Here is a 258,962-nt window from a genome sequence, read left to right as displayed (position 1 = left end):
GAGGGAAATTTTAGAAACATACCTCAGTGGGAAAGAGCCTAGTTAGAAAGCAAGATGAATAAACTTGCTCAGCTAGCAAATTCCTCGCATTCTCTAAACCAGATATGTACAAGATGAGGAAGCCAAGGCGGCCAGCATAAATTAATCCTGAAAGATGGCCGGGACTTGCCCATCAGCTGTGCACATAGTCATCAACCACCGCAGATGCTGTTGCTAATGAGCTTCTCTGCTTTGTTTACTATGCTACAGAGACAAACTATTTAGTTCAAACTCAGAGAGGGAGGGTGGTCTTTTCAGCTCCAGAGTTCTGGTTGTAAAAGCGCAAGTTTTGTTTTTCTATAGCGTGGCCTGCAGCAGCCATGGGGACACACGTGCCCCTGCACTCAGGGTCTTCTATCAGGACTGAACTTCAGACACCAAATGGTGCATGCCTGTAATCCCAGCACTTTGGGAGGCCGAGGCAGGCGGATCACTTGAGGTCAGGAGGTCGAGATCAGCCTGGCCAACATGGTGAGACACCCTCTCTATTAAAAATACAAAAAAATTAGCCGGGCATGTTGGCGGGCACCTGTAATCCCAGCTACTTGGGAGGCTGAGGAAGGAGAATCGCTTGAACCCGGGAGGTGGAGGTTGCAGTGAGCCGATATGGTACCACTGCACTCCAGCCTGGGTGACAGAGTGAGACTCTGTTGCCAAAAAAGAAAAAAAAAAAAAAAGAAGACCAAACGGATTTTCATAAAACTACACTTGGCTTGCTTTTTGTGGGAATTGGTGTTGGTGGGTGACTCCAAAATGTGTTAAAAGAAGATGCTTGTGTTATCTTTGATGTGGAAAATAGGAGAAGGTACAGAGATGAGTGGGAGATGTAGGGTTGAGGAAACTACAATTTTGGGAGACTCGTGACTTTTTTTTTCTTTAAGTTCTGGGATATATGTGCAGAACGTGCATGTTTGTTACATAGGTATACGTGTGCCATGGTGGTTTGCTTTGCTGCACCTATTGATTCATCCTCTAGATTCCCTTCCCTTGCCCCCCACCCACCAGCAGGCCCTGGTGTGTGTCGTTCCCCTCCCTGTGTCCATGTGTTCTCATTATTCAACTCCCACTTATGAGTGAGAACATGTGGTGTTTGGGTTTCTGTTCCTGTGTGAGTTTGCTGAGAATGATGGCTTCCAGCTTCATCATGTCCCTGCAAAGGACATGATCTCATTCCTTTTTATGGCTGCATCGTATTCCATGGTGTACATGTACCACATTTTCTTTATCCAGTCTATCATTGATGGGCATTTGGGTTGGTTCCATGTCTTTGCTATGGTAAATAGTGCTGCAGTAAACATATGTGCATGTGTCTTTATAGCAGAATGATTTATATTTCTTTGGATATATACCCAGTAAGGGGATTGCTGGGTCAAATGGTATTTCTGGTTGTAGATCCTTGAGGAATCACCACACTGTCTTCCACAATGGTGGAACTAATTTACATTCCCATCAATAGCGTAAAAGCATTCCTATTTCTTGAGACTCGTGACTTTTGAAAGCCCTGTGCGTGTTACCTGAGGGCGGATGATATGAGACCTGGGTCTTCTCCCAGGTTCTGACACTTTGTGCCCATAAGACCTCATATTAGACTTAATCTCTCTGTGCCAATTTCCTCTTCAGTAAACCTGAAAACACATCAACTCTTTTTGCTTTCTCACAAGTGGAAGTTGAAACCTTTAACAGGACAGCATCGGTATTAGGCCCGTTATTCTCAGACTTTCCTAGGCCAGGACCAGTTTGGCTCCAAGCGTTTGACACTTAACATGTCCATGTAGTTCTGAGCCTTAGTCTATGTCCAGATTTATTTGAAACTTGTTTAACTTGGAGGATTTTTTGCAAGGTGAACGAGAAGGGATGAAAATTTCAAATCTAAACTCTAACTTCTGTTTTTTTTCCCTTTTTTGCAATTCAACAAGGCAGAGGTATTATTCCAATTTTGCTGATCCAGAAACTGAGTCATACAGGTTACATGTCTTGGCCAACATCATACACAAACATATGTGTTCATAGATGCACATGCAAGAATATATACACACACAGTGTCTTGATCTAAATTCAGCTTTTCATATAACTTCTGGCTTTTTTTTTTTTTTAGACAGAGTTTCACTCTTGTTACCCAGGCTGGAGTGCAATGGCACGATCTTGGTTCACTGCAACCTCTGCCTCCCAGATTCAAGTGATTCTCCTGCCTCAGCCTCCCAAGTAGCTGGGATTACAGGTGCCCACCACCACGCCTGGCCAATTTTTGTGTTTTTAGTAGAGATGGGGTTTCACCATGTTGGCCAGGCTGGTCTCAAACTCCTGACCTCAGGTGATCCACCTGTCTCGGCCTCCCAAAGTGCTGGGATTACAGGCATGGGCCATTGTGCCTGGCCTGTTTTTCATTTTTTACAAGTGCCTAGAGGATATATGTAAAGCCTATATTACTGATAGGGTCATCATTGTAATAATGTTGGAATTCAACTTTTACTCTCAAACCATTTTCACATCTATAATGTCATTTTGTCCTCATAATCTGTTCTTATTTGAGGGAAAGGTAAAATGCTTTTAATAAATGAAGAAAGCCATTTACTTGGTTAAACAAAGGTCTCTTATGAGACCTGGACAGCTGTTTGAACAGATGTGCATGTTAAGAGCAGAATGGAGGTGGCCATAGCAGCCTAATTGCCTGGACTCCGGTAATCCCTAGAGGCCCAAAGGGATCCCCTTGGATACTACTGGTGGCTTCCTGGGTAACCCATGACTACCTCATTTTCCTGCCACAATGCTTTGGCTTATGACTTTTAAGAGGCAGGACGTACAAAGTCCCAAATGTTCACATGAGATCTTATTGAGGGGTTAAGTCCCATTTTCTTCTATCAGGACTATCTCATGAGGGAGCTCTCCAGTCATAAGAGTTACACGCCCAGGTCAATCGAATGCTGATAGAATAAAACTGCCACAATGCTTCATGAAGACTTTTCAACTTTTAGTTTAACTAAGCAGACTATTTCTGTCACAAATAAAGCAGTATTCTTCTCAGACTCTTGTTTCACCTTAACTAGTTCAATGCACACCACCAATTATCTGGACAGGAAAAGTTGCCAAATCAAAGCAAAATATGAAGGCCCGCTGGACATTTTGAGTCCAAAAAGGATGAAAGAAAACAGTACTTTTGAGATTATTGATACGGGAAGCCGTGTTTTTCGAGACCCCTGTAGACTGGAGTCTGAAGTGTATCAGGAGCAGTTTTGTTGGTCATGATGGGAAAAATGAACAGTGTGCTGATTAACCTCAGAATCAGGATTAGGTCAAAACATCCCCACTCATGACATCAGGAATCTGTTTGTGTGATGTTAGAGACTGTATTGAGGAAACTATTTAAAAAGCTTGAACCGAAATGTAGATTAAAATCGTGTCCATAAATAAAGACCAGCTCAACATTACGTTACCTACACAATGGAAGAGACAAGAGGTAGAGATAAATTGGCAAATATCCCCAAAATGATTTTTGTTTGATGTTGAAACTTGTATCACTTTACAAGCGTCACTTTCTATTTTAAAGCATTTCTATCTGAAATGTATGCAACTTTGTCTTTACCATCTCTGGAAGGGGGGAAGAGGTGGTCAAGTGTCAAAGGATTTCTTCACATGTGGTGTAGGTGGAGAATTAAGACAGGAATAATGTAGATAATGTGTGTGTGTGTGTTTCTTTAAAGAACTGTCCCAAAAGTTAACAAAATAAGCCCTTGAAATAGGTTCTGTCATGAAAGCAGGGCTTTTTCATAAGAGAAAATGAGGACGATCAGGCCGAAAATAGCTAAGAATTGGTTTATTCTTACATATCCATTCAGCATTTTTAATTCTGGAAAGTATCAGACATCAACTTGAGAAATGCCTCAAATCATTTGGTAGGATTCCAGTTTTATGATGCACATCTCAAAGAATCCTATGCTTATCTTGGCTGTTACTAATCCAGTCTGGTATTCGTAACAGCTTTTGTTAAAAACTATCAAAAATTCTAGCTTTTAATACAGTAATAAATTTGGTAAAATAAAGCCTGATCTCTCTCTCTCCTCTCTCTCAAATTTTCCAATCTTCCCCCTTTGTTAGCCACAATGACAAATGGGTCAGACTAAACGTAAATAGCATTTATTAAGTGTGTTCTAAAGCAGCGGTCCCCAACGTTTTTGGCAGGAGGAACTGGTTTTGTGGAAGACAATTTTTCCACAGACAGAGTGGGGTGTGGTTTCAAGATGAAACTCTTCCATCTCAGATCATCAGGCATTAGATTCTTACAAGGAGCACACAACCTAGATCCCTCGCATCCGCAGTTCATAACAGGGCTTGCGCTCCTATGAGACTCTAATGCCGCCAGTGATCTGACATGAAGTGGAGCTCAGGGGGTAATGCTCGCTGGCCCACCGCTCACCTCCTGCTGTGCGGCCTGGTTCTTTTTTTTTTTTAAGATGGAGTCTTGCTCTGTCTCCCAGGCTGGTGTGAGGTGGCGTGATCTTGGCTCACTGCAAGCTCCACCTCCCGGGTTCACGCCATTCTCCTGCCTCAGCCTCCCGAGTAACTGGGACTACAGGCACTCGCCACCATGCCCGGCTAATTTTTTCTATTTTTAGTAGTGATGGGGTTTCACCGTGTTAGCCAGGATGGTCTCGATCTCCTGACCTCGTGATCTGCCCACCTCAGCCTCCCAAAGTGCTGGGATTACAGGCGTGAGCCACCGTGCCAGGCCTGTGCAGCCTGGTTCTTAACAAGCAACAGACTGGTACCTATCTGCAGCCTGGGGGTTGAGGACCCCTGTTCTAAAGAACACTAACTGGGAGAGGCTTTTTGTTTGTTTGTTTGTTTGTTTTGAGACGGAGTCTCGCTCTGTCGCCCAGGCTGGAGTGCAGTGGCGCCATCTCCGCTCACTGTAAGCTCTGCCTCCTGGGTTCACGCCATTCTCCTGCTTCAGCCTCCCACGTAGCTGGGACTACAGGTGCCCGCCACCATGCCCGGCTAATTTTTTTTGTATTTTTAATAGAGACGGGGTTTCACTGTGTTAGCCAGGATGGTCTCAATCTCCTGACCTCGTGATCTGCCCACCTTGGCCTCCTAAAGTGCTGGGATTACATGTGTGAGCCACCACACCTGGCCCCCGGGAGAGGCTCTTAAGAGAAAGAATTCCTTGGCCAAGGAATTGAAATAAGTTCGATAAAACTTGCCTTCTATATTCCTGTCTTAGAGATTCACAATTGCCAGGTGTATATTGAAGACCGTGGAAAGCTCTGAGTTCTAATCCTATTTGGCTGTGTTTAAATTCCATAAATACTTTTTTAACAAATCAACATCAATAGGAGGAATGTCCCTAGTTGATGCTGTGGTCTTCCAGGAAGCGCGTGCAAGCATATTTTTTAAGGTTCATTCTGGTCCCCATCCCAAAGGTCTCTGGCCCATCACACTACACCTGAGCTGGGTTTTGACATCTAATTTTTTTATTTTTGTTTTAAGCCCAGGCTGGAGTGCAGTGGCACGATCTCAACACACTGCAACCTCTGCCTCCTGGGTTCAAGCGATTTTCCTGCCTCAGCCTCCCGAGTAGCTGGGACTACAGGCGCCCACCATCACACCCAGCACATTTTTATGTTTTTAGTAGAGACAGGGTTTTACCATGTTGACCAGGCCGGTCTTGAACTCCTGACCTCAGGTGATCCACCCACCTTGGCTTCCCAAAGTGCTGGGATTGCAGGCATGAGCCACTGCACCTGGCTGACATCTAAGTTTTTATCTAAGTTTGTAATCCCACTGCTCGGTGTTGTTTCTCTTTAGCCTGCCAATATTTACTGACCTGATTTCTCATCCTCTGCCTGGCCCCTGGGTTCCAAAACCTTCCCGGCCCTATGCTGTCATGTTTGGCAGATTTCTGTCTGGAATTTCCTAACTTGGGTGTCCTTCTGGGGCTTCCCAGACCCAAAACCCAAGGCTGGCACTCGCTACCCATGGCCCAGGTAGTCTATGAATGTGGCACCCTCATATAAAACCCAAGTTTGCAACTGGCAAATGTCAAATGAGAGGTCTGGACCAAATGTCACAGGGTTCCACGGAAGGGAGCAGCTGCAGGGGTCTGGGAAGGTCAGGGACAGCTTCACAGATGACTTGGCAGTGGGGCAGTCTTCATGTGTGAGTTTCTGAAGGCAGAAGCGGTGGCTTATCATGAAGAGAGAACATCCAGATGTGGATACTTAGGTGAAAGAGCACCAGAAACCCACACACTGGGGGTCAGAACAAGTGAGGCCACAGTGGGAAGCTGTGGGAGGCAGGACTGAGAGGTAAGCAGGTGCTAGCCCAGAGCCCTGAACTCCAGGAGAAAGGGCTGGAATTGTATCTCACAGGCAGTTGAAACTTTTTGAAAAAGTGTACCTCCATCTGAAATTGGAGGGCAGGCAAGGGATGGGGTACAGTTGTTGGCTCTAACATCATTTTAGTGTCTGCTTTTTAGACCCAGTGGGAAAGAATGAGGGCTTCCCAGTCGGAATCTTCTATCGAATTCCACCTTTGCCACTTAGGAGCTGAATCATCTTAGGAGCGACTTCATCTCATTGAGTCTCAGTTTCCTCACTGAAGTGATTTCAAAGCTACCTCATCAGGTTGTCGTGAGGCTTAAAGCTTATAAAGTAACTGTGGTGCTGGAACAGAGCCTGTCTATAGACATACTTAAGGAAGTGGTGCGCTAGAAGACCATTCTAATCAAGATCATTCCCCTTGACACTGGCAGGCACGCTGTCTGGTCAAATGCCTGCCTTTTCTGGAATCCCTGAACCTCGCTGCTCTGTTTGCCTGCAATAGAGAGGATGCTGTTGCAAAAGTCTTACTCCTTTTACAATTTTCATTAATGCTTTTTGAGACAGGGTCTCCCTCTTGTCACTAAGCTGGAGTGCAGTGGCACAGTCACAGCTCACAGCCGTGACCTCCAGGGCTCAGGTGATCCTCCTGCCTTAGCCCCCAGAGTAGCTGGGAGGACAGGTGCACACCACCACACCTGGCTAATTTTTAAATGTTTTGTAGAGATGGAGTCTCATTCTGTTGCTCAAGCTGGTCTCAAAACTCCTGTGTTCAAGTGATCCTTCTGCCTTGGCCTCCCAAAGTGCTGGGATTACAGGTGTGAGCCACCAGGCCCGGCCCATTTCTCCTTCTTAATCTGAACTGCTGGTGGCTGTTGATTTGAGACCCTCACCAGCACATTAGTCTTCATTAGCATTAAGGTTAGCTGCCGTCAACAGGCAGAAGCAGACACCTGGGCTGGCTCTTGAGTATGACTTCTTGAAACCCAATCTGCCTAATTACCTCCTGTGCAAAAAGGCGGGTCAGAAGGAGGTGAAACCAATTGACCTCAACATGGCAGGTTTTGCCTAGAGCCTGAAACAAGAATTCCCTTGGCAGCTTCTCTTTTTCTTCTTTTTAAAGTTCATTAACTGTGGGAGAGAATGCCTGATGGGAATTCTCTGTAATGGTTCTTATCTGGGCACAAGTTGAGGCCCAGGGCATTACAGATAAGTAAAAGTAAACTCTTATGTATTGAGAATTTGAAACTACAAGACACTTAGCAAGTAGTTATTACAAGCCAAACATTTATTTATGTCCCTTGGCCTATTAGTTCTATCCTTATCCTATCTCTTGTATAAAGTTAATTTTCACCACCCGGCCCCCTGGCCCCTGCCACGCCCATCCCAGCCCCTCTCTGGACTGAAGGCACTGTTTTGCTTTCTTTTCATTGGTGGCTCCTCCATCACATGTCCATGGGGGTTCTGACCTCTGAACCTGCTCCTGGACCTTTCACCTTCCCCAGGCACCACACCCAGCATGGCGGCTTTCTGCAGGCGAGGCTGCACCTGGACTGGGTTCCTGGGAAAGATTTGAGTAGGTTCGGAGTCACGAGGGAAGAAGCCAATGGAGAAAGAAGGAAGGTGAGAGAGAGAGAAGAGTGGGAGAGATTGATTGTTGGGGTGAAGTCTCAAAGCAGAGACGAGGGGAGGAGATAGGGGAGGAAAGCCTGGCCCTGATGGGACATCTATTCAATGGCGTGTTCCAGTGACGTGAAGCAAAGGGGATGAGATTGAGTGTGGCTGAGGACAGGTAAGTGGTATTGATACAATACCAATGTTCCGTTATTACAAAACGACTACACACACTCACACACACCCCATGTACTCACAGTGGAGAGTGGCCCTGGCCCCTGCCCCTGCCCAAGTGAGAGCGCTGGGGACAAGTCACGATCCTGCTCTTGGTTTACAGACTTGCCGTCAGTTTCCTGGTGTGGCTGTGAGTTATGCTTTTTTTTTTTTTCCTATGAGTACTGGGGTAATTTTCATAAAGAGCATTTCTAGTCCTACATTTTAATTCTCATTTTTCCCAGAAGCCCAAATCTGGCTAAGATATTTAAAGGCTGTATTTTACCCCCTGGAACTTCCTCTGATCACCTGCACTTATAATAAACTCTCAGCTCCTTCACACCAACTTGGTACCTTCAGGACAGGGATTGCCTTCTTGGATTTATAGAGATGTGTCTAGAGCCTTTAGGTCAAGAAGCAAACTAAAAATATCTAGATCAATTAATAATATATGGAGCAAATAATTTGTTCTTATAAATTAGTGGGAAGGTTCTCATGAATGATCTCAGCTGTGAGTAAAACATTTTTCTTTGTTGTATTAAAAACATTAAATAGCTTACCCTGTACCAAGACTTTTGGGGCACACTATAACCATGTTTTATAAACTGTAGATTAGATAACAGTATTGTCTCAATGCTAAATTTCCTGAATTTGATAATTACACTGTGGTTATGTAAGAGGATACCCTTGTTCTCAGGCAAACACTGGTATATTCGGCCGTGAAGAGGAATGATGTATGTAATCTACTCATGAATGCTTTAGGGGAGTAAAAATATCTACCTATCTATCTATCTATAGAAAATAATTAGCCAAATGTAGCCCAATGTTGACACCTGGGTAAAGAGGATATGACAGTTCTTTGTATTATTTCAGCAACTTTTCTGTATCTTTCAAATTATTTCAAATAAAAACTTAAAATATCTAAGTGTATACACACATATATTTATAGCACACTTATATAGAATGGCTTTTAAAGTATATTTATACAAATTATATATATATATTTATAACACAAATTATGTATATATTATATTTATAATATATCCAAAGTTTGAATTTAACCTTAGATTGAGTTAGCTCCAGCTGGTGTTAACAGTAAAAAGTTGAATGAGGCAGGTGATTCTAGTTTGGAGTTTATTTGAAATCTGCAGTATGTATTGGGGTGGCTGCCTCCTCACCAGGCCTGCCTTGTCAGGAAACGCCGGAGCTTTGAGAGAGACCCCCTGGGCTTCCCATGGTGAGCTGAAGTTTGGTTCCTGCCTCTCACCGTGCAAGGGTAAGAATGTCATGCAGTGGGAACAAGTGACAGCCCCTTTCCCTTCCTCTGCAAAATGCAAGCTAAAGCAGCTTATCTGCAATTGCCAGAGACAACCACTAGGTTATTTTTACAGGAAAACTCCTTTGTAAACAAGTTTTCAGAACTTTGGAATTCAAATGAGTGAACTAATAATATAAAAGGCATCTGAAAAGGTATCAGCTTGCGGCTCCTGGTAAGTCAGGGAGTGCTCTGCAGTAGGCCAAGAGTTAAGATGTGGAGATTCTTTTTTTTTTTTTTTTTAAAAAAAAAAAAAGCCTTTTTCAGGCCAGGTACAGTGGCTCACGCCTGTAATCCCAGCACTTTGGGAGGCCTAGGTGGGCGGATCACGAGGTCAGCGATCAGGACCATCCTGCCTAACACGTTGAAACCCCGTCTCTACTAAAAATAGAAACAAATTAGCCAGGCGTGGTGGTGGGCGCCCGTAGTCCCAGCTACTCGGGAGGCTGAGACAGGAAAATGGCGGGAACCCGGGAGGCGGAGCTTGCAGTGAGCAGAGATTGCACCACTGCGCTCCAGCCTGAACGACGGAGCGAGACACTGTTTCAAAAAAAAAAAAAAAAGCCTTTTTCAAATTGACAAATAAGAATAATATATATTTATGGTGTGCAATATGACGGTTTGATAGATGTATACTTTGTGCAATGGCTAAACCAAGCCAATTACCATATGCATTGACTCAACTACAGTCAGGTGTGGCTTAACCACAGATACTTTCTGAGAAACGTGTTGTTAGATTTTGTCCTTGTGCAAATATAGGGTGTACTTTTTTTGATAAGTAGGAGTACACTCTATAATCATAATAAAAAGTACAGCATCATACATAATAAGCCAGTAGCATAGTTGTTTATTTCCACTATCAAGTATTATGTAGCATACATCATTGTATGTGGTAGACTGTTATATGACTGGCAGTGCAGCAGATTTGCTTACATCAGCATCGCCACAAACACAAGTAATGCCTTGCACCATGTCACTAAACCATAGAAAGTTTTCAGCTCTTTGATAATCTTATGGAACCACTGTCATGGGGTGGGGGGTGGGGGGGTCCATCACTGAACAAAACGTTGTTATTTAGCACATAACTGTACTTATTTATTTGTGGTGAGAACACTTACAATCTACTTTCTTAGCAATTTTCAGGTGTATAATGTATTGTTATTAACTATATTCACCATGTTATCAAATAGATCTCTTGAAACTCATTCCTCTAATTGAAGTTTTGTATCCTTTGACCAACATCTCCCTAATCACCTCTCCCCTGCCCCCCAGCCCCTGGTAACCTCCATCACTCTGCTTTTATGAGTTAGACCTTTTTGGATTTCCCATAGAAATGAGATCTTGTGTTTTGTCTTCCTGTGTTTCACTCAGCACAACGTCCTCCAGTCTCATCCATGTTGTCACAAATGATAGGATTTCATTATTTTATATGGCTGAATAGAATTCCACTGTGTGTGAATATACCTCATTTTCTTTATCCATTCATCCATTGATGGACTCTTAAGTTGGTTCCATATCTTGGCCATTGTGAATAGTGCTGCAATAAACAGGGGAGTGCAGATATGCCTTTGACATAGTATTTCATATTCTTTGAATATATATCCAGAAGTAGGAGTACTGGATCATATGGTAGTTCTATTTTTAATTTTTTGAGGAATCTCCGTATTGTTCTCCATAGTGGTTGTAACAGTTTACATGCCCACCAACAGCATGTAAGTTTCCCTCGTGAGACATGGAAATTCTCGTCCTGTCCCTTGAGACAGCTGGGGACTTCAGCAAATGCCTTTACCTCTTTATCTCAGTCTTTCTCTTTTCTTCCCTTCCTTTTTCTTTTTCTTTCCAAGCTTTGACATGTCAGGGACAGATCAGATGATCTCTGCCCGGTTCTATAAACTCTGTGGAGAGTCGTATCATATTGACATAAAGCTCCTTATGGGAGGAGATGATCCTGAGAAAAACAGGTTAAAAATAAGCAGAACTCAGCTTTTACTTTCACCCTTTCCTGGGCACATCTGCTGTCTACCATTCACTCCTGCATTCTCGGGTTTTGTAGTCTTAAAAGAAATTCCCATGGGGACCGCGTTTGGGCTGAAGGATGTTCTCAAAACACAAAAGACCTTGAAACAGAAAAGGTATGCTACTTTTTAATATTTAAATAAAAATATTTTTAATGGCAAAAAGAAAAAAGAAAAATAACTCTCCCTGACTAGGAAATAGAAACAGGTTGAAAGTTTCATTGGATATGAGAAGAATTTGGCATCCTGATGGCAAGGGTTGGCTTCAGGCACAATTGTGATGGGAGTGAGATTGGTCTTCAGCAGCCCTTACCTCCAGCACCCTGGCTTTCAGGGACCCATGGCCCCAGGTTCCCTGTCCAGAGCACAGCCCCCAGGCCCACCCTCCCAGTCCCCTGGCAATGCCCAGGGATGCAGCTTGTTCTCTAGCCAGGGTTGGTGACAAAACATGTCCAAGAAAAAATTATTCCTGACACTTATTAAAGAATGGTAAGGCCGACTTTATTCAGCAGGACTATTGAGGTAGATGTCAAGACTACCACAGGGGGGTTTTGCAGTGGGCATGAGAGATTGGGCTCAGCTCTTAGTACACAAGGTCAGCAGATGAAAAATTCCTAGAGAAAACATCAAAGGTAACAGGAGATTCTGCTAAAGTAACCTAGCAGGATTCTGACTGAAGACAGACCAGTGTGATCACATATCACCTAGGAGACAGTGCAGACGAGGAACCTGGTAAGATACCAAGGATGGGAGATTCTGGCTAAACAGATTTAGCAGGATTCTTGCTAAATTGGGCAATGCAAAGACTAACACGGAAGTCCAAAGGTCGATGCATAGTTGAGAAGAGAGTTCAGAGGATCCTCCTACAGTTGGTCAAAGAGAGAATCTTGGTCACATGGCTAGTAATTGTTTACAGAGAGAAGAATGTGAATAGGGCTAAATGACAAGAATGAGCTACTTCTTAGAGATAGAGCCTTTCATTTTATAAACTCTTTGGTACTGACAAAGAGTTGCTCCATGACCAAAATGTAGTTAGGCTCCTCTAAGCCCTCTTTTTCATTAGGCCTTGACGGTAGCCCCCACCCCATCCTTGGTCTGCCCAAACAACTTTTAGCAAAGAATCCTTCTAAGTCAGTTTAGCCAGAATCTCCCTCCCCTCTGAGGTCTCCTCTTAGTAATTCCTAGTCACTTTCCCCCTCACTCTGTTCTTTGCTGTAAATCCTTGCATATCCTTGCTGCACGTGGGGTTGACCTAAATCTCTCTCTCCTATCGTAATAGTTTTGAATATAGTCTTCCTTGCCATAATGACAGGTGTCCACATAATTTTTTCTTTAACAGTACCCATTAGGTTCCAGGTCTTATTTTTACAGAGATAATCAGACTGAGGCTGACCTGGAAGCATGGAAGGGTCTCACGGGGAGAGGGTATGCTATAGAAAGACAGGCATGCAAGCAGATAAATGACAAGTTGAGTACCACGACAGTGGTTGGAGTCAGCTGCTATGAGAACCTAGAAAACAAAACAACTAATCCCAAGCAGGTACACTTTGAGCTGTGTACTAAAGCATGAGTAGGGCTGGGTATGGTGGCTCATGCATGTAATCCCAGCACTTTGGGAGGCCAAGGCAGGTGGATCACGAGTTCAGGTGTTTGAGACCAGCCTGACCAACATGGTGAAACCCCGTCTCTACTAAAAATACAAAAATTAGTAGGGCGTGGTGGCACGCGCCTATAATCCCAGCTACTCAGGAGGCTGAGGCAGGAGAATCGCTTGAACCCGGGCGGCGGAGGTTGCAGTGAGCCGAGATGGTACCACTGCACTCCAGCCTGGGCAACAGAGTGAGACTCCATCTCAAGAATGGTAGAATTTCACCTGGTAGAGAAATGGAGGAAAGAGCATTCCAGGAAGAGAAGGTTGAGTAGGAATCTTCCAAGTTTTGGCCCAAACAAGTGATTCTGCCAGTAGGAATTCCAGGTACCATTTGGGGCACCCCTCAAATTGCTCTACCAGTGGCACAGCTGCTGGTCCTATCCACGGGCCATCAGGTGCCCCATCACACCTGGGGTCCTGTCCCAAGGAAAACCCCCATTTCCATCCCACATGCCACAGCACCCTGCTTCTGCTCTCGTAAAGGGGTTTACTAAAAAGGAACTCGGGCCCTTTGGCTTAAAATGTCAAAGAGAGGTTGGACTCTTTCCTTAAAAATAAAATATTTCATTTGGTTCTTCCGAAAGTTACTGATAAGACCAAAAAGGGTAAAGCAGGGAAGGAAGAGTGAGAAGACAAACATTGGCACCAATGCCTGGAAAACGATTCCCTGCGGGTGGAAAATGCTTCGGTCATTTCTCCCAGGCAAGGCTAGAAGCAAAGAAATCATGAACAGAAGTGCATGGAAAATCCAAGCAAAATATTTTTAGCTGGTTGACCTTTTAGTAAGAGTAGTATCTCCTTTAAAAGAAAAATTATCGAAAGAATGTTATGTTACTAATACTGAGAAGGGAGGAAGGGAGGGGGCTAAGCCAGAAGTCAGAATATCCAAGCTTGCATGGACTTTTGGGGGGCCTAGGTGCCCAGCAGCTCATCCTTCTGAACTATGCAGTATCCAGTCATTGCTAGCATCTGGCATTCCCATGTTGAAATGTGTCTGTGGAACCAGCTCTGAATTCTCAAAATATTCCCATATGGCTCCCTCCCACCCTTTCCTGCCTCCTTCTTCCCTTCTTCCCTTCTTCCCGTTCTTCTTCCCTCTTTCCTGTCCTCCTTCCAGACCTCCCTAACTTGATTCCGCTGAACCTGGGTGGATTGCTTTGCTGGAATGAACTCTGACCTAATCCCACTCTGGGCTCTGCAAAATTCTCTGCTGACTGGTTCTTTCTCAAAATACTCCACTGTCCCTCAGATAAAGTCACCTCCAAGTAAAATTATGGAGCATACAAGGCTTTGTTTTGTTTTGGTTCCTGTCTACTTCTCCTTTTTATAGGCTTTTCATCTCCATTTCTTTTCCCTCCCATCCTAAAATCTCAAGTACTCAGTGTTCCTGTGGCTGGAAGTCCCTACTGTAGCAGTCTGTCTAGTTCCACTCTGTTTTCCAAAATGGCCTATCCCAGTCACCTTCTACCACTCTCATTCCCTGGGATAGCTGATATTGGCTAATTTTTAGAAAAAGGCAGAGGGTCAAGGCAATCCACAAATGCCCACAACTGACCTCCCTATTTAGGTACTGCTTTTCCCACTTTGATATCTCCCCCCAGCATTATTGAGGTATGATTGACAAATAATTGCATATATTTAAGGTGTATGACATGATGTTTTGATATCTGTACACATGCTGAAATGATTACCGCCATCAAGCTAACCCATCGATCACTCAACCTAGTTACTATTTCTTCCCATTTTGATCTTTCTTTCTTTCTTTCTTTCTTTCTTTCTTTCTTTCTTTCTTTCTCTCTCTCTCTCTCTTTCTTTCTTTCTTTTTTTTTTTTTTTTGAGATGGAGTCTCGCCCTTTCACCCAGGCTGGAGTGCAGTGGCACAATCTCGGCTCACTGCAACCTCCACCTCCCGGTTTCAAGCGATTCTCCTGCTTCAGCTGCCTGAGTAGCTGGGATTACAGGTGCCCGCCACCATGCCTGGCTAAGTTTTTTTATTTTAGTAGAGATGGGGTTCCACCGTGTTGCCCAGGCAGGTTGCAAACTCCTGAGCTCACGCAATCCACCTGCCTCAGCCTCCCAAAATGCTGGGATTACAGGTGTGAGCCACTGTGCCCAGCCTTAAAGGCACATTTCTAATAGTGAAATAAGAAGTTCTAAAGTAGTAACACATTTTCTGCACCCACCTCATTCTATCCATCATATAGGTAATTCCCTGCTGTTCCTTTCTGTTAGGCTGGCTCCAGCCATGCCTGGGGTCATGACTTCCAAGAGACTCACAGCTGGGTTGGGGGCATGGGCTTCAGGGTTGAAAGCTAGATGGGGAAACAGGTTAAAAGGTAAGGTTGGGAGTGGGCAGGCTGTCCCTGCAGGGAGCAACCTGGAGGTCTGACTTTGCTGTTGGACCAACTCTTGGAATGGATACAAGTCTTTTCCTTTTCTCAGAAAGTCTTAGTCTTATTGTGCTCACTCTTCCCTGGACGCTCAAAGTTAAGCTGTTAGAAACTAGTGAGCCTTCGGGGCATGTGTGCTTTTATTTTAAAGGCTCTGTGGGGTCCAGACCTCCCATGTATATTCACATTCTCTCCTGTTTAACCAGAGAGGGACTTCCAAATCTTTTTCACTCTTGCCAGACCCAGCGCCACATCTACTGCTGCCCCTCACCTGACCTACTTACTTGGCAAATGCCTCTGACTCATCCAAGAGGGACTCTGCAACCTCTCTCACCACGTTGAATGTTTGCTATTCTTACCTGTCCCTTTCTCCTTTATCTTTTAAGGAACGATGTCTTCCTCTTCCTCTTACAGGAGAATGTCCCCTTTGTCCCTGAACTTGAGCATTAGTCCTCCTACAATCTCTGCTGATCTTGTCCCATGACCTGTGTCTTCCATTGCACTGTGACTCTCTCACTACAGGTTATGAATAGTCTCACATCTCCCTAGACTCCTACACTGGAAAAAGAAAACCCAAGCCCCCTTCTTCCTTTGAGCTGCCAGCACATCTTCCTCCTCCCTCCCAGGGCCACACTTCTTAGAGGTGGAGTGTCCACTCCCAGCCCACACCTGCAGAAGCCTCACCCTCACTCTGTCTCACCGACTTCTTCCACCTCAGCCTTCCTGGATGCCTGGACAAAAGGGCGTTTCCTCAATCATGATCCTCCCCCTCCCCATGCCATGTTAGCCTCCCCTTTTTCAAACTGTGTTTCCCTGACTGCAGTGGCACTTCTCTGCCTTGATTTTTCTCATACCCTTGAAATCATTCCTGTGTCTTCTTTCCTAATCTTCCTGCTCTTCCCACTCCCGCTTCTTTCCAAATGTATGAGCTTTGTTCATTTTCTCTATATGTACATTATAGCCTTATTTTTCTTTCTTCTTTGGACTTTATCTGTTACCTCTGTGAATGGCCTCTAAATTGGCACTCATAGACCTCACTTCTTTTCCAAACTCCAGGTTTTTCTTCCCTCCTAACCTCCCTCCCTTCTTTTCTCCCGTCTCCTTCCCTCTTTCACCTGCCCTTTCCTTCCTCCCAACTTCTCAATGAGTATTTATGGAGCATCTTCTGTGGGCCAGCCACTGTACCAAAAAATGGAAGGAGCCATTCCATTGTAGCCTGGTAAGTGCTGTGGTGTGGGAGGTACAGGATGTTGTGGGAGCACCTAGCAGGGATGCCTCCATGTGAATGGGGTGGGGAGGTGAGGAAGCCTTTCCCTAAGAAACTGGCATTTAGAAGGAGACAGGAGGAGAACTGAAGGGTCAGGTGAACGCTCGGGACAGAATCTGGAGGAGCTAAGCGAGGGAGCTTGGTGCATTTTGCCATCTCCTGACCTCTCATTCGTTTCGTCAGAGCGCTAACTTACTGGGTGCCCCTAGTGACAGACACTTCAAACTCGAGAGGTTTCAGATTGAACCGATGACCTCTTCCTACCCTTTCCGTGCTGCCCTCTCAGGAAGAACCATCAGAATGTATTCTTTCCCCAAGTCTCTATAATGCCATACCGGACTCACCCCTCACATTTGTTCTATATGAGCAACATCTTTTTTATCCTTCCCCTCCTGCCATTTCCACTAAAAAGCCTCTTGTTCTTCTAATCCTTCACGCTCGGCTGAGACCTCCAGTCTGTTCTTCGCTGGATGAACCCACATGGTTCTGCTTAGTGATGGCTGCCTGAGGTCCATCTTGAATCATATCCCCGCCTTCCTCAAAAACCATCAGCCAACCAGAGAACAATGTGGCCAGCTCCGATGCCCTGCACCCCCACCACCTGACCCAACAAAAATTTCAACTTTTCCCTCTTACAGTCTATTTTTTTGGGGAGGGGCGGGGGATACAGAGTTTCGCTGTGTTGCCTGGGCTGGAGTGCAGTGGCACAGCTCACTGAGGCTTCAGCCTCTCGGGTTCAAGTGATCCATCCTCCTGCCCCAGCCTCCTGAGTAGCTTAGACCGCAGATGCATTCTATCACACCTGGCTTTGTTTTTTAAGTGACAGGGTCTCACTGTGTTGCCCAGGTTGGTGTAGAACTCCTGGGCTCAAGTGGTTCACCCACCTTGGCCTCCCAAAGTGCTGGGATTACAGGCATAAGCTGTGTCTGGCCTCGCAATCTATTTCTAATGTGTAGTCGGAGCAAGGTCCTGCACCTGCCATGACAGGAGCAGGCACATACTTGGTATTTTACCCGCAGGCTCTGCACAAGCCATTCCCTCTCCTGGGACACCCTTCTCTTCCATGGGCTCTCTTTCTCTTAAAGAAATTGTGATAAAATACACATAAAACTGGCCATTGAAACCATTTTGTAGTGTGCAGTCCAGTGGCATTAAGTTTATTCGTATTGCTGTGCCACCATCACCACCATCCATCACCAGAACTTTTCCATCTTCTCAAACCGAGACTCTGTAACCATTAAACACTCCCCCTTCCCCTCTACCCCACCCCCAGGCATCCTCCATTCTACTTTCTGTCTCTCTGAATTTGATTACTTTAGACACCTCGTATATGTGGATTCGAATATTATTTGTTCTTCTATGACTGTTTTATTTTACCTAGCGTGATGTCCCTAAAGTTTATCCATGTTGTCACATGTGTCAGAATTTCCTTCCTTTTAAAGGCTGCATAGTATTCCATCATATGCACATACCATATTTTGTTTATCTAGTCATCGTTGTCAGACACTTGGGTTGTTTCTACCTTGTAGCTATTGTGACTAATGCTGCTATGAACATGGGTGTACAAATATCTCTTCAAGTCTCTGCTGTCAATTCTTTTGGGTATATACCCAGAGGTGGGATTCCTAGATCATGCAGTAATTCTATTTTTAATTTTCTGAGGAGCTGCCATGCTGTTTTCCATGGCAGCGGTATCATTTTACATCTCCACCAACAGTTCATGCAGAGCTTTCAATATCTCCATATCCTTCCCAACTGTTGTTATTTTCTGGATTGTCTTTATTTATTTATTTATTTTTTAGATAGTAGCCACCCACACTTGTGGGTATGGTTCCACAGAATATAAAGAAATGGAAATCTTTATATTCTTTTAAAATCAGTTGATTTTTGTTTCTAATAAAAACAAGACATACTCATTAGAATGAATCCAAAGTTTCCCTTAAAACCAAAAAGTAAAGACCACGGGCACTAGAGTGGTTGTAACGTTGCCATGACCCCTCACCCCTAAACCTCTCTTTACCCCCAAACCTCTTTGACCTCTTGTTCTCTTCTTTCCCACCTGCTGCCCCTGGAAGTGGGGATGATATCAGTGGGTGTGCACCAGCCAGCTGTGCCAGTTGTTCACAGTATGCCCATTTCCATGGCTATCGTCTGTGCCTTACTGGCTATTTGATATTTAGAATATTTGTCCTGCCTAGGAGTCCTTCCTGCAGGATACCTCAAAATCTGTAATTATATAAGACAGGAGAGGTTCTGAAGCAACAGCTATGAGTCAAGAAAAATAGCCACTCAAAAGACTTTTCATTTAGTTCATTTTGTAAGAATTGCTTCTTTGAGATCCTGCTCACGAGGCCTGGGTGATAAAAGCCCACCTCCCCACTCTCTTATACTCCTCTCTGCCAATAGAAGTCACTTCTTCCTTCTTTGTGCTCCTACAGCACTTTATTTGGGTCTGTAATTACACATCATTATTAATAATGTACACTCTGCCCTTTATTATTTGTGTATGTCTGTCTTTATCTCCGCAATGACTATTGGTTTTTCATTTCCTGTAGTGATTCAAAATACGTACCCATCATGGGATACATGTTGAATGAATCCACCTGCATTGGGATGACTGCTGCAGAAGGCATTGACTTTGTTTCATCCCTGCGCTTATTTGGGCTCATGTGCAATGTTGAGCTACCCAGAGGACATCTGTGTGAGTTCCAGCAGCAGCAGCCAATCAGCTAATCATCCTTTTTCCAGTGCCAGGAGAGGTTGACTGGGACCCTGAGTTTGGTTCTACCGTTTGGAAATAACACAGAGGATTACTTCTTGGGGTCTCTCAGCCAACCAAAGTCACTTCTTAAGACTAGGCCTTTCTACAGAGGAATCTTAGGAGCAGAGGCTCTTAGATCAGATGAGAAAAGGGTGATGGAGAATCCGGTTTTCCTTCTGAGATCATTCCTTTCAAGTCCCATCCTGAAGGCTTCACCGACGCTGAGGTCCAAGTATCCTTATCAGAATTCAAACCAGGTTCCCATGAGCACTGGCTCATCCAAAAAGTTAGTAGGCTTGGTAATGGCCAGGTCTTGAATTCCCAAAGTCTTGGATTGACCCAACCAGGGAGTAGTTGGAGAGACACATGACAAGGGCCATGCCCTAGAAAGCTGGACCAGAACACCTGTCAGTTGATCAAGATTGCAGGGCATAGGGTGAGAGAGAAAAGTAACAGAGTAACCAAGAAGTCGCCCTCCTAAATTGGAGCAAGGTACCAAATGACCTAAAGTATTGTGGTGGCAGGACTGACTGTGCAGGGCACCCTGTCTGGGGCTGATGGACTGGATACAGAAGGATGGGGAAGTTGTCAGCACCAGAGAGTTGATGCTTATCTCCAGGAGATCAGCTGGGTGGTACGGGGCTGACCATACAGTTAGGATGGGTGCTTCCTCACAGGGTAGCATGGAAGAAAAGGTTTTATTCCAGTAAGAAATTTAATCCCCTGGCAAAAGCAGTAATACCAGGATGACTTAAACTAGCTGGTAAAATGGGAAGGAGGGAAGGGAGATGGAAAGGGTGAGGACAGACGGATCAGAATTTGCGCTTTGGGCAAGTCATACATACATACGATTTTGTGGATTTTGTCATGGTTAGAGGCAGGAGGGCCCTAATCAGCAGGTTTTCACTATTATATGGGTCCCTAGACACATTCTTGACTTTCAAAATTTCATCACAGATATGTGAAAGATTCTGTGGAAGAATATAAGCAAAAAAAAGAAGAAGGGGGGGAGGAGGAGGGGGAAGGAGGAGGGGGGAGGAGAAGGGGAGAGGAGAAGGAAGGAGAGAGGAGAAGGAGGGGGAGGAGGAGGACAGGGAGGATGAAGGTGGGGGGGTAGGGGGAGGAAGGGGAGGGGGACGAGGAGGGGAAGGGGGAGGAAGAGCGGAGGGGGAAGAAGAGGGGAGGGGTGAGGAGGGGGAGGAGGAGGAGGAGGAGGAGAAGAAAGAAGAAGAGGAAGAAGAAACAACAAACTAAGGATTCTGCCTCTAAACTGACAGTAGTCAATTTTTATCAGCTTCCAGAAGCTTCTTTTTTTGAATACTCAGTTAAACATGCATCACCTTCGTTTTAGGAACTTGGAATGGATAACAGAGTACAAAGAACTCATCAGAACACCACAGACAGGACTTCTTGATCACTGGAGAATCTATTCAGGCAGCCACTGTCCTCAGAGAACACCAGGAAAGAAAAAAAACAGGGGTCTCATTTTGGAGCCTTCAGTCAAGAATCATCTCCTGTTCTTGGCTGGGCTGCCATGAGGGTGGGGTGCACACAGAGCCCTGGGAAAGGAAGAAAACACGGTTGCAACACCACTTTGTTTCTTCTAACACCCTCCTTTTTTCCCCACTCACATTTGAGCACTTACGGGCATCATTTGTTCTAAAACAAAGGAAGAAAAATATATCTGTTATGAGTTCCCTCTGTGCTTGACTGAGTTACCTGGCATTGGGATGGCTTGTTTTCTGGGATGCCCAGAGCTGTACACGTTCCTTTCTGGGGTGAATACTTTGTATAGAGAGACATAAACAGCCAATTAGGCTGCAGGGAGTAAACCCTGTTACTAACTTTTCTTTCTTTGGTGCTACATTCCTGTGGAGATAAATATATGGAAAGACAGACAGATTATAAAGGAGGAAGGGCATCGTGTCAGCATGAGGGCTCCAAGAGAACAAAAAGGGTAATCGCGTGCAGAGGCTGAAAATAGAATTTAAAGCTATCAGGACTGGGGAAAGAGTTGAGGCCTCCCAGGAAAAATCTGCAAAGAAAACTTGAACCTTCCAGGAAAACAAGCCCTGGGTAGAGTTGGGTGAAACTGAAACCTGAAAATCCATTTTCCAGAAATGCGATTGGGCAGAGAGCAGGGAAGCCACTACTATCAAGTTTTTGCCCAGAGCAAGCAAGGCACGCTGGCTTTGTACAAAGAGGCTTATTTAGAAGCTGCCCTGAGTTGAATGCGGGGATTTGGGGCAGGGTGGGAGGGTGGGATGGGTCGTTGAAATGAGCCATCCTAACCTTTCAGACAGAAACAGTGCAGCCTAGCTGCTCTGAGGTGCATGTTTCTAAAACAAGACCTGGAACATTAATTTTACATTTCAGTCTCTTTGTAAAAAGCAGATGCTCTTCGCCCACCCCCTTGTTTTTTTTGGCAAGCTTGTGAAAATCCAACGAACCAAGTCAAGGCTGTCCGCTAGCCACGGGTGCCTTTATCTTGTGGAGTATCTGTTCCTTTGTGGATCAAGCATGGAATGAAAACCGTGCTGAAGAAAGGTCACTTCTCATTTTAGACTCCATTTCAATGGGTAGTTAACCTCTGAGTCAACCGACTCTGTACCCATGTTTAATTTCCTCCGCCTGTTGGGCTCTTCCATTTACCCTCTTTTATAATTAGAGTACATCTTGTTTACAGTGCACAAAGCTGGTTTAAGATCCAGTTGGCCATGCGCCCTCTCGTTACAGGACCGTGCTCAGAACAGTCAGCTGTGAGCGCCGCCAGTGGGTTGAAAAAAACTAAGGGAAGGAAGCTGCCCTTTAAGGAACCTCGGCCTTACTGATTAAAGTAATAATTAAGCCATTATATCTGTTGGGGAGCTATTTGGGCTTGCCTGCTACCTTTTCCAACAAAAGCCCTCAGCCAGAGATTCCAGCCGAGCACCTCATTATCATGTGGGTGCCAGGGTGGCATGCCAGGATCAGCACCCACCCCAGGCAACATGGTTTAAGTTTTAAACACCTGTCATCTCCCTGCCTCCATGTATCATTCATTTTCAGAGGGGAAAGTGCCCCTAACAGGAAGCGGGGCTGCCTGCTTCTGGGTTTGCCTTTGAGAGCCAGAAATGACCCTTCTGAAATTTTATTCCAAATTTAATTTCAAGCTATCTCGGTCTAGAAATAGATTTGCATTGGCTTCTCTTGTTGCAGTTGGTAAGGAAAGGAATTTAGGATTCAATTAGAATTGGTCTTCATTCTTAACAAGATTGTTGTCTTAAAGACAAGAAATATATAGCATGTCTCACCGCATCCCTCCACTCCCCACCATGGCACAAAGGGCCCTGGCATGCATATGTGATTTTGTGACATGCAGAGATCCACTTTTACAACTCCATGGAGGCATATCTTATTTAGAGAACACGAAGGTAGTTTAAGGCTCTCACTGGCCACTTGCCTTCTTAAAACAGAGACAACCTATGGATTAGAGAGGAAGCAAGACTGGAGAGGGCAGTTTGCACCTGATTGGGGCAGGGCAGGTAAAGGAATGAGCATGGTTGTAATAAACTGGGTGGAATTTAAGGTCTCAGTCCAAAGGCATTCCATCTTGCCCCTTCTGGACCCTGTCTCAAGCCTGGCTCCAGCTCCTGAGTCCCACGGCTCTCCAAGGCCTCTTTCTGTTCATCACAGCCTATGGAGAGAGATGCAAGGTGATTTGTGTTTATTTTAGAAATAATCTGAACATTGCCAGGAAAGGGCTTGCTGAAAAATGCTGCAGAACTAAAGCTGGTCCAGTAGAAACCGGTATAAGTGCAAAAAGCAGAGCCGGCTCCTCCCCGGCTCTTTCCCCAGGCTGTTCTTCCTGCTTTTTGATCTCAAACTCACTCTACTCCATCCCTTCTTGATCCAAGTCCAGAGTCTCTTTCACACCAGCCATGCTGCCAGCATTGTCGGGAGGTTTGATGTGGTGTTAATTCCTGCCCCTGGGAGATGGACGGAGAAATTCACAGAATCTTGGGAAAAGAGAGCTTGGGAAAATCCTAAAGTCTCTCTTTGCAGCCTGTCTCCTACCAACAGACAAGATGGAAACTGGCCATTTCAGAGCACTGGCTTCAAGGATGTCTAAGGGTAGAGATTCCTTGGGCTTGTGGGCAGGGGCTCATTTCTGTGTGTTGTTCCAGATGGTCCAGGTTCTTCTGTCTGTCCCATTAAAATGTATCCTTCTTGACACCTGTGATGGCCCTTTTGTCAAATCCTAATTATATGTTTGTGGGTTTGAGTTTTCCATTTTCCAGAAAGTACCATCTCAATACCAATCCAGTCTTCCATTTAGGTCCACACTAATCGAAGTATTCATTAGTGTCTGGTAAATATCTGGTGCTTTTGAATTTTGGAAATGAGGCTAGATGCATTTATTCATTCAAAATTAATTTTGAGTGTCTAGTATGTGCCAGTCACTGCTTTGTGTACTTGGGAAACAAGGAAACAACACAAAATTGTTGCCTTCAAAGCTCTCATTATAAGGGAGAGGGGAGTGTGGGAGACAGATTGTCAACAGTAAAGAATAGATAAACTGCATGCATTAGAGTCTTAAGCCCCACAGCAAAGAATAAGAAACTGGGTGTTCTAGCCTGTAGCCGGGACTGTAGAGAGAAGATTGCATTGAAGTTTCCAATTTTACTGAACCAGTGAGAAAAATGACAAGAGTTTCTATTTCTTCCTATGAAGAATGGGTCTTACCTATAAACAAGTGTTAGAAGGTATATGTGCATATATCAACCTGTCATCTCACTTCTTGCAGACTTAGATTCTGTAGATATTTATATCTATAAAATGATACTCAGAATATTATTTCATAATTATATAAAGTATTATGTATACATTATATATGGGTACGGAATATTTCATAATTATGCAAATTATGTATACATTATATATGTGTCCACACATAGTCATACCTATTATACATACACACAGTTATGTGTTGTTTAACAATGAGGATCTCTTCTGAGAAATGCTTCATTAGGTTATTTCATCGTTGTGTGACCATCAGAGTTACTCAAACCGAGGTGGCATAGCCCACTACACACTTAGATATACAGTAGACCCTATCACTCCTAGGCTACAAACCTGGACCCCATGGTACTGTACTGAATACTATAAGCCACTGGGATGCAATGGTAAGTATCTGTGTAGCTAAACATACAAAAGTACAGTAAAAATACTGTCCTATCATCTAACAGGACCACCATTGTATACGCAGTCTGCCTTTGACTGAAATGTCATTGTGTAGCAAGTGAATGTATATTACAATCTAAACAATACATGCCCTCAAGGAATTTTGATATCTCTTTCAAGTCATGTAGATATATAGTACATTTCCAGCTCCCCGAATAGTTTTTTTGCTTATTCAGGAATAATTTTCTAACCTGACCAATTTACATCTTTTGATCCCATAAACCATAGAAGCTTCTCCCTGTTTTCAGCCCCATCCTGCTGACCTGTCTTAAAGCTAGTCCATGCTGGCCTTCAGCCTTCAACTGCCACTGGGAGTGACAAGGGTTCTGGAAGGCCGGGCTGGTGCGGCAAGGGGAGACTCCCCTGAAAGGAAGAATGTCCCCAGGGAGTGCGGCGTGGCCAGCACATCTTCTCGCGCTTTATTCCTGCTCTGAAACCCAAGTTAGAACTTCAGTTTCTGGTTTCTTTGAAAGTACTTGGTGAACAAATAAGCAAATAGAGGATAAGGAATGTCCAGTCATTGTTTGAGGATTTTCTGGAATTTGGAGCATTGTTATTTTAGTTGTTTAGAAAAGGCTTTGGTTGCCTGTTTATCATACAGTGCAGGCTCATGAATAACTTCCTGGGGGACTGGCCCACATTCTTGGTCCGGTTGGCGTCTTTTGCCCAGCAAGGCTCATGCCGGGCGTCTTCCCAACATCCTGTCTGGGAACGACCTTCTTTTCTGCACTTACTAAGCTCCGAGAGTCCTTATTGAAATGACCTCCTGCACAGGAAGGCCTGCTGTGGCGCCTGGCAAGAGAAAACAGCCCTGGTTTCTAGGAAGTCCCACAAATACACGCACACACACACACACTCTGGAAGTCTTGTTAGGAAGAGGTGACATGTTTATGTTCTTCCACGCGTCTGATAAGGAAAACCAGCAGACATTCCAGAATGTACCAAACACGGGGGAGGACAGGTGCAAGGACCACAGCTGGAAGCCAGCGAACACAACAAACCACAGCTGTCCGGGCCATGCCATGCTGGTGTGGGCCAGAGGGGAAACCAAGGGTGTGCATGTGTCTGTGTGTCTGCGGATGCACTCAGGCTTAAAAAGTAGAAGCCTGCAAAGCCCCCTGCATTTAAGAGAAAAAAAAATAATCATGGAATTTTTCTGGCCATCTAGAAAAAATTTTGCTCTTGCCAAAAACATTCAAAAGCTATCAGGATTTTTTTTTTTTTTTTTTTTTTACTTATCTAAGTGATATTAGTGAGAGCAGGGGAATCCCAAAGAAAGAGACAGGTGTGTTCTTTAAATTCACTCTTGGTCTTAAACGAGACCTGCTTGAACATAATAAAGACCTTCAAGAAGCCCTCTCACCTTGGTTGAATGATAAAGTGTTTAGAAATAATACCTTCGTGATTATTGTGTACAAGACATTCATCTTATAAGGACTCTGATGACCAGAGAGTTCAGTGCCTTGCCTCTGGTTGTAATGCAGAAGCGTGATTCCCACTCAGAGGTATTCAACATGCCATGGCCTCCCTTTCTCTGTGATCAAAGTTAGCATCACAGTTGAGTGACCTACCCAGGGCCCTGAACTCACAAGCGTCTCACATCCGGTTTAACATTCTGCTGTTGCCATGGTAAAGTCCTTAATAAGGATTACTAAATTATTAATCCTTAATGAATCCTTAATACCTTTGAACTCGTGTCTTGTAGGTGTACTCCAACATGAAAACAGAGCATGCACGTGAGCTGAGTAGTGACATGCAACATGCATGTCCATTGATCCTTGCTGCTCATTCACATAGAGTGTTTGCAATGCCCCCTGGACACAGAATTCCAGTGGACCCACCATGTGTGGGGATTCAGGGGAGACTCAAAGCAAATACAAGGTAAGTGTGGACAACCAAGGAAGGTGAGGTGAGGAAGGAAGAGGGACACTGACAGCTCCAAGAGGGCACATTTTCCATTTGAAGCAGAACTTGCTTTGACACAAGAAAGAAGTCAATGGCATTCTATTAAGAACAAATACTAACGACCAAGGGACCCGATTCTGTTCTTTCTTACTCACGCACTTCCCTGAATAAACCATATACTTCCTCTGAAAATGAAGACACAGACCAAAAGGAAGACAGGGCAGCTGAGCGTTAAGATTTGATAGAGTATGTGCATATCAAGAACTAAAATAAAAGGCTGGGTGTGGTGGCTCACACCTGTAATCCCAGCACTTTGGGAGGCCAAGGTAGGCAGGTCATCTGAGATCAGGAGTTTGAGACTAGCCTGACCAACATGGTGAAACCCCATCTCTACTAAAAATACAAAAATTAGCCGGGCGTGGTGGTGCACACCTGTAATCCCAGCTACTCAGGAGGCTGAGGCAGGAGAATCACTTGAACCCAGGAGGCGGAGGGTGCAGGGAGCCAAGATTGCGCCACTGCACTCCAGCCTAGGTGACAGACTGAGACTCCATCTCAAAAAAAAAAAAAAAAAAAGGAAAAGAAAAGAAAAAGAGTCGAGTTAGTTTTGTGAAGTATTTCCACTGTTTCGGCAAGAAAAATATATATGTATAAGCTGCAAAATATGAATTACATAATTCCAGTGATTCTGCAGGTGAGTTACTCTCATATTTGCATTTATTCATTAATTTATTTTTAACTTTTTATCATATTTTTGAGATGAAGTCTTGCTCTGTCACCCAGGCTGCAGTGCAGTGGCACGATCTCAGCTCACTGCCACCTCCGCCTCTGGGGTTCCAGTGATTCTTGTGTTTCAGCCTTCAGAGTGAGTAGCTTGGGATTATAGGCACACACAACCATGCCTGGCTAATTTTTGTATTTTTAGGAGAGATGGGGGTTTCACCATGTTGCCCAGGCTGGTCTCGAACTCCTGAACTCAGGTGATCCACATGCCTCGGCCTTCCAAATTGCTGGGATTACAGGTGTTGGCCATCGTGCCTGGCCCATATTTGCATTAAAAACTGACATTGTACAATGTAAAGATGAACTGTAAAATTCATGCTAATAATTTAAAATTTTAATTTTTCTTGACTTAGAATAACACTAAACAGCAGATTTTTTTTTAACGTCTTAAGTTGAGACACTGCAGAAGGAAGGAGAAAAGCTTTATTTTATAGTACCTTTAACAATAATTTCTTCCCCCACTTTTAAACAGTTTCATTTGCACTGGATCTCATGAATACAGAGCTTGCTGTGCTAGTGATAAATAGAAATTTTGGCAGAAACACATCACATGGTCATTAGGCTTAATCTTGGAGATAGATCTGTGTAGCTTATGTCTACTAGTGTTCACATCACCTCTACTTAGGATTTCATTTTAGCAATTGTCTTTATTTGGATTCCCCCAGAAACACACCAAGGTGAGAATTAGAGTGGGGACGTGGTGGCCCTGACAAGAGAAACCAGTGTAAAGGGCTTATTGGAGAATACGGAGGGTGTGGGAATGATGAAGTAGTCGGGTTATTCAAGCGAGCTGAAGGGGCCACCGAAAAATATTTCACGAGAAATGTGTGCACCTTCCTCGGCAGAGGCTATGCCGCCTGCCCTTCCCCTCCCTTTCTCCATCGTTTCTGGACGCTAGGATTTCAGAATTTGTTTAAGAGGAGACACAGATTTGTGATGGAAATCAGAGTGTCATGGCTGAATTATTTCCCTCAAAATTAGTATGTTGAAGTCCAAACCCTCAGGAGTCCAAACTCTAAAGAGTGTGACTGCATTTGGAGATAGGGACTTTACAGAATAATGAAGTTAAAAAGTAAAGTCATGAAGGTGGGCACTAATTCAATATAACTGGTGTCCTATGAAGATGAGATGAGGACATAGACGTGCACAGAGGGAAGATCATAGGAGCGCACAGGGGAAGACGCCATCTGCAAACCAAGGAGAGAGGCCTTAGGAGAAACCAACCTTGCTCACACCTGGATCTCGAACTTCTGGGCTCCAGGGCTGTGAAAGAACACATTTCTATTGTTTAAGCCCTGCAGTCTGTGGTACTTTGTTATGGCAGCCCTAGCAAACGAACACACATGGTTAGAAAAAAAATCCATCAGGAAACGTGAAACAGAGTTCCTTGCTAAAATGCACTTTGGAAGACATGATGAGAGGTCAGAATGCTAGGGCAAGAACAGGAGATGAATCTACAAACCTGGGGCAAAACTGGAAGAGTTCTGAGGGCCAGCTCTGCCACATAGTGGATTTGTGGTCTTGGGTAAGTTACTTAATCTCTTGGTGCCTACATATTGTCGACTGTAAAATGAGCTTCAAATACAGTATATATGATAGAGATGCCATCAGAATTAAATGAGATAATGCTTGCAAAATGCTCAATATGTTAGCTCATCTTGTTTTTTTGCAGGCAGTAATAACTCCTTAAGGGCTAGCGTCATGTTTTCTTCTGCTTTGGAAGTAAACTGGAAGCATGTCTTGAGTGTTAGCCTTTCACTTCAAGGAAACAAATCTGTGTGGAAGTTGAAGTCTAGTTGGGGAAAACCAGATACACAAAGGAAGTGATGAAGCTAGAATGTGCAGTTTATCAGTGGATGCTTACCACTTACCAGAAACTGTGTCATACACCTGATTTCATACCCATCTCATTTGAATCCTCTACAAAGTTATGAGATAGATGTCTTTGCCTCATTTTCAAAGATGTGAAAACTATTGGCTAGAGTGGTTAAAGGATTTTTCCAGAGCCTGCTGCCAGTAATTTACAGAGCAGGAATCAAACCTAGGTGTGTGGGCATCAAATTCATTTATGCCATGACTATTAAAATAAAACTTCCTTTCAAATTATCTTCCTAATTACCCTGCAAGGCAGGTGAGGACCTATTGCTAGCACCATTTTATATATTAGGAAAATATGACCCAGGAAATCCTGAACCATGCAAGTATGTACCCAATGTTAAATGTAAAGCCAACTCAATTCCAGTGAGGTTTTCTGGCTCTTAATCTGGTGATATTTAGCTGCTTAGATACTGTTTAGATATTCAGATTCTCAGCGAGTGACTCACAAGATTATGTCTGCGCCCTGTGGCTAGATTTCATTTTGAAGGAAGTTTTGGAATGCCACTTTTCCTGTATAGGATGGGAAACCCATTGATGTCAGCCATGATCCCAGGGCAGCTGGAGTGCGTGGGCCCAGCATGGGCTTGGGGGTCAGAAGACAGAATTTTGGCTCTGATTCTGCCACCAATTGGCTGAGTGACTTTGAACACTTCATTCTTCTTGGTCATGAGTTTCTCATCTGCAAATTGGAGAGATTGTACCGAATAATTTCCAAAATCTGTTAAAAATCTGATTCTATGAAATGGAATCTCCGGTTGGGCCTAAGAAACTAGTAAGAAGCCCAGAGACAAATGGAGGTAGAGATTGCCCTCCTTTAGTCTCAGCAAGAAGGAAATCACCTTCCCCACAAAAAAAACCATGGACAACACATTTTATAGCTGGAATCGCAGAGAAGCAGTGGCACAGGCAACATTGGTGGGTGGGGGGAAAGTCCTTATTAAAATGTTGGTTACAGGAATAAGTCTACTGGGGACTTAAAGATATACAATTTGCACTCCAAGGATCAGCAAGTACAAATCCTACAAGAACTCTCTGGCCATAGAACAGAGAGTCCTAGAACAAAGCCTGTTTTGATCCTTTGTCTTGGTTAAGGGTAACACCATATCTCCAGCATAAACGACGACGATTGCATTGTTCGCATGCCAGTAATAGAAAAGGAAAACACACCAGGCTGTTGGGTTAGTTTTGGCTTGCACAGGTCAGGGTGGGAAATGCCCTGGGGTTCTGGCTGACCACCTGTTATTTAATTTTTTAATAAGTGTGCCAGTTTCAAAATACCAGAGACTCTCCTTGAAGGGTAATCACAAAGAATTGAATGTCCTGGTATTTGGAACAAGCATTCTAGCTTATTGGCATTTACTGTAATATCAGCGATAACAGCAGTAACCGCAACAAGAGCCAGTGTCAGGTCCCTGGGGATCTCCCAAAGAAAACCTTTCCATTTATAGCAAAAAAACAGTGAAGAAGCAGGGATCTGAGGTGGAAACATAGATAGTTTGTTCCTGTGGTAGCACTTCCCTTGGTATTCTAGTGCGGGATTAGTGGGCTTCAAGGTGGAACTGCCTCCAGCCTCAGTGGGCCAGGGACCATGCCCATCAGTTATCCACTCTGGTTTTGGAGTTCACTGTGTGATCTTGGGCTGACCTTGGAAGCTTCTGACTTACCGGCCTGAGGTTCACATAATTGCAGGGCTTCTATGTTCTGATGGCTAAATTGGAAAGCATGGGATTCATGCTGGATACCTCGTCCAACAGGTGTCACCATGTGGTCCATAGACCGGCAGCATCAGCATCCCTCCGGGGGTTGTTAGAAATGCCCCACCCTAGATACAGGGAATAGGAGCCTGAACAAGATCCTTGTAACAAGATCCTGGGGTGATTCATCTGCACGTTTTACTTGGAGAAGCCCTGAAATGAAGCCATACCACCCCGCACATCTGGGAGGTAGATTAGCCATTCACTGGCCCAGGACAGTTTGGTTGTAAGAAGAAAGAACTTACTTTGGAAATTCAATGGGTACAATCAGAGCTTTACTGTTTTCTGCTCTGTGATATTTCCTCTTTTCAGCCAAAAGGAAAATGTTCTTTTATTTAGAAAAAGAAAGTATTTGGGGAAAAAATAGCTGAACAATTCACATAAAAGAAAAAACATACTTAATATCTCCACTTAAAAACACATGAATACATAAGTTTCGGTTCCCTTGCCAATTTTCTAATCCTACCTTCAAAATTATCCACTGTTAACCAATTTCACAGGTATCCCACCAAAAATACTATGCTTATATTTGCATTTTATATATATATACATATACATATACATACACACACACACAAACACACTAGGGAGATCATCCTTAATGATTGTTTTTCTACATGCTTCCTAAGCTAGGACAATGAAAAAAAATCTTAGAAGGAGCGCTTTGAAAGGCCTTCCATTTTAAGTCTATTGGCAGCTCTGTCTGAGAAGCATTTTTCTTAAAGAGATGGGTGCACGGGGCCTTTTGCAAAGTGAGTCAACATGAGCCCCACGGAGTGCAGGGTGTTGGCCGGATGGCCAGCTCCCCTGGCTCTCATTTCTGCTCTCATCATTTTCTCCATAGCTCAAGCCCCATGAAAGCTGGAGGGTACCCTCAGATGCCCCATGTCCTTCTGGAGTTTACAAATGTGGCTCAAACACGGTGGGTGGGGCCAGTTGGGATCACAGGAACTCACACTACACTCCCAGTGAGGTCATGAAAGAGCTTGAGTCTTGCTGCCAGGAGGGGGTTATGTCTTTGTGTGTGTGTGTGTGTGTGTGTGTGTGTGTGTGTGTGTGTGTAAGCAACATGGCTGTTTATTTCACCTGGGTGCAGGCGGGCTGAGTCCGAAAAGAGTCAGTGAAGGGAGATAGGGGTGGGGTCGTTTTATAGGATTTGGGTAGGTAAAGAAAAATTACAGTCAAAGGGGATTGTTTTCTGGCGGGCAGCAGTTGGGGTCACAAGGTACTCAGTGGGGGAGCTTTTGAGCCAGGATGAGCCAGGAGAAGGAATTTCACAAGACAATGTTATCAGTTAAGACAGGAACAGGCCATTTTCACTTCTTTTGTGGTGGAATGTCATCAGTCAAGGCAGGAACCGGCCATCTGGATGTGTACCTGCAGGTCACAGGAGTATGATGGCTTAGCTTGGGCTCAGAGGCCTGACATTCCCCTCTTCTTATATTAATAAGAAAAATAAAACAAAATAGTGGTAAAGTGTTGGGACGGTGAAAATTTTTGGGGGTGATATGGAGAGATAATGGGCGATGTTTCTCAGGGCTGCTTCGAGTGGGATTGGGGGTGGCGTGGGAACCTAGAGTGGGAGAGATTAAGCTGAAGGAAGATTTTGTGGTAAGGGGTGATATTGTGGGGTTGTTAGAAGAAACATTTGTCATGTAGAATGATCGGTGATGGCCTGGATACGGTTTTATATGAATTGAAAAACTAAACGGAATAAGAGAAGGAGAAAAACAGGTATTAAAGGTCTAAGAATTGGGAGGACCCAGGACATCTGATTAGAGAGTGACTAAGGAGATTCAGCATAGTCCTGCCAGCAAAGATTATTTATTTACTTCAAGAGTTGAGAGTGGCAGTTTGGGGATAGCACCAGGAGATATCAGCTGTGATGGCTTGGAGAAACAGTGTAAACCGGCAGTGTAAACAAAAGTAGGGTATGTATGGGTAGTTGAGAACAGTGAATAGGAGTATGACTAGACAGAAGATAGTAGGGATGACAAGTTTTTTGGGGCACAGTCGAAGTTGGTCTGGTGTCTGGAATGAGACTGGGGCCTAATAAAAAGGAGCGTCTATACAGGAGCTCAAATGGGCTGTAGCCTGTAGTATTCTGAGGACAGGTCTGACTTCTGAGAAGAAAACGTGGTAAAAGTATTGTCCAGTCCTTTTTAAGTTCGTGGCTGAGCTTGGTGAGGTGTGTTTTTAAAAGACCATTTGTCTGTTCTACTTTTCCTGAAGATGGAGGACCGTGAGGGATATAAAGGTTTCACTGAATACTAAGAGCCTGGAAAACTGCTTGGCTGATTTGACTAATAAAGGCTGGTCTGTTATCAGACTGTATAGAGGTGGGAAGGCTAAACTGAGGAATTATGTCTGACAGAAGGGAAGAAATGACTGCGGTGGCCTTCTCAGACCCTGTAGGAGAGGCCTCTACCTATCCAGTGAAAGTGTCTAACTAGACTAAGAGGTATTTTAGTTATCTGACTCGGGGCATGTTGAGTAAAGCTAATTTGCCAGTCCTGGGTGGGGGCAAATCCTCTAGCTTGATGTGTAGGGAAGGGAGGGGGCCTGAATAATCCCTGAGGAGTAGTAGAATAGCAGATGGAACACTGGGAAGTTATTTCTTTGAGGATAGATTTCCACGATGGAAAGGAAATGAGAGGTTCTAAGAGGCGGGCTAGTGGCTTGTACTATAGCATAGCCTGCCTTTGCTGGTGTGTGACGATTAGGCCTGGTGGAACTGCCATCAATAAATCAAGCATGATCAGGGTGAGGAACAGGAAAGAAGGAGATATGGGGAAATGGGGTGAATGTCAGGTGGATCAGAGAAATAACAGTCATGGAAGTCAGGTGTGGTATCAGGAATAATGTGGGAGGCTGGATTTAAGTCCGGGCCAGGAACAATGGTAATTGTGGGACTTAACAAAGAGTGAGTACAGCTGAAGGAGCCGGGGAGCAGAAAGTATATGCATCAGGTATGAGGAAGAAAATAGATTTTGGAAGTTATGAGAAATGTAGAGGTGAGTTGAGCATAGTTTGTGATTTTGAGGGCCTCTAAAAGTATTAGGGCGGCAGCAGCCACTGCACAGAGACATGATGGCTAGGCTAAAACAGTAAGGTCAATCTGTTTGGACAGAAAGGCTACAGGGTGTGGTCCTGGCTCTCATGTAAGAATTTTGACTGCACTAACCATGCCTAGGAAGGAAAGGAGTTGTTGTTTTGTAAGGGATTGAGAGTTGGGAGATTAATCGGACACGATCAGCAGGGAGAGCACGTGTGTTTTTATGAGAATTATGCCGAGATAGGTAACAGATGAGGAGGAAATTTGGGCTTGACTGAAGTAATGGGGGCTGTCTGTGAAGCCTTGCAGCAGTACAGCCCAGGTAATTTGCTGAGCCTAATGGGCGTCAGGGTCAGTCTAAGTGAAAGCAAAGAGAGGCTGGGATGAAGGGTGCAAAGGAATAGTAAAGAAAGCATGTTTGAGATCCAGAACAGAATAATGGGTTGTAGAGGGAGGTATTGAGGATAGGAGAGTATATGGGTTTGGCACCACAGGGTGGATAGAAAAAACAATTGTGTTGATAAGGCACAGATTCTGAACTAACCTGTAAGCCTTGTCTGGTTTTGGGACAGGTAAAATGGGGGAATGGTAAGAAGACTTTATAGGCTTTAAAAGGCCATGCTGTAACAGGCGAGTGATAACAGGCTTTAATCGTTTCAAAGCATGCTGTGGGATGGGATATTGGCATTGAGTGGGGTAAGAGTGATTAGGTTCTAATGGGATGGTAAGGGGTGCATGATTGGTCGCTAAGGAGGGAGTAGAGGTGTCTTATACTTGTGGGTTAAGGTGGGGAGATACAAGGGGAGGATGTGAAGGAGGCTTTGAACTGGGGGAAAAGGCGGCAATGAGGTGTGGCTGTAGCCCAGGAATAGTCAGGGAAGCAGATAATTTAGTTAAAGTGTCTCGGCCTGATAAGGGAACTAGGCAGGTGGGGATAACTAAAAAGGAGTGCTTAAAAGAGTATTGTTTAAGTTGGCAGCAGAGTTGGGGAGTTTTAAGAGGTTTAGAAGCCTGGCTGTCAATACCCACAACAGTTACGGAGGCAAGGGAAACAGGCCCTTGAAAAGAAGGTAATGTGGAGTGGGTAGCCTCCATATTGATTAAGAAGGGGACGAACTTACCCTCCACTGTGAGAGTTACCTAAAGCTCGGTGTCTGTGATGGTCTACAGGGCTTCCGAGGTGATCGGGCAGCATTAGTCTTCAGCCGCTAAGCCAAGAAGATCTGGGAAGGAGTCAGAAAGCCTTGGGCCGGAGTTCCAGGGGCTCTGGGAGTGGCTGCCAGGTGAGTTGAACGTCTGATTTCCATTGGGGTCCCGCACAGATGGGACATGGCTTAGGAGGAATCCTGGGCTGCGGGCATTCCTTGGCCTGGTGGCCAGATTTCTGGCACTTGTAGCAAGCTCCTCGGGGAGGAGGTTGTTGAGGAACGCCTGGCCACTGCGGTTCAGGCATTTGGAAGTTCTTGTGTGCCGGAGATGTGGCTGGGGTTTGTCTCACAGTGGAGGCAAGGAATTGCGACTGTTTTCTATTATTGTACACCTTGAAGGCGAGGTTAATTAAATCCTGTTGTGGGGTTTGAGGGCCGGAATTTAGTTTTTGGAGTTTTATTTAATGTCGGAAGGAGATTGGGTAATAAAATGTATATTGAGAATAAGACGGCCTTTTGACATTTTAGGGTCTAGGGCTGTAAAGCGTCTCAGGGTTGCTGCCGAACGAGCCATGAACTGGGTTGGGTTTTTCATATTTGATGAAAGAGCCTAAATGCTCACTGACTTGGGAGAGGTCTGATAAAGAAAAAGGAGCATTAACCTTGTCTATGCCTTTAGCTTCAGCCACCTTTTTAAGAGGAAATTGCTGGGCAGGTGGGGGAGGGCTAGTCACAGAATGAAACAGTAAACCAGACCAGGTGTGAGGAGGGGAGGTGATAGAAAGATTACAGGGTGGAGGAGCGGAGGCTGAGGAAGAATTGGGACCTAGCTCGGCCTGGCGAGGAGCAGCCTGGGGAGGAGGGGAGAGGTCCGATGGGTCTGTAGAAAAGGAAGTTTAGAAAGACTCAGCGACGCTTGGGGTTGGGACTGAGGGGACAGGTGGGAGGGAAAGAAGGAGGATTTGGGATGAGTTGCATTGGGCACAGAGACTAGAGAGGGACCATTGTGTAAAAGAATGCCTGGACGTCAGGCACCTCAGACCGTTTGCCGATTTTACAACAAGAATTATTTAGATCTTGTAGGATGGAAAAATTGAAAGTGCCATTTTCCAGCTAGTTGGAACGACTGTCGAGTTTGTATTGGGGTCAAGAGGCATTGCAGAAGAAAATAAGATGCTTAGATTTTAGGTCAAGTGAGAGTTGAAGAGGTTTTAAGTTCTTTTATTATTATTATTATTATACTTTAGGTTTTAGGGTACATGTGCACAATGTGCAGGTTTGTTACATATGTATCCATGTGCCATGTTGGTTTGCTGCACCCATTAACTTGTCATTCAGCATTAGGTATATCTCCTAATGCTGTCCCTCCCCCCTCCCCCCACCCCACAACAGTCCCCAGAGTGTGATGTTCCCCTTCCTGTGTCCATGAGTTCTCATTGTTCAATTCCCACCTATGAGTGAAAACATGCGGTGTTTGGTTTTTTGTCCTTGTGATAGTTTACTGAGAATGATGGTTTCCAGTTTCATCCATGTCCCTACAAAGGACATGAACTCATCATTTTTTATGGCTGCATAGTATTCCATGGTGTATATGTGCCACATTTTCTTAATCCAGTCTATCGTTGTTGGACATTTGGGTTGGTTCCAAGTCTTTGCTATTGTGAATAGTGCCGCAATAAACATACATGTGCATGTGTCTTTATAGCAGCATGATTTATAGTCCTTTGGGTATATACCCAGTAATGGGATGGCTGGGTCAAATGGTATTTCTAGTTCTAGATCCCTGAGGAATCACCACACTGACTTCCACAATGGTTGAACTAGTTTACAGTCCCACCAACAGTGTAAAAGTGTTCCTATTTCTCCACATCCTCTCCAGCACCTGTTGTTTCCTGACTTTTTCATGATGGCCATTCTAACTGGTGTGAGATGGTATCTCATTGTGGTTTTGATTTGCATTTCTCTGATGGCCAGTGATGATGAGCATTTCTTCATGTGTTTTCTGGCTGCATAAATGTCTTCTTTTGAGAAGTGTCTGTTTATGTCCTTTGCCCACTTTTTGATGGGGTTGTTTGTTTTTTTCTTGTAAATTTGTTTGAGTTCATTGTAGATTCTGGATATTAGCCCTTTGTGTGAGTAGGTTGCGAAAATTTTCTCCCATTCTATAGGTTGCCTGTTCACTCTGATGGTAGTTTCTTTTGCTGTGCAGAAGCTCTTTAGTTTAATTAGATCCCATTTGTCAATTTTGGCTTTTGTTGCCATTGCTTTTGGTGTTTTAGACATGAAGTCCTTGCCCATGCCTATGTCCTGAACGGTATTGCCTAGGTTTTCTTCTAGGGTTTTTATGGTTTTAGGTCTAACATGTAAGTCTTTAATCCATCTTGAGTTAATTTTTGTATAAGGTGTAAGGAAGGGATCCAGTTTCAGCTTTCTACATATGGCTAGCCAGTTTTCCCAGCACCATTTATTAAATAGGGAATCCTTTCCCCATTTCTTGTTTTTGTCAGGTTTGTCAAAGATCAGATAGTTGTAGATGTGTGGCATTATTTCTGAGGGCTCTGTTCTGTTCCATTGATCTATGTCTCTGTTGTGGTACCAATACCATGCCGTTTTGGTTACTGTAGCCTTGTAGTATAGTTTGAAGTCAGGTAGCGTGGTGCCTCCAGCTTTGTTCTTTTGGCTTAGGATTGACTTGGCAATGTGGGCTCTTTTTTGGTTCCATATGAACTTCGAAGTAGTTTTTTCCAGTTCTTTGAAGAAAGTCATTGGTAGCTTGATGGGGATGGCATTGAATCTATAAATTACCTTGGGCAATATGGCCATTTTCACAATATTGATTCTTCCAACCCATGAGCATGGAATGTTCTTCCATTTGTTTGTATCCTCTTTTATTTCATTGAGCAGTGGTTTGTAGTTCTCCTTGAAGAGGTCCTTTACCTCCCTTGTAAGTTGGATTCCTAGGTATTTTATTCTCTTTGGAGCAATTGTGAATGGGAGTTCACTCATGATTTGGCTCTCTGTTTGTCTGTGATTGGTGTACAAGAATGCTTGCGATTTTTGTACATTGATTTTGTATCCTGAGACTTTGCTGAAGTTGCTTATCAGCTTAAGGAGATTTTGGGCTGAGACAATGGGGTTTTAAGTTCTTAAGAACACAGGCTAAGGGAAAAAAAGGAGGAATGGAAGGTGGAAACTTGCCTATAGTGAAGGTGGCAAGCCCAGAGAAAAGAGTAGAGACACAGAGAAGGGGTAGGGGGTTCTTGCCCTCCAGAAAAGCAGAGAAGGGGTCGGGGCACAGAGATACGAGGTCTGGGCATGGAAATAAGGGATCGGGATGCAGAGATATAAGAGGTTGGGGTGCAGAAATAAGGGATTGGGGCACAGAGATACAAGGTTGGGGTACTTGCCCCTCACCCAGAAAAGCAAGACTTGCCGCTAAGGGTGAAGGACCAAGGCAGGCATCCCTGCGTGGTCTGACACCTCTGAAATCTGGGTGAATAATCAGAGAGGCATCCCTGCAATGATTAAACACCAAGGGAAGCCTGCCTTCCCTAGTCCATGACTGGCTCCAGAGTTTTGGGTCCATGGATAAAACATGTCTCCTTTGTCTCTACCGGAAAATGAGAGGAATTTAAATTAAGAGAAGGGAGAGATTGAAGTGTGGCACCAAGATTGAAAGGAGAAAGAGGTTGAGGGATAGTGAGGGAGGTTGGAGAAAAGAGTAAAAAGAGGCCGCTTAATGGATTTGAAATTGGTGAGATGTTTCTTGGACTGGTCGGTCTGAGGACCTGAGGTCATAGGTGGATCTTTCTCACGGAGCAAAGAACAGGAGGACAGGGGATTGATCTCCCAAGGGAGGTCCCCCGATCCGAGTCATGGCACCAAATTTCATGCGTGTCTGTGTGAAGAGACCACCAAACAGGCTTTGTGTGAGCAATAAAGCTGTTTATTTCACCTCGGTTGCAGGCAGGCTGAGTCCAAAAATAGAGTCAGCCAGGAGGGGGTTATTTCTTACCAAATGGTTTCCAGTGGTTTCCCAGAATTCCTCATGCACTCTAAGCTGGAGCTTTCATTCCTGAACACTAAATTCAGTGCCTACAGTTCATTCCTCAAAAATGAGGCCATAATTCAGTTGAGGTCACTTGTTTTCCAATTCCTCTTCAGCATCTATTTGGAAAATCACTTACTTAGCTTTCTTGGTCCACTCACAGTGTCATTACTCCGAACTTTTAACATAAGTGTGTGTGTGTGTGTGTGTGCGCACATACAGTTTTTATATATATATACTTTATATATATCTATACACACACACACTTTTTATGTAAGGTACATACTTTATATATACATATATGTATGTAAGTATTTATGTATATACAAATATGTATATATAAAGTATATCTGTAAAGTATAATATATATTATAAAGTATATATACACCTAAGTATACATACTTGAAATAGATATACTGTATATACATACATAAAGTGTATGTATATATAAAGTGTATATGTAAAGTATAATGTATATAATTTATATATGATATATATGATAAAGTATATATCAAGTATATATACTTTATATAAAGTATCAAGTATAAATAGTACATATATTATGAAGTATATATACTTCAAAGTATATATAGTATATATTACAAGGTATACATACTATGTTATACTTTATATATTATCAAGTATGTATATATAATATACATCATAATAAATATTATATATTATATACATAATAATAAATATATACATTATAATAATGTATTATATATTATATACATTATAATATATACTATATACATCATAATATTACATACTATATACATTGTGATAATATATATTGTATATATTATAATATATTGTATTATATGCATTATAATATGTATTATATATTATATACATTATAAAAATATCTTATATACATTATAATAGCATATTATTACTTTATTATATATAATTGAATATACATATTATATGTATATGTTATATGATATATACATTATAAAATATATAATATAATACAGTATGTATAATATGCATAATATAAAATACATATTATACATACTTTATATATAGTGTATATATACGTAAAGTATATATATTATAAAGTATATATACAGTATATACTTAAAGTATATATATAAAGTATATATAAGTGTATATAAGCCACATATACACTTATATATATTTATATACTTCTATATAGTGTATATATATACTATGTATACTATGTATATATACAAGTATATATGCCACTCTAAAGTATATGTAAGTATATAACCTTTATATATTTTATGTATATCTAAGTGTATATAATGTATTTATGTATATATACATGTAATCACCTCACTTCCACAATACTGATGGCTTACAGCTTTTTGCACACTAAACCTTCTTCCTTTCCTATCCCTGACTTAAGCTATAATATTGGAAGGTTTGAGGACTGGTTGGTGACCCGTACTTTCCTGCTGTAAAAGTGTCTCACCTGAGGAAGTGACACAGTCATAGACCAAGGAGACTGTGTCCTTTCCTCTCACACATGGGGTTTGGAGAGGAAGGATTGCTCCCCTTCTGGGACTCGTGACCCGTGTTTTAATATTTGCCTTTGTATTAATTTCCTATTCCTTCTATTATAAATTATCACGAACTTAGTGGCTTAAAACAATTTATCTTACAGTTCTGAGGACAGCAGTCAAAAATCTGTCTCACTGGACCAAAGTCAAGGTGTCAGCAAGCCAGTGAGGCTGGATGCTTCTGGAGACTCTAGGGGACAGTCCATTCCTTGCCTCTTTCAGTTTCTAGAGGCTTCCAGCACTCCCTGACTCCTGGCCTCATCACCCCAACGTCTGCTTCCATCATCCAATCTTCTTCTCTGATCCTGACTCTCATGTCCCCTTCTCATAGGACCCTGCAGATTAAACTGGGCTCACCCAGTTAATACAGAATAATTTCCCCATCTAAAATCCTTAATTACATCAATAAAGTCTCTTTTGCCATGTAAGGTAACATAGTCATAGGATGTAGACATCTTTAGGGGGCCATTTTCCTATCTAGCACGGTCCACACGGCAAAATGCTGAAATTGTGACCCTACAGGATGTCCCACCAGCCAAGGAAGATTTTACTTATTGCCTACAGTTTAAGCAGCTTGGAATCATAACACAAAACAATTCCCAGACACCTCAGAGAGGGGGCAGCAGATCAATATTTTTGATAGGGCTTAGAGATGCGTTTTTACCAGCAGGGAGTCAATATGAAGGTATGAGAAGATAGAAAAAAGGGATGTGGAGACTTACATGAATGTAATAGTCATCATAACATCTGGCATTTACTAAACCTTCATGTCCTTGACCTAGGGCTAGGCACGGTATATGCTATTTCACTGAATCTGCACAAATAGGCCAGCAAAATAGGCATTGATGTCCTTGTTTTAATGATGAGGAAACTGGCAAGGTGTGGTGGCTCATGCTGTAATCTCAGCACTTTGGGGGGCTGAGGCTGGTGAATCACCTGAGGTCAAGAGTTTGAGACCAGCCTGGCCAACATGGTGAAACCCCATCTCTATTAAAAATACAAAAACTTGCTGGGCATATTGGCATGCACCTGTAATCCCAGCTACTTAGGAGGCTGAGGCAGGAGAATTGCTTGAACCTGGGAGGTGGAGATTGCAGTGAGCTGAGATTTCACCATTGCACTCCAGCCTGGGCGACAAGAGCGAAACTCTGTCACAAAAAAAAAAAAAAAAAAAAAAAAAAAAAAAAAAAAAGGAAACGAATTTGTACAAGGATAATGGGCTCTACAGCTTCTAGTCTAGGTAGGTGCCCAAGGACCACTGCTTGTCAGTAGAGATAATGATGTTTCTGAATGTGTTTTTAAATCACTAGAGTTACCTTCCCTGAAAAGGGTACCTTTAGCCTTCCCAGAACCTTCTGCTGTGGGTTAATTTCATCTTCCCCTATGTCAGTAGAATGAGTCTGGCCATTGTTATCGAGAGGATGATGTTTATCCTTCTGGACATCGCCCATTACTTTCTTTCTCCACTCAACTGACCGGCAGTCTGTTGGATCTACTTGACTTTCATTAGAACAGAAACCACAGTGTTTTAATGGTTGGCATTCAGGACCTTGTTAGAGAATGAATTTGTATTTGATTAACATTTATTGAATACGTGTCATGGGCTGTGGGTTGAGCTGCATAACTGGCATATAGCTCAGTAAGTGTGTGATGGAAATGGGACTGCTGCCAGCACAGGCCACCGCAGCAGTTAGGTGGTCAAGTGGCTTGTAGGGAGGAGAGCTTAAAGGTCTGCTTACCACCATGATTTTCTGCCCTGCAGTAGAAGGGCCAGATGGCTGGAATCCATTCTGGTTTTCAGTGATTTTACTGCTTACTCTCCACTCATGGGAGTTCAGTTTCAAAATATGTGTCAGACTAGGTCTTCCTGTCACAAATAGTGAAAGGAGAAAATAAAATCATAATATAGGAATTTAAGCTGATTTCAACAAATCTTGATGTTGCTCAGACTGTACCCAACTAGTGGTGTGTTGGATCCTGAGCTGGCCCTCGAGAGCCAATTGTACACATGTTCCCAGTTCCCTGTCAAGGGATCCAGTGACATCAGGTTCATACCTTGAAACTAGCTACAGTAGGACTATTTACACCATGAAAATCTGCAAACACTACAGTTCAGGGCTTTGTTTGTTTCTCTAAGGAGCCAGTTTATCAGCATGCTACTGTCCCCAACACACACATTTTGTATAAGTGATCATCATAATTAAAATAAGTGATTAATTGACTACATAAAGCGATGTTAATATTTGTTAGCATTGGTAGTTTACTATGTTTCTGAATACGGCTTTTTAATAACTAGACCTACCTTCCCTGAAGAGAGTATTGTTAGCCTTCTCATAGCCTTCTGCTGTAGGTTAGTTTCGTCTTACCCTATGCCTAGGCCTGAAAAGAGCAATATTTTAATATCATAGATCTGTATGCTAGAAGGGATGCTAGAGGGTAAACAGAATATTTTTCCATTTGACAGACAAGGAAACAGAATTGACTGAATCAGAAGAGCTCCGTATCCTTCTTCTTGGATGAACTGATCCAGATCCCTTTGGGGATGTCTTTCTGCACTTTTCCCCATAGCGTCAGCTTTTGGAACTCAAAGGTAGTAGACATCCCAGGGACAGAGTATTCAAAGCTTTATTGTGTTAGGGATTGAAGTGAGGGCAGAGTAAGGAAGTAAATCCAGGATGCAGGAGTTTGGGTGGACATGCCCGGGCTGGTTTGTCTCTACCTACACTTGTGACGATTAATAAAGAAAACAATTTCTGTTTTCCGTAAGTCCTTTATTCATTCCAAAACACCTCTGCATGCCAAGCATGGAGATCCTAGGCCCAGAGTTAGGGTCAATCGCTGGCCATTATAGGACTCTCAGCTTCAGAAACTCCCATGGCACACACGTGGCCGTGGTTTCTCATTAAAAACCCAAAGCACAGGAGGATGGTTATATTGTACCAGTGTTGTCCAGGAACTCATCCTCCCATGGCTAACCAAACCAAACAGACTAATTTGTTTTAAACATTAATTTAAACAGGAAATCTACCATAAGACCTCTCACTGGATGGTAGGCTATTTGTAGTTTGCATCCAGAGAAGAACATATGAATATTTCTTCTGTCAACATTTGCCTGCACCGTATGTGCTGCTCTGCTTCTCTGGCCTCAGCCCCACACCGAGCCTGTTGAGGCGTGAAGCTGAGAGGTCAAGTGTCTCATATGGACCCAATCCCAGATGTCGCTTTCCTCTTCTCAGCCTGCAAGCCACTGAACCATGCAGGGTGAAGGTTAGACTTAAAGTTCTTGGCGATGACTCTGTGTTCCTGGGAACAGCCTCCTTCTCTCCCCATGTCCCTCTGGCCTGTACATGCCACCTGTCTCCCCAACCCTGCCCCATCTTATGACAATCCCTGCAAAAATAAATGAGCAGGGAAGATTATTAACTGTTTACCTGTGAACTCTGGCATGTTCTAAAAGCTGAGTTCTTGTGTCCAACAACCGAAGGTGAAGCTGGTTGTGTGTATTTTGTGGAGTAGCAGCTGGAAATGGGCTTTCTGATTCTAGAAGAGCCCCATTGGCTGTAGATGAATGTAGCCAATATTTCTAGCAATTTTTCCTGGCCTCTCATTCTCCCTCCTTCTAAAAACTTCTTAGCCATGGCTTCCAGGTATAAAGTGACTAAGACACACCTTCGTTATTCTTGACCCAGGGCCCCAGGAAAGAGTTTCTGAGGCTTGACACAGGTGGGGTTTACAGCAAAAACATCACACAGTGAAGTGACAAGTTTAGAGGCAGTGGGAATCATTGAGGATTCCCATGTTGTGAGGCATGAGGTGAGTTGTGATGTTGAGGGACCTGAAGAAGAAGTTAGAGGCACGGGGAAGGAAAAAGGGGCAGGATTTTGTTACTGATTGGATTTAGAGATTCAAGAATAAACAAGAAACAAGTACGACTCTGAGGGTTTGAGCCTGAGCCATGGGAGAATGGAGGAACCGTTGACAGAAGTTGGGAGGGATAAAATGGAACCAGTGCTAGAGCGATGAGTACCTGAGAGAAAAATTCTTGAATGTCACTAATATTACTAAACATGGATTTGTTGTACTAGCCATGGTGGAACGATACCACAGTTACCTTCCTAAAAAGAAATCACAAGCCTTGACCTAGCTAAGGCAGTTGCGCTGAGGGCTGAAAGAAAACAAAATAAAAAGTGTTTGTTCCCACCTCCCCTCTTCTCCTGGGCTTATAATCATTGACAGGTTACTACTGCTATGCATTTATAGCTTTCTGGAACAGAGCAAGATTCTTGGCTACCACCCAGGGAAGGCCATCTAGCAGAGTGAGGCCACATGGAAAGTTTCAGTCCCAGGAAGGTTCATCCTGAGTCTTTCACTGATTTCACAAACACAATGAATTGAGTATCCTGTAGGCCAGGCCCCGGGCTAGGCCCTGGGGGGATAAGGTAAACAATACCAACACAGGCCCCCCTAATCCCAAGCACAGTCAGCAGTCTCTTAAGACTTTTGTCTGGAAAAGCTGTTGGTCTGCTCTGGCCACCACGACAAATTACCACGGACTCGAGGCTGGAAATCTAAGATCAAGCTGTGGGCAGAATTGGTTTCTCCCAAGGCCTCTCTCCTTGGCTTGTAGATGGTGTCTCCTCCCAGTGTGTTTGTGTCCTCATCTCCCCTTCTTATAAGGACAGCAGTCATAGTAAATTAGGGCCCACCTGAGTAACCTCATTTTATCTTAATTACCTTCTTAACTGGCCTATCTCCAAATACAGTCACATTTTGAGGTCCTAGGGGGTTAGGACTTCGATATATGATTTTGTGAGAGTGGGACATGATTCAACCCATAGCAGGCTAGTCCTTGGCTGCCCACCTTGCCAGGAACTATTCTATGTAAGCAGCAGCCCTGTCCTGCCTCCCAGTCCTGAGGAAGTCCATTGCGTGGGCATTGGGAAGCCAGTGTGTCTGAGTTCGTATTAAAGATGCTCTGAGCAGGAAGAAAACCCATTCGCGGCATGGATGGGCCTGTCCCTCTATCCATGGATCTGTGCTCTTTGTCTTGTGCAACTTGTGGACAGAATAAACGGTGGTCTGGGCTTTTAACTCACACAAATGAAATGACTGGTGTGGTGTCGGTGTGTGTGAAAGGGAAGAGTCACTGGCTCCAAGTAAGCCAGACTCCTGCCCCTCAGCCCCCTCTCCAGTACACAGGACATGGGGGGCAAGGGCCCTTCCTGCTTCCACTTAGGGCCTGGAGGGTTTCTCTACCTCTGACTGGGTCCCTAGGTCCCATGTTACCCTTCGATGATGTACCCTCTCACTCATTTTGTGCTCTTCCGGCCGAGATTCTCTGTTATTTGATAGAACTGAGAAAAATCTCCATATTGACGGCAAAATCCAACTTTTACAGCTGTTTCCAGTTCTATTTAATGTGACAACAAGATCTTTCCCTGAGATTTCTTCCAGACTCAATTTTGAGATGAAGAACTTTTTTTTGCAACCTATTCTCTGTATTGAAGTTACCGGAACCGAAGCGCAGAGGCGTCTGAGGATTCTGTTCATGGAATTTCCCTGGACCAAACTGCACTCTCCTCTGATGGGATTTCCTGTGCTCAAGTACTTTGCACTAAACTCATGATAGAGTTTTCTCAGAGCTCACAGTTCTTTGTGACATTCTGAAATATCTTTACAACCCTTTCCATACCTACCCAGAGTTTCAGCCTGCCTGGGTGGTATGGAATCCAAATTCATGGCTCCATGACTCGGACACACGTTGGCACTAAGTCATTTTATCTAAGACGCAAATATACATGCTGACCCCAGCCCTGAACAGAACACATCTGGCGTGAACACGCCTCTGGTCATAGAAGGGGGGGCGCATCTGCTGCGGGACAGTGTGTAGACGCGGGGAACATTTTCCTCTGGAAGGATAAGTCCCATGAGCTTACTGGATCATGTTCTTTGCTTTCAAATTCCAATATTCATGCCTGAATAGCTAACACAAACAGATCTTTTCCACGACGGTTGGCAACAGTGCTTAAAAGTCCATAAAAAAAATCAGACAATAGGTTGTTAACATTTAAGCCAAGTAGTAAAACGTTGGAAGAACCCATGGTAAGCAAAGAAGTCTTTCTGGGGCCCCGGTTGTTAAGCCAGTATGGGACACGCATGAGCTGTGGCTTGGTGTTAATGCTATTTTGACAAAGCTATTTTATACTTGATTGTTTAAGAGGGAAAAAAGCTCTGTCCTTGTAAAATTGAGAATGTCTTAACATGAGCACTCTAGACTGCCTGACATGCGGGCCGAGGCTTCTCTTTCTCACATTTTGTTATCAGGGCAGTTCTTTGCAGGTTGGTGTCCCTGAAGAAGATGCTGAGACGGAGATCTGCCTGACTCTGGAATGCTCTCAGGATCAACATCCACGAGGGCAGAGGGAAAAGTTGGTGTGACGCAGTCACCAGAGTTCTCAGCTAATCCAAGGGGCGTGGTCCATCAGAGAGATCTGAGTTGGGGCAAGGGGACCAGGCATAGATATCCTGCATTGGCTGTTGGCAATGTGCTTTCCCAGGAAGGAGGGTGACCTTGAGTGAGCATCTCTCTTGAGCAAAGTTAACTCTCAAAGAGGACTGTATTAATCCATTCTTGCACTGCTATAAAAAAAATACCTGAGACTGGGTAATTTATGAGAAAAGAAGTTTAATTGTCTCACAGTTCTGCAAGCTGTACAGAAAGCATAGAGGCTTCTGCCTCTGGGGAGGCCTCAGGAAGCTTCCAGTCATTATGGAAGGCAAAGCGGAAGCAGGCATCTCATATGGTGGGGGCAGAAGCAAGAGGGAGAGGGGGAAGGTGCCACACTCTTTTAAACAACCAGATCTCATGAGCTCTCACTCCCTTTCACCAGAACAGCACCAAGGGGGAAATCCACCTCCGTGATTTGATCACCTCCCACCAGGCCCCACCTCCAACATTGGGGATTACGAGACGACCCGAGATTTGGGCAAGGACACAGAGCCAAACCATAACAAGGACTGACAGTATTGGGCAGTGAATTCTCCCTTTTTGAAGGGGGAAATTTAGGCAGTAGCACAGTATCCATGACATTCCCTATGTCTTATGAAGAATTATTGAGGAGTTTGTAGGATATACATAGATGTGCATATATATGAATACTAATGATAAAATTATGGCAGAAATCAGGAACACAAATAATGGGAAACCTGACTACAGTGGATTAAACACAGAGTGGCTTATTTTGTATTATACAAAAGGAGGTCTGCAGGTAGGCACGCAGGAATGGGCTATCCAGGCATCTGCAACATCAGGAATGTAGGCTCGGCCCATCTTTCTACACACCATTCTCTTGTCAATCAATTGTCATGCTTATTCCCTTGTGGCTGCAGGATGGCTGCTCCTTCTAAGCAGGAATGACGGCAGGGCAAAGGTGCAAAGGGCAACAAAAGGGCTTTCTTTTAGTGAGGTTTTGCTTTTTTTATTTTGAGAAGGGGACCTCTTTCTTGGGGACTTTTACCTGCAGCTCGCTGGCCAGCATCTTGTCACATGGCTGCTTTTAGTGGTGAAAGAAGCTGAGAAATTTACATAGTAGTTTCAGCTGGGTACTTTGTTCCCCTAGCACAATTATGATTCTGTTATCCAGGAACAAGGGAAGCATATGAGACAGGCGACATCAGTATTGGCTCTCTGTCCCCTAGGGCAGATTGAGCCTCTGAATTAAGAATTTAGTGATTGAGGCTCAACCACATGAACTCCTTTTCCCTCTCTTCCTTCTCTTAAATGTATTTACTCTGCGCCTATGTGATCATATAAGAGGGTAAAGGAAAGGAAGTTGTTGAAGGTGCTTCCCAGACATCTGCTTGGGAAGCCAGCAACGCTGACTAGCCTGGCTAACATGGCAAAACCCCGTTTCTACTAAAAATACAAAAATTAGCTGGGCTTGGTGGCGGACGCCAGCTACTCAGGAGGCTGAGGCAGGAGAATCGCTTGGACCTGGGAGGTGGAGGTTGTAGTGAGCCAAGATCGGGCCACTGCACTGCAGCCTGGGTGACAAGAGTGAAACTCCATCTCAAAAAAAAAAGAAAAAAGAGCGCTTAAGTCTGGCCGTGTTGAGGTTGAGGTCCTGGGAGACATCTGGGTGGAGATGCCCAGTAGGCCTACAGAAAACAATTGTGAGACTGTGGAGAAAGCCCTGGGCTAGAGATACAGACTGAGAATCATCAGCCATATGACATTGTTGGAAGTGTGAGAAGATGGCCAAGAATGGTCTAAGAACATTTTCTTCATTAAATCAAATTCCACCTTTGCCATGCCTGAGGTGGTCATTCCTTTCTCATAACTTTCTCTGGGGCTTTCATGTCTATTCTGTCACTTGATACTTGCCATGGGCTTCCTAGTACAATTATAGATTCCTTTCCTCCCCAAATCATGTGAGCTCTGAGGTTACCTGAGTCCTGTGAGCCTTCTCCTTATGCTTCTGTTTCACTCAGCATTCTCCAAGGTGTGTCTGTGCCTCAATGGCAGAAGATAGTGGGAAGGGGTGAGTTCCAAGAATCCTGGCTAGAGCAAGGTGGGAGTCCTCGCAGAGCATGTTGGGGAGCTCCCTCAGATGACATGCCAAGCTCAGAAATAGAAGCCAGGACAGAAGTTCACTCTCCTGAGGCACTCAGTGGACTCAGGATTAGGGACTTGTGTGAAGAGGCTGTGGAACCTGAACCTCTGTTGTAGGGACAACCCTGGGGAGGGGCTATGACTCAGGTGATTCCTGGGGCTCAGCGGCAGCCCTAGGAACCTGTTGGACCCAGGCTGGGCCAAAAGCAGATGGTGACATGATTTGAAGCCCTGTGAACTGGGCGTTGGGAGGCAGGTAGAGGGGTGTGGGGATGGATGAGGAGGACTGAGTGCACTTGGTATACCCTGTTAAGACTGTTCTGGAACTTGTGGCAAGACAGACAGGTGGCTGGTCATGTGATTGGGGAAAGGGCCATACAGGGGAGGCGGTGCATCCCTTCCCATAGCTGCTGCTGCTGGCTTTGCCTCTCTCCCAGCCTCGTCTGCTGCTACTGCAACCCCCCTCCTGCAGCTCTGCCTTTGGAGGCTGTGAGGACTTCTCAGTGACCATAGATCCTTTGGGCCCCCAAAGGAAAACCCACACTTCCCCTTTTGCAAGGATGTGAGCCTGTTACCCAGGACTTGGACACAAGAACATCTGAAGGATACTCTTGGGATTTGTACTGTGGCTCCCAAAAGATATAGGTCCACCAAGAATCTCAGAATGTGACCTTATTTGGATTAAGCATCTTTGTAGATGTCATTTAAATAAAAATCTCAAATTGAGATCATCCTGATTTAGGGTGGACCCCAAATCCAGTGAGGGGTGTTATTGTAAGACACAAAGAAAAAGGAGCAGACACAGAGACACTGGGAGGAGAAAGCCATGGGAGAATGGAGGCAGAGCTTGGAGTGATGCACCTGCTACTAAGGAATGCCAAAGATGGCGGGAGCCACCAGCAGCTAGGAGAGAGGCGAGGAACAGATTCTCCCTCCGAGCCCCCGGAAGCAATGAACCCTGCTGACACCGTGATTTCAGACGTCTGGCCTCCAGGACTGTGAAAGAAATGAGTTTCTGTTGCTTTGAAGTACCCAATACTGTTACACTGGCCTTTAAGAAAAAAATAAAATAGGTTGGGCACGGTGGCTCACACCTGTAATCTCAGCACTTTGGGAGGCCGAGGCAGGTGGGTCACGAAGTTAAGAGATCAAGATCATCCTGGCCAACATGGTGAAACCCTGTCTCTTCTAAAAATACAAAAATTAGCCAGGTGTGGTGGTGGGCTCCTGTAGTCCCAGCTACTCAGGAGGCTGAGGCAGGAGAATCGCTTGAACCTGGGAGACAGAGGTTGCAGTGAGCCAAGATGGCGCCACTGCACTCCAGCTTGGCGACAGAGCGAGACTCCGTCTCAACAAATAAATAATAAAAATAAAATAAACCACCCAACTTGGGATCAATGAACGCAAGGTTGTACCAGAAAGTTCCTCATCATCTACCACTTCTGTGGTTCCTCTGACATTGTTAATGGGGGGCACTCTAAACCTCACTCTAATATTTGTTGAGTTTCTGTACTTGGTTTCTGTGTTTGCTGGCCCTTTATCTCTGGGGCACCTCTATGCCAGAGAAGCCTTTTGTACGAAGACTTTCGAAACTAGATCTTTTAGTGGCTGATCCTAACACCCAAGCAGAGATGGGCACAAAGACGAGGCTCCTAGCATGGCGCCTGCTACTGATAATCATATACAGTCGACAGTTTTCAGAGTGTCCTCGCATATATCATTTCATCCTCAGAGCAACTCCATAAGGAAGCAGGTCAAGAACAGTTACTTATTTTACCCAGGGGAAAATTGAAGCTTAGAGAACACAGAACGCTTTTGCTCGTCCCATAATTTGCTAATATATTTATGATGGAATTGGAGGGGACCAGGTTGTTTCTCTTGCATTAGTTAGAAATGTATTTGGCAACAAGTATCAGAACTATTGAAATTTCTGATGGTGGCTTAAAGAAATAAAGGTAAGGCCGGGCGCGGTGGCTCACGCTTGTAATCCCAGCACTTTGGGAGGCCGAGGCGGGCAGATCACGAGGTCAGGAGATCGAGACCACGATGAAACCCCGTCTCTACTAAAAATACAAAAAATTAGCCGGGCGTGGTGGCGGGCGCCTGTAGTCCCAGCTACTTGGAGAGGCTGAGGCAGGAGAATGGCGTGAACCCAGGAGGCGGAGCTTGCAGTGAGCCGAGATCGCGCCACTGCACTCCAGCCTGGGTGACAGAGCGAGACTCCGTCTCAAAAAAAAAAAAAAAAAAAAAAAAGAAATAAAGGTATGCTTATCTGAGAAAATAATCATCAGAGGAGGCCAGGGCAGGGCTGGTGTGTGACCCAAACATGGCACCCTCCCATTGCTCAAAGTCATCTTCCCATTGCTCAGCACAGAGAGCTCTCCTTCGTAGTTGCCTATCTGTTTTTTAGTGTGACTGCTACACCCTCAGGCTATCCAGTAGAGAGAATGGGAAGAAGGAAGAGGGCTGTAGAGTGAAGAGCTTTCTCCTAACAAAGCTCTGCCCTTTGGCTTTAGGCCTCTTCCCCAGTGACGTCTGCCTACACGTCACCAGTCAGAATTGTGTCTCGTGGAGGGTTGCTTCCCTAAGGAACACACGTGTGGAGAAAGGGATGAGTATTAGAGGGAAAAACTCTTCAGGGTTACCATTTCAAATATGTTTTGTTTCCTAAACTGCTTAGGTTGATACTTGATGCAATTTTCATTTCACTTGTCAATTCTTACAGAGAACTGGTTACTATTTTTTTATTTTTATTTTTTATTTATTTATTTTTGAGACAGAGTCTCGCTGTCGCCCAGGCTGGAGTGCAGTGGGGTGACCTCGGCTCACTGCAGGCTCCGACCCCCGGGGTTCACGCCATTCTCCTGCCTCAGCCTCCCGAGTAGCTGGGACTACAGGCGCCCGCCACCTTGCCGGAGAACTGGTTACTATTATTGTTAGTACTGTTAGAACAGTCACCGTAGTAACAATGATGATGAAAAATGTGATCAATTTCCACCTGCTCATCAGACTCTTTTTTCCTGATCTTTAGCAACACTGTATGTTAGGTGGGAACAAAAACAATAAATACATTGCTGATTTTAATGTGAAATGTTCAAATCTCTGACATTTTTAACCTCTAAAGAAGGAGAACACAAGCTTTATTAAGGGCAAATATTTTTGTTATGTTGTTTAAAAAGTAGTATCCTGTGCCCTTGGCTCATTAGAACAGCAATAAAAATGTAATAGGAAGGCTATTTTGTTTTCTGCTGGGTGCTGTCATTTGCTTTCCTGTGTGAAAATTTTGGATGCCGAACTGAAATGCTGAAGAAAGTTTGTGCTCTGAAAATAAAATTACATCTTCCTGGAGACCCATGGGAACAAGCAGGGGACGCTCGGCTGGGCCCGTCAGTGACAGCTGCCATTCTGCCGGTGCCGTTCACAGATGATGAAGTTACACAGGGTGGGCTGGCTCCCAATTGTTTCCTCCAGAGAAAGACCATTTCTTGGCCTCTGAGCAGAGGTGGGTTTGCCATGAAGGCCTCATGAAGCTTCAGCCTGGGGGCCCCTCACTTGCAGTGGCCTGCTTTCTGTGCAGAACCCGCCAATGTCTACCTAAGTCCTGTGTTTCTGACAGTTTGTAAGAGGAATCCTTTTTATTTTTCTTAAAGAGGGTCCCCCAGAGTGTCTAAAAGTCCAGGTTCTACCCGGGATGACATTGTCATCTCTGCATCTGGGACAACCTTGTTGGCAAAAATTTCCCAAGATGCAGCAAGCGTTTGCCTTTTCTCCTCCCTGTACCTCTGGTCCCCGACACAGAGCCTTTTTCTCCCCATGGCATCTACACCTGTGGACTAGAAAAGCTCTCTGGGCCAGGCCGGAGAGGCATTCAGCCCTCCATGGCTGATTTTGAGGTGCTTTCATACTACAGAGACATGAACAGACAGCTGCTCTACGGAGTGTTGACAGAAGAAAGCCAGGTCGGGGAAATCTCTGCCACTAAATGATCAGAAAAAAAGGCCAAAAATATATCTTTTAACATGAGTGAAGTCTCTCTGGGAAAACTGCTTTGAAACCTCAAGCTAAGGGTGGATTCTCCTGTCCCTGTGGTCCCAGACATCCTGACCCTACTGGTCTCGTCAGACCTGGCTCATTAGAGTGACAGTCCCTGCTTTGATGTTTCATTCCCTGTGCTGGCCCGTGAGCTCCTCGGAGGTACTTAACCCTGATCCTCTCTGTGCCCAAGACCAGGGCTCCCCAGGGTGGCTGCTGAACAGCAGACCCTAAAACTGTTTGCTTAACCCTCTCCATCTCTCTCTTTCTCTCCTCTCTACTCCTTCCTCTCTCTCTTTCCTTCTCTTCTCTCTCTTCCCACCCCTCCTCCACATACAATTCAAATATGTGCTTATAAACATGGAGGCTGGGAAGAATTTTAATATTTAAGCCTAACTTCTGTGTTCATTAGACAAGAAGATGAAAAGAGAAGAAAGGGGCATTGAGACCCCCTTTTCTTTTTATTTCAGCAGGAGCAGCGTAGCGTGTGCGTGCGCGTGCGTGCACACACACACACACACACACACACACCCTTCTTCTAAAACAGGTGGTTTAGGCAAAAGGCTACTGACAGCCTGGCATCTCTCTGGTGAGGCTGCGGTGATGGGGACCTCCTTGTACACGTTCCTCTGTGGGGTGTGGCACAGCATCAACCTTTGAGTTGCTACTCCTGGGGATTCCTGGCAGTGCGTGACTTTGAGGGAAGTGAGGCGAGGATTCCTGCCCTCTACTAAGCCACCCTCACTGATGTTCTCCCCCAATCAGAGCTGCATTTCTCTGTGTGTGTTTTTCAGATTTGAGTCCTGCTTTCAAGATATAAATATTCTACCTTAGTTACCCATTCATGCCTTAGCAGGATATTTAAAGGGATAAGATCTTGGAGACCCAGAGGACCAGAGACAGAGAAGGAGGGGAGGCAGCAGCCAATATGCCTGCTCCAAGAGTGCCCAGGACAAGTCCTGGGTGGTGCCTCAGTTTTGTGGGGGCCCAGGCTCACACCCCCAAAGCTCCCAGCCCTGGCAGATGCAGCTGTCAGTACAGCCTGGCTGAGAGCAGGCCTGGGCTGGGAGAAGTCACTGGAGGTCAACACATGGCTCCTTGTGCACTTTGTTGGCTTCTCTGCTGGGCTCAGCTGGAGGTGACGCTTGGTGACCAAAGACAGCACCGCGTCTCTGAGTAAGCCCAGCTCAGGAATGCAGGATGAAAGGGGGCTGCTCTCACTTGCCCAGGGAGAGGGCTTGTGGAGGAATCAGTAAGTCAGCAAGTATTTGTTGAGCATCTATTATGTGCCAGGTGTAGGCTAGTCCTTGTGAGTAAGGCCACAAATATCATCACTCTCTGTGGGTCCTAGAAACCTCTTAGCTCACAGGATGCCACACAGTCAGCCCCAGGCAGGCCAGCGTCACAAGGCATCCCTGGGAGGCTGGGCTAGAGCACGAGAAGCTGAGGTCAGAGGGCTGGAGTTTGAGTAGAGGAAGCGGACACCTGGCCTGCGCTCTTCCCAGGCGGCTCAGGCTCAATGACCTTGCAGCCAAGCATCCGCTGTGCCCAGCTTCCGCAGGTGTCAGATTAACCTGGCTTCTGAATTTTTTTGGATCACAACTCTACATGCTGCCTACTCAGATCTTATTTTCTACTCACATAATAATAATGTCTCCCAACAATTAAAAAAAAAGCAAACAGGAAAAAACCCGAGTCCCAGCGAACTCTGAAAAACCACCTGTAACAATACACATTAGTTACACCCGGAACTCCATCAGACCGTGAATTTGTCAGTCTATTTTAGGGGCTGCCTACACACCTTATTTTTATTTCTGCAAAATTGGAATCAACCCTGCTCCATAGGATTTTCATGAGGATTAAATGAGATAATTGACTTTAAGCTCAGGGCTTGGAGTATGATTAGCCCTTGATAGAATGTAGTTAATAAGATAATTAATAATTCTATTTGATACAGTTACTAATAAAAATTGCTATATGCCCAAGGAGGGCAGAACTGAAGGAGAGGTCCACCCAGGGAATTTCTGAATTGATGTAAGATTTTCCTGATAGAGCCAGATATGACCGGCTTGCCCACTTCAGGGATTTCCGGGGGCACAAAACCAGCTGGCTGCCGAAATGACACACTTGCAGGCCATTGTTTTCTTATAAGGTGTGTGCAGTTTGAACTGGGGGAGAAAAAGCATTCCTTGTTCATGTTCCGGGAAAACTGAAATAGAGCAGCAGATCTTGATTGTCTGGACAAAGCTCACTCCCTTATCCATTCCCCAGACTCCTGACCCCACCCCAGGCAGGAGTATCTTCTGAAACCCCTTTTCTTTTAGAAAAAAGGATGGAGGGTTGGAGAGAGTCCTGTTAACCCTGGTTTGGAGAGCAGTGGATTCTAGAGGTCCCTGGGAGGCAGTGGACCAAGCAGGGCTTCCATGGGCCTCAGCTGAATTAAAGGAATGTGGGCCCCGCAACCTCAGGCAGGAGCAAGGCAAGGCCGCTCCACAGACAGGTGTCTGCTTTACCTGGAAGGCAGGGCCAGCGCACAGTGACTTAATCTGTCTCCTGCTGACACTCTCTCAAACCGCTGACCCTGAGCAGCCAGGTGGGTGTGAAAGTCAGGGCCCTGCGAGGTCTCCAGCCACCCCGAGTGGAGTGCCTGGACTTGAAGCCTTTGGCCCAAGCGTTCGATGTTTGGCTTTGAACTTGACTGCCTTTGTCTATGATGATGAGTCTGACATACCTTTGCCTTCATGTCAAATATGTACTTATAAACGTGGATGCTGGGAAGAGTTTTAATAGTTTGAGCCTGACCCTGTATGTTCATTAGAAAAGAAGACGAAAGGAGAAGAAAGGGGCTTTGAGACCCCCTTTTCCTTTCATTTCAGCAGGAGCAGCCCAGCACCTGGCTGGTCTGGACAATTGAGTGTGTCATGTGGGTTATGGATTTGACCATAATGTTGCTGCATTTTTTTCTCAATTTTTTTTCTAGTATTTACTAATGACCACCGGTGTCTCAGGCACTGCTCTGGGCACCAGAGGATGCCTGGCCCTGTGACGGCCCTGAGAGAGCTCACGCTGTCTGGGCCCAGTGGCTTCCTTAGCACTGGGCATCTGTTGCACCCTTACCCCTTGGTGAGACTCCCAACACTTAGCTTCCTGCCTTTCTTTTAAATATTAATTCTGAAGCAGACTATGAAGCCAGTGGCTAATGTTCCCATGTGGCTGATAAACTGGTTATAAGGAAAGTTCCCAAAGAACAGCTCCAAAATAATCCGAGCAGTGATGACCTGGTTTGAATGAGCCTGTAGCCATCTGTGCTGACTCCCAGGAAGGCCTGTTTATTTAGAGGCAGGAGTTCTGGCGTGTTTGTCAATAAGCAGAATGACAGCTGAGCCTCATTGCCTCATTAGGCACGCCTTGTCCAGGTCAAAGCCCCTCGCGCTGTGTGCCCTGAAGGACTCGATGGTGGAGCTGGAGGCTTCTTTCGTAGGATGGTATTTCCCTGTCACATGCTGATCATTAGCTGGCGCTGAGAAATGTTTGTCACATACTCTTAAATTGCAATCATATTTTAATATCAGGATTGGGTCTAGACTTAATTTAAGTGATGTCTTCAATGTATTCTTTCCTTGATAAGTGATAGATTGAGGACACAAATAAGCTACTCGTCTTCTTTTTACCCTGAGCACTACCCTGGCAATGAGGTAAAAACCAAAGCTAATTGAATGAGTGGCTGAATCATATATGAAGGAGAGACAGTGCCCATTAAACTCATTTTGCATAGAAGTTTTAAAAATAACATTTACCGGGCAGGAGAATTGCTTGAGGCCTGGACTTTGAGACCAGCCTGGACTTTGAGACCAGCCTGGGCAACATAGCAAGACCCCATCTCGACAAAAAAATTTAAAAAAATAGCTGGACATGGTGGTGCATACCTGCAGTTCAGCTACTCAGAGGCTGAGGTGGGGGAGGATCACTTGAGCCCAGGAGTTCGAGATTGCAGTGAGCTATAATTGTGCCATTGCACTGCAGCCTGGGCGACATAGCGAGACCCTGTCTCAAAAAGAAAAAAGGCAATTTAGTTGTGTTATTAGGTATTCAAATTGAATTAGTAATTCAAATGAACTCCAGAAATATTTAGGATAAGCAAAAAGAAGAAAATAATTGCCCTTGTAAAGCAATCCTTTCCTACTGTTTTCTAGGTTTCTCTGGGATGTATATGTGCACATGTGACTTTGTGCCTGTGCCTGTGTGTCATGTGAGTGCATATTTCTCTTGCATCCTGTGTTGAGTTTAAGAGGGATCTAGATGTGAGTACCTGAGCCAGGTTGGGGAGGCTTGCCAGACATGTGTTTGCATGAGGAACAAGACAGGCGTGGGCTGGGAACTCACCCTGAACATATGCAGGCCCAGGTGTGTATTTGACCCAGCGAGGGAGTGGCTCTGTGGGTACTGGGGAAGCCCAGTTTTTGTCCTTGTAGCCTGAGTTAATGTCTCCTGGTGATTACTTTCAGAAGGGCTAGGTGGGAGGCACATTCTGGGCTGGGGACGGTGTGAGGAATCAGGGTGCCTGGGAAGTGCACAGGGTGATGTAAGATTCACAAATAAATGAATGAGAGATGGTGCTATGTTCAAAAGCGTGTGCGTGAAACAAGAAGGCTCATGCATGTGGGAGAGAGGAGAGCACGGGAATGTGGAGCTGTCTGCTGGGGTGGTCAAGGCCCTTCCCTCCTGGGTGAGGTTCCCCATCTTCTATTGCCTGTGGGCCCTGGAGATCCCTGAGCACTGTGGCAGAGAGTGCTGAGTGATGGTCCTGCTGGAAGATGTGGCCGGATCTATAAAACAGGCCAGGCTAAGCAAAGGCTTTCAGTGTGAAGACGTGAGCCAGAGCTTCCAGAAAAGTAAGGCTTGGCTGCTGCCACATTTCACTTGAAAAAGACAAGAAGTTCAGGTTGCCACATAAGCCAATGATGGACACTCAGTTTGAACCCTGCTTTGATAGGATCATGTCCCCAAGACCCCCCAATAATGGCAACCTGGGGTGAGTTGCCTCACCTCATTAGGCCTCAGCATTCTCATCTATGAAGTAAAACTTGGAATAAATGTTCTTTGAGTCTTTTTTCCACTGGAAAGTTTGTTCCTCCCCTTCTCCCAACCCCTCCTCATCTCCTAAGCCTCATTTTCCACACAGCTCTCCCAGGCCCCCTCAGCTGACCTTGGAAATTCTTCCTGGGGACCTCGGTCAAAGGGAGAGTTGCCAGAAGCTTGGAGGTCTACCACCCCCACAAAGAATGAAAATAGGGTGTTGTGTGGAAAGAGAGGAGGAAGAGGAAAGTAATTAAAGTTAATTATGGAAATAACAAGTTAGAAAGATACCCTAAGAGGAGAAAAATCCAGCCCCCATTGCTTGGTGGGTGAGGAAGTCATTCTGGTTTGGAAGTCCAAGTCCCCTAGAGAGGTTTGGGGGTGACTAGGGAGGGTCAGAGAGTAGCCTAGAGGTTTTTATTTTAAGCCATAGTGGTATCACCAATTGTTTGAAGGATTGTGGACCAGGGTAGAATAATATTTACAAAGCTAGCTGGGTAAACCCCATGTTGGCAGCCTCATTCCTCTGAAACCGAGGCCACTTCTAGAATTCCCTTTTCTCAAGTATAAGGGAAGAGGAAGGTTTTTATTTCAGTCACAGGTGGATTAAAAATACATTAAACACAAATTGCTACAGCATATTAATCACTGATAATCAGTTCATTGATGTCATATTGCTGCAGAGATATTTTAAGAAAGGGAGGACTTTAGTGATGACCTAGACTTAGTTTCAGAAACTTCTTAAAATGAAATAAGATGCAGTCACAAAAAAGCAGATAGAGCAGCTCTGGTGAGGCCCAGCACAGAAGCCCCCACAGCAGGGCCCAAGGCTTGTCTGGCAAATCTGTAGACCTAGGTTAAGCTCAGTTCCAAACTTAATTGTGTAGCCCACCCCTCTCATTGATTCAAAAGCATTTTTTTTTTTTTGAGACGGAGTCTTCCTCTGTCGCCAGACGGGAGTGCAGTGGCATGATCTCAGCTCACTGCAACCTCCGACTCCCTGGTTCAAGCAATTCTCCTGTCTCAGCCTCCCTAGTAGGTGGGATTGCAGGCATGTGCCACCACGCCCAGCTCAAAAGCATTTGTTGAGCACCAATAGTATGCCATGTCTGTTGGAGCTTAAAAGAAAAAATTAACATGTCAGCCATTCTTACTGATGTCCCCTTTAACCATATTTCCATAAATCTGGCATGAGCTCTGGTGGTTAAATCTGTTCAGACCCTCAGGCAGGAGGCCTCGGTAAAGCGATGAGTTGAGTCTTCTTTGGCCCCCTGCAACAGGGACTTGGCATCTGTTCCCAGAAGAATTCACGGGCATGCCACAGTCCTGGGTGGGGAAGGACACAGGTGAAATAGGAATACTCTAGGAGACCAAGGACATGAGTGTGGTCTGGGTCATCCCTGGCCTGCGTCTGTGAGTCTTCCTTTCTATTTTCACTTCCCAAGCCAGGACTTTCTCCCTCCGCTCTTACGAGGAGCATGGCTACAGCCGCTAACTCACCTCCTTGCCTCACACACCTCCGGTTCCTTCTTCCTCTTGTCACCAAAGGAACTCTGCGGCAACAGAAATCTCAAAACAAATCCATAAGCCAAAAATTAACAGTTATGCTTGTGGGGGGAGAGAGAGGGAGAGTCCTTTGATGCTGCCACATTGCCTATGCCATAAAGCTGAGATTCCTCACCGTGATGGTCAATTGTGTCCTTCAAAACCTGACTCATCTAAACTCCAGCTTTGTGGGATTCCCTCCTGTGTGTGGAACACACCATGCTGTTCCCCATCTCTGTGATGGTGTTCATGCCCTTCCCTCTGCCAATAATGCCCTTCTAGCTTCCTTAGTGAGTCTCTGTCCTGCTTCCAGACTTAGCACAAATGTTTCCTCTGCTATGAGCCCTTCCATGGTTCCTCCAAGCAGAGACGATCGTTCTTTCTTCTGTGTTTCCACTCAGGGTGTGCATAGTCCTCCTCCATACCAACCATTTTTACTCTAATTATCTCTTTCTATGGCCGCCTTACTCCCTGACAGGAGTGCCATCCGTCATGGCCAGTGTTCTACGATCCTGTATCTACAGTGCCTAGAATATGGCGGACGCTTACCAAAAAATACATTTGATTCAATAGTCATCTCTGGTGTAAAGCCAACAGAGATACACTCAGGGATTTCTATTTTTTTTTTTTCAAAAAAAAATGACAGAATCATGTTTTACTTTCCATGTATTTGCTTTTGCAGCAGAATTTAAAGATTACCAGTTTATCAAGGACAAGAACAAAAGGAGCTCATGACACACAACCTCCCAATGGTTGGACCAGGCCATTGGATTCAGATATATGTGTGTACATGTGTCTATGTGTCCTTACATCCATGCATGCTTGTGTGTATATGGGTGGTGTGTGTGTGTGTGTGCATGTTTGTGTGTGCATGCCTTTTGCTGCCTGGGAATGCTTTTCTTTTAAGATATTCTTGGCATTTGGTTTCTTCTAGGGCCCTTTCCCCATTTTTGGTAGAGGAAGTTTCCATTTTCCTTTTTGTTTGGCCTTATTTTTCCCATATGGAATGTTTCTCTAGACCTTCATAAACTGGATTGTTGGCAGTGAACCTCTGCTAACCCTTTCAAACTAATAATTGGGTAGAGAGAACTAAAAATTCCACCAAGTTTAAATATACATATATGAAATCTATAGCCCTTCCAACCCTTCTTAATGGGAATAAATGAAAAGCTCTATTTTTTTCCACAGGAGACAAAAAACAAAATGAAGATACAGTTATTTTTTTCCAGATTGTTTTTCATTAGAAAATGGATATGCGAAGGAGTGGCGGTTAAGAACTGAATTGTGGGCCAAAAAACTTTTTAATATTCCTGTGTGACTGTAACTCTGTAAGAGGACAGAGCTAAAATCGGCAGTTTCTTCTGAGTGCTGCATGAAACTGACATCCTTGGGCTCCATTTAGCGCTGGTTCATAGAAGCACAGCACATGGGTTTGAGAAAGAACTCAAAGGAACAGTAAAGAGACAGAGACTCAGCATCCAGGGAAAAGAGGGAGAGAAGAGGCCAAATAACCTCCAGGCAGCAGGCCAATTTCTGCAGCTAACTACTTTATAGTTCCCCCTTTGGCCTTCGTGTGGCTCATGGTGCAGTTAAAATGATCAGGGACATTTTCATGAAGTAGTCTTTTTCCACGCAGAGACATTCAGAGCTGTGCTGGAAAGTTAGAGGTTGTAGGAGAAAAGTGACAGTCATAGCTTTGTTCACAACTAGCAGCAGTGCATGAGAAATCCTCAGATGAGTGACAACTCTGTCTCCCCGACTCCATGAAATCTGGAACTTAAGGGAGCCCCAAATAACATGGGCAGAAGCATGTCAAGCATAGCTTCAACAGATCATGGATTTTCTTGGTTTCTTTTGATTTCAGAAGGGGGAACCTTAACCTTGCCCTCTTCTTGCATGAGTTCCATCTATGGAAATGTGTTCATATTTATCTCCTTTTACCTCAAAATAGACCCAATTGAAATGGCAACTTCTGGATCTGGCCTGATGAGAAGAATTAGCTTTAATAGTTTTTTTCTTTTTCTTTTTTTTTTTTTTACTTTGGAATCTAAAAACAAGAAAATGAACCCTGCTGTCACCGAGGCCCCTCCAATATTACCCTTCAAGGCTATTTTCCATTACTCAGTGAAAAAGGAATGGAAATGTATTTTGTTAGTAAAGGAAGATTGATGAGATCTTAAACTCTATTTGCAGATTTGTAATAGTCTTCCAAAAATCCCTGTGCTCAAAGTAAAATTATGGTTTTCTTCCCTGTGACCTGTTTTGACAGAATCATAGAAGGTTATGGCTGGATGAAACCTTAGAAATCAAACAAATCCCTCATTTACAAATGAGGAAACTAAGGTCCAGAGAGGTTAAGCCCAAGGACACTGAGCTAATTAGTGGAACTTGAGAGAGAATGAAGAGTTGCATTTTCTTTCCAAGGAGGGCCTGATGGCTTCATTTTGTGGGTGTGCATTGTAAGTGTTTTGTGTGGTGACACCAGAACTTTTTAGCAGAAAAGGAATTCTTTGAAATGTGAAGCCAATTCTCTCCCTGCCAAGATACTTAAAAAGCAACAGCAATGAGCTAGGACATCTGTCTATCATTGGGAATTTGGGAGGCAAATATTTTCACAGAACCTAAGTGTTCAAACAAACATGAGTAGCAAATATCGTCTCAACTCCAGCTGAGCCATTAAAACTTGGACAAGAAAAGCAAGGGGAAATGGAAATAGAGGGTGGATAGGAAATCCAGGGCTCCGGGATTCTTGTATGAATTACATGGAAAATGAAGTTTGAGTCATTCAAAAATACATGAAGTCCTGCACCATGATCCCATAATTGTTGGTTTCAAGGAAAGAATATGAATTCATAAGTCTCTCCTTTGGAACATAGGTTCATGGTGAGGAATTGGCAGAGCTGGCCTATACTTAGAGGATTGGGCAACCTGAGCCAGGAAGAGTGCTGCTTTTCCCCTGAAGGGCAGGGGTGGGCTCAGAATTGTCAGGGGGCATGAGCTGGACCTGCAGGTTCTAAAATAGCTTTTAGCTGGACTTAACTGGGAAGGGGGGACCTCATCAGGGAGAGGTCATTGATGGGAAAAATGCCGGGATGGGAGCAAGAATGGCAAGGCCAAGCCATTAGCCTGAAATAAGACAAGGGTGAAGTGAGGGTGCAACACAGAGCAGGGGCTTAGGTCTGTTCCATTCATGGGGAGTTAGTGGGTGATGTGGTTTGGCTGTGTCCCCACCCAAATCTCATCTTAAATTGTAGCTCCCACAATTCTCATGTGTCATGGAAGGGACCCAGAGGGAGGTAGCTGAATCATGGAGGTGGGTCTTTCCTGTGCCATTCTCATGATAGCGAATACGTCTTACAAGATCTGATGGTTTTTTTTTTTTTTTTTTTTTTTTTTTTGAGTTGGAGTCTCGCTGTGTCCCCCAGGCTGGAGTACAGTGGTGCAATCTTGGCTCACTGCAAGCTCCGCCTCCCGGGTTCACACCATTCTCTTGCCTCAGCCTCCTGAGTAGCTGGGACTACAGGCACCCACCACCATGCCCGGCTAATTTTTTGTATTTTTAGTAGAGACAGGGTTTCACTGTGTTAGCCAGGATGGTCTCGATCTCCTGACCTCATGATCCGCCTGTCTCAGCCTCCCAAAGTGCTGAGATTACAGGCTTGAGCCACTGCGCCCGGCTGAGATCTGATGGTTTTATAAGGGGGAGTTTCCCTGCATAAGTTCTCTCATTTTCTCTTGTCTGCCACCATATAAGATGTGCCTTTCACCATCCGCAGGATTGTGCGGCCTCCCCAGGCACGTGGAACTGTGAGTCCATTAAACCTCTTTTTCTTTATAAATTACTCAGTCTCAGACATGTCTTTATCAGCAGCGTGAAAATGGACTAATGCAGTGGAAAAAGGCGAGGTGGGGACAGGTAAATCAGGCTTTTGACTTTAAGACTTCAAGTGCTTTTCAGATGAGAGATGTGTTAAGGGGAAGGTCTTCCATCCCAGAGCAATCCTTTGATCATCCTCATACACCTTCCCAAAAGGTGTGCCATGACCACAGGGTGGCCGGGAAGACTCCCTCTAGAACTGGTGAAAATGGGAGCCCTTTGGGAGCAATATCCTCTGAACCTGTTATACCCTCTAGGGTGCGAATGGAGTTTTGACACAACAGGCATTGAAATAAACCTGATTCTCCTCTTCTTTGTGTGGAAAAGCTGTGTTCTTTGTAGCTGGAGGAGCAGAATTCTTTACTACCCCTTTCAAAATATTCTTGCCTAGATATGAGAGGATCATCTCCACTAAAAAGTTAAAATGAGTAGCAAACTTATAGTGAGTAGCAAATTCAGGCTTATGTGGGGAGTATAAAATAGCCTACATGGTTGACTTGAATAACTTCCTAAAAAAACAGCTTCCCCTGGTACAACAGTTATTGGAATTCCATCATTAGGGGTACATTCTTTAGTATCCACTGTTGCCCGAACAGTGCAGCTCTCTTTTAAAATGCAAAATACTGCTGGGAATAAACAATACATAAAATCATTATCTTTTCAGTGTAAGTTAATTCACTAGTTCAGGGGCTCAGGGATGAATGACAGCTCTTGGTGAGGACTGGAGAGGAAGGAGAACTGAGAGGTTAAAAGTAAGGGGCAATGTTTGAGAGGGAGAAGACACCACAGGTATATTGATTTTCCCATCACGGTAGAGGACAGTCCTGGGAATCAGTGTCACTTATCTGGTTTTGATAAAACATAGAAGGACATGAGCAGACTCAGATGCCAGGTAACATCTTGTGTGTCCAGGGAAAGGCCCAGAAGACAGAACCTGGTCCTCCCGGTGGGTTGCACTTTCATTAAACAGAGTCACTGTGCATTCACACAGTAATCTACACTTTCCAATGTACTTCCATAATTGATATTTTACTCCCTCCCCAGAGTACTGTGATGGAGTAGAAGGTAGCACTATGAGAGCAGCAAATTTTATGGAAGATGAAACTCAGCAGCTCACGGAGGTTAACTGACTTTCTTGACATCATAATGTCAGAGGTTCCCTGACCATTTGATGGATTCCTAGGAGATTTAAGGATGAAACTGGTGGTGGTGGGGTCCATAACTCACTGAAATGATACTTAAAATTTGCTTTTTGCAGGTGTGTACATGTAATTTTATTGAAGAGATTTTCACTACATTCTCAAAGTAGTCATTGAACATCAACAGCTTAAGACCTCCAGGCTTTTCAGTGTGTAACTGGAGAGATACGGAAAAAACTGGCCAACCACAACCCTTGTGGGAAGAGAGTGGGGCCCACATGTGAAGTGGAGAGTTCAGGATGAGAGTCACAGTCCCTCTCTGCCCAACATAGCTTAAAAGGCCCTTTCACCAGCAGCAGCGATATCACTATGTCACTACACAGCCATCAAACTCCCATCTTCATCACTTGTTCAGAGGACCCTGCGTGGGAACTCTCCGAGTGCTCACACACCTGCCTGGTACAGTGACAGCATTCCATCACATGTAAGCCTAACTTTAAGAAAACCAGATTATAAAAAATCATTTAGCCTCTAGTCCCAGCTACTTGGGAGGCTGAGGCGGGAGGATCACTTGAGCCCAGGAGTTCTGGGCTATAGGACGCTATGCTGGTTAAGCATCTGCACTAAGTTCAACATTACTATGATGACCTCCCAGAAGCAGGGACTACCAGGTTGCCTACAGAGGGGTGAGCCAGCTCAGGTCAGATACAAACAGTTAAACCTACTGTGCTGATGAGTAGTGGGATTGCACCTGTGAATAATCACTGCATTCCAGCCTGGGCAACATAGCAAGACCCCATCTCTAAAATAAAAATGATAAATTTTAAAAATCATGTAAAGGATAAATATGAGAGTTGGATAATTTTCTACTTTACAAAATGATGCAACATATTTTTCTGAAGCAGTTTTAGGTATAAAGTGTTAGTTTATAGGATTGTCATGCCTGTTGCTTACTTAGAAATATTTGACAGTGGCCAGGCACGGTGGATCATGCCTGTAATCCCAGCATTTTGGGAGGCTGAGGTGGGCAGATCACGAAGTCAGGAGATCAAGACCATCCTGGCCAACATGGTGAAACCCCATCTCTACTAAAATACAAAAAATTAGCTGGAGTGGTGGTGTGCGCCTGTAGTCCCAGCTACTCAGGAGGCTGAGGCAGGGGAATTGCTTGAACCCGGGAGGCAGAGATTGCAGTAAATTGAGATTGCACCACTGCACTCTAGCCTAGCAACAGAGTGAGACTCCATCTAGAAAGAAAGAAATACTTGATAGTATCTAGTGTGATACTCTGTGAGTTACTTTAGCTTAGGTGAACTTCATGTGCCAATCAAGAACGCCTCTCACGGGGTGGCCAGGCAGGATTACATCAGAAAGGCCAGACACGTCTTTTACAAGCCCTCGTTGTTCAACTACCATTACTTTGCTTATTCTTACGTAAGATGTAAACAATGGGTTTTTATTGATGAAATTGGTGTCTTGGTAGTTAGTTTTCATTGGCAAAATTAAAGGAATTCAAGATGCATAGATTAGAGCTTAGAGGTCCTCCTTCCTTCTTGAATGAAGAGCACCTCAGAATCCACTCAACTATGGATCTGTTCCCTTTGGGGATATTTTCTTAGTTTGAGCCCCAGTTAGTCTTACAGCCATTGGTTAAGAGATGAGATAATGCAGATGGCAATGTTTTGAATCTTGCCAAGAGTTGTTGCTGTGTCTGTGGTGAGCAGACCTTTTACAGGATATGCTTGGAGCACCTAAACAGAGAGCTGAGAGCTGGCACTCCAAGTTTACACGACTGCTTGATGAACTGTTCTGAGCTTGTTTTGGTCAGGGACTTGCTTTTTTTTATTACCTGCTAACAAGATGGTAGAGGAAAACTAATTATTTGCCCACTCCAATTTTCTTGAAGCCTACTGTGATCTACCAAACCAAAGCAAACCAAACGAAATTCCTAAAGTTGGCCATGACCAAATTAAAATTAAGTAGTTTGCAATAATGTTATTTTTCAGAGGGTCATTAATCATACACATGTAATATAGAATTTGCCTATGTGGATTCTCAACTTTTTTTTGCTCCAGAGATAGTATGAGGGAAAAGGTTACCATGGAAGAGGATTGAGGAAGAGGATTTCTTCCTCCAATGAGGTTTAGGAAGAGGAAACGAAAGGCAAGTACAAGAAGACAGCTCAGGGTGAAGGTCCTGGTGAGGTTTTCAGAGTGTAGATGAAGATCTGACCTAAAGCACTGGTGAGGAGTCCAGAGGGATTGGTTCCTTGTCTCTGGAAGGAAAGAATGAAAACATCGGAAAGACACGCACTCCTCCCCTATAGAAGAGTTTGAGAAAGAAAGTGATAGCTTCAGCCAGGCGTGGTGGCTCGTGCCTGTAATCCCAGCACTTTGGGATGCAGAGATGGGTGGATCACTTGAGGTCAGGAGTTTGAGACCAGCCTGGCCAACATGGTGAAACCCTGTCTCTACTAAAAATACAAAAATTAGCTGGGCATGGTGGCAGGTGCCTATAATCCCAGCTACTTGGGAGGCTGAGGCAGGAGAATCACTGAACCCAGGAGGTGGAGGTTTCAGTGAGGTAAGACTGTGCCATTACATTCCAGCCTGGGCAACAAGAGCAAAATTCCGTGTCAAAAAAATAAAGTCATAGCTTCATTATTTCTTTATTTAAGAAATACTTAAATGTATCCCAAGAAAAGTTCTAGCTGGCTGATTAGCAGGTCATGACCACAATATTTATGAAAGTTTTCTCTTACCAATTTCAGAAATCTGTTTGAGAATTGTCAGCATTTTAGCTTGTCTCAGGATGCCGGCATGAACCACATCTTTGTAGGTGCTCCCCTAGGACCATTTTTTGTAAAGCCAATTAATAGACATTTATTTAATGTCTATCTAACTGTGCTAGTCACTGAGAGGACAGCAGAGAAGCATTTGACTTAGTTCTGACCTCAAGAACTGGTAGAAGATGCTGATTTGAAAGACATTAGACAACTAGCCACCCATTTCCAGCACTTTATGGTTTATAAACATTTTTATGATGGGATTCAGAGGAAGGGGATATTAGTGCAGGCAAATGTGAAGTCTTTGAGCGGAAGACAGGATTTAGGCTGAAGCTGTATTTTCTAAGCTTAGATATTTATTTTGATGGGGAAAAGGAGAATCTTTGAAACAGAGCCAGGAGGCTGGGTGAAAATGGGGAAGAGGGAAAGCAACCTCTACATCAGCGCAGCTATGTCACTGTCAACGTGAGGGCTTAGGAGGCAACCAGCTCTGTTCACTGCTCTCCGAAGCCAGCCTTGGCTGAATTCTAGCCAGTCAAGCAGACGTCTGACCAACACTTTATATGGCAGCCTGGCAGAAAGAGTACCCCTTCCTCCACCACCATCAAGTAAAAAATGGTGAGGGCAACAAAACTCACACCTAAAAAAATGTCAGGTCATGCTATGATTCACTTGCAAACCAGAATTAATCTGCCAGTCTATGAGGGGCTGGCCTGGGGACCTCACGGGCTCATGCTCGCACATGAAGGACACCAGGAAATAAGAATTCTCACGGGAGTTCAGAAGAGGACTCAGAGAAAGTGAATGTACTCAGCTTAGACTGAGTGGGAAGGGGCTTCCCAGGCCCTAGCAGACCCCATCAAGGCTGGCTTCAGGTGGGCAGATTTCATGACTGCTGCCCACCTCAGCATGCAGAAAACATCATTATCATCACATAAACAAAACACACTAATCTAAAACACTTTGCTTTCATTGAAATCAAACACAATTAACTTATTATTTTAACTACCCAGTGGAGTCCATGGTGGAATTTTAAAAACCAAGGAAAAGAATATGATAACTTTCAGAGAGTTCAAAGAACAGTCAGGTCATTTTATCAGTACAATTGTTTTGGAGGTCACTGTTTTTTGAAAGAATTAAAAGTGGAAAGGTCCTCAGGGAGCATCTGTCCACCCTCCTCGTTTTACAGATGAGGGCGCAGAGGCCGGAGACCGAAGGCACTTGCCTCAGTTACTTAGTCATTTCGAGCAGGGTCAAGGTTAGGATGAGATTGCAAAGAGTCTGGGTGAAGTCCCATGCTCTTTCAATTAAATTTGCCAGCTAATTATGAGTATTTAATTAACCTCATAGTTTTTTAAAAGCTTTGATGACATACAATTCATATAACGGATAATTCACCCCTGTGACGCATACAGATCAATGACCTTTACAATATCCACACAGTTATGCACCCATCAGCAGAAGCAATTTTTAGAACATTCTCATTATCCTAAAAAGAAATTTCACACCCGTTAGCTGTCAGCCCCTGATACGCCCATTTGGCTATTTCTGCATCTTCTTGGGAGAAATAGTCATTCAGAATGCCTCCTAAGTCTTAGGCAACCACTAATCTGCTTTCTATCTCCGCAGTTTGCCAGTTCTGGATGTTTCATAATATGAAGTCATATAATATAGGGTCCTTTGTGACTGACTTCCTTCACTTGACATTTTTTTTTTTTTTTTTTTTTTGAAATGGAGTCTCGCTTTGTTGCCCAGGCTGGATGGAGTGTAGTGGTGCAATCTCAGCTCACTGCAACCTCCACCTCCCAGGTTCAAGCAATTCTCCTGTCTCAGCCTCCTGAGTAGCTGGGATTACATCACTTGGCATGTTTTTAAGGTTCATTCATGTCGTAGCATGTATTTGTACTTCATTTCTATTTGTTGCTGAATAATATTCCATTGTATGGACATACCACATTTTATTTATCCTTTCATCAGTTGATGGACATTTGGGTTCTTTGTCCTTTTTTGCTATGATGAATAATGCTGCTATGCACATTTGTGTACAAGTTTTTGTGTAGACATGTGTTGTCATGTCTTTTGGGTATATACCTGGGAGGTGAATCACTGGCATCTATGGTAACTCTGTGTTTAATCATTCAAGGAACTGCCAGACTGGTTGACTGCAGAATGGTTTCCAAAGCAGCTGCAGCAGTCTGCATTCCCATCAGCAGCGTATTAGAGTTCTGATGTCTCCAGATTCTCACCAACACTTGTTATTATCTGTCTTCTCTGTTAGAGTTACTTTAGTGGGTGTGAAGTGGTGAGAGACAGGACTAGCCGGATTTCTTAGGCCGACTAAGAATTCCACAGCCTCGCTGGGAAAGGTGACCACACTTACCTTTGAACATTGGGCTTGTAACTCAACTCACACCCAACCAATCAGGTAGTAAAAAGGGCTCACTAAAATACAAATTAGGCTAAAGCAGGAGGTAAATAAATAGTCAAATCCTATATTGCCTGAGAGCACAGGGGGAGGGACAATGATCGGGATATAAACCCAGGCATTTGAGCAAGGAGCAGCAACCCCCTTTGGGTCCCCTCCCATTCCATGGGAGCTCTGTTTTCACTCTATTAAATCTTGCAACTGCACACTCTTCTGGTCCATGTTTGTTATGGCTCGAGCTGAGCTTTCACTCGCCGTCCACTACTGCTGTTTGCTGCTGTCACAGACCGGTCGCTGACTTCCACCCCTCTGGATCTGTCAGGGTGTCCGCTGTGCTTCTGATCCAGCGAGATGCCCACTGCTGCTCCCAACTGGGCTAGAGGCTTGCTATTGTTCCTGCATGGCTAAGGGCCCAGGGTTCGTCTTAATCAAGCTGAACACTAGTTGCCGCGTTCAACGGTTCTCTTCTGCGACCCACGGCTTCGAATAGAGCTATAACACTCACCACATGGCCCAAGGTTCCATTCCTTGGAATCTGTGAGGCCAACAACCCCTGGTCGGAGAACAAAACGCTTGCCCCGATTTTGAGAGTGGCCCACCACATCTTGGGAGCTCTAAGGACAAAGACCCGCACGTAGCAGTGGTACCCTATTGCGCTTCTGATTTGCACATCCTTGGGGGCTAATGACGCCAAACATCTTTTCAGGTGCCTGCTGGCTACTTGTGTGTCTTCTTTGGTAAAATGTCTGTTCAGCTTCTTGCCTGCTTTCAACTGGGTTGTCTTGAGTTGTCGTAGTTCCCTATACATTCTAGATACAAGTCCCTTATTAAATGTATGATTTGTGAAACTTTTCTCCCACTCTATGGGCTTTTTCACTTTCTTGATGGTGTCTTTAAAGCATGTAAGTTTTTAATTTTGATAACCTTTTAGGACTTTAAATGGTGAATTATTTTTTCTCTGCCTTTGGGTCATTAACAAATAGATATTAATAAACATGTGGTGATAAAAATGTTTGCTAAGGAATATATGGTGAAGTGATCTGTAAGAGGGAATTCCAGATTAATATAAAAGGCAAAATGAATGGATAGAAACTGTAGCATTAGAGGAAACAGCAGGAAGAAGGGTACGGTGGGAGAAGATGTGGTGTGGAGAAGGGCAGTCCTGTATATCCAGGAATCACTCCAGCTGCCGAATACCAAAAGGCCCCTCTTCAATGTCATTGTCAGAAGGAAATATCCTTGAGGAACAGAACTCATGTAATTAAAGACAACCACAGGGAGATTATAGTTTATAATTTTCTGCATATTCTTAGAATACACAGACCCACCATAGCAATAACTGCTTATTAATGAAGTCAGGTGTGCATGCTCATTCCTAGCCTGGTTAGTTGATTGCATGCACATAACACAGAATTTTTGATGGATGAATATTTATTTATGCATGAGTAGCACGTATATTACACTTGCAGATGAAGCCAGAGTTCCAGGTTGCTATCATCATTGTATGAATAGAATGGAGTTGTTTTTCCTTATTATTTTCCTTGTCTTTCTCCCTTCACCTCCCCCAACCTTGCCACTTCCCATCTAAACACAGGAATATACTAATCAGGGAAATATGCACTGCTGTTTAGCAAAGGGGTCAAATCCATTTGGATGGAATTCCAGGCTCAACAGGCTAACAATGGCAGGAAACTGGGCCCTCAAGCCGGCTGCACCGGGAGGCTGTTGAGCGATAGCTTGTTGAAAGAGGCGGCCCTGGGGTATGCTACTTTGGCTTGCTTTATGTTTGGAATGCTGCGATTGTTCCAGACACAATGAGAGATCTGTCTGTCCACACAGGAGCAGTTATAATTACAGGAACAGAAGCTAAATTACTGCGCTTAATTGCAAATGATTCCATTGCAGCCTGTATACAACTCTACTAATTTGTCCTCTGGGCTTTATGGGGGCAGGCAGGATTTTTAATTTAATGTTTTTGGTGATTATGCTTTATGTCCACTTCAAATTGTAATGCCCTGCAGGTGAGGCCAGGGTCCCTTCTGCTTCCAGGTCATACCCTTCTGTACTACCTGTCTTGTTGATTTTGATGATTCAGGCCAGTACATGATGTTGCCTCTGCTGAGAAGACAGGGTGTTCGAAGTGCATCCGACTGTGGTGTCCTAAAACCTTGCTTTGTTGCTGCCTTTAAGGGGCAATCATAACATCCTGTAGAGAGGTCTTCTTGTGTATGTGACTTAGGAAACACTTCCTACTTAGGAAAGAAGGTTGACATCTGGCCTGGCATTGTGTTCTGGAAAAGGCAGCTGCAACAGATGTGAGTTTATAGCAAACATCACCAATAAGTGGATGTTCTTTTATTGTGGAGTAGGATCTCTGTCCCTTTGTCTGTTAGGAAGTGCTTTGGGAAGATTTACCACCCCTGATAACTTAAACATCATTCCTTCATTCATTCATTCAGCAACTGTTATTTGAAGGTCTACTATATGCCAGTATTAGGAGTGGGATGAACAGTAGAGTCAGAGAAGGCCTACGCTATGAGCTTACAGTCTCTGTAGGGATCCAAACACATAAATGAGTAAGGTAGTGTGATAGTGTCATGGCAGAATTTTGCATGTTTCATGGCCTGCAGATAAGGAATGAAGAACATTCCCAGAAGTAGCCACAAACCTTTCCTTCCATAACATTGTCCAGAACTGAAACATGGACCAATATTAAAACAGTCACTGCTAAGTGGATAGGCTAACTCTTTGATCAATCGAGCCTGCCCAAAGAAAAGGGAGAAGAGACAGCTTTCTTAGAAGCATACGGCAAAAGTGGGAGATTTAGGTGTCTGAATGAAATCCAGTCTCTGTTTAAAGGAGAAGACAGAATGACGCTGAGAGACACCCAATAATATCCACCACCTCGGACAGACATGTCAGAGAGCTCACTCTGGCAGCAATGTAGGGATTGGGGATGATGGGGGCAGATTGAAGGCAGTTACAGAGTTGGGAGGTGCTGCAGGATTCAGGGAGGGGGCTGAGAGCTGGAACTGAGGCAGAGATACGTGCCAAAGAGAGGAGGGATCAGTTCTGAGAGCTGCAAGGAAGAAGAATTTATAACAGTGATTCTTAAGCATTGGGGGAATGTTGGCCCCAAGTAATCTGATGCTAGCAGTTTTACATTAAATGTCAAGCTTGCCAACTTGATCCGTTAGCATCAGTGTGACCTCGATGGCCAGGAAGCTGGGCTGGTCAGCCCTGTGTTGGGCCACTCTTGGTTCTGATGGGCACCAGAGGTTTTTCTTTTCTGGGGGGAGTTGGGGACAGAGTCTCGCTGTGTCACTCAAGCTGGAGTGCAGTGGTATGTTTTTGGCTCACTGCAACCTCTGCCTCCCGGGTTCAAGCGATTCTCCTGCCTCAGCCTCCTGAATAGCTGGGATTACAGGTGTGTCCAACCACACCTGGCTAATTTTTGTGTTTTTAGCAGAGATGCGGTTTTGCCATGTTGGCTAGGCTGGTCTCCAACTCCTGACCTCAAGTGAGCCACCCGCCTCGGCCTCCCAAAGTGCTGGGATTACAGGTGTGTGCCACCACAACTGGCTAATTTTTTGTATTTTTAGTAGAGACAAGGTTTTACCACATTGGCCAGGCTGGTCTCAAACTCCTGACCTCAGGTGATCCTCCTGCCTCGGCCTCCCAAAGTGCTGGGATTACAGGCATGAGCCACTGTGCCCGGCCATTGGAGATTTCTAACCACATCATGCAGGAGGAGGATGGATGAGAAGCAGCGTTGATCAGGCACTGGCTACCTATATCACCCACTGCTTTCATAAGTACTTGGCTCAGCCCTCATGGTGATGCTCTGATGCCCACCAAGCAGATGGGGAAACTGAGACATTTATGCAGTTCAATGTCATACCCCTGGAAAACAGCAGCTGTAGGATTCCAGCTTGGGTTTGTGTGAGTCATAACATGACTCTGTCTTCCACCGGTGCTGCCATATTTGGTCCACACGTGAATTGCTGTGATTACCAGCTTTTTTCTTTCCTGGAGACCTTTGGTGGCCTCTGTTTATGCAGCTGAAGGAGACACTTACGACCTCATTCCTGACAGTTTTGGGAGCTGACAGCAGAACATTCAAGGAATGACATCAAGTGGCTTTCCTCAAGGTCATTTCCTGCTGGTGATCTCTGCAAAGATCACATTCTTTAAGGATGTGTGGGGGTCAGAAACAGACCCTATTCTGTCAGGCGAGAGATGCCTGGAGCAGCTGTAATTGGCAGATGTGTGTGTGGTGTGTGTGTGTGGTGTGTGTGTGTGTGTACATCCTCCATGACATGCTTTGCTGGTGAATACAACCCCTCCTCCCCTGGCCACACTTTGCTAAAAACAAACCAGGTCTGCTGGGGTGCATGACTCATGCTTGAACCGGAGTCTTCACCCTGAGACAATAATTCTCATTTTAAAAGCAAATGCTGAACTCAACAGCTACTAGGGTGACTTTGCCTGTCTTAATTTGGCTTGTTAGAGACAGCACCTCCTTAGCTTCTTGAAGCAGAACTTACTTAAGTGGACCTTCCATGACTCTGTTCTTTTTCCTATCCAGGGCTCACATAACAATTGTCTGCAGCTGGAGACAGGAAACCATGATAGGATTTGGAGTCAGGGTGTCCTGATTTCATGTGTGTGTTCTGCCCTTTTATTAGCACACGGTGGTGGGCAATTTACCCACCTGGGCATGAGGTGCCTCACCTGTGGAATGGATAGAAACCTGCTGTATTGGGTGAATGTTCACTCATTCAAGATAGTCCATGTGAAACACCTGCCACATAGTGGATGCTCATCCACGTGTACTTTAGCATTGAATTTGTTGCATGTTCTCTGCTTAGCTATCCTTTCTCCCTTCCTCCTTTATTTTGCATCAATTTATTTCTGTAAAGAAGGAAGCTGCTGGGCACAGTGGCTCACACCTGAAATCATCACTTTGGGACGCCAAGGCGGGAGGATCTCCTGAGGCAAGGGGTTCAAGACCAGCCTGCGGAACATAGCAAGACTACCGTCTCTAAAGAAACATTTTAACAAATTAGCCAGGCATGGAGGTGTCCCCCTTGTAGTCCCAGCTACTCAGGAGGCTGAGGCAAAAGGCTCACCTGAGCCCAGGATTTCAAGTTACGATTGTGTCACTGCACTCCAACCTGGGTAACAGAGCAAGACCCTATCTCAAAAAAATTTTTAAAGGAGGAAGTCATCAGTTATGTATATCACACAGATTCACTGGTGACTTTGCCATCTTTTCCATCCCTTCGAAGTTCTACATCGCTGGTGGGAGGATGTTGGTCAGAGCAAGCACAGTGTGGGAGGCAGAAGCAGAGAGCAGAGGACCTCAACTCTCTCTCTCCCTGGGCTCTGCTCTAACTTGATAAGGGCCCATGGGAACATCGCCGAAACTCTTGGGGGCGTGTGTTCATTTGTCTGTAAGAAGAGGGGCTTCAATTAAATGGTCATTGAACCCAAGCTCCTGCTGGGCTGTTTCTGGGGGCTCTTCTCTCTGGAGTATTGATTTGAATTTTGGTGCTGAGCCAGCCAGTGCATGAAATACTACCACTTTGCTCAGTCTCGTAGATGTTTTTCTGTATTTCCTATGTTCAGCATAAAGGGAACCAGCCCACTACTGCCTTTAATATGAATTGCCCTTTGGAGTATGGAGCGCGAGGGAAGTAGTGCTTGTCTCCGCTAATAGACCCACACATTTCCAGGAGAATTATCTTTTTTTTCTCCCTGCTACCCACAACACATCGCTTGTTTATGTGAAGGTTTTTACACACAGCTGATTTATAAGGGATTAGATTTCTCTAAAACATAATCTGCGTTGGTTCTATTGGCCAGTTAAAATTAGTATCCTAGCACAGCTTGTTAAGACATTACATATCATTCCTCTTGTTTTTCTCACACTCAGGAATGATAGGTTAAGAAATATGATTCTAGTTCATAAAAGCCTGAGAGGGACTAACTGGGCTCTATTTATGTTTTATCCAAGAATGTGGAACTTGAAGCTTGTCTCAAAGTGAAAGTTGACCGACTGGATCCGTGTGCTTGGGCCAAATAGGAGTATGAGAAACATTCTCAAACCTTTTTGGAATCCTAGGCCATTGGACACTGAAGGGGCCTAAAGGATTTCTGGGCAATTCCTTCTCCTTCTTTCATGCCACGATAATTATTTACAGTTCTTGCCCTTCTTTTAGCTCAAAAGTGAACTCTGCATGAAGCATATTACCTTAGAGAAAACGTTCACTTAAAGAAAGCCACCTGTTCAGGAAAACAAATTGTCCCCAAGAGGCGTGGTGTAACGCAGGTGGGGAATTTTGTCTTCAATAGGGAGAAATTTACCAAATTGGTTGCACCAAGGTTTTTTTTTTTGAGACCGAGTCTCACTCTGTCGCCCAGGCTGGAGTGCAGTGGCGCGATCTTGGCTCACTGCAAGCTCTGCCTCCGGGGTTCACTCCATTCTGCCTCTGCCTCAGCCTCCCAAGTAGCACCAGGGTTTTTAATATCCAGTTCAACCGGGAGACATTTATACTCTGTGAAGGCTGAGGCGTCGGTGTCAATTTGGCCACCAGGTGGCACCAAATGTTTTCATTAGAAAAATTGCTGAAGGAAAGCCTGGTCAGCATTCTCCTAGTTAAAAGGAAAAAAAAAAAAAAAAGAAAACCCTTTAAAGTGAGTGTTGTCGGCTCATTCACCCAAATTCAGGAAGCATGTGCCTTTCTTATTTGCTAGCGCTTTGGCAGTACACTGTGGCAGTTCAGGGTGAGTTATTTCCTTGAAGTTTGTTAAAAGGGAAACATGGATGAAATTCAAGACTTGAAACAAGTTTTATTGGAGCTTTGCAGGACAATTAAAACCCAGTCTCTCAGCCGACGAACGGTTCCATCAGCCCCCTTCTAGGCCTTGCAGGACACAGGATGCCCAAACAAAAGGCAGAGCGGGCGGCATGGTTGGGTTTTTCCTTTTTATCATTTGCCGCACAATCTTATTCTTTCAGATCCCAAACCAGCTTTTATGGTCTGGTTAAAATTTTGTTCTGTTTAGAAAAGAGGGTATCCTAAAGCAGCCTAACTGAGCAGGAGTTGTTGCAGAGGGACACCCGCCTGCTTTCAGATGTGAGTGATGCTGGGAACGATGTCTTACTGCCCCTGCTCATGGTCTCCAGAAGAAAGTGCTGGCACGCTAAAGATCGGAAAAACATTGGCCAATTTATTGCTAAATTTCAATTCTGAAGAAGCGTTTTTTTTTTTAAATAAAAGAGGTGTGCATTCATTTATTTATTCACTCATCCATTCATTTGATGAATATTTATTGAGTGTTCACTGTGCCAGGCATCGTATTTAGAAGCCAGGGGAAGAGTGGTAACCAAAACTACGTTCCAGCTTTGGGGTGCTTCTAGCCTAGAGGAAGAAGCAGACACTTGTCAAGCGACTCGCATGAATGTGCATCAACAAGCTGCGGCAGGTGCTTTAAAGGCAAAGATTGCTGTCCCTGGATGTTGTGGAGCTAATGAAGTTGACCTAGATTCGTGGAGTGATGGGAACAGGCAGTGTTCCCTAAGGAGGGACCCTGGAGCTGAGATTTGAAGGATGAGGAGGAAGTAATTAGGCAAAGGGATGGGAAGAGGTGAGAGGAAGATTTAGGCCAGGGAATTGCAAATTCAATGGCCGTGGGAGGAGAGGGAGAATGGCAAGTTTGAGTTGAGAGTTTGAGATGCAAGTGTGGAGGGAACTCAGTAAGGGAAGCGGGAATGGATGCAGTTACAGGAGTAAAAACTCACCATGAGTTCTCCACTTTTCTCTGTGTTTAGTATACTTTTCCTCTGCCAAATGGGAGAAGAAAGGTCAACACACACACACACACACACACACACTCCAAAACTCTATTAATTACCAGATCTCTACTAGTCGCCTGCTTTGATAGGTAGTCTGTGGTATTGTTGGCTTGGAGCCAGTGTCCAAATAATTGAGAAAAGTTTGGGCGTTTTTTTCCCCCAGTACAGTGACCTGTATAAATGGACACAAGTACCACTGGGGAAGGCTAAGAGGAAAAGTCACAGAACATACTTGGCAATTTTAGCAGAAAGTGCTACCTTAAACATCCTTATTTTCCCTTTAGTAAGGGGATATGGGTCAGGGAACTGATTGGGTCTTAGACACGACCCCAAATTTCTGATGTAATAGCAGCCCCCATTCACCAGACCTGGAGTTTTTTCAGTTATACACCAAGTTAGGCCAGAAATCCTGCAATCAACTGGCCACACCCTAAGATCCCTGCAGGTCAGTTCATTCTGGCAAGCCCTAATGTCTCGTAAGATGACTATACCCATTTCTATCCTGCTATTCTAGTGTACCTATTTGTCCTTTTCCACCTGGGCCCTTCCCACATGCTTGGTATCAAGGAGTCCTTTTTGGTGGTAGCATCTTCCACCACTATTCCCAAGACAGAGAAGAGCCTCTACGCTCTTTTCAAAGATGCTGATGTTTCCCTTACCAGTGTCTATCCCAGGCTTTGATGATGGGATTGCCTATAAGGCTACAGCCACATTCCTCTCTTGACACCTATGAGTTCTTTTGTTATATTGAAACTTACAGTTTCTAGCTTCTCAACTTTCCCTAGATTGTACTTCCAATGGAGCACTGGTCTTCTTGGGCCAGCAAGTAAACTGTCAGAACCACTCTCAGCTGCTCCAGCTAACACCACTAGATCCTGAATCGTGGGTGAGTGCACAGTGCACCCACATTTACCCCGATCAAAGTGATGTTCCTTCCTCTTGATCAATAGCCTTCAGGATGCCTTTCCTCACACATTCCCACATCTTTGCCAATAGCCTTAAAGCATACATTCCTAGAATGGAATATACCACTGCCATGAAAATGAGTGACTAATATTTCTCACCAAAATAGTTTTAAGTAAAAGAAGCCACATTATACTTTATGATTTCATTTATATAAAGTTCAAAACACAGGGAAAACTAAGCTATTGTATTTAGGGATATGTAATTAGGTTGTAAAGATTAAAAAGAAAAGTAATTAAGTAATTTCTCTAACAATCAGTGTAGTGATTATTTGTAAGGAAGAGGAGAAGTCAATGGTATTCAGGAGGAAGCCCCAGGGAGGTGTCAGGGGGTGCTGGCCATGTTCCTTACACCTAGATGGTGCTTAGGTGGGTGGTTGCTTTTTAGGGATTATTTACATTGAGCTGCACATTTTTGCATTTTCCTTATGAGTATTATACTTTGTAATTTTTTTAAAAGGCAATTCTGACAACTCCACACCAATATATATTTGACAACTTTAATGAAACAGATCAATTCCTCAAAAAGTACAAAATAGCACAATCCACCCAATATGAAATAAGTAACTTGAAAACCCTGTAACTATTTAAAAATTGAATTTGTAATACGAAAACTTAGAAGAAATCTCTAAATTTTTCACTGAAAAATTAGACCAAACATTTAAGTGAAAATGAATACCAATTGTACACAATATCATTCAAAGAGTGGAGGGAGGGAACACTTTCCCAGCTCATTCTGTGAGGCCAGTATTATCTTGTACCAAAACAAAGACAATACAGTAAACTACAGATTAATATCCTTTATGAATACAGATGCAGAAATTCTTCATCAAATGTTAAGTTGAATTTAGCAACGTATAAAAAGAATTATATCCTATGAGCAACTGAGATTTATTCCAAGGATGCAAGCCTGACTCAATCTTAATTTCTTTTTGTTCTTTTTTTTTTTTTTTTGAGACAGAGTCTTGCTCTCTCACCTAGACTGGAGCCCAGTGGCACAATCTCGGCTCACTGCAACCTCCACCTCCCGGGTTCAAGGGATTCTCTTGCCTCAGCCTCCCAAGTAGCTGGGATTACAAGCACGTGCCACCATGCCCAAGTAATTTTTGTATTTTTAGTGGAGATGGGGTTTCACCATGTTGGCCAGGCCTCCAACTCCTCAAAAGTGCTGGGATTACAGGCGTGAGCCATCACGCCTGGCCTCCATCTTAGTTTTTTTAAAAAAATAATTTCAACTTTTATTTTCGATTCAGGGGTACGTTGAGTGATGCTAAGGTTTAGGGTATGATTGATCCTGTTGCCCAGGTACTGAGCATAGTACCCAATGGTTAGTTTTTCAATCTTTATCCCCCTACTTCCCTCCTCCCCACTAGTAGTGCCCAGTGTCTCTTGTTGCCATCTTTATGTCCATGAGTACCCAAAGTTTAGCTGCCACTTATAAGTGAGAACATGCAGTATTTGGTTTTCTGTACTTGTATTAATTTTCTTAGGATAATGCCCTCCTACTTCAACCATGTTGCGACAAGAACATGATTTTATTCTTTTTTATTTTTATTTTTTTCCAAGATGGAGTTTTGCTCTTGTAGCCCAGGCTGGAGTGCAATGGAACTATCTCAGCTCACTGCAACCTCCACCTCCCAGGTTCAAGTGATTCTCCTGCCTCAGCCTCCCAAGTAGCTGGGATTACAGGCATGTGCCACCACCCCAGCTAATTTTGTATTTTTAGTAGAGATGGGGTTTTGCCATGTTGGTCAGGCTGGTCTCAAACTCCTGATCTTAGATAATCTACCCTTCTCAGCTTCCCAAAGTGCTGGGATTACAGGCATGAGCCACCACGGCTGGCCTGATTTCATTCTTTTTTATGGCTGCTTAGGATTCCAGGTGTATGTGTTCCATATTTCCTTTATCCAATCCATCATTGATAGGCACCTAGTTTGATTCCATGTCTTTGCTATTGTGCATAGTGCTGTGATGAGCACGTGAGTGCATGTGTCTTTTGGTAGAGTGATTTATATTATTCTGGATATATACTCATTAATGGGATTGCTGGATCGAATGGTAGTTCCAAGTTTTTTGAGAAATAGCCTAACTGCTTTCTACAGTGGCTGAACTAATTTACATTCCCACCAACATTGTATAAACATTCTTTCTTCTCTGCAGCCTTGTCAACACCTGTTGCTTTTTGACTTTTTAATAATAGCCTTCCCGACTGGTGTGAGATGTTACCTAATTGTAATTTTATTTGCATTTCCCTGATGATTAGTAATGATGAGCATTTTTTCATATTTGTTGGCTACTTGTATGTCTTCTTTTGAGAAGTGTCTGTACATGTCTTTTGCCCACTTCTTAATGGGGTTATTTTGTTTTTTGCTTGCTGAATTAAGTTCCTTATAGATTCTGGATATTAAACCTTTGTCAGAGGCATTGTTTGTGAATATTTTCTCCCATCCTGTAGGTTGTTTATTTAGTCTATTGATAGTTTCTTTTGCTGTGCAGAAGCTTTTTAGTTTGATTAAGTCCCATTTGTCAATTTTTGTTTTTGTTGCAATTACTTTTGAGAACTTAGTCACAAATTCTTTCTCAAGGCCAATGTCCAGAATGATGTTTCCTAGGTTTTCTTCTAGGATTCTTATAGTTTGAGGTCTTACATTTAAATCGATAATTCATCTTGAGTGAAGTTTTGTATATGGCAAATGGGGTCCAGTTTCATTTTTCCGCATATGGCTAGACAACTATCACAGCACCATTTATTGAATAGGGAGTCCTTTCCCCATTACTTAGTTTTGTTGGCTTTGTTGGAGATCAAATGACTGTAGATGTGCAGCTTTATTTTTGGGTTCTCTATTCTGTTCCACTGGTCTATGTGTCTATTTTCATACCAGTACCATGCTGTTTTAGTTACTGTAGCCTTATAGTATAGTTTGAAGAAAAGAACAAACCCTCTGACTTTGTTCTTTTTGATTAGGAAAGCCTGGGCTATTCAGGCTCGTTTTTTGGTTCCACATGAATTTTAGAATAGTATTTTCTAGTTCTGTGAACAATTACATTGGTAGCTTGATAGGAATAGTATTGAATCTGTAGATTGCTTTGGGCAGTATGGCCATTTTAACACTATTTCTTCTTCCAATCCATGAGCATGCATGGAATTGTTGTGTAGGAAAAATCTTGTCACATGACAAGGAAAGATTAGGCTCACAGACACTTTGAAGTGTGAGATGGGCAGGGTTTATTGGGTGAAAAGGAAAAAAAAAATTGGGAAACAGGGACTCTCCACAAAGCGAGAGTCCTGTTAGCTGGCTTCCTGCCTCACAGATTGAATCCCAGGTTACCATCCCAGAACAGGAGAGGCCAGGCTCCTCCCCACTGCACAGGGTGTGAACTTCCCACAGCTCCATCCCATTCTTCCAGTGCTCAGGCCTGTCAGAGTTTCTCCAGGGACTCCTTTATACTTGCCTGTCTCAGAATGATTTTTATTTGTTTGTGTCATCAGCAGTGTGTTGTAATTCTGCTTGTAAAGATCTTTCAATTTATTAGCCAGATGTATTCCTAGGTATTGTGTGTGTTTGTGTAAGGGGGGCGGGGGGGTCTATTGTAAATGGAATTGCATTCTTGATTTGGCTCTCAGCTTGAATGTTATTGGTGTATAGAAATGCCACTGATTTTCATACATTGATTTTTTATATCCTGAAACTTTACTAGAGTCAGTTATCAGTTTCAGGAACCTTCTGGTGGACTCTAGGGTTTTCTAGGTATAGAATGATACCTTCAGCAAAGAGAGATAGTTTGACTTATTTTCCTATTTGGTTGTCTTCTATTTCTTTCTCTTGCCTAATTCCTCTTACTATGACTTCCTGACTCAATATTTGGAAATCAGTCAATGTAATCTGCCATATTAACAGGTTAAAGAAGAAAATTACATGATCATATCAATCCATGTGGGAAAAGCGTTTGACAATATCTGACACTCATTTATGATAAAAACTACCAGAAAAGTGGAATAGAGGGGAACATCCTCAATTTAGTAAAGAAACTTAACATCAGACTTCATGGTGGAAGGCTGAATGCTTTCTGTATAAGACTGGGAAGAAGGCAAGGATAACCTCTGTCACAACTGCTATTCAACATAGAACTATGGTACATCCATACCATGGGATACTCATCAGTAATAAAAAAGTACAAACCACCAGTATATGTGACAATGTAGATGTATCTCAAAAACATTATATTGAGGGGAAAAGCCAGATGAATCTCAAGGACATTGTTACGTTGAAAAAAAAAAAAAGCCAATCTGAAAAAGTCACGTGGTCTGTGACTTTTTATGTATAGAATGTTCTTGAAAAGTGAAAATTATAGAGGTGGAAAACAGATGAATGGTTGCAGAGGTTAGAGATGGTGGAGGACAGAAGGGAGAGGCAAGTATGACATACAGAGGTAGCATAAGGGAGATCTCTGTGCTGATGGAATAGTTCTGTATAGTAATTGCTATAGTGTTGGTAACATAAATCTACACCTGACAAAATCACGTGGAACTATAAACACACATGGTACCAATGTCAAATACCTGGTTTTCATATTGTATTATAATTACATAAGATGTATCTTATTGTATTGGGAAAACTAGATGCAGAATACGTGAGTCCTCTCTGTACTATCTTTGTAACTTCCTGCAAATTAATGATTATTTCAAAATAACAAGTTTTTATAAAAGGCCATTCTGGATGCGGTACAGAGAAGAGACTGAAAGGATGAAATGGTGGAAAGATGCTGGTGCCAGGGAGGTGACAAGAAACCAATTAGGAGATTTCCTGCAGCCATTCATGGCAGTGCACATTCACTCTGACCAGAGGGGGAGTGGCAGAAATAAAGAAAGTGAGTGGACGTGAGAAATTTTTAGGTAACAAGATGGAAAGTATCTCCTTGGTGATGGTCAAATATGGAAGGAAGGAGAGGAACTTGTCATCAATAATGCCCAGATTTCTGAATGGCAAAGGCAAGTGTGGTGATACCACTATGAGACAGAGTATGGGAAAAAGAACAGGACAGATGTAGGGAGTTGGTGTGAAGGGTGAACTAGTTTTAGACACGTCAAATTTGGGGTGTTTTTGAGATAGCCACATAGATCTGTTGAGTTGACAGTTTGGAACTCAAAGTTAAATAATGGGAAGTCCAGACACAGAAATAATAATAATAAAAAGTCATGAGCAGAAGGATTGAGGATCTACGATCTATTCTTAATAAATTTACAAGATTTCATAGCTAGGCAGAGAAGGGCAATAGACCAAGAATAACGAGGAGGAGGTGTCAGAGAAATATTAGGTTGGTGCAAAAGTTATTGTGGAGCAAAAACCGCAATTACTTTTGCAACAACCAGAAGAAAATCCAGAAGTGGGTAGTATCAGGGAAGCTGAGGAAAGAGAGTATTTCAAGGAGAATGTGACTCACAGTATTCAATGGTCTGAGAATTCCAGTCAGATCAGAACTGAAAAGGACTGCTGTGTTTTATGGCATAGATGTTATTGGTGGCCTCAGTGAATGGTGACGTAGATTAAGGAGCCAGTGGAAAAGGAAAAAATGAATATAGAAAATATATTAAGTTTTTTCCCAAAGTTTGGCTGTGAAGGGATAGAGAGAGCTATAAAGGAAGATTTTCATTTGTGTGTGTTTGTTTGTTTCAAGTTGTTTGTTTCAAGTCAAGGAGTGACTCAAAGATGCATAAATGCCAGTGGAAGAGAATTGAAAATACAGAAGTGAAATGATGTGATCTAGTGCTCAAGAAGCCAAGAGGCCACAGGGTCCAGAGCACAGGGATAGAGACATAGCCGGTTATTTTTCCCAGCTAGAGAGGGAAGTGCCTCTCATTCAGCAGTATCAAGATGTTGGTTGTAATGGTAATTGTGGCAAGCAATTACCTTTAGTCTGTATTCTTCATGTGAATAAATATTCTTTCATTAAATTATAGCTTAGCAAAGTTAGAGGACATGTTAGAAATTACCTAGCTCGACTACTACTTTTATAAGTCGGAAACCTGGGGCCTGGAGAGGATGGAAGGGGTCACTCCTCCCAGTGATACATTGGTCTTGGGCTTAAGTCACTGCAAACCCTTGTATCCACTAGTGTCTTCTGCAGGTCAATAGCTTCTTTGAGCCCAGATTTCTTCATGTGAAGTAATTGGACCATAATTGTTTTGGAAAGGAACAGTCTGCTTTTTTGTTGATACTATTTTGAAACAATATTTTACTTCTCTAGTCACCAGCCTTTCTGTTTGAAGCTTACAGGTCTTAGAGGTAAAACTGGTCAAGCAACATGATTACAGTTCAGCAGATGAGGCACCCATGCTATATTGAACTATAAGCATGTAACTGGGTTTTAGTTGTGTGGTTTTTTTTTGTTTGTTTGTTTTGTTTTTTTTTGAGGCAGAGTTTCTCTCTGTCACCTGGTCTGGAGGGCAGTGGTGCAATCTCGGCTCACTGCAACTCCACCTCCTGGGTTCAAGCGATTCTCCTGCCTCAGCCTCCCAAGTAGTTGGGATTACAGGCACCTGCCACTATGCCCAGCTAATTTTTTTTTGTGGATGTGTATTTGTAGTAGGCAGGGCATGGTGGCTCACGCCTGTAATCCCAGCACTTTGGGATGCCGAGGAGAGTGAATCACTAGGTCAGGAGTTCAAGATCATCCTGACCAACATGATGAAACCCAGTCTCTAATAAAAATAGGTGTGTATTTAAAAAGGATTAATAGCTCATTTTTACCTGGATAGACCAGCCCTGATGTCCAGAATTTTTGCTAAGACTTAGGCCATCACCCAGCTGGCCCCATCAGAATTAGGTTCCTCAGCAAGGCAGCTGCCTGTTCTGTGCTTGATGCTGTTGCATCTGCTGGGACCAGGATGGTGCTTCTATTCTTCTATAAAATAATGAAGAACTCAATTTTTCTGAGGGTCCATAGGCTAACAGATCAATTCTTTCCTCTACTTACCCTCTTCTTCATGCCTTGAAACCTACCTGAAATTTTAAGCCTTTTCTATGCTCTTTGCATAAAAATCGTTAATCTTCTTTTTATTTATTTATTTAGGTTTGTGTTTACTTATTTATTTATTTTAGTGATGTTTTCAATATTTACTATAGACTTACAGCCAAGCTGTAAAACGAGTCCACAGAGCTTTCATATACTCACCTCCCAGCTCTTCCACAACTGTAACTGTAGTACAATTGACAGACCTTATTCAAATCTTGCCAGTTGTCACACTAATGTTTTTCCTGTGATCTAGAATCCAAACCAGCATTCCCAAATTGCATTTAGTTGTCATGACTCCAATCCGGGAGGCACTTTTCTCTTTGATGACCTTGAAACTTTTGAGAACTGCCTCTCAATTCGAGTTTGTCTGGTGTTTCCTTAAGCATACATTCAGGTTATACGTGCTTCTCCCTTGTAAGTACTGCGTCTTTGGAGTCTGGGAGCTGAAGTTGGGCTACTCCCCATTCATCATGAGCCTGTGTTCTTTGTGAAAAGCACATTCATTTAGAAATAAAGAATGGGTTTCTAGCACCACATCTAGAGCTATAACAGAGTACTTACTGCAACTAATACAACACTTACGGTTCACCTCCAGGGTTAAGTATTATATTGTTTAATGTGCTATTTAAAACAACTGAGCACCTGGGGGTGTCTGTTCTAAATCTCTATCATCAGTTATTGTTAATTCACTAGGAACACAGCTAAGTCATCCAAACCTGATGCTTAGACTAATTACTGGATCAACCAGAATTCCTACAGACTAGAGTCACTCATAAATAACTTAATAGTCTAGCAACTCCTTAGGCCAAATGCACCAGTAACCAGTCGTGGGCATCAGAGAGGGGCTGACTTTCCAAGAGATGTGCAGGCTGGGGTACCATCACCAACATCCCCAAAATGGATATGAGAAGAAGTTGACAGCAGTCAAAACTTTCTTTCAAGCTTCTAATTCAAATGCCACATGAAAACTGTAACTGGGCCAAGAATCAGAGCATAATTCTAATGTCCCAAATTATTACTGTGTCACTTTAGTCAAGGAGCTTATCCTCTCATTCATTCATTTATTATAACAAATTACAGAATGTCTTCTATGTGCTACACTCTATGTCAGGTGCTGAACATCTTATGGTGAGTCAAATTAGATAATTTTTTTTTGGCAAAACAGGTAAGGAATAATGTTCTACGTGGGGTGGGGGTGGGGGAGGAATTGTTTGAACAAGAGCCATGTGGTAGAAGGGTGCAAGGGTTCTGAAAAAAGACGATTGTAGCTGGATGGCAAAAAAAAAAAAAAAAAAAAAAAAAGCAAGCAGAGTAGAAACTGAAGCTGTGGGATGTGGAAGGGTGAGATCAGGAAAGCACCGTAGGCATGTTAGGGAGTTTTTGTCTAGTCCTAATAGGATGGGGGAAGCCACCAAGAGGTGTTAAACACTGCAAACATATAATCAGATGCTGGGTCTGTCCTGCAGGCTCTGGCCGACAGATGAAATGAGTACTCAGACACAGGTATGCAGTGTAAGAGCAGCTAGGTCACTGCCTGGCTCTAGAGGCCAGAGAGCAGCCCCGAGAAGCTGGAGCAGCTTGCTTTTATTCAGAAAACCTGGAGCCCACACAACCTGTAGGTAATTAACATTTATTGTTCCCCTTTCAGGGAACGTCATGCACATGGATGATCAAAGGTCAGTTCCTGGTCAATATAAGTAAACAAGTCTGTTGAAGATAAATTCCCCCACATTCTCTTGCACCTACCCCTTGCCCTCTGCCTCAGGGTTATAGAACAGCTGCCTTTGGCTATTCTCCCCCCGGGGCTCTGCAGAACCTTCCGACCTTTCAGAAGGTTTGTGTCCTTTCCCTGTAGTTTTTCCCACCACTCTGATGGATCCCCCACAATCAGATTTGGGTTTTGAAAGATTACTCTAACTGTAATGAATAAAATGGTTTGGAAGTAGCAACACCAATTACATGGTAGCTCAGACAAGAGATGACGTTAGCTTGAACTAGGGTGGCAGTATGGAGACCTAAGTGGAGACGTAAGGGAGTAGAAGTATTTGTAAAAAGGCAGCAACATTTCCAAGGGATCTGGTTCACATTGCTGGTTTTCAATCACTTACCCTATGACCTTGAAAACTTACTTTACTTCTCCATGCCTGTTTCCTCATCTGTACAAATGAGATAAAATAATGATTTCTATATCATAGGGTTATTGAGAGGATTAAATTAATAGAAGTAAAATGCTTAGAAAAGTACCTGGAACACAGTAATCACACATACCACATTCTACGTGTACATACACACATATATAAACTTACAGCAATTAAGAAGCTATTTAAAAACTAAAACTGACAGGACTGGGAGATAAATTGAGTATCTAAAGAAAGGGAGGGGTAGATGTGTATCTGCCAGACCTCTTACTCGGAAACAATAGATATTGACTCTGTTATTTAAGTTGAAAGAAACTGATAAGGGAAGGAATAGGCAGCAAAAAGGTGCACTTCCTACCAAAATGGAGTAATAGGAAACCATATTTCCCCTCCTACTTGGAATGACTAAGAAATTGGACAAAAATATATGAAGAAACAGATTTCAAGATATTGGACATTAGGCAATGAAGGGCAGTTATTTTTAAGAGATGGGGATGGGGAATGATGTGAGCCTTACAAATACCCCAGTTTACCAACTTGAGAGAATTTCTAGGCTGCAGTGCAGCAAGGGTGAACCCAAAAGGAGTCTGCTGCTCACCCTGAGTTGAGGAGGTGGAGCCTCCAGAGAGTTCATAGTAGTTAGAGTTTTCAGGGTACAGCATCAGAGAGGAGAGAGCTGCATGGAGTGATAACTCCGAAGATGTGCATAGGGTCCTTCTTGAGTCCTAAGCACTGAGCCTCAGTACTTCTAGAGAGGTACTCATTCTGAGCAGCACATATGGTAAAGAAAACTACCTGAGACCAGAGAAAAAACACCTGAAAGGAAGAGAGGGTAGTCAGAGTCAGAGCTCACACAAACCTGGGAATAGTGTCTGTGCCTGGCCAGACTGGAAAATGGGTCATGGAATAGAATACATAGAAGGGTCTTAGGCAGGGGAAATTATCCCTAGACTAAATGCCACTCCAGTACTCCCTAACAAATCTGAAAAGCAGGCCCTGAAAGAATGGAACTGTTTCAAAATAATCAAACTATTTATTATTTTGAAATAATTTATCTCCCAGAACAAATCTCAATTTTATATATATATATGAATTTTTAAAAATCCACTACCTAATATGGTAAAATTGACAATATGTGACATCAAATAAGAAATTATCAGGCATATAAAAAGTTGGAAAATATGAACAATATTGAGAAAAATTAATCAAAACTCATAAGCAAATCAGAACTCACAAGATGTCAGAATCAGGGAACGAGGACATTGAAACAGTTACTACAAGTGACTTCTATTTATTAAAAAAAAGCTAGAGTAGAGATTCAACATGTTAAGTTGTACAAAATATTAAAAGTGACTCATATTTAACTTCTAAAAAAGAAAACTAAAATGCCTCAGATGAAGAATACATTGTATGGGATTAATGGCAGATTAGACATTGCAGAAGAAAAGATTAGTGAGTTGAACAGCCTATCAACAGAAAGTACCCAGGTGAAATTCAGAGATAACAAAAGACTAAAAATTCAATAATCAGAACATCACTGATATATTGGATAATTTGAAAGAATGTAATGTAGATATAATTGGAGTCTCTAAAAGAGAAGGGAAAGAAAGGAAAAAGAGAAAACTAAAGAAACAATGGCTTAAGATTTCCCAGATATGATAAAACCATAAACCCAAATATCCAAGAAACTCAGCAAATCCTAAGTACAAGAAACACAAAGGCATATAAGAAATTGCTCAAAATTAGTGAAAAAGAGAAAATCACTTAAAAACAGATTAAAAGGTACTATATATACAAAAGAATAAAGATAATAGTGACAGCAAAATTTCTACTGGAAACAATCTAAGTAAAAGAAGAAAAACATCTTTAAAATTCTAAAATGAAAAAATATCAACTGCCAATCTTTCATTCTATGGTGAAAATATAATTCAAAAACAAAAGTGAAGAAGGACTTTGAAGACATAAAAAAGGTGAAAATCTTCATCACCACTGGATCTATACTACAAAAAAAATACTTAAAGATGTTGAAGTAAAATAGCACAAAGGCTAGGAGAAATAAAATGGACATATAATATCAATATAATAAAATGGACATATAATATATCATACTATATATGAAGTGGTATCAGCATTACTAGAATACAGACTGTGATAAGTTAGAGATGTATACTGTATACTATAAATGCTAGAATAACCACTAAAATAACAAAACAAAGAGATCTAGCTAAGGAGCTAGAAGGAGATGAAGTGGAGTAATAAAAACGTTCAATTAATACGAAAGGCCACAGAAAAAGAAATATGTAACAAAGAACAGATAGAAAACAAATAGCAAAATGGTAGCTTTAAACCTAACCATATCAATTATCAATTATCACATGAAATGTCAAAGTACCTCCATTATAAACCAGAAGTTGTCAAATTATATACTGCCTGCAGAAATCTACATTTAACATAATGATACAAATAGGTTAAAAATAAAAGCATGAGAAAAGATATAATACGCTAACACTAATTAAAAGAAAGCTGGGGCGACAATATTGCTTTCAGATAAAGTATATTTCAAAGCGAAAAACATTACAAGAGATAGAGTCATTTTTAATGAAAAAATGGTCATTTCCTCAAGAGAATATAACAATCTTAAACTTGTATGCACCTAATAACAAAGTTTCAAAGTAAATAAGCAAAGAGAAATAGACAAATCCCCATTTTTAATTGCAGATTTTAATATCTATTTCTCAGTAATTGATGAAACAAGACGGAAAATTGGCAGAGTTATAGAGAGTTAGAAAATCACTATCATTAAAATGCAACAGGATGCAATACAAGAAAAATTTTTAAAAAATCACTATCAATCAACTCAACATAATTAGCATTTATAGAGCATACTACACAACAACAGAAGAATAGACATTCCTTTCAATGCATATGGACTATCTATTATGATAGAACATATTCTGAGCCATAAAACAAGTGCCAATGAATTTAAAAGAATTCAAATCATGGAAACTGTGTGATGTGATCACAATAGAATTAACTTAGAAATCAACAAGAGAAAGATATCTGAAAAGTGCTCAACTATCTGGGGAAAAAAATAATACTTTTAAGCAACTCGTGAGCCAGAAAAAAAAATCAAACAGGAAATTAGAAAGTGTATTGAAATGAATGAAAATGAAAACAACACATCAAAATTTGTATAATACTGGAGTAGTACTTACAAGGAAATTTATATTACTGCATGTCTCTATATGTAAAGATGAAAGGTCTTTACTTACTTTAAAGCTGGTATGATAACAGTTGGCATAAAGATCGACAAATAGATCAATGAAAGAGAATAGAAAAACCAGAAACAGACCCATACATATTTTCAACACAGAGACTAGAATTGTAGTTGCTGCCTCCTGAAACTAGATGCAGCTGCTCTATCTCATCTCCAGGATTCATCTTGCTTTTCTATTCCTCTAACTTCTGATTCTGGGGCTGAGGCAGGGGGTGTTTCATAATGGGGCTATGTGCGTATGTCTTATCTGAATTAGAGTCCGGGAAGGTGCATGCTTGCCGGGTAAGATGGAGGATGCTCCAAATGCTTCAAGACTAAACAGAGGTCAGGTAGCCAAGAAGAATAACCAGCATAAGGAGTCAGTGATGCCCTTAAGCTTACCCTCAATGCCTGTTTCCTTAGCTAAGAAACAAGTATTTCATAAGATTTCCATGAGAATCAAATAAGATCATATATGTAGAAATACTTTGCAATTTAATTATACATGTAAAATGTTATTTTTAAGACCCATAAAACTTTGCAACTGAACTCTTTTGAACTAAAGCCTTAATGGGATAAGCAAGAGTTAAGCATCTGAGAGAGAAGGCCCAGTGAACAAACAGGAGATTCCAGGAGACAGAAAAAGGTCCGGATACCAGGTTGTGGTACAACCAGCTGTAGATCAAAAAGAGGGAAAGAATGGTTAAATAGCTCCCTTAAGGACATTCTTTATATAGCTATTTCCATATCTTTAATATATAATGATTAGTACCTTAGCAAAAGAATTACAGTCAATACATTTATATATCTTGTGCAGGCCTATTACAAATCAGTTAGATAAGAATTCTCTTACAGTTGTCATGAAGTATTTTTTATTAATCTGTTTGCATCTGTATAACATGAATTACCAATTCAAATCTAGGGAAATGCTATTGCTTTCATTCTAATTTAATTGTTTATTCGACTTCATCCTACTGCGTCTTCTCATCCTCAAAAAACAAAAATGAAAACCACAAAGTTTGATTATTCCAATTGAGCTAACTAGATACTTTAAATCCACACATAACTTCTGTCTCTTGGTCTCACCTTTAGTTTGTACTGTAATGACCAACATTGAAAATAAAGGCATTTATTTTATAGAGACACAAATAAAGACCTTACAACTGCATTTAGAGGATTATACAGTCACATGTCACTTAACAAGGGGGATGCATTTTCAGAAATGTGTCACTAGGCAATTTTGTCATTGTGTGAACATCATGCAATGTACTTCCATAAACCTAGATGGTACAGCCTATGACACACCTAGGCTATTTGGTACAGCCTATTGCTCCTAGGCTACAAACCTGTATTGCATGTTGCTGTACTGAATACTGTAGGCAATTGTGACATAAGACTAAGTATTTGTAAATATTTGTGTTTTTAAACATAGAAAAGGTAGAGTAAAAATACGGTATTATAATCTTATGGGGTCCATCATTACTGAAATATTGTTATGTGATACATGAGTATAATCTACCAACACCTGTAATATTACAAAATAACATTACTTTAGGTAATTATTTGCTGTTTTTTAATGTAGACTTTTTATTCTAGAACAGCTTTAGAATTACAGGAAAATTGTGAAGATAGAATAGAGAGCTCCCATTCCCTCCACACCCAGTTTCTCCTGTTGTTAACATTTTACATTAGAATGGTATAACTGGTCCAACTACTACACCAGTTTAGATATATTATTATCAACTAATGTCCATACTTTATTGAAATTCCTTAGTTTTTACATGATTACTCTTTCTTTTCCACAATCCCATATAGGATGCCACAACACATTTAATCGTCACATGTCTGTAGGCTCTTCTTAGCTGTAGTAGTTTCTGATTTTCCTTAATTTCAATGACTTTTGACAGTTTTAAAGTTTCCTGGTCCGGTGTTGTGCAGAGACTGCCTCAGTCGGAATTTGTCTGATGTTTTTCTCATGATTAGACAGGGGTTATGGGTTTTTGAAATGAAAATCACAGAAGGAAACTGCCACTCATCCTGTCATCTCCAGGGTGCACACTATCAAATGAGCTATCAACATGACGTATTACTGTTGACATTGACCTTGGACCCCCGAGTTAGATCTGTTCTGTAACGTGTGTTGTTTGCTCTGCACTGCTGCCATTCTGTATGACATTTATTTTTTTCATTTGTTCCCCAACATTTTGTTGTGAGAATTTTTTAAAATACTGCAAAGTGAACTTTTAGGTTTTTATAATAATGTTTTATACATGCTGCTACTGAGATCCTACCATCCATCTTTTACTACCCTCACTTTGTCACATCCCTGTCCATCTACTCATTCTGCCATCCATCCCACTGATCCATCTTATTGCTTGAATTCTGTCATTTATTTTGGGTTCTATCTATTTTTCTCTGCAACAGAAGAGAAAAATAGAACTGGATTTGCTGCAAAGAAACAAAGAAGGGGAATCATGGTGAATTTTAGAGTTCAAGTTTTATAGATGTGCAGGGAGGGGCACATTTAAGAAAGTAGTGAAGGGAAAAAATTAGTCTGCAATTTAGGAACTGGTAGAAGTTCTTCGATATTATGAAGTATGTCTAAAATATCACTGCCACCCTGAAAATTGCCAAACAATTGTACAAAAGAAAGCTAGAGGGAACTATGGACCAAGCACGCGTGATCTCAGGGGACTGGAACGGAATGGAAGAGCATTTGCAAGTTTGGAACAACAGCAGCGTGTCTCTAAAGGGACTATGTCAGCAAGACCCAGAATTGCATTTCCATTTCCAAGAACCCACCCTCAGCACTAACTAAAGAGGAATTTCTGAGATACACATTTTGTTTATCCATTCCCCTAATGCAAAGAACTCTTCAATGAATGATGTCCTTTACACACTTCTTATGTGTAAGTATGAGAGTTTCTCCAGGAAAATGATCTTTGCATTAGTTTACTAGGGTGCCACAACAAATTATCACAAACTGGGTGGCTTAGAACAACAAAAATTTATTGTTTTACAGTTCTGGAAGCCAGAAGTCCAAGATCAAGGTGTTGGCAGGGTTGGTACCTTCTGAGGATGGTGGGAGTAAGATCTGGCCCAAGCCCCTCTACTTGGCGTGTAGATGGCCATCTTCTCCACGTGTCTCTTCACTTCATTTTCACTTTCTGTGTGTCTCTGTGTCTAAATTCCCCTTTTTAAAAGGACACCAGTCCTATTGGATTAAGGCCCACTCTAGTGACCTTATTTTAACTGGACTGATTAACCTCTGTAAAGACCCTATCTCCAAATAAGGTCACATTCTGAGATGCTGAATGTTAGGTCTTCAACATATGATTTTTGGGAGGACATACTCTAGCCCAGGCTTCAAATTTATTTCTTGTATAACCTTTAAAGGAATTTGGAAAAACTATCTACTCCTTACACATTTTAATATTGACAATTAACAATTTAAATCATAGATTTGAAGAGTTTCAAAGGATAAAACTTCTGACATTTTGTAATTATTAATGCTTTAATATAAAATGGTTGTATCACTTTTTAAAATGTATCCAAAGGAATCTGGATACCATAATAATTTAATTCAATTCTCATAATCCATTATAAACATGTATGCATAATCTCCTGTGGAAATGTTATAACTTTTCTTTTTCTCCTTTTCATTCCAATCGTCCCACAGAATTTTACCTTATTGTAGTATATTTTTGTACCAGAAGGTCTCTTTTTTGACCACGCTGTCATACTTCTCTTTGACAAAATTATGGATAGAGACTGAATTTTTAAAATGTCTTATTTCCTGGAAGGCAGTAAGTGTTAAACACTTTCTACTGGATTGAGTTATTGTAATTGTTACCCAATTGATCAAGACACCAAAACCATAAAACCACAATTAATTTGTAGTTTATTAAACAGAAAAAGTAAAGTTCCATAGAAAATTCTTCTCTTAATTATAGAAATGGTACTTCTGTCCCCAGTTATTTCATGTATCCATTGATGAAATCTGTATTGTTCCAGCATTCATCAATGTTGGAACAATACAGATTTCTGTACTCATTTTTGTCCCTCCCTTACTTTTTAGAAGTAACTGCTGAGAAAATACATTCATGATAATAAATAAATGGGAGCGAATGGCATTCTTTTAGAGCAGTTTCCTCCAATTCTATACATTCCATTCAAGTTAAATACCAAACACTAAGTAGTAATTTACTGACAAAATATTTTAGTGCTATCTGCTAAAAATTCTATTAAGTTATTTAAATTCATGAAAGTGTCAAAAACCACCTAACATGCAGACAATCTATTGCCCAATTATAAGAGTTATTCACATTCTTGAATTCTGAGAGGTACACCAGAAAGACTTTACCAACCCTAATCAAATAACTCTTAAATATACCCGTTGCTCTTTTATTTAAAGGCCCCCTTGTGTAGAATGGATTGGTGTCTTAGGCTCCCACAAAAAAGCAAACCCTAAGATGAAATCTTGAGTTGAAGAAGTTTACCTGACGGGTGATTCCAGAAAGTACAACTGAGTCAGTGAGGAGAGTGAGCCAGAGAGGGAGAAAAACAATATAAAAGTGAGTTAGTGAGTGGGTTACTACTGTAGGCCACAGAGCCCAGTCCCACCTTCTGAGTATCCTGCAGAATGCACCTCAGAACTATCCCAGTAAAGAATAGAGAAGCGAGGAATTCATCCATGGACTCCCATCTTTCATTACTTTCCCTGGCCCTTCCAGTCTCCCTGTACAAGGCTGAAGAGTAGAGAGAGGGCGAGTCCTCCTTACACCAAGAAGCAGAAAGACTTGGGTGTTTAAGACTCTAGAAGCTACAGTGAACTCACAGGTGGCTGCTGGGATAGGCAACAGAACAGCAATAGTGTCTCTAACAGCTGGAAATATAGAAAAATATTAATGTTATTACTGACAAAGATATTTATCTTATCAAATGCTGTAAAATATATTTTCATCTAAACCTTGAAATTGCAGATTTATCTCAATTTATCAAAAATATTCTATGTTGGCAAAGCCTATGCCTTTTGTTAAACCTATCAGCAAAATAAGACTTTTTTTCCTACAGAAATAGTCTAATTTCATTCTGAATTCAAATAAATATGTTAATATAAGATTTAAAAATGCTAACAAGTAATTCTCAAATTTAATTTGCATTTAATATTGAGTAAATGTTAAATATTGCTGGTCGGGCATGGTGGCTTATGCCTGTAATCCCAGAACTTTGGGAAGCCGAGGCGGGAGGATTGCTTGAGCTCAGGAGTTCAAGACCAGCCTGGGCAACGTGGTGAAACCCCGTCTCTACAAAAAATACAAAAATTAGCCCAGCGTAGCCGTATGTACCTGTAGTCCAAGGTACTTGGAGGGCTGAGGTGGGAGGATCACTTGAGCCCAGGAAGTGGAGGCTGCAGTGAGCCGTGTTCCCACCACCATCACACCCCAGCCTAGACAACAGAGAGATTCTGTCTCAAAAAAATAAAATAAAAATAAATTAAACAAATAGTGCTAGAACTACTGATAAATAAATTTTAGAATGCATACTGTAAGGAGATTAAAATAATGTAAATATAATACCATTAATTTATTCACTTTTTAGTAAGTTATAATAATAAGAAAATCATGATGCTGTTTCTGGGTAATTTATAAATACTTTTAAGCTAAAATTGTATGTTATGTTTGAAGTGAGGTATATGTATTGCTTTGGTACGTGTGTGTGTGTGTGTGTATATATACTTATTGTTCGTGTTCTGCTTTGGTGAATAATTAAATTACAATCAAATTTAAATATAATACATAACACCATTCATTTCCAGACCTCAGGATAATGCTTTCCCTAGTATTTAAAAGAGGCAAAAACTACCTAATGCTAAAACTCATCAGTCTGGAAGAAAGCATGTAATTTTATTTATTTTTTTCTTCATAGGAATAGAAAGCATTAAGAATTTTATAAGTAAAATTAGATGAGGATAAACTTCAATTAGAATACATGTTTAAAGATGTGCTTTTATAATGTGGATTTTAACTGCTTTATCAAAGCGCACACACCAAATCTGACAGAAATTATGAAAGTATTTTATTTTTGGATTTTATCTAATTTACTCTGGGAAATTTGATAATTCCAGAAAACATTTTAGATGTGTTTAAAAGAATCAGAGTCATCAACATACTACTCCTTTGGCTAGCCCAAGGTGCTTTTCTTTCCAGCTGACAATACATTTTAGGCATAAATATTGAGAAAGTGAAATAGAATTGCCTACACTTAAACATAGGAAAAACAGCCATAAAGTATTCAAAACATTTTACCCCTGATTTGCTTTCCTAGTCTCTCCTGCCGCCACCGCTAATCGGGTTACGATTTCTGACAGTAGATTGTCATCACCTCCACCACTCTCTACCATGTATCTGAATAGCTCATTTTATCACAAATCTTCATGCTTAACAGAAATGTGTGTGATATAGGAAAGACTAGAAACCCACAGGCTTTATGGGCCCTAAGTAATCATTAAAGGAAGCATCTCCTTTTTCAGTTACCCAAAGGTTTTTGAACTCAGCAACTAATTAAAGCAAAACTAACTAACTCGGAACTAAAGCAAGATATGGCTGGGTGTGGAAAGGGCTTTTCTGAACATAGGCAGGCTCTTAGGCCAGTCCGTGGAATTCTTTATGCTCAGGAACCCCTTGGATAGTGCAGGTGTGAGACTACCAGACTCTTGGATATGCACGTGTTCAGTTTTACCAAATATTAACTATTGCTCTCCAAAGTGGTTGTGCAAATTTACACTTCCACCACCCATGAGGTTTCCCATCATGCCAGATCTTTGCCAACTTTCAATGTCATCAGACTTTGAAATTTCTGTCAGTTTAGTAGGCAAGAAATATTATTTCATAGGTTTTACTTTATATTTTCCAAATTAACAATGAGTTTTTAGCTTTTATGTTTGCTAGCTATTTAAGTTTCTACTGCAGTTAATTACCTCATATCTTTTCCTCATTTTTGGTGTTTTTTAGAAATTAAATTTTGACTTTTTTTATCTATTCTATATGCTAATCCTTTGTTTTATATGTTGTAAAGACTCTCACAATATATTACTGTCATATAACTTCAATCATGGAGTTGTCATCATAATGATTATCATCATTTTAATATTACTAATAATAACAACACTATTAAAATATATTGAATGCCTACAATGTGCCGGGCCTGTTTTAAGTATCTTATATGTGTTGCCTTATTTAATTCTCACAACAGCTCTATGAAGCAAGTACCTATATCCCCATTTTATACTAAGGCATAGAAAGGAAATTGATCAAAACTGTTCACGTGGTAAATGGCAGAGACAAGATTTGAACCTAGAAACTAATTTCAGAGCACTCATCTTTCATCACTATACTATCTCATATAACTTCATCTTAATACAATATAAAGAGTATTATAATTTCAAATAATTTTACCTTGGTTTTGTGTAAATGGTATTGCGTTTTATAGTTAAAAGCTATATTCCACATCACTTTGATAATTGATATTAAGTTCCCGCATGGATCATATATTATGCTATACATGTGGATTAGAAAAAGGACACAGTTTCTGCCTTCAAAAGCTTACAGTGTAGGAGGTAAGAGAAACAATTGCAATACCATGTGATGAACATTTGTAACAGGATTCAGCAAACGATGCTATGAGAACATTTAGAAAGGTTCCCTAACATACAACCGCATGTGATGATATAGATAAAGACATCATGTGAATGACTTAACTGAACCTACATTCAACAAAACTGCCAAATCTTTGTTACATATACCAACCTTCTCTTCTCTTACTCATTCGTGTGGACCTAAGTACCTAATTAATCTTCTAGGTCTGCTTGTTGAGATCTTTATGGATTCCGATTTGCCCATGGAAAGTTTTAGCTAGCCTTTCACCACCATGTCATTTATAACTATAACCTTGCTCAGCACAGTATTGATGGTATCATTCAAGTCACTGGCATCCCCCAGATTGATAAGACTCCTAGGATAGATTTTGCAGACAAGTCCAGGCAACAACCAGGCCACCTATCAGCATTCTCAAGATTGTTCATCCAGCTCTCTATCTGCTTCCAGAACAGAGGAGGGTTGTGGGGATGGGAGAGGGAGTGAGCAGAGGAGGGGGATGGATGGAATAAGGTCATGATAAGCAGCTCAGGCAGCAGAGGTGGGGGTGGAGGGCAGTAGTAGTGGTAGCTGTTGCATCTTTGCCTTTTATTTTCTTTTTCATTATTTTCCCCCCATAAAAGCTGCATAATCTCTTCCAGAGATAAATGACTCTTTAAGTTCAGAGGTGAGCTGAAAATGATGAGATATCACTTAAACTGCCGACACCTCCATTTATTCTTCTTTAAGATGGAAAAAGTAAGGCTGAACACTAAATGAAAAAATTTAATTCCTTGGTATGTTTTGGAGGGAAGAAAGATTAAGAAATGCCAGACATTAGTTTTGCTTTTAAATCTTTGTGGTACAGAAGGGGAAAAGTGCATCCAGCAATAAAGCCACTTGTGACTTCATACCAGGGCAGGTGCAGTGTTATCTGGATTTTTCCTATGTCATTCCAGATTGGTTATTTTTAAGCACATGAGCACAAATAGTTATTTCTTGGCTGCTAGTTTTCTATCTCACCTCATTGCTATTTTAGCAATTGTCCTATAAATGGACAGTGCCGTGATCACACAGATGCTGGGAAAGGGAGAGAAAGAGGGCAGAGACAAGCCTGTGGACGACATGATGGGAAGGCAGGCAGGGAGTCTGCCATGAGCACTGTTAGCAGGCAGAGGGAGCAGGGAAGCAAACTCAATGAAAATGCCAGCCCCCAGGATGGGCTCTTTGCCATTTGTGGAAGAAGAGTGAGGTTCTTTAAAATTATGCAGTATAAAAACACATAAAATCTGCCTAATATTTTCACAAACTGGGGGCTTACTTCTCTGCATGATGCTTTCAGTGAATCCATAAAAGATCTAACTATTATCTGTTCACTCCAATCAATGACTGCAGATCCCTTTAGAAAAGGTTTGCAGGAAGGTGTACAGTATGTACTATGCTGCAGGTTCCTCCTTTAAGGGGACATGGTCCTCCCTTCAGCCAAAGGGATCTGGATTGGTGAACTGGTTTGGATCTAGAAACCAGGTGAGAGGTCATGGTCATCTATTGTACCATGACTGAAGTCAAGTTTTTAGCTCTCAGACCTGGAGTTCCGTTATGTTGTTCAGGGGTTGGACAAAGAAAGGGTAGTCCCTGGCCAGATCTGGCCTGCCTTCTGTGTTATAAAACCCATGACCTAAGAATGGCTTTTACATATTTAAATGGTTGGAAAACATCAAAAGGAAAATAGACTTGGTGACAAATGAAAGTTTTATGAGCAATGTCCATAAATAAAATTTTATTGGAACCCAGCCACCTTCATTTGGTTACTTGTGGTCTATGAATGATTTTACACTACTAGGGCAGGGTTGAGCAGATGCATCAAAGACCAGATACGTCTTCATTGCTTTTAAGGTGACACTCAGCACACTATAAGTTAAGGTGATGCAATTATAATGTGATGGCATTTTGAGTGCCATATGTATCACTCCATTGTGAAATATTTTTTTTATCAGTTCATACAATTATGTCATGACAAAAAATAATAGTGAACTTTGCATGCATGCCTTTAAGGTACAGTGAAGGGCGGATTATTTTGTTATCAAATTAAATGGCAAAGCATTATGTTTATTATGCAGTGACACAATAGTTTCCAAGTGGTTCATTTGTTAGCCAAACAAGCAAGGAACGCCATTTACTAATGGTGGATTCATTAAGTTATGCCTGATCATAGCAGCCAAATAAATGAGTCCAGAGAAAATAAACTTGTTCAAGACTATTAGCATTTCAGCAAGAACAGTTGCTTGAAGAGTTCAGAACATTGAAAGTAACACCAATGGTCAAATAAAGAACAAAGCAGATGATTTCGAGTGGTTTTCTTTGGCTCTTTATGAATTGACAGATGTTTACAATACTGTTCAATTGTTTAATTAAAGGAATCAGTACTAGACTAGTTTGAAGTGACTAAAGAATTAGCCAGTATGAATAGTCTGTGTGGAACAAATGCAGGTAAGCATATGTTCACAGAAGTTAAGAAAATATGAATCTAGTATAACATGAAGTAGAATCTGCTATGATGTGTTACAATTGAGGGTAGTAAAAATATAACTGGAGCAGAAAAAGACTTAGACAAATTTGCAATGCCTGTAAAGGTGTAAAAATTTTTAAGCCTATGTTTATTTGTTGTAGTATCTGTTACAGGTATCTTGTGAAAAATACGTGAATCTGTTATGTATTATTAAACCAGTAGTACCAGTGGTGAACTTCATTTACAATTGCAGATTTTATTGTCTGTTCCATGAATTTTTGTCAGAGATAGAAGCTAAACATTAAACATGGCAGTTTTATGGTTTAACAGTGGTAAAGTTTTATTGCAATAAAAATTTTGAGCTGAGGGATGACACTGAATTTTTTCCGAAAGAGAAGAACTGGTTTAAACCATTATTATCAAACACTGAATAGCTTTGGAAATTAGCCTTTGCTACAGACTAAATAATGTTTATTAATGAATTCAACCTAAAATCATAAGGCAAATGTCACTTATATATGTGAAGCTTAACTACAGTAAAATTACTTTGACAACTAATGTTTGAACTGCAATTAATGTCAAGCTGCTTTATACACTTTCTAATCTGTCAATGGTTAAAACAAGAATGAGGTCTCCATTCCCACATAAATTTGCAGTAGGTACGTTCTCAACTCAGACAACGGTTACGGCAATGTTTTTCAGACCTCAATGGAAGTGCAAAGGAAATTTCAGTATTTCGAAATTGATTTAGTTGTACAATTGAGGAACATCTTGCAATGTAATGACCTGCTAACAGGCAAATATAAGGGAAGAGTCTAATAAAATTCCATAAATACCTTCTAAGCAATGAATATACTCAAATAAAAATCCATGCTCCTGAATTTCATGTTAATATTTGGCGATGCCTATCTGTATAAAAATGTAGTTTCAAGTATTAGATTAAATATATAAAAGTTCATTAAAGATCAACATGACAGATGATATTAGCAAATAACTTTAATGATAGAAAACACTAATTTTGAACCTGAATTAAGTGAAATGTTATCCCCACCCAAAATTCCTTTTCCTCATTAGTAGACCTATATTACAAAAAAAGTACTCAATTAGTAGTATTATATTTTAAGTTTCATCAACAAAAATTTTGTAAAAAATTATGTTATCTTCTGTAATATAAGTACCTATATAACATCATTAATTTTGCCTCTTGAACTGAAAGGTCTAAAATATTTACTATCTGTGCCTTTACAGGGAGAGTTTGGTAAATTCTGACATAGGTTAAGTAACATTTTCGTGGGTAGCCCATCTATTTCATTTCCAAGGACACTGTGGTCAGCAATGATCACTGTAAGTCAAAAACTTTCTAATTATCACTTTGTCTCTGCTGTACTTTTCTGTACATGCATTTCATCTTTCTTTGGTAGTAAAAACTACCAAATGACCTGTGTCACTCTGGGATCTCATATTCCCACCAAAATGTCAATGTGGAATCCTCACCGTCATTTGAGGCCTGCAGATGACAGCCACCATATAGCTAACATTCAAGAATGCTGGTGCTCTCTTCACCAGTGAATTTCTCAGTTGTGAAGGAAGGATCTTTGGGCCACCTTGGGATGTGGATAGTAGAGGCAGGGTGTTCAGGGAACACATTATAAATGTGCTTCAACATTGTTGTATTCCTAAGACTCCAGATTCCTTCACGTTTTGCCAAGGAAGTTCAGGCATGTCAATCTCATTAAACATAAGCCATGGTTGAGTCAATCTATCAATCAGGCAAACTGCTAGAGCCACATCTAGCTTCACGAGATAAAATATTAAATCCAGGGTTTCTGGTAAATGCACTCACATCAATAAGTTCAATAAAATCCAGTCCACTTGTTATATTTCATTCTCCTTGGTCTAATACCCTTGGAATCCACTCCCACACGTATTTTTTTCAGGATTCTGCCATTAAAATTAGCATAATCTTACAACTATTTTAGCATGTAAGTTATTTCCTCCTGGGTCAGACTTTGTACTTGCCCTTAGGGAACATGCTGAGATCGGGTCCTTATTATGGGTATAGTGACAAAAGGAATGGTCAGAATGGGTTTTTATGAGAAGAGGTATTTCATGGCAAGGTAACTGCCCCAGTATTAAAGTTTATTCAAGAAACAGAAGGCTGGTCTCTCCAGATATGTGAGGATAAGCATCTTCCGCTGGCAAAGGAGGTCAGGTGACTCAGGGGTTCAGAATTCTGAGCTTGAATCCATCCTGATGTCCTTCTTTCGAGTCTAAGGGTCATTATCTTTCCTAGTTGACACCCAACCTTCACTTGAGAAACTTAAGAATCTATAAATTCAAATTCAACTTTCAACTCTGAAATCTGTGCAATTAACTTTTGTGTCTTATTTTCAGCAAACAAGAGAAAGAAATGATATTCTTTCAGGACTGGCCTGGAAGCTTCTTAATTATCTAACTATGACTCAAGCTCAGAACTTAAAGAAGCAGGCTTTTTTTCTTTCTTTCTTCTCTTTTTTCCTTATGCAAGTGCTTTAGGGCATTCAGAGGAAGCCATTCCATACTATCGCCTGTGTAGTCATCGTCGCTGCTGCAATAGTCAAATGCAGAGGACATTTGGTTCTTCCAAGTTTCTTGCTTTAGTAAGCACTTGAAAAGCAACCACAGGTAATAGTTTTATTAACTGTGATGTCACTGCGTGCCACTGGTTACTGGAATTCCATTTGCCATTAGCAGGAAGTTCAGCACTGCATTCAAGGTGAGGGACACAGCCAAAGCAAACCCACAATTCCATCATTGATGTTCTGTTTCTTGGGACCATTAGTGGTATAAATTTCTGGTATAAAAAGACATTCTTTTTTAATAGAGATAATCAATATAAATAATTATTGACTGGAGAACACTATGGAATCCCAGAAGTAGCAACTGCAGGAAACGGTTACCTCTTCTAGGGTTGGGGGAACAAAAGTGCGAGGTGGCAATTATTCAAGTATAGAACCTTGGAGTAGGGTCCCCACAGATGTAAAATTCAGACCTCTATGAAGGAGCATTTTCTTTTAGCTAGTGCTGTTGTCTTTGGGCTTGGAGGAACTGTCCTACTGATTTGGGTTCTAGACCCCCAAGGAAAGGATAGCCACCTGCTAGTGTTTCTGAGGGGGCATGAATATTGGAAAACTACAAACTGGAATCTTCTGCTACTTCCCTAACCGTCCCTGCCAAAGTGAAGGAGTGAGACTGGGTGATGATGACAGCAACGGCACGCAAACAAGAAGAGTGAGTGCCTTCCTCTCCAGCCGTCTGGTCTTCCTCCACCCACCACTATTAGACGAGGCACACCTGGGGCCAGGCACAGTGGCTCACGCCTGTAATCCCAGCACTTTGGGAGGCTGAGGTGGGCAGATCACTTGAGGTCAGGAGTTTGAGACCAGCCTGGCCAACATGGTGAAACTCCATCTCTACTAAAAATACAAAAATTAGCCAGGTTTGTTGGTGGGTGCCTGTAATCCCAGCAACTCAGGAGGCTGAGGTGGGAGTACAGGAGAATCGCTTGGACCTGGGAGGCAGAGGTTGCAGTGAGCCAAGATTGCACCACTGCACTCCAGCCTCGGTGCAGTGAGACTCTGTCTCAAAAAAAAAAAAAAAAAGGAAAGGAAAGGCACACTTGGCACACTTGGAGGGAGCTGGTAAAGCAGAAATGGGATTTGCAAAGTCAGCTCCAGAATCGCAAAGCCAAGTATAGAAGCATGAGTTTGAGTTTGAAACAGAGAGAATAGCTTCATAACTGGCTCACTAATAAAGTGCACTAGGATGAAGTTTTAGCCACTTTTTCATTTAGTACACTTTTAAGTCATGGTTAGAGTCTGGGCCATAATTAAGGATATAGGAGAGGACATATATTTTCCCTTGAAAAGAAAATATTATTGGTTTCCCTATGAAAATGTTTCTTTTTAAAGTAGTCTCTGTGGAGTCACTCATTTACACTGTGAGCATTATTTACTAGCTCATGGATTTATAGAATACAAGTCAGGATGCACCTTCTAGGTTTATGGTGTTTGCTGCTGGGGGATTCTGTAGAATGGGAAAGAAACCTCATTTAAGCTAAGTTATGTTTTCAGCTGTGCCAGTAGTCAATTTGTTTGAAGTTGGCTAGAGTCTCAGTCAATTTTCTTTTACCACAGTCCATTATTTATCAACAGAGGTCTGTGTTAAAGAGATGAAAGAAAGAAAAAGAGAGGAACATACATTTAAAAATATAAAAACACCTCATCCTGGCTCCTTAATCCATTTTCACAATCTCCCAGGGATTTGGGGAGAGGGAAGGAAGTTTGAGTCCCCTGCTTTAGGCACTGATTATATAAGGTGAGATTAATTTTCTCACATCGTGTATGGAATCCATCTCCTTGCTTGGCAGTCATAGTTCTGCCTCACTTAAATCTATTTGCATCTAGCTAAGCCCACAGAGGAGGGTGTAGCTTAGAATAGAATTTTGCCTTTCCAGTGCTTCTTTGGGAACTTTTCAGGATGATGATAAAGGAAATAATATGGTTAGCTTCATACGTGCTCATAATTCTTCTGCAACAAAAATTGAAAGCGAGGGGTTGAGAGAAAGGAAGAGACGTGGCTATCTTCTGGGTCACGCTGGAATGTGCTGTTGGTTTTCAAAGTGTGAGCGTGTTTTAAGATAGTAGGGATCAGGGACAGGCCAAATGGACCCCGTGTTGGGGGCCTCTCTTATCCTTCACTGCAGTTAATTAATAGCCTAAGGGAGAAGATAAAGGGGAAGAGAAATGCTTTAGAAAATAAATAAATAAAACGTGGGTACAGGGTCAAGTAGTGCTCTCGCTGTAGAAGGAGATGATTATTGTAATTAGCAGCAATGCATATGGATCGTGCCAATTTGTGAAAGCTGTTAGGGTGTCGTATTTCTTCTATTCTCTCCTCCTACAATCCTCTGCTAACTCGGCTGCTCCTGTTAACCTGGTTACTCTGCTGTCTCTGTGTTTCTTCTCTTTCTCTCTCTCTCTCTGTGTGTGTGTGTGTGTGTGTGTGTGTGTGTGTGTGTGTGTGTCTGTAGGTAGCTAGATATATGGCTGTGATAAGTAGTTCTACAGCACGCAAATCTCCCCAAACAGCCAAAAGGGCCAATGTTCTTAGTTGAATGCGACTCAAAATGCAAACAAGTTCATGGTTGCCTGTGATTAATATGAACTAACCCCCTCCCGCTTGAGGATGAGAGACGAGGATTGTGTTGCCTTAATATTCACAATTGCTCATTATCTCACTTATCAAAGAATGACTGAATTTTAAAGCTGGAAGGGCTTTAGAAATCACATTTTCTAACTTCTTATTTTTAAACATGAGAAAGCTGAGGCACGATAGGCTGAATTATGGCTCTGAGGTAACACAGCTGGAGGAAAGCTGGGCCAGGATGGGAAAACAAAGGTTTGCCAGTAACTTTATTGCTGTTTCTTACATGTGATGTACACATGAATAGAAGAGGGTAAACACAATATGTATGCATAATGTAATATGTAAATACATTCAGCTATATTTGAATATGACATTTTTTTAAAAACTGCTCTTTCTACTTTTTTATGTACAGACATGAGTTCAAAGATCTATTAAGCTTTAACGCATACATTCTTAGATAAAAAATTTGTTATTTGTTGAATATCAAACTATATCCTTGATAACGTCACTCCTTTTATCTTTCTATATTCTGCCTTTCAAAAGCTTCTATGAGAACTTTTCAGGATAATGATAAAGGAAGTAATGAGGTTAGCCTGACATATGCTTAAGTTCTCTTTGATAACCCTGTCTAAGGAAAGGTTCCTCGGGAGACAGAATGGTCTCTGAACTACGAAGAGAAGAACAGGAAGCAAAGATACACAGACAGGGGTAGAGGTAACAAGAGAAAACTGCAGGACCTGGGCACTGATCTCTCAGTTCCTGCTTGGTCTCTTTTGGAGACCTTTGCTACTTTGCATATTCACCTTTGAAACTTTCTCTAGGTTGCTTCTTTTAAACAGAGCAGTCTCTTTTCAAAACAAGACATACAGACAGCCAACAATCATATGAAAAAAAGCTCAACATCACTGATTATTAGACAAATGCAAATCAAAAAGCACAATGAGATACCATCTCACACGAATCAGAATGGTCATTATTAAAAAGTCAAAAAATAATAGATGCTGGTGAGGTTGCGGAGAAAACAGAACGCTTATACACTGCCGGTGAGAGTATAAATTGCTTCAACCATTGTGGAAGACAGTGTGGTGATTCCTCAAAGACCTGAAAAACAGAAATACCATTGCACCCGGCAATCCCATTACTGGGTATATACCCAAAGAAATAGAAATCATTCTATTATAAGGACACATGCACACGTATGTTCACTGCAGCACTATTCACAATAGCAAAGACATGGAATCAGCCTAAATGCTCATCAGTGATAGACTAGAAAGAAAATGAGGTATGTATACACCACGGAATACTATGCAGCCGTAAAAAAGAACAAGATCATGTCCTTTGCAGGGACATGGAAGGAGCTGGAAGCCATTATCCTCAGCAAACTAACTCAGGAACAGAAGATCAAATACCACATGTTTTCGCTTATAAGTGGGAGCTAAATGATAACACATGGACACAAAGAGGTGAACAGCAGACACTGAGGCCTATTGGAGGGTGGAGGGTGAGAGAAGGGAAAAGATCGGGAAAAATAACTAATGGGTACTAGGCTTAATACCTGGGTCATGAAAAAGTGTGTACAACAAACCCCCATAACGCATGTTTACCTACATAACAAACCTCTACATGTACCCCTAAACTTAAAAGTTGAAAAAACAAAATAAATATAAACAGCGATTGTGTTGTAGATTCAGGTAGTTCTCTCTGACCTCACACAGCTCCTGTGCTTTGTTGATATTGATTCCCAGAACTCAAAAACAGCCTTCAGTAGCCAGCATAGGCTCATTAGTCATCATTTCCTATCCTTACTCTTTCTTTCTTGTTTTCCATCAGAACCTACACTATGAATTGTCAAGTCATTTACTTTGACAAATGTCTATATATTTACCTTTGAAAAGAGCACCATCAAACATCTTAATTTCAAGTTCCCACTCAGTTACTTAACTTAGGGCTACAACCAAATCACCCAACTTCTCAGAGCCTTACTTTTTTCCTCTGTAACACTGGAAAATTTATACTGGATCTACTACTCTGATGAGATAAAGTGGGAGGTGCTTGTTATTTTTTGGTAAGTGTGATGGGCAAAATTCAAAGATGGGCCCTGAGATTCCCAACCGCTGGTATATGCCCTGTGTAATCTTTTCCCTTTGAATTTGGGTGAGACCTTAAGTGAATATGATGGAATCTCACTCCTATGACTTAGTGAGTAATCAATCAGCTGACTATGAGTTAAGCAAGAGGGAGAAAATCCCAGGTGGGCCTGACCTAATGAAGGGAACACTTAGAAAGCAACTTGACCTTACTTGACAGAAGACATGAAACCAGGGAGATACTCCTGTATCTCTGAAGAAGGAAACAGCCTTCTTGTGAATTACCTACTGAGGGGTGCACCTGTGAATGAAGGAAGGGTCCGAGTGTGGAGCTGAGAGTAATCTCCAGCTGAGAGCTGGCAAGAAAGTGGGGACCTCAGACATGAAGCTGAGCATGAATAAATTCTACTACCACTTTATAGAGCTTGGAAACAGACTCTTCCCCAGTCAAGCCTCCAGATGAGAATATAGCCCTGCTGAGGCTGTGCTGGAATTCTGACTCACAGGAATTGTGAGATAATAAATTTGTGTTGTCGTAAGCTGCCAAGTTTGTGGTAATTTATTATGCAGCAATATAAAACTAATACACTGGGTGCAGTGTGTGTGCCTCTAGTCTCAGCTACTTAGAAGGCTGAAGCAGGTGGATCAGTTGAGCCCAGGAGTTGGAGGCCAGCCAGGGAGACATAGCAAGACCCCATCTCAGATAAATAAATAAATAAATACAACTTAAAATATGCACAATAGCCTAAAAATAAACAAATAGAAAACTAATATAATTATCCAGTACTGCACGCCAAGAGGTGAGGGGTAAAGAAAGTGTATATTCTTTCTTCTCACCTCCCAGTACCTAGAGGACAGACTTGTCCAATCAGATGTGCCCATCTAGAACTATGAATCTGGAAGGAGGAACATCCAGACCGAGAGACCAGTCGCAGTGGCAGCAGTGGCAGATGCTAGTGGTGCTGGAGGTTGGGATAGCTTTCAGGCCAGATGTGACTATGGCATGACTTTGTGCCACACAGGGCCAGGTTCCGTTAGTTCCTGAGTATTCTCTGTGTTCTAGGGCTCACATAAATTCTGTGAACTTTCATCATTTTCCCAATACATTTATTTCTGCTGCAATTAATCCGACTTGGCTTCTCTTGTTTGACTCCAAGAACTTGGATTATTATGGACCATATATGTAAGAGTGCCTTGTAAACTGTGACAAATACTATGCTATAAATGTAATGCACTATTTTAATTGTTTCTCTGCTCTCGTTTTCCTTTAGGCTCATATGTATGACCTTAGGCCCTCTCTGAGCTGTTATAATTCTTGATGTCATCCTGCATGCTGATAGTCCCATAAATAAGTGTACCTTTATTCCAATAAACACATGAAAATAACTTGAATCTATGTAAAAATGAAAAGCTTATTGACAGATCAGATAAGTGAGAACGTTTAAGGACTCGAAGTAGAGACCATTTCCTGAAGGTCTTGTTTAGGTTTAACGTACTTGCTTTCAGCTGAACTCAAAGGTCAACCAGAGCAACATCTGTTTCTGTCTTAAACCATTCAGAAAACAATTGTCTGCTACTATGAGTGTCTCCAGGGAAGAGGTCTCCTTGACCATTCTTCAGAATGAACTGGAGTCTCAGGAGTATGTATTCTGATGGGTTCAGATTCACATCTTCACTTGCCAGGAACCAGAACAGAGGTCTGTATGTATCCTTCCAGACCTCTTACAAATTCTTGTTATGAAAGGTGCAGAACAGTGAATAAATGCAATGAAAAGTTTCATCTTTGAAACTTAATTGCAAAGCACAGTTAAAAGTAAGACAAAACAAAAACCACTGTGTTCATCGGAGCCATCTCAGGAGCCTTGCAGGTAGGGGGGGAAAGAAGAGGCGAAGCTTTGGCAAGTAACTACACTCAATCCTTGCAGCTATGCTCTGAGATTTGCATGTTGAGGTTTTGAGGCTCTGAAAACTTTGAGAGTGCCTGCTAGCAGATCTATTTGTTTTGATTATCTAAACCCAGAACCATTGGGTAAATTTACATATGGCCACTGTGGCTCTGCAAGGCAGAAGACTATAACGATGACTTTCTCCAGTCACTACATTTGCATCTAGTCTCCAGCAAGGGGAAATAAATTTCTTGCCTCTGATCCCTGGGAGGAGAGCTCCAGTGAAGCAGAAGGCTGAGGTTCAGTCAGAGAACATGTATTTTCTGAAGCACAGGGAAGGAGGTAGGAAAAAGAGGAATTAGAATGGCGTGTGGTGCTTTGCTGAATAGCTTCCCCAGGACAATGATATGAGGACTTCATTTAAGTTCCTAAATACAGAAAAATGCTGTCAACACAACCTCAGTAGAGAAAGCTGCAAAAGCTAATAAATACAGCAACCTCGGCTAGCAGTTTACTTGTAGCACTTGGAACAGAAACGATGAATGCACCAGAAAGTCAGCTGCCGCGTGGCGGTGGGAGGGGCGGGGTGCGTTGGTAGTAAAAGCTGCTGCTGCGAGGAGAGGCAGAGCAAGGCCGACTGACCTCATGGGTATCAGAGCCAAACTGGAGAGGACTCCCCGGAGAGCTGTCCCTCGCCTGTCTATGTCATGGAGGAAACTGTTGCTCTGATGTTCCCTAAGTTGATTTAACTTTAATGGTATATCCTTCAACACAGGGGGCAGAGTGTGGCCAGGGGACTTCGTAGTCTTGGAGTCCTGTGTCATCTATGTGGTCTGATATGGTTTGGCTCTTTGTCCCCACCCAAATCTCATGTCGAATGTAATCCTCATGTGTTGGGGGAGTGGACTCGTGGGAGGTGATTGAGTCATGGGGGCAGACTTCCCTCCTGCTGTTCCCTTGATAGAGGTCTCATGAGATCTAGTTGCTTGGTAAGTGTCTGGCACTTCCCCCTTCTCTCTATGTCTCTCCTGCCGCAGTGTAAGACGTGCTTTCTTCCCCTTTGCCTTCCACCATGATCATACATTTCCTGAAGCCTCCTACCCATGCTTCTTGTTAAGCCTGTGGAACTGTGAGTCAATTAAGCCACTTCACTTTATAAATTACCCAGTCTCAAGTAGTTCTTTATATTAGTGTGAAAAGGCATTTGAGACTTTTATTTCAGAGGCACAGGCTTGGCTGGAAATAAGGATTGTGTACCACTTGATGCAGCAGAATCCACCTGGCAATCAGCTCCTTTTGGCTGATACGAGGCCAGAAAATCTGTGCCTGTGTCCCTTCAGTCTGCATTTATGAACATAGGCTGTGATTTAGTGAGACCTTGTAACTGTTAAATTCCCTGTAGACATAGTGCCTTCAGTGAAGGATAGTATAATTTCAGAATTTCAAGGCTCAAAAGATAATAAAGCAGAGCTAAACAAAGCTTAAATTATATCTCCTGGTTCATATACAAATGAATATGGCTATGAGTGAGTCACTTGATGTTTAGAAAAATTGATCACCGATTTATACACATTGTTCACTTTATTCACATTACTGGAAAATCAGAGCTGCGACTTTTAAACTAAAAGGCTTAAAGTTATATGAGAGAACAAGGGACTCTGATATTTGGAATTTCTTTGACTTACTGCTGGAACCCAATGTGATCAAGACATCTTTAATGGGCATTCTAATTGGGTGCTTTGGCCAAGTTTTGGTGTGACTAAGAGAGGGGGGGATGATGAAGCCTACTTAGGAGCTCTCCTACCTACAAGGGAGTAACAACTTGTCCCGGAGAGAAATATGAACAAGAACCATGTAAAAGATCAAGGTCAATAGCAGTGGCAGCTCTGTATTGAGCATTTATTCAGTGTCAACTACTGTGCTGGGCTTACCTTCACAATGAGACAGTGAGTATTACCATCATCATTTTGCCAGTTAACAGTTACCTACATAAGGCCACACCACTCATAAGTGGTCGAATGATAATGATGATGATATTAACAATCATCATGAGAACTTACCTGGCATCGTGCTTTTCTGTTTACAGAAGGAATTTAAATAAATAATTGCACTTGATCCTTATAGTATGTTGGTGTTGCTATTATTATTTTCATTCTTTGTGTGGAAAAACTTGGACTGAAAATTGCCTTCAAAAATAGCACATATTAAAACAGTAAGTCAAAATTCTTTATATCCGTTGAAAGTATACCAACTTTCAGCTGTGTGACATTAAGCAAGTTATTTAACTTATTTAAGCCTTGTTTTCCTTGTATTGACTACTCAAGAGTACAAAGAATGAATGCAATGATTATCTTAAATTGTTTGGTGTTGTTGGGGTTCAATAAATATTAGCCATTTTAATATTATTATTATGAGAGTTTCAGATTTTCTTGGGAACTTTCCACGGGACTTATTTTACAAAACCATCAAAAGGACTTTTTAATAAGGTGCTCATATCCTTGAAACAGTATCCTAGCGTAACCAAGGACAAACTGGATGGAAGATGTATTGTTTACTTACGTCTTTTTCTTAAAGAATATTTTCTCCTCAATATATTGATTCAAGAAATGCATAGTTAATGCCTCCTCTGTGTCCTTTATTGCGCAAGACATTGAAGATAAGCCAATAAACCAAACCCGGTCCCTGTTTTCAAAGAGCTTTCACTCCAATGGAGCAGCCATTTATATGGATAATACCAACATACTGGTCAGTGCATTTCAGTGCAGGTGCTTCACTTCTAGGTATTTCCTCAAGAGAAGAGATAACATATATCCAGTAAAGGCCTTGTATAGGAATATTCATAAAAGCTTTATTAATAATGAATCAAACTGAAATTGACCCAAATGTCTAAAAAGAAGAAAATGGATTAACAGATTGTGATGTATCCCTACATACTAAAGCAATACAAATGATGAAACATGGATGCAAAGATATGAATGAGTCTTTAAAACATCATGCCTATGCCAACATAAAGAAGCCAGACTATGTTCATCCTATACAACTTACATGAAATTCTATAATGACATTAATCTATGGTGAAAGGAATCAGAACAGAAGTTGCCTGGACTTGGAGGTGAAACAGGGATTTACCAGAAAGTGGCATGATGAAAGCGTTTAATATCTTGACAAGGAGAAATGGCATAGGATACACAGGTGTATGCATTTGTCAAAACTCATCAGACTGAGCACATGAGAACTGTGTACTTCACTGTATGTAAATCCTACCTTAATTTAAAAATTTCTAAGTATTTTTTGTTTTAACACTATTGTAAATTGTATTTTTGGACATTTTATTTTCCAAATCCTTGCTATTAATATGAAGCAATACAATTGATTTTTGTATATGAACCTTGCATCTTCAGATACTGATAAACCCACTATTTCTAGTAATCAGTTTTTAAAAATATAACTTTTTTGGATTCTGCATGGTAGAACTCCTTCAATCTTTCATTTCTCTTAGCTATTCTCTTATGTTTCCCATCTTTTGTCTCTTTGTGCTACATTTAAAATAATTTCTTTTAATATTTTAATTCTGTCTAGTTTTGTCCTTTCTTCTCTCAAACTCATCTATTAGGTTTTTTATTTCTATATTTGTATTTATTTTATTTATTTTCTTTTTTGAGACACAGTTTCACGCTTGTTGCCCAGGCTGGAGTACAATGGCACAATTTCGGCTCATCTCTGCCTCCAGCATTCAAGCAAATCTCCTGCTTTAGCCTCCCAAGTAGCTGGGATTATAAGCATGCACCACCACACTTGCCTAATTTTTGTATTTTTAGTAGAGATGGGCTTTCGCCATGTTGGTCATGCTGGTCTCAAAAGTCCTGACTTCAGGTGATCCACCCACCTTGGCCTCCCGAAGTGTTGGGATTACAGGAGTCAGCCACTGCCCCTGGCCTGTATTTGTATTTGTATTTCTAGAAATTTTACTTGGTTATTTTTCATATATTCTAGGTCACTTTTTTTTTTTACAATTTCCTGTTTGCTGCAAATATTTTTGATCTTCATTTCTTTAAACATAGCTATTCTGTAGCTTGCATCTAATTGTTCCTATACCTGAAGTCTTTCAGGGTCTGTTTATGTAGTCTATTATTGCTGCTGTTTCTTTCTCATCGTAACTTACTTTCTTGTGGCTTGGTTACCATGAACTCTGCACTGCTCATTGTCTAGAAGACATGATTTCTGATAATTCCTGTGACTTGGGTGAAGGTATCCTTCTCCAAATAGTTTTGCCTTTGCTTCTGCGAGACATTTAGGAGCACTACCTCTCTGTAACCAATTTAAATTAAAGTTATGGCTTGAAGTGTTCTGGTCCACCCTTGGGTTTCAAATTTAGGCTAACAATTCTCAGAAGCTAATCTCTAGACAGACTACTCAGGGACAGGTTATGTGTTGTTTTTGTTTTTCTCCTTTATTTAGCACTAAGACACTGCTATCTTAGGACTTTTTTTAAACAAGAGGAATGGGTAATTTTACTTCCTGAAGGTTTTACCTTTGGGATTCTAGGTTAATGTAAGTGGGGGGTCTGATATTAACATTCCAATTTGGGTGGGCTCTAGGCTTTTGACTTCTGTCCCCCTTATTTTGTGAGGTCTTCAAAACTGGAGCACAGTTCTCCATATGTTCTTAGGACAAAAGGCTTTATTTGGCTGTGTCCCCACCGAAATCTCATATGATATGGTTTGGCTGTGTCCCCACTCAAATCTCATCTTGAATTCCCATGTGTTGTGGGAGGTAATTGAATCATGGGGTCAGGTCTTTGCTGTGCTGTTGCGTGATAGTGAATAAGTCTCACGAGATCTGATGATTATATAAGGGGGAGTTTCCCTGCATAAGCGCTCTTCTCTTGTCTGCCGCCATGTGGGACATATCTTTCACCTTACACCGTGATTTTGAGGCATCCCCAGCCACGTGGAACTCTTGAGTCTATTAAACCTTTTTTTCTTCCCAGTCTCGGGTATGTCTTTATCAACCATGTGAAAACGGACTAATACAGTTTCTCTTCTGGGTTCCTGGAATCTCTTAGACCTAGGTCTGGTAATTCGTTATTATCTTGTCAGTTTCTTGATGCTTTAAAGGATACTAGAAAATTATTGTATTCATTATTTTTAGTTGATTTTAGCAGGAGAGTTGACCAAAGCAGAAGGGAACCAGGTGGGTACAGTGTAGGAGTGTGAGGGAGACTTACCTGTTATGCATTTGTTATTGTATATGTTGAATTCAATACTAGCTCTTTATTACTAGAAATGGAAGAAATTCTAAACTAGCTCTTTATTATTCGAAATGGAAGAAAATAAAATTTGGAATTTGTGTGGTCTGTCTTTCATCATTTCTGAGTATAAAAGTAATCCCCCAAGTTGATAAGTTTCACTATGTAAATTTTTTTTAAAAAATCTGCATGGCAAAAAAGAAAATAAAGAAAAAAAGACAGAAAATAAATCACAAAGAGGACTAATAGACATTCAACAAGCAAGAAAAAGCATTTAAAATTCTAATCAAGAAACTCAAGCTCAGGAGAAAGAGACCGATTTTCTTTCTTTTTAAAAAGTTTACCATTTTATTTATTTAATTCATTCATTCTTAGAGATGAAGTCTCACTCTGTTGCCCAGGCTGGGCTCGACCTCCTGGGCTCAAGTGATCCTCCTGCCTCAGCCTCCCAAGTAGATAGGACTACAGGCACTCATCATTGCACTTGACTTAGTTTTCTTAATATATCAATAACTATATTATTATCAAACTATATCATTATTAGCTCTATATTATTATCAATTTACACTATTTTATCACGTGTAAAATATTGCCTCAAAACTTAGCGCCCTAGGGCAATAAACATTTATAATCTCGAAGTTCCTGTCGGTCAGGAATCTGGGAGCATATTAACTGAGTGATTCCAGCTCAGGGTCCCTCAGGATGTTGCAGTGGAGACATAAGTCAGGGCTGGATCCTTCTAAGGCTTGCCCAAGGCTGAAGGACCCCGGCTAAGGTCATTCATGAGACTCTCAAAAGAGCCTCTGCTTCTCACCACGTGGTCTTCTTTATCCAGGGCTGCTCAAGACCTAGCTACTGGTGTCCCCCAGAGCAAGTGAGCTTGAGAGAGCCACCAAGACAGAAACTGATTATCTTTTATGAGCTAATCTTGGGAATGACATACCATCTCTTCTGCCATATTTTATTGGTCACACAGAGCAACTGTGGTACAATGTGGGAGGGGGACTATGTCAGGGTGTGAATATCAGGAGATGGAGTCATCTGGGGCCATCTTGGAAGCTGCCTGCCACAAACTCCTACAGTTCAATAAAACAAGCAAAAAACAAACCCCAAGCAGAAAAATGAACAAGACATATAAGGAGACACATATATACATTTATACATATAAATACATGTATAGTAAAGATAAGGACAAAGGTATATCTTTATGTTAAAATACGTCTTAAACATCAAAAGATGCTTGACCTCACTCAAATTAAGAATAATGTAACTTAAAACTGTATTGGGGCACCATTTCTACCCATAAGATTGGTAAAGATAAAACACAAAGTTCTAACTCACTGTATAGTTGAGAATTTGGGGAAACAGAGCCTCATTTTGTCAGCGAGCATAGACTTTGGTAAAACCTCTATGAAGAATAATTTGGCAATAACTATCAAAAGTAAAAATATACATATCCTTTGATTCAATAATTTCACTTCTAGGAATTTATTCTAAGTATATTCTGGCACACTTGCAAAAATGATGTCTGCGAGAAGATATTTATTGCAGTATTGACTTGTAATAGCAAAAGATTGGAAACCATCTGAATTTCTATCAATGGAGAATTGATTAAATAAATTACGGTAATATACATATAATAGAATTCTATGCATCTCTTGAAAAAGAATGAAGCAGCTCTGTTTACACTGATTTAGAATTTTCTCCAACAGGTACTGAAAGATGTAAAAGCAAGGCACTGAACTGCATGTCATCATTTGTGAGAAAAATACGTACATGCTTGCATGTGAACCGAGTATCTCTACAAGTATATCCAAAGGGTTGAGACTTATAGCTGTTTTGTAGAAGGGAACCAGGTGGGCACGGTATAGAAGTGTGAGGGAGACTTACCTGTTATACATTTATTATTGTATATGTTGAATTCTATACTATGTACATGTATTAACCACTCAAAAATAACTTAAAAATACATTTTTAAAAAGCATACTGTAAGCCTGGGCAACGTAGGGAATACCCTGTCTCTACAAAAAATTTAAAAATTAGCCTCATATGGTAGCACATGCCTGTAGTCCCAGCTACTGAGGAGGCTGAGGCGAGAGGAGTGTTTGAGCCCAGGAGGTCGAGGCTGCAGTGAGCTGTGATTGTGCCACTGCACTCCAGTCTGGGTGACAGAGACCTTGTCTCAATAAAAAATAAAAATAAAAATAAAATAAATAAAAGGATATAGTAATGACCTGAAATTTAGGTGCCGTAATCTAAGTTGGCATCAATAGAAATAAAGAGAAGTAGAGCTGGCAGGACATGGTGAATCACTGGGTTGGAGAGTGGGAGAAGGAAGAGTTCAACTTGATGATCCACTTCCTGCTACAGGCACCCAAGTAGATGGAAGATAGGGAAGCTAGGAGAATACCTCTGATAAGGAAACTTATGTATTTGATAAAATGATTAAAGTTTATAGAAAAAATACATTTTTGAAAAGTCAAGGCTATTCTTTTTTGTATCTACTATAAGCTTCTTGCAAGTAGATGTTATATTATAAATTTTCTTTCTTTTTTTTTTTTTTTTGAGACGGAGTCTCGCTCTGTTGCCCAGGCTGGAGTGCAGTGGCGCAATCTCGGCTCACTGCAAGCTCCGCCTCCCAGGTTCACGCCATTCTCCTGCCTCAACCTCTCCGAGTAGCTGGGACTACAGGCGCCCGCCACCACGCCCGGCTAATTTTTTGTATTTTTAAGTAGAGACGGGGTTTCACCGTGGTCTCGATCTCCTGACCTCGTGATCCACCCGCCTCGGCCTCTCAAAGTGCTAGGATTACAAGCGTGAGCCACCGCGCCTGGCCAAATTTTCTTATAGCTCTTACAGTACTTAGAATGGTGTCTTACTTGTTATAGATGCCCAATAAATATTTGTTAGATGAATGTCTGAAAATCAAATTTCTAAAACACTGTTTTATCTTTTCAGAAGGTGGATTAAATATCTGCCTAAATGCAAAGTGTGAGCACCAAACAGGTTAAAAATGTAACATCTCATTATCTCTTTACTCAAGGGTGAGGGGGCACAAGTGGAGAAAAGATGAAGTTTATGCAGGAAATTGCTAACTGGAACAAGGCACAGAATTTTCAAAACACAAGATAATTAGTTTTACTATTTCTTAAAAAAAGAGAAGAGTCCATTTAGCCACCAGAGGGCTCTCATCTTCCCATTTAATAGCAGGCCTAGACCCAAACATGAGATAATGTAAAAATGCAGTTGAAGACCAGAAGAGAATATATATATATATATATATATATATATATATATGTATGTGTTCAACTGCATTTTTTCATTTTATAGTTTGTATACATAAAATACACACATATATATATAGGTATTTCCTTTCCTCCCCATGAAACGTATACTACAATTGTAAAAACATCCTGCCAAGCCTTCTTATTACAATATAAGAAGACAGAAATTCATCAAATGTGCTTCAAATACTCTATCTCCAAATATCAAGGAGGGCCTCCTTGTCTTTTGTTAATTGCAAAATGAGGCTGGGCACAGTGGCTCACGCCTATAATCCCAACACTTTGGGAGGCCAAGGAGGGTGGATCACCTTAGCTCAGGAGTTTGAAACCAGCCTGGCCAACATGGCAAAATCCCGTTTCTACTAAAAATACAAAAATTAGCCAGGTGTGGTGGCGAGTGCCTTTAACCCCAGCTACTCGGGAGGCTGAGGCATGAGAATTGCTTGAACCCAGGAGGTGGAGGTTGTAGTGAGCTGAGATCGCGCCACTGCACTCCAGCCAGGGTGACAGAGCAATAGTCCATCTCAAATAATAATAATAATAAAACAAAAAAGCAAAATGAATTTGTCTCTAGGGCTCCGTAAGGCCACGACTGCTGGGGAGGCATTCCTATACACTGGTGGGAAGAAGGAGGGCGCTGCAATGGACTGCTTTTCCTTTGCGTAAGCCTCCTGAAATTGGGTTATGTGTTGAAATGTTAATGCTTTGCATAGACTTAGAGGGTTCTAAAATCTAGGATTTCTAGACTCCATGGCATTTACAATATTTCATTGCCTTCCTTTATTTTTATTTGTTTGGACTTCAAGTTGGGGAATGGGTGCTGGAACATGTGATTTGGGACCGTCTTGTTGATGCTGTGAAGCCATGCGGACAGTAAGGGAGCTTCCCTTCCATGAACGCCTTCTGCATCCTAGTCCTGCCATCAGCTCCCCTTCCATGAACGCCGTCTCCATCTTAGTGCTGCCATCAGCTCCCCTTCCATGGATGCCTTCTGCATCCTAGTCCTGCCATCAGCTCCTCTATACTAGGATTTCACACTACCTCTCCCAGGCATTCAAATTATGACCCATAAGTAGCCTCCACTGGATTAGTAGAGCCTTTTCGTTAAGAGAACAGAGAAAGAAATGGGTATTTATTGGATGCTAACACTGGGCTGAATGTCCTCAGCCTATTATTATTATCAACATCATCATCCTTCTCAGTAGCACTAACACAAAGCAGGTATTGCATTCCTCCTCTAAATATGAGGAAACCAAGCTCTGAAAGGTTGAATGAGTCACCCAAGATGGTAAATGCTGTGGAAATGGGACTAACTGAATTTAGAGTATTTGTAAAGCTTGTGTTCTTTCACTCTGACGCTTTAGTACCCCCGCGATGTGAACATATACTTTGGGCTTTCTTTGTCCCTGGGATACCACCAGCTGTCTATGGCATTCAGGGGTCTCTGGGGCCATAGCTTGTAGGTAGAGCTTTGAGGCACCATGTCCCATGGCTCTGCAATGTCCACTGAGAATGTGGCTTAATGGTGGTTGCAGTAACACGACAGGGGCCCCTCTACATGTGTGGTAGGAAGGGAAGGATAGTGCCTCCTCAACCCTTCATCCTTCACAGGAGGAAGACATGGTGGCCCACAGCTGAGACAACGCACGCTCAGGGATTTCCCCTGACTGCTGCTTGCCTTAAGCAGTGTCATATGAACAGGCTGGTGGCATAGGGTTGGTTGTGAAATCTGTAGCCATGCAGGACAGTGGCCTTCAGTAGCTTGTTCAGGAGGCCACGCCCCAGACCACCATCTTGTAGGCATCACTAGCCATATGAGACCATGTGCCAAATGCAGACCTGTGCAGAGCAGAGGGACCCCTGTAGCCTGGCCTCTGAGACGGAGCCTGTGGAACACCAAGTCCCCTCACTGTCATGCGTGGAACAGTCTCCAACATGAATTTTCAAAGAAACACTCACACAGACAGAGTTTTCTTTCTGAAATCTGCTCTATGAATGGCTTCATCCTAGGGAGGAGAGATCGTTGTTTCCTTGATGGGATGATGTGGGATTTGGGGAGACTCTTGAATGAAAAGAGGAGAGTTTGGCAAGCAGAAGCGGAAGGATTATTATAGGCCTATGACTCACAGACACTGCAGGCAAACGACGCGGAGAGCGGAGGGTGGGAGGATCCAGAGAAAGGAGGTGAGGCCAGGGGAGCCAAGGAAGAGGAGTGTAGCAGTCAGGGATCTCCAGAGAAGCTGGATCAATGGGATGTGTGTGTACCTAGAAAGAGATTTATTTTAAGGGCTTGTTCCCCGTGATGATGGAGGCTGGCAAGTCGCAAATGATCAGGGCAGGCCAGCAGGCTGGAGAGCCAGGGGAGAGCCCAGGCCACAGCTCAAGTCCAAATGTCATTTGTTGGCACAATTCCCACAAGGTGCCTCCCTGGCTCCAGTAGTCTGGGCTCTTGCTAAGGAAGTGCGCCGAGGTCCCAGGGAGACAGGAGACAGCTCCACCAGAAAGCTTTGCAGGGGCATCTGAGCTGTTCCCAGAGCCTGGCTCCACACTCCACCCCAAAGTCACCTCTGCTGTTGCACCCAAAGGGACCAGGCAGTTGGTCATGCCATAAAATGTGCTGAGCACTTGCATGGCTGGGCAGTGGCTTTGCAAGGAAGCTTGGAACAAAGGCAGTGGCTCTCTCAGATGTCCAAAACAACCTGAAGGCCTCAGCTGCTGCCATAGGCAAGGAAAATGGACAAGAATTCCCATACGTCAGGAATCCAGGCGGCCTTCAACCTTGGCTGCACATGGGAATGACCTGGAAGTGCTTTTAAGATTCCCAATGCCCAATCTGCAGCCCAGACCAATTCAGAAGCTCTGGAGGAGACATCTGGGCATAAGTACTTTCAGAAGGTCCCCAGGTGACTCCGAATCTGCAGGCGAGGCTGAATGGCTCTGCCATATACTCTTAGCAGCAATTTGTATTTCTCCTTTCCCTTTGAGGTCCCCTTCTATCCATTTACCCACTTGCATGCCTGTTAAGACTCGGGATCAGGAAAGAGGGTGTTTCCACCATAGCACCCATGTCCCTGAGCCTGCACCCTTCCCACAGTGCCTCAGAAGATTTGAAATGAAAATGTCTAATGTTTTGACCTTGAGGAGATAGAAGGAAGGGCTGATGTTCCAGACATCATGAAGGGAACAGAAGCAGGATTTGGTAGAGGTTGTGTGGTTTAATGGAAAGGGGGTAGGTGTCAGAGCCAGCCAGAATGAGCTCTGTACTGTCATTGGGTAATTCTTTTTTGGAAAAATCTGTCAAACTTACTGAGCTTCAGTTTCTTTATCCTTAATATTGAGAGAATGATGCCTGTCTCTCTGAGCATGGTGAGGCCTAGAGATAATGAATTGCAAATGCCTGTCTTGTAGTGGGCACCCAACAGATGGTATAAATTACTGGTGACTCCTTGAACCAGGAAAGACACGTGAGAAGAGTTAAAAGCTGGAATTTAGCATCTCAATCCCCTCATTTGTCAAATAGGGATAATGTATTGGGTTGAATATGGTCTCACTCCTTTCACCCCCAAAACACATGTCCACCTAAAACCTCAGAATGTGACTTTATTTGGAAATAGGGTCTTTACAGATGTGATTAGTTTAGGATCCTGAAATAAATGATCCTAGACTTACAGTAGACTCTAAATCTGTGACTAGCATCCTTACAAGAGAAAGGACAGGGAGATTTGAACACAGAAGCCAGATTCTCTGTACGGTAAGAGGTGCAGAGACACACAGGGAAGAATGCTATGTGGAAACAGGCAGATATTGGAGTGATGTGGCCACAAACCAAGGATTAGTGGGAGCCACCAGGAAGAAAGAGTCTTCCTCAGAGGCTTCAGAGGAAGCATAGTAATACTGACACCTTGATTTCAGATTGCTGGCTAGCAGAACTGTGGGAGGATACATTTCTATTATATTTATTTATTTATTTATTTTTAGACACAGCCTAGTTCTCTCACAGGCTGGAGTCTAGTGGCACGATCTCGGCTCACTGCAATCTCTACCTCCCAGGTTCAAGCGATTCTCCTGCCTCAGCCTCCCACGTAGCTGGGATTACAGGCACCTGCCACCATGCCTAGATAATTTTTGTAGTTTTAGTAGAGACGGTTCAAGGGGTTTCGCTGTGTTTCCAGGCTGGTCTCGAACTCCCGAGCTTGTGATCCACCTACCTTGGCCTCCCAAAGTGCTGGGATTAGAGGCGTGAGCCACCATGCCTGGCCACATTTCTATTATTTTTAAGCCACCTAGTTTGTAATACTTGGCTGTAGTAGCTCCAGGAAACTAAAACAGATAATAATAGTAACTATACTACTTCTAGGTTGTTGTAACTAAAATAAATTTATATTGCAAATGTAACTAAACTTAATAATAGTGAAATTTTAGCTAAATGTGAATTGGGATTATTTAGATGCTAGGTAAGCAGTCTGGGGTGATGATTTCTGTGCTAGGAACAAAGGCCACTGGTGCTTGGAGGGCCTTTCAAGTGTGACCGTGTGAGGGATACAGTGAAATGGCAGGAGTTGAGTTTAGGAAGGGACAAGGTGAGACGCAATAAGTCAACACCAAAGAGTGCCCTCTCGAGCACCTCCACTCACCAACCAGGGAAGAGCAGCTGGTTATCCTTTGATCTCTATCTCACAAGCACCTCATGCACAAATAGCTTAGCATCTTCTTGGCTCTCATCTTGGGGATCCCCCTTAAAGTTATGCTTTCAATCCCATCCCCAATTAAGTGACCACAGAACCATGATTCATGCAGCCGTGGCATTTTCGTTAAGCCCTAGAATGAACGGGTAAGTCTCCCTTTGTCATGGGGTATATAGTCATGCAAATAATCCCTGTCTTCCAGGCTGGGGGTCTAAAATGGTTCCCAAGTGGACTTAGATATGTTCATCTGTGAATTGGAAGGGCATTTTGGAAAGGTTCTTTCCTTCCCCTTGATTTGAGGATTACATGGAAATCCACACTGCTGAGTGGGAAAACTATGAATTGGTGTCCAGCAGTTCTTTTGGCCTCTTCCTCTTAGTTTGGTGATGTGTGAGGGTAATAAAAGGTCGTGATGGCAGGATGAGTCTGGAAAAGGAGAAATACTGGCAGTGATACTGCAATCTGTTTTACAAGAAAGAGAATTTTATTTAACCACATGATTATAAAATTGGCAAAGTTGCTGGATGTGGTGCCTCACGCCTGTAACCCCAGCACTTTGGGAGGCCAGGGTGGGTGGATCTTCTGAGGCCAGGAGTTCGAAACCAGCCTGACCAACATGGTGAAACCCCATCTGTACTAAAAATACAAAATTAGCCGGGAATGGTGGCACACGCCTGTAATCCCAGCTACTCAGGAGGCTGAGGCAGGAGAATCACTTGAACCCAGGAGGCAGAGGTTACAGTAAGCTGAGATCATGCCATTGCACTCCAGCCTGGGCAAGAAGAGCAAAATTCTGTCTCAAAAAAAAAAAAATTGGCAAAGTTGAGTTAATGCATATATATAAAATGACAACATAAGTGCATTTTAGAATATAGTTAGAAAAATTTTCATAAGGAATAAAAATATGTCTAGATTGGGAGTCTTCAAAATCACGTACCAGATTCCTGGCAAGGTATTGTAAAAGTCATACAGTGCATATTTTCCTAACTCTATGTCATCTAACTTCATTATTAGAATCTTAATAAAATTTAGTGTTGAGTGAAAACAAATCCCTAAAGTGTAACCAAATATATTTGCTCAGGCCAGACTTAAGCCTCAGCGGAAGGTTTTGTAAGCTCTTACGGTGGAAGGGATCTTTTTCTTCTTCCTGTTAGCATCTCAGAGGAGCTGAGTCTAGCGGAGCAGCTGCTAACAGAGGAAGCTGGGAAAGCCAGGCTTAGCTTCCCAAAGGAGCGGCAAGATGAAAGCATGCAATCCTCCACACAGGCCTGCAAATGCCAGGTGGATGACCACCATGTCCTTACCCTCAGGCCATGGCATGCATATGGCCAGGGACATACACTTAGTAGGTATTTTATAATGATTTGTATAATGAATGAACGAATCCTTCAGTGTGGTGGAGTATAGTGTTGTCCAACTTACTGAACTAAGTTGAACTCTATCATTAATATTGTTGGATTAAGAAATTCATTATTTTTAATAACACTATTATTGGATTAAGAAATCAATTTCATGGTCACGACATATTTTAATGGAATAGGAAACAATATCATAGAAAATAAAGGGGCATGTCACTCATATTAAAAGCAGGTATCAGTTTATGAAACTTTTCACACAAATGTGTGTGTTTCTACTGGGTTATGATATAAAATGTATTCTGAGGGTATCGCTTAAGAAAGATTGAGCACTGTTGGTAGAGTGGAAACTATTTGAGGCATTTGGGTCAGATAGATCTTGATTTGAGTTCCAATGCCACTGTCAGACACTGAGCATGTTACTTAAATCCATCTGAGCATCACATATGCATTTAAAGTCAACCATATAGTATGCACTGTGCTCGATGAGGGAGATACAGTGGTGAGTAGGACATACTCTTGCCCTCAAAGAAACACAAAATGTGCCCTTCATAAGTGTCCACCTGTGTTCAACACTTCAGGATCTCTGTGACTTGTTGGTAAGACAGATGTCTGGATAAAAAGAGATCTTGGAGAAGCTCAGCACTGCTTGAGGTTCTTCAGGAGCCAAAGGGATCCTAATTTTTTCTTTGCTCTGTCTTCTTTCTTCTTAAGCATGGCAACAACTCATAGGTAGTAAAAGCTGTGGTACTCATGCATTTTGAGGGAAATTTGAGAAATATCAATACCCAAAGCTTCTACCATGATGCCATTCATGTTATCCAGTCTTTGTTTCCAGAATCATCATAGGACCCTGATGATAGTAGCACCAACTCTCAAACATAAATTCAAGAAAATGAAAAAGTGGCATTGGATATCTACACGGAACTTCAGAAATACAACACACACACACACACACACACACACACACTCATACACACAAACTCATGAGCAATCATATTAATTTGAACAACAACAAAAACCATGACGTTGAAATTTGGAAGATGCAGAACCTAAGAGTCCAAGAAAGATTAATTTATGCTACCAACAAACACACATTTAAATTGTGGGCAAAAAGCATGGTGGCAACGCAACACTACTCTCTCAAGACACAAAGCAGGCCAGACGTGGTGGCCCACGCGTGTAATCTCAGCACTTTGGGAGGCTGAGGCAAGCAGATTGCTTGAGGCCAACAGTTCAAGACCAGCCTGGCCAATATGGTGAAAACCTGTCTCTACTAAAAATACAAAAACTATCTGGGCATGATGGCACATGCCTGTAATTCCATCCTCTTGGGAGGCTGAAGCATGAGAATTGCTTGAACTTGGGAGGCAGACGTTGCAGTGAGCCGAGATTGCACCACTGCACTCCAGCTTGGGTGACAGAATGAGACTCTGGCTCAAAAAATAAATAAATAAGTAAGAGACATAAAGCAAGTTTAAATTCCTGTAGTGCCAGCCAGATAATCAAGGCTGGAAATAGGGTGGCACATCACAGCTATGTCCCCTCTGTCCACCCCTCCAAGGGCACGCAGAATTTGGTTGACCTATCAGCTGCCAAAATCATGAACCAGCTTCATTTTGGGGTGCTCTACCCATCAAGTAGCTCTCTCAGGGAGGGGTGCAGAACAATTATAACGTGCATCTCTTGGCAACTCACATGGTGAAAAATTATGAACTACGCAAGTTTTGTCCTTGGAGTCTACAGCTGACCCTTCGCACCTGTTCCTTTACTAACAATATCCTCATTTTCACTCTGCCAAGCGCACCCTCCCCCACATTAAAACTTGCTTTCAAATCATCAAATATCCTTCACTGAGAATTGAATATGCATGAGTTTCATAGGTCACTTCTTTCAGAAGTATTTATATGTTAAATCTGGCTCTCCATATGAAATGGGCGGCTTTATTGGTGAAAGAATTTTTTTGTACATTAGCAAGATATTTAGGGTGGCAGTGAGAACAGAGGCCCTTTTCATGGCCCCGAAATAACTACACCATGCAAGAGGCTGACGACATCATGGTAATGATGATGTGCTAGTCAGACTAGACTGGGCCTTAACGATAAACACTTGCCGTCTGTCAGGAAGGGGTGAGAAGTCACCTAAGGTAAAATGAATGATGATGTAAACAAGGTTTGTCTTCAACATCCCCCCACTTCCTGTTTAAGGATCAGCCTTCCTGACTCGGACCCTAGTAGCCCATAGGCTCTCCTTTGAGTCATCAGGGCCATCTAATCGTCCATTCTAGAGCTTCCCTGCATGCAAGCTGTTTATCCTCCAGGCCATTCCTCCTCTCCTTCTCCTTTTCATCAAAGGTATCTGCTATGCGTCCTATTCTATCAATGTTCATTCACTACCAGTCCACATGAAACTGTAATTTGCTCGTCACTGTAAATAGAACTGTGGTATGTAAGATGGAGAGAATATCTGAAATGAAACAATAACTCTGATGTTCAGACTCTCAGCTTCCAGGGAAGCCTAGGGTGGAAGATAACTGGTGGTGATGCCTGTAAGGTTAAGAAGCTATAAGGAATCCTCAAGTCCGTCTGTATTTTTGAGTACTTTCTAATGGTGCAGAGTTAGGCTTTGTTGGAGATATAAAGAGGTAGACATGGCCCCTCGTCCCAGGAGTTTGCAATCAAGCAGGTGGGATGGTGAATTAGGCCATCTTGCATTGCTATAAAGAAATATCTGAAGCTGGGTAATTTATAAAGAAAAGAGATTTGATTGGCTCACAGTTCTGCAGGCTTTACAGGAAGAATGGTGCTGGCATCTCCTGGGCTTCTGGGGAGGCCTCAGGAAGCTTACAATCACGGCAGAAGGTGAAGTGGGAGCAGGCATGTTATATAGTGAGAACAGGAGCAAGAGACATGGGGGGAGGAGGTGCCACACACTTCTAGACAACCAGATCTCGCCAGAACTCACTATGGTGAGGTCAGCCCCAAGAAGATCGCATTAAATCATTCATGAGAAATCCCCTCCCATGATCCAAACCCCTCCCACCAGGCCCCACCTCCAACACGGGGGATCATGATTCAACATGAGATTTTGAGGAGACAACACCCAAACTGTATCAGACGGAGATCTTGGGAGCCAGGCACTTGCATCCACTGCTTTAAATAATCTATTTAATTGTGGTGGTATCATTATCTAACTTTGCAGACAAGGAACCAAGGCTCAGAGGAGTAAACTATTTTTATCCAAGGTGAGTCTCTCTCCAAGGGGCTGACTAGTGCCCCTCTTAGGACAGAGGCAAGTTGGAATAAAATCTGACATGCCTAAGGTCTTTAAGGAACAGGAGATGCTTACTACTTTTGCGTTCCTTTGCCGGCCTACATAGCATACTTAAGCTCCTTCTGGATAGACTGTGTCCTCTTATTCACATGCTGAAGTTGTTATACACTTTTAAACCAATAATAAGTGAATAATACATTTTTCTAAAAAGTAACTGATTTTCTCTAGGTTCAATATAGATAGCCAGCCATGGGAGTCAGAAGTTGAACTCAGATCTGGTCTGGTTCTGAAGCCTCTCTTCTTTCCAGCTGTGAGACAAAGGAGCAAATATGAGAAGCGCCTTTTGCTCACTTCTGCTTGCCAGCAGAATTTCACAAAAGCCCTGGACTGTGAAGATGTTTGGAGAGATGCTTTGAAGACGAAATCTTTAACAGGGTTAGTGTTTATACCTCTGTAATCTACAAGCAGATGCACTCTTACACCCAAGCCTTGATGGGATTCTGCTGCGATGGAACTTCTGAGCAAATTTGATGTGATTGTGCAGGTACTGAACCTCCACTTCCTGTCTGTAAGCAGTGGGCTGAAATCCTGGGCTGGAGCGGTCTCATAGGATCTCTCTGAAAGGCTGTTCCCAGGCTGTAGGCCTTGGTCTGTAGTCCTCAGTAAGACTTCTGAATACAACTAGCTTTAATTCTTTAAAAGCTTGACTGTTTTCTTTAGTCAGCATGGCATTCCATACCATTGCAGAAACAGAAGCCAGGGGGATACGTGAAGGAGAGAGCAATGGCATAGTGTGTGGAGCTGATTAGCTATTAACTAGCAGAGTTGAGAGAAGGCAGCCGGCCAAATGTCCTGGAGGGGCAAGGAAAAACTTTTTAGAGAGTTGGAAAGTGGCACTCCAGTGAGGTCTGAAGCCATGAAGGTTGACTTATTTATTCCACAGTAGCTAGAAGAAGAGGGGTCTTTCTAGAGAGTGTGACCAGTTTAAGCAAAGGCTTGGGAGGAGGAATAAAAATGTGCTGGAAGTGGGAAAAGGGAGCTGGTTAAGGGGCTGAAAGTTATTCCTTGCGGATCACCTTCTCATCACATGCTCTTTGACCTCACTGTAGTTCAATGAAGGGAAAGAAAGTCAAAAGCAGGAGGGAAGTTTCTCTCTAAACAGACAGGGGCTCAGCAAACCCAGCCTTCCCCGCAGTCTTACCTGGAGCCATTGCCTGTGGAAGAGGGTGTTCAGGCCACAGTATCCCAAGGCTGGGGGCACTTTTGCTCAGAAGCCCCCTGTGGTGCTGCTCCTCAAGAGCCTCCTGGGAGGAAGGGCCAGGGAGCCAGGGAGCCAGGCAGGTCTCCCTTCCCCTTCTGGAATCCTGGCCAGTTTCCATGTACATAACCCAGCTTAATCCATAGAAACGGGCTGCAAGGCATGTTCTTTCTCTTTTTTTCCTCTCCAAGACACGGAAACCTTTATTTTCTCCCTACACCACAAACCGGTACTGTTAAATAATATTGGATAATTGCACCTGTCGTACTCCCCATATTGTGCTGAGGAAAAATAATTGCTGGTTTTCTGCTTTGCCGTTTAGCTGTGACTCCGTCATTTGACTCGGAGCATGTCATTTTCTCCCATTTTAGACTATGTACAGTCAAACCCTGTGAAAGGACTCACAGATAGCGGCCCTGCGTGTGTGAGTGGGCGCGGGCCTCATTCAGCAACGATTTCTAATTTATACAGCATTGAAAATCCACAGCTATAAATAAACAGTTCTGACTGGCTTTGCTGCCTACTCAAATGCTTTATTAAAAAAAAAAAAAAAAAAAAGTCACCAGCAACTGCATAAGAAAGGAAAACAAGAATGTCTGGATGTGGATTCCGGCTTCTGAATCCTGGGCTTGGGAGCGGGGATGCCCCACCTTGGGACCGACTCAGTGCTCAGCCCCTCCAGTTTTTGGAAGGCCTGGCCTCATCACTCCTCGCTCCTCGCTCAGCCCCTCACGCTCCCCACGTGTGGGTGCAATGTGTTTGGGGATTACAGTATATGAAACTGGCTTCCTGTTATGACAAGTATTGCAAGTGAGTAGGTGTGGAGGAGCTGAAAATAGCTTAAGAAATGTAGGACCCTTCTGGGGAGAGAATGGGGTTAAGGCATTGTTTAGGCAACAAGACAAGTCTTCTACCCAAATTCAAAATTGATTTCAAATGTGAGACAGCAACACTGGAACAGAAGCACGAGTATAGGCCAGTCCCTGGGGTAGTGGTGGCGGTGTCCTTCCTGCTCCTGTAATGGGGACAGTTTCTACTAATTTGGGATCTCTTGACCACCTTCTTTCGTCCAGCTCTGCAAGATGTGGACACATTTTTGTTTTGTTTTTTAAATAAAGGTTTTTGGATGACCCGGTAGTGCTTTGCTCTGTAAGAAAGAGGGAGGAAAGTGGGCCCAGGAGTCACTATCTGTGTGACCTTGGACTTGTCATTTCCCTGCTCTGAACGCAGAGATGTGCTGGAGCCAGTTTGCACAGGCTCTTGAGTACTAAGTGGTTGTCCACATCTCTTCCCAACTCTACATTCAGCAACATGCTGCCAGCTTGAAAAAGGCCATGGTGAGAGTGTTTCCACCACGGAAATGAGCACACATTATCAATCAGAGCCTGACATCTTTTCCCCAGAGAGCTGGTTGTTAAACATTTCCCAGCACACCACCGTCAGAAACTCAGTTTGCTCATTTGTAAAATGAGAACGTAACTCATCTCCTACTTACAAAGTTTCCGTGGGCTAAAATAAGTGGGAGTGGTGATAAATTACTTGATACTATACAAATATTGCTGGTATCATCATGTGGTTGCTATAGTTGTCATTTTCTATTAAGGGCCTAACATAGTGCTACACAATCTGCAAACACCATATACCTTTTAGCAAATGTTTAATCAGTGTGTTATTGTTTTGTTGTTTATCTTTTCTTAAGCTACTGCAGCACCGAGCATGCCCTTGTGTGCTTAGGCATGTGCTCAATGGGAAATGGTTCCGAGACATTTCTAGTGTTGGAAGAGATATTGCACAATGGCCAGGCATGCTGCAATCAAGGTTTAATTTGGTCCTAGGGTCAGTAAAGCCACAAATAGAAATTTGCAGGCTCATCCCCACCAAGAACTTACTGTGACCGAGAGTTACACAGCCCGAGTCACCTCTGGGGTGTGGGAAATTTGGGTGATCCCCGAGGGCTTCACGTTTGGGTAATTTCCACTGTGGCAACTGCTTCTGAGCTCCCACTGAGACCAGGTGCTTGGAGCAGTGAAGAGGCAGCAGTAGATGTGGGGAAAGAGGTGGTATTCCCAGCTCCATCTGGAAAAGACTTGAGGCCCATACTGACAGAAAAGTAGAAAAAGAAGTGGGGATTAAGCAGGTTTCTTGGTGCCTGTCCTGGTCTTCCCTTGGGCTGCCTTCCTCCCTGAGATATTCTGTCCTCTTCTGTAACCCTTCAAGACCTCTCTTGCTCATTTTTACCAAATTTATCCTATATAATGTTAGGTTAGGTTGGGAAGTCCAAGTCCAATTTCCTTCAGTGTCCACACCCCAACCCATATGAGCCTAGTGACATACTAGTAGACTCAAATATGTTTACCCACCAATAGCCATTTGCCATTTGTGTTCTTTAAAAAATATGCCCACAAATAAAGGCCAGGAAAATAACACTAGGAAAATCACAGCAGGGATCATGAATCCTTGTTAAGCATCTGGAAATCAGCTTTGTTAAACCACACACTAATTCAGAAAAGTGCTTTGTAGCAAATCAATCTCAACAGCCCTTATAATTCTATCACTTCTCATCCAGATTCTTCTGCAAGTAAAATGTATTAATATACCATTTATTTGATGAATTAATCAATGTTCAAATGGAAGAGGTTTTGACAATGTCACTATGTTTGATGTTTATACCCGCCCTGAATGCTTGCTCAGAAGAGAAACAGATTTCTCGGTATTTTTTATAACTTACTTTCCCATTGTCTTCAATTAATTTGCTATTATCCCAAGTAGACAGACAACTTCAGTAGTAGCCATCTCCCTACATTTTTGGATCACTGAAAAAAATGGATGAGCAATCCATGAAAATAACTAGCTTACCGAAATGCTTGTTTTTTAAAGAAAGTTGGGATTATTAAAAAAGAAAAAAAATGGCCCAGGACTGGTAGCTAGGAGATCTGAGAGAGAGAAGTTATTGCCTTGGTTCTGACACTAAGTAACCCTTTTGCCTTGTGCAGGTTAACTTCTCATCTAGGTCCTCAGCATCCTTCTCTGTAAACTGAAGAGTTTAAATGACTCTAAGTTCCTCTCTCTCTCTAGATGTTCTCTAACACCAAGTTTATATAAGTTTCTTTGGCCAGATTTTAACCAGAGACCATCCTCCATGAAGGTCAAAGGTAATTAATTCTGAGATGGCAGGAGTTGTTTTTGGCATGTGGAGTCAATCTTTCAAAAAACCAAGAGTTCTCAAGTTAAGCTGCCTTCACGAACCTCTTCTTAAATTTAAGTCTCACTCTCTGTCCCTCCTACTTTCCTATGTTGCTCCACCACCTCCCTCCACCAGAAAAAAAAAAAAAAAAAAAAAAAAAAAAAAGAAAAATCTCTTGTGTTTTCTTCCTTCTTAGTTCTTGGAAAATGGTGTGCAATCACTTCCTCTTCTTCCGTGGCTGCCTCATGTCACCTGTACAAACAAGAACAGAGACAGACCTCAGGCTTCAGGCTTTCCCTAATGGGTATTTTTGTTGTGGGCAGAGATTCACTCTGACTTGGGGCAGTGGAAAGTTTAACACACTTTTCCCAAGGTGACAAGATACAGTTTAAGGAGTTATGAAAAGCAGCTGCCACGATGACAGGGGCAGAGAACAACTCTGCTGTCCTCCCTCAGTGCTGGGTTCACAGTTAGCCAGGCACCCACGATGCTATTTGCCTTCAGGTACTCTGCACAGCAAAGAGAAGGCATATTGCTGTGGCTCTGAGTGAGTGTTTGCAGGCTACACACAATCCATCAGCAAACTTTGAGACTTTGCAGATGGAGATGAAGAGACCACATCAAATTAGAGAGGAAATAGAAGGGTGGATGTTCACCTAATTGGGGTCATTCTGTGACCTCTTAGCAAATGAATTCATCAGCCTGGTGGAAAAGTACTGGCATCTGGATTAGGTTTGAGTAAGCTCATTAGAGGGGCATTATTCTACTGAAATTATAGCATTAGATTTGTAGAATGACTTCCATTCAGCCAACAAGTTGGTACTCCATATTTAATGATCATAAATCTTTGTGTAAGCTCTGCAATTTATGAAATTTCATTAGCTCATTATCCTTTGTGCTTGTTGCCAAATACTGTCAATGCTACTTTAAAAACTTCTCCTCCATTCCAGAACTTACAGCCCTGGTAGTTCTGGCTTGATATTCCTGCAGCAAATCCATGCTCCTAATTCCATGGTTCACCCTTCAAACCCTGCCACCTTCATCAATTCTATCCTTAACAGTAAACACTAGATATCTTATACTCATTCCATTCTGCTGGAACTCCACTTCTTAGAGGCTATCATGACTGGTGACTTGAAGTCCTGTTTGTGGCCCCTTAATCACACTGATTTCCTAGGATGGCCACCTCTTGATCATGCAGTCCTCATGGCTATCCTTGCATTCATCTCATGCAAAATTTTCAAGATCAAAACTCTCTCCTCTTCGTCTGCTCCTCATCAATCTAAACTACCCAAGTTACTTCAGCCGAGGCTTATTGTTTATCAAGCTTTATGGGTTTCATGTTGTTTTCATTGGTGTGTCTACTTCTTTCTCTTCTGTTTTTCCTTTTTTTTTTTCTTTTGAGACAAGGTCTTTGCCCAGGCTGGAATACAGTGGCACAATCTCAGCTCACTGCGGCCTTGAACTCCTGGGCTGGAGTCCTCCAACCTCAGTCTCCTGACTAGTTGGCACTAGAGGTGCACACCACCATGCCCAGCTTTTTTTTTCTTTTTGCTTTTTTATTAGATACAGGGTCTCACTATGTTGCTCAGGATGATCTTGAACTCCTGGCCTCACCACAAGAGATCCTCCCATCTCAGCCTCCCACAGTGCTAGGATTACAGGCAAGAGCCACCACCCTTGGCCTTATTTTCCATTTTTGATGTGAGTTCTCTCATCCCTAGTTAGGCCTTCTCTACATTAGGTCTATAAGTACAAGCACAGTACCTCCTTTTTCTGTAGAGTATACTCTGGGCCTTTAACGAATTCTTTTTCAATTAAATAACCAGCTCACATACAAGAGGGACAATATAAACTTGGTCAATATAAACTTCTCAAATTTCTACCCCTGCAGTCACTCTGAGGATTCCTAAAACTTTCTTTTATCCATGTTGTTTACCAATCCCCAGGCCCTCAAGCCTAACTGTAATCATAACCTCAGTCCTTCCACCCCAAGTGTCAAGGACTGAAGACTCCCTTCTCCATTTAAGAAATGCAACAGAACACGAAGGTCTGGAGAAAAGCCTCCCAGGAGCAGACGTGGTGGTGTGAAGCTCTGCTGGGGGAGGAGAGCAGGTGGCTCCTTCCATTGGATTAGAGTCCTCTGTCCAAAACCAAGTAGCTAGGAGGAACACTCAGAAATGCCCACATACCCATCCACATGCTAGAGAAGGCACTGTTCCCAAATAGGTCTCTGTGGTGCTCCCAAAGTCATTTTATTCTGTAGGGACTCACATGGTGTGAACATTGCAAAAATCATGTTTCTTTTTGCTTCTAGCAGCTGGGAATGGCGAGTGGGGTCTTAGTCTTGAATTCTCACAGAGCTAAGCAGTTTCTAGGCTTCTTTAAATCTTCAAAATTTATCTCTGACCATGCTTTTTTTCTTTTTCTTTTCTTTTTTCTTTTTTTTTTTTTTTTTTTGAGACAGGGTCTTCCTCTGTCACCCAGGCTGGACGGCAGTGGTATGATCTTGGCTCACTGCAACCTCTGCCTCCCAGATTCAAGCGTTTCTCCCACCTCTCAGCCTCCTGAGTAGCTGGGACTACAGGTGTGTGCCACCACACCTAGCTATTTTTTTTTTTTTTTTTTTTGTATTTTTAGTAGAGATGGGGTTTCACCATGTAGGCCAGGCTGCTCTTGAACTCCTGAGTTCAAGTGATCCACCCGCCTTGGCCTCCCAAAGTGCTGGGATTACAGGTGTGAGCCACTGCACCCAGCCCTCTGACCATGTTTCTATAATGCATAGCTGGAAATAAGGAAACTGTTGACTTAATAATAGATCATATATCTTACCCAAACCAAATTCACAAAATGGATTTTAAGTTGTAATTGAAAAATTATGTTTATTGTAAATACTTTCTTGATTGAGAAGCATTTTTCCCTGTCAAAAGTATCCTAGTTGGCAGATAGGAAGTTAGATTCACCCCGACTTGTTTTATTCCTTTAACTGCTGTCATATAGTACCAAGGGCTAGAAATATTTTTATAGCCCTGATATTTCGCCTGATATTCTTGACCAGTTGGTGCTTGGCTGGTGACTTCCAATCGGGCCACTGGAAGCACAGATTCCAACTGTGTCTCAGGAATTCAGAAGCAGAGATTCCAACAGATTCTAGCCTCCATCTTTGCAAGATCTGAACAGAAACTGCAGGCATGGCCAAGAAATTATTGTTTCAATCAACATCACCATAAATACCATATATAATTATATGCCTTATTATTCCAATAGTTAGAACTCAGGATAAATTAAAACATAGTATTCTCAAAGATTTACACCTGTGTATCTACAACCACCAAAATGAAGGCCAGGAATTGAAAATTTGAAGAACATTTGCCTCGTTTCAGTGGGCTGACGGAGAAAAGGGCAAGAAGATTGATGGTTGGGGGGATAGCAGGTGTTAGAGAAGTGAGGTCTGAGCACTGATAATCCTATGTTCACACCGCAGAAGTCCAGGGAGGACAGGGAGCTGAGGGCTGGCTGGAGAAACTCCTGTGGGAAAGAGGCTGAGGAAGAGGCAGGGAGGCTAATCCAGAGCGGGCTCTTTTTGAGTTTAGGGAGATGAAGTTAGGACAAGAAAGGCAAAATGGAGATAAATTTTTGTCATTGACTAAATGCTGCCCCAGCGGGACCATGCTTTAGAAGTACCTGTGGAGTCATCACATGATAAAATTCTTTTGTTATGGAATAAGCAGAGTTAAGACAAACCTCATCTAATTCCTTCATGAATAAAACAAGGAGGTGGACTAGATGGCCTCTAGGCAGCTTTCATCAAGAAAATCTGCCTTTTAAAAAACCTGGTTTATGGCAAATAATATTAAAAGAAAGTTTCCATGTCATTCTGTCGAAGACACTCCCAGCGCCACTTGGCCAGGCTGGAATTTTCAGCTTACAGTCTGTCCTTAGGATGAGAAGGACATATGGTCTTAGGGGCCCCGACAAAGGACAGCCTGACTCCTGGCATGTGTCCATCAGAGGCATAGGGAGAGGGGTCGCAGGCCCTGGGTAAGCTGACTGTCTCTCCAACCACCCCCACATAGCAGAGGCCCTGCCATTTGGGCCTGGCGGTGCTTAGCCCCTTTCTGTGCCCCGTATCTCTTGTGGGATGATTTTCTCTTCCTGAGGAGCTTGTGTGCTGGTGTCAGCATCCTTGTGTGCTATTAATCATCAAGGAAAAAAAGAAAATTAAGCACGTAAGGAGCAGAGAAGGGAGCCTTTGATAGGATGTCCTGATTGCCTCTTGCCCCCAGTCAATGTGGAAGAGAGCCTGCCCTGGGCATGCCTGGGTGTTCAGTCATGCTCATGGTGAGCCAAGCTCTCAATGTCTTGCCAGAGACAGCTTCCCCCATCGGCTTCTATCATGGTTTGAAGTTAACGTTCCATCTAACTCCTCCCAAAAAGTAGAAATTGAATCTTTCTGGGGGGATGACTGGTCCCAGTAACTGACTCTGTGCTTGCCCAACCCTTTGCCTCATGACAGAGAAAGGCTAGCCCAGGGCAGGGAGTGAGATGGTGACAGGTCAGGCCAGGTGGCCCTGAGGAACCTCTTGTGAGCTTTTTGAGCCTCAGTGCATTCTTGAAGGACCTTCCTGTGGGCCATGACAACACTTGCCTCCTTGACGCTCAAAGCCAGTTCCCTGCAACTGAGTGCCCTGGGAGGACCTCATCATACACTTTCCAAGTTAACACGGGATTCCCAGTATGGTTTCTGCTTGCTGTCCTTCTTGCTCTCTTGTCCATATTCACCCACTGATGTGGCACAGGAGGAGGGAGAAAGTGAGTAGATGTTCAGCTATTGTGACCATCACCACCAATACCCTTCTTAGTCAAGCAGCCCACTCAGGAGAGCACCACACTGCACAAGGATGCCATAGACAGAATTATCCACACTGGGAGGAGTCCAGGGTCCTGAGATGTAATGGAGCCTTGTCCTCAGAACAGCAGCATCAGTATATCTGGAGTATGCATTAGAAGGGCAGAATCTCAAACTGCATCCCAGATCCACTAAATCAGAATCCACACTTTAACAAGATCTATGGGTTCCCCAAGATCCTCATTTTGATGAGAATCAGAGGCCTATCCAGGTTTGAGAAGGATTGCTCTGTAATGGCGGTCCTGGATCCTGATTGCAAGTTAAAATAACTGAGAAGCTTTAAAAAATACCCATGTCACATCACCATCTCTAGAGATATGGATCTAATTGGTCTATGGCAGACCTGGGAATTATTATTTTTTAAACTTCCCTAGTGTTTCTGTGATGTAAAAAGCCAAGGTGGAGAACTACTGCTAGAGAGATACTGTCATACTGTCATGTTGAATGGGTCTTGACTGATACTTCGCCTGATATTCTTGACCATTTGGTGCTTGGCTGGTGACTTCGAATCAGGCCACTGGAAGCAGAGATTCCAATTGTGTCTCAGGATTTCAGAAGCAGAGATTCCAACAGATTCTAGCCTCCAATAGCTTGACCTCCTATTCGCTGTAAGTACCTGAGGACGTGCGTCATCTCTGTCCATCTGCTGTCAGGTAGCTGTTACCTTTAATCACTTGCAGCTGGGAAACTGGTAATTTATACATCAACTCAAAGGGGAGAATGAGGGAGAATAAGATGACCAGCAGCAGTGACTAACTCTGTATGCCAGGTCCTGCTGTAGGCACTAGATCCTCAGCAAGTCATCTGAGGTTCTCCGTGAGTCCAGGAGGAGGCCACTAGCATTATCTCCACTAGGACAAGAGAAAGCTGGGGCACAGAGACCTTCAGTGTCTTACTCAGTGTCACAGCTACAAGTGGCAGGGCCAAGATAGAAACTGAGGCAGTTTGGCACCAGAACTTTTCTTCTAACGACAGCCCCCGACTTCCTCCCTAAAGCATTCATTTGAATTTCTCCTGTCATCAAAGGGGGCTCAGGCTGTGGAAGGAGGGAAAACATAGGCTTAGCTCTGGCTTTGGACAGAATATGTGGCTATCTATAAGTTTCCAGAACCGAAGATCTGGAGAAAGTCTCACAGGTAGGGGAACCAGACAACCGAGTGCCCAAGCCTAGACGATATTAAACCTTATGAATACTGGCATAGCAGGAATAGACAGGGATCATCTCAGGCCACCTGGGCTTGGTGGTCACTCTACTTAGAGGCTGTCTGATCACTGAGGAATTGAAGTGCATTGCCATAGAATACATGGTCGGTTTGCGGCCAGGTGAGGGACATACCCTTTGTTTCTGTTTTTGAGACAGAGTCTTGCTCTGTCGCCCAGGCTAGAGTGCAGGGGCGTGATCTTGGCTCACTGCAAGCTCCGCCTCCCGGGTTCACGCCATTCTCCTGCCTCAGCCTCCCGAGTAGCTGGGACTACAGGCGCCCGCCACCACGCCCAGCTAATTTTTTGTATTTTTAGTAGAGACAGGGTTTCACCATGTTAGCCAGGATGGTCTTGATCTACCCTGGCTTTCTTGATTCCTATTCCAGCGCTCTTTCCCCTGTTTAATACTTTCTGCTCTAACATGCATGTCTTCAACAACTCTCTAACTGATATGCCTTGTCATCACCCTCCTATACTCCGTCAACACCCTGCCCAATACTCTACAGCCATTAGAGTCACTCCTTATCTGCCGTATCCAGAGCACCTTTGCAAAAAGTTGTACTTTACACCTAGGGAAAAAGGCCCTTGGATATTCTATTGTCTGCACTGATTGAGGCAATGAGAAAGCTAATGGAAATAGGGGATTTTAAGATGAACAAAACATACTCCTAATCCATAAGACACTCGAGGTCTAGTGGGAAAAACTAATCCCTAAAGCAGTAGTGAAACAGCAGTCATGATAAACTGGTAAGTCTGGTGACTGGGAGATAAAGGGGGAAGCACAGGGAAGGACATGAAGTCCAACCTGGGCTGACCAGGGAAGGCTTCCTGGAAGAGGCGAGTGTTGAAATGAATATGAGCCAGGCAAAGACTGGAGGATAGGAGAGACAGAATCCTGTGGACGTAAGAAACAACATCAACATAGAGAGAAAACCAGCAGTTTAGTGCCACTAGGGCACAAATATAGAAGAGCAAAAGCCAAAGCAGGGACTGGGTCACAGGGGCCCTTGTGTGTCATTCCAAGGGTGTGGACTTTCTTCAGTAAATTGGGGGAAGCTTTAAAGTGTTTTCAGTAGAATAGGACTTGGGGAAATGTGTTCACTTAGGTTATTTAGCTTTCAGCAATGTAAAAGTGTTCACTGCATTGCAACTTTAACGAATCTAATTTTTCTTTAATTCTTATTAAATTATTTATCATTAATAAAGATCTGTTCAAGATTTAATACATTTCTGATCTTATTCTGATGTTAAATAGGACCTTTTACCCATTCTCTTCTTTAAAAAGTTAAAAATCTAGAAAGACCTCGAGAGGTAAGTACAGTCATTTACAATCGTCTCTTTCACTTACTTGAAAACTTGCATGTACATGAGGTAATTGAGGGTCCATATGATGCCAGCTTATCTGTTTATTGGGACCTAATTATAGTTAAAAATTGGATGCAGTACTTAAACAATGAGGCTTGTTAAGAACGTTGTGTTGAGAATAGTAATTTCAATAATAATAAATATGATGATAATTTTGTTTTTTAATTCAATGGATGTTTAAAATTCACCGTAGAGTAACAATTTAAAAATTAACTCAATACATTATTGAACTCAATACAATTGATTTTAAAAGTTATTGTTCTCTAATCTCTAATTAATCTAGTTTTTCTCTGTACTTCTTTCATCTTAAAGCTTCTTTAAACATATATATATATAGAGAGAGAGAGATTTGGGGAAGGCATCAGACATCTTTACCCAGAACTTCAAGGAGTCAAAACTAGTTAGAATTATATGTCAACACATCTGAAATGTCAACACATTTTTTTTTTTTGTGATAATTTTCTGTGATTTGGAATCCTGATTGGGAAGTAATTTTTAGTATTCCATTTTTTTAAGTGTTTGCTTTCAAAGAGAATTTTGCCCTTGAGAGTTTCTTAAACCAGTCAAATTCTCCAAGAGTAGAAAACATGTGATACATCCAAGATGCATGCTTATTTCTCCAGGGTCTCAGCTTCCTCTCAGAAACGCACACTCTGGTACTGAACCTTCTGAAACTGTCAGGTTTTTTTTTGCATACACGGGCTTATGTTTTCACACCAGTTCATAGATTGGGCGGAAGATGGCACTTCTGCCATCTCTATTTTGATAGAACAGAATGGCTTGTGGGCGAGTGATGTGGGGGACTGGGTGTGACTCTTTGCCTTCCTTATATACAGAATCAGGGTAGAATTCCTGCGCTTCTCCTGGGGTAGGGAAGCAAGTCATGGGTGTTTTACAGCCTGACTTTCTGGTAGTTACTTTTCCAACAATAAAAAAATATTCTGGGGTGGGGTGGGGAGAGAGGAAGCAGGAAGGAGAATGAAATCTTCCATTTTAAAATTAACTAAGTTAAGATGATTATTTTTTCTTAGGAAGAAGCAACAGGATTGTACCCACCTATAATGAGAAAGCTTAACTTACTGACATATTCTCATTGCTGAAGACTCTGTCTGAATGAGGATTTCAATCTCAAGTCTAGGATGTGATTTCATCTGGTAAATGTCTTATGAAAGGCTGAGGAGCAGCCTAATGAGGCACTGCTGAATTGGGAGGAGGTGGGAGGAGCTGAGAGGACTATCTGGACTCACTTCCTTCAAAATGAAACCTTGATGTTTTCAAAGCTTGTGTCCCTGGAGCCCTCACTTGGGTTAGGGGGAGACCCCTGATTTTATTTATTCATGCTAGGGATGGTAATACCTTGTTCTCTAGGTCCTGGGCTTTCTAAAGAAGATTATTTTTAGCTCTAAAGTTAAATGACACATTGTTTGGGGGAGGAGGGGAGATCCTTTGATGGGGTCCTTTAAAAGAGTGCCCCACCCCCAACGCTCTCTTCTTGCCTTGGCAGGACCTCTTGGCAGGACCTGTCTGAGTACTTTGGACAAAGACAGTAAGCATCATTGCTTCTGTTTGGGGCTAGTGTTTCTTTCTGTTTCCAGGTGAAGGGGAGGGGCGGGCACGGAAGAAGCGCATCTGTAGCTAAGAAAGAAATACACTGACCCCATTTCCAGTGGTTGAGCTTCTCTCCAAGTAGGTAGATACTGGTGATGAAGACGTAGCTGAGAGAGAAGAAAGCTGCTAGACCCACGGGGCTGAGTTTGGCAAACACAGGATACACCCAGGTAGCAGTCTCAAAGTAGAGCCATAGGATGCTGCAGGAAATAAGAAGTCATGGTGGTTAGAGCAGGAGGAGAAAAACAAGCCATTTTCTCATCAGGATTAATGAGGTACTGGAAGCCAGGCAGGGGAAAAGAACCCATCAGGGACGTTTGTCAACGCTGTAGTATTCCCACAAACCTAAAGAAGTGAGGCTTTCCTGGGTAAATCAACTTGATTCAATAAGACATGCTGTTTGGTGGGCTGGGCTGGGCTGTTTTACCTAATCCATTTAAATTCAACGTTGGTGAAAAAATATAAGAGAACACAGGGCCAGGCACTGTGGCTCATGCCTGTAATCCCAGCACTTTGGGAGGCTGAGGGGGGTGGATCACCTGAGGTCAGGAATTCGAGAGCAGCCTGGCCAACATGGCGAAACCCCGTCTCCACTAAAAATACAAAAAATTAAGCAGGCATGGTGGCTCAGGCCTGTAATCCCAGCTACTCGGGAGGCTGAGGAAGGAGAATCACTTGAACCTGGGAGGCAGAGGTTGCAGTGATCCAAGATCACGCCACTGCACTCCAGCCTGGGCAACAAGAGTGAAACTTTGTCTCAAAAACAAACAAACAAACAAACAAACAAAAACATAGAACCATTGTTAGCTAAAGAGAGTATGTGGGAACGTGAATGATCCCTTTCCCTGAGACGTATGGCCTGCTGAGACATCGAACTTGCTACTATGGCATTCATTTTGCTGGCTCTGAGCCAGAGAAGTGGGGTTTGCTTTTTTGGATCTAAGAATCAGGTGCAGCTTTCCCTTAGCTCTCCAAGTCTGCTGGGATGAGGGAGCATAGATGGAGCGTTATTGCCCTAACACAATATGCCTAGGATTTAACTGTCGGCCCTGATTTTCACTCATGCATATAGCCATAAATAGAGTGTTAAGCAGTAATGCATGGATTTGCAGGGAGGCTCAGATCTTGCTTATGTGAGGATAGGCTGTAAGTCATTTCTGGAAGCCAAGAGAAGGAAAAGAAATGCTAGGAGAAGAGCCATGGTGTCTAAGTGAAGCCTAAAAATGCAGTTTGCTGGAAACCAACCGCACTGGAAGGTGCCAAAGTCTGAAATAACTTTAAAAAATTAAATGTGGGGAAGCTGATGCATCAGCTACAGTTCATCATTGGTTAGGAGCACAGAATCTGGAACTGGGCTTCTGTGATTCAAATCCTAGCTCTGCCACCTAGTAGCTATGTTACCTCCAGCAATTTCATCAACCTTTCTGTCCCCATCTCCTCAATGTGTAAAGTGAAGATCCAAACAGCATACACCTTCTAAGGCTGTTGTAAAGATTACAGGAGTTGACACATGTAAAAGACATAGAACAGGGCTTGGCACATTGTAATATTTGACAAGAGTTCAAAAGCTTCCATCTTCACTGAGGGATGGCACAATGGGAGTGCTCTCAGAAAGCCTTCTTTGAAGCTGCTGATCTCTTATAACAATTAGGATAGACCAGGTTATGCTTCAAAAACAACATTTAAATTTGAATATCCCACGTTGTCAAAGGAATTCAGATGGAAGAATGAAATTCTGTGCTTAAACTTTCAGAAACCCAAGGGTGATCTCTGTCATTTCAAATACTTGAAGTTTGTTAAATGGTTTGTGGAAGAGTCGAGGGCTATATATTCAGGACCGGGAGTAGGGTGAAGCAAGAGAGGCCCTAGGGTGTAAAACTTAAGGGATCATCTCTGCATCAGAGGACACAATAAACAGTGTGAAAAGGCAATCCATGGAATGGGAAACAATGTTTCTAATCATATCTCTAATAAGAGGTTAATATCCAAAATATGTAAAATATTCCTATAACTCAACAATAACAAAAAACCCAAATAACCCAATTAAAAATGGACAAAGGACTTGAATAGACCTTTTACAGAGAAGATACATAAAAGGCCAACAAATGCATGAAAGGATGTTCAACATCACTAATAACTAGAAGAAATGCAAATCAAAATGACAGTGAGATATTGTCTTACACTCATTAGGATGGATTTTTTTTTTTTTTTTTTTAAAAAAGACAAGATAACAAGTGTTAGTAAGGACATAGAGAAATTAGAACCCTTGTTCATTGTTGGTAGGAATGGAAGATGGTACATCTGCCTTGGAAAACTATATGGTGGTTCCCCCCAAAATTAAAATAGAATTACCATCTGATCCAGCAATTCCACTTCTGGGTACACACCCAAAAGAACTGAAAACATGGCTAACATGGTGAAACACCATCTCTACTAAATATACAAAAAATTAGCCAGGCGTGGTGGCGGGCGCCTGTAGTCCCAGCTACTTGGGAGGCTGAGGGCAGGAGAATGGCATGAACCTGGGAGTTGGAGCTTGCAGTGAGTGGAGATCACGCCACTGCACTCCAGCCACTCCAGTCTGGGCGAGAGAACGAGACTCTGTCACAAAAAAAAAAAAAAAAAGAAAGAAAACAAGGACCTGAAGAGGTATTTGTACACCCATGTTTATAGCAGCATTACTCACAATAGCCTGAAGCAGAAGCTCCCCAAGTGCCCATTGATAGACGAATGGATAAATAAAATGTGGCCTATAAGTAGGCATTAAGAAGGAAGAACATTCTGACACAGGCTACCACACAGATCAACTTTGAAGACATGCTAAGTGAAATAAACCAGTCATAAAAAAAGTCGGACAAATACTGTATAATTCCATTTATATGAGAAACCTAGAATGTCAGAGGCATAGAGGGAGAAAGTAGAATGGTGCTCGCCATGTGGTTGGGGGAGGAGGCAGTGGGGAATGCTATCTATGGTTTCGATATGGTTCGTTTGCTCCTACCAAAACTCATGTTGAAATTTGGTCCTGCGTGTGTTGGTGTTGAGAGGGGGAGCCTAGTGGGAGGTGTTCGGGTCATAGGGATGGATCTCCTAATAATGGTTTGATGCTGTTCTTGTGATAGTAAGCTCTAGAAATGGATTTTTTCTATGAGAATGGGTTGTTATAAATCTAGGATGCCCCTCAGGTTTTGCCCTTTTCACACGTGTCCATTTCCCCTTTGATCTTCTCCGCCACATTGTGAGGTAGCAGTAAGGCCCTTGCCGGGAGCCAGGGCCATGCCCTTGAACTTCTCAGCCTGCAGAATATGAGCTAGATAAACCTCTTTTCAATCTCTGATATTCTTTTATAGCAACACAAAATGGACTAAGCCAGGGAGTTACTGTTTAACAGGTAGACTTTCAGTTTGGGAAGATGTAAAAGTTCTGGAGATGGATGGTGGTGATGGATGCACACCAAGGTAAATGTACAAAATGCTACAGAGCTTAAAAATGATCAAAATGGTAAATCACTGAACATGGTTAAAGTTGTAAATACTGTGTACCTTTTACCACAATTTAAGCGTATCTAAGGAGGTGTCCATTTTAGGGTCACGTAAATGTAGGGTTGGCATTTAGTTCCTCGCCTGGGCCCTGCTGGTATCACTCTGCTTTCCCAAACTTGTCTGGATGTTCCTTCCAGATTGAGAAGGAGGTGACTAGAACAAACAATAATTATCTTCATTATTACTAATATTAGAATTCTTTTTTTTTTTTTTTTTTTAAGGTGGAGTCTCGCTCTGTTGCCCAGGCTGGAGTGCAGTGGTGCAATCTTGGCTCACTGCAAGCTCCGCTTCCTGGGTTCAAGCGATTCTCCTGCCTCACCCTCCCGAGTAGCTGGGATTACAGGCGTGTGCCACCATGCCTCACTAATTTTTGTGTTTTTTGTAGAGACGGGGTTTCACCATGTTGGTCAGGATGGTCTCAAACTCCTGACCTTGTGATCCGCCCGCCTCAGCCTCCCAAAGTGCTGGGATTACAAGCATGAGCCACCATGGCCAGCCTAGAATTCTTTAAGATATACGTTCCATGGATGCATTACAGGATGCCCACAGTGATTCTTACCTGCATGGCTGCTTCTCATGGCAGGACAAAGAAGGTTTATGGCATAGAAAATAAATACTTTCAAATAGATAGGCCTAGGAGTTTGGAGTCAGTGAGGAGCTCTGAATACACTCCAAACAAGTTGCATCACTTAGTTCACTTTATATAGTTGAAATTAGGGCCTCTGAATTCCCATGCACATTTATGTAAGACAGTCTATAAATAAGGACATCCCCCCAGAGGCTTGGAAAATTTCTGTTTACTTCATGTTTGTTTCCTTCAGCACAAGGCTTGTAAAGGAAAGTTCCCGAGGTAAGCTAATGAATTGTGTACTTTCACAGATAAAGTGCAAGGAAAGTTATAGGTATGGTACCTGACAGTAGGAAAAGTAACAGAGATACAGAGTATGAGGCAAGATGATAGTAGTTTACCAAGGGTACTCAGCAGACAGGCGTGAGTGAGGACAGAGTCACACTGTTAGTTGACGTCACTTCTTTATGGCTTGCCTGAATATGAGGGGAAGGTCGGAAGAGAGAGGGGAAGGAAGAAGAAAGAAAGGAAGAAAAGAAGGGAGGGAAGGAGGGAGGGAACTTTGCATTCAACATGTCTTCTATTTCAGCCAATGTCAGCCCTCCATTCAATCTTGCCCCCACGTTTGATCCCATGAAATCATATCTATACTAAACTTCCTTCTAAATGTTTCTTCAGTGCACCCATTTCACAATCTTCCTTCAGCCTCCTTCATTCCATCTGGGTTTCTGTCATTGTCTACCAACTAGGCTTTCTTGCTCCTTTCAACCCACTTCCCCGACTGCAAGCCATCAAAGATTAATCCGGTAATCTTTCTAAAAGCGATCTCTGTCCACAGCCCTCCCCTGCCTGCAGTGAATCCCAGGATCCCAGCTGCTTACCCCAGCCGACTTGGCCGGGCCGTGCCCCGCCTCCATCCACAGATCTGCGGTCCATCCATATTGAACCCCTTTGTTTCTTGAATGAACTGAGCTCTGCAATTTCTTGGCTTTCACACCTGCTGTTGTCTTCACTGGGTACACCTCTGACCTTTTTGTTTCCTGGAACCTACTTCTCTTTGCCCTCTGTCTGGCTGAATCTTACTCATGCTTCAAATCTCAGCTTAAAAGTCTATTTCTCTAGAAAAGATTTCCTGAAGCTCTCTCCCCCAACCCTGATTCGGGTAAAGGCTTATGTCAGGTGCTTCCTCCACCCTGGAACTTACCTTTGTTACTTATGTGATTGTTTTTCTCACTAGCTTGAAAGCTCTGCAGGAGCAGGGGCCGTCTCTGTCATGCACATTTATTTGCCAAGTGCCCAAAACGCAGCAGTTTCTTTGTGTTTTGAAATGAATGGCTGTGTTGGGTGGCTCTGTAGGATGCTGCTATGGACAGCTCTCAGTTGCCTGACTCACCAAGACCACCACAGGCTCTGGAGATTTGGAAAGGTACCCGGTGGCCTTTCAAGTTTTGGTTAATCTCACTTTACCAATACATTGAAGAGGCCAATGACATTGCCCCTCAGTTCAAAGAGCAATTTCACGTCCTGCTTGAGCCATCTGCTATGTGAACCTTTGTGAGCTGGACTGGGTGGGCACAAAATGGCAGCCAAAAATTAATCTTTTAGGGTCTCCTTATCCTAAATCTTAGAGTATTAAAATGGCTATCAAGAAATTCATAACTTCTGCGTCTTATCAGTAGGGAAATACCGACGTCTGTGGGCAGCAGATAAGCAGATAATGGAGTTTTATGGGCTTTGGGCATATAATTCTTTCTTTCGGTGTTAACCCTCATGTCACATCTTTCCAGCCCAGGAGAATAAATCAAATAGAAAGAGTCAGGAGAAACTGTAAAGCCAGAGTGTTAGTCAAATAGTTTACCTAGATGTTGAAATGTTGGCAATGATGAGAGTTATTGGGGGTGGCAACCTCATCATGGCATTTAAAGCTGTTGCCCAACCCCTCCCTGAGACACTGCACACTGTTCTGAGCATTGTTCTTACACGCAGATAGCAAAACCATAATCCCCACTGGGCCCAACAGTTTGAAGCCTCTCCACCCTCAGGGCCCATGGTTTTCTGTCTTCCTGCCCTTCTACTACCTGGTCACTCCTTGCTACCTTTGCTGCTCCTTCCCCCTCCTGTCCCTGAAAGCAGGGCCTTTCCCTGGTGTTTGCTTCTTACTTACCTTCTCTCTCTCCTCTCTCTTTCCAGCAATCTTGTCACTCCACGAGGGTTCAACTAGCTGCATCTCCTCAGCCCCACCTTTCTTGAGACTACAGGGTCTGAATTTCTGAATGGAAATTCCTCCAGGCAGGTGATTCTCAATCTGGTCTCAAAATTAGAATTGACTTGGGGGCCTTACAAATTCCAATGCTGAGGGCATATCCTGAACCAATTAAACCAGAGTATTTTTGAAATGAGACCTAGATATGGGATATTAAACTGACTGTTTTACTTATACCCAAAACTATTTCTTTCACAATTCATTTTCATCTATCAATGGAATCACCATTTTTCTTGTCTACTAACTTAAAATTTTTAGAATTATCCTAATTTTTCCTTTTCATTTGTGTGGTACATGTCAATCAATCCATAAAACCTATTCTGTTGTTTCAACAGTGTGTCTCAGGCATGTCTCTCATTTCTGATTCTACAGTTTTACTCTCTTCATGCTCTTATTATTTCTGATTTCTGTAACAGGCATTTTGGTTGAACAAGAACTAAGGTTTAAACAGGAAAGATGAGAAGAACAGGAGATGAGATACCCTTTCCTCTTCGAGTCCTCCACCTCCATCCCTCTTCAGTTTGGATCCTGGCTGGGCTGGGCCCCGCATGTTGACAACAAGGAGTTGTTGTGTGGCATCTTTTTTATTAATTTTCATATGTGAATTTACAGGTAGGGTAAGGATTTCTTCTGTGGAAAACGGTGCTGAGATTCCAATCCCTGCTGAGTTGAGGTTATAAAGCTATGGTTGACCTGGATGATCCCAGTTGAAGGTCGTATTTTAGGAAAGGGTAACAGTGGCTCTGGGAGGGAGTTCACAGCATGGTTGGTTCTGAGCAGGACCAACCATGTGTTAGGGAAAATATTTATTCAATAAAAGAATGAATAAAAACCAGAAAGAGAAGGAGAGAATTGCTGATTCTGGAAATGGCAAGGTGGCTGGTCCCGGAACTCAGCCTAGTCCACCCCTTGGCAGCTTTTTTTTTTTTTTTTTTTTTGAGACGGATTCTCGCTCTTTCGCCCAGGCCGGACTGCAGTGACACAATCTCGGCTCACTGCAAGCTCCGTCTCCCGGGTTCACGCCATTCTCCTGCCTCAGCCTCCCGAGTAGCTGGGACTACAGGCATCTGCCACCACGCCTGGCTAATTTTTTTGTATTTTTAGTAGAGATGGGGTTTCACCATGTTAGCCAGGATGGTCTCGATCTCCTGATCTCGTGATCCGCCCACCTCAGCCTCCCAAAGTGCTGAGATTACAGGCTTGAGCCACCGCACCTGGCCTGGCAGCTTTTAATGTATTCTGAGGGTAAGATGTGTACATGTATTTGTAAATGAGGCATGAATTTAAAGAACTGTTACTTCTGGGAGCCCAGGAAGCTTTGCTGAGGGATCTTACCCTGGCGAGCATAGTACAAAAGAAAGTAATTCTCTCTCTGGCCTCATAGGAACTACTTTGGGGAAGCGACTTTACGAGCAACTGCCCCAAGGCTGGGTGATAGCTGCATATCTGTGCAGTGCTTGTACTGGGCATGCAATACCTTACACACTAGCAGAGACACCTGCAGCATCAGTAGGTTTCTGGTCTACCGAGAGCACTGTGATGATGCACTCCAGGCCAGCTGGGGCGGTTGCTGTGGCGAGTAACATTGTTAATTCTACCAACACAGGGGGCTGATGGGTAAATGACACTGTTGGCATCAGCAGTGGGCATGGTGTGCTAACTCTTAACACTGTGCCAGGTGGGGATGTTGGGCCCAGTGGGGATTATGGTTTTGCTATCTGTGTGTAAGAACAGTGCTCAGAACAGTGTGCAGCATGGGTCGTGCAGTGCACAACAGCGGCATGTGTGAGCACTCAGCAGAATATTGGCACTCCTTGGAAAATTGGACCAAGACCTCCGAGGCAGAAGGGTGCTTGGGGATATCACTGGAACTGTGAAATAACCATACATAAAAAATAAGACCTTGTGATCAAAGTACATAATGTGCTGGCTAGTTTTTATTTTTATATTGGTTTATATTTAATTTTGTTTCCTGTCTCTTGTCACTCCAACTTATTTGAAGCACTATTGTCAAGAATGACATTTTAAAGCATAATTTGCTGGCCAAGTTACAAATACTGCTCACCCTTGCTTCCACTCAAACAAACAAACAAACAAACAACAGCAACAACAAATGCTCCCATTTTCTGTACTATGTCCAGCCTCCTCTAGTCTGCCATCTGCAAGCCTCCACGAGTGGGTAGTTCCAGGGATAGTTCTCATTAGTCTCTTTCACAAACAGGTCCAGCAAAGAGAATTACTGACGCCTGCTCTCATGCTCTCTGCACTCTCCTGGCCTTGGGACTGTGCTCCTTTTGTTTACTTTCTCTCATTTTTTCGAGCTCCAATCCTGCCTGGGCTGCAGGGTTCAGATCCAGTGCGTGCCTTCCACAGCGCCCTTCCCACACCGCTCAGCTGGATGCAAACTCTTCCTTTTCTGTGGCTCCTCGTGTTTTTTTATGAGGTTTTACCACTTTCTATCTTCCATACTTATAATTTGTATGCATGGGTCATCTCCACTTATTAAGGATAAACCCCCTGCAGGCTGAAGCTTGGCCTTATATAACATTGCTTTTCTCGGTAGGACCAACCATGTGTTAGGGAAAATATTTATTCCATAAAAGAATGAATAAAAACCAGCAGAAGGAACATTTGTATTTTTTTGCTCCTCACCACTGCCTCAGGGAGAACTAGGTGAGGTGTTTTGGGGTAAGAGAGAAGGGAGGAATAAGTGAGCTACCATATTTAAAGGTGACTAATGCTTTCCAAAGGAAATGAAAGATTTGCAGTCATTACTATTTTGCAAAGCTTTATTTTCCCACTTAGGGGAGAGCTCTTCAATTTTGCAATCTGAAAAATAACTAAAAGCAACCACCACATGTAAGGCGGTCCCCACGGTCTCAGGGACTATTTTTAGGTCGTTTGAACACGGTTTCGGCAGTGAAATGCTTCTCCAGCTTAGCTTCAGTGCCGTTCTCCTGACTCATGTTCGTTTCTCACGCTCCCTCTGGCCCAAGCCCATGCTCTTTACCTCATTCGTGTTATGCCATTTCCCCATTTGACCGTCCAAACTGGCACATCTGACAGTGGGCCCATAGCCACTTCCCTAAAACGTCTCCACGGGTATCCGCAGTTTGTAGAACTTCATGGCCATCTGTGGCTGTGAGGAGCCAGGGGCCCTGGAAAGTGCGTAAGGGTGGGGATGGCAGGCACCAAAGAGTCTGAGCTCCTCTAACTGGGGCGTGAACAGAAATAGAGATGCTTCCATCAACAGGATCACATCGAGCGCCCTCCTTTAAGTGTCTATATTTTATTTGTTCTGGCAAAAATGGGGCTTAATGGACCAAATACCAACTTAGTATTTCCCATGAAGGATGAAATCCCAAACCACCTCAGCTCCCCACTGGGCACTGGGGCCCACCCAGTCACGTTCCTGCTGGTGACAGGTCTCCATCCGTTCCTTCCACTCCCTTCATTACTAGTACTTTAATGTCTAATCCAAGCACATAGAGCTGGGAACAACATGTGAAAGATTTCAGAGTGCAGAGCTAGGTCAAGCTTTGTGCATGCCCATCCAACCAGCATTTAGCCAAATGGTTTTGCACACACTGGGAATTGAACAAATACCTGGCCATGTAAACACAGTGGAAAGACAACTGGATTTGGAAAGAGAAGACCTCAGTTTTAGTTGGCTCAAGTGCCAGCTTTGCACCTCCATCCCACCTCTGCCATATGACCATGGGCATGTCATCTACCCTACTGGAGATTTAGTTTTCCAATGCTAAGTCATCTCTAAGTCACCTCCCATTGTTCACACTCTCTGATTTTATTTGTGGATTGATTGATGTCATCGGTTGGCTAACATCAACTCCCCTGAGTTACCAGCAATGCCACCAACTGGTCTACCTGTCTTGTTCCACTTCAGTCTGATGTCCACACTTCGGCCAGAATCGTTTTTCTAATCATCTTTCTTACATAAATCACATCATTTCATTCCTCTGATTATAACACTTTTCTACAGAAAAGCACTTGGTTTAAAAGTCCAAACTCACTGATGTGGATTTACAACCTGGCTTTACCCTGTCCTCCAATTCAGCCATACCCTCAGCTCCTCCAGCCCTTTGCAGATGCTGTTTCTTCTGCCTGAAGGTCTTTTCCATATCTCTTTTGACCTATTCTTACTCATTCCTTGGGCCTCAGCTTCGACAGTGCTTCCCTTTAAGAAGCCAGTCCTGCACATCTCTCTGTGTGCCCATAGCATCCTGGGCTTATGCCTATTACAGTCCTATCACCCTGTCTCCCACTGTCTGTTATGCTCCTCTTTCCCCGACAGCCTCTAAAGGTAGCAGGTTTCCTGAACTTCACTGTATCCTCCGTTATTTTAGCACAGTGCCTGGCACTGGTGAACCATTGAATGGATAAAGGATGCACTTGTACCTGGCTCCCATCTTGTCGCATTTCTTTCTCCAACATCCTAATTACCCGCATCATGGGGACACCCGCCCAGGTACTGACAAACCAACCTCCTGGCTACTACTTCTCATTTTTATAGCCACTGCAATTTTCCTGAATAACAGCAGTGGCCTTGGGTGCTTTTTATCTTCTTGGTCCTCAAAAAGGAAAAGAACAACAAGGGTCATATATGTGAACTGATAATCAACTTACAAGTCCTTAGGTAGAAGACATTAGTAAGTAAAAGGTAATAACATATATATGAACTACAAGATTTACACTTGGCAATGAAAGAGTAAGTTGAAGACCACCAAAAAAAATACAGCATACAAATTCATGTGTAGAATCAGCTAGCTTCTCTTCAACACATGGAAGAACAACAACAAAATCTTTATGTGTCTATACTCTTACCCCAGTCCAGGTCCCAGATACTCTGTCTTTAGGGATATATATTCCTTTGTGTTAAGCCAGATATGGCAAACACATAGCATATATCTTACCACTGTCTACTGTCATGCTATTGAAAGTCATTGCCTCCTAATCACACAACTCTTTCTTGGTAGTGCCTCAGAATCCTTTTCAACAGAGCGCTCCAGATATCAACTATCAGTAGGTCCCAAGCTTAAGCCTCGTTCTTTCAAAGTTCCTTTGTTAAAATGTAAAGGCTTCAGAGACTGAAGAATATAGAGCACCGGAGTCTGGGGGTAGATTTATTGAGCAAGTGCTTTCTTCAAGATGGGAGAAGAAAGATTTGGGTACTCAGGGAAAGAGGGGCACAGAAAGGTGGGAGGGGTAGACACCACAAAAGGGAAGGAAGGGCTAGGGAGAAAACAGCAGATGAGGTCTGGGCACCAAGTTTATTTGCTCTAAGACAGGGGCTGGTCGAGTCCATAAAACAGGCACTGCTAGAGCCCAAGTTCTTTGGAATACTGTCTCTCTCTCTCTCTCTCTCCCCCCCCTCCCTCTCCCTCTCCCTCTCCCTCTCTCTGCTTCCATCCCTGACACAGCACTGAACTGAACTAAACTTCCCCACATATAGGGGTCGGAGGGTTGTCCAGATTGTCACACATGAATAGCTTGTGTGAGTCTAGAGAAGGAACACTGATTAGCTTCCAATCTGCAGGTCTTGTGTTCAGCAAGCCTCTTTCTTTCAGAAGGAACAAAAGCATGGTGCTAGATGAGAAGGTTATAGAATGGAAGAAAAGTTTCTCAGTCACTGGGTGAAAGGCCAAGCATGTTCCCTTGATTATAGACTATTGGGCAGCGTTTCTGAAAATGAGTGTTGCCAGGTGGTTGAATGACGAAATCTAGGCCAGCTACTGAAATCATCTCCCATGCAATTGCCCAAATGCCTTCTAGGAGCTCTGATGCCAGCTGCTGATGCAAATAAGCCCATAATGAAACAGGCAACAGGAGTGGACAAACCTAGCACGCTCTGCCCATTAAATGCCTTTTTAGGAAGAATGTAGTTAGATGCCTCAGATCCCTCAGCCATTCAAACATGTTCATTGAAGATAGGACCAAGGAGCAACATTTTTTTGGGAAAGCAAGATGTGTGGCTTTGCAATGATCAATTCTTCATGAGAGAGAAAGAGGGGAAATTGTGACTTGCTGTGTATGTGTGTGCACACCTACATGTTTCTGTGCTTGGGAGGTTTCCATGAGCATTAAAATCAAACAATAAGAATGCTTCTTACCTGGAAATGTAAACATGATTAAATCCTTATTAAACCAAGATAAAGGGATTCTGACAGAACAGTACACATTTCTGGAACTTCCCTCAGGGTCTTGAATGACAAGCCTAAGTTGACTTTCTCCATGTAATTCTTACCGGCTGATGTAAGCAATGCTGGCAGCAGCCAGCAAGGTGAGTCCTGTCTTCTTTGATGGATAGGAGTGAGGCCTGAGGACGACTTCAGCCAATGTGATGGGGAATATGAAAGTGTGCTGGAGGAGAGAAAATGGCAAATCAGATTGGCAGGGTGTCCGGGGTGCCTACAGTGCCCATAATTCTCTGTTCCCCTTCCAGTCTACCTCTTACACACTGCTAGATGAAGCTTTCCAGGTCATGCTCCCTAGGTGCCCAAGGACCTACAGGGGCTCCCTCTTGCCTACCACATTAGTCCAGACTCCTCTGTCTGGCTAACAAGGTCTTTGCAATATATGTCACCCTCTCTCCAGTCCTGCTTATTGCCCACTGCTCTCCTCTCCCCACTTTTTTTTTGCGGGGCATGGTGGGGTGGAGATGCAGTCTTGCTCTGTCACTCACTCAGGCTGGAGTGCAGTGGCGCAATCTCGGCTCACTGCAGCCTCTGCCTCCCGGGTTCAGGCGATTCTCCTGCCTCAGCCTCCTGAGTAGCTGGGATTACAGGCGTGTGCCACCAAGCCCGGCTAATTCCTGACCTCAAGTGATCTGCCCGCCTTGGCCTCCCAAAGTGCTGGCTTGGCGGTTTGGCATAAGCCACCGTGCCTGGCCCTCTCCTAAAACACACACACATGCATGCACACACACTCATGCATACTCTCACATTCACACATTCATGCACAAACATGCACACTCACACTCACGCATACATACAGTCATGCACATCCGCGCACACACACACACACACGTTCATGCATACTCTCACAGATATTCACACATTTGTGCAAACACGCACACTCATATACACTTCGGCATATTCTCACACACATTTGTGCACACATATGCACGTGCACACATCCATACTCTTGCATACTCTCACACACATTCATACATTTGTGCACACATACACACACCCACCCCTCCTCTGTTAGACCGAGGCTGTCTCCTTCACCCTTTGTTGTGCTCAGCATGCTCGCTCGCACTTCCAGCCTCCTGTCCCTGCTTCCTCTCCCTGTGTGGACTGTGCCTTCTCTCCCTGCGATTCAAATTCTCTATGTTCTTTGCAGCCAGTGCAATCTTCCATGACGCCGTCTCTGAATTTTCCTCTTGCTAATTTCTCTCACTCTACTCGACTGCATTTATATCCTGTGCCATGTAGTCTAGCACTTATGGTGTATATTTGTACGCTCAAGGGGGCCGGAGAACACGTTCCACCCATTTCTGCGTTTCTTGTTGCATTTAGCATGGTGTAACTGAGCTCAGTCCTGCTGAGGGTGGTAAGTGTGTGGGGTATGCGTGAGCCTCCCTCTGAAACCCCTATGTCCTCCCCCTCCTTCCCTGCATCACCCCCTCCTTATAACCATCTGTTTTCTTACATCCTCCAAACCCTTAACGGTAGATTTTTTAAAATGGCATAATCAAGGAAATAACTTTAGGAATGGTGGCGTTTTCAGATGCAAGGACTGCTGCAGCCCGCTCCCATCTTGGTTATAGAAGCTGACCTGGGAAAGGTCACTGGAGTAGGTGTGCCATGTCTTTTCATTTATTGATAACATTTATGAAGTCCTTTTGCCATCCTCTGAGCTTACTGGAAACATCTAGTAGTGCTAGTATTTTGCATTTTTTGTAGTTCCAGCTATCATTCCTCCTTTACTCCTGCTTGCCAATTTCCTCAGCTCGTGGCTGCCTCTTTCACCCACAGTCTCCACCTGCAAGCTCCCGCCCCATCTTGTTCCTCAGCCCCAAGGCAGCCGTGTTGGCCCCTCAGTTAGGGCAGTCTCTGGAGCTGGGGCATGTCATTGCGTTCCCATGCTCAGCAGTGCAGCTGGAACTCTGGGTGCTGGCTCTGGGCAGTCTTTGCTGTCATTCACAAAAGTCTTGTGCTCAGGAGGCATCCCCAGGAAGCAGTAGCTTCCTCCCATCCGAGCCGATCTGGCTACGGCAGTCGGATATCGTGATGACCCACAGGTGACCAGAAATGGGTCAAGTTTTGGTGAGGCAGGAGCAGGGTGAGAAGGACTAAGCTGTAAGTACAGGGCAGCACTGGGTGAAGACCTCTTAGGGTGCCCCACTTAAGGCCACAGTGGGGTGGCCCAAAGCACCTGGGCATCTCAAGGGCCCTGGGCACCCTGAATTTTACTAACAATGCCTAGAGGAACAGCATTGCAGACAAGCTACAGCTTTTACATAATTTGCTCAAGGTTGGTCCTGAACATACTGACTGGTTGGAGAAATAAATGGAAAGACTACCAGGCCCCCGTCACACCTTGCATCTTTCTTCAGTCTGATTTTAGGCTGCAGCTTCTGTGTCTCTCCCTCTAATAAAAGAGCATGGCGTCTAAAGGCGCACAGTTTCTAGTCTAACCCTGGGCTAGTGACCAAATCTCTCTGAACTTCAGCTTCCCCAGTTATAAATGGGGACAATAAATAGTACATACCTCTAGTGAGGCTGCTATGGGGATTGACGTGAGTGCGTGTAATATGCTTAGTCTTTGGCCCTGGAGAGCTTCAGTGAGCATTTGCTGGGGTTGTCACTATTATCAGTGTGACTGTTGTCTTTCATCTCATCGGTGGGCCCAGGGTGGGGTGCAAGCAAGGGCCTGGGATATCCATGGCTTCAGGTGCTTAGAGGAACTCTGGCCTGTGGTCTGCAAGAGGTTGTGGCATGCCAGCTGCTGGAGTATGGTTGTCCCTGGGGCTTCCTCCCCAGCCCACAGCTGGTGCCTGCATTCCTAGTCAAGGCCAGCTTGGAGCCCTGCTGATGCTCAGTGACCAACAGGGATGCTCTCTTCATCCAGAGGCCACCTCAGCAGGCAGGAGATGGAGCTGTCTCCCGACACAGCCATCTGCCCCTCTCTCCCAGCCTTCACTCTGCTGCAGCCAGGGAGATCCAACCTCTATTAAAAACCATTAACAAGCCCATTATACTGGCCATTGATCTGACGAATTTTATTAACCCTGCCCACAATCAGCAGCTCCCGTCCTCTACATTAACGATCATTTGGAACAGAATTCCTGTGGAATAATGTAGTGTGTTCACGTTAGGAGTAAATGAGTTCACAGTGATTAATGCTTTTATAACAAACAACTCAGGAATGCATGACTAGTCACCTCTTTCAGGAGCCTGCCCTTTGCAAGTGACATTCAATTGGATTTTCAAATGAATTGTCCCTGATGGCTTCTGGGAAATTTACTTCAGTGATGTCATTAGTGATAGGCCATATACCTCGACTTCATCCTAGCTAAAAGGTCTTTGCAAGAATCACATTTTCCGATCGGGGCTGGGGGTAGGAATGAGGAAAAGAGCCTTCTAAATATTGAGCTGCAGTGAAGAGCTAAACATGATGCAATAAGCCTTCTGGTGTTTCAAATGTATGGGTATTTCACCTCACTTTGACATAAATCATATGACCTTTATCAGACAGCACATATTTCAAAAAAAAGGAAGAACAAACTCAGTAAGAGAAAAATCAAATATGTTTTTGCTTCCAAAAAATCTAATAATTAGGCTGGGATTGACACAAATTAGAATGCTGCCAAAAATTACTGGAAACACTGACTCACTCTGTATTTCAATTAACAGTTTCTCAGTTTCCCTTATAAACAGTGAAGCTGACAAAAATTAATTATCTCAGAGGGGGTAAAATATTTCCTCCCAAAGTAAACAAAACATCATGGGCTGAAACAATAGCATGTGTAAACAGAGGGGATCTAGTGGAGCTATCTTTCCTTGTCATTAAAGTCATCATTTTGGTAGATTTTCCTTTAAATGTCTCTTTCCAAATGCAACGGTTATAAAGAGATGTTCTTCTCCCATCCTTTTCTACTCAATTATACCTTCCCCCCCATCCTCCATAAAATGCCAACTTTCACCTGAATATCTTGGAGTGAGAACTACAGGCATGAAGTATTGATTTAAGTATTAGTGTAATAATCACACTAGATTCTCTGCTTACAAAATAGCCTTGCAGATAAGTACTAAGATTTACCAGCCCATGGAAAATTTGTACAAGGTTGCATGAGTGACAACATGGAAAATAGTGATAATGATTTGAGCACTTGTTTGTACTCACCCCATACAGGTAGATAAGTGGCTCCATTAAACAATTTCCCTGTATTTGAGGCTAAACTTACAGTAGGATGAAGTTTGCCTGACCCTTGAGAAAGAAGCAAGCCTTAATCACTGAGATAACACATGGATCCAACAGGTCTTTATCACTGTCATGGAAGCTCCAGAGACTGAATCTTTAAGGCTAGACTGATCACACTCTTATCCTAAGGTTCCTGCGGGACCAAGAGCACTTAATTTTCTCCAGTGAAAAAAATTCAGAGCCTACATATTGTAAAATCAGATGATAACATAAAAAATATATAATCTCTGCTTCTTTCCTCTATTTCATTTCCCTTCTGGACTATCTCTTGTGTTGAGTTTGAGTTGACCAAGATAAATAAGGTGACTTTGACCCTCTCAGATGGGTCATCAAGAGGCTTTCTCCTTTCTCTGTATCACCTGCTGCATATTTGCCTTAATACTTTCTTCCTCTCCTCTATTCAGGCCACATTCCGATCTGAGAATTAGTTCCTGATATTGGCTTTTCCCAAACTGAGGTCCTTTCCTCCAAGTCTCTACAATAGTACCTTTGGTTTGCTTATGGTACTAACGGATAAACATTTTTAAGTGAAGTTTTAGTGCACTAACAAGATCTCATTTCTGAGTACATTAAGGAGGATTTCTTTTGTTTACAATATGTCAAATATATCATTTTTTAAAATGGAAGCCTTCACAAAATCTCTTTGGGGAAAACACATGACCAAAATATCAATTAAAACATAAACGTAAATACAATAGACATAGAAATGGAGGCAAAACAAACCTTAATCGAATGCCATCATATCCAGGCTTATTATTACACTGCTGGGTCACATTTCTTAAGCTTGAAAATTGCATGCAATGAAGGCATGCAGTAATAGTTGTTTTGTAAATTCCAGTAAGGCAATCTCTGGTTTTGATAATACCATCCATTTGCCAGCTAAACATTTTTACCTCCTTCCTCACTAACTTCCTGTGCTACAATTTCTGCCCCTAACTCCCTACAGGTAGAGACAATGGTGACGGTCCGTGACATTTTTTGGAATATTTTGTATCTGAAAGCAGAGACCATCTGTATTCTCTATGTTTCTTACATCATTAAAGATACAGTTTTGCTTTAAGTAAATCTGATATATGGAAATCTGGAAATGTGCACGTAGGCTATAGAGCTTATGTCTCTGTGGGACTTAAAAAAACAACAACAACTTCCAACTACGCTACCTGTAGGAGTCTTTTCAGTCTCAAAGACTGAAGTTTTTAAAGAGAATTGGGTTTGTAAAAATTCCCTTTTCTACTTTCTAGGAACTCAAGTGCACAGGCTAGACACCACTGTCATTAAAGAGTCAAGATTAAAATTCGTGGGAAGGAAGGGATTGGGGAGATAAACCACCCACAGAAAGAGCCACTGACTTCTCTTTGATCTCCACTGTCAACGTAGGTGGGCTAACACAGGTTCCCCAGCCTGCAAACGCAAGTTATATGGCAAAGAGTAGTCATGTTTGCAATTTACTCTGAAATGCACCAAAAACAAGATGAATAAATGGATGCACAGGTGGAGAGATTTATGAGAAAGCAAAAACAGTAAACTATTAACAGTGGAATCTAAGTTGTGGGTGACCCAGCTATTCACTGTAAAATTCTTTCAACTTTGCTTTATGTTTGAAATTTGTCATAATAAGACATTGAGGGAAACATGAATAGTCTTTACTGATCCAGAAAGAAATGAATGCCCCACTGGGCCAAGGAAGAAAAGCATAGTGTTGTTTATGAACTCTTATGTGACTTGAACAGATGGTTAAATGACAACTTTATGAATCTTCTGAAGAGAATTTTTAAGGGATCTTTTACTTACTACACTGCTGTCCTTTGGGTTAATATGTCATTTGACCAATATCTCAAAGCATCGTTCTATTACAAAACTAGTTGGCTTTGAAGGAATTCAGCCTGGTGAAGAAGTGGCAATTTGGATTCTATCCAGTTAAGGATAAGATTAAAAAAAAAAAAAAAACATATGGGATCTTAGGACCCTACAGTCAGGAATCAGGAATATATCAGCCTCTTCCTGCCCCCTTCCCCTCTCTCTCCACCCCTCTAAAGTATCCAAATCCCTTCTTTCCATTGAGCTCTCTCTGGCAATAATAACACCCTACACACCTGCTGTCAGTGCTGACTCACTCCTTTACTCCTCACCCTCGAACTTCATTCACTTTTCTACCAAAATGCTTCCCATAGCTGCTTATTCTTTTATCTTCCCAGGCATCACTTCCTTAGCTTTTCCCTATTTTGGTACATATAATCAGGGGCATAGTCTGGGAAATTGCAATCAGGCAAACCTAAAAAACAAGTTTTAATGTACTCCCCAGCTCAAAAACCTTCTGTGGCTCTCTATTGCCTCTGTCCGCTATACACCTTCCCTCATCGCAGAGCATCTCAGCAGGCTCCCTCCCTTCTACTCAGTCTCCTTATTCTCCTTTTGTTTCAACCCATTTTTCTTCTCTAGTATTCTTCCCTTTTTTCATTTTTTTAACTCTTTAATTTTTTCTCTCCCAACTAGCCCGATACATCTTTGAGATATCTTACTAAAAAAGCCCATTTATTAACATGAGAAGATAGAAATGAAAATTGGAACTCAGAAGAACACTGAAACACAAATACACCAACCAGAAAGGCTTACTGGGCTTCTATTATTGAGATTCAAGTTTATCAATATGTTCCCAGACAGATAAAGCAAAAAGAGAGAGATGAAATGTACACACTTCCTATTTTTGGTTTTTCAGAGAAATCAAAGTTTTCCCCCTAGGTATTAGGCCTGAAAGAAATGACTACCATTGCATTTTCATTTTAGCGGAACTAAGCCTCATAGTGACCTCAACAGCGTCCCCATAACAAACAGTTCAGAGGTCTAGCTTCCATAAACTGATAATATCTGAAGGCAAAATAACGAAGCTCAATCAAGTAAAGGAGATGCTGCCAGTGAGGAGGTAATATTTTATAATTTTTTAGCCTTATGTGATCTGAGCAGTAGAGGAACTCCAGAAGTACCATTTTCCCCATGGGTGTTTTGTTTGTTTTTGTTCCAATCGTGAATCGGACACCAGCCAGGATTTTATTCTTTGTTTAAAGCCTAGAGTGCAGGCATTACCATTGTTGATAACAAAGAGATCTAAACACTTGGAGAAATTAAAAGAGTCAATGCTAATATTGAACCCTTTTATTGCAAATAAGAAGCCTCACCAAGAAACCATCCCCAGCCCTTCTGTATTTGCGAGGCTGTGGCCCGTCCTACCTTCTCAAGGGATGCTCACTCTTCTCTCTGTTCTGCAGCCCCTTTGGTCTGCACTCAATGCTTCAGTGCTTAACAATATTCCATTTTGTTTTTTACACTGTCAATTTCACGTGTTTTTTTCCCCTTCCTTTTCTCAAAGAGATGATAAACTCTTTGAGGGCAAAGCTCTCATTTATTTTTTCAGGACTCCCCTCTAGCCTCTCCTTAACACACATTTTGACTGTTTTTCTTGTGCACCTGTCCACTGTAGGATCAAGTCCTTAATGTGGTCTGCAGAGGTCCCAGGGATCTTTCTTCCCGTGTCCTCCCTCTAATTACTCTGCACTCCCACCTGAAGACCAGGTTTCCTCTCTCACTGTGGATACAGCACTCACCTGTCCCTCCCTCCCTCAGCCCCCTTGGCCTTCACATCACCTTACAGGGCTCAGTGGTCCTTGGCTGAATCCTGAAACTCCAGCAGGTGCCCTTTCTTGGCAGAACTGAAGGCTCCTGTGCTCATTCCCATCATGACATAACACTTCTACATTCGCCTAATACTGACCAAAGTCTTCCAGAGATGGAAGCAGCTCAAGGCTTACGGTCACCATTTTCTCTCTAGTGCCTACCACAGTGTTTAACCTATTCTGGCCACTTAACATCAGTGACATTAATGAACGAGTCAATGAAACAAAGTGGGGCAGAAAAGGAAGAGAGGTCTTCTGCACAGCCTGGGAAGTCAACCCAGACTTGCTTCACTGGACTCCAGCACCCACATAGCAGGCTGCGTCCAGGATGGCAGGGTTGCAGAATCAACCCCACTTCCAGCTGGTGACCTTAAGGCTTTCTCACAGCTGTAAATGGCACCCCAAAGCTTGGAAATGGGTATTGGGGGTCAATATACTTTGGATATTTGTCCCCTCCAAATCTCATGTTGAAATTTGATCCTCAGTGTTGAAGATGGGGCCCAGTGGGAGGTGCTTCGGTCATGGGGGTGGATCCCCTATGAACAGCTTGGTGTGTTTGAGTAATGAGTGAGTTCTCACTCTTAGTTCCCATGAGATCTGGTTCTTAAAAAAAGCCTGGCATCTCCTCCCCTCTCTCGCCTCTCTTCCTCTCTTGCCATACAACATGACATCTCCCTTGCCTTCTGCCATGAGTAAAATCTTCCTGAGGTCCTCACCAGAAACCAGGCAGATGCTAGCAGCATGCTTCCTGTACAGCCTGCAGAAGTGTCAGCCAAGATAAATCTCTTTTCTTTGTAAATTACCCAGTCGCAAATATTTCTTTACAGCAATGCAAAATGGGGGCTACAGGAAAGCCTGTGAACAAGTATGACTCTTGGAAACAATCAATGGGTGCCCACTCTATAGTCACTAAATGGTAGACTCAATGAAAAGGCACCACTGAACAGGAGCTGGCAGCCCTGCAGGAAGTCAGAAGATACGGAGCCAGCAGAGACTGTCCTTTGTTCATCTTGAGACTCACTGGTCTGTGGCTCTACATTCTGAGATGGGGCCAGGTGGAAAGGCCCCGGGTTTTGCTTGGTATCTCCTCCATGCCCCTCCTCTTCATCAATCTGCAATTCACTCTCCTCCATGCTTCTCTGCCTGGCTTCACATGGTGCACATGGAGACTTGTTTTAAAGACAGAAACAGATGGGCAGCTCTCTGGAAAGCTGCTCCAAGTTGGAGGAAGGAGATTGTTCTTTTAAAGAAAGAGGAAGTTTAGGGGATCTACTCTCACTTTCGGGAAACTGTGTCTCAGGGCACTATCCATTCCTTTCCGATATCTCATGTCAAGTAAGGGCTCAGAGTGTGTAAGCAGCTGGTTTCCCTGGGAGATAATAGTGGTTCTGGAAAGCACCCTGTAAGCACAAACTCGGGCACAGTTCCAAACCTTCCACATGACTGATCCCATGACAGATGTTTCCACACTTTCTCCTTCCTGCCTCTGGCCTTCTCTCCCTTGCTGACCTATGAGGGTTTTGTAAAGGGATGTGCAGGCTGTTTTGTGAGAATGGCATCTACTCATTGGTGATTTTTCTAGATGCATTTAGGGTTATTCAATCTCTCTCTCTCTCTCTCTCTCTCTCTCTGTGTGTGTGTGTGCGTGAGTGTGTATGTGTGTGTGTACCTGTGTACCTCTTGCCAGTGGAGAAGGGAATGGCTAAGAGTAGGGCCTAAAGGTAAAAGACAAGAAGTTGTTTTCCTAGGAAATGCCTTCATTCAATACCCATCAAATATCTCTTGAGAAGCAGTTCTGCTTCAGCATTCTAGGTAACTGAAAGGTATATAAGATATGGTCTTTGAACTCAAAAAATATTAATAAATTTTAACTTATATCTATTGTAACCCTACAGTGTCAATCTAGGACTAGGCTAGTCCTAAAGCATTGTGTAGAGGAGGCTCTAAAAATGTTAGACAACAGTAGGCAGCACCACATCAAGCCTTTGGAGTCCACAATGAAAGTCCACAAGTCCTTGTTTAAATCAAAGAATGAGTTATGGCAAAATCTTCCTATCCTAAAAGACTCAAGGATTTCCCTTCAACAGTTTTTGTGACATTCCCAAGCTGTATCTAACAATCTCAGAATGTGCCACTAAATTGTGTTTTGTTATTTCAAAATAAAAGTTAATTTTAATTCCCTATTATTAAAAACATATAACTACATATGAGAGGTTACTTTTTCAATTATGAACATTTTTTTTCTTTTTTGTTTTTTTTGAGACAGAGTCTCGCTCTGTCACCCAGGCTGGAGTGCAGTGACATGATCTCGGCTCACTGCAACCTCTGCTGCCTGGGTTCAAGCGATTCTCCTGCCTCAGCCTCCCAAGTAGCTGGGATTACAGGTGTGTGCCATTGCACCTGGCTAATTTTTGTATTTTTAGTAGAGATGGGGTTTCACCATGTTGGCCAGGCTGATCTCGAACTCTTGACCTCAAGTGATCTGCCTGCCTTGGCCTCCGAAAGTGCTGGGATTACAGGCGTGAGCCACCCTGCCCGTCCATGAACTTTTTTTTTTCTTGCTGAGAATCCAAGAGCAAAACGAAACAAAAGCAGAAGGCCATCTATAGGCTATCAAGCTAAAGATGTCCAGTAGCATAGTAAATTTACGAGTTTGACACTCAGAGGAGAAATCCAGCTGGAGACAGAGGTTTGGGAGCCATCAGAGTATGGGCATCACTGTATTAAGTGGTAATAGATGAGATAACCCAAAGAGTATATGAGTTGGAGGAAGAATAAAGCATATAGGAGAAAGCACTATGGAGACACACCAGTTGAGTCAGGGTTTCTAAACCTCTGTACCGTTGACATTTTAGAATCCATAAGTCTTTGTGGTGGGGGGCAGCTGGCCTGCGCATTGTAGGATGTTAAGCAGCATCCTTGGCTTCTACCTAGTAGCAAGCCTTCCCCATCCCCCAAAGTTGTGACAATTAAAGCTGTCTCTAGACATTGCCAAATGTCCCCTGCAGGGCACAATCCATCCTGGTTGAGAATCCTTGATTTAAGAGATAGGCAAAACAAAAGCGTTTTGCAAGGCTGATTGACAGGAGTGGTCAGAAAGTCCAGAGGTAAGGAAAAGAGGGAAAGAACTATTTCAGGAGAGATGTGTCCAATGTTGTGGAGCGGTAATCAGGCATGAGCAGCAAATCTACTGGGTTTCCAGACAAGAAGCCTGTTGGTAAGCATGCAGGCCAGGTGCTTGACCCTTGTGTTTCCAATGAGCCTGTCCTTCCTTCCAGGCTAAGTCCTCCATTTCTTGTCTGGGACCTTTAGGGCTCAACCTCCTGCTCAGTGGATTCTTGGATGTGGAGCCAGGAGCCTGAACACTGAGGGAAGGTCAGCATAGAGATGCTCCCCAGAGGCCACTGCCGTCAGTTCCACAACCCCGAGGTTGGCTGGGAATCTTAACAAGTTTGTAAGTGTAAAATTTGGGCACCTGCAACGCAGGACCAGTTGGCAAGAAGCCCAGTTGCTTAGAACCCGCTACACTCCTGAGAACGCAAGCCTGGGGCATTGAGACAAACTTCCCATGGCCAAGAAATGTGGCTCACTTCCTTATCATGGTCTCCTCAGAAAAAACTGAAACAAAATTTCTTCAAAGGTCACAAAATTCCTTCTCACCACAGAATAATACAATGTGGCTTTTAGGAGTTCCTAGTTGTGTTTAGAGGGAGATGCTGAAGACACACACATGCTTTTATTCATAACCAATTTGTACCAGGCGAGTTCTCCAGAATACCCCTCTGAAATGATCATGCACTTTTTGGTTTCCAAATTCAGAAGACACAAAAAGCACAAGGGTTTGTTTTGTTTGTTTGTGTAGGGCACTTTAGCTTTCAAGCTGAATTTTCATGGGTAAATTAGTTTCTAATAAAAGGAAGAGAAATGCTGAAATCTCCTCTGCTTTTATGAGGCTTCTCTTTTTATTCTGCCCTCAACATAAGAAGAAACTTGATTGCTATTGGACTGTTAAAACTCCAAGTTTCATAGCAGCCACGAAAAAACTTGTTATGTTTCTATTTGTGGAGTTCCACAGGCATGGATTTACTTTTCACATGCACAGTGAATGAACCTCATTCCTAGCTTCTTTGCCCATCAACAGGAACCCCTGATTGGATAGCATCAAGTATGTCTCCCAGGGCCAGCAGCAGCCCAGCAATAGTGATGAGGAGGGAAACTGACCTATCACAGGCTTTCACAGAGATAGAAAGGGGCTGTTTCTTTTTTCAACTGTTTCTCCTCTTCCCCTGATGGCCTCTCTTTCATCTGGTTACCGCCATGATCGTGTCCTTATTCCTCTGCTTAATTTCGGACTCTGCCTCCTTTTCTCTTTGATTCACTAATTCTCTGGAGACATGAATACACAGTTACCTAATTAACATTTGACCACGGTGGATGTACAGAGGAAAGTATCAGCCTAGAAAACTTTCTGCTGGAGAGTATATGCTGTTAGCTACCGCACCAATCAGAACAGACATTGTTTCTCCTCAAGCAAAATATATGTAATTATGACTCTATGCATCTCTTTGAACATAAGTCAGTCATGATTAGACCACATGTCTCAGACATAACAACCAAAAGCCCTATGGATATTTCAAGGCACCGGTAAGCTTCCTAGCAGTGTCCTCATTTATAACTTTCTGTATAAAAGAACACCCCAAAGTTTCCAAATATACAGTGTCAGCTACAGATGCTGACACTGTGGGTTGCTAAAGGCTTTCCCTCTGCCTCTAATGCTTCTTGGCCCCAGCACACCCCACTCCACCCCAAAGGAAGAAGAACTCTGGGGTCAGTCAAGGTCATAGAGAAACTACTGAAGTAAGAGATGAAGTCTTCATTCATTCTCTCATGCCATAATCATTAAGTGCCTACCACATGCCAGGCATTGTGTGGGGTGCTAAGGATCGGAAGGTGGACAGATGTGGTCCCTGGCCTTGCAGACCTTACAGTCAATGGGCAAGATTTCCTATGAGCAAGTAGGGAAACAGATACCAATCACAATACATGCTATGAAGGAAAACAAACAGGAATCTAGGTACCAGAACACAAGTGGAGGAACATACTTCATGGAAGGCAGTCAGGGAAAGCCATCCTGAGAAGACCATGTCTAAGATGTGTTCTAAAAGCTACAGGTGAGCCATGGGAGAGCAGATGGGGAGCATCTTGGGCAAGGGTGCAGTACGCGCAAAGGTCCTGGTAGGAGAACCAACTTCAAGAGCTGCAGGGCACGGTAAAGCCTGGAATGGCTGGAACATGGAGTGCCAGAGGGAGAGAAGCTCAATCTGTGTCTGCAGCATTAAGCAGGGCCCAGGTTTACCAGGTTTTGTTGGCCATAGGAAGGAGTTCAGGTTTATTCTAAGTGAAGCGGGAAGCCACTGCTGAGTACTAAAAAGGGAAATAACATTTTGCAATCGATTTTGCCATGGTCTGTAGAGGCCTGAAAATGAAAGCTGCAGGACCAGTTTGGCGATGTTGTATTTAGGGGAGAAATAAATGTGGCCACGAGGGTGTTGGCAGTGGAACTAGAAAGTGAACAGATTTGCTACCTATTTTGGAGGTAGAATGGATGAGAGTAGCTAATGGAATGGATGGAGTGGAGGGAGGTGGCAGGGTCAATGCTGGTTTCTGTCTTGGGCGATTAAGAGGATGATGGTTCCATTTCCTGAGATGGAGATGCTCAGAACAGATGAGAATATAGTATATTCAGTGAGATATTATAAAATAATACAATATATTCAGTGAGAATATAACATATTCAGCTCTGTACATGTTGATTCAGAGATACCTGTGAGATACCTACTGATGTATACAGTAGCAAGGTCAGGTAGCAGCTAGCTATGCAAATCTGGAACTCAAGGGAGACCTGAGTTAGACACTTAGCACATGCAGAGAACAAAAGCCATGGGAATGAATGGATGCCAGTTACTGGGGAAAGGGCATTAGCAAAGCAGAGGTCCCATGGGAAGCCTGGAAGAACACCATCCTTTAGAGGGCAAGTGGGGGATCCAAGTGGAAACTGAGGTAGGAGAAGAACAAGGGAGAGTGGCATCAAAGGGTTAAGGAAGCAGTTTCAACAAGAAAGAGGTGCCCAGTGCTGCTGAGAGGTGAGGAAGATGGGGGCAAAAACAGGTGCCCGGAATTTGGTAACATGGAGGTAATTGGTGACTAGAATATGATGAATGAGCAGAATAAGAATAGATCCTAAGTACAGGTCTGAGGGCAACACTCTTGGGTTATATTCCATTCCAAGAAGCACACTTGTGTGCTTGAGTGACAGCATCTGCCCCAAAGGAACTCCCAATTAGCCAGCCCTTCTCCCACCTCTGAAAATCTTTGTAAGAAACAGTACAGGGCTCAGGAAAATGAAGCTATGACTTGAGGTTCACCTCTGCTTCGGGTGGTAGGAAGAAGGGTTGTCTTTCCACATCTTTACTTTCATCTTCTAGAGCAGCCAGTTCCAAAGACTGGAGGCCAGAGAACAGGACTCAGAAAATTGCTCAAGCAGCAGGTGCCATTCTGCTTCCAGTAAGGCCAAAGGGACAAAAGGCCCCAATATGATTCACAAGAATAAAAGAGGTTGGGAAATTGGGGAAAAATTAAAAAACAGCCACTATGTTGGAAGAGTTTACACCTTGGGGCATTAGGCAGCCAATGCAGGCCTGGGGCAGACCTGGGGCAGACCTGAGAGTTTGGTTTCTGGTGAAATCCCTGAATGGCGGAAAATCCCAATTAACAAATAGGACTTGCATTTCACCTCTCCCCTCCTGAGGAGGCCCAGGTAGTTCTGTAGGCTTGTGTGCATAACTTCCATGCTGACACTAACAGCCAAGTAAGTCAGGCAATCCTGGGTGCATTAAAACCCAATCCTGAGACTTAATATGCAAACTAAATAAACAGCATGCACCAGGAAACAAATACCAACCCACCCTTAATTGTTACATTGCCTATCCTGAAAGGCAGGCAATTTGAACACCTCAAGCAATCACGTTATGATCAAGAGCCTTTTCTTAATTGCCAGAAACCCTACGGGCCTCGAAAGGACAACACTCCAGCAACTTCATCTATAATCACAATTTAGCATTATTACATAGCAGCCTGTCCCTAATAAAGGGATGAACAAAATGAATTCTTTAATCACTAGTTCTCTTTCTTTGCTGATGCCTGTCCCTTTAAAATGAGTATTTTAGAAACTTTGCATTTTCCTCTGAAATGTACTCTGACCTCCTGCACATGATCTTCCCTAATCTGACTATGTTATTTTATCTATTTATTTTACTTTGAGATAAGAACCTTGCTTAATCGCCCAGGCTGGAGTGCAGTGGCACAATCTTGGCTCATTACAACCTCTGCCTCCCAGGCTCAAACGATTCTCCTGCCTCAAGCTCTCAAGTAGCTGAGACTACAGGCGTGCATCAACACACCTGGCTAATTTTTGTATTTTTTGCAGAGATGGGGTTTCGCCATGTTGCCCAGGCTGGTCTCGAACTTCTGGGCTCAGGCAATCCACCCGTCTCAGCCTCCCAAAGTGTTGGGATTACAGGCGTGAACCACTGCTCCTGGCTCTGACTACATTATTAACTGGAATTAGTGATTAGTTGCATAGTGTAGAAATCTGTGCCTTTAATAACAGTGGAGATGCTTCCAGCAGGGAAGGAACATAAGCTTGCACAGAAGGCCCTTTCACTATGTTGTCTCCCATATGAATTGGTTCTAATCTACCCCATACCACTTCCAATGTATTCCTATATGTCAGGATAGTTTCTTACCATGGATTCAAATTCCCATTAATATTTTTTCTAGTCAATATTTCCTTTTCTACTGACATGGAGGTCACGCCCTCCATGTGTATTATGAGAGTGGTTATTTTAGAAATTATAACATGCTTATTTAACCTGGTCATGGCTGACATAGGTCACTATCTGTAGCCCCTCACCCCCCAACAGTCCAATGGGACCTCAGAATACCTCTATTCCAATCACCCCCTCTCGGTTTACACTCTATTTTTGCTCAGCATTTTAGCTCATTTTGGGGGATTTTTTGTGTTTTTAATCGCTACATGTTGGACAAATTCTTTTCCATTGCTTATAGTATCCAAACCTCCGTTCTGAGATCCTATTTCTTCTTTCTAGAGTATTCCCTTTAGCATCTCCTTCAGAGAAGACTTGTGGGTGGGGAAATCTGCTCTAGTGTGTCCGAAAATGTCTTTATTTTGCCTCTATTGTAAAAGACACTTTCAGTGAGTAAATAGGTTGACAGTTTTTTCTTTCAACACTTTGGAGCTATTATTCCATCCCTGGCTTTGCTATTGCTATTAAGAAATCAGCTATCAATCTAACCATAGTTTCTTTTTAGGAAATCCATCCTATTAATCTGGTTAATTTTTGGATCTTCTTTTTTGTCTAAGGTTTCTGTAGTGTCACACAGTAGGTAGATGAGAGTGGTTTCAGTCCAGCCTTAGTCCTGTATGGAATTTATTTTGCACTTCTTGAATCTGATGATTACTTCTGCATACATTCTGGGAAATAATCAATGTTTATCCCTTCAAATATTGCCTTTACCTCACTCTTCTTGGTCCCTTTTATCCTGCTTTATTTTAGTTTTGGGAATTTCCATTACTTTCTTGCTGGTAAGCCAAGCATTTTAAAAAGATTTTTAAGAAATATTTTTATTCAATGTTTTGGGTGTCTTATGAAATATTTTTTTTTTCATGTTACTATTTCACTATATGGCCAGAAACGAAATCACTCAGGACTTTTTTCCTTTGAATGAATAACTTTCTCCTCACATTAAAGATCATGGGCATGATTCAGAAGGAAGCTGTTGATCCATGAATTTTAAGGTCATGGATCAACAGGGTTCACTTGGGAAAACAGAAGCCCATCCAGGGATTCCAAGGAGGAAGGGTTTCAAGGCTTAGGAAGCTGTTGAAAAGGGAAGGGCAGTGAAAAATAAAGGAAATTTCAACCAGATGGGGGTGATTCATGGGAGCTCACCAGGAAGCTGCTACAAATGTCAAAAGTCTTCATGAACTGCTACCGTTGATCTCAGCTACTTGCAGGATGAAGTGTGTGATTCCTAGGTGCTTTTCCAGAAGCCACTGCTAACCTCATGTCTGCAATCTTCCCACACATCTATTTGAAACTACCACTAGGGAATAATGGCTTCTCTTCCTCCACATCTCATGAGAATGCCTCTCATTGGCTGACTGTTGCCTGGAACCATATGGAGAAAGGGATTCTAGCAACAGTGAGTGGCTTCGGGGTTATCCCCTGCAATGCAGTGGAGAACGGAGAAGAGGCGATGGTGATTCCAAGTCAACAACGATTTGCATGGGTCATTAATGTATCACTGATAGCACTTTATATTGCACATGTAATATATTTGTTTCTGATAACAATGCGGAGAATTAAGGATGGTAAACACACTTTGCCTGTTTAAAGGAAGCCAATATCAAGAGAGGTTTATTAATTTTTCTGAAACCACACAGCAAGGCAATGGCAGAAATGGAATCAGAGTTGAGGTTTTCCGGTAGTTAACTCTTTTCGTGAAATAAAAAACAAACTTGTTAATTATGTTTACAACTTGGACATAGAGCTAAGAAATTTTGCTCCTCCTCACACCAATCTGACTTTTAGGGATCAAGCTCTAACACCTTTATTTCTAGTAGCTTATCCCTTTCAACTTTTTAGCCCAAGTAGACATTTTTAAAATGTGAAGGGGCATTTGTGAATAGGATTTGAGTTACCAGATGGTCCATTTCCTGATGACCTGTACCTGAAGATGATTAGATTATATGCATTGCGCTCTAAAGGTCACCATGTGAAAAAAAGCCACTAAATCTAACGGTCATTCTCATTAGACACGCAACTCAATCTTCCAGCTGTCAAATATTCAATAAATATTTCTGAAGTGCCTTTTTTTTTTTTTGCCAGACTTACAATTTCTGTGATCCTGATGATATTTTAAAGCTTCTGACTCTGACATTAGGTTAGTGAAGTATTATTTTAAAATATGTCAGTAAGAGTATGCATATTAATTAAAATGTTCCCATATATAAGCCTGAAACTAAACTCCCTGTGCCAATTGGAGACAAAAGACCTTTATTAAATACTATTAGATAGGTTAAGTATTTTACTATTTCTGCCAATCACTGCTACAAAATAATATTCATTGCCAAGCATGAAATGGGTAAAAAAGGAAATCTCATCTTATTATCGTCTCTTAGAATCACACGTCCTAAGATGAAAGCAAAACCAGCATTTGCAAACAATGGCCACATCCTACTGTTCCTGATCAGTAGGCCTGTTATCATCAGGGTTGAATTCTGTTTCAATGTCATCATAATTACATTGCTGGTTCTCTGAGCAGATAGAGGGAAGATGCACCAACACACCTAGAGATTTTTGTGTTAATCGAGGTGCTCTCAGATGGTATCCGGGGCCATTTTAATTGTCAGCCACTGTTACAAGTTTGCAAGTACACACTCTGCACTCAATGTAGAATCCCTGAGATCAGTGATCTGGGTGAGAATCAACAGAATCCCAAATTTGAGCAGACCTTTTACTCACACTTCAATAGATACTGGCAGGTCCCCCTGTCTCGCACATGGCTTAACATACATGAGCTTCCTAGAGACAGAGCTCTTTCTTGTCCTCATTTCTGCACACTTCTTTAGCTTTACCCCATTGTAAAGTTGTAGAGGAAATGATAAATCCAGCAAATGCATGAGAGTGACGGAAAGGGGATGAAGCTACGGTAAGTAGGCCGATGACAGGTTGAAAGAGTTGATGAGATTGAGGAGGGAGATGGCAAAACAAGGACCTTCTATATAAACAGACTTGGATCTTGGATTGGGAGAGAAGGATAAAGGGCAAAGCTGAAAATTCAGAAACTCAAGATGAGAAGTATCTAAGAGCTAAGGATTCATGTGACAGACGTGTAATACGTGGGCAAGTGTAATTATACCATCAAGAGGACTACCAGGAAATGCTCTGCAGAATTATTCCACTGGCTGGTAATCCAAGGACCTGGAGGTGGGAGGAAGACAGAGGAATTGGACAAATTCAAATTTCCAATTAGGCATAAGTGGCTTCTTAGTAGGCAGAGAAGATGATGAGACCAGGAACAAGGTATGGGGGCTGGTTGAGAACCTGTCAGCAGCTCCCTATTCAAGGCAAGGACGGAACTCCACAGCCTACAGTGTGTCTGCCTCTGGGGTTATTAAGCAACCAGAAGCACGACAGGGCCTTTTCCGTGCTGGCTATTTAATCAGGAAGAGGAGTGTCAGTTCTAACCTGGCAGAGAAGGCGTTCTCATCCGCCTGGCAGGCTGCTCTTGGGGATTTTTCATGTCTGTCTTGAGATCATGGGAGTTTTGCTCTTTCCTTCCACTTAGATTTTTAGTTTTTGCTCTTAGTATTTCAGAGAGATTTAGGATCTTCTGTTATGAGTTTCTCCAGCCTGGTTATTCTCCAGCATCAAGTCATTCTTCCCATTGGGGTGTTACACATGGTTGCCATGGAAGTGAGCACGGGTTGATTCACACAGGAGAGGGACTCACTAGCAAGCCCTCAAGGGCACTGAATAATTTTAATTAGTAAAAGTCCTAGTAACTTCTCAGAAGACATCTATACTTTTTTTGATCACTAAAAACCTTTGACCTTGATTGAGATATTAGAATTTTTTTTTTTTTTACTGGTTTTCTTCTGTTTAAAAAGCAGCCTGTTGATAATAGGAAATCACTGAATCATGGAATTTTAAAAATATGCTACTCTTGAGCATACATTGGAAGTTCTTTGAATTGGGATTCAAAGAAGGAAAAAAAGAAAAGACATGCGTTCATCATCCTGGTCCCTGCTATCCAGAGATGAAGAAAGCAAACACAGTGAGTGCCTGGTTCTAGCTATGGAAAACCACCAGTGGACTGGGCGTCCTCTGGAAGTGTTCACTATTAGACTGTCCTCTGTTTAGCTTAAGATTTCTTGAGAGGCAAAATGGCTTTATTGTGGTTATTCAGGTAACTCTGCTTCCTAATCCCAGTTTAGCTTCTGATTTCACTGTGGCATTTAAGGCATTCAATGTCTCAGTGTTTCCCAGGTAAATGACAGAAAAGATTCTGACCTGCTCTAGGTTAGGAATTTAGTGGAATGAATTTTTTTAAAAAGGCTAGAAAGTTGTTTCAAAACAAGGAACCACCCATCAATAACACTGTAATGCTAAAACCTGAAATGATATCCAAGTAAATATCTGGGTGTGGTGAATGATTCCACTTTATTTCTGCTCGGGAGCTCTGGTACATGTTCAGCAATGCTCTGAACAAGGGCCTTTCCCTTGGGATGCCATGGAGACATTCACACATTGGCTTAATTTATGTGTCTCTATTCTCCCTAGACTCACATGAGAAGTTATTTCCCAATACTATTTGCTGGTCATTGTTGCCAGTCAGTCATGTTTTCTCTTTCTCATGTAGACCTGGTCTAGAATATGGCAAGAGCAGATTTTAGAATGTAATGGTACAAGGGGGTTGGACCCAGTGGCTCATGTCTGTAATCCCAACACTTTGTGAGGCTGAGACAGGTGGGTCACTTGAGCTCAGGAATTCAACATGGTGAAACCCCATCTCTAGTAAAACACAAAAAATTAGCCAGGCGTGGCATGTGCCCATGTGCCTGTAAGTCCAGCTACTTGGGAGGCTGAGGCTGCAGTAAGCAGAGATCATGCCACTGCACTCCAGCCTAGGTGACAAAGTGAGACTGTGTCTCAAAATATAATAATAATAATAATTTAATGGTACAAGGGATGGGGAATCACAGTTGGGTGACTTGATGTGAAACAGTTGCTGTTGAGATTGTGATTTTAAAGACATTTCATATGCCCTACCTTGGAAAACTGTCATTTAAAAAATGCATTGAGATGTTACCACTGGGGGAAACTGGGCAAAGAGTACACAAGACCTCTATGATTTCTTACACTTGCATGTAAATCTACAATTATCTCAAAAAAAAGTTTAATTAACAGTGAGTTAAGGAATAGAGTAAAGGAAAACTATGCAGATAGTAGATGCTGGCTACGTGTTTATACAAAATTATGGAGGAAGAAATTTATTTTTTTCTGACTATGGGACTGGGCTTGCCTTGAGTAAGGGATGTATTAAGTACATGAGTGTTAGAGAAAACACAGGTTTATGACTTCGGATCATATTCTAGACCCAGCTCTATCACTAATCAGTTCTGTGGTCTTGGGAAAGTTGAATAAACTACTCAAACCTCAGTTTCCTCTTCTGTAAGGTGAGCGGTTTGTAGAGATTGAGGCATTTCAGCTCTATGATTCTAGGCTGACATTTATGTCTCCAGGAAGCAACACAAGGGAAGATGAATTAGGGCTCACTATTTGATAGCAACTAACACTGACTCAGATCACAACCAACACAGATTGCAAGCAATTTACAAAGACAATGAATGTTGTATTAACAGAACCAAAATGGGCGTTTTAAGTGTGTATCAGAAATATATTTTTACTCTCTTCTTCTTTTGCCTGGAAAACAGAATAAAGGAAAAATAATATACAGTATATTTCCAGTGTTTCCCTACAAAAGAAATGTAGAGTCTGAAATTCAGGGAGAGCTTCTGATTTTTTTAGTAAGTCATGGAAGTTATTCCAATGCTAACCCACCCTATATGATGGCAACATCTCTTAAATCCCCCCAATCTTTTAATCTCTAATCTAATTATGAGCACTTGAGGTAGAGACTATTCCAAGTTCAAAACCTTCTATCAGTCTCCTTTGCCTACAGAATAGAAACAAAATCCTTAGCATTCATGCCCTTCAATATCTGACCCCACGTCTCTTTCCCCTCTTTGATACCTTTTCCCCTCCTTGATACCTTTGCTCTTGCCAAACTAACTGTACTAGGTTGAATAGTGTCCTCAAAATTCATGTCATTCCTGGAATCTCAGAATGTTACCTTATTTGGAAACAAATGCAAATGTAATTAATCAAGATGAGGTCATACTGGAGTAGGGGGACCTTAAACCAATCTGGTTGGTATCCTTATAAAAGAGGAGAGGAGGCACAGAGGCACATATCTGCAAGGAGGAAGAGGTAAAGACAGACACACAGACAGGGGAAGCGTCACGTGATGACAGGGCAGAGACAGCAGTAATGTGTCTACAAGCCAAGACTGCTGGCAACACCAGAAGCTGAAGAAGGCATGGAGTAGAAGATTCTTATCTGGAGCCTTCTGAGAGAGTATGGCTCTGCCAGCACCTTGGTTTTGGACATCTAGCCTCCAGAACTGTGTGAGAATACATTTCTGTTAATTTAACTCACCCAGTTTGTGGTGCTTTATTATGGCAGCCTAGGAAACAAATACGCTGATCTACTTACTCATGGTGCCCTGAGCCTGCCTTGGGCTCAGACATTTCTCTCCTTCGGCTCATTATTCCTCATACTTGGACATCACTTGCTGTTTTTTCTATCCAACCTTTGAACCCCAGCTCAAATCTCCAACTCATTCATCATCTGTTCTAATCTGTGCAGTGGGAAGTGACTTTCCCTTTAGAAGTATGCTCATGGCATTCATTGGACCTTATCCTGTACTCTTTGACAGCATCTTGTGGCTTGTTCTTTGACTTTTTACTATTTTCATGATGGGAATATTGTCTTTTATCCCCTGCCAGCCCAAATGGTGCCCACTCTGTGCCCAGCACATGATGAGATTTTAATGAATATTGGTTGTTGGGTTAATGCTTTGGCAGTGGATGCAGAGTCATGCAGCGTCACTCTTTAAAAGGAGAATCCCCGTATGTGTAGCTACATGAAACACAGCCTCCAAGTTTTCTCCATCGTCTCTAAAGAAAGTGGCTTTTTTATCATTATCAGCAAACTATCGCAAGGACAGAAAACCAAACACCGCCTGTTCTCACTCATAGGTGGGAACTGAACAATGAGAACACATGGACACAGGAAGGGGAACATCCCACACGGGGGATTGTTGTGGGGTTGGGGGAGAGGGGAGGGATAGCATTAGGAGATATACCTAATGCTAAATGACGAGTTAATGGGTGCAGCATACCAACATGGCACATGCATACATATGTAACAAACCTGCACGTTGTGCACATGTACCCTAAAACTTAGAGTATAATAATAATAAAATAAGTAAATAAATAATAATAATTTTTTTAAAAAGGTGGCTTTTTAATACCCTACATGAAGCACTTCGGGGTGGTGTTGATAGGTTGAGAAGGTGGGGCAAGGTGGGGCATTGATTCTGGCTGCAAAAAGGAACATCTGGTCACAATCCATTAGTCTGCTCTGTGATAGTTCAGAAAGCATGCTGTCCCACGTCTTGGGGTAAATAAAGCCTTTACTCTCTTGCTTCTCTTCTTCTGATCAACTTGCCCTGCTCATGTTCCAGGCCAGTGTTGCAGAGAATATAATTGAGGCCAATATTCCTTTAGGCAGTTTGGAGGAAGGGCAATCCTGCTCACCCAGCAGGGAGTGAGATGGGGCTGGTGTAGTGACTCATATCAAGTGACATTTGCAAAGCGAGGCCTACTGTTCACTAGTGAGATGCCAAGCAGTGTCTTTTGTTGGGCCCCTTGGAAGACTGACGTTTAGCCAGCAATTCTCTTCGAGGGAACAGGGGCAGAGAGGGGAAGTGGAAGGGAAGAGGAGGAGTAGAAGAACCTTTTGGAAAAACCTGAATTTGACACTGTCAATATTTGGGAATGTGCTGTCACCTTTATCAATATTCTACTGATCACTACTTATCAATATCCTTTGGGATCTGATATCTCCTTCTCTGACCAGCCATTCTGAGCTTTACCTTTTCTACTTTTACCACACTTTGCATCTGTATCATACAATCTCTATCAAATTATATATGTAGTGCCTTACTTTTTCTATTGATAGGTAACTGCAAAATTTTTTTAAAAGAAAATACTTAGAATAGAGGTCATTATTACATGAGTTTAAATAATTTATTGCTACTTTTATGCAACAGAACAAATGGAATCTTTTGCTATACATAGTGTAAGACAGCCTTTTCTAAACTGGGGTGAAAAGGGTTACAATGCAGAGACCTAGGTTTGCATTCAGTGGTGTTATCTTATAGCATAGGAGGCTGAATAATGGTCCCCAAAGATGTCTATGTCCTCATCCCTGGAACCTGTGAATATGTTGATATGTTACCTTGCATGACAAAGGAGACATTGAAGATGTAATTAAATTAAGGATTTTAAGATTAAGAGGCTATCTTAAGTTATCTGGATGGGTCCATTGTAATCCCAGGGGTCTTTATAAGAGGGAGGTGGAAATGGCAGAGGCAGAAAAAAAGGTGATGTGAAGATGGTGGAAGCAGAGGCTGGAGTGATGTGCTTTGAAGGAGGGGGAAAGGGCTATCTATGAGCCAAGGAAGGTAAGTGGTCTGCCTGGAAGAAGAAAGGAAACAGCCTCCTCCAGAGACTCCAGAATGAATGCCACTTTGCTAGTACCTGGATTTTCTCCCATAGAACCCATTTTGAACTTCTGACCTCCAAACGTTAAGATAACACATTTGTACTGTGTTCAGTTATGAAATTTGCATTAATTTGTAATAGCAACAAGCACACTACTCTGTTCTCTCACCTTGTTTATTTATTGTGTGTTTACTGCTTATCTTCCCCACTGGGGTGTGTGTATAGTCCACAAGGGCAGAGCATAACCAAGGCTCTATCCTCCCCCCACACACTCTCACAACTGCCCTTGAACAGGTCACCAGCCAGTACGAAATTGCCAAGTCCAGTGGAAGGGTCTGACTTGAGTCCTCTTACAAGGTCATCATATTCACCTCTCAGCAGCTTTGGACATAAAATACTTCCTCCTTCTTGAAACATTTTTACACTGAGCTCCGAGAGACGACAGTGCATTGGGTTTCCTCCTAGCTCACTGGCACCTCCTTCACGATCTCCTTTGTTGAATCTCCCTCCTCTTCCTCCCAACCACTGAAGGCTGGAGTATTCCAAGACTTAGTCTCCTGGAATATCTTATCTAACCATAACTACTACCTAGGTGATTTTATTAAATTTAACTTTAAAAACAATCTGCGTAATGAAGATAATCAGATGTATCTCAACATCCCAGAAAGCTACCCTACACGTGTCCAAGCTACAGCAGTATGTCCGGCTGCCTGTTCCACATCTTGACATCATTATCTAATAGGCGTCTCAAACTTACATGCCTAAATGGAACAATTGATTTCCTTATTCACAATCCTTGCACCTCCCAAGCGTCTGTATCCATACTCCTTCCCTGTGGCTTAGGCTAAAAATATTTTCTCTTTCTTTTTGCCATATGGATTATTAAGTATATACATGTATGTTAGGGAGGGACAAAGAAGGTGTCCCTGAAGAGGTGACTTTTTCTATCATACTCAGAATAAAATGCAAACTCCTTGCAAGTCACATGAGGCATAATCTGAAACCTGGCTACACCCTCTCATCTCCTCCCTCCTCATTCTGAACCAGCCATGCTGGCCCTCTTGTTCTTTAGAGATGCCAGTATTTCCTTGGAGGCTTTTTAAACTTGCTGTTCTGCTGCCTGAGCCTTTCTTCTGCCAGAATGTCGTATGGCTATTTCCTTCACCCTATCCAAATTTTTATTAAAGTATCAGCTCATCATAGAGGCATCCCTTGGCCACCATAATTTCCCTGTATGCTATTAAACCTGCTTTTTTTCCACACACACCCACCCACACACCACTCTGTTCGCTCACCCTGTTTATTTATTGTGTGTTTACTGCTTATCTTCCCCACTGGGATGTGTGTACAGTCCACAAGGATAGATCTTTGCGATGGTCTTGTTCATTGCTGCATCTTCAGTTCTTAGAATAGGGCCTTGTACATAGCAGGCATCTGATAAATACTTTTTAGCACTTCCTTATGTTAAAATCAAATGTCTTGCTTATTATTATACATCTTAGCTATATTGCATATTAGATTAGGTACGTAATATCTCTTTTAAGTTTCTTTTTTTTTTTGAGACGGAGTCTCGCGCTGTCGCCCAGGCTGGAGTGCAGTGGCGCGATCTCGGCTCACTGCAAGCTCCGGCTCCCGGGTTCATGCCATTCTCCTGCCTCAGCCTCCCGAGTAGCTGGGACTACAGGCACCCGCCACCACACCCGGCTAATTTTTTGTATTTTTAGTAGAGACGGGGTTTCAGCGTGTTAGCCAGGATGGTCTCGATCTCCTGACCTTGTGATCCGCCCGCCTCGGCCTCCCAAAGTGCTGGGATTACAGGCTTGAGCCACCGCGCCCGGCCTTGTTTTAAATTTCTTAAGATTAGGGACCATATTTGATGTTTTTCTCGTCACCCACATAAGGACACAACAGCCCAAAGCACATACGAGTGATTTTCAGATGAATGATTCTTCATTTTGTCTTTTTGATTTGAACTCGGCAATGGAAATCATCTGGGGGCCTTCGTTTCAAGTGTATGTTCAGTTATGTCAGGTGTTCTAGGTAAGAGGCCCATAAATGGAATTCAGAGGGCTCATGAGCCTCCTAAAATTGTACACAAAATTTTATGGGTATTTGTGTTTTCCTGGAAAAACAGTCTATAGATATTTTCAGGTTCACAGAGGAGCCTCTTTCCTAAAGGTTGAAAACCACTGGGTTGTACCAAGGTATGCAGACTGTGGGTGACCTATGCCCAGGGCTGGGGCTGAATTGAGGGTGAGGAATCAGGAAGGGTGGGAGGAGTTTGCAATGCTTGGGATGAAGGGTGGCTGACCTTACTCACCCCCACTTAGCAGCCCAACAATTTCACACCAAGCTTATGGGTGGCAGAGAAAAATCTGTGATTGGGTCAGAATGCTAATGATATCATCTTGCATGCTCTGACTGAGGGAGAAACTAGAAGATTTTAAGTTTTACTCCCTGGGCATTTTGACTTTCCAGCACATCCCTGGGAGAGGGCTCAAAGGCCATCCAGGCCAACTAGCCATGCCTTGCTCATGAGTTACAGTCAGGCCAGGACACATAGGGCACAGAACCCCTCCTGGCCATGTTCTTCCTTCAGCAATAACCATGTCCCTCCTCATAACACTACTATGCCACTGCCTTGTGTAAGCATTAACTCACTATTTCAACTTCGTGTGTGTACATTAGACTCAACCAGATTTAAGATTGCTAGATGTCAAAACCCTCATTAAATATCAATCATAGTGTCACACACGTAGTGGTACTTAACTGCTCTTTTTCAAGTGAATAAATGACAATATATTAAATAACTAGGTGGCTGTATTTGGGACTTTTGCCAATTTAAAGAGCCAGGGAAAGTCCTGTCTCTCAATAGCAGATTGTTTTGAAACCCCCATTAACGTGAATGAAACTTTTTTAGTTCTAAGACTCTGTGATCATGGATTGAGAATAAGCTAGTGGATCTTGGCTGTGAATTCTTAAGTTTTACATGAGAATACCTTATATTCATACAGTCCTTGACAGTTGTTAAAGTTTGCACACACATTCTCAATAATCATGTACTATTTTCAAAGATAGAAGGGGCTCTGAGGAGTTCTCTGATCTATTTCACCTCTCCTTTGGGGCAACCTGAACAATTTAGGTTGATTTCCAGAGAAATAAGTCCCCCAGCTCCTCTTGGGTTAGGATCTGATAATTTTCTCAGTTACTGAGATTCCTCTTACTGCTATTTAAATCTATCTGCTCTGATTCTATCTTTAGTAGGCATTTAGATAAGACCTGAGGAGTTAATGTTTTCCTGGCAAAACCTGAAGGGCCACTTTGCTGTTCTTTCCCTTGTTTTATGAAGACTGGGGAACTGCTTAGCGCTAAAACAGTCAGATTGATCTACTTTAATTAGGGTGCCCTGTCCACGGTGGATGCAAATATCTCACTGATGTTTCTATTTAGTCTGAATACATAACAAGGGCAGGAAAATGTCTGTTAGAGACACAATCCGCTTAGAATAGTCCTGCTGCAATGACAAGTTTCCAATGAGCTGCAAGGGTTGAGATGGGAGCAGTACAAAGACTTGATTAGTCATGAAGGTCCTACAACCACACTGTGTCCAAGGGGAGAGTGGTATTTCTTACTTTGACAGATATTACTCACAACAACTGGGGCAGCATCATAAATGGCAATGGGGAAAATATTCCAAAGCTAAGGCTAAAATAGCAAACATAGGGAATGTTGAGAAATGAAAGAAGCTTTCAGGACAGCATGGCGCTGGCGACGGAAGGCAATTGTTCTTCTACTGTGGCAAGGAAAAAGGAGCTGTATAGGGAACAGGGCCAGCCCCACGCAGAGGCACATAGTACCAAATGCCCAGCCAGACTGCCCATCATTACTCCGGCTGCCATAGTGGTGATTTCCCAGAACTGTATTCCTTCCTTTGGACTGTCATGGACAGGCACTGGCAAAATGTGGGAAATGTTAACAAACTGACACAGTAGCAGCCATTTCTACCATGAGTTCACACTAGTATTTAAGAACTTGGCAGAGAACATTCCTTGAGGCAATAGGCCGAGAGGATTTAATAGTGAGGACAGAAAATGTCCAGAACAAGGAACACAGTCTAGAAGACAGAGATGAGATATAGTTATTAGGACACTTAATTTGGAGCAGACAACAAAAGAAGGCAGGAAGATTGGGGATGACTGTGTTAGGGACACCTAAGGCCAGTTTTGCTGATACCTACATTTTTCCTAGAGATGGATCTGTTGAGAGTTTCTTCAATCAAATTAAGAGAAACACAGAAACATCTGTATATGACTAGGGTAGCTTCCTCCTCCTCTTCTCTCCTTGTCACCATTGTTCCACTTCTTTGACCCTTGCTCCTTTTCTCTGAGGGATTCAGGTTACTTGAATGACCAAAGGGCAAAGGGCAAGGTCCACAGCACCCCTCAGCTTGTGAGGCACAAAAATATTTAAGCAACTCCGTTGCACAGTATCTGCCTTGCTAATTAGCTCACGGATGTGATGTATGTTATCCAGCTCTCTGCTTCCAATATTATCACAAATCCATATGGCTGTTTACTTAGCAAGGTCACAAATATTGGACACCATCATCATAACTATTTGAAAGAAATCCAACTTTACATCAACCCTGAAGTGGTGGGGAGATGGTAGTCACTATGAAAAAAGCTACAAGATGAGCACACAAACCTTGAGAAGGTGTTTGCTAGGTGCATTTGGTCCCACATAAAAGATACTTACAAGAGTCTGCTTTTTTATTATTTTAGTAACAGCTAGCTCAGCCAGCAGTTTCAAATCTCTTCATTTTCTTAGAATTTTGGCTTAGTAGCATACAGATGAGGATTCGTTTTTTTTTTTTTAAGTAAGAATTCACACTTTGCTATATTGATCAAGCAAAGCGAGGTCCTTTTGATTGCCTGGTGAATTATGAAACAAAACCAGATCGAATCACAAGATCTGGACTTACTGCAGCAAAAGGCAACGAAGGGTGCATTAGCCTCGGATTTCCAACCTAGCTGTGCCTCCTATGAGTTCTGTGGCCTCAGGCACATCACTTATCCTCTCTGAGCTTTTATTTTATCTTATTTTTTCATTTGTAAAAATCAGGATTATAGTAGTTCTCTAAAGAAGGCTGTGTGAATTAAATGAGCCCATACCTGAAAAACATGCTTTGTACAATATAAAGTACCATTTCTTTAAAAAAAAAAAAAAAAGGAATATTCACTACATCAGTGTCTCAGATTAACATTCATGGGAAACTGGGAAGGTGAAGAGTTTGACAAGAAAAAGTCGAGAGGAGGAGGGTTCCTGAGAGGTCAGACTTATGTAAGGTAGATCTGGTCCTGAACTCTAAAAGAGTTCAAAGCTGTGGTCTACTAGTCAGTCAATCATCAATAACTCACTGACCACAAAATTTAAGCTGAAATTAGTTTTTTTCTGGAGACTGGGGCTTGTGGCAGGGGCAGTGTTAGTGGACTGAGTTGTTTTTCTGAGTTGGTCATCTTGTGAGTTTTAAGACCATGGAAAGATGGGCAAGAGTGAGGGTAGAAGAAAGTCTGTGAGTGAACTTTTGAGGAGTCTTGATGTGCCACTTCCTTGCGCCTTTCCCCTGGGTTTTTTTTTTGTTTTTTTTTTGAGGCAGAGTTTCACTCTTGTTGCCCAGGCTGAAGTGCAATGGTGCGATCTTGGCTCACTGCAACCTCCGCCTCCCAGGTTCAAGCGATTCTCCTGCCTCAGCCTCCTGCGTAGCTGGGATTACAGGAGCGTGCCACCACACCTGGCTATCGCCTGGGTTTTTAAATGTCATTACCTTCACAGAATCTGAGACCTTTTTATAATCTCCTGGTTGATGTGGAAATACATTTGTAAGTATTGAGAAGCTGAGTTAGGTCTTTGAACAATTACTTTGTTCACATTGTGCGGATGATTCACTTCTCCTCCTCCAACCGAGACCTGGCAACCTCATGCCAGCCCTGCTTGTCTGGGTCCCTGTTACTGATATTCAGGTTCCAGTGACCTAAAAATCTCAGAACAGGCTCTGTTTACTATTTAGCCTCTCCAAAACACAAGCCTGAATAAAAAAACAAATGGAAATGTATTCCTAGAAATATGTAAATGCTAATCCCATTTGTGATGCAGAATCGTGACAAAGTGTGTTACTTAAGTAGCTGCTGCTCAACTATGAGATATTCTTTGGATGCTGGGGTGGGCTTTTTTTTAAACCTTGCTTGATTCCGTCCATACATCGGAAGTTTATGACATATTTGCAGAAGTCGCTTCTCTTTCAGGCCTGCCCTCTCAGAACTGTGTGTCTTTTCAGTGACTTCCTAAGCAACATGGCAGACTCTCGCCTGGACGTCTCCTGTGTTCTCAGTAGACTCACTGTAATTATAGCACTAGCTTGTGTTCATTTCATACCTTCAATATGCCCTTTAAATAAATAGTGATGAGGTGGATTGGATGCTGGGAATTGAGACATTTGGAAACATAAATAAGGCACTTTGGAGTTTTCAGTACAGAGGCTATTGGTGTTCTGTGTTCACTGCATTTTCCCCTCACTCACCATTGCATGATTCAGCCACACTGGGATGACAGTGTCTAGGACCTTGGGGTAAATGAGATCTCGATTGTAGAGAAAGAGGACCCAGAATGCCAAAAATACAAACTGGAAAATAAAACACAAAAAATAGCATCATTAGGCTTGTTTTTAATCAGAGCTTTCTAAGATAATCAAGGAAACACAGCTAAATAAAAACAGATAACCATTTTAAAGATATCTTACATATACATTATAGGAATGTAGTACATATACATTATAGTAATTCTACAATAAGCATTCCTTCCTTTCCTTTCATTGCTGTATCTGCTCTTTCTGGGGATTCCTCAACGTGCCAGAGAGTTAGAGATCAATTATTTGTCATCGTGGCAGGCAGAGAAGATATGAATAAACAGGATTCCCAGACCATTAGTCATTTATTTTAACCAATAACTTCTTTTTCTAAACTTTCACCAGGAATGCTGAGAGTAGGCACATGGAGTGGCTTGAATCATACATTTTCCTTGTCCACCCTCTAAATAGGCATGGCTAGGGGAAGCAGGAAGGCTGAGAACCATAAGTGCCAGGCTCCCAGGAAAATGCACAAGCTAGCTGACTGAGGGCTGGATCTCCCTGGTGCTCGGAACTTTGAATTGATCTCCTCTTGTACTCCTTGCCTCTCTCGTCAAAGCATCTATACTCTATGCTACAAAGTCAACGCAAAGATAAGGAAGTTAAAAACTATTAAACTTCTGATCTTCCTATCTTCTGACATTTCACACACTCCATTTCTAAGACTTAAAAAAATAAACAGACTTCATTGTTGATTTTAAACACTTGGCTATAGCCAGACTTGGTGGCTCATGCCTGTAATCCTAGCACTTTGGGAGGCCAAGGCAGGCAGATCAGTTGAGCTCAGGAGTTCGAGATCAGCCTGAGCGACATGGCAAAACCACGTCTCTACCAAAACTACAAAAAAGTAGCCAGGTGTGATAGCACACACCTGTAGTACCAGCGACTTGGCAAGGTGAGACAGGAGGATCACTTGAGCCTGGGAGGTTGAGGCTGCAGTGAATCAAGATCACACCACTGCACTCCAGTCTGGGCAACAGAGTGAGACTCTATCTCAACCCCCCCTGCCACCCCCCAAAACCAAGAAGCTTGGTCATTAGAAGATTTTACGTGGGCAGTGGTAGAGGTATCCTGCAAAGTAATAGGTATCCTTGCTCTGTTATCAGAGAACTCATTAGGGCTTGGAGAGTTGCATTTTGCATTTAAGTTCTGTACTATAGGAAGCAGGACAATGACAGGTAGAAGAAGGTAGTCATTTCTAATTATAGGCCCTGCTGGGCAGCTGGCATGCCTGATCTCTGTTTGTTCCCATTCTAACTAACGAATGGAAAACATGAACAACGTCGTAGAAATGTGGATGGCATCAGCATACCAGCTTACTGTCCCTGGCATATGTCTCACTTCTTCCTGACATCCATCCACTTAGCAACACGAATGAGGCACCCACTGTTTACCCCATACCAGGCTGTCTTTCTGTCCTCGCTTGTCTTTTCCATGTGCCACCTTTGAAGGTCTCATATCTTTTCTCAAAAAAAAAATTATTTGATGGTTTTCCACTTGCAAAAGTAACATATACTTACCATAGCAAGTGAAACAAGATGTATAAAAGGGGAAAATTAGTCATCTCCCTCCCCAGGGCTCTCCATTCCCATCATCGTGATGGAACCAAGGTTGTCTCAGTTGTATTTCGATTAAGAAAGGTCTTTCAAACTCCCCCATTAGACAGCAATAAGGACCTTGCACCAAGCCTTTGCAGAGGTACAAAAGCTAGTGATAAAGCTAATCACTAATGTGCCCTATTTCCTAAAGACACTGGGCAATGTGGCGCAGTCCTCAGACAGGACATTGTTGTAGTGTGTGCTCTCCAATTATGAGCTCCCAAACAGCTCGGCAGCCCAGGAGAAGCGTCTGTCTATATGCACGTTTCTGTTAGATTATGTACACATCTTTCTAACTTACTGTGGATACAGGAAAAGCCAGTGTGGTGAAAAGCAGGTCTCTGAAGGCAGTTAGGAACTTAATGTCTTTTCTCCCTTTGGTTCTTTTCAGCACATCATCCAGGCAGGTGACCCCGTAGAAAATGGTCTGCAAGAGCTAAATCCATTACAACAAATGAGGGCATTTTCATTTACTTTAATTAATACCTTCTTCACTGACGGAAAACTCCATCCCTCTGAGAGTAATGTGGCTTTGAGAGGGAGGGGGCTGTTGAGTTGTTTTGGTTGAGAGCCAATTCAAGGGATGGGCTTCCAGCTTATTGGGTCCTGACCCTGCTCGCTAAGACTGATTGAGTAAATTTGTTTAGGGGACAATAATGTGTACAGTATTTAGTGTAATGGACTTGAGCTAACATGGAAACAAAATAAAGAGTCAGCCTAAAAAGGGAATGTAAGGAGATGGACACCTTGACGGCACAGAGGTTGGAAGAACCCAACAAACAGCTCAAAGGCAAAGAGGCAGATACAGGGTGGACAGTCAGGAGTCTTCCTGGGAAGGAAAATTAGGAAAAATGCCTAGTGCTGAAATCTCACTAGAGAAACTGGAATCAGGTCAAGAGCACCACCACGAATCTCTGTGCTCTCCCAAGAAAGGCACACAAAAGGGTGCCGGGTGCCTTGCTCAGCCGAAGAAGAGCTGGTGCACTTTCTTCCTTAAATAGGGTACCTGCAGGCCTCACCGAGACAATCTGGCCATGGCAGCAATTTAAATCCAAGGGGATAGAGCAAGCCATGAGCGCTGGTGGGTTACTAAGTGCTGTGTGGTCCCCAAAGCCAGGAGAAAGAGAAGGAGGGTGTTTTTCAAGAAAGGAATACAATACGGAAGGCACGCTTTGTGCATTCTTGTCGCTTTGTACAATTCTGTGGTTTCTCATTTAAGGACTGGTAGGTCATGAAGATATAGAGTTTGGGGGGTGGGGTTAAGTTAGGCTTGTGACAGAATCCATCCAAATCCTTGAAAGCCCTGGACTGGTATAAGAGGGGTGGTCTGGACTCTGCTTTTAGGGTATAAGTCAGGAAGGTTCTAGAGCCTGGGGAGCTGGGCTGGGGATTGATCAAGGTGGCTGTTGGGGAACAATCTCTGAGCTCTGGACTCTAGGAAAGACCTAGCAAAGTCAGCCACATGCTGCTCCTGGGCTGAGGCGGTAGGCAGGAGAGGATACAGAGGTGGGTCAGACCAGCTACACCCATCACCCAGGAGCTTGTTAGAAATGCAGGACCTCCATCCCATCCCAGACTACGGAATCAAGATCTCTGGAAATGGGGTCCAAGAGTTTGTTTTTTAATAAGCTTCTCCAGAGCTTGTTAAAGATTGTTTATCTCGGTGGGATGAAGGGAGAAATTGAAGAACTACCTATTGGGTACTAAGCTTATTACCTGGGTCACAAAATAATCTATACTTATATAACAAACCTGCAAATGTACCCTTGAATGTAAAATAAAAGTTAAAAAAAAAAGAAATTTTTGGCCAACCTTATTAAGATACACATTACAGAATATAAAATACAGATTTTAACTGTAGAAAAAGATTATTTAATCTTTATGTAGGCTAAAGCTAGAACCACTGAATGAGACACAAGTTTAGCACTCAAAAATCTTACTACTCAAAGCTATAAAGAGGACTTTTATTCATTACTTGGTATGTGCCAGGCACTGAACTACGTGTTTCATTCTCATAACAACCTTATGAGCCAAGTCCTATCATTAGACCCCCCGCCCACCACCATCTTACAAACGAGGAAACAAACCTGCCTAAAGCTTCCTGGCTGGTAGATGTCAAACCCAGCAGTCCTGTTCTTGAGCTAGACTTTTAAAAAATAAAAAAAAATTATCAGGTTTCTGAGCATAGTTCAGATAAAGCATTGTGGGAGGTCAGAAGAGAGACAAGTATCTCCAGGTGGGAGAATGAACGACAACTTCACAAAAACTTCACAATGCCTGATCCCCACCCCCAGAGATTCTAACGTAATCAGTCTGGGGCTAGGGCCTAGGCGTTGGGATTTTTAAAATCCTCCCAGGTGATTCTAATCACCGGCAGCTGAGGCTGAGAACCACCTGCCTGGAGGAACTTCCGTTTGGAAATTCAGATCCTGCAGTCTCAAGAGAGGCGGGGCTGGGGAGAAGCAGGCTGTTGGGCCCTCAGGTGGAACAAGATTGCAGGAAAGAGAGAGAGGAGAGAGGGGAGAACAGAAAAGTAGGTGGCAAACAGCAGGGAAAGGTCCTTGTCTAAGGGGCAGGAGGGGAAGGGGACACAAAGGTACTAAAGAACGACCAAGGGGTAGAAGAGCAAGAAGATAGGAAATCATGGGCCCTGGGGTGGAGGAGGTTTCGAACCAGAAGGGGGTGTCTCAGGGAGGGGTGGGGCAACAGCTTTAAATGGCAGGAAGAGTTTGCCACCCTAATACTTCTCATTATTGCTGGTGATTTTGGCATTCACACCCTCAGGGCTGCAGAATTTGGATGTGTAGTCATTTGCACAGGGAGTTAGGAGAAGTTCCCTCCTCTCTCCCTCCCCCACCAGTAGCCTCGCCTCACCCTGATTTCACTTCCAGCAGCTCAGGCTGCAGCAGGCCAGGCTGCTGCTGTATTAGGAAGAGTCGGCATAGGCTTGGGCCCAGGGGAAGAGGCCTGCGCTGTTCTATCAGCAGGGCAATTAATCCCGTTCTGAGCCTGGGCCAGGCCTTCCCTCTCTGGAGAGAGGCCGCCTCCGCCCGGTGTGTGAAGTCCATGTGACTTGCTTTCCTCAGGCTGGAGCTTCCTAGAGTCATCGTGAGTCAAGCTCCTCCTGACTTTCTCCTGCCTCTCCCAGTCACAGGATGTGGAAATCGGATTGGGGGAAAGAACGCATTACTCAGATCCTCCGGGCCTTCTCCATCAATAAAAACTTGCTTTACACCTCCAACTTGCCAATCCCCTCTCCCTCTCCACCCCAGCCCACGGTTACTTCTCAGGCATATGGCACACAGGCCTCTCTAGATGCCCACGGTGTGTGCCAGGCAGCCCTGTCGCCATCGAGCTTACTCAACGTTGAGGCGTCTTTGTCCGAATTCACAAGAAGCAGGTGGAACCCCCGCGTGGGGCTCAGGAGGGAGGCACTAGGGAGCTGCCAAGGAAAAGAAACCTGCAAGAGCTGGGGCGTGAAGGGGCTGCCAGGAGCAGCTGCAGCACACGGAGAGTGAGAGAGACTCTCCCAGGCTCCACGGGGAGGCTTCCAGGAGGGCAGCAGGGACAGGTGTGGGTCAGCCCATCCCACCAGAATGGTCTGCTTATTCTCCAAAGACGATGCAATGTTCACAAAACTCAGGATGAGCTTGACTCACCATAACAGACGGAGCGATCAGGAGGCAATGTTAGCTGTTATGGGCTGAGTTATATCCCCCATCAACCACCACCAAATTCATATGTTGAAATCCTAACCTCCGGGACCTCAGAATATGACTGTATTAAAGTGGTGATGAAGTTAAAATGAGGTCATGATGGTGCACCCTAATTCACTGTGACTGGTGTCCTTATCAGAAAAGGAGATGAAGATTACAGACACACACAGAGGGAAGACCACATGAGGACACAGGGAGAAGGAGGCCATCTGCAAGCCGAGGACAGAGGCCTCAGGAGAAACTGACCTTGCCCACATCTTCAACTTCCAGCCTCCAGAACTATGAGCAAATCAATTTCTGTTGTGTAAGCCCAGTCCATGGTACTTTGTTACGGCAGCCCTAGGAAACTATACAGTAGCATTAAAATATGATCACCACAACTGGTCTTCTTTTAAGTCTCTTACAACAAAATTACTATCATTTACATTTCACAACTATTTTGGCCACCCAGAAAAGCCCAGACGTAATGGCATCTACTTATTCAAAGTTTATTTCAGAGCTACGGCTCCCTGATTTATCCTCTCCTGGTTCTTCCCTAATTCTGTTCCCACTGCGTGTTCCGTGCCTTTTCCTGAAATGCTGCTTCTCTGAGTTCGTTAGCTGTCTTTTGTTTCTGTTGCTAGCTGACAAACTGACAAACTAACACCTGCGACAAAGCTGAATTGACACTTTTAAATAACTAATGCAATTCAAAAAACTGCAGTTAAAGGATATTTAGTTTTGACATTCATGTGTTTTCACAAACCCACAAAAATCTTCAACTCGTGGAAGCTTAGCCTTTCCAAGTCATCAAGCTTATTCTCTTGCCTTTAAGCCAGAGCCCTCTCTCTTTAAACTACCTTAAGAAATGAGAATTTCTTCTATTTAAAAAGTAATTCCCGGGAGGGAGATTCCACAAGTTTCCTGAGCAAGACACGACAAGTCTTATTGGATGAGTCAAGTAATCCAACACCCAACTCAGGACTGTGCCTGACTCAGCCAGGCGGGACTTCCTTATTTCTCTCCTTCGAAATGATGCAAGAATTTGTGGTGGAAGACTGCACCAGAAGAAGACAGCAATTGGGGGCTGTGATGAGGCCTTTATCTAACGGTGGTGGTTGTGTTTTGGGCAGGTACTTTGCCAAGTATATCTGTATTCGCATGGAATGTAGGATTTCTGTCATCATTCATACACATTTAACTTAAGAAACTGAGATTAAAGGATGCAGTAAAGAACACAGGAGGAGGAGAAAGAACGTGCAGAACCACAGTTTGGAATAATGAAGAGAAAATGAGACCAAGATCATCGAGTGACAGGCTGGAAAGAAGTACCAGAATGCTTGGCCAATGTTGCATAGCTGAGGACAACGGGCTTCAGTACAGCAGTAGGGTGGCTGTGGGATAAAATACCTTCATGATGGGATGGCCTCATGCCTGTTAGAACCATGTTCTGATCATTCACTCATTCAACCAACATTCACGGAATGTCAGTTAGGTACAGAAATTGTCGGTTAGGTACCAGAACATAATACAGGCCGGGGAAAGCTCTGTGTTAGTGTCTTTATCTGGAATTAGGAAAAGAAGAAGTGGAAGAAGATGATGATGAGAAGGGGGAGGAGGAAGAGGAGGGAGAGAAACCTTTTCTGTATGTTTGGTATTTTACACGATGCAGGTCAGGTTCCGTGGGAAACAATCTGAGATTCTGAGATGTGCCTGCAGGATGTTCACTGAAGAACGCTCTCAGACATCTACGAGAGGCAAAAAGGGAGCAAGATTGAAGTGGGGAGGCTAAGTGCTGTGCAGTTGCATGGAATCAGCTGATCCCTTGAGGAGCTCTGAGCTGAGCTGCTCCTTCAGAGCTGTCCGGGAGTACGGCCTTTGCACCCCATCTTGGATGCCAGTTATTGCAGGCAGCAATGCCAGGGAGGGGCCTAAACCTTGGTTGAGGCAGCTCCCTTCTGCTGAGGGCAATTCTGGGAGGGGATCTCAGCTTTGCACCATCAGCAGCCAACACTCCCTCTGAGAGTTGGGGACTGAGTACCTCAGCGCTGGGGAGGTATGAGGATCTGGGTGCCTTATCAGAGTATCCACTGCACATGAGAAAACTGCAGCAAAGAGAAGTTAAGCAACTCACTCAAAATCACACAGCAAGTGAGCGTAGCCAGTGTTCTGGCTTCAGAAGCCAGGTCTTCAATCACTCATCTCTATACTGTGTCCAAAGAACCTACCAAAATGCTGTCATAGTTACTTGCTCAATAATTTATAGCTGCTTTATTTTGGGTGCTGGTGGTGACTATCACACAGTTTTCTCAGTCCTTACCCTTTCAGCTATCGAAGTGCATCTTTGTGAGGCAGAAACAGTTAAGTGTATTTCTGACTCCATGGAGCTGAAGAGTGCCATAGGGGCTGGGTGTGGTGGCTCACGCCTGTAATCCCAGCACTTTGGGAGGCCAAGGCAGGTGGATCACAAGGTCAGGAGTTTGAGACCAGCCTGGCCAACATGGTGCAACCCCATCTCTACTAAAAATACAAAAAAAATTAGCCAGGCGTGGTGGCGCATACTGTAGTCCCAGCTACTCAGGAGGCTGAGGCAGGAGAATTACCTGAATCCAAGAGGCAGAGGTTGCAGTGAGCCAAGATTGCGCCACTGCACTCCAGCCTGGGGGAACAGAGAGAGATTCCATCTCAAAAATAAATAAATAAATAAATAATGCCATAGATTACTTAAGGTTGGTCCCCCAAGTGTTGAAGTGGGTGCAATACTATAAATCCAACCCCATCTTCTCACTGTTCACAGGCTGCCTTGGAGTTTAGACCCATAGAGGCCTCCCAGGTCCCCTGTTCCCCCAGCCCCAGGCCAGCATCCCCAAGGACTTATGTGGTATTGCCACTGTTGTCATCATGAGAAGTTGAGGGTGATGTCGATGGAGCTGCCTGGGGCTTGGGCAACTTATGGAAAGGGAGGGAAAGGTCATGCTTCTGTTGTTGAAGGGGGTGTCAGGGGCTTGGGGAGGGAGGGGCCCACTCAGAATCTCCCCTGGAGATCCCAGTGATGTGGCCCCACCTCTAACAATATTTCAGAAGGAAGTTTGTCTTTAAAAGGAGGAAACCCTAATAAACTGAATGAATTCTGCGAGCCAAGGTGTGGCTGCTGAGCCTTGCCCTAAACCCCCTAGCTCATATTCCCTGGGATTAGGGACAGTCCCTTGATGGAAATGGGGTGGACAGAGAGCAAGGGACATAGCATTTGTGGAGGACTCAGGCACTGGATGATCTGAGCCAACCTAAGCAGCTTGAGGACACCCATGGCACTGCCTTGGTCTCATGCCCAGCCTCTGGGGTTCCCCATTCTGCATGGCTGTCTGCTGGAGCCTGCAGACTGTACCACCAGGACTGCCTGGTGCCTGCGGGCAGCTACAGCAGGGAGAGCAGTGGCTCCACAGTGGTCCTGCTCCAGCTGGGAAGACGGGACATGCAGCTCGGGGAGGGAGAAACAGGAGCCATGAAGGGGAAGGGGGTGGATGACTCTTGCTGGCTTCCACTGCTCACCAACCTAGGTCCTCAGTGAGGAGACTGATGTTCTACTAAGTCACCCTCCTACATCACCTTCTCTACCCAGAGAAGTTCGCCACCACCTCCCCATCTTCTCTCCCCACTGTCCACTGCCTAACACCGTGCTGATGCCATTCTGAGCACTTCCCACCTGTCAGATCATTTCTCTCCCATGGCTACCCTATAGTTAGGTACTATTTTTATTTCTATTTGACAGATGTGGAAATGAAAGACACAAAGAAGTGCCTAGCCCAGGGTCTCGGGGGCAGTAAGCAGTGGGACTGAGGTACAATCCCAGAGATCGCAATTGTAACCATTGTGAAATACCACCTCTCCCTCCCAGCAGGGAATCAGTAGCCCCTTCCCTACGGTCAGTTTACTCTCTTATTAGGCAGAGACTCCTATCTGTCCTCTCCTACCTTCACTCTCCTTAGTCAGAAATGGGTCACCTTGACCAATTCTCAATGGCACCTTAGCCACTACCGCCAACCCCAGGGGAGTAGCTCAGTGCAACTCCTGTCTGTCTCCTGTCTCCTGTCTGTCTCCTGTCTCCTGTCTGTCTCCTATCTCCTGTCTCCTGTCTGTCTTCCCTTCCAGTCCCCTGGGATAGCTTCAAGGGGAACTGGGGCAACGCTCACAATGCTAACTGGCACAAAAGGGGGCTTTGCTCTTACAAAGGGGACACAAATGATACTCAGCCAATTAGAAATTCAAGCTGTTGGCTGGGCGTGGTGGCTTACGCCGGTAATCCCAGCACTTTGGGAGGCCGAGGCGGGTGGATCACGAGGTCAGGAGATCAAGACCATCCTGGCTAACACAGTGAAACCCCGTCTCTACTAAAAATACAAAAAATTAGCCGGGCGTGGTGGTGGGCGCCTGTAGTCCCAGCTACTCGGGAGGCTGAGGCAGGAGAATGGCGTGAACCCGGGAAGCGGAGCTTGCAGTGAGCCGAGATTGCACCACTGCACTCCAGCCTGGGCGACAGAGCGAGACTCCGTCTCAAAAAAAAAGAAATTCAGGCTGTTTACGAGGAGGGGTATAAATTGTCTGGTAAGCAGGATTGGATACTAACTTCCCCAAGCTGAGGTAAAATAAATATAAGAATGTGAGCACAAGTTGTGAGACCTTTATGACTTAATAAACACAACCACCAATTAATTAGTGATGAATGAACACTAATTAATCATTAGGAAACACAACTGTTAATCAGCCCATGAGATCTCAAGAGCTAGACATTTTCAGGTCCCATATTTCACCTTAAGCAACATATTCGAAATCTACATTAAATTGATCCTCTGAAATACGGTCAACCCATCTTCACCAGTTGGGAAGCATTTCATTAGGTCACACTTTCAAGATGACTCCTAACGGAGCTCAGAAAGAAAATCACCACAGGTAAGCCCCTCTCAGCTTCTTTACGAGGGCCAGAAGATACCAGGAGAGAGGGACTGCTCGAGGATGCAGAAAGGCTGAGGTCACATCAACGTACCAAGTTGCAGCTTTTTAATATGTGGGTATCCTGTGCCAGCCACTGTGCTGAATTCAAGGTAGAAATATAGACAGTTAGGGTTGGCAAGGACCTAGGAGAAAAAAAACTTCTGTTTTGGAGCCAAAGTTTGATTGGAATGTTAAGACTCACATGGCAGGGAGAGAGGGAATTAGAAAACAATACTGTACGTAAATCAGCAGAGACTGAGAGATGCTGTGAAAATCAGAGAAAGGAAAAGGAAATTTGGACTGGAGTTGGTCAGCAAAGATTTGGGGGGAGTATGTGTGATTCCCAATGTTCTATGAAAGAAGCAATGTGGTGCAGAGGGGTAAGTAGGCCTTTCTTCTAAGGATAGAGAGAACATTGGGCAGAGAAGTGACAGCAGGAAGCCCAGGGACCAATACTAGTGAGACGCAGTCCTTACTGCAGAAGAGACCAGCCTCCCAGGGAGAGGGACCCTGAAAGGCTGGTTGGGCAGGTGAGCTCTTGAATCGGGAGTTTGACATTGGGTCCATGAGGCAGGAGGGAGCCACTGTGGTTTCCTGAGCAGCAGACCACACTTTTAGATCCAGGTCATGGTATTAAAAAACAAACCAAAACCAGTGCTTTGAGAAGATTAATTTGGAATCGGAGTGGCTGGATTGGACCATGAAAGGACAGTAAAGAGATGATATAGTCATCCAGGTAGGCTTAATATAAGCCTGGAATGAGAGAGACAATAAAGTTGAAGAAGAAGGTATGAACTTAGTAAAAGGAAAAACTAATAGGATTTGGTAGCTGATCAATCAGGGTAGCAAAATTGGGATTAACACTAGGAAATGATAGTATCATTGACAAGCTAAGAGACTTTTCTCACTCTTGGAAAATAAGGGCTCTTGGAAATGTAGGTGAGCTAGAATTAAAAAGTCAGGATCAGTTGTGTGTGTGTGTGTGTATACAAAGAAGTAAGGGAGCTGGTTAATGAGTATAGTGATAAATCTATTCTCAGCCGCACATAGTGTGAGGTAGGACATTCATACTGGAATTGGATTTTATTAGAAAGTCAGTCCTAACTACAGACACACATCCCTTTTAGTTGACTGTTTTTCATAGAAAGCCAATAGAAACACAAACCTTAGGGGTGTGTGTGTTTGCGCGCGTGTGTGTGTGGTTTTTTTGTTGTTATTGTTGTTGTTTACTGTGGTACTCCTAGTTCTACAAAAAACATTTTTTGTTTTGTTTCTGTTTGTTTTTCTCATAAAATTCCATGATTGAAACAAGTAGTCACCTTGAAGTTTTCAAACACACTAGAGTTGTGTTCAGGGTTCCAATTTTTCAGGCCCAAATCAAGAGGCCCCTAAACAATCAGTGAGGAGGAAGCAGCCGCTTTGGGCCTCTTTGATTTTAACTCTCTCCACTTCCACCTCCTTAGCATTTCAGAGTGTCACAGTTTCTGACCACATACATTCTCCGCTTGTCAAATGAGGATTACGATTCTGAAAACAGGTGTTTTTGTGGCACCCAAGATTTTAGTCAAAAACCTCAAATATTAATTCACATCCCCAAATGACTCCCCATTATTAGCTTTTAACTTTAAAAGTATTTTTTTAACCTATTCCTCAAATATTTTTTGTAATCTGCTTTTCTCCCATTCATTCACACTTCATCAGAATGCAGTCAGCCGGGTTAGGAAGACAAGAAAGGATTAAGTCATAAGATTGGTTTTTAAATAGTTGAAAATGTGTATTTGCCATTCGGTTGGGTGATTTGTCCTTTAAGATGGAGCCTGAACCTATAAAAAATTGAGGTGGGAGCTGAACATGGCAAAATGTGTTTGCTTTTCTTAGATAAATCTGTTAGTCTGTGTGTGCTGTAAAATGGCATTATTCCTTCATTGGAAATTACACTTCCTACACACCATACGCCACTCTGCCTTCTCTTCACAGACTTCCCCAAGCAAAGTTCAAAATGCCTCCTGCATTTGTAGTTAATCCCGCGGTGAAACCATTAGCATGGTCCCCTCTTTGAGCTCATCTGAAAAGAGCTCCAAGATGAGATTTTTTTTTTTCAAGAGAGCATTTAACAACGAGCCAGCACAGAAATGTTAACTATAGATAATTTCCAAATTGGGTTTATCAGAGCAAATTGTTAAGTAAACGAAAAACCCAAAACTCACAAAATGGTGAAGAAGGAAGACAAATAACAAAATTGTGTATTTAATAAAATCCAAAGATGATATGTGTGGCAGAACTGATATTCTAGAGAAATGGATCGGTATCTGGTATGGCCATATGGACTTACCAGATTAAGCAGCGTCATATATTTCCACCTTGCACCATTTGCCAAGATTTTGGATTTCACCTCATCTTTTCCTTCCTGTGAGATGTAATAATTGAGGAAAGTATACCAGCTCAGAACAAGGAGGTGGTATATGCATGTAGAAGTCTTCGTCATGGCTAGTGCTGACCGGGGCGCCGTGAATGTCTTGAGTAGTTTCTGGCGTCCTTCTGTGGGTCACAGCTGAAGTCCAGCAGCAGGCCGGAGGGCTATAAACCACACCCCTCTGGGACTGAGAGTTCCAACACAGGCTGAATTTGGTTCTCTTTTAAGCTCCTTTCCTGATAAACTTCAGAGGCAGGATTACTGCTGGTTTTCAGATGCCTGCATTTAGATAATGATAGGTAATCTGTAGATTTACATAAAATACAACATGTGGGCTTTGAGAAGGGCAGGTAGCAATGCAAGAGCTGTACATTGTACTGTTTCACTAGGGCACTGGGGCAGGGGCATGGTTAAATGAAGTAAGCATGAAATACTAGGAAAATCTAACAAAATACTTCCACAGCTGTATTCTCTTTTCTTTTCATTTGCATATAAGAAGGAAGTTGCAACCTTATCTCTTGAGAAAAGGAGGAGCAGGTTGATAAACCAGATCATGGGTGTGCTTAGGGCAGGAACAGTAGAAAGGGAAAGTGTGTTGTAATTTTGCTCCTGAGGTCTCTGAGATTCTAGAAAGTCTGCAACAACCTTTGATCCTCCAGGGAGCAGCTCCAACGGTTCCTTTTCTTTTCTTTTCTTTTTTTTTTTTTTTTTTCAGTTTTGTATCTATACCTTAGAGAACCAAGAACAACCCAGGGCTGTCCTAGACACGCCATTTGCACCGGCATTTCTGTGCCCTGGGAGGGAGGAAGCAGCACAGGAGACCATCCTTACCGTGGCTATGACCCCAATATACCTGCCTTTAGACGTTGCTGGGAGAGGGTGAGAGTCCCTGCCCTGCTATGAATAGGATGAGACATGGCTGGGCTAGGCAGCGTGCAGGACCAGGCTCTGACTCAGGTTCCACAGAAGGGAACTGAGGAAGAACTGGAAGTGGATGCCTTGTGACATCGCCAGCTTGTTTCCCTGGGCAACTGACTCCGAGGGGTGAGCAAATCCCTCAGAGAAATGCTCCTGACACAGTTATGTAAGTCTGTAATTGGTGCTTTTCAATGACTTAACCAGGGCTTAAAAGTACTAGCAGAAAGAACCGTAGGCTGGACAAGGAGGACAGAACATAAACAAACCCACCTCCTAAGAGTCAACAGACTCCCAACATCAGGAATAGGAGATGGGAGGAGAGCAAACTTGAGCCCGCCATGGGGGTCTGCATTGGAACCATGTTTTTTTTTTCATCTGTTGGGGCTGCTATAACAACACACTGTAAACTGGGAAGCTTGGAAACAACAGAAATTTATTTCTCAGTTCTGGAGGCTGGAAGTCCAACATCAAGATGCTAAGAGAGTGCCTGGTGTTTAATGTGGGTCGGTTTCCTGGTTCATAAATAGTGTCTTCTGGCTGAGTCCTCATGAGGTAGAAGGGGCAAACAAGCTCCCTGGGGCCTGTTTTATAAGGCCACTAATCCCATTCATGGAGACGCTGCCCTCATGACCTAATCATCTCCGAAAGCTCCCCTCTCCTAATGCCATCACCCTGGGAGTCAGGATTTCAACACAGGAATTTGCAGGGAACACAAACATAGACCACAGCAAACCATTCTCAAAGGAAGGGGTGATCTGGGAAATGGGTCCATAAACCCTGTACAAAACTCCACAGCCTGGGCTAAATTGCAAATAATAACAGAAGCTAATACTTGTATAGTACTTACTGTTTGCTAAGCATTGTTCCAGTTGGTTTACAAGTATTAGCTGATTAGCACTCTAAATAACACTATGAGGTAAGTACTATTATGTATTAAGTACATTTTCAGATGAGGAAATTGAAGTCCGATCTGCTGAAAGGATGTGTTCAACGCTTCGTGAGAGGCAGAGCTGCCATTTGAACTCAGTGTGATGGTTAATATTGAGTGTCAACTTGATTGGTTCGAAGGATGCAAAGTATTGCTCCTGGGTGTGTCTATGTGGGTGTTGCCAAAGGAGATTAACATTTGAGTCCGTGGATTGGGAGAAGCAAACCTACCCTCAATCGGGGTAGGCACCATCTAATCAGCTGCCAGCATGGCTAGGATAAAGCAGGCAGAGGAACGTGGAAGGACTAGACTTGCTGAGTCTTCCAGACTTCATCTTTCTCCCATGCTCTCAGGATGCTTCCTGCCCTGGAACATCTTTCTGCAAGTTCTTCAGCTTTTGGACTCCTAGATGTATACCAGTGGTTTGCCAGGGACTTTTGGGCCTTTGGCCACAGACAGAAGGCTGCACTGCTGGCTTCCCTAACTTTGAGGTTTTGAGACTCGGACTGATCCACCACTGGCTTTCTTTCTCCTCAACTTGTAGACGGCCTGTTGTTGTGATTGTGTGTCAATTCTCCTTAATAAATTCCCCTTCTTATATACATACATCCTATTAGTTCTGTCCCTCTAGAGAACCCTAATACAACCAGTGTACCTGCCTACAAAGGAACAGTGTTGCTCTGCACACTCTCAGACTCCCACTTTGATATTTCTCCTTTCCCTACTGAGTCCCCCTTTTTTTTTTTTGAGACGGAGTCTCGCTCTGTCGCCCAGGTTGGAGTGCAGTGGCGCGATCTCCGCTCACTGCAAGCTCCGCCTCCCAGGTTCACGCCTTTCTCCTGCCTCAGCCTCCGGAGGAGCTGGGACTACAGGCGCCCGCCACCACGCCCGCTTCATTTTTTTTGTATTTTTAGTAGAGACGGGGTTTCACTGTGTTAGCCAGGATGGTCTCGATCTCCTGACTTCGTGATCCGCCCATCTCGGCCTCCCAAAGTGCTGGGATTACAGGCGTGAGCCACCGAGCCCAGCCGAGTCCCTTTTATTCTTCTTGCCTCTCATCAAAAATTATCTCAGAAAAGGATCAATATGTTTTGAAACTTGGTGCACATATGAATGAATGAATGTCTCCAAGGGTGTTTTCATTTTAGACACCATTGTTGATTTAGAGGTTTTATTCCTTTACACGAAGAAAAACCTCAAGTCTAAATCTGCAGATGGGTAAGGATTGAGGCAAAGGTAGGAAAGGAGGGGAAGACAAAGACCCAAATCTCTGAAATGTGTGTGTCCAAACCTGGACACTGGCCTTTCACCACCTAGATGGCTTTTTTCTCTAAGTTAGCCTCATTGCCCACAGATGGGGCCTCTCATAAATATTGATAAAATTATTTAAATTTATTTGTAAGAGTTTTAGTGTTTTACATTGGGATCCAATGAATTGATAGCATTTTAATAAATAATAACATGTAATATGTAGGGATTTAATATCATGTAATATCATTTTAATGCATATTAATAATTAATAAAATGATATTTTAATAAATAACATGTAGTATATGTACATAAGAATTTAATAAATACATGTAATATATGTATATAAGGATTACGTTATGAATTAAGGATTATGAATTAAGAAATAGTTTTATTTCTTAATTCAACATCTGCATTTTCTTATAAAACTTTTCACAAAATTGTTGCCAGTGAAAAATCTACATTGCAACGATATTCACATCATAATTTGTGTTCCTGGTTGAATAACCAGATCCATTTTCATGAAGCAGCCTGACCATCTGTTCCCCACCATGAGACCAGGTGGAGCTTTGGAGAGCAATGAATGTCACCTCTGAGTTACACGTTACAAACTAATACATAGTAAGCGTGCTGTTGGTCTGCCTTTTCCTCTCTCCAAGTATCTGAGGGCTTCACATCATATCCAGGAGAAGTGGGAAGGAATTGTTCAAAAATGTTATTATTTTACACAGGAAATTTTAAACATTTAAAAATAAGCATATTTCATACTTTGATTTGGATACTACACAGGCCGCTTGGTTACTAAGAGTGACTTTCTTTGAAACTCTCTACTCCCCTGGGAGTCTGCAACATGATTCTTTAATTTCACAAATACTTATTAAGCAACAACTATCTGCCAGGCACCTGCTAGGCCCTGGGGATTCCCCGAGGAAGAAGAGAGATGCAAACCCTGCCCTCATGGAGCTTATATTCTAGCAGGAAAGATGGACATTAAGCAACAACAAAAACAGATGCTAATTTATAACTATGGCAACTTCTGTGAAGGACAAACACAGCGGATTTATTAGAGGGGATGGCAGTATCAGACCTGGTGTGGGTAGGACATCAGGAAGCCCTGAGGTAGCCCTCAGGTAGCGCTGAGGAAGCCACGTGTGAGCAAGGCTTATTCTCCCAACATGCTCTTACTATCCTTCTCAGTGTGTTTCATGAGCTCCTCTTCCTCCACCAGCTCCTTCTGTGCTGGTATTCCCCAGAGAGCTGCTCCAGCTTACCGTCCATCTCCCAACACATACTCACCCTGGAGATTTTATCCATGATCATAATTTCCACCACTGCCTTCCAGTTTGTGACCACAAATTATATACCTCTGGTCCAGGCCCTCTCCCTATCCCCACCAAGCTTCAAACACATCTTTGACTACCTGTTGGAATCTCCTGAAGGAGACAGACACACCTCAAACTCCGTACATCTCAAACGAGCTCACTGACTTCCGCCAAACCAGGCTTTTGTTCTCTAGTCTCTGTCTTGTGACCATGGCCTCACCATCGACCTGGGAGCTTCCTGTGTCCTCCCGCTTTTTTACTCCTCAAATCCAGTTAACCGCTAAATCCTGCCAAGTTCATTTCTTACATCAGGGTCAAATCAGTCCCTTTCTTTCCATCCCTCCTACAACTGCCCTTATTCAAGTGGCCTCCATCTCTTGCCACCACCATAGCAAGCAGCAACCTAGCTGGTTTTCCTGAATCTAGTTTGATGCCCCAACTCTGTTTTTCACAAGGTCAGTGAATGATTCTCTCTGAAATGCCACATCCCCACCAGCTCATGTCGTTTTACTACATCAGCATCGCCCACAGCATTACATCCAAGTTTCATAGCTTTTAATAACCTACCCCCTCCCCACTGGCTCTCTCCAGCCTCGTGTTGCATCCCACATTGGATGTCACTCCAACAACACTGCATTGACAGAGCTTTTCACCCACACCTGGCTATGTCACATACCGGCACCTTTACTCCTACTGTCTCCTCTCCCTGATGCCTCCTCTCAACATATCTTTGACTGGTTACGTCATAACCCTCATTTAAAATGCAGCTCAGCAGCTTCCTTCTCTAGGAACCCTTCCTTGATGGCCACCACAACCTGGCCATCTTAAACAGCTCCCTCCTGTCCTCTTTAACCTGCTATGCATCCCTGCATATTGCATAGTGATTAGGAATTAGTCTTTTTTATATGTCATTATCTCCTAGGGTTCACATATGATGTGTTTGAATTCCCAGAGCTTAGCATAGTGCTGGACACACAGTAAGTACTTAATAAATATCTGCTGAATAAGAAAACAAATAATCCAATTTAAAAAATGTGCAAAAGACCCGAATAGACATGAAAAGAAGTCATACAAATGGCCAACAGATATATAAAAACTGTTCAACATCACTAAACCTCAGGGAAATGCAAATTAAAACCACAATGAGATATCGCCTTACACCTGTCAGAATGGCTGTTATCAAAAAAAAAAAAAAAGAAAAAGAAAAAAGAAAACATGTGTTGGCAAAGACATGGAGAAAAGAAAACTCTGATATACTGATGGTGGGAAATAAATTAGCACAGAGATTATGGAAAACGGTATGAAATTTCCTCAGTAAATTAAAAATAGAACTATAATATCATCCAGCAACCCCACAACTGGGTATATATCCAAAGGAAAATGAATCAGTATGTCAAAGAGACACCTGCACTCCCAGAGTCATTGCAACATTCTTATTTACAATAGCCATGACAGGGACTCACCCTAAGTATTCATCGATGGATAAATGAATGAAGAAAGTATGGTACGGATACACAGTGGAATAACACTTAGTCTTCAGACAGAAGAAACTTCTATTTGTGACAACATAGGTGAACCTGGAGGGTATTCTGTTAAGTGAAATAGGCCAGGCACAGAAAGACAAATACTCCTTGACCTCATTATATGTGCAGTCTAAGAAGCAGAGAGTAGAATGGAGGTCACCAGGGGCCTGGGGCGGAGGTGGGAGTGGGGGTTGGGGAAAGTTGGTCAAAGGATATAAAATTTCAGTTAGACAGGAAGAATAAGTGTAAGAGATTTATTGTACAACATGGTGACTATAATTAGTAATAATGTATTGTATGCTTGAAAATTGCTAACAGTAGATTTTAAGTATTCTCGGCGAGCCATGGTGGTTCACACCTATAATCTCAGCACTTTGAGAGGCTGAGGTGGGCAGATCACTTGAACCCAGGAGCTTGAGACCAGCCTGGGCAACATAGCAAGACCCCGTCTCTACTAAAAACACAAAAATTAGCTAGGTGTGGTGATGCGCACCTGTAGTCCCAGCTACTTGGGAGGCTGAGGTGGGAGGATTGCTTGAGTGTGGAAGGTGGAGGTTGCAGTGAGCCGGCATCACACCACTGCACTCCAGCCTGGACAATAGAGCCAGATCTTGTCAAAAAAAAAAAAAAAAAAAAAGTATTCTCACCGCAAAAAGAGGATAAGTACGTGAGGTAACGCATATATTAATTAGCTTGAGTTAGCCATGCCACAATGTATACAGATTTCAAAACATCATGTTGTACACCACAAATGTATGCAATTTTTATTTGGCAATTTAAAAAACAGTAGCAGTTATGAAAATATTTGCTGAATAAATGAATATGTGGAATACCAGGTGTACCAGTCTACCGAGCCTTACCCTAAAGCCGGCTCATTCATTAAAAACCTACTGTGTTCAGTGTGTTCAGCTGCTGGGTTGTGGGGAGGAGGTGGAATATAGAAATGAGTAAGACAGCCTGAGCCCCGAAGGAACTCACTGCCAAGTGGCAGAGACAGGTATGTAAACAAAAAATTACAGCACGATGTGATAAGTACTATAATAGAGGTATGCACAAAGTACTAATGGAGCCTAAATTATCCTGCACATTATTCTGTCATTCTAAATATATGGAAGATTGAGCTAACGATGAATGCATTGAGTAAGTCATAGGAAACTCCAGACACCACGTAGGAGAAGATAAGGATGAAAGGAGTCCCACAGTAAAGTAGTCATGGCCACCGGCACAAGTAACAGTTTTTCCTGGTAAAGATATAACCCATTTCTTGGCCAGTCACCAAAGGATAAGGTACAAAACGCAGGGAGTCAGGGCAAGGGGCTTGAGTTCAAGCCTGTACATGCTTCAGGACCTGGAGCTGATCAGCCATCAGCTTCACTGGGGTGTTAATTTCCTTCGGTATGAAATGGGGTTCAGGGAACCTGCAACAGTGACTATCTCATGTCCCAAAGCTGGGACGCCAACTGAACTAAGGGAACAACTGACCGGAGCTGGCCTCTGAAGAAATGCCCCAGCCCCACACAGATTCACACACCCCCACACATACCATGGCGCCAGCTGCAGCGGGAGGGGTTGGACGACACTCCTAGGTGACGTCTGCAGGTCGAGCAGCGATGAGCAGGAAATAGGGACACAGGGCACAGAGTCCTTGAGATAATGGTGAACAAGTCTACGGAAGTGTGGTTTCATTTTGACACAAGAGAGGGGTTCTCCAGCTGCTGTTGCTAAACAGCTAACCAATATAGCTCTCAAATGTTAAACTTGAAGACAAGGCAAGTTGGCAGGACTTGTGCTTGTTCCACCTACCCTCGTAATCTGCACAGAGCCCATCTGAGATGGCTCATTCCCTTTACAGCTGATCTGTACTTCCACAGCTCTTACAGAACTGTCTTACCTTTGCCCATCCTTGGGCTGATAGTCCCATCGTTAAACTCTCAGCTGAGGGAACTGCCTTTTCCTGTTGGAACCCTCACTGATGCAGCCAATCACTATGAGCTCCTCCAGGGGTGTGTGATACATCTCTGTGCCCTCAGCACTATTCATGGTAGCAGGTAAATTCTAAATGCTAATAGAGATTTGTTGTTTGCCCAACTATCTACCCCAACAGTAACGTACTTAGGAGCCCAACTCTCCCCCGGGGCCCGAGCCATGACCCCACACAAGCAACCTTAATAAACAGCTTGCCCCTGCCTTCCTCAAAAAATGAACTTCTCTCTTTCTAGGACTGGCAGGTTTCTTTAGGATATGGATTCCCAACTTTGCCTCCTGGCTCAGCCCCTCTATGAAACAGTCAAAGGCCTCTCAATGAACCCCTAAGCCCCACACACAACATACTTCCCAGTTTCTGTAGACTCCAAACCGCTCTCTTCACTGCACCTGCCCTGTCCTTACCTGACATCTCCCAACCCTTTGTTCTCTATACCACCGAAAACCAAGGAATAGCTCTCGGGGTCTTAAGGCAACAAAAGGGAAATCCTCCTTCCTTTACCCCTGTGGCATACCTCTCAAAACAATTAAACAACACTGTCAGAGGGTGGCCAACCTGTCTTAGAGCATTAGCAGCAGCAGCCGTTTTAGCTCTGGAAAGTAAAAGACTAACATTCGGCCAAAGCACCACTGTCCACAGCTCTCACAACTTACAGGATCTCCTATCCTCCCAGGCGTTAAGCTCCCTCTCTCCTTCCCGAATTCAGTCACTCTATGCCCTCTTTATTGAAAACCCTGAATTCAGTCTCACCAAAAGCGCCTCCCTCAACCCAGCATCCCTACTCCCCATATCCTCTTCCCCTCCTACTCATTCTTGCACTGACATTCTGTATCACCTGCAGTCACACTTCCCTCACATCTCCTCCGAGCCTCTCACTAACCCAGATGACCAACTATTCATAGTTGGCTCCTCTTCTGGAGCCCCCAGCTCTCCCAAAATTGCTGGGTACGCAGTAGTTACCTTAAACCATATAATTGAGGCTAAAACCTGAACCCCCAGGAACCTCCCCCCAGAAGGCAGAACTCATAGCGCTCACCAGAGCCCTAACCCTCTCCAAAAATAAATGGGTCAACATATACACAGACTCCAAGTATGCCTATCACATTCTTCATTCCCATGCCGCCATCTGGCAAGAGAGAGGATTCCTTACCACCAAAAGAACCCCCATTACTAACGGCCCCCTTACTTACCAACTCCTTCAGGCCGCACACCTCCCAACTGAAGCAGGAGTCATACACTGTCGAGAACATCAAGCAGGATCAGATGAAATCTCAAAAGGAAATAGAAAGACGGACGAGGCAGCAAAACAGGCCTCTCTTTCTCCTCTCCCTGCCCCCATCCTCCTTGTCACCCCAGCAGTCCCACCCAAATACCCACCCACTGAAAAGTCTTCACTACTACAGCAAGGAGCCTCCCTTCAAGGGGACTGGATAATCAAAAATTAAAAGCCTGTTCTTCCCCAAGAGCAAAGCAAGGAAATTCTAACACCTCTTCACCAGTCCTTCCATATCAGTGCATGCCCCCGTACCTACTCTTTCGCCCTTGTTTCTCCTCCTCCCATCTATTCACCTCACTAAAGGAAATAACCTCAAACTGTCATATGTGCTCTGTTACTTCCTCCCAAGGGGCCCTCCACCCTCTCCTTATCCCTACACACCAGCTCAGAGGAACACTCTCAGGGGCGGACTGGCAGGTAAACTTCACCCACATGCCTCCCGTCAAAAAAGCTAAATATCTTCTTACCCTCTTAGACACCTTTCCAGGTTGAGTGGAAGCATTTCCTACCCCTTCAGAAAAAGCTGCAGAAGTCTCTCAAATTCTCATATCAGAAATTATCCCTAGATTTGGTCTCCCGAGCCCCATACAATCAGACAATGGGCCTAGCTTCATCTCCCAAATTACCCAACAAATCTCCCCATCCCTTGGCGTTCAGTGGCGCCTCCATATCCCATATCAGCCCCAGTCATCCGGAGAAGTCGAGAGGGCAAACGGAATTCTCACACCTCAGTTAACCGAACTAACACTGGAGATCAAAAAACCCTGGACCTCCTTTTTACCCACAGCACTGGCTCATATCAGAGCCAGTCCAAAAGCCCCCTCCTTCCTCAGTCCATTTGAGTTAATGTATGGACGCCCTTTCCTCTTACAAAACAGACTCCCTCCTAACTCTCAATTAGGAGAGTACCTCCCAACACTCTCCCTCATGCGTCATCCCCTCCGCGAACAAGCTGACCAGGCCCTCCCAAAACCCCACCAAGGCCCCACCGACCAGGCACTCCTTCCTGGAGAATATGTCTTCCTAAAAACCCTTACTTCAATGAGTCTCAAACTGAAGTGGGAAGGCCCTTTCCAAATCCTTCTCACTACCCACACCACGGCCAAACTTTCAGGACACAACTCTTGGTACCATCTTTCCAGGTTAAAAAAAGCCCCTGCCGCTGACCCGCCACCGACTAACCAACCAATTTGTTTCCTGCAAATACTCCAGCACTCTTCTCGGACCAACTCAACTCCACCTAATGCCCATCCCAGAAGACCCTACTCTTCCCCCATGAACCATAACAGACAAGTTATCACCCCTTACCATTAAGTATCCAAACCCTTATTAATGGAAATCATCTATTAGGCTGCCCTTGCAGGAATCACCCTACTTACTCTACTCTTTGCCATAGGACTATATACTGTCTCGCCTCCTGGGTGGAGTTTCAAACAAAAAATTTCCATATCCGTAACATTTTGCCTCATAATCCTCCTTATAGCAGGTATAATAACCACCACCAACAGCTGCCCCTCCTAAATGTCCTGTCTTTGCCCATCCTGCCGTTTCACCCTCTTCCTTCACTGCATCACAGAATTTCATGGTCCTACCCAGAACATCCCACCCTCATGGCATTCCTCGATTGGATCACCGATCTTGTATTTCAAGGGGATTTACAGGAATTCACTCCAGATGAAACCGAATTCTTTACCTTTACACTTGCTCTCTGTCTATTTACTCCTCCTCCTTCTCACTACGGCTCCCACCTTCAGCGCACCATTCAACAGGCACATAGGATACTCAATCAAACTAACCCCTCCCTGGCCAAGGCCTGTTGGTTCTGTGTACACCCCTCAGAAACCATATCAAAGGATGCCTTCTCAGTTCCCCTCAAAGACTGGGTCCTCATCAATATAACCCTCCACCCCTGCTACCAGAGTTTCAGAGGAGTAAATGCACTCAAAAGTTACAAACTCAATCTTACCACACATACTTCAGAACACAAGGTTATTTTAGGAGCACTTACCTCAGACTCAAAACTCAGCCAGCAAGTATCCCTATGCATAAAACGTGAACTTTCCTCAGGAGTCCCCCTAGGCACCCTCTCCTCTAGCTTATGCAACTATACCTTAACACTCACTCCCCCGACGGGCATCCAAACAGTCACAGTAACAAAACCCACACAAATTCTCAAAATCTCCAACCTCCCTCAGACCCGAGTCATGGGAGAAACATCAGGATTCTGCCATAACCAACACAGGCCCTGCATAGAAACGGCACGGTGGAACACTAGTCTGACCCCGTCCCCACTTCCGAATGCATGAAATCCCCTGCCTACCACACCCTCAGACAACTTACTGACGGAAAACGCCTCTTTCTACACTCAGAAAACTCAACAGCAGGAGCTAGCCAGCTCACCTCAACACACCCCCTTCAACCCCTAACCGGAGCGGCGCTAGCCTCCTCCCTCCACACCTGATGCTCAGAAAACAACATTTTACATCCCCTTTTTGCCATACACTTCCAATTCTGCCTCCCTAGCCAAGGTATATTCTTTCTATGCAGCACCTCCACCTACCTCTGTCTCCCCACCAACTGGACAGGCACCTGTACACTGGTCTTCCTCAGCCCTAAAATAGGCATAGCTCCAGGAGAAAACCTGCCTCTCCAAACCTTAAATACTCAACTCTCACACCGCGGGCGCTGGGCCATACAGCTTATCCCACCACTCGTAGGCCTGGGCGTCACAGTGGCGGCAGGCACAGGAGTAGCAGGAATTGCAACCTCCTCTTATTACCATAAAACCTTATCAAAGGACCTTTCAGATGGTATAGATGACCTTGCAACTTCTATATCCACCTTACAAGCTCAGCTAGACTCCCTAGCGGCAGTCGCCTTACAAAATCACAGAGGTCTCGACCTACTGACCGCTGACAAAGGAGGACTCTGCATTTTCCTAGATAAAGAATGCTGCTTTTACTTTAACCAGTCAGGCTTAGTTTAGAATACAGTAAAAAAAAAAAGCTCAAAGACTGCGCCCAAAAGATCAGGGAAAGCAGCTCCTCTACCTGGCCCTCTTGGCCCTCTTGGTCTCTCAGTACCTGGGACCCCTGCCTACTCCCTCTCCTTGGACCTGTTTAATTGTTTTTCTCCTCCTCCTAATCTTCAGGCCTTGCTTAATACGCCTCTTCACCCAGTTTTTGCAGAATCGTATCTGAGCCTTTGCCCACAGAACCATACAGGACATGATGTTACTCCAGCAGTATCAACAATTTCAAAACTAAAGCCACCCCCACATTCCAGACTTTCCCCTAGTCACTGCCCTCTCAGCCTGAAGCAGCCAGACAAAAAATGGCGCTCCCCTTTCCTATCATCTATTAAAAGGCTGGAATGTTAGGGTCACTCCGACCAGACTGTTTCCCCTCCCTTCCCATGGGTCTTACAATGCAGTCCTTTGTGACCTCCGCACAGCTCCCCCAGGGCTAAAGACAAACCCCTCTTCACTGACCCCTCCAGTAACTGTCCAGGCAGTTACAGGATGCAGTTAACATGTCTGTTCACCTTGCATAACAAAGCTGGCAAAAAACATCTCCAGGATGCGGTCAAGACACCTTCACCCCCCACTCAGCTCCCTCACCCCGACTCAGCCCTCCTGCACACCCAGCTCAGCTCCCCCACCCTGACTCAGCCCACCTACACACCCGACTCAGCTCCCCAACCCTGACCCAGTTCCTCGCCCTATAAAGCCCTGCGGTAGTCTGTAAGCCAGGCTGTCTCCTCAGCTTTGGTCAGGAGGTAGCCCGGCAGGACTGACAATAAATCAGCTTGCCTGAACTTGGGTCTATTGGCCCCATTCCTTTCTCAGCTGTCCTTCCCATTATCCCTTACAGTGGGTTGATTCTTTTATTATTATGTAACATCGCTCTTTGTTTCTAGAAGTTTCTTTGCTTGGATAAATTCTACTTTATCTGAAATAAATATGGCTATTCCTTCTTTTATAAAAAATAATTAATGCTTACACAGTATTTTTTAAGTCCTTTGACTGTCAACCTACCTATTTCATTGAAATGAAAATGAGTTACTTGTATATAGCATATAGTTGAGTCACGGTTTGTTTGGGTTTGTTTTGTTTTTTATCCACTGTGCCAATATTTGCCTTACAATTGGTGTATTTAAACCATTTACATTTAAAGTAGTTGTTATTAGGGCTCAAGTCTTCTGTTTAATTATTCATTTTCTCTTTGTTTTCTCTCCTTCCTATGCCTCTGGTCCTTTCTTCTTTCTGTGTGTTACATGAACACTGTTAAGATTCCATCTTGATTTACTTATAGCGTTTTTGAATGTACCCTTTTATGGAATTTTCTTAGCAGTTGCTCTGGGTGTGACAATATACAAATGTAACTTATTATAGTCTACTGGCATTGATACTTTATCACTTCAAATTAAGCATGGAATCCTTACTTCTGTTTTAATCCCTTTATCTTTTCCCACTTTTAAACATCATAGTCTTGACTCTCAGATGCTATTATAATTTATTTGTTCTAATCATTAAATACGATTTTTTGGCCAGGTGCGGTGGCTCACGCCTGTAATCCCAGCACTTTGGGAGGCCGAGGCGGGCGGATCACAAGGTCAGGAGATCGACAACATCCTGGCTAACACGGTGAAACCCCATGTCTATAAAAAATACAAAAAAATTAGCCAGGCGTGGTGGTGGGCGCCTGTAGTCCCAGCTACTCAGGAGGCTGAAGCAGGAGAATGGTGTGAACCCGGGAGGCGGAACTTGCAGTGAACCGAGATTGCGCCACTGCACTCCAGCCTGGGCCACAGAGCTAGACTCCGTCTCAAAAAAAATATATGATTTTTTAAATTCCTGAGAAGAGCTAGTCTATTGTCTGTCTGTATTCCTGGCTTTTACATTGTTCTTTTGTCTTTCCCAGTGCTTCAGGTTTCCTTCTTTGATCATTGTCATTCAGTTTGAGTCACATCTTTTCTACTTCCTTTAGGTTTGCAACAAATCCTTTAAATTTACCTTAATCAGAGAATGTCTTTATTTCCCTTGTATTCCTGAAGAATAGTTTTGTAAGAGATAGAATTCACTGTTGACAGTCCTTCTTTCAGCACTTAAGAAATGTTGTGCCACTTATTGTGGCCTCTGTGGTTTCAGATGAGAAATATGCTATTATTTGAATTTGTATTCCCTTGTGGTAAACGTGTCGTTACGCTCTGGCTACTTTCAAGATTTGATCTTTAGTTTTCAGAAGTTTAATTATAGTGTGTCAAGACATGGATTTCTTTGGGCTTTCCTATTTTAAGATTGCTCAACTTCTTAAATCAGTATGTCTATGTATTTTAGCAAATTTGGGGAGGCTTCAGCTTTTTTTTTTTTTTTTTTCCAAATACCCTTTCAATACCACTCATTTTCTGCTCTCCTTTTGGGAATCCAAGGATATGAATTTTTGATCTTTTGTTATTGTCCTACAGCTCCTTGAAGATCTGTTCGTTTTTTTTTTTCAGGATATTTTCTCTCTGTTTTTCAGATTGGGTAAATTCTATTCATCTATTTTGAAGTTCTTTGATTCTATCCTCTGTCATCTCCATTCTATTATTGAGCTCATCCAGTGAGTTTTTATTTCTATTATTATATTTTTCAGTTCTATAATTCCCATTAGTTCTTTTTAAATAACTTCAGTTTCTTTGCTGATATTTTCTATTTTTGTTTCAAGAATTCGTAATTGTTCATTAAAGCATTTTTATAATAACTGCCTTAAAGTCTTTGCCTTAAAGTCTTTATCAGATAATTCCAGTATCTGATTCACTTCTGTGTCAGTGATTATCTTGTTTTCATTAAAGTTGTGATTTTCCTGATTCTTGGTATAACCATTACTTTTCAGTTGTATCCAGAATAATACCTTTTAACAACTCCGCAATGAGTAATCTGCCAACGTTATTATTTATTCTGTTTTTAACCTGGACATTTTGTATTTTGACTATTAGGAGACTCTAAATCTTATTTAAATATTTTATTTTAGTAGTCAGCCACCCTGCTTAGGTTTGGCACGTGGGTTCTGGCCTAACTTTTGTACACTATGATTCTGATGACAATTTAATTTTCTGGGCTTTTGTGATGCTAGATTCATCTGTTTGGTTTATCTAGTACCATGGGGGCTCCCAGTGTGATAACCAAAAATGTCTCTAGACATTACTAAAAGTTTCCTGGGGGAGAAAATCACCTCCAGTTGAGGACCATTGCTCTCAAAACCAGAAAAACTCAGTGTCCCCAGCGTGAGACATGGCATGATCCTATGAGGCGAGGCAGATGGAAACTCTTCTAAAGCCTTATAGAAGCACATTATGGCCTTATCCAGTGTTTTTATGAAGGAACTCCTTTCCCTGGGAAAAGGAAAAGGCTTTATTTGCTTCTTTCTATATCTGCCCACACTTGCACTCATGGAAGATGTCAATGACGGCTCCTATGATAGACCAGGATTTGATTTCCTGTACAACACAGCTCATAGATTAATCTAGCCCTTGACAGACAAGTGCTCTTTATTAAGGCATTACAGTGATCAAATTGCAAAGTGAAATCCTTTCAGAATTACACATGTATGTGTACATACTTATATTCTGCTTTAAAACATGCTGTCAGGCCAGGCATGGTGGCTGACGCCTGTAATCCCAGCACTTTGGGAGGCTGAGGCAGGTGGATCATGAGGTCAGGAGTTCGAGACCAGGCTGGCCAATATGGTGAAAACCCGTCTCTGCTAAAAATAGAAAAACTAGCTGGGCATGGTGGTGGGTGCCTGTAGTCCCAGCTACTCAGGAGGCTAAGGCAGAAGAATCGCTTGAACTTGGGAAGCAGAGGTGGCAGTGAGCCAAGATTGCACCACTGCACTCCAGCCCGGGTGACAGAGCGAGACTCCTTCTAAAAAAACAAACAAAAACACAAAACATGCTGTCAAAGATCATTATTGTTTTGGTTGTTAGTTGATTTTTTTTTTCTACATTGCTGAAATGACATCACATGACCTTTCAAAAGTTTTTGCTTTTCTGCCTCGAAACATAGGGCAGTGTTTCATAAAAGCAAGAAAAATGTTGCTGTGCTTTTTAAAATCTCCCTTATCTTGAAAAAAAAAAGCTGCCAGATTGCTCAGAGTTCCTCACACTCATTTGGTTAAAAGGAGCTATTTTGGTTAATCGTTTACTGCCCTGTGGATAGAAAGCCATCCTCAAACTATGTGAAAATAAAACGAAACCTCATAGAACACTTGTTTACAAAACGGCTGAAGTTGAAGGTCACATCCATTGGCCTCCGTGGTATTTTCTCCTTGCTAAACAAGTCTGTATTATTGCATATTAATAAATCATCTGGGATCGCTTCACATTATCTAGTTGGTTGAGGTTCATGGACACTAAGCATTTTCCACCAATCTCCTCTAGAATATTCATGGTGTTTTAGGCTACTCAGCATGAGTCCAATTTGTTTTGTGGGTGCCCAAAATAAATCACACACCAGTGTAAAGTAAAATTAGCTTCTCTCTCTTATTTTCAAAGAAAGATTTCATTGAACCCTGGCCTGCTGAGGATAATAGTGTTTTGTCGGTATGAGCTCCGTGGACAGAAGTACAGCTGATTATCAGCTGGTTAGAGCAACTGTCTCCTGACCCTGGACTCCAATACCTGTTCCCTTGTATACTTTGGCTTGAACGATGTCGAAATTTCTTTCCACCATGTTTTGCCCTTTCCCCTCCTGTGTTTGCCTTCTAAGATTCAGGGGGAATGATGTCAAAATGATTTGGAAAAGGCCTACATAGGTCGTCGATGGAGTGTAGCCATTTATCTTCAAGGCTATCCTCAAACCGTGAGGCTGCTTCCTCAATGAACTTGCTGGAAGTGCTGGGGAGGTAGCTTTTTTTTTTTTTCTGTTCTGGAAAGCAATAATTACTGCACTGCATCCAGTAACCTCATTTCAGGGATTCATTGCGTGACAACACCCTCCCCACCACTGTGGTAACATAAAACAGTTTTTATGTAGTCCTTGGCCCTTGAATGGGGCAAATGTGACAATCCCTGTTTTCATCAATCTGGCTGTAACTTTCAAAATGAGCACTGGATCAGGAGCAAAAAGAGAACACAGAGGCCAGAAGCCATCAGGCTACGTGGCCAAGTAGGAAAGTCTAACCTGCAGCCTGGGCTTTTGCTGGTCAAGGGTCTGTTGTCTACCACTAGCGTCATCCTTAGGATGCCACAAATGAGAGGATGACTGAGGAAACATCTGACAGCCACCAATTGGCTTCAGGGGCTCTCAAATCGCTTTCTGTTATTTTCATGAGGCTGCTGGCCTGCAGTGAAATGCTGGCTTCTGAAGAAGTGTGAATTCCAAAGCTAATCAAGGCAAAAGATTTTCACATGGTGGCCGAGAGAGTGAGTCCTAAGTCTTAAGTTACTTACCTCAAATCCTGGCTTTGGCCGGGCATGGTGGCTCATGCCTGTAATCCTAGCACTTTGGGAGGCCAAAGTGGGTGGATTGCCTGAGCTCAGGAGTTTGAGACCAGCCTGGGCAACACGGTGAAACCCGTTTCTCTTAAAATACAAAAGAAATTAGCTGGGAGTGGCGGCTGGCACCTGTATAGTCCCAGGTACTCGGAAGGCTGAGGCAGGAGAATTGCTTTAACCCGGGAGGTGGAGGTTGCGGTGAGCCGAGATCACGCCACTGCATTCAAGCCTGGGTGACAGAGCGACTCCGTCTCTGCAAAACAAACAAACAAACAAACCCTGGCTTCACTTGTTCCCAACCGCGTGGCCATGGGCATGTTCATGAAACTCTCTGTGTCTCAGTTTCCTCAACTATGAAATGGGGATGACGATAATAATACACAACTTACAGCATTGCTGTGTGGATTGGAGGAGACAGTGCTTGTGGGGTGCTAAACACAGAGCCTCTGAGGTCATAAGCGCTCGGTAAGTGTTAGGTTTTAGGATCGGAAGCACTTGGAGAATGTCTGTCCTCACAGCCACGACCTGGCCAGAATGCCCACGTGGCCCACAACAAGTACCCCATTGCTAGAAAATGCGTTTGCGGGAACAACTTCTGCAGTGTTTCTTCAGCATGGCCGAGGTGCGAAATCTATCACTAGGCTTTCGGTTGCTAGCAGCTGGAGTTCTTTCCAGAAAACATTTGGTGAGAACAATTTCCAAACATATTTCACAGTTGTCTTAAGGCCAACATCAGCTTTTAAACTGAAGAAAAGTCTTCACTCTTGACCTGGGGCTTTCCATTAAGACTGTAACAACTCAGAATTTCCCACTGGCCCCTGCAATTTCTTAGGAATTGAAAAGAGCAACTGCAATTGACCCGAAGTCGCAAGTTGGTGAATTATCATTACCTCTCTCTTTGAGGTGGTGGAAAGAGAGTGTGTGTGTAATTAGTAGACATCAGCCCATTTAAAATTATTATAACATTATTTTCTTTATTTTTTAATAACAAATATACCATCTATATAAATAAAAATAAGTACTAATGTTTATTAGGCCTGTCAATATGGCCTAAGTATGTGCATCCACTTTACACACATTCTCTCACTTTTTGTTTCCTACAGCCCTCTAAAGCAAGTGTTATTGTGCTATATTATAATCAAGGAAGCCACATCTGAGGATATGAGTGTTTAAATAACTGGTCCAAGGATGCACAGTGGATAAACAGCAGAACAGGGACTTGAGGCCATGGCTGTCTGACTCAAAAATCCATTATCATATGGGGACTCTCTGTACTATCTTTGCAACTGTTCTATAAATCTAAAATAATTCCAAAATGGAAAGGTCATTAAAAAAATAAAATTTATTGCCGAGATGGCTCTACCATGCTATTTCTCTAAATGACTTATAAAAGGATTTTGCTTTGTTTCTCAGAAATACTGCATTTCTGAGAAATCTTGAAAAATAGAATGCTGTATTTTCACCTGAGGATCCCTCCAGCAACTCTGTTCCCAGAGTATTGTCTTGTACTCCTTCACGTAAAGCACTTAGAATAGAGCTTGACACCTGGAGAGCGCCCAATAAATGTTACTTATCATCATCATCACCACCATCACTATCACCATCATCATTATCATTGCTATCTTCATAAATCGTCACTTGTTACATTAAATCTTATATTTTTTAAAATTAGTAAATACGTTAGAGTCCCCACTAGACTGTGAATGACTGAAGAGCAAGGACAGAATTCTGTAGGTCTTCAGTAACATGTTATGAAACAGATAAACCCCTATGCTCACAATTACATTCTTCAGCACTGAATCTTTAAACAGACAAGCAGTTCGTCTCTGTCTCTGTTTCTAATTTGCCTTTGCCCTGGGGGAGGAGAGATGTTGCCAAACATCTCCGTATGACTGTGACCACTTTGTAGCTCTCATCCAACTTTGTAGCCCATTGCTTGGGTTAGGGATGAAATGGACTTAAAAGCTGTTCATTCCAAAGGTGGTTTTCCTTGTGCCTGAGCTCCTTTAGCTCTAACTCAGTTTGACCCAGCTATCCTCTCTGCTGTGCTGCATGTCAAGGAAAAAAATCTATAAATGAGAACAAAATTAGTGTGACCCTCATGCCTCATGCCCAATTTAAAAGAGCCAAATTATCTTTTCTTGCTGTCATGTTAAATGTTTCTCCTGCCATGTCCCCAATTTCCACTAAATGCCAACAACTGTTTATAAATTCCTGGTCTCTAAGAAGATGAGGACATAGTCCCAAAAGCCTGATGCATCAGGATATGCAAACTCTAAAAGACAAAAGTTTTCACGGTGGCTTTGCTGACCCAGTATGCTCTGTGCGTTCACTGAGGTGCCAGCCACATCACATGAGATTGCTCAACACTTGACTAGGGCGCTGTTTTAAAGGATGTTAGTTCTAGGCGAATACCAGAAATACCCTCTAGCTCAGCACTATCCAACAGAACCGTCTGCAGTGATGGAAATTTCTGTCTCTGCATTGTTCCATGAGGTGCTCACGTGTAGTCACAGAGCCCTTGCAATGTGGCTAATGCAACAGAGAAACTAAATTTTTAATTTTATTCTATTTTAAATTTTGGAGACTTAAATAGCCCCATAGGGCTGGTGGCTACCTCAACCATCTTGGTTTACCCGGGATAGAGGGGTTCCTTGGAATGTGAGAGTTTTAGTACTAAAACCAGAACTGTTCTGGGCAAACTAAGACATTTGATCACCCTAAACTGGATCCCTTTTCAAAATACATTTGGCATTTTTGGAAGCATGAAATAGACATGTACCAGCTACAGTGTAGATTCAAAAAGAAATGAAGAGATAGGTAAATAACTGAGCTTTCCTTCCCAAGCAAAGTACAAATAAATGTTTTCTAAAAATTATTGAATTGGTGAGACCACAGGCATATTTATTTGAAGAAGAATCCCACTATTACTTTTTATTTTGCTTCATTTTGCTGTTCTCATGGTTCATTTGACTTAAGTCAGCATCCACATTAAAGTATATATGTATGTCAATACTACTGGTTACTGAACCACAATTGCTCTGCAAGTGATGATGGCTTAGATGTCTTTGAGTCACTGAGGAGAGTTAAAAACCATTCCACTTTCAGCAGTCTAGCATTTGTTACTTGGATTTTTCTCTTGCCTATTGTGTTGCTTCCCATTTAATCACGTTTTTGAGCGTTTCTTTTTCTTGTCATTGGGCTGTTGGAAGATGGTGGCAGAGACTACAGCCCCGTTGCTGAGATAAATATGAGCCTGAAGTCAAGGCCTTGGGTCCAGTTCCTTTACAAATCAATTTATTTGCAATCTTCTGGAAGTGGTTACCAAACATTATTGTGCAGAAGATCTTGTTAAAAGAACAGGATTCTTAGCCAGGTGTGGTGGCTCACACCCATAATCCCAGCACTTTGGAGACCGAGGCAGGAGGATCACTTGAGAATGGGAGTTTAAGACCAGCCTGAGCAATATAGCGAGATCCCATCTTTGCAAACAAGAAAAAATTAATTTTTAAAATTAGCCGAGCATGGTGGTACACACCTGGAGTCCCAGCTACTCAGGCTGAGGTAAGAAGATCACTTGAGCCCAGGAGCTTGAAACCGCAGTGAGCTGTGATGACACCACTGCACTCCAGCCTGGGTGACAGAGCAAGACTCTGTCTCAACAATAACAACAACAACAGAAAAAAAAACACAAAATGAGATTTCTGATCCCTCCCCAAGAAATTCTGATTTAATAGGTCTGAGGAGGGGACAATAATCACCGTTTGTAATAAGACCCCCTCCCCTCTAGCACCACCCACACAGGCAGTCCGGGGTCAGGCTGTGCTTATACCCCAGGAAATATAGGAGGAGTGAGAATGGTGGTTGTCAAAGCAACCTTGGCATTGGGTGAAATAGTCCAGACTTTATTACATGGTGACCATTCTCAAAAGCTTGACCTTGGTCACAGAATTGGTAGGGATAGGGCAATGGAAGGAGGGTGTGTGGGTGCGGGAGTGGGTGTGTGCAAACACGAGGCCAAGTTTCTATCAAAGGTACTAAACAGAATTGGTTTTCCTTTTCTCTCTCTCAAAGTGGAAGCTTGTTTTGAATGTACATATTTTAATAAACTAAATGACACTTTATAAATTACACCTTTTCAATCTTACACCTCCAAAGAACTATTTCTAAATTCGTGTCTTGTTAACAAATGTGCCATTTGTGCCCACTCAAAAAAGAATGTTTTAAAATGGACATCTTGGTTCCTGGTTCACAATGAGATTTAGGTCAAGTGTGAATTGTGATCACAAGGTAAACATATTACTGTGGCACCGAAAGAATGTAGGGATCACACGACAGACTTCCAGGTGTACATTTTGCTACTTGCTACAGATGAGTTACTTAATTTGGGTTGTGGGGAGGAGTTGGATAATTTATTTACTAAAAAGCTCTTAAGACCCCAAATCTGTAAGCCTATTCCTCAGATCCTAAACATACCCAGATCTGTCTGTATCCCAGTGTGAACACACGATATACCTTCTCCTAAAAGTGAGACCCTAGATCTACTCATAGATAAAGTGAATGACAGTTATTGCTGAAGTAGAAATAAAATCATATTTCAAATACAGTTTCTTCATAAAGTCCTATGGCAATTTTTAACCTTTCTGCATTTTTCTTTGAGGCCTAACCTTGAGAAATCAATAAGCATAATTGGTTAGAAAATTGAATTTCTTTCTCTTTGCTTACAGAAATTGATTTGGCAAGCCATAGTTAATTTAGTGATCATGTTTGCACTAACCATATTTTGTATGTCTAACACATGGTATACAATTGTGCTCTGTGATCATTGTGAAATGGTGCCTGCGGTGTGTGTTACAAAAGTTCAGAGCTGCAGCAAAGCTTTAGGGAGACTCGCACGATGTGAGTGGGGGTGGGGGGCAGTTCTAGCTTCCTCAGAGAACAGTTTTCTGGAGATCATTCTAAATCAAATCCATGGGATTTCTAGCCCAAGATCCCTGAGATTTGTCAGTTTGGTTCATTAGGAAGACCTAACAGCTAGGACATTCCAAAAAATCATGATATAGATGGTTTACTTTCAGTGCCTTGACCTACTGTCATGGACCGCTCTGCGACTTCACTCTGCTGTCTCCTTCCTTCTGGGGCCTCCATGTACCCCCAGGAAAACTCGTTTTCCCCTTTCTTGTGTCTTGGGATGGTTTTCAGTGTTTGTCAGTCTGAAAGGAAAATAAATCTCGGGAGCCCACAATCACTAAGCCAATGGGAAGACAAGCTGGGACCTTCCTCCCAGCTGGTCCTAAATAAGACAGCTACAGTGAGATGACTGCTTCATGATTAGCTAACAAGAAAATTCCGCCGGGCGCGGTGGCTCACGCTTGTAATCCCAGCACTTTGGGAGGCCGAGGCGGGCGGATCACGAGGTCAGGAGATGGAGACCACGGTGAAACCCCGTCTCTAGTAAAAATACAAAAAAATTAGCCGGGCGCGGTGGCGGGCGCCTGTAGTCCCAGCTACTCGGAGAGGCTGAGGCAGGAGAATGGCGTGAACCCTGGAGGCGGAGCTTGCAGTGAGCCGAGATTGCGCCACTGCACTCCAGCCTGGGCGACAGAGCGAGACTCCGTCTCAAAAAAAAAAAAAAAAAAAAAAAAAAAGAAAATTCCTCGCTGAGAATACGGTCGAACTTGACTATCCAGAGGAAGTAAAAGTCGTAACAAGGTTTCCATAGGTGAACCTGCGGAAGGATCATTTTTTTTTTCGTTTTTTTAATTTATATTAAAAAAAAAAAGAAAATTCCTTGTGGACAAAGGACAGACAGATCTCAAAGTCCTCCCTCTGCCCACGTGAGACAAATGCATATCTGATGGCTTCCTTTGCCCTATTGTTTCCAAACTAAGGCATAGGGATTATTCCTTTCTCCTCCTCTCACAGGTAAATTGTGTATTCAGTGAAAGGCTAATGAGAGACTCAAAAGAATGCAACGGTTTGTCTTTTAGCTACCTATGCCCTGGAAGCCCCCTCCCCTGCTTCAACTTGTCCCGCCCTTCTGGACCAAACCAATGTACACTTTACACATATTGATTGATGTCTCATGTCTTCCCAAAATGTATAAAACCAGTCGTGGGTGCCCTGACTACCTTGGGAACATGTTGTCAGGACCTCCTGAGGCTGTGTCACGGGCGCATCCTTAAACTTGGCAAAATAAACTTTCTAAACTGATTGAGATCTGTCTCAGATACATTTGGATTCACACCAGGTGCCTATGGGCTGATTTCATCCCTAGTGAGTGAAGAGGAGCTGTGGCGAGGGTAGCAGAGGGATGTCAGGCTTTGCTGAGTGGCAGGGGGTGCAGCCAATAGTGTGGGGATATAGGGGCGGGGGAGGTGTCCTCTCCCCTCCTCCATGACTCCCAGCTGGATCATGCCACCAAAAGACTAGGCACCACCACATGTATAAATATCTGAGATGCTGGGAAACCATGCAGGCTGGGCTGTGCTAAAACCCTTCATTTTATTCTGTATCAGGGGATTGGGAAAACTTTTCCTGATTGTAAAGAAAAAACTCAATTACAATTGGACCCCTAGGCTTCTAAAGGAAAATAGGTGAGAGAGAGAAAGGGGCGTTTTCTCAACTTCATGGCATCCAGTGTTCCACAACTGTGGAAGATTGCAAGTGACCTCTGCCTGGGGCTGCCGCTGCTCATCCGGATAGATGAGTCGGGCGTAGCCAGGCGTGGGTGTGGGCACCAAGGCAGCACAGGGCAGGACAAAGCCCGGCTTGCTCTCATCTGCGTCTCATTGGATTTGCATTATCTAGGTCTTCAGAGGGAGATCCCTCAGCCTCTGAGCCTGCAGTGCTGTCTGGATCTTACCAGTGGCCTGCGGTAGCAGGAGCCCCATATTGGGTGGTGAATCTACTAGTGACTTCAGTGGTTGGAAACTTGGGAAAGTTTAGGCTAAATTAGAGAAGGAGTGGTTCATAGGCAAGCCACTGGGGGGTTAAGCGATGAGAAGCACCTGCCAATGATTTGGAAAACACAACTTGCTGGCACCTGCCTGCTCAGCAGTTTCTTTCTGCAGGTTGTGAGCCCCTTTTGTCATTGTCAGTGCCTAAGGGTCCAGGAAGCACCGTCGACCCTAGGAGTTTGTTAATAAATCGCCACGGTGAGTTGGGTAATGTTAGCAAAATGAAATAAAATGTCCTATATGCTTTTAAGTTGTAGACAACTAGGAATGGAAGATAAACAGGCTTTCTCCTCTTGGATCCCAATTTACCTAGTGGGCAGGAAGCCTCCCCAGCACCCCTTCCTCATTTCTGACCAAAGCAGTTAATGGCATTAAATGTCTTCATGTGATCTCACGCTAGATCTGTATTGGAGCAGACATCTGGCAACAATTTATTGGCGCACAGGATAAATTTTCAGAAAACCAAGTTGCAGTTCTGAGAAACTTTACAAATCCACCTTGCTGCCCACCCACTTCAAAGCCCCTCACCCTCTCAGCAACTGTTCGCCCTCCCATGCTGGCACCTCAGATGCCTGTGATAACCTCCGACGAACTCGTCGGACAGCCCTAATCTCCTAACAAGGGAAATGCAGAGAGCTCGAGACAGAGATCAACACTCTGGATGGGGATTTCCAGGCCCAGATCAGCATCCTGCTGGGACATGCTGTCTGGAAAATCAGAAATGTGATGTGGGAGTGCACAGCCCCGTGGCCCCCTCACCTGGCCATGCAACCGCCTCTCCATCCAAGCCAGTGGTCAGGCAGGGAGGAAGGACACTCACCTGTAAGCTATTTAGACGTGGCCTCACCTTGTGGGGTTTCCACAGAATGGATCTCTTCCAGAGTATCATCATCATTATGACTGGTGATGATGAGGAGCTAAGGTTCTCCCTCTCGGGTGGGTGGGAACTCACTTTGCAAGAAACGTGGCCCTGGTTTGGAGACTCTCTGGGCTGGTTGGCTGCTGGGAAGGCTGTCAAAGGTGAGCAGGCAGCATCATACCTGACCAGTGAATGGCAGCAGCCAGGACTGCTGGGAAGTGTGGGTGCAATTGCTGGCAAGAGCGCCTTTTTTTTTTTTTTTTTTTTGGTGAGTGGGTGTTCAGAGGCAACTTCCCCTGGAGCTGGCATCCTCTGTCTGGAGTAGGGAATTGGAATGCGCAGGAATTGGGGAGTGGAGGGAGGTTGTGTGTGTGTGTGTGTGTGTGTGTGTATTTGTGCACATGTGTGACTGCAATTGTGTACAAATGCAATACCACGTTTCTATCTATAAGGCTTAGAAAAAGCCTTCCTTTAATGAAACCTCTATTTTATAAGAGGCACAAGAGCTTTGGGATTTTCTTCCATGAAGTAACATGATTTCGTAGTGGATTTCAAACACGTTTTAAAGCACCAGAGACCTCTCTTTTTTTTTTTTTTTTTCCTGCCCAAACACAATCATATACAAAAGTCACAGATTAGAAAAGAGATCGAAGCAGGGTTGCCCTGATTAAAGTGTGCGCTGGCCCCAGAGACCCAAACCCTCTATTGGTCCTCCTCTCTATGGCCAGAAAGGCCCCAGATGAACTTATGGAGGTCCTAAGGACCCCAGAGCAAAATGTACCAAACTGGTGAGTGAGTAGGATATGTTCTGGCTTTCAAGTCAGACAGACCTGAGTTTGGGTCCCGACTCTGCCACTTGTGAGCAGTGAGGTCTTTGTCCACTCATTAACATATCTGCTTCTCAGTTTCCTCATCTATACAATACAAGTAATAAGTCTTATATTGCAAAGTATCTACAAGAACAGGAGAAAAATACATGTTAAGGCATGTGTTACGAAATCCCCATACCTAAGAGCCGTGGCTGGCACATAGAGTCTTTACACAATGTATTGTTGCTGTATGACATAGTTTGGATGTGTGTCCGTGCCTAAATCTCATGTCAAAATGCGATCCGCAGTATTGGCTGTGGGGCCTGGTGGGAGGTGACTGGATCATGGGGGTGGATTTCTCTTGAATGGTTTAGCACCACCCCCTTGGTAATGCCTTGCAATCATAACTGAGTTCTTGCGAGATCTGGTCATTTAAAGGTGTGTGGCACTTTCCTTCTCTTGCTCCTGCTTTTGCCTGCTCCCACTTCTCCTTCCACCATGATTGGAAGCTTCCAGAGGCCTCCCCGAAGCCAGGTGATGTCAGCCTCATTCCTGTACAGCCTGCAGAACCATAAGCCAATTAAAGCTCATTTCTTTATAAATTACCCAGCCTCAGGTATTTCTTTATGGCAGTGCAAGAACAACCTAATACACTATGGTTAGTTCCAGGAGGCTTTGGATATGAGCCAGGAGAGAAATATTGATAGCCAGGAGAGAAATATTGATAGCCAGGAGAGAAAACAAATGACAGTGAGGAGACTTCCCTTAGCACAAAACTTTTATGCCTGTTACTATCCTGTTTGGTATTCTTTTCCTAATGGCACCTAAGTGCTTTGTTTAGTATCTTCTCTTTAAAAACAGGACAATCAAGACAGTAAATACATAACCTACAGAATGAGAGAGGATATTTATAAATCTCATGTCTGGTAAGGTTCCAGTATCTAGAATATACAAAAAGAGCTTGGCTGGATGAGGTGGCCCACACCTGTAATCCCAGCACTTTGGGAGGCCGAAGTGGGCAGATCACGAGATCAAGACATCAAGACCATCCTGGCCAAAATGGTGAAACTCCATCTCCACTAAAAATACAAAAATTAGCTGGGCGTGGTGGTGTGCGCCTGTAGTCCCATCTCCTTGGGAGGCTGAGGCAGAAGAATCGCTTGAACCCAGGAGGCGGAGGTTGCAGTGAGCTGAGATGGCGCCACTGCACTCCAGCCTGGCAACAGTGAGACTCCATCAAGAAAAAAAAAAAAAACACACACAAAACAAAACAAACAAAAAACCTCTGACAACAACAACAACAACAACAAATCCAATTTAAGAATGGGCAAAGGACTTGAACAGTCATTTCTCCAAAGAAGATATACAAATGGCCAACAAGCACGTGAGAAGATGCTCAGCATCCTGAGTCATTAGGGAAATGCAAATCAAACCCAGAATGGACACCACTTCATACTCACTAGGACGGCAATGATAATTAAGAATGCAGAAAACACCGAGTGTTGGCAAGGATTTGGGGAAATTGGAATCCTCATGTACCACTGGTGAGTGTGTACAATGGTACAGCCCCTATGGAAAATAGTTTGGGAGTTCATTAATAAGTTAAACACAGAATTATCATATAACCCAGCAATTCCACTCCTAGGTATATACTCAAAATAACTGAAAATAACAATCAAACAAAAATCTTTACGTGAATGTTTCAACAACACTATTCACAATTTGCAAAAGGCATAAACAACTCAAATGTCCATTTACTGATGAATGGATACACAAAATGAGTTATCTACATAAAAGGAAATATTATTCAACCATTAAAGGAATGAGATACTGGTACATGCTGCATTTTCTGTGAATCTTAGAAACATTATGCTAAGTGAAAGAAGTCAGACACAAAGGGCTACATACTGTATGATTCCACTTAAATGCAATATCCAAAACAGGCAAGTCTATAGAGACAGAAAGTAGATTCGTGGTTGCCAGGGGCTGGGGGGACGTGGGAATGGAGAGTGACTGCTAATGAATAACAAGTTCTCTTTCACGTTAATGAAAGTGTCCTGGAACTAGTTGGCGGTGATGCTTATACAATATTATGGGTTAACTTGATGCCACTAAACTGCACACCCTAAAATGATTAAAATATGTTTTATGTTATGTGTATTTTATTGCAACAAATAAAAGGCAGGACAAGTATCCATCTAGCCAAAATATAGCCTGTGCATTTTTAAAGCAATTTTAAAGGTTTGGTTTTCCTCTTTGACCATCTTGCATGGATGCAATAAAACACAGTTATGAAATGCCAGGACATCTGTCTGCACTAAAGAAGTCTCATTCCAATTTCAAGGGCTCACTTGCCTCTGGAACTGGCCTTGAGAATGGGAGTGCCTACTCCTCCCTCAACAGCTGACGTAAAAGGGAGAACTTCCTGGAGGCCAGCCAAGAGCCTACTGGGGCATAATCAGGTTGCCCAGCTTGTTGGCTTGGACATGGCTCCTCTCCGCTTAGGAGGCTCTGCCCACTCACATTTCAGGCCTCAGCTTGCCATGTTTTCCTGTTAAGCCCAGAACCCTTCCCCCGGGTCCTTTCCTCAGAGGGGACATGTGGGGAGCCATAGTCTCAGAGATACTTGGGATTTTAAACATGACGCAACTCCAGGGCTGACTTTGGAATTCTGTGGGCTGTGCTTGGCCCAGATCCCACCTTTGGGCCCCTTTTGCTGCTGCTATTATTTTTAGTTGGTGGGTCAATCATTGTGTGCCTTTGTACAGTTTTCATTTGGGAAGCCTTAGAGCTCTTTAACTCCACTCCATTCTATCACATCCTTGTTTAGCAATGATCATCCTTTTGCATTACAAACTGGAAAAGCAACTCAGTAAGGCTAACAAACTCCCTTCAACCAAGTAAAGGAGACTCCTTGGGAAGGGAAGCCCCTGCCCACTCACCTGGATGACCATGCCTCACATCTGCCAATCACATGCAATATTTGTCCTGTTCTGAGACATCCTCCCGGGTCCCAGCTTCTTCTCCTGAAGAGAGAGTTTGATTTGATTTTGTATTTCTGTCTTGAGCTACTTCCTGCTTTATCATTCCACAGCCTAAATTTAGTTCAACACTCCGTCTTTACAGTACAGATTTCCAGTGCACCATCAGAAGCCGAAGTAACTGTGAGTGGGAGGCATTGGAGCCGGCTGGGGGGTTAGCATTGGGGCCAGCAGGGAGGAGGAGCCGCCCATGTAGCAGAGCTGGATGACAACATTCCCACACTGCCCTCGGACACATCACAGACCCTGGTACCACAGGATCCCTCTGATTCAACTGAAGAGAGATGCAGAGCTGCATGCCACCAAGTAACTAATCCGTTCTTTTCTTCTTACATCCATTGAGCAGCGTGCAGTGTTGGCACGATGCACAGTACTTGTTAACCACTCCAGGAAAAGAAAGAGCCACTCATTCTGATTAGCTGTCAGAACTAATTTTAAGCTATGTTATTATATGGTAAAGAGGAAAAAGGAAATACAAGGAAACTGTACTTAAGGCCGATGCCTAATCAGGTTTTTTCCCCTTCGTCTGTTTCATACAAAAGCTCCCTGGAATCACTGGTGTGAACCATTTCATTCCCCTCTTCCAGTGTTAATTACATGTGATATTTTAAAATATACACTCCTTTCTCCAAGTAGAGCAAACCCAGCCCTTTGTAAATTGCTTACTGCCCATTTGTTTTCCCCAGCAGCTCCACCTCATTCCCTTGTACCTCCTGTTCCCCCGTGGGGCCACAACTCCAGCAGCAATAAGTATAGAGTAATTATTTCTGCCAGAAACATTCCCCCTAAAAAGGGCTGGGCTGACTTTGGTGTGTGTATGTGTGTACTTGAAAGAAAGGCATATAATAATATCAGGCCTCTTTGTTTTCCCTCTTTTAATACCCACCAGTTCTCCAAGATGTCATTGGCAAACACAACAGCATTTGCTTTTGTTCCCTTTACAAATATTTTCCTCTCAAGGCCTACTTCTTTCTTAAAACTGCTGCGTGTCTCATTATGGAAAGCAATAGTTCTCAATTAGTAGACTGAGTGAACTCTGCCTGTGTGGTTTTGATTTAGGAAATATTTACTAAGCTTTTGGTCCAAAACTCCCCCAAATCTGGAGCAGCTGATAGTCTCTTGGGTAAGTGAAAGCAACTCAAATGGTAGGTATTTGTGTTTCAGGTGGGAGTGGGGGCAGAAGAGGGGCCTTGGGAAATCTAGTGAATCTATCTATCACTTCTTTTCCAATCATGTCATTATGCATTCAACAGATAATTGCTGAATGCCTAATATGTGCTTGCTGCTCTTGGGTGAGTTGGGACCACCAAGCGTGACCATTCAACCCAAGGAGAGCTCTTATTACTCTTGCAAAAACAGAGCTGGGCATTCTGTAACAATCTGGAGATTTTACTGGAGTAAGGGACAATCATATGATTTGTCTTTTGGCATAATACAAATTATATTCATTTTCTAAAATAAAAATTGACTTACATTTGTACCTTACGGTAAGCATTTCTTCCAATATAGGGAAATGCTAAATGTCTCCAGATTTCTGCATAGGGCTTACATGTTGCATAGATTTGTGACAATCTTGAGATTTGGTTCCTTGAATGGAGTCTCTAATACAAGCTTTCTACTTGGCTTGAATGGTCAGCCTTGCTGGTCCCAACGTGCCCAGGAGTAGCAAGCACATAGTAGACATTTGGAGAGAACCCATCCTTCTATCAACATAGATTTGGGCTAGAAGGTGTCAATGGAAGACCCAGTGATTTAGAATGGAGAATCCAAGTGGTAGAATGAGTTATGAATAGTGGAATAGGATTCATTAGATTTAGATTCTTGAAGAGGCCAAGTTGGACTAGATTCTAGAAAGACTGTGGTTAGAGGTACTATTTTTGTTCAAGAACAGAAAAGGTGAATTAATACATACTTGTGTACAACCAATCAAATTAAACATCTGCCATATAAGAGAGATGATGTGAAAAATAATCACATACTTCTATTAACAGAGTTATCCAAGTGGCCTGAATCATGCTTGTGAGTCCCACGTGTGGTCCCCAGAACAGAAGAGAAGAATCACACCTGTGCACTGGGCCACATTTCACTTAGGTCCAGGGCACTCCCAATAGGAGGAAAAAACAGCTCCCCCACCAGAGTCATTTTGTCATGAAGAGTCTGGATTTCAGAGTTCCAATGCCCAAATTAAACAGCTTAAGCTTGGGGGGGCCAACATTTTTTCACAAAGATGTCACCTATGTGCAATAGGACCTGTGGCTCTTAATCAACCACCTGAGGTTTCCAGAGTATCAGCGAGTATTCCTTGAGCAGAAACATGACCTTAATGGAATTCTTGGCATGGAGTGGCGGGGTGTGGGCACATTCTGGATAACTGGACTTTCCCAATGTTTGAAATTGTGCCATTTGGTTTCCTGACAACTGCTATGGAAAGTTGGGAAAGACAGAAGGTGAAAAGAATCCAGACATATTTTTATCTAAATAATGACATCTTAAAGACAGGCACTGAACAGCCTATGCAGCCCTCACTGGTAGAGGATGTGCAAAGAACTGCAGAATGAAGTTGGAGGCAGCTTTCTTTCCTGGTTCCCCTTGGGGACTTTACAGCTGTCTCCTCTCCAGCCCTTCCATACCCCCTACAAATACCAATTATCTTGAGAATCAAAAGCAGCTTTTGTTCAAGCGAAAAATCAATATGTCTTATCTTGAATATCTCCAAGAGTATTCAAGCTAAATGGGCTTTCTCAAAAGACACATCAGCCAGGACTCCAGAATTAACAGAAGTGATGAGCCTGTGTTTATTAGGGAGCTTCAAAAAGATTAACACGAAAACAATGCCCCTTTCCCCCGAAGAGATATTGGACAGATACCCAGATATCTGTCTGCTATAGAGTTTGAGATCTTGTTTTCAGTCAACTTGGAAGAGTTGGGGAGATTTGAATCTTGAAACTAACTGCAGATGAATAATACAAAATTAGAGCTTGCCTTGATGTTCCCACCAGGGACACATCCATCTCATTATTAGGTCACTCTGCGTTTCGGGCCTCAACTGAACTTCCCTCTGGCTGGAGATAGTTACACTGTACAACAGTATTTCTCACACTTTAGTGTGCACACAAATCACTTGAGATCTGATTAAAATTCAGTAGGTCTGAGGAGTGCCCAAGGATCACAGGTAATGCTGACGATCCATTGAGCACACTTTGAATAGCAAGGAAGTTGTAAATGTACTCCATTGTAAATGAGCCAAAAGATATGGGTTCAATCCAAGTAACTTGACTTTGTGCAAGTTACTTAATCTCACTAAAATTCTGATTTTTTTTCTCTACAAAATGACAAAGGCATTTGCCTCACAGTATTAAGGGTTCAATGAGATAATCAGTAAAGCACTTTATAACTCTACATTGATTGGTGACCTTGAAGATTTCTAAGGGGAAATAACTGCTTGCTTGGATTGTCCACCAAGCATGTATTGGGCAGCTGGCATCCTATGGGCTTTTCCCAGCAGAACTGAGAAGAGGAAGGTGGGGGAGCCCAGCTTCTCGGTGACTGACAGTCCCCATGGCTGCTGTCTTGGGGAGTGGAAGGGTGAGCAAAGGTTAAACTGATTATGGTGCTGCCATCAGAGGCTGGTTAAGAGGCCCCTGGAGAGTGCAATAGCTAGCTGTGTTCCCTCTTCATTTCTGAAAGAAAGCCAAGGATACCTATTTCTCTTTCGATTCTGTTTCTTATTAAAGACAAAGGATGGAATATAGAAAAAGTTGCTTTAACTGAGATATAGGAATGAATGAATTTTAGAGACAGATGGAGCGATTCTCTCCTAAGATTAAAAGTGATAACTCATGGAAAAGGCCTTTGAGACCGAAGGTCCTATTATTGCGGAGGCTCATTGTTGAAAAAGACCAACTGGGCCACACGCTGATCATGTTGAATTGACAAAAAGCTTATAATTCATCCAAATGAAAGTGGCTTCCCTGGGTCTTGGCTGGTTATGTGGGGTTAGAGTTAGTGTGAGAGCTATGAGAAACGGCTAGGGTAAATGTCAAACAAAAAACACATTCCCCTGAATAATCATGAAACTTCCATAGCAAATGCATATGAAGCCCCTATGATGTTCTGTGATGTTTCTCTAAATCCCTTTTTGCTTTGGTTTTCTGCCAGAAATGGATGCAGATGCATCAGCTACCTCACAAGGAAAACCTGTTCTCACAAGTTTTATCACACCACTTGGCAGAGAAAAAGGCTTGGGTAGAGGCTGAGAACTTTCACATATAACCAGAAAGCTCGGGAATTCAGCCATCTTGACTTACCGCCCACCGCTGAAAAGAAACTTTCGCAAACTCTCAGATCCAGGATCTAAGAGTCTCCTCCTAATCAGAAAAGGAGGAAACTCTACAAGGTCCAGCTTTCTCTTTAAAGGAAACTCTGTAGATGGCTACAGAGCCAGGCCATTTTAGAATTTCTCACGGTAATGAGGAGCTCAAAGACCGGTTGGCATGGTTCTCTCACCTCTATCCTTCTCGTCTCTTTCCTCCCAGCCTCCATTGGCCCAAGGCAAGTTCCCTCAGAAGACTGCACTCCCAGGAAAATGCCAAGCTGGGGCTGGGAGGGATGAGGGCTGGTACAAAAAAAGGAGCAGGAAGAGCAGCTCTTTCTATTTGGCCCATTCTATGTACTTGGAAGTCCATGAGAAATATAAGAAGGGCTCACTCTAAAGAGTAAACAATGTAAATGGCAGGATATGTGACTGGGAATCTGCTGAGAATGGCTTCACATTACTCACAAGTTAATAATTTCCCTAAGAGTGGGAGTTTCTTGAGGATGTTTAGGATTTATTTTTAAGCCTTTTAGAGCTTTGGAATAACACTCACAGTTTCTTTTTTACTATTTTCATGGTGTTCAGAGATTTCAAGCCCACATTTTAGAACCCACCCACCTTCAACAGATGTAGACAAATTAGAAATACGCGGGGACCTCTCAAACTCATTACAGAGCTTATTTGGAACATGTGAATTATATATGCATTCTCTGCCTCATTATCTTCATGGGACACTGTATGTTGATTTTGTTGTAAATCTGCAGTGGTAGCATCTCACTGTATATAACCTGCAACTGTGTCCCCAAGCTATTATTTATGCTAATGACAATGCTATGTCCTTTTCACCATTAGTGCTGTGGGGTGTATAAGTCAAGGGGCATTTGCTGCGAACTACTAGTAGATACCAACGCACAGGGACTGGGAGGGAAATACGCCCTCAGAAGATTTGCCCCTCCCTGCCTGGTAAAACAGGCTTCTGAAAAATTACAAAGGGGGGAAAAAGCCAGTGAGGAATCTGCATTTCAATCAGATCTGCCCATGTTTCCAGGTTACCTGATGGGAAAACAAACTATTGAACTTGCTTACCATTTGTTGATTTCACAGATAATTTTATTCCAAGTGTGAGTAGACCTAAAAGACATGCAATCTGATTAAATGAGACTGAATCAATAAATTCCAAAAAGTATGGCACAGAGTAAGAGTATAATAAATATTGGCTCTTATTATTATCATCATCATACTTATCATTATTTCTGTCATCAAAGACCTCTAAATCTAGTAGAATACGTGACATGTATTTGTAATACAATGAAGAAAATATACAGATTATATTGTTGGCACAGATAAAATTCTGTAAGAATTCAGAAAAAAAGAGAAAATAATTTCAGACTGAGGATAAGAATTGAAGACATATAATAATAAAGAAGTCCAATACCCTTATTCCCTCAGTATGATGTGTCTGAGAAGTATGGTAATACGCCCTTCATACAAGCACTCCAAGTATTCCTGATTTCCTTAATAATATACTATGGCTCTATGCACCATTAATTGATTCCAATCCTTTCAAGATCTGTTTATATCTTTAGTCATTTGACCATTAAATAAGGGGGTCTCCAAGCCTATTGTTTGCCAAGTGTCTTTTTTTTTTTTTTTTTTTTTTGAGACGGAGTTTCACTCTTGTTATCCAGGCTGGAGCGCAATGGCATGACCTCTGCTCACCACAACCTCCGCCTCCCGGGTTCAAGTGATTCTCCTGCCTCAGCCTCCCGAGTAGCTGGGATTGCAGGCATGTGCCACCATGCACAGCTAATTTTTTTGTATTTTTAGTAAAGATGGGGTTTCTCCATGTTGGTCAGGCTAGTCTCAAACTCCCGACCTCAGGTGACCCGCCCGCCTCGGCCTCCCAAAGTGCTGGGAATACAGGCGTGAGCCACCGTGCCCGGCTGCTGAGTGTCTTTAGGTAGCAGAATTATAGTACTTGTTTGGTAATTCTGCGGTCACTCTATTTTTATCTTCATGATTTTATAATTTTTTAATCTCTTATCAGCCTTTCAGTAGTCTAAGTAAGGAATTTTAATATGTCAATTAATTGCCCCAAAATAATTCATCCAATCACTTTACTCTTTGAAATGCTTCCTGGCAGGTCTCTAAACTCTCAGTTATCATTTTAAGGTATGATAACAGAATGGTACACAGAAGTTCTTGTGTAGATGTACCTTCATTAGGTTTAAGAAGGTGATGATGTTTCCATCCTATTGTTAAAAACCCCAAGCAGAGGGACCAGCTTCAGGTTGCCAGGAAACTGTTCATGTCATGGGCCTTGGAGCATTGCTTGTTATCTAGGTTACAAATAATAATAATTATTATAATGCTCAATTGTAAATTGGTAATGGCTTTTTATGAAGTTGCCTAAAAGGAAATTGACATAATATGATTAATGTCTCACACATTCTTTTTACTCCTTGTGCTTGTGACTGTATCAATCAGATTACTTACTGAGCACTATTTACATACTCTGCTTTGCACTGGGCCCCATAGAGATGACTAAAGAAGTATGTGATAGGTCCCCTGTGCTCGAGAAGTTTTAAATCTACCAGAAACGACATGAAATATAAGAAGACAGCACATGATCTCATATGATATCTATAATGAATGTTCTGCAGTAAGTTTCAGGCAAAAAGAGCTTTGATGAGTTCAGAGAGGAGAGAGATCCATGTTGACCAGAGTAGTTAGGGTAGGGGGGGCATTTGGGGGGCTGAGGAGAGCTTTTTTGGTCTACATTGTGGAGCAGAAATGGCCTCTTGTCATAGCCCTTAGTACTCAAGAGCCTTTAGAAGTAAAAATCCCAAGTGGGCTCCTCATCTAATGAAGACTATCCTGTGAGTTCTTGCATGTTTTCAAAGGAGGCAGCTATAAAGAACGGAGTTCTGTGAGTGCTTTCATTCACTCCACATTATTCTCCAGCTGAACCCAATGATCAATCGCCTTTCCCTGAGGAAAATGTCTGAGTTATCTTGTCAGGGAAGATGAAAGTTGGCTGTCATCCTCCTACTTGCCACAGAGGAGAGGGGATTGTTTCTCAGCTGAAAGGGAGCAAGTCTGGTCATATCCTCAACATTAGCAGATGTCAAAAAAAAAATCACATCCGCCCCCTTTTGAGAACGTGCCTCGATGTGATGGCATGGAGCGATTCACAGTGCAAACACCTGTTTCCCATAATGGGCAAGTGTATGTTTTCTCTTTTCACAGATTAGCCTACACTCCAGGGAAAATTAGTTAGAATAACAGAGCCAGGGTGAATTTGGGTCAGGCCGATCCAAGGGCCGGCATCTTGGATTTAAATTCGATCTGCCAGGGTCTTCCTTGGTCACAGTCACACCCTCCCAGCTTACTGCTACCTGTGGAAGAGGTTTAATGACTGAAAAGGCATGACCTGTGCAATGAGCATTCCTAGAAAGTCTTTCCTTTGTTTGCAGTGGTGGACCGTGGGCCATGGGACTGCCTGTAACCAGCATGAACATCCAGATAAGGAAGCCTGGATCAAAGCCTCTGAGAAGCCTCTCTGCCACTCACTCCATAAGCTCATACATCCAACCACCATTAGCTGAACACCTATAACTCTCTGGGCATCTTTCTAGGAACCATCCATACAAAGATGAGCTCTAAGTGTGGGGAGAGATAGGCTGTTTCTCCCAAGGAGAAGAGTTAATGGCAGAAGAGGGCATAGCTCTCCAAAGTCTAAAGGCCTGCATAGTGCTTCTCCTATTGAGGCTTCTGGAGACTCCAGAGGCCATTTCAGACACTCCATCCACCATCTGATCTGGTAGACCTAAGTTCTCAAGTTGTAGAGCAGCTTAAGTACTAGCTTGGATCTGCTCGGCAGAATTTTTTTTTTTTTTTTTTTTTTTTAATGGAGTCTTGGTCTGTCACCCAGGCTGGAGTGCAGTGGCACGATCTTGGTTCAGGGCAACATCCGCCTCCTGGGTTAAAGCAATTCTCCTTCAGCTTCCCGAGTAGCTAGGATTGCAGGTGAGTGACAACATGACTGGCTAATTTTTGTATTTTTAGTAGAGATGGGGTATCACCATGTTGGCCAGGCTGGTCTCAAACTCCTAACCCCAAGTGATCTGCCTTCCTCAGCCTCCCAATGTGCTGGGATTACAGGCGTGAGCCACCACGCCCGGGCTGCAGATCTTTCTCTTGTTCTCAACTCTTTGCAGAATTGTGTGGGTCAAAGATAACTTGGAACATGGACGAGAACGGCATACCTAACTATGAAATGCACTGCCTCCAGAGCTCAAAAACTCACCAGCTGTTGTGCCTCTTTCTTGGTGGTAGAAGGTGCAAGATATCACAAATTTGGCTTCATCTCACAGGGAATACCTCCGATCACTGTGCCCCTAGAAACTTCATGATAGGTTTGGTTTCTACTGTCTGCCACAAGAGAAGTTTATTGCAGATAGGGGCTGTTCCTTCAGCCTGGGTCCAGGAGTGAAAAGACACTTGGAACAGGGTCAGGCAGAGCTGCAGACAAGAAGTAGATCTGAGAGCAAGATATAAATGGATATGGTTACAAGCCTCTGAGATGTGGGAGTTATTTGTTATCACAGCAAGAGCTAACCGATACATCTTCCTATACCTTTTATTTCAGCCTAATGTGATTCATATCTTGATAGATGCCTCATTTTTTCTAATTATCGTTTCTTGATTGGCAAATTAAAGTACCCTTTTTCATCTTTTTGTGCCTAAATCCAGCCTTCAATTCACAAGTCAGTTATTTCTTAATCCTTAGTTGGAAATAATTTCTCCAGGTTTAACACCCAAAGCACTTTAGTTGTGTCTTTTTTTATAGTTTATCACTTTCTATCTCGCACTTTGTGATTTCTTTGCATGCCTATTGTAGCTACTGCGGTTGATTTCCTAACATCTACTCCATCTAAATCTGTTAGTCTAAACCAAACATTGTAATCCCATCTTTTTATTTGTGATTGTTTTTGCAATGGTATTAGAACAAAATCCTGGTCAATGATAAAATACAAGAAAACTCTGGAGGACTTCCAGGAAAAGTTTCCCTGCTTCCCACCTGCCCCCACCCCCAAAAAAAGAGCAAAGAAAGAGACAGAGGCAGAGCCCTTCTGCCATTACTTCTTTGTCCACTTTGCTAACAGTGTGACAATTAAGCAAACCTAAGGGAAGAGAGCCAGAGCCAAGGTGAAACAAGCACAGAGGAATGCCCTGTGCAGCTCCACATATATGTCCGTTGCAAGCATTCTCCATGGCACCAGTGTGGGCCTTGACCAACACAGACTCAACAAATGTATTTCATAAATAAGTAAAAGGAAAGCCTTTCAGATATTTAAGTTTTGGAATATAAGATCTTTGAACAAAGTGTAAGACAACGACAATTATTGCAGCCTGGAAAGTTGGTAGAGAAACTACTTAATCAAAATCCTCATGTATACATAGTTTTTAAAGCAAATAAACAAAAAGATAAAATTATTGAGGAAGAACTCCTGCAAAATAAAAAATAGGGAAAGAAGTTTCTGGAACAGATATTGAGTAATCTCACTTTCTGAAGTCTCTGTAAACTAGGATAAAGACTATATGGATTTTCATCTGTACAGGATTCTGCCATAGAATTCCAGTGAGTGCAGCCAAACTAAACAAGGATGGGAACTGGAATTTTTGATCAAAGACACACATAAAAATAGAGTAGTTTATTATATGAAATAAAATCAACAGATATTTTTGTATTCATATATATATATACACATGTGTAGTAGTTTCATAGAGTGGCCATTCTCCTGTTGCCTCTAAGGACTGCACTGTTTCTCTATTGCACAGAAGAGCAGGAGACTTTTCTTTGGGACCTTTCCAGAACTATGATCTTGAAGCTCCAAAATGGGAAGTCATCTTTTTGAAGCCTGAAAAAGTTGTGTTAACCCTTTGAATTGCTCAACTTCCTAGCATGGAATATATTAATATAAAGCTCCCAGTAAATGAATACTTTAAGTAAAGTGAATGAGGTTCTATAGAGTTTTTGCTTTGTCTTACAAACAGTAGAAGATGTTGGTAAACTGGTCGACTGCCCCATGGACAGGGCGGTTGAGGTTTGAGTCCTTATGAGAAAAAGGACAATTACAAAATCCATTATATAATTATTAATTTCTGGTTTCCTTCAGCCTGGAAAAGAAAAACTCAGTTTTCCCTTGATCTGTGATTCTCTTTTCTCCCCCACTTTAAATCCTAAATGCATGGATATTACTGGGGAGAGTAACAAAAGCAAGAGAGACATGGTTACTGGTAAATTTAAAACTGAAACTCCCATTTATGCAACCGATATATTAGGAGGCATGAAATTCTGTCCTATAGCTATTATTTTTTCCCCTTGCAATACTGAAAAAAAAATTGCTTCATTCAACTGAAATGGTATGTCTAACATGACAGAATGCTGAAGAATCAATATTCAGTTGCAAAAGTACAGTTATTTATCCTCTCAGACACACAGTGAATGAATCTCAGGCATTGATGTGCTCAGCTTGTAAAGGTAGTGCAATCTCAAGGTAGTCGTTCCAGGATGGTGCAGGATTTGAAAATTTTATGTGACATTTCTGTCTTTGGTAGCGACTCTCAAGGAAGTGTAAAAATAAAATCATTCTTTATTCTGTGACTCAGTTTACTGCTTTTACAAATGAGCACATTATATGGCAACATTCTTAGCACACAGCCTTGAGAAAAGCAGGCCAGTTGTTCTCCTTTGCTTATTTCCTTTAGCAAATCATCAATCATCGGCTCATCGGATCCCCATCCTGCAGAAAGCAAGTTCTCAGCACATGGTTGTTGCATCAAATACGTGGAGAGCAAGCGGCTTTGTGTTTGACCTTTTGAGATAAATGCTAAGTGGGAATCCAAGGAGCAACTTTGACAGGAGCTAGTATGGGAAGAAGGCTAGAGCGTGAAAGAAGAGATGGCAAGCTGGGGTCTGGGCTGATCCAAGGCTACTAGCTAAAGAGATCATAGGGAAACAGAAGAGTGTTTTCTTTGCTTTTTTTTTTTGTCTTGTCTTGTCTATTAGAACATATAAAATTGACATTTTATGAGACACTAATAACATTTTAAACATTTATGTCAAAGATTCATCTCGTACCAATTCTAAGTTGCCTGATAGTGTGTTGCTGTTGGTTGACTTATTTAACTAAGTAGTATTATGAATATTTAGGTAGTTAACTAGAAACTGAAAAGGACCATTTTTTTAAGATTTCCTTAGTACTTTTATTTCCATTCACTCATTTATATAAAATAATTTTATTGAGTAGGAAGCTAAAAATGAACACTGGATATGAGGTGGCTGTGATAATGGGACTTGCAGATCTTGGCTGTAGGTGGCATAATTGACCCAGAGCTCCACGATTGCGCTTTGAAATACACCACCACATTGTGCCAAGGATGTGCGACAGTAGGCAGCCCACATCCCAAAGCCCAAGGCTACGCTTCCCCTGGGCTGCCCCTGGCCAATGGCTGAGTGTGGCAGGGACATAAGGCAGGCTCTTTCCTGAAAGACAAGGACTTCCTGTGATGGGCATCATGGTCCAGGACTGCCCTTTGAGAATCCAGGATACTCAAATCTCTTCTCTACAATGGGATAGTATTTGCATATAACCTCATCCTGTACACCCTGTATACCTTAAATAATCTCTAGATTACTTAAAATACCTAATACAATGCAAATGCTATGTAAATAGTTGTTTCACTGTATTGTTTTATATTTGTATTTTTTTCCAAATATTCAATGCGTGGTTGGTTGAATCTGCGCATGCATAACCCATGGATATGGAGGGCCAGCTGTACTTTCTTAGAACCACACTGCAGTCTAAGACACTTGCTCCCAACCACCCTTCCCTCCTTCCATCTTGTCTCACCTCTGAGTTCTAATGGCCCTCAGCCTCCTCTGCCTTTCTCCCTGTCTTTCTCCCAAATCTCTTTCCCCTCTAAATCTGCATGTCTCCCTCTTGGAGAGTCCAAATTAGCACAGGGTAGGGGGAGAAAACTAGTCATTTATCATCTTGCTGAGTTCTTACAGGGGCCTACAGGATCTACAATCTGGCCCCTAGCTCCTAGGTGGGAATTCGTGTTAGAATAATCCTAATCACTAGATTAAAGCTTTCTGTACCTTTTCCCAGGAGACGTTTGACTCTCCAAGGTCAGTGGTGTTGCTGACCTGATACCCTTTGTCCTGGATGGCAATATGAAAGCCTTCTTAGCTTTAGCCTTTCTAATCTCTTTTAACTTTCACTTAGGGCATTTTCCTTTTGACACATCTTTACTTTAGATGTATCATCACTTTGGAGCCATATAAACCTGGAATAAATTACTTAAACTACAGGAATCTTAATTTCCCCATATATAACTTGGGAACAATAATAATACCTATGTTGTACGGTCATTCATTATTTGTTCAGTAAATATGTATTAAATACCTACTAGGCTCCAGGCATTATGCTGTAAAGAGAATTAGTTAAAATATATAAAGCATGAAGCTCACAAGTTGGCTCGTATTAGTTGTTCAATAAATAATATTATTACAGATTTGTTGTTATTTTTATTATTGGCATGATGATTGAATTGTAATTCTGCTCTTTAATCTGAGAAATATTTTACCTTTTTATGGTAATTTTTGCATATATGATCTTATACATTATTTGCTATTTTTCAAGTTTAATCCTTAGAATCTTAAAACCCCACTTCTCCCGGTTTATCACTCTCTCTTTACATTCAAATTTCTTGAAAGAATTGTCTATACACCCTGACTTCATTTATTTACTTACCTTCAGTTAGTCTTCAGCATGCTTCAATCCGGTTTTCCACCTTCATCCTTCCCCGAAACAACTTTATCATAGGTCATCTATGTGCTCCTTGTTGTTTATATGCATTAGCTTGGGCTGCCATACCAAAGTACCAGAGATTGGGGGTGTTGAACAACAGAAATGTACTGTCTCACAGTTCTGCAGGCTGGAAGTCCCAGATCAAGGTGTCAGCAGGGTTGGTTTCTTCCGAGACCTCTGTCCTTGGTTTGTGTCTTCATATGATGTTCCCTCCGTGTGTGTGTGTCCTGATTTCCAGCACCTTGGGAGGCCGAGGCAGGCAGGTCATGAGGTCAGGAGTTCGAGACCAGCCTGGCCAACATGGTGAAACCCCGTCTCTACTAAAAATATAAAAATTAGCCAGGTGTGGTGATGCAAGCCTGTAGTCCCAGCTACTCAGGAGGCTGAGGCAGGGGAATCGCTTGAACCCGGGAAGTGGAGGTTGCAGTGGGTGGAGATTGCGCCACTACACTCCAGCCTGGCGACAGAGCAAGACTCCATCTAAAAAAACAAAAGCCCCATCTCCAAATACGGTCACATCGGGAGTTAGGGCTTCAATGTATGAATTTTACGGGAAACAATTCGGTTCACAACATGCTACTTACTTTTTTCCTTTGCTTGTTTGACCTTACAGGGTAATTCGAGAGTACTATCCACACTTACTTTCTTGAAACCTCTTTTCTCTGGATTTCTGCAACCCTGACACGCTCCCAATTTGTCTCTTATTCCTCTGGAAAAGGAGACCCTTTTTCAAAATTATCTTTCACTTTCTGACAATTAAATATTGAAGTTCTTCAAGACTTTGACCTTAACTTCTTCCCTTCCACTCTCTTTCTAGGTGTTCACTTCCATCCACATGGCTTCAGCCTACGTAGAAAACTCTTGTTTTTTATGTGGAGACTAGAAATGTTGTCTTGACCTTTCTATGCATTTTCCCCTGTCTGGAATATAACAGACATTGAGGAAAACAGAGAGTTTTTTTTTTTTTCCTGTTCAGAATGATTGTTGTATTGAAACATATTTACCCCACAAAATCACCTGTTATTCCATTGTACCAATACATTCATAGGAGGGAATTTCCAGACTAATCTCAGATGAATTTGTGTGGCCCTTTACAGATCTGACCCACATGTGCAGCTGTTCTTGACATGAAGGTGGTGGGGCAAGAGGGGAAATTCCAAGCTGCAGAGTGCATGAAAACAGTTTTTTAAAGTTGACTGATAACCATCTCCATTGCAACTATTCTGTGGCTCTGTCATTTTATGACTAAGGACTCTGATGCTGCTGCCACACACTGCCAATGGGGAATTTTTGTAGTCTGAGCTGAGTTATTTCATTTGCTAGGCTATGGTGAACAGTTTCAAGATATTATAACTCTTTTGATGTTAGATGTAATTATACAGTTCCTGAGATGGTGCATTACCATTACCAATTAGAAATGAAAATCCGAGAAGGGTGTGAGGATGGAGGGGGAGTGAGGGATGAGAAATTGCTTAATGGTTATAGTATACCTTACTCGAGTGACGGTGACACTAAAAACTCAGACTTCACTACAGTATATCCATGGAACAAAGCTACACTTGTACCTCTTAAATTTATACAAATTTTTCAAAAAAAATGAAAGGGGTAAAATTCAATCATTCACAAAGGATGGGTGTGTTGAGTGGCTATACCAGGTATCAAGTATAGTGCTAGTGAGTGCAGAGGCAAGGAAAATGGAGGATGGGAGGGTCCCAGATACAAGCTCCTCAACCTCATCAATGTCATGATTGTGCCTGGACCAGCCCTGTTCATTACAATCAGAATCCTTCCTGTGCATCTTGGACATAAGCCTTAGCTGGCCAACCTCAGAACAGACCCTGCCCGTGTTTGCCCCAAGGCAGCCTAACTCCATTTTTGACTTAGATATGCAATTCTGGCCATTCAAGCTTCTTTCACCAGGAACTATTTAATTATATGCATTCCGTATTTGTCCTGAGGTAAATTAGCCTAAGTGATTATTGTATCAAACCCTCCAACTAAATTGTGCTCAAGGACATCTAACCTATTCAATGTTATATAAATGAACATAACTGGACTTACATAATTTTTAAATAATACATGATATTTGTACCTATTTGGGGGGTACATGTGATTTTTTTATATATGCATACAATGTGTAATGATCAAATCAGGGTATTTAAGATTTCCATCACCTCAAACATTATCATTTATTGGTGTTGGTGACAACTTCAAATCTTCTAGCTATTTTGAAATATACAATAAATTATTGTTAACTACAGCCACCCTATTATGCTATGGAACACTGAAACTTATTCTTTTATCTAAATATATATATATATATATATATATGCACTTTTAATGTATTATCCAACCTCTGTTCATCTCCCCAAAACACACCCTTCCCAGCCTCTGGTGACTATCGTTCTAATTTCTACCTCCATGAGATCAACTTCTAGAGCTCCCACACGTGAGTGAGAACATTGGATGTTTGTCTTTCTGTGCCGCGTTTATTTCACTTAACATAATGACCTCTGGTTCTACCCGTGTTGCTGCAAATGACAAGATTTCATTCTTTTTTTGTGGCTGAGTAGTACTCCATTGTGGATATTTACCACGTTTTCTTTATCCACACATCTGTCAGTGGACACTTAGGTTGATTCTGTATCTTGGCTGTTGTTAATAGTGCTTTAGTAAATATACAAATTCTCCCAGGCCATACCTGTAATCCCAGCACTTTGGGAGGCTGAGGCAGGAGGATTGCTTGAGGCCAGGACCAGAGCAACATAGATAATGATAATGCTTGAGATCATCCAGGGTGACATAGGGAGATTCCATCTCCACAAAAAACAAAAAAAAATAGCCAGTGGTAGTGACATGCCTCTGTGGCCCCAGCTACTCAGGAGGCTGACAAGGGAGGACCACTTGAGCCCAGGAGTTCAAGGCTGCAGTGAGCTGTGATCGCACCACTGAACTCCAGCCTGGGTGACACAGTGAGACTCTGTCTAAAAAAAGAAAGAAAGAAACAAGGTGTAGGTATCCCTCTGATGTACTGATTTCCTTTCCTTTGGATAAATAACCAGTGGTGGGATTGCAGGATCCTGTGGTAGTTCTGTAGCACTCCGGGGTGGATATGGGGTATGTCAGTGGTACTCCAGGCATGTGGGGTGCGGGGGTGGTTAGGACCTAAGGCAAGGTATAATCTGGTTGGGGATAAGCTCCCCAAATGCACTGCACTGCCACTGCTTGGGTCCCAGGGGTGTGTAGGACCCAGTGTGAACCCATCTTTGGAACAATGCCTACTGCAGATGGCTGGCTGTACTAGTCTCAGAAGCCCCAAAGGCCAAGGGGCTCTTCTGCGCCTAGGACAGAGGAGTCTGCTGTGCTTGTGTGGACCACTGGGGCCTCTCACTTACCTTCTTCTCCCTCAGCCAATCCTGGCTGCCTGGCTGCTTTGCTGCCCTCTCCTTCCCTGCCCCCAGGGTCCCCTGTCACTTTCCTGCTGAATTCTAGTGTGGTCTCCCAGACTCTCTATTCAACGTGCGTTTTTCTACTTGCTGTTTTGGTTCTTCTTTGTGGAGGAGGCGAGTGCTGGGCACCTCTTATCAGGCGTCTTGAAGCCTCATCCACGCTGATGTATTTATATTCTTTCCATGGCTCTAACTCAAAATAGTTCCAGGAGATATTGGTTGATTTCTTGGATTTTTTGTTTTTCTTTTTGTCTAACAAGTTTAATTTTATTTAAGAACAAAACGGGCCAGGATCCGTGGCTCATGCCTGTCATCCCAGCTTTTTGGGAGGCCAAGGCAAGAAGATCACTTGAGTCTAGGAATTCAAGACCAGTCCAGGCAACACAGCAAGACCCCATCTCTACAAAAAAATAAAAAGTAAGAGAAGAAAAAACAAAAACCAAAAATATAACTCCACAAAACTTAGAAATCTCCCTCTCCTTAGGTGACAGGGTTCCCTTGTGTTAGCTTCACCCAGTATGCGTTAGGGAACCTCACCCCACCTTATCTAAAGCCTTAGGATAGGGACAAATGGGATTTCCAGACATGTGCCCAAATCAGTGCAAAGGGAAAACCTCTAACCAGTAAGAATGATGGAGACACAGATACCTTATGTGACTTTTCTTTGAAGAAAAAAGTAAAAGGAACAGATTCACCTATTTCAAGTGCAGTTAAATGTGATCCAGGAAAATGAAGGTGATTCCTATGCTAGAATGATTTGTCCCTCCCATCTCTGTCCCTTTTCCCACAAATACCTATGTATATTTTCTGTATATGGGGCTACCACTGAATTTAAAAGGCACTTAGAGAAGTGAAGACTTCCACAAAAGAGGAAATGAGAGAGGGATAAAAATGAACTTCTGATTTCAGCTGAACTCACCCAGATGGCAAAAAGAAAAAAAAAAAGTGACAATTTTGACCTTAGAAAGCAGTATAATAGCAAGAAAAGTCAACTTGAGCTCAACTCCAATTTCCTATTTGATAGCTAAATAAATGTTAAATGACTTCGTCAATACTTTTAAATGAGTGATTTTTGGAGTGGGAGTGGTGAAGAAAAAAGGGAAAAGAGGTTAACTACCACACATTAAACAACCCGTTCATGCAGCCTATGGCCAATTTTTACAGCTGGATTTTTATAAACTGCTTGAAGAGTTGGGCGAGGGATGGGTTTATGATGTTACCATGGCAGTCCTGCAGTTTTTTGACAAAATATTGTGACACTAAAGCAGATGTACTGTGGGAGGTAGACATAGCGGTTGGGACAAGTATGAAGGAATTTAAGACCCTCACTAAATATTTCAGCGAAGAATGTCTCACCGAACTGCCACTGGATTTAATTAGCTGTGGAGTGAGAGGTGAAGGGTTAATCCAAGGTCAGTGTGGAGGACAAGGAAGCCCCTGACACATGCAGCTATTTGATATTTGCTGAATGCCACGTTGCAGTCAATTGGAATAGTAAATTAGCCTAGCAGGAGAAAGAATAGGCACTTAGTTTCTTTAAATCAATTGGATATGACGGTGTTCAATTATTTAATTTCCATATGTGTTTCTCTGAGCTTCTTTCTGTCAATCCAGTAATTTCTTCCGAAGTGTTAAAAGTGCCTGCCAAGCAAGGAAGACGTATTCTCCAACTTTCAAAGTGAGAAACAGTTTGATTGAGCTCAATTAAGAACAATTGAATTGTATTTAATAGTGTTTGGTGTCTACATTTGCCTCTTTATACTACTTCAAATGTTTTGTTTTGTTTGTTTTTCTCATTCACGGGGGGCGGGGGGGAGAAAAAGCTGTCGGGATGACATTTTTTCCTACCCACAGAATTCAGAGCAAGCTTGTTGCTTGAATAGAACAAACTCCAAAACTCTGTCTAGAATAAAGGAAAATTTCTCAGGAATATTGAGCACCTCAATCATTCATTAATTGAGTCAACAAATATTCCTTGAGCATCTGTTATGGACCAGGCATTGTGCAACGCACTGTCTTCCCACCAATCAAACATAGAAACCCGATAGGTTGGGATATAAAACAATGGCATCTCTTCAAAGGAAAGCTCTCAGGTGGGCAGAAGGTATTCTTAGTCTACTAACTCAGAGTGATTACATTGTTGGTCATCGCTGTAACAAACCCAAGTTGCAGAGAGGTTAACTGATTTGTCAAAGATAACCAGCTACTTTAGTATGTGCAAACGAAGTAAATAATTGTCTGATTTCTATTCTCTGGTTTAACCACTAGATAGATTTTCCATGGTATTTCTCTAATAAATTCTTTGTCTACATACTTACAGTAAGGGCACATTTTGACTTTTTTTCGTTTTTTAAGAATTTTTACTAATAGTAAACTCACATACACACTCAAAAGTGAATAGTCTGACTTGAGTGTTGTGAATGAGCAAATATCTTCTATTCCAAATTAATGTGGTAAGGAAGAGAGAAGAAAAATCAACGAACTTTAGCCAACTTACAGAATAGTAAACTCCCAAGAGTCCTCAGTCGTGTTAAGGTGAAAAGAAAATGTGAGTCACCATTTAACCCTGTTATCACATTAGGGATCAACCATGCATCCAAGCCAAGTTACACCAAGTTCAGTGTTAGCCAAGAAACGCTAGCCTTAGCAGAAAGCACTGAGCAATTCTAACCACACTGATGTCTGCAGAGGTGCTTTCAGGAGCTCCATTCAGCAAGAGGCTTAGAGGGAATGGTTAAAGATTAGGCCTAAGGCTGGGTGAATTCTACTGCCTTTACCAGCTGCCCTTCAGGGCTGACCTTGGAGCTGAAACACCTGACAGCTGTGAACCAACCTCAGCAGTTACGGAAACACGATACCGCAGTTTCTTTACCCCTATCCCAACAGCTCATGCAATTTGCTCGGTTGAAATCTATTTCCTGAATGCCTATTCTGCAGCAGGCATTGGACTGCCTGCTAGGAATACAGTTCTGGGCAAGACAGACAGCACACTATCCTTGTATCATCCAGTAGAATCCATGGTATAGGAGTGTGTTAGTGATCCAGATATTTCAGTCAATTGACTTTTTAATTATATGGAGTTCAGCGCCCTTTGTTCTGGTCCCACTAGAGATCTCTTGTCCTGGAAGACGCAAGGAACAAGGACCTCTTTTTCATGGAGGTCCCTGACAGGAGATGTGCCTTCCTACCCAGGGCCTACATGTGGCAGAATGTCACAGAGGGATGTGGTCAGAGTCCCCAGAGCCTTCTTTGGATTTGCAGTGCCTACATGACTCTCACAGCGCTACTAGGAGCTGTTAAATGCGTGCAACCTAACTGGCAGTGGTAGTTACATTCTACCCACCTTTGATGCTCAATCCCTCCTTGGGAGCTCTCCTCTTCTGCAAGTGACTCCTGTAGAAACCCATCAACGTATGTGTCTGTGTCTGGAAGAAACATTAGGAAGAACAAGACCAGGAACATGGTGCTCAGGCTTCCATGATATATATTTTCATGAGATTCTTAGTTGGCTGCATCATAAATGTTCAAACTAAACTAACATAAATTACTCTTATTGCTTCACGAATCTTGATCTTTATAAAGGAAGAGGCTTATTTATAAAGAAAAGAGGCTTATTTGGTGCACAGTTCTGCGGGCTGTACAAGGAGCATGGCACCAGCATCTGCTTCTGGTGAGAGCTGCCGGGAGCTTCCACTCACAGGAGGCGAAGGAGAGCAGGCATCACACAGCAAGACGAAGAGAGCAAGAGAGAGAGGAGGACCAGGTTCTTTAGACAACCAAGTAATAGATCTACTTAAACTAGTTGAAGCAAACCAGCATCAAAACTTCTGCCCAATGACTGTCATTGTTAAATACTGAAACAGGAAAGGTCCCCTTGTCCGCCTAGCAGGGTGCAGGACAGGGGAGTGGCTGGCGTCTTCAGCGCCCCGCTGCTCAAATCTCTAGGGGAGCACACAGACGGGCAGGCTGTGGGGCTCCGACCCCTCGGCCCTGTCTAGGGGTGAATGTTTACAGCTCCTGAAGCCCCGGTGGGCGTAGGTTGCAGGGTGCTCTTTTAGTTTGCCGTCTACAGGCAGTTTGTGTTAGCTCAATTAGACCCTCTACCTTGTCGCAAGGACAGAGGAATTTCCGTATCCCGGGGTGTCTAGCCCTAGTGGACCGGAAGAATCGGATCACGCGGGGGCTTGAAGAATGGAGTGAGTGCAAAGGTTTTATCGAGTAGTTCTCAGCAGAAGGGGGAGCCAGAAGGGAGACGGTTTTCTCCTGGAGTCGGCCACCGGCCCTGGCTCTCCTCAGACTGCCCCGGCAAACTCCACGTCGTTCTGCTGGTCAGTGGCCTATCGGAATGCCAGGGCTGGGGCCGGTGCGTTCTTCCGCCGCGATGTGCTCTTTTGGATCTCCAGCCGCTTCTGTCTCTGCCTCGCTAGGGTCTCGGGTTTTTATAGGCCCAGGATGGGGGTGTGGCAGGTCAGGGTGGTCTTGGAAAATGTAACGTTTGGGCACGAAGGCAGAAGTGCCGGTTCTCACCTGGGTCTGTGGGGGTGGAGCCCTAGCCAGGGGCCACGCCCTTCCTCTACCCAGCACTTCTCTTCTCCCACTTCCTATCATTTATAGCGACCACACTCTTCTCTTCCCAGCACTTCCGTATCAATACTACTTAAAACTAGCTTTGAAAATTAGTTGTTTGTTCCTGGAAAGGGTGAAGGACACCAGCTCAGAAGTATTCCTGTTGAGGAGATGTAAGATGTCGATGTCAGTTAATCTGTTCCACAGATAGCCCGACAATTATCAGAAAATTCTTCCTTTTCACTGGTAGTAGGAAAAGCACTTCCATGAACACAACTCTCTTCTTATAAAATCGGATGATTATTTGGATATGCTTAGTATCTTTTAAAACCATAGGTTAATATACAGCATAGAAGAAAAGCAATTTAAGAAAAGGCTGGCTCTGAAACTCCAAAGCCGTTAAGACCTTCTCGAAATCCATGGAAGAAAACAAAGGTGAGGTTGAATGTATTTCATATTTGGAAATCAAATAATAAGTAAGGGTTCCCACTAAGGTCTGCTATATTGATAATCACTTAGACTTTTTGTGAGCTAAATCTTCTGTGGTTGCTACAGCAAATATTTATTGAATACCTTCTAAGTATGAGACTCTGTACTAGGATGTTTTAAAGATTATACAATTCTTATTTAAGATGTGATATATAGTGATTAAATCTCATTCACAAAAGTGGGGTATTAGTTGTGCTTGAGCTTATATGTAAAGGTATGTACATATACGTGTATACGGTTTGGTCTTCTTATCTGCAAATGTCCATATTGGGAGAAAATGCCAGTGCCAGTCAAAGCCAACTGAATTGTTGTGCATTGACACATAGTGCGAAAAAAAGGGCACAGCAAGAAAAATGTTCCAGTCCCAATCAAGTGATAAACAAAATAAACAAAAGATATTCAAATCAACTTTAAAGAACCTGTTTTTGCTGAGTTTTGGAAGAAGCATTGAGACAGTTGCTCAAGTTCCCACTTGAACATGAGTATTTGTTGTTATTTTTAATGCTAGTTTTAAGGTTGAATTCATTAATGTCATGGTTTTGAATAACTTGAATTTTATTTACCTCTGGGCAGGTGAGCCTCCCTACAAATTACCATGATGTAGAAAACACTTGCACACATAGTATGTGTCACATGGATGTATAGTATACTTCTTAGGTCAAGTTTTCTTTTCTTCTTTTATTTATTTATTTTTTTTGTGAGACAGAGTCTTGCTCTGTTCACCAGGCTGGAGTGCAGTGATGCAATCTTGGCTCACTGCAACTTCCGCCTCCCGGGTTCAAGTGATTCTCCTGCCTCGGCCTCCCAAGTAGCTGGAACTATAGGTGTGTGCCACCACGCCTGGCTAATTTTTGTATTTTTGGTAGAGACGGGGTTTCACCATGTTGGCCAGGATGGTCTCAATCTCTTGACCTCATGATCTGCCAGCCTCGGCCCCCCAAAGTACTGGGATTACAGGCATGAGCCATGGCGCCCAGCCAAGATTTTTTCAGTTCGCATGAGAGGGAGGCCTTTGGGGAAACAGGTGGATACTGAGCTCTTCTTGGTAACAGGGAAGCCATTAGAATAGGAAGCAGTGAATCAGGTGAAGAATCAGAGTGAGGAAGGAGCCAGTGAAGCTGCAGTGGGTCAGAAGCATAGTTACCGGGAGGTTAGGAGTTATCTCAGTGCATTTGCTATAAAGGAACACCTGAGGAATGGGTCATTTATGAAGAAAAGAGGCTTAGTTGGCTCACAGTTCTGCAGGCTGTACAAAAAGCAAGGTGGCAACATCTGCTTCTGGTGAGGGCTGCAGGGAGCTTCCATTCACAGCAGAAGATGAAGGAGAGCAGGCATCACTTAGCAAGAGGAAGGGAGCAAGAGAGAGAGGGGAGAGGTACCAGGCCCTTTCAAACAACCAGCTCTCAGGTAAGCGAATAGAGCAAAAACTCCTGCATTACCACAAGTCAGTACCAAGCCATTCAGGAGAGATCCGCCCCCGTGACCCAAACACCTCCCACCAGGCCCCACCTCCAACAAGGGATCAAATTTCAACATGAGATTTGGAGCAGACAAATATTCAAAGTAATCAGGAACTATGGCAGAACTTCAAATGCCAAGAGTAGAATTTTGAGGTTAAAATTAATGGCCATGGTAGTTACTAAAAGCTTTTGAAATATGAGTGGGTTTAATTATTTGACTGAGTTGATGTCAATAGCCTGAGATAGTAACAATGATGATTGTGTGCTGTTCTTCAGCCCTTCCCACTAAGGAAAGTTCTTGGAAGCCCACAGCCAGCTTGCAGGTGGACAGGGCAGATAAAAAAAAATGGTCATGAACATAAGCGTAATTCTGCCATTTTCTATGGCTCTGGACAGACCAGTTACCTGAGATACCTCCAAAATTCATTTAGAAAGATGTGACAAGAAGGTTTCAGTGTTAGAACGTTGGCGTCTAAGTTATTTATGGCAGAGTCCCAGCTGCCGCCAGAATTCCCCTTCTTAAAATAACCAACAGGTGGGTGACCTGGTCTTGAAGAACATTGTGTCAGAGTATGCATGGGATACAATATTGCCTTCTTTCTTTTCTTGCTTAGGTAGTACTACCTTTAGCTAGTAATAAAACCCCTTGAATTTTGGAATTCAGATATCAGAAAAAAGCTGCTAGCTCAGTGCCTTTTATATACACATAGATATTTAATACATGTTTTTGCTTATTGATTGGTAAAAACTCCTAAAGATAGGTGCATGCTGGTGTGTGTGTATGTATATTGCAATCCTAGAGCAACCATTAAGAAAATAACTGAAAACTATAGTGAAAAATCATTAAAGGAATTAAAATGTTACAATAGAAAATACTCACTTAATGCAAAAGAAAGCAGTAAGAGAGGAACGAAATGGTAAAAGATAAGTAATAGAAAAAAGAGAAAGTAAAATGGCAGATGTAAATACAACAAAATGTAAATATAATGACATTAAACGTGAATGGATTAAACCAATCAAATGAAGAGATTGTTAGATTGAATTGAAAAATAAGAAGATTCAACTATATTCAATACACAGGAGACATATATTCAATTCAAAGATAAAAATAGGTTGAAAGTATCACTCAAACAGCAACCATAAGAGAGCTGGAGTGAATGTGCTATCAGATAAAGTAGACTTGAAAACAAAAACAGATGCTCCTTGACTCATGATGGGGATATAAACTAATAAACCCATTGTAAGTTGAAAATATTGTGGAGTTGACTTATGACATTTTCAACTTATGATCAGTTTATCCCAACATAACTCCATCGTAAGTTAAGAAATGTACTCAATGTGTATTTCTTTGGCACCATTGTAAAGCTGAAAAATTAAGTTAAACTTCATAACTTGGGGACTATCTGTAATATTACTAGAGATAACAGAGCTTTTTATCTGATAAAAGGGTCAATCTATCACATTATATTATAAAGATATAATAATTATAAACATATATGCATCTAACAGCAGAGCCCCAAAATATATAAAACAAAAACTGACAGAATTGGAAGGGAGAAATAGACAATCTAACAAAATAGTTGGAGATTTTAATACCCCACTCAACAAGAGCATAATATAAGTTCATCAGAAGCAGACATGGAACATTTTCAAGGATATATATACCATTGCTTGTGAAAATGTAAAATGGTGCAGCCATTTTGGAACACAGCTGATAAGTCCCTCAAAAGGTTAAATATAGGGTTATCAAATTACCATATGACTTAAGAATTCTGCTCCTAGGCATAGATGCAAGAGAAATGAAAACACATATTTATATAAAACTTACACACAAATATCTATAACTTTATTTATAATAACTAAAAAGTGAAAACAACCCAAATGTCCATGAATTGATAAATGGACAAGTCACATGTGCTATATCTGTATGATGAAATATTATTTGGCAAAAACATTTAAAGTAATCGTATATGTTACAACATGAAAGCCTTGAAAATGTTATGCTAAGTAAACTAAGACAGTCACAAAAGATCACAGGCTATATTATTCTGTTTATATAAAATATTCAGAATAGGCAAATCTATAGAGATTGAAAGTAGATTAGTCATTGCCCAGGTCTGGGTAAGTTGGGAGAAGATGGAGAGTGACAGCTAATGGGTACAGGGTTTCTTTTGGGGGTGATGAAAATGTTCTAAAATTGACTGTGGCAATGGTTGCTCAATTTTGTTAATGCACTAAAAAACATTAAACTGTATACTTAAAATGAGTGAATTAGATGATATGAGAGTTATAGCTCAATAAGATTGTGAAGGAATATTTCAAAGACCTCATTCTCCTTGCCCAGTCATTTTACTAGGTATCAGGTAATAAGGTGTAACTGGAAATTTCTTGTTAAATAAAAAGGTAAAACTTTAGATGAAAGGACTTTTGCCTCTGTGTTTTCTTTCCACCTTCCATTTTTATGTGATATTTGAAGCTTCAGTGGTCATCTTTTAGCCCTGAGGCAAGAAAAATGAGTATGAAAGCAAACCCACCAAGGATAGTGGAGAGAAAATGTGGAAAGAACTTGGCCCTTGGTGGCATTAATGAGCAACTGAGCCAGTACTGACAATCATCTTCATCATATATCTTCTTACATGAGCCAATTTTGAGGCTGGTTCTTCTGTAGTTGAAGACAAATGCATTCCTAACTTATAAGAGAAGAAAAGGTAAAAGGTTTATTTAAAGAAATAGGCAAAGAGCTAACTTCTTGAAAACTTATCATTGGTTATGCAAGAAGGAAGCGATTTCCTCAATATTTACCTCATACCAGGCATATATGTCTATTTTGCTATATTTAATCTTCCCAACAATATCATAAGACAGTTATGATTCTTCGCCATTTATAGATGAGAAAGCTAAGGCTTGATAGGATAAATAACTTGTAGAAAATCATGGGAAGGAGCAGAGAGGGATTTGAGCATTGGCTTGTCTGACTCTAATGTCTATGTTATTTATACTGTCTCATGTTACTCCTTTGTGCAATTGCCATGGCTTTGTTTTGATTATACAAAAATGTCTCATCATGGTCATGTTCACCTCTGAAAACTTATGAGCCTTTTCTATGAGGGCTTTTCTTTTTTGCCCTTTTTTAGAAAGCACTCCCCAAATTTTTGCCTCATTTCTAATCAATGCCTTAGCTGGGTCTTCTTATATAAACTGGCAATTTAGTACCCTAGCAACCAGTTCTACCACAGGATTAAATATAAAATTGCTTTAGTTACAGAACTTAGAGTACAAAAATATTGGCTTACACCAGAAATTGTTTTCTTAAGGTTCGACATCTCTTCTAGAAGAAATTATCTCCAATTAAGATTTAAACAGACAATGTTCCTTTTTTAACTTAACAATCTTAACTCTTGAGGCCAGTTTTATTTTACCTTATATGAAGACAATCTTTTTTGTTAGACAGAAGGAAGATAAGTTCATCATAAAAAACTTTGAAACTACAAGAGAGTTGGCTAAGGAAAAATATCCACTCCTTTCTACCACTAACAAATAATATTTTGATGTATTTCCTTCTAGTGTTCTTGCTATTTATTACATGCCTAGATTTGCATAACTGTGATCTTACAATTTCTTTATATTTATCCAATTTTGTATTACACATTTTAAATCAATTCTATCATCAGCATTTTCAATATATGAGATGTTTTTATAAGTTATGCCGTCCACTCTCCTTCACTTTCTTCTTTTAAGCTGTCAAAGCACTTCCAAAATATTTGAGAATAATAGGTAGTCACCAAAAAGTGAATTAAACAGAAATAATGTTGTGATAAATAGAGACTGTGTACGTGCATATTTCTAAATACAGTATTTACCTATTGACTACACCACACACATTCTCCTTTCCACAGCTTAGATGTTGTAAGTTGTGTTTTTGTGTTAAATTGGTTTGTATATGTTATAAAGGAAAAATATAATGTAAAAAATAAACATAAAAATGGAGAATTAGTGGAGGGTGATTTTCTCTGCAATAATTTTTGATGTTCTTCACCACAATTAGACACCAGAAAAGTTACAGAAAAATGGGGGAAATTATTTTACCTATTCCTAGAATGGCATAGAAAGGATAATAGAAAATTAGCCATAAAATATTCCTCCTTGAGGCTATGAATCTTTCTCCATTACTCCAAAGCACTTAGATCATAATTTGGTCATGGTGCATGATGTTATGAATAATGAACATTATGATTTCCTAACTGGTGTGTCATACTTTGTAAAAATCTTTAGAATTTTTTGCAGACGGAGATGTTTTTAAGAAAACTGGAAAGAGAATTGAGTTATGTATGCTTGTGTGTGTGTGTGCACACACGCCCATGGGCATTCTTGCACTAATTGATTTGAATGCTATGTGTGTAGCAATTGGTGACTGAATTCTTTCTTGCCTTTGGCATTAACATGTAGGCCATAACCCAGAGACGAATATTAATCACATTCTATAATTATCCTTTCAGTTATAAATATATAAATATTATAAATATATAGACCAATGCCTATATCTAGATATGGTTTATGCATATTTAAAGAGATAATTATACATATAATTATATATGTATTATGTAATATGTGTTACATATAATCAGTGCTATTTCAATTAGACTGCTCTGACTTTTAAAAGTTAGTCATTGCTACCCTGTCAGAGAATAAAACTAATTAACTTTCAGAAATTTGGGAATAGAAATGAGCTTGGCTTACTCATGAACAGGAAAATATTTGTTCTGGCCTGAGCAAAGGTTACTTGATGAGACTATAAAAAGTCAAGTCGAATAGATTGCGTGAAGTGCTAAATTATAAAATAATGAAAAATGTTAATTAAACTGTGGAGTTTTTTTTTTTTTTTGGCCTCTTCTCATTTCTTTGTAGTTATAATTGCAAAATAGTCTCCCAAATATCTGTAAGTTCTAAACAGGTAAAAGGACCTGAGTTCCCATGAAGGTAAAGGAAAGATAATAAGAATAACTTGTTCTTGCCCAGAGTGGACCACTTTGCAGAGAACTTCCATCATATTATTAAAGTGTCCACGTTCCTTGTCAGAATTCCAACCAAAAAGAGCTAAACAACGGGATACTGGACATCAGAGAAAAGGAAGGAATGTTTTAGTTTCACACCACAACCTCAGCTGTTTCCCACCTTCTTCCATGGGCTTATTGCTGTGTCCTGTGAAGGCAACTCACTCGGATCTGTTTCTGGTCAGTATTCCGTAGTTTAGCTTCAGCTTTCTCTTTCCATCTTCCATCTATCAATCTTTTGTCTCAGAACTCTGTACCTGCTTCTACTTTCCAAGTCGGCTAACTAGTTGATGAAATTCACAAATCTGCATCGAATTTTTTTTTTTTTTTGATGCAGAATCTTGCTCTGTTGCCCAGGCTGGAGTGCAGTGGCACGATCTCGGCTCACTGCAGCCTCTGCCTCTCAGGTTCCAGCGAGTCTCCTGCCTCAGCCTCCCGAGTGGCTGGAATTACAGGCACCCACCAACGCCTGGCTAATTTTTGTATTTTTAGTAGAGACGGGGTTTTGCCATGTTGGCCAGGCTGGTCTCAAACTCCTGACCTCTGGTGATCCGCCTGCCTTGACCTCCCAAAGGGCTGAGATCATAGGCGTGAGCCGCCGCGCCCAGCCTGCATTGATTTCTTAAGATGATCTATGATGGCTAGCTTGTCTTCTCTCAGCATCTAAACTTCAAATCACCTTAATCCCTTTGTCTCTGTCATTATTTTTCATCTTTGGTTACTCATCAAGTCTTTTTTTACTTCCCTTCAGATTTTCTCTTTTATCCACAGATTATTTAGAAGTTTGTTGCTTCATTTTTTGGTGTTAGGAGATTGTTTTGGTCTTCCTATTATTTATTTTTGGTTGATTCCTTTGTGGTTAGAGAACACAGCTCTGAATAATTTCATGTTTTTATTGTCTTCTATTTATCCCATTGGCAAGGGAGAAATTTCTACTCTAGGGTTCCTGGGATGGCCAAACTTAAGACACTCAATGCTGTACAGATGAGCTTGACAGCAGTTTATCAGTTACATATACCCATAGCCTGCAATAGGAGGGCACTGCGCACCATCCAGGGCTATATAGGTGTTGCACTTGGGAAAAGTGTACAACTAGGGGTTGTGTGAGGTAGGCTTTGCAGTATTAAGAGGATGGGGAATCCCCTGATTTTCACAGGCATATGTGATTGGCATGTTTGAATAATTCCATAGCTGCAAGGATAACTTGCTACTCAGAGATGTGTAGGAACTGCATCTGTTCCTCTTCATAGGAGGGTTGCTTGGCTAAGGGGACCTTAGCCACACTAGCAGAGTGGGGAGGGGAACTTGTGATTAGGCCAGATGAGGCTCTCTCAATTTTACCAGCTATCAAGGCAGCACACAATATGGAGCCTTTATTTTAGGTCTTACACTGCATCTCAATTATTTTCAGTTTTGGGGAATTTGTTTAATGGCTCAGGATGTGGTCTATCTTGGTCTATGTCCTGTGGGCGCTTATATTCTGCTATTGCTAGGTGAAGTGTTCTGTAGATGCCAATTAGATTTTGTTAGTTGATGGTGATGAGTTCTTCAATATCCATGCTGCTTTCCTATCTAAACATTCTATTAATTTTTGAGATAAGGGTGCTAAGATCTTATAATGGTAGATTTATCTCTTTCTCCATTAAATTCTATCAGTTTTGGCTTTACATATTTTGAGCTCTGTTGTTTGATGTATACACATATAAGATTGTTATATCTTCTTGGTTAATTAAACTTTTATTATTATAAATGTCCCTTTATGTTTCTGGTAATTTTCTTTACAGTCTACTTTATCAGGCACTAATTTAGCCACTCCTGCTTTCTTTTGATTAGTGTTTGATTTTTAAATCCTTTTTCTTTCAATATGATTGTATTATTACATTTAAAGTGATATTCTTACAAAAAGTATATAGTTGGGTCATGTTTTAAAATTCATTCTGCCAGTCTCTGTTGTTTAATTGGAAGGTTTAGATCATTTAAATTTAATGTAATTATTGTTATGTTAGTCAGCCGTCTTAGTTTTTGTTTCCTATCTGCTCCAGTTTTCATTTATTTACTTGTTCCTGTCTTCCTGTGGGTTATTTGAACATTTCTTAGAATTCAATTTTGATTTATTTATAGTGTTCATGAATATATATCTTTGTAAATATTTTTTAGAGGTTACTCAAGGTATAACATTCTATACACATACGTTATCATAGTTTACTGGTATCACCATTTCCCAGTTCAAGTGAAGTATACGAACCTTTCTTTTATGTCCCTTTACCCTCCCCCATTGTAACACAATTATCTTAAATATTTTCTTTACATATTTTGAGCACCATAGCAAACACTGTCATGTTTTTTCTTTCAATCCTCAAACATGATTTAGAGGATTCAAGAGAAGAAGAAAAATACATCGTATTTACCTATATTTTTTCTTATGTTCTTTTTACATTCCTGACATTGCATGATTGTTTTATGTTGTTCCCTCTCTGTTTAAAGAGCTTCTTTTTTGATAGGTCTGTTGGTAACAAATTCACTTAGGTTTTCTTCAGCTGAGAATGTCTTGATTTCCTCTTCATTCCTTAAAGATATTTTTACTGGAAATAGGATTCTGGGTTGATGGTTCTTTACTTTCAGCACTTGAAAAATGTGCCAATTCTTTCTGGCCTCCTTGGTTTATGTTGAGAAACCGATTATTATTCAAATTGTTCTCCCCCTATAAGTAAGGAGTTATTTCTCTCTCAGTGCTTCCAACATTTT

General features: G+C 42.7%; 1 protein-coding gene, 3 long non-coding RNA genes and 1 other non-coding gene across 6 annotated transcripts; 3 read left to right on the top strand and 2 right to left on the bottom strand.

The window, feature by feature from the left end:
- Positions 1-26,616: 26,616 nt before the first annotated feature.
- Positions 26,617-191,486, top strand: LOC129473320 (uncharacterized). The gene is made up of 3 exons (XR_008654241.2): positions 26,617-26,683; positions 35,348-35,460; positions 191,419-191,486. It is a non-coding gene; the product is annotated as an uncharacterized lncRNA (long non-coding RNA).
- Positions 128,568-130,541, top strand: LOC134735690 (uncharacterized). The gene is made up of 2 exons (XR_010119063.1): positions 128,568-128,742; positions 129,000-130,541. It is a non-coding gene; the product is annotated as an uncharacterized lncRNA (long non-coding RNA).
- LOC129473867 (small nucleolar RNA SNORA67) lies at positions 128,736-128,877 on the top strand. Its single transcript, XR_008654395.2, has one exon. It is a non-coding gene; the product is annotated as a small nucleolar RNA SNORA67 (small nucleolar RNA).
- On the bottom strand, positions 131,835-207,835 carry ADTRP (androgen dependent TFPI regulating protein). Of its 2 annotated transcripts, XM_055263703.2 has the most exons (9): positions 207,774-207,835; positions 206,143-206,265; positions 198,580-198,939; positions 189,651-189,704; positions 187,865-187,999; positions 185,861-185,962; positions 154,934-155,049; positions 142,347-142,498; positions 131,835-133,465 (listed from the first exon to the last, which is right to left on the bottom strand). In XM_055263703.2, the coding sequence occupies exons 3-9, from the start codon at positions 198,730-198,732 to the stop codon at positions 133,431-133,433; spliced, it is 747 nt and encodes a 248-aa protein (XP_055119678.1). In that variant the 5' UTR covers positions 198,733-198,939; positions 206,143-206,265; positions 207,774-207,835; the 3' UTR covers positions 131,835-133,430. The 2 variants fall into 2 exon arrangements, with proteins under 2 accessions (XP_055119678.1, XP_063488402.1); XM_063632332.1 differs by lacking the exons at positions 189,651-189,704; positions 207,774-207,835 and having other exon boundaries at positions 206,143-206,262.
- A 26,744-nt stretch (positions 207,836-234,579) lies between these two features.
- LOC129473207 (uncharacterized) lies at positions 234,580-241,540 on the bottom strand. Its single transcript, XR_008654217.2, has 3 exons — positions 241,146-241,540; positions 236,630-236,863; positions 234,580-234,659 (listed from the first exon to the last, which is right to left on the bottom strand). It is a non-coding gene; the product is annotated as an uncharacterized lncRNA (long non-coding RNA).
- Positions 241,541-258,962: the final 17,422 nt, after the last annotated feature.

This window comes from Symphalangus syndactylus, chromosome 23 (genome assembly GCF_028878055.3).
Source record: "Symphalangus syndactylus isolate Jambi chromosome 23, NHGRI_mSymSyn1-v2.1_pri, whole genome shotgun sequence".
Lineage (NCBI taxonomy): Eukaryota > Metazoa > Chordata > Mammalia > Primates > Hylobatidae > Symphalangus > Symphalangus syndactylus.
Note: the sequence above shows the minus strand (reverse complement) of the source record. Positions and strands in the feature narration are given on the sequence as shown.

Excerpts from the sequence above, each read along its gene's own strand:
- ADTRP (XM_055263703.2), bottom strand. The coding sequence starts at position 198,732 with ATGACGAAGACTTCTACATGCATATACCACCTCCTTGTTCTGAGCTGG. Across the intron at positions 155,050-185,860 it reads TGTGGCTGAATCATGCAATG|CACACTTTCATATTCCCCAT; the intron begins GTGAGTGAGGGG and ends TCTCTCCTCCAG. Across the intron at positions 142,499-154,933 it reads AGCATTGCTTACATCAGCCG|CATCCTATGGCTCTACTTTG; the intron begins GTAAGAATTACA and ends TATTTCCTGCAG.